This window comes from Rhipicephalus microplus, chromosome 7, assembly GCF_043290135.1.
Source record: "Rhipicephalus microplus isolate Deutch F79 chromosome 7, USDA_Rmic, whole genome shotgun sequence".
In the NCBI taxonomy this organism is placed as follows: Eukaryota; Metazoa; Arthropoda; class Arachnida; order Ixodida; family Ixodidae; genus Rhipicephalus; species Rhipicephalus microplus.
Window position 1 is genome coordinate 33785964 of NC_134706.1, and position 261710 is coordinate 34047673.

At 47.1% G+C, this 261710-nt stretch overlaps 9 protein-coding genes across 11 annotated transcripts; 6 read left to right on the plus strand and 3 right to left on the minus strand.

Annotated features, from left to right (window-relative positions):
- Nucleotides 1-5124: 5124 nt before the first annotated feature.
- On the plus strand, nucleotides 5125-15423 carry LOC142766892 (uncharacterized). Its single transcript, XM_075868096.1, has 6 exons — nucleotides 5125-5306; nucleotides 10314-10591; nucleotides 11347-11436; nucleotides 11704-11826; nucleotides 13154-13243; nucleotides 15010-15423. The coding sequence occupies exons 1-6, from the start codon at nucleotides 5231-5233 to the stop codon at nucleotides 15298-15300; spliced, it is 948 nt and encodes a 315-aa protein (XP_075724211.1). The 5' UTR covers nucleotides 5125-5230; the 3' UTR covers nucleotides 15301-15423.
- A 7934-nt stretch (nucleotides 15424-23357) lies between these two features.
- LOC119180336 (transmembrane protein 186) lies at nucleotides 23358-24550 on the plus strand. The gene has a single exon (XM_037431518.2). It carries the CDS (start codon nucleotides 23490-23492, stop codon nucleotides 24192-24194), a length of 705 nt encoding a protein of 234 aa, XP_037287415.2. The 5' UTR covers nucleotides 23358-23489; the 3' UTR covers nucleotides 24195-24550.
- Nucleotides 24551-28388: 3838 nt separating this feature from the next.
- LOC119180334 (Golgi to ER traffic protein 4 homolog) lies at nucleotides 28389-45402 on the minus strand. The gene is made up of 7 exons (XM_037431516.2): nucleotides 45245-45402; nucleotides 42523-42601; nucleotides 40656-40737; nucleotides 39405-39696; nucleotides 34437-34577; nucleotides 31016-31158; nucleotides 28389-29058 (listed from the first exon to the last, which is right to left on the minus strand). The coding sequence occupies exons 1-7, from the start codon at nucleotides 45352-45354 to the stop codon at nucleotides 28937-28939; spliced, it is 969 nt and encodes a 322-aa protein (XP_037287413.2). The 5' UTR covers nucleotides 45355-45402; the 3' UTR covers nucleotides 28389-28936.
- Nucleotides 45403-46129: 727 nt separating this feature from the next.
- LOC119180214 (uncharacterized) lies at nucleotides 46130-50361 on the plus strand. The gene is made up of 3 exons (XM_037431356.2): nucleotides 46130-46700; nucleotides 47159-47231; nucleotides 49545-50361. Exons 1-3 carry the CDS (start codon nucleotides 46255-46257, stop codon nucleotides 49845-49847), a joined length of 822 nt encoding a protein of 273 aa, XP_037287253.2. The 5' UTR covers nucleotides 46130-46254; the 3' UTR covers nucleotides 49848-50361.
- An 8852-nt stretch (nucleotides 50362-59213) lies between these two features.
- Nucleotides 59214-67934, minus strand: LOC119180212 (uncharacterized). Its single transcript, XM_037431355.2, has 4 exons — nucleotides 67774-67934; nucleotides 64646-65423; nucleotides 61215-61350; nucleotides 59214-59844 (listed from the first exon to the last, which is right to left on the minus strand). The coding sequence occupies exons 2-4, from the start codon at nucleotides 65281-65283 to the stop codon at nucleotides 59626-59628; spliced, it is 993 nt and encodes a 330-aa protein (XP_037287252.2). The 5' UTR covers nucleotides 65284-65423; nucleotides 67774-67934; the 3' UTR covers nucleotides 59214-59625.
- Nucleotides 67935-72249: 4315 nt separating this feature from the next.
- LOC142767736 (uncharacterized) lies at nucleotides 72250-77970 on the plus strand. The gene is made up of 5 exons (XM_075869957.1): nucleotides 72250-72489; nucleotides 73316-73509; nucleotides 74894-75121; nucleotides 75845-76240; nucleotides 77537-77970. The coding sequence occupies exons 1-5, from the start codon at nucleotides 72250-72252 to the stop codon at nucleotides 77832-77834; spliced, it is 1356 nt and encodes a 451-aa protein (XP_075726072.1). The 3' UTR covers nucleotides 77835-77970.
- Nucleotides 77971-86929: 8959 nt separating this feature from the next.
- Nucleotides 86930-173354, minus strand: LOC119180361 (sphingosine kinase 1). The gene is made up of 9 exons (XM_037431550.2): nucleotides 172714-173354; nucleotides 98918-99076; nucleotides 97093-97187; nucleotides 96176-96291; nucleotides 94539-94759; nucleotides 92593-92785; nucleotides 91243-91456; nucleotides 88429-88776; nucleotides 86930-87158 (listed from the first exon to the last, which is right to left on the minus strand). Exons 1-9 carry the CDS (start codon nucleotides 173120-173122, stop codon nucleotides 87108-87110), a joined length of 1806 nt encoding a protein of 601 aa, XP_037287447.1. The 5' UTR covers nucleotides 173123-173354; the 3' UTR covers nucleotides 86930-87107.
- Nucleotides 173355-175225: 1871 nt separating this feature from the next.
- On the plus strand, nucleotides 175226-195993 carry RpL18 (ribosomal protein L18). Its single transcript, XM_037430516.2, has 7 exons — nucleotides 175226-175286; nucleotides 175414-175500; nucleotides 175676-175783; nucleotides 175925-176023; nucleotides 178239-178362; nucleotides 187226-187295; nucleotides 195863-195993. The coding sequence occupies exons 1-7, from the start codon at nucleotides 175284-175286 to the stop codon at nucleotides 195936-195938; spliced, it is 567 nt and encodes a 188-aa protein (XP_037286413.1). The 5' UTR covers nucleotides 175226-175283; the 3' UTR covers nucleotides 195939-195993.
- A 24032-nt stretch (nucleotides 195994-220025) lies between these two features.
- On the plus strand, nucleotides 220026-239668 carry LOC119180004 (cytosolic endo-beta-N-acetylglucosaminidase). 3 transcript variants are annotated; one of them, XM_075868980.1, is made up of 9 exons: nucleotides 220026-220257; nucleotides 221788-221936; nucleotides 222335-222483; nucleotides 224091-224408; nucleotides 226378-226535; nucleotides 229779-229887; nucleotides 232313-232464; nucleotides 237058-237309; nucleotides 239261-239668. In XM_075868980.1, exons 1-9 carry the CDS (start codon nucleotides 220100-220102, stop codon nucleotides 239553-239555), a joined length of 1740 nt encoding a protein of 579 aa, XP_075725095.1. In that variant the 5' UTR covers nucleotides 220026-220099; the 3' UTR covers nucleotides 239556-239668. The 3 variants fall into 3 exon arrangements, with proteins under 3 accessions (XP_075725095.1, XP_075725096.1, XP_037287029.2); XM_037431132.2 differs by having other exon boundaries at nucleotides 220028-220257; nucleotides 232274-232464; XM_075868981.1 differs by lacking the exon at nucleotides 237058-237309 and having other exon boundaries at nucleotides 232274-232464.
- The last annotated feature ends 22042 nt before the right edge of the window (nucleotides 239669-261710 follow it).

The window sequence follows — 261710 nt, forward strand, 5'->3', positions numbered from 1 at the left end:
ATGTAAATACGCGACATATGCATATTCATGTTTTATTTGAACATTTTGTTTACCACACAACATGCATATGCATCTGTCTTTTTGTGATACATTTTTGTCTATACCCGTGCGTGAAACATCGATTGTACGCCTTCCTTCAGCGTCGTTTCACATTCATGTCCATGCAAATGAAGTCTATTTTGTCACCATCGTTAATTAATGTGTAAAAAGAAAATGTTCTGTTGAAATGTTGTTGATATGTCTGTGACAATACATTTTACCTGCCACACGGGATGCTGAGCGATTCATTCTTAGCCTCTGAGATTGCTTATCGCGAATTATGTGGTGATTGGTGATAGAACCAACCGACGGCCTTATGTGCATACGCAAGAGTTTGTACGGAACCAAGCAGATCCAGTATTCACTGGTACAGGGTTCCGTCAACGTATCGATTTACTGACGTGTGGATGATATTTCTCCCCTCGTATGATATTCTTGTACTTTTTGCGAGTGTTTGGAGAGCGGTGCTGATATAAACATCAATGCCCCTAAGAATGAATCTTTCTTTATAACTGCGACGAGAGACCAGCCAAGCCTGTCTTTGGCATTAATTTCCGCCACCTGCAGTTCTACATCATGTGTCCAGGTCTACCGCCATAATGTAATGTAGCGGGGCTCGAACACTCAAGTTTTCTGGCGGCCGGCATGAACATGACTGTCATCTCACCATCTTCTTTGTTTATTTTTTTTATAAGTTCGTTTTTGCACCGTTCACTAACCAGAAGGAGATGCGCTGCTCATACTGGACCGCCCCAACGTCGCTAAGGTTGACCATTAGGAGCTCGCAGAAAACAGACTCGTGTGCACGTCCCCTCTGTAGCCCGGTCACGATCCTCACTCTCACTGGAACGCGCACATCGCATTCCATTTTGCTTTACCAACCCTGTCTTAATATTGCTTTTTTTAAAAGGCGCTAGTCTTTCTGGAGACGTTTCAACGCCAAAATGTCTGCCTGTCTGTCCGTCCGTCTGTCTGTCTGTCTGTCTGTTTGTCTGTCTGATTGTCTGTCTTCTGGTGCCTGTTGGTGTCTGTCCAACAATTCAGCCACCCGACGGAAGTTTAACCCCTCGCTCAACGCCCACCCATCTTGGTCTGGCGTCTGCGTTCATACTTCAGTTACCCATGAGTCCACCTTGTACGCATAGAACTATAGCAATCTTCAGTGGATGGCCAGAAAACTTCTCTATATAATTTACGCTCAAAATGCGTGCATGTGTGCCGATATATATATATATATGCTACGTGCAGAACAATGACAGCAAGCCCTTAATTTCTTTGTAGATGCGAAGCAGCTCTTTGACTAGCCTAGCTGTGTAATGCTGTTCCATGAGTCCGCACAAACCCCCTCGCCGCAGGTGTCGGAGCGGTGTCAAGTAGGTCAACTCGCAGCTGTGCGTTGACGTCACTCTCTCCCTCACCCGCAGCAGCTGCCTGCCCTCCGCGCGCTCGCAACACACTTCTCTTTTGCTTCATCCTCTCCACCACCCGCAACGCTCGACCGCACGTCGAGTGGGGACACTCTTTCAGCTCGTTTGTCTGCGATGAAACTTACACAAAACCCAATCCGCCGCTTCCAATGTCTTTGCGTTTCAAACAGACGTTTACTCGAGTAAAGACTACATCGAGTTTCGCTTCAAACCGTTCTTCCAGTACCCGCGTCAACGTCCGTTTTAACTGGGTCAACGCCCATCAGGGTTCCCTTCGGGGAGATGGTCCATAGTTTTTTTTAACGATAGTCTTTGTTGGGATGTGTTTAGAAAAAGGGGTTAACGATTGAGATCACTTAGTACTCTACTATGGGAGAGCATATAGCCGTCCCGCAGACCAGTCGGGCGCATTGCATTCAGAGCGTCTACTTCAACGATTAAATTCTGGTGTCTGTCTAACGATTCAGCCACCTGGTGGAAGTGAAGCCTGTGCTCATTGATTGATATATGGGGTTTAACGTCCCGAAACCACTACATGATTATGAGAGACGCCGTAGTGGAGGGCTCCGGAAATTTCGACCACCTGGGGTTCTTTAACGTGAACCCAAATCTGAGCACACGGGCCTACAACATTTCCGCCTCCATCGGAAATGCAGCCGCCGCAGCCGGGATTTGTACCCGCGCCCTGCGGGTCAGCAGCCGAGTACCTTAGCCACTAGACCACCGCGGCGGGGCAAGCCTGTGCTCAAAGACCACCCCTCTATCTGGTGGCTGCTTTCATACTTGTCAATAAGAAAGCAATTAATAGGTATATTTGAGACGCCGCATAGTTAGGTAAGTATTAGGCAGTGTTTTTATTGAGAAAATGCATATATACTTAATTATACCGGCCGAAATGTTAATTAGACTGCGATAACAATGAGACGATATGAACTAAAAAGCGGGTGATTTCTACGCTTCGCTAAAAAATTGCCACGTATTTCCATGCTTGCAAAGGGGTCGAAAGACAAAAACATTATCTTTAGTACTTTTGTAGCATTACTGAAGACAAATTGAATGAGCAGACACGATTCCCTTCAAAATTATATACTTTTATCCAAATAAATATTCCAAATTTTGTAGCATCATCGTCATGAAGATAACGAAAGGACGCTGCTGAACTTTTGCCTTTTTGTACTGTTACTAAAGTAAAAACAGACGCGCTAAAGCACTGTCAGCCACGTAGATTTCCTGAATAAGCTTATGAACTGTCCTATGTTCATTTTATGGAGAACTGAATAAGGAAGAAAATGTGAATATGTGTTCGCAGTTTTTTTACCTCATCGCCGAAGAGCATGGAATTTATTTCTTGCTTTCATTTTTAAGTATCCAAGACCAGCATGCATGAGGCAAAAAATGAATCAAATAAGTCAAACTAAAGCAGTGCGTAGTAGGTGGTACGCAAGATGAACGCCTACAAGGGAAGAAAAACATACAAGAAACGTGGCATAGTCCGAAAACGCTGACAATCACCAAGCGCGAACATCCCTTTTGTCAGCAGATGGCGTTTCCCGCACAAGTAATACTAACGTCAAGCCAGGATCGTGCCTACATTCGGCAATGAACAACATACGTGTTCCGAGTAGGCTGGACTCGACGCATTTTATTAGTCTACAACCGGCTCACGCCGCTCAGAAAAAAGCGCTGCTGCTTATTAAGTACAGTTGTATACACGCCGCCGGCAGCCATCCACGCTAGCGAATTGATGGTGCTGCCACCTATTGCCCGATCTCAGAAAGCTTTTGAAAGGGGGGCAGGAAAGAATCGATTGAGAAAAAAAGAAAAAAGAACGTGGTTTATCCCGTCGCCATAGGAATCATAGGAGGCGTGCGCAGAGGGGGGGGGGGGGTTAGCTTGTCCCTCTTGGTCACCTAAGATAGGGGAGGGGGCGCAAAGTCAGCCTTATATATTGACTAATAAGGAGGGGGCACAACAACTCGGAGGGGGGCGCAATGTCAGCCTCGTAAATTGACCTCGCCCTCTTCCCTCCTTCGCGCACCCCTGTGATAGGGATTGGTATAACGCGAAAGGGGAACTTGTCCTTAACAATGCCTCTTCATGTTTGACAGCCATAGCACCGTTTAACATGAACGCACACACGTTGCCGCTTAGCGACACATCTCCGCTCCGACGACTAACGTCCACGATCGATGGTTAAACAAACCCTCGTGGTCATAGATGCTCGTGGTGGATGTATATATATAGTAGTTCACGGTGAGAACATAATCAGAAAAGGCGGTGTGACATCCAGCAGAGACATTACTGAATGAACGCCGAACTCTGGCTAAGGTCACCAACACGCGGCGTGTTTCAGCGGCCGTGGTTATAGAGTGGAAGGCGTGGGAAGAGTGTTCAATTTTAAAGCATTTATAAGAAGAAACGAAGGCTGGGTCCACGACACCGATTAGAGGGAGAGATAAGATTGACGGAAAGTTAAGTGTACACATCAATCGGAATCGAAAGCAATGGTCTCTCTACTCTATACTAGGAGGAAGTGAAGGGCGAAGAAAGAGAATTTACCATATTATGTGTTAATCACGCAGCGCAAAGTGCTGTCTTCGTGCAAGGTTTTAATGCTATTTCATACCAGACGGTAACATGAATGTGATCTCTCCGGCAATATACCTAGTTTACGTTTGTTTCTTCAGAAGTTCGTTCGTTATTTAGTTGTCTAGCTTACTTGTCGGATTTTTTTTCTGTGTGTTTACTAAGAGGCTCCTAACTCTGTAGACATGAATAAAACACCACTGAGATGTGGTACTTTTCCACCCAGCTTTAAAAAAAAAAGAAAAACTATGACTTGAAAGGTGACCTGAAACTCTGCAATAAATGTTCCCTCCGTTTGAAAAATACATACGTGACGAACGGTTCAATCCACACGCTTACGGAGGGCCGGAGGACCATTAAAAATAAGACCCACAGGTCTACTACGTGCAATCGATGTCTCGGTTTCTCACGCAGCAACGACTTCCGGACTTGCGACAGACAGCTTATCCCCAGAAGGCAACCCAGACGCTGGATATTTTATCTCTTTAAATTATTTTTTTCACTTCTCGGAAAGCCCGCTGGAGTCTTTTTTTAATTTCGATCACGGCAGTGGTTCTCCTCTTCGATACGCCGCGAACGAGGGAGGGAGCAAGGGTCAGCGTCCGCGAAGGAGCCTTGCAACTCGGACCTGCCTGAGAGGGAGGGAGACGCAGAACCGGCACGTAAAAGAACGTCTCCTTCCCCAAGATGTCCGGTTGTGCGTGTGTGTCTTCTGTACTCCGCAAGAAGGAAGAGGCGCGCCGAGGATTCTTTCTTGCTCGTCGTCAACGATGGGTTGATGCACTTGGTGGTCGATCGTGACCGATACCGGCGTGAGACCACGCATGCCGTCCTCGGCAGTTCTTCGCTCGGTCGCCGTACTTCGGCTGTTCGGTTACGGCCCCGAGGTCAGACCGTTAAGGAGCAAAAAAAAAAGAAAGCAGTGGGAGAGAATGGTGTGTGTCCGGATGCCGTCCCGTCCAATGTCACCTGCCACAGGAGCTTCGTGCGACGGTTGCGAGGACACCGAGGACCAGGCAGAGGAGAAGGGAACTTGGCCCACGGTCCAGTCTCCGCGCATCTTGTCCCCGGAACTACGAGACACGTTCAGTCGCATTTCGGGATACACGCAGGACAGGATCGATACGAGATCGAACTAAGCCCGTGGGACTTCGCTGCACGAAGAGTGAAGGACGGACATGATGCGTTGTGCGCCGTTGCTGCTGCTCCTGGTGGCGGCCCTCGCCGCGGCACAGGACTCCACCGTCCATCACCGTGAGTGCGCTTACCGGACAGTTACACTTGATTTCATTAATTCCTTTCCATTGCGAACAATCAAACAATGGTGGCGGCCAAGACGAAAAAAAAAATGGCCGCATTCTGCGTCCTTGATTGTAAACGTCATCGAAGGACGATACTGGCCTTCTTTAGTGCATAGCGTGGCATTTTCAGAGCAGCCTATAAGAAGCACTATGGCCATTATAACTACGTATCTATATATTTTCAAGTGTAGGAACACACCACCTAACTCTTACGTATCGATGCTGCGCTTCAGATATGCATAATTGCTTTTTGATTGACAATGCTCACAGGTATGAACGCAGCCACCAGTTCAAGGACAGACAGATAGAGAGACAGGGCAAAATTCCTGCGTTGAATTATGCATATAATATTATAAGGTGCATGGGTACGTGTTAGTCCTTAGTAGCACGTGTTACGGACGTCTCACGGAACTGGACTGTTTTTTTTTTTAATTTCATGTACTTTATGCTCAGTCATTTGTGTCTGTTTATTGCTGTCCTTAATGCTTGAACACTGTTTTTTTATAATTCGTTCCGTACCACAATGGAATAAATTTTTTTCTAAACAGTATCCAAAGAAAATCTGTCATCATCAAAGCTTCGAGGACGATTGAGCTTCTCTTTGAAGAGTGGAACGCGATCATGTGATCGGACCCCGTTCGCATTGTCCTCTCAATCGCTAGCCTAGCTTCACTCGTCGATGGACACCTCAATCGTGCCGCCAGGAAAGGAACACTTGTGCGCGTAAAATAGGGTCGTTTCAAACTACCCTATAGAGTGTATGCCGCACGAAAGTACAGTTTCACACTCCCCACTACGTCATACATCCTCATCTAGCCAACAGGCGAAGTACACGCAAAGCGCCAGGTAATAAGCCGACACGCTCCCTTGCGCAGCTATACGCTCGTTTATGACGATGGTGCTGTGAATGATCATAATTATATCTACGCGCCTTGTAATTAACTGGTGGACCTTTGGAACAACCCTTCGTTGCGTCATTCACATGTTTTGACGCCTTGTGCGATTCTATGCTCGTACCACGAAATATTACACCAGTTATGGCGACTCCTCGCACCCCGTGACATTGGTATGGGTTCTATTTTTTCCTAAACAGTTCCCCGCAGTTGTGCGGCTAAGTGGCAGAACACCTGATTGCCACGCAGAAATCGTGGGTTGGATTTCCAGTCACAAAAAAATATATGTTTTATTCCTACATTTCCATCTCTCTCGAGTGTTCGTTCGTAGACAACGCTCACTTTTCACCCCCAAACAGGGACGCTGACGCCGGTAATTTTGTGAAACGAGACCCCTTTTAAAGCTATCGCGTTAAAAGGTGCACTAATACAGCTTCCGGTGCACTTAACCCCGCGTTTTGTTGTGGCAGTGAGCCACTCAAGTATACTGAAAAAATCATGTTTTCATGGTAAATGTACAGTACATTAATTATTCATTACAAGGAATGTAATCAACACAGGAGCAGCGGAATATAACAATGACCGGTAGAAACAATGAAAACATATCCCTCAATGACGTTAGTTACACAAGTCAATACCAAAATAAAAGCGGAAATTTTATAGATTTTAAAATGCCTAAAGAAAGAAATGAAGCTGCGTTTGAACAGTATTACGCTAAAGATAAAAAAAAATCAAATATGAACAGTTTAGTAAGCTGCCCTTTCATCATGAAAAAGCAGCACGACTTATGCAGCCAGAGGGTTCTTTTGTAAAATAGAACGCGTCACGCTCTAATGCGAAATACAGCGAAGAAGAAGGAAATGAGTCACAGTTTCGGCAGAAGGCTGAAGCGATCAATTCAATAGTGACCCTTCAGACTATTACACAAACTAAGTCTAAGAGATTTAAAAAGCCATACAAAATTTTGTTAGCACGGTCGAATGTATTTCTACCAGCGTTTGTCCGGCGTTTCCTTGCTTGGTATCGGTCGACGTCGACAATACCGGTGACGGTAGCGAAAGATACAGTTCCAATGCAGGTCGCCAAAAGGTCCACTTCGGACTGTCCCAGACATTGCAGTGTGGAAGTCGACGCTTAAAGCAGCTGGATGGTGGGAGAAGCTAGCTTGCTTGCTTGTTTCTTGATATATGGCTCCCACACACCACAGGATATTGACTACAGACAAATTCCACCGAACTTGCGTCACGAAAATGCGGTGGCGCTGTCTTGGTGGGCAAAAGACGCTCTGCCTACCACAGTTTCTCCTAGGTTTTCACTGGTGCATGTGGTGTCCTCAGTCAAGGAACGAGAAAAAAAAATGGCAGCATATCCACAAAGTGAATGATGCAGAGTGGGGCGAAGCATCCGTCCGCCCATTCGTTTTTGCTTCCGTCCATACATGCGTGCGTCTGTGTGGCCGCCCGTGCGCCCATCCGCCCGTCCGTGCGTGCATCTGTTCGTGCGTCCACACGTTCATCTGTGCGTCCGTCCCTGCTTTCGTCAATGCAACCGCTCTTGCGTCCGTCCATGCATCTGTCTGTGCGTTCGTTCGTCCACCTATTCAACACTCCGAGTACCACCATCTCGCTCCTTTTGATCATATATTCCTCATATAGAAGCACCGCCATCCAGCGGACATTCCAAGGACAGAACGAGAGTTGGCACACGCACGCTTTCTTACGGCTTGCGCTTCGTGTCTACTTCCCACCTTTAACCACCTCGAGTTCATGGTATGTACTAGTTCGCTGTATTTATAGCACTGCGGCCCAATGCTCGCTAAACCTTTCTAAAACCAAGGAGGTCACGCACAGCGAGTATGACGTAGCAACCTTTTCTTGTCAGATAGTGCTCAATGTACATGCCAATGACTGCTAATGGGGAATGAGATACAGGAGAATTCGGCTTTTAGTTAACGCGCACGCTGCGATTTTTTTTATTGTTCAACAACGCACAGGAGAAATCTTCCACCGGCATAACCTTGCAGGTCAAAACTTAAGACTGGTTACACATTACGACGACTACTACGACTACGAGGGACGAACGGGTGCCGCTTTAAGGAGCTTCGCCCCTAAAAAAAAAAAAAAACTGCCTACATCCCTACATACTGGACGGTGATTTTAGTGGTGACACCCATTGGCAGATTCGGAGCACTTCCTGTAATGCTTTCTTTTGCTCTATGCGAAGCAAGTCTATTCCATTGGCAGATGTGGAGCAGCTCCGTCGCGAGAACTACTCCACGGAGCAACTTCTTCTACTCCGTGATAATCGGCGGATTCGACCGGAAGTCGCAAGCGCCCCGTGCCTTGAAACGGAGCCATCTTTTGGCACGTCAACGGATGGCGGTTGCGTCAGTCGCCCACTCCTGCAGTAGTCGTCAAAGTAGAAAACTTTATTGTGTACATAATCCAGACAGGCTAGAAATCCAGTGCCCCGAGGAATATACAGAGTGAAGAGCGAAGTCTGTCCGGCAGGGTGGTGTCCCTATTCCAGGGCTGCACTGGCGCGAGCCATCCGTTCAGCTCTGTGGGTCAGTCGCAGCTGATCCACCAGGGCTGGGCTAGACAGCAGAACCTCCCATTCCTCCCATGTGCCATTGGAGTCGTGTTCTTCGTCGTGCTCTGCACACTCCCACGTGATGTGAAAGGGTGTTGGGGTGGCTCCACACCACGCGCATAGATCTGTGTACACCGTGGGGTATAGATCAGGTGAATAGTGTGCAGATTTATGTGTTAGTCCGTATTCTTCTTAGCGCTGTTGCCTCCGCAGCGCTGAGCTTGCTATGAGGACGTGAATAGAGCAGCCTATTTTCCCTGCAGTACTTTAGAATCGTTGTGAAACAAGGGTGCAAGGGTGTATTGTCATCTATTGCATTGTCTTGAGTGGCTCGGTGATTTGTGAAGCCTCGAGCCGCCTCGTCCACGCGCAGGTTTCCTGCCACGCCCTCGTGCCCCGGTGCCCAAGTCACAGTCTGTACGTATTTTACTGTGGGGTCCCATCCTGTCCCAACCAATATACGGAGCGCCTGTGCTCCAATTTTGCCCTTTAGATAGTTTCTGCAAGCTTTTTGCGAATCTGTAATGATTGTTAATGGAGCGTTTCGCGTTCATCCCTCTTTTACTGCGAGTGCTATGCCGACCTCTTCTGCTTGTTTTGTCGACGCCTGATCTATTGAAGCGCAGGCTGTAATTTTCCTACAACGGTCGGTGACTACACACACAGATCTCTTTGCATTTGTCTGATAATGCGCGGCGTCTGTGAATCTGGTCGTGTTCAAAAATCTTGACATTTTGTCAATGTAGTCAGTTCTCGCCTTTCTTCTCCCAGCATGCAGAGCAGGATCTATGTTGCTTGGTATTGGCAATACGGTATACCATTCTATAAGTTTATTTGGTACTTCTTTAGTTTCTTGGTGTTTTTGTAATGCAAGAAGAGAGACGCGCGCATAGCGTTCCATTCTGGCCCCGCCATTTGCTCCAGAGGGAGTGCGTGTGTCCCATTGGTAGATTTCCTTCTGTTGCCCTCCGCCATAGTGGAGTGCTCCGGCGCAGAGTTCGTGGGTCACTCCGAATATGCCAATCGATGACTACACATGATACAGAGTTTTCGTTCCACGGTGAGGTTGCAACTCTTTGTTACCGCACGAGGTCCGGGTCTCAGGAAGAAAAAAAAATGATTGGGACCAGTCCTGCCTTGTAACTTACCCGAACAAAGCGCTTTCAATTGTGACAGGCGAGAACATAATGTGGGTACTATTTATCAAAGTCATGAAACTTTCTTCTGTGCGAAGCAGCAGCCAACACATTTTAGGCTCCTGGGTTACTCATTGAGAAAGAGCGCATGGGCTTGGGACACGACGTTCCACTGAATCGTTCCTCATGCTCGACGTTCACGTGTTGCGTTTTTCTTTTCTTGGTTCGTTTCGCACCAGTTATACATGTCTCGATTTCGATTGAGAGTTGTCCATGTCCGTCTTATCTGGACAAAATTTTCAAAGCATTTTCTTGCCCCCGAATCGCATGACGCTCCAGCCGCTAGCACTCCGGAGACGTCGGCAACGTCTACTGGCGTTCCCGAGACATCCTCGAATGCTGTTCCGGCTCCAACTTCGGCTGCGGCTCCAGCTGCGGTTCCCGCTACGGCTCCGGATACGGTTCCGGCCGCTGCACCACCCGAGACTCCCAGCGACGATGGCGGAGACGATGACGAGTTGACGGAGCGTCAGACGTTGTCCAAGGACGCCACGGTGCTCTGTCGAACAAGCCCGCGAGGGAAGAATGACCCCAACGTACGAGGATACGCTTACACGGTAAGGCTGGGGCGTCAACTGCTCAGAACCTGCTTGCGCATCAACCTTTACGCACGGTTAGCGCCTTTCGCTAAACGCTGAGCATACCGTTCACACAGGCGCTTTCGGAAGCGAATATATACGCGACGGACTCTTACTTTTGTTTTGGTCGCTTGCTTTTGAACAGTGAGGGGTTCGCATTCACATGAATCAGTCATTATCCGCGAAGAGGAAAGGAGCACTCGCACACAGGCGGTCATAGGAGCGAAATCGAAACTTTATACGCTTTCTAGGCGAGCGCCGATTCCGGACATTAAGGCCATTGCGTTAATACATACATACATACATACATACATACATACATACATACATACATACATACATACATACATACATACATACATACATACATACATACATACATACATACATACATACATACATACATACATACATACATACATACATACATACATACATACCGCCTATTTCGTGTACGTAGCAGTGAACTAGCAAGGCTATCTTGCACGGCGGCGGTGATAATCTTGCTATATCTCGGTTTACACCGTCTCTGAACGCCACTCCAACCACTCGATAGATTATTGGAAACGTCGTTATCATATTACACGCTGTCATTCTAGGATGTTATCTAATAACTGTGGAGTACTATTTTTGAGCCGATTTCATCATTTCCAAGAAATAATAAGAAAGTTTGTTAAACAACTAACATCAGTGCATCACCCCCCCCCCACCTTTTCCCCCTTGATTTTCTGCAGAACAACCGCTGCGTAGCGCTTTGCCGCAATGGCTACGGAATCCCTTGGAGACAGTCGTTCACCGCGCAAACATCGTGTGGAAGTGGAATGGTTGGTATCTATCTATCTATCTATCTATCTATCTATCTATCTATCTATCTATCTATCTATCTATCTATCTATTTATCTATCTATCTATCTATCTATCTATCTATCTGTATGTATGTATGTATGTATGTATGTATGTATGTATGTATGTATGTATGTATGTATGTATGTATGTATGTATGTATGTATGTATGTATGTATGTATGTATGTATGTATGTATGTATGTATGTATGTATGTATGTATGTACTTACGCCAATGGCATGCGTAGGTGTGCGTCAACAGGGAGTGCATGCAAGCGGGCACCAGCAAGGACATGCAGACATGCACCACCATCTTCAACCAGAGTCGCCGCAAGTTCAAGCAGCTGTTCAACTTGCGCGTCGAAGCTGGGGTGAGTCTGGCATTCTCGTTCCGAAGAACATGATTGCACATCGACGAAAGAAAGGCAAGCTACCGATACGATATGCACAGTAATGTGTATACGTGTATGAGGAAAATGTACAATACATCCCTCTGTGAAAGCCACCTCTCGAGTGAACACCTTTCATATTGCTGGCCCTCCAACAACAAGTGGAAAGGTATAGGATTGTTCATGCACGTCAGTAATCTTTCAAAATGAGTCAGAGAGAGAGAGAGAAAAGTGAGAAGAATACAAGAAAGGTAGTGAGGTCAACTTGACAACATTCAGTTTGTTACCCCACACGAGGGTCCTGTGCAATATATAAGCAATTGTGCTTTTGCAAGAGATCGAAATCCAAGCATGCATGCCCTGTCCGCAGGGTTTTCTGTTAACAGTTGGCTCACCTTGTATATCGTAACAAAGGCTAAAAGACGGGAGTCACTAAAAGAGACGTCGGGAATGTGCCGGGTGTTATAAGGTGTAGCTACTGAATGTTTGTCTAAATGGAAGCTGTCGCTTCCATTAACCAAAACTACACGTCACCGTAGACAAGATGCGTTAGCACGATATTTCGCGAGAACGAACACATTAATAATTGTTTTTTTTCCTCTCACTATAAGCGGATGGAATTGTATAATGAAATCGACATCATAATGCTAATTAGTGTTGATTTGTTCTACTGCGCTTCGCCAGACATATTCACTTTATTTCTGAATACAGTTTTTTTTCTTACTCTTCTCTTTACAAATGTCTTCACTGTTGTACCATTTTTTGCCCTCCCTGCTTGGACTACGTGTCCGCAGTATTAAATAAATAAATAAATAAATAAATAAATAAATAAATAAATAAATAAATAAATAAATAAATAAATAAATAAATAAATAAATAAATAAAACCACTGAGCCCTTCTTTCACCCGTTCAGTAGCAGAGTCGAAGCTTTGCGTCAGCACTGTCGTCCACATACCGTACACGATGCAGCCACATGCACCTATAGTGAGACCACCCGAAAAACCATGACGAGAGCCGAGACGGCAGTGCGCCCGTCAGCTACACTGGTCACCCGTCATCGGACAACGAAATGACTTCGATTTTTCATTATTCTTTTTTCGTATTATTCAACGGTTGTTTCAAGGCCACCAAAAGCCGGGAAATGCCACTAAGTTGACGAAATCACCGGCGTTTGTACGGTTCTTGGCAACGAACATGTGCTCCGCATGACTCAAACTGATTGAACTTGCGGCCCCACCCACAGAGCTCATGGCCCCTCCTCGCATATAAAGTTTTTTTCCCTCCTTCCTTCCTTCGCGACTCACGCAGGTGCTCTCGGCCTGCCGTCTCCGGTGTTACAACCCCAACACGGCTGAGTCCCTGCGAGTCAACAGAGACGACGGCGAGAGGTGTCAGAACGTGAGTATATATATGCGCCGTCCGAGTTGCTTCCCTCCTCAGTTGGTTGCAGTCCTACGCGTGGCCCAGCGCTTCGGCACCGGCGCAAAGGCTGGGGCGAATCTATACGTTGCTATGTATTATTTTATGAATGGGTTTGAGTGCCACCGTGTAGAGTTGTTAACCTTAATTGTGTTTTGCATATTTCACAATTAAACGAACAGTGTTACGGTAGACGCGTACGCATGGGTGCCAGTCGGGTGCCGGAGCCGATATCGCCACGAGACGACAATCGGCGAATGTTCGGCAGTTGCACTTCACCATCTCAACCTCAGTCTATAGGCTGACCAATTCAAATCGGGTCACGAAGCTGACAACGGTCCCTTCTCTTAGCCGAAACAAAACCAAAACGCGAAAATTAACAAGCGAATTGACAGCCCAACAGCCCGATGCAAACCACGTTTCACGCCTTGTTACTTACACAAAACAAGAAAATATAGACCTAGCAGGCCAAGATTGCGACGCCCAGACGTCTTACGACAAATGGTCTATTTCTTTATCGGATAGAACTTATTCAGGAGCAGCCCCGCCCAGACGACCACAGTGCAGCCGCCCATCGCCTCCGCGACGAAAGAAAGAGACTCCAGAGATCGCCTACGCGGCGCTGCGAAAAACGCCGCCACCAGCGCCTCCATCGCCGCGCTGGCCATAACTGGGTAGTGCAAGGCGAGTCATCCGCATGCGAACGTACATAGGCACTCCCATTCCTGAAAATCGGGGACCTGGCAAAATTCTTTCTTCAATCCAACCTTAATTCAGAAAAGTAGGAAGTTCATCAAAATGAAGCGAGCTGCGGGAGCAATGTAAAAATATATATGTTTACGTTATTTCGGCGTGCTACAACTCGCAATTTAAGTGAAAGCGAGCATCGAATAACATCGAGTTCGAGGCAAGCACTCCGACGAGCATTCTGTAACGCCTAAATTCGTTTGGGCATGCACGTGTTGCCAAAGCGATGAAGTACATAGGCGAGCAATGTATCTTACGATCAGTGGTATACAAGGAATCCCTTCATCCGGAACAAATGGCCCCGTCGTTATTCGCCTTTGCAGTTGAACTCTCCACTCATCTCTCGCTTCCTGTGCATTGAACTGTTTTATTACGCACCCTAGAATACTCTGTTGGCGGTCATATTCCGTTTACATACACTGCAAATGGGGATACATGCGTGTCCACTTTCACAGAGTACAGCGAAAAACAAAACCGAGGCCTCCGAGATATATCTCCGGAAATCGCGCAGACCAACGGCAAGAAAAAACCCGATTGTGGTAATGACCAACATTTTGCGATTTACCTATACGACGCACTGCGTGTTCGCATTTGCCATGTTAAAGCCGGAGCTTAGAGACTAATTCAAAGCCTACGTGCACGATGCTGCGTGATATCGGTGTTTGCGGCGTGTGCGATGTTTATCAGTCTACTGTTGCAAAACGCGCAACACGGTCAGAGACCCTGTTGAGCTTCATAATCAAATTTAACGTGGTTCTGCGTCAAGTTTACTGAGACCTATACATTATCACTCTTTCTAGTGCGACCGGTTGTGGAGAACGCGCGCCATTCGCTTATACCGAACACGTTCGCAACATCCGTATCCAGAGCTCTCGCCGTTCTAAAACACGGGCCCAGTGTTTCACTCCCCGGCTGTGCCAACGGCCATAACCAGTAGTTCCCTATATCCATGTTCGTCATAAACGACATTTGACTGTTTATGTCCGTTTCTGGTGCAGCGCCTGTACGAAGGCACCTGTCGGGGAGGCGTCTGCCGCTCGCCGAACGACGCCATCGCTGCGATCGGGTCGGTGATCCCGATCCCCTACCAGGAGGCCAACGCCTTCTCGAACCCCGACGACCACAACATCGAGGTCGAGGAGCCCGGCTTCGGCGAGGAGTTCGCCCAAGATGGCTTCCTCACCGATCGCTTCCACGAGGGCTTCGGGGGAAGACCGTTGCAGACGCGCTTCCCCGCCGTCCCCGTGGGCTCCGTTGCCGCGGAGACCAACGACACGCTCATCGTATGACCCGGACCACCACCGCGGGAGGCTGGCCCTTCCGGTGCACTTGGTGCACGTCTACCACTATTTATGACTATTTATACATGATGATCCACCGAATAAAGAGTAGAATCTCTGCGTATATGTAAACGCCCGGATGCTTGGTTCATTCATTCTCGAAAGCTATAGCTTTAGCCATAGACATCTGTAGATGTCTATAGATGTCGAAAGCTATATACATCTATGGGTGTCTCACCAAACGGGAAAATCAACCCTATATATGGGCAGCGTAAGCCCGAGTGATACAAGACAACATTAGGACATCATATCTGCAAATAAAATAAATATATACATGATATCATATCGTAACGACGTCACCATGTGACATCATCGCTTGGCCAATGGTGAGCCGATGTCACACCTCTGTAGTACCAAAAACGTCACATGGCCTCAACGTAACACGAAGCCACCGGTGACGTCGCAGATCACCAGAATGTGTAGCGTCATTATGGCGTCATGATGATATCACAACATGATGCCATCATGATGGCACCTTCGCAGGACGTCGTCGTTAGGCCTAAAGATCCCGTACGCAATGTAAAACTAGCTGAGCTGTGGAAAGCTATGAATCCCTATGCGGTACTCGAGGTGGTGCAAAACGACGTTACCTGCAGAAAGTAAGAAAGTATTCGGAAAGAATAATAATCAGCTAGTACATTGATAGTGAAGAAGATGCCTTTCACCTTGGTTAACGTGTAAATGAATACATTTTGTGTGCGTGCATGTGCATGAGTGTGTGTGTGTGTGTGTGTGTGTGTGTGTGCGTGTGTGTGTGTGTGTGTGTGTGTGTGTGTGTGTGTGTGTGTGTGTGTGTGTGTGTGTGTGGCAATCGAAGCAGCTTAAGGTCGAAGCTTGTCCGCGTCCGCGATGTTCTTCACAGGAAGATGCGTGAATTTGAGACACAAAATAAGGTTTAACAACAGACTTAAGATCAATGAAAATTGTGACAGGACAATATAGGACACCTAGAAGCACAGACCCTTTATACTAGTAGGTGACTTCGACGTAGACATTGTGGACCTTAGCATAAGCGCGCGCAGTGTAGCCCTTCAGAAAGGAGGGGGGGGGGGGAGGGGGACGAACGTTGATCGTAGCGTTGCCCTCCCTATTAAGCCAATGTATAGGGCAGACTTAGCACCTCCCCTCTTCTTATGTGACTAGGGTTGCCCCCCCCCCCCTTTCCCCGGCCACCTCGTGCGCACGCGTAGGTTATGATCTAGATTTGTTGTCGACGCTCGCTGTCCGCTGTCATGGTGCATAGAAAACGACCCTGTAGTTCCTTAGAACCCAAATAAAGTTTGTTGACTGACTGACTTTGAAGAATAGTTCCATAGGACCCAAATAAAGTTTGTTGACTGACTGACTGAGTGTGCATGTGAAGAAAGTTTACAACAGACGAACAACAAAATATAGTGGTGAAGAAGGATATAATAGACCTACAAGCACCAACTCTTCGTACTAGTTAGTGACGTCAACGTTGACATTATGGACTTTAGGTCCGAGCTTGGCCCACTCGTGGAGTTCGTGGAGGTGCGTGTTTCTTTTTGTTTTGTTTTTCATCGATACACAACCCGCGCGTGTTTTGCGCTTTCACCTATAAATTGGTGGACCCGTAGACACTCATTCAGTTCATTCTAAGACGGTCACAGGCAGACCACGGAAATTAAGGGCACCGGAATAGCGTAAATACAATGCTCGGTGAAAGGAACAAATTCGATTGGCTGAAAATAGTCACCGAATCAATCTCAAAACTTTGCACAAAAACAGAAGCAGGCTGTAATTTGAATTGAGCCATACGAAGCCAGAGACAGAATTTTTCTCGCTTAAAACAAAGATTAATTTTATAAAACTTTCTGAGTGAGTAGCCGAAGAAGGTTGCTACTAAATCTGCTGTTGCGAATATATTTAGTAGGACCGCCTCATGGTTGAATTTACGGCCGAAGATGTGCCAAAAGGAACATTTTTGCAACTTTGTCACCGCCTGTAAAATTTATTTCGCACTGTATACGCTTGAAACTATTTTTGGTTTTTAGTAAAACATACTCTGGCAATATGCCAATGTCAACTATACCATTTCTCATAATTTTGTTTATCTATAAACGAAATCCCCAATACGAATCGAATTCTCTGCATTTGAGGTCACGCAAAAAAAAAAAAACATACACGAAAGCGTAGAAGGTCATAAGGCTTATTTTAACCATTATTCTAAAGATAAAAATTTGTCTTGACTTAATATAAAAAAACGAATTTTTGGCAACGTGTTTTACGATAGTTATAACGCGAGAACGAACGACGACAAAGAGACAAGAAGCTCTCGTGTCCTTCTATCGTCATGTCGTCAAGACTATCGTCACTATAGCTGACTGTCATGACTATCATCACTATAACTATCGTCACTATCTTCATGAGTGTTTCCGGTCTCTTAGTCGTCGTTCTGCTTATCGTCATGTCATACCAACTAGCCCAAACTGCGACACTTCTAAGTGTTTTACGAGCTACGGTTTCGAGCTTTCCGTAAAAAAATTCAAATGAGGCTTGCGGCACTGCAATTTTTTTTCGCAAGAAATTTTTCGGGGAAACACTTTTGGACTTAGGTTGGTGATTCTGATTTTTTTTTCCGAGTAAATCGGAGATGGTCGAGCTCCAAGGTTGGGGCAGTTGGCGTGGAATGAACCAATATGCATTGCGAACACCGTTTGAATTTACCGCTCGAAAGCGAACGCTTATGCACCAGAGAGCGCCGCAAAAGCTTTGGCGACTAGGAACCACAGAACGTAGGAACGCGGCACGTAACAAGTAGCTCAAAACTTTGTTTGCACAAAAACAGACGCAAGCTGTAATTTGAATTGAGCCATACGAAGCCAGAGACAGAGCTGCATCCAGCATGATTAACCGTCAAAATAGCACAGCGCAATAGTTTCCTCTAATTGCACAGCGGGCACAGTGTGAAACTAGAGTGTACTAGAATGGGGGAGTGGGTCCACTGAAGGCTCCACGCTGAGGCGTTTTTTTCGGAAAATCCAGGTGGCGCTACCATCGCCTTCACCTGAAGACTTAGCCGTGGTTGCCATGGTTACAAGTCCCCTTTGCCACGCGGTTCGCGACGGGTGGGTAGTCTGATAGTTCGCGCGGTTCGCGTGCTGCTCGCGCGTCTGGCGCAGTCTCGCAGCGTTGTTGCTTCGTTCGTGCGTGCGTGGCCGTGAACGGCGTCGCACCGTGCTTCCGCGCCAGTTCAACAAAATCTAAATGTTTATATTGCGAAACGCCCTGCTCGTATAGGTAGTCACGCACGCAAGTACCGTGATTTCCACGGTAATTGTTTACAATCAAGAGCGTAAGTTGAATTTGGCTTTTGCGAAAACGTACGCATCGAAAGTGTAATATGAGCATTAACTGCGATGCTTTTAAAAATGTCAATATAACTGGGATATATAAGTAAGTTTGCGTTTGGTGCAAATTTAGACTCACGGCAGCAAATTGAATATGATGCAAGACTAAAGTTACCAGCTGTTATCACGAGAATTAAAGCTAAAGTATGCGAACCCTTCTGCAAATTTGCAGCTATTCGTTAGGGACGCGTGATATTATTGAAAAACTGAACCAGTCCTGTTGCGATTACGTGAGGGTGTTGGCAAAGGAAGTTTAGTCACATCGGACGGCAACTGTGCTATTCGTAGGAAATGACTTATAGGGCGGACGCACGTCCGTCGCGGTGGTTTTATGATGAGTTTTTGTTCGGCATCTAGTGCTGGTATACGTTGTAGGTATTAATGAAATATGTTATATTTTACCTTTTCTCTTCGTGCCTGCGGTACGTGTCCATGCAAACATTTGCTCGAAACATGAACGTGTTTTCACCTATAGATAGGAAGTCTGAAAGACACCAATAAAGAAGTGATATGCGCAAAATATTTTATTTTAAATTGACTGCGCAAGCTTTTCGCATAAATATAAAAAACAAAATAAATATCATCGAAAGACTTCGACACCGTCGCTCAAGGAACGTCAGGCTCTATGTTGTCCTGCTAAGCTTTAAGTGTTTTGCTCTCGCTCGTTTCGAAGCGTTTTCCCTGTTCATTCCCTTCACTAAGAAGTGAAGGCGAGTGAGCACGTAGAACGAAACGAGCTTTGTGCTCACTGCATCTTTGTGGTCTGGACAGCCGACCGCTTTCGAGTTCAGAAAATTAGTTTTCACCAATGAAAGGATGTCAGAGATGCTATCTGTGTGCAACATGGAAACACTGAAACATTCAGTAAACAAGTTTTCAAGTGAGGCAATGAAATCATACAGCTGTCGTGAGGGGTACAGAAGTCCACCCCAGTCGCATTGCTCCGTGAATTGCGAAGGGAGCTGTTCAGCAACCGCGACAGCTTTCTCAAACAGAAGCACTTCTTTGCATTGTACGCATGCCAACTTCAATACACACTTTCTGGCCACGTACCCTGCTGTGTAGTAAATGAGTCTCGAGTCACTCTTCTCCAAAGTCACATCGATGTGGTCAGCAAACTTTTCTGGCATCGTGGCAATCGTGCTTTCGACCTCGCCAAGTTTTCCCTGTGATATAAGATCATCAATTTTTTTGTGCGTGACCTTTAGACCCTGTCTGTCATGCACAGTGACAAGAGCGTTTATCATGTCAGGGTTTGCGTTTGCGCTGTCCACACTGTGCGCCAAGTTATAAAAGGACAAGCAGTTGACGGTTATTAGAAACTCATCCGGAGAGGGGTGCGCGTTGCAGCCACTTGACTGGCGAACGATGCCGAAGAAATGTTCCACGGGATCGGTGCTAAGTCGAGATGTCATGAGATATTTGAATCCAACGCTCTCTGTCAGGTACTTCAGCAATGAAAGGGTATTTGCTATAGTGACCCTAAAACCTATGGCAGTGGACTCGCTGAGAAAGTGCCGCTTGTTGTCACTGAATGATTCCCAGTCATTCAGGAAGTCCAGAAAATTGGACAGGAATGCCACGTCTGTAGAAGCTGGTCTCAGCGCTTCGGCCCGAAACCTGGAAGTCATCACGGTGATCAGTCGTTGGATCTTCCTGCAAAATAAACAAAAAGAATGTATGTCAGAAGAGCGCTCATCATGCGTTTGAGATGTTTACGATTACACTTAATTCATTTGGAACGTAGGCGCAACTCACGAGAAGAACAGCTGAGTTGCCTCGATGCTGCCACACCTTCTCTCGATGTCCTCCTTGTAGAAGGCCAGGCCCCGTAGGACATATGGACCGAATAGTTGGAAGGCGAAAGGGGTTCTCATCTTCTCAAATGAGTTTGGTTCCAGATGCGTCTCGGTCAAATTGGGCATAACTTTCAGTGTCCTAACACTTCTGTCTAGAAGGTACGCCTCCCGAACCGGATGCACAGACACCTAGAAATATAGGTTGAGGTAATGCAATGTATGCAAAAAACACAATCTTTGTAAAATGTCAACCATGAATCTATACGTACCAATCCGTCTGGTGTTGCAAAGCCTTTCTGGAGAAGACCATTCCTGAGGCATTTTAGCAGATGCGGGAAATCGGAGATAAAGTGCAATTTCCTCATCTCGTCGACAGGATGCTGTATGGCGCCATTTATTTTCTTCGATGACGCCGACACCCCCGCTAGCTTCCACATTTTTCGATTCCAGGGGGCTCCGTCACAAGTGATGTGGTCGACGAACAAGCCCGCCTGTTCCACGAGGATGGTAGCTTCCATGAGAATTTTCAATAAAATGTCTCCTCTCACATTTCCTTTTGTCGCAAAAACGCCCACAATTTGGCTCCATTTTCCAGCGAAAGGCACAAACATGATGACCATGCCGTGATCACATTGCTGGTACTTGTCTTCGGGCTTCGTAAATTCTCCAAGGTCCACGAAGCCTTGAATCTGGCCAGACGCCGTCACATTGAAATGTTCTGACAATTTCATTTCGTCCACCAATAGTCCGCCGTGTCTTTCGAGGTCTGACATGCTCGCGGTTTTTTTCTTTAGAGTGTTCATTACTGCTTGATTAAAACCGAAGGCCGACTCGTATGACCTCAAGTATCTTTTCAAAGTAGTGTTGCTGGGCATCATGAGAATTTCGTTCTTTCTGATGTGCTGATAAAGCCGGGGACTCTTTAGTTTCATGAGTAAACACTCGAGGATCCACTCCTGATTGTAGCGCATGCCCTGCTTGCTGGTTTGTTTGGCAGCTTGAAAGCAAGCGCGAACACTTGCCTGCTGCTTTCGCGGTAGTGACGATATTTTATCCTCTAGTATTTTATCCGCGACATTCGCATTGTTTGCCCTCATCTCTTCGAGACGACCAGCAATGTCCAACAGCCTTGTCGCCATCCGCTTGTTTCTCTGACTCAGGACCCGCAGTTTGGTGGAGACTGAGTTTCTTCGCTCTTTTCGTTTTAGGTAGCTTTTTCTGGTGAGTATTACTTTCCTCACGTACTTGCATGAAATGCATGAAGAACCTGGAAGTATACGAGAAAAAAATTATGAAGAGCTTCCAGTTTTTTACCATGCATGTTTGAAACGCAATTTATGCACTTTCACTTTCTGTAGGCAAACTATTCTTTCGTAAATGTTAATGAGTACTACAAAAATTAGGGGCCACACAAATGTTCTAGCATTAAACAGGTTACTGATTGATTAATTGTACAATTACAAGTGACGTCTCAATAAACGTTTGCCGCACTCACCTTGTTGTTTAACCGCTCCTTTGCACGTGACACTGAAGACAAGGCCGTCGGAATGAGAGATTTGCTGCTCCAGTTTCTTCGTAAGAACGTCATAGGTGAAGTCCTTCGCCCTACCTGCTCCTCTGCAAGGGTGAAGAGATTCTGCGCAGTCCAGGACTTGTTTGGCATCTTCAAGGTTATAGGCGACCTTTTCGGAGATCAGCGTCTTCCGAACATATGTCCGACAAATCACTTCACTCCGGTCGGTACCGTAATTCATGAGCACAGTCTTTTCGATGCTTACGAGTTCACGACTTAGGGAGGCCGAAACATAAGCAATTCCGTCATAATGACGAAACTTGTGCATTGCCCAGTGGTCGTTTGGCCGGACAACGTCTTCAAGTTCAAATGCGTTGTCGCTTTGCCTCGCACTTTCGCAATCTTCAAATCTCAGTTGCGGCTCAACTGATTGCAGCGCAGTTCTTTTTGACGGCTGGTCTTCACAGGTTGGTGGTGAAGCCGCTCTCTTCTTCGTTGACTGCTCCGGTGTGGGCTGCTCGTCAGGACACTTCAGGAGATGAGGTATAATTATGGGTACAGCATCACTGCGAAGTTCCGGCTTTCCCCGCTCTATATATACTTCTCGGCCTTCGATAATATGTACATATTGCCTTAGTATGTATTTTTGCTCGAAGTGCAGCTCGCAAATGGCATCGGTGACTTGCAAGGGCCGATCAGCGCGGTTGAGATTCTGGTCCCATAGCCGGCGTCTTTCTTCGTCTTGAGGTACTCCAAAGAGTGAGAGCTTGGGCTGGTTTTTAACTCTGCTGTATCCGGTTTGGCAGCCTACGACACAACAGTAATTTCTACGCCTAGACGTGCTCATCCTCTAATCTTTTGAAGCAGCTTGGAACGCTCCGTTATGCAACCAGCAGACACATATCTGCGCACGCAAACGTGCCGTCTGCCGCGTATTCTTTGTCCAGACGGCTTTGCTCAAAGGGAAATACAAACCTACGCGTTCACGAAAAAAAGCATACATTTTATTTCATGTCACTTGTTTTTGTCTCTAATAATGTGTAAAAAAAGAACCAGGAGACAAATTGTGAAAACAGCGCACGAACGACGGTGCATCGAACAGACGACGGCGCGTCGAGCAGACGACAACATCGAGCGCTCAGCGTCCCCGCCAGCGCGTCGTGCGGCCCGAACCGCCGCACGACTCGCACGCTCCCGCCGAAACTGACGTCACTTCAGGAGAAGGCTACTGCAGCGCCACCAAATTTTCCGCCGTTTTTGCTTCACCCGCACCGCTTGCCGCCGGCCACAGTGGACCCACTCCCCCATTCTAGTACACTCTAGTGAAACCAAGCACGGAGCCTTGAATGAATTGCGGTGCTTCGAATCGAACGTAGTCCTAAATAGTCTCCAGTGTGAACGACAATCCGACAGATGTGAACAGCGGAGAGAAAGCAAAAAAACAGAAAGCGCGTAATGGTGAGCAGACTTGCTCTCTTGCCTCGCTTGGCGAGGCAGGCTCTGCGACGACCGCTCAGCTCCGCGTCTCCGGTCGCCGGCGTGGTGCGGTTCTCCTGTGTCCGTTCGACCCCGGCGCCGTCGTTGCTTCGCACAAACGCCGCCGCCTGCGCAGTCTCGCACCGAAGGTTCTTAAAGAGCGAATCCTCCGCAAAGGAGGCGCAGGAAGAGTTCGACGAAAGCGAGTGGACCACGATCTTTCGCTACCCTCACATCAGGTTCATCCAGATGCTATGCCGATTCAAGATCTACCAGTGCTTCGCCACGTTCGTCGTCACGCCGCCGCTTATGCTCTCCGAGTACGCGCAGTGGCTGCCGACGCACGCCAACGCCACCCTCCTGTCGCTCATGGTGTCCTCTGCTGTGGTCCTCTTCCTGACGGGAATGATTTCCGAGCGCATCGTCGGCATGATGTACGTCAACAAGGACTGTACCAAGCTGCGCGTCGCTCGCCTAAATTTCTGGGGTCGGCGGCAGGACCACGCGTACGACGTCAAGGACGTCGCCCACTTCGCGGACGCCGGCCAGGCCTGGGGGTCGTGGTACGTCCAGCTGCACCGCTTTAGCGCCCCGAACGACCCCCTTATCCTGACCCTCAAGCAAGGTGGCATCGTCGACAAGGAACTGTTCACCAAAGTGTTTGGCCACGACATTCCCAGTTAGTTCATACGAAAGCGACTTCTAGAGCAGCTGTTTTCTTGCATGTACGCTGTAGACAGTTCGTCTACACAGTCTTTTTTGGCGCCCATGTTAAGGAGCGCCATCTTTGCGTACGCTATTCTTAAAACTGCCCAATGCCACGGATGCAAATGGGAAGAGAGGAGCCCAGTTTCACTCGCTGGCGGCTGGTTGCTTTCGTGGAATCTGGACACTTCTTTATGTTGGCAAAGACTGCCTTGAGGTGATCATTGCAGTAGACCGAGCCAGGACCTCTCAACAAAACAATGACTCTAAGCAGGTGCTTCGAAGAGCAACTTGAAAAGCAAAATGCAAATTAATACAGATTAGACACATATGGACACACCAACAATCTGTACCCAAGAAAGGCTAGCTCTGAGCTTCAATTGACGATTTTATCTTTTAGGTAAGTTGCTGGCCTCCAAGCAAAAGTAAACAGAATTCCTATTAAGATTATTCCTGATAGCTTATCAGCAGCTCTGCCAAAACTCTTACCCGTAGAGAGGTCTCCAAATGCACAAGTACATTTAAAAAAATATTTCAGCCTTAAATGGTAGGCACACTTAAATAATCCTGCGGAGAACTCCTGCTCTTATTGTTATATTAAACCAACATTACCTTACACCGATGCTCTAAAATCTAATGCAAGATTTCCACGTGCATTGGTTCTACGGTATTCTCTGCTGTGTGGTTTTCAAGCTGTAGATGGAATATAAATCGTACACTAGTTTGCTGTTCTTGTTATATGTCCTTAACGTAAAGCTAGACCTTGAAAAGGGTCACAACACCACGGCTGTCATTCTCGCTTCAGTCCTCATTCGATTTCTGCCCATTCTTTGTGCTTCCACTCCAATGTCGCCAAAACAATTTCTACGTATTCTCCCCTACGTGTTTCATTACATAAGAGCACAGTTTCCTACGCTTGAAGAACAAGCCCACGGAAGAGTACAAATGAAAGCACTTCTTTACGTGGTCATCTGTGCGCCCAACTGTGTCTTATTTAAGGTCATCCAAAAGGCGGTGAAACTTATTATGCAGTTTGACAACACTGGTGATTGATGAGAAATTCGCGGGTTTCCTCATGCATCAGCCTCAGTTGACTCGAAGACACAAGCCATCATCGTACGAATATAAGCCGATGTGCTGAACCTTCCACGTCCCCTTTCGAAGGCTTTCTGCAACTGAACTGGTTTAAGCATTATGCCTGCAGGATTAGAGGCATTGTAAGCGTTCTGCACCTCGCATTGTTTTGCACTGCCTCAGAGATTGACCCAGCTTCGACGAAACGATGTCACATCACGTTACTCGACGTCACATTAATGTCACGATGACATTACAAGTTCCGGCAATCTGTGTGGGTCATCGCGGTTCGATTATTTTTTTTGCATCACTCATTGCAATGTTTCTGACAGGGACATCGGTAAATTTTTGCATTTGATGGGGTATCTTGAAGCTTTCACTTCAGTAAGTGGAAGGCAGAACACACTTAAATGTCCCAACGTGCTCTGTTTTGTATCATAGCTGCTGAAGGCTAGCTTAGAGACCACATCATAGCTTACAGCTATATCAGTTGCTAATGTCGGCTGCTAAGGCTCTGCTAAAGGGCTTCCTTAAGAAACTAATACAACTTCCAACTTTACTAACGAAGCATACTATGCAGCGGAATCTCAATGTGGTTCTAATGCACTATGCACAATTAGCTTAGCCAAAGGGAAATTCTGTCGTAGGGGTTTTCTTTGGACAATGCTAAAAAGCGTGGTGCATGTGTCGTTCACTGGTGTTTTCTGGTGACTGCATATAAAAGGTACAACGAAAAGAATGTGTGATGCAAAAAAAAAAGTACATTTCAAGAAGAACCTTACTCTCTAAGGAGCTACCTCTTTTTGTTTGAGGGAGAGCACGCATCGCATGCATAAATTTTCCAAGAATCACGCACCAGTTCAAATGTCACTGAAGGCAAATGACGTGGCCTCGGTTTATCAGTCCGCGCTGAACGTACAGCACTGGTTGCCACGGAGAAACTAGGAATGGGTAAATAGTAAGTTTGAAGTTCCCAGCGAATAGTAGTTTGACTGAATGATTTTCATATTGAGAAGTTCAAATAGTGCATATCACATACTACACTGAACCCTATATAATGAAAGATTGGTTATAACAAAGTTAATTTGTAGTTTTGCAATACAGAATGAGGAATCTACCCTTAATGAATTTTTGTATATAACAAACTTATTTTTCTGCAAGATGCAGCTTTGTTATAGTGAGGTTTTAATGTATTAAAGAATTGAACACTTTTGTCATTACCCAACTAACTTGCACAATGCTTAAACAAAATAATGTGAGACATAGTGCTACGTAGCTATAATTTTTACAATTTGGAACCAGCCATGTGTGATTGTCACTTTTATAATTTGAAGTGGAAGCATCTGTGATGAGTAGGGAGATTTGGAGGGTGTAACTGATGCAATACGTTACATTTGAAAAAGCCTCTAAACTTTTAAACCTTTAAGAAACGATTAATCGAGGTGAAAGTAATTGGTGCATTTAACTTAGAGGTGTGGCTTCACGACAACGCGAACTTCCTCTGGATGGGCAGTTTCGTGGCATGGCACCCCAAAACAGCGGTGAAACGACCTTTACGAGGAGTTGCAAGCCCTTAATTTAAAGGGGTACTGACACAAAAACTTTGGCGTCGCGTTTTCTTGCTGCAATGTATTGCTAGGAGCCTGTTAACTCATAACAGGACACATCGTTTGCTGCAGCACGTGACAGTTTGTTTATTGCTGGCCCTTCATTGTTGACCAGTTTCGGTATGCGAGAGCTCCGAAAACGAGAAGCCACTGGTTGCAACTATCGCCACCTAGTGTGTGCAGCTCTCGACCACGTCAGCACACAGAACTGTGACACACTTCCGCACGGTCCGCATCAAGAGTTACTTTCGAATAGAAAACCGGACTGCAGTGTTGCCAAACAAAAAACTTTCAAAGCATGCGCCATGGCCACGCACACTCGATTAGCCGCCGAGAAGTGCAGACCGCGGGAACCAACGTTTATAAGTGGGATTTAACGTGGTAAAAAAAAACTAGCGGCTATGACATCATAACTTGTTTTATTGACTGCAGCGTAGTAACGCGAGGGAAGTATGGGTTCCGCAAAGGGTCCCTTCGAGGGTGTCAATGGTACGATGGAGTCGAGTGCTGCCGCAAACTCCAAAATTAAATTTAAAATACCTTCCATGCTTTATTCGCTGTTGATATTTTGCAGAGAGTATAAGAGTGTTCACTGGAATCGACCCCGCAGGCTATCTCGGCTGCAAAATTTTGTGTGAGTACCCCATTAAAATTATGTGAAAGCGAATTCGAAAACCAACATCTGTTCCAATATTGGAAGAGCCTGAATATCCGTACATTTTTTTTAGAGAAAGAAAGAAAATGAGGTAGAGCTTTTCAGTCAAGTTTGCATGCCTTCAGCACACAGATTAATGCAGAGAGCGTATGCAGCTTGTGGAATCGAGCAGTGGCATAGCCAGACATATGGTTCGGGTGCAAGGGCGGACATTGTCCAGTTTCCGTTCCTCGAAATTTTTACGTTCTCTACGTGTGCTTACTCACACACAAACACACAAGGCGATTACAGAAATCAACTGACCCCACCTCCCCATGATCCATGTTTCTGGTTAACCCTTTAGACTGCCATTTAGAGCAAAGGGGAAGAGAGAGTGACTCCAGCCTTACATACTAGTGGACAGATCTCGAAGGTAGTTCTGGTACAATGGTCAATGGCCACTACCTCTTACAACTTCCAGTGTGTAACCAACATTCGCCATGGACCTGGTCAATACCCCTTAAAAACGAGGACACACACAGGCACAATGTTGTTCACATCGCAAGACACTCGTCCATCACTCCAGCCACTGTTCCACTTTTTTTTTATTGCTCAAATGGCAAATGTGCGTGTTCACAGCAGCTTCTTCCATAAGCCAACTGAAATTTATCATTTTTTTTTCACAGAAACCAGTCTGTAAACAGTCAAAGCATATTAAAAAAAGAGAGCAGTAAAAAATGAATATAATAGGCTCTCTCAGAACACAGAAGACAAGTTTAATAATAATAATTACTTGCATCACAAGAAATGCAGTTAATTTGAGTCACTAAAAGAACCAAAAAAAAAGAAACAAAGGCGTTGGGCTGCTGGTTCCAGCAATGCGAAAAGAAACAATATATATTTCGTAAACTAACATACGACACTGTGCGCTCGGCCATCGCTAGTAACTGGCAACAACAGTGGCCAAGCGACGACCACCTGGAAAAAAAAATCAATTCCTCCACGCCGAACATCCAAATGATGCGTGGATCGTAGGCATCCGTATCCCGAGCTGCATCGACCCGCGCTTGGCATTACACTATAAACGTAGTTGGCAGCCGAGACACGTAAAATCTACTAGCGAAAAACATCTCCAACAAACGGCTCCACCGACCCACTTTTTTTTTTCCCACCCATTGAAGAGCAATTCTGCCTTCGCTCGGTTCACCGTAAAGTGTCTCCGCACCGTAAAGTGTCTCCGTGTGGCGTCGTGTGGATTTGTACCGTGTTGATAACAACCGCCATTTTTTCCTTCATGCACAAAAACATTCTCAAGCCTTCTAAGCCTTGCTCGCACATCTCGATCTGCTGGTGGTTAAAACCGGAGCCATCAACGACGCCGCACTCCTTCGCTCTCTCAATAAAACCTAATCCAACTCTTCTGGCTGGACTTCTGCCGATGTCGACTGCCCCGGTGCCATGCCCCCATGCGACGATGAACCGGAGTCGTCATCCTCCAGTCCCCCAAGTAGCGTCTGGATCAGGTTGCCTGCATTGACAACATTTCGTTGTGAGCAAGAACCATCAGTTTCCCCTTAAGGGCCAAGCACCAAACGGCATAGTAAAGTATTAGAATGACGCATAAAAAAATGCTAGCGCACCTCGCTCCTTTAGCTAATGCGGCGCGGCCACTGCAGTGAGTGAAGCGACTTTTGCACGGTCTGCCGCTTTAATGTAAACGTTCACGATGAGAGCACAGCATCTACAGAACTATGTTCTCAAAGGTCGAGGTGAAACATTGGGCATTCACAAAAAAAAAAAATCTCTGTGCCATTGCTAATTACATGCCGTCGCCTATATGACGCACTCACCGATGACGGCGATGGTGCGCTGGCAGGGTGTGCGAGCAACGAAATACCCGTGCTTTTCCCAAGCCTGCCGCAACTAGCTTTGCACGTTAGTTCTGGCACCGAAGTTCAGGCACTCTTGCACGGTCTCTGACAAGCTGTGGTCCGGCTCTGTCTACTCCAAGGCAAGACCTCGCGTCAGCCAAGAATGCCATGTCAAGTCCCTAGGGTCAACCAGGTTCGCTGTTTTGCAAGTTTTACAAGACTGGCCTAAACGTCTCCTTTTTTACTATTGTTATATTACTATCATCCATGGATAGTAGCACCTAAGAACTTTTGTCATCATTGAATGCAGCGGGAAAAACCCGAATGCAAAAAGGAGCACACGTACACCGCATTGCACTATCTATTCAAATTTGTAGAAGAACACACACTACACTCAAGGAACTAGCGACTTGACAAATAGAAATAAAATGAATAAATAAATAAAATTAGGTGCTTCAGTGAGTGGCAATAAGGAAATCTACCTCGATAAAGTGCAACACTGCCGTGTCTGTGATCTTTTGCACTACATTTATTGATCGTACCGTACCAACTAGCCCTGAAAGACACCCTTTGAAACTTTTAACCTGCGATTGAAATTTGCCACGAGGCCTTGTCAGAGGCTCTTGAAACGTACTCTCAGTACATACCGTACTTACTCGCATAATCCTCACACTTTTTTTGGCGAAAAACTGATGCAAAGTTGGGGGGTGCAAGAATTATGCGGGGAATACTTTCCACGAAAACGTACAGAGCGAAAAAGAAGAAGTGGCCACAAATCTGGATTCTCACACCAGCAACTAACAGCAAGCTTTGAGAAGTACTAATTAAAACTTACCTCAACAAGAAAAGCACAGGTTCAACACAAGGCAAGATTTATTTGAGACACAAAAACTGCAAGCAAATAGTCGAGAATTTGAATACCATATGCAAAGCTTGTGGACGTAGGGATAGTGCTCGTCGTTCAACAGGAGCCCTCAAAAGGTAAGCGTAGGTTGTCTGTATTGGGCTGATGGCTATTTAACAGAATTGTCCGCAGTTTCCTTCTGCAGAGCTTACCATCAATCCCAGTTTCAGGCACACGGCAAGCCCAACGTGTCTTGGTGGCTTTCAGCTGCCGTCACCAGTAGCGAACACAAAACTCGTAGACTCTGAAAGGCCTACCGGCGGCCCTGTTGCCGTTGTTTAGTGCATGATCTATCACTTTCAGCTCGAAAGCAGCCGTGTAGCTTCGATATCGCCCTACAACGTGACAAGATTACCGACACAACATACAAAACACGCAGCAACGCGCACTTTCCACTTTGGCTAGGCTTGGATTGGATTGAATCTCCGTGCAATATTAGTGCTTAAGAAATGACTCCAGATGGCGCACGCTACCATCATCAGTGACTGGAACGAGCAGACGACATTATTGCGGCAGTTTTCGAGGGTGCGATGATTACTCGAGGAAAAAAAAAAATCGTATTTTTGTAGGGCGATGTGGGGAGAGGGAGGTGCGCGAGAATTATGCGAGAGCGAGGATTATGCGAGTAAATACAGTACATGTTTTTGGTGGCGAATAGCGTAAAAGCAGTGCTACGCAAAGAAAAGCGCGAAGATGAAGTGGGCACCCACCGAACATGCCCTGCGGCTTGGGTGGCGGCGGGAGGCCAAAGAAGAGCTGGCCAATTTTGTCCAGGTACTGAGGGTACGTGGGGTCCCGGCTGATGGTTGGCTGGTAGTGCTCGCACAGCACTGTGAACACCGCCAGCTTCCTCCTGCAGGCATCGAATTACGTAAGCGCCTCATTGCCTGCCAATTAATGCTAAATTTTGTTCCTCTCATGCAAACTTGTTGCCAGCAAGTGCACACTCAAAAGCAATTACCCCCCCCCCCCCCCCACTGGGGTAATTGCATCACAAAAAAAAAAAAAAATAACTACCACCCGGCTTGCTTGCATCACCATCATCACTCGCAGAACTTGGGGCGCTTTTCCATCAAGAATGCTCTGCGACACTGATGGCGCAAGCATTGCTCCATGGCCTGAAAGTACCACTACCACAGGAAGGCAAGCAATCACAAGTTGGAGACAATTGTTATGCAGCAAAACTACTCTACTTAGTGTGTAGCTGTAAGTGCACACTTTCAGGAGTTTAAGACTTTGGTGTGTATACTGTTTGCAAAGCAATTCTGCTGAATCCCAGCAAATCGAAAACACTAGAAAAGTGGTTTTCAAATGGCGGTCAACAAAGCCATTTCTATGATCCGCAAAACCCTAAACCGCTTTTTTTTTTAGTCTCGCTTAAACTCTGTTTAAAGGGGTCGTGAAACGATAATAAAACTTCTCAGTTGGAATTTCTGCCTGATTTATAAGGATTAGACATGCTGATTCCGAAATATCTCGACACAATATCCATTATGTAATCAATGATGCCCGTTTGAAATTGCAGTTTTTTGGAGATCACTAGCGACCGTGCGCGACCATCTGGCGCTATAGGCACTAACATTGACGTAAGTGAAACATCACAATAAGAGAAGCTACAAACACAGCGTTAGCTTTACTTTGCAACAACAGCGTTAGCTTTACTTTGCTACAAAGTAATAATTTAGAGAAACCTAGAAAAGCAAAAAAAATAACACAGCAGTTTTTGCACTTTGAGTTGCATACTGTGCAATTACAGTGAGTGATCGGCCGAGCGAGCATCCAACTTGATCAATGCAGCCGGGCAGGAACCGCACCAGTCTGGCGGCTGCAGCCAGTGGCAGCGCGAAAGCGCGACAAGGGGCGCCACACAGAGTGGAGGCTCAAGATCGGGGCTTCCGCAAGCGGAGGTTCTGACACGCGGTCTCGATACAAGTGCTTCCAGGGCGCAGGCTTCTTCGCTGTCGTCAACGCTGCTTTCCTCCGACAATGGCCCATCTGGAACTCGCATGGGTGCGTCGGTGTACGGCTCAAAGCCCGAAAGCCGACTCAGCTCAAGCAGTCGACACTGTAGTTTGGGAGGGTCGGAAGGTGGTGACGGCGCCAAACGGTATGATGCTACGAAACATGGTCAACTAAGGCTCAGAAACATAGCTGTGTTGCCTTGTTTTGTCGACGACAGAGAGACTTAATTGGTTGTCTTAAAGTGGCGTCAGCTGCACAGTTGACGGAAATGTGAGCTGGGAAATCAGAATTGCGCTTTTTTATGTATCCGTTGAGCACAGACGATCAAACGAGTCAAGCTATAGTATTGAATGGTATGCCAGGATTCTAAAGACACACGCAGTTTAAAATTTTTGAAGAACATTTCACGACCCCTTTAATCGCGACTGTGTCTCGCTTGATTGACGTTTTTTTTTTTTTGGTAGCAATAAAAGGCACCTGTTTCACGCTCCAGTTGTGTTAATTTACGAACGTACCCTCCCTCCCCTCCGCTGCAAGGGGTCCCCCATCACCTCCACCAGTCCACAAGGGGTCCCCGACACATCCACGGCTGAGAACCACTGCGCTAGACCGAAACTGCTGTTTAGACTAAACACAAAACAGCACTTTAAATCGTTAAGACTCAGCGGGATACTTAAAAGTGAAACTTCAGACACCCGAGTTTCGTATCTACAAAATAAAGGTATGGCGGTGAAATTCACAACAAGTGAGTTCTCGGAGCACCATTTATCAATCCAGACCAATTCACCGTTCTGCCTTAGTGTTCCTTCGATGTGGATAAGAGCTCCTCAGATTGATGCTGAAGCACAAGCTCGCCTACTCAATGTATGAATACCTGGAGGCCTACAACACAACAACACAACAGCAACATCACCTCGTCCGCCTATCTCGTGTCCATTGAAAAACGAAAGCCTTTCCCAGTGATCTCCAAGGGGGGATGAACAACAAGAGAGAAGGCAGGGAGGTTAACCAGGCACATGCCCGGTTTGCTACCCTATGCTGGGGGAATGGGAAGGGGGCATAAAGATGAGATGAGAGAGAGGGGAAAGAGAAGAGAAAGAGAGAGAGAGAAAAAAAAGGATTGTCAGTCTATCGGCTGGCGCGTATCCAGCGGTGGCACTACACAAAAGTTAAAGGTTGTCACGTAGGCCTGTAGTCCTCAAAAAGCACAAGACAGCTTTGACTACTTTCTGAGCTGACGAAAGGCGAGGACGGTGTTCCAGTAGCATCTGCATAGAGAGTGGCCGATCGTCCAATTGTCCCAATGCGTCCGAAAGCTCCTGTCTTTCGAGGGCAATGAAATATCAGATGGTCGACGTCTTCTTTGGTGCAGCAGATGTCGCATTCCGCATTGTCGGTCAATCCGATGAGGGCTCTATATGCTTTTGTGAAGGCAACCCCCAACCAAAGGCGACAAAGAAGTGAAGCTTCACCTCGACGAAGTCCGGATGGAGGTCGAAGTTCCAGTCGAGGGTTTATTTGGTAGAGTCTCGTATGTCTTATGCTTGGGGTGTTCCACTCCTGCAGACACAGACTACGTGCCAGGTGACAAAGTTGCTTTGCAGCGTCAGTCCTTGACAAAGGAATCGGAAGGATGTGCTCTTCTTGGTGCGATGTGCGAGCGGCGTTGTCTGCAGAATCATTGCCACCGATCCCTCAATGGCCAGAAAGCCACTGAAACTTGACCTCATGGACTGTTTCTGTGATGTGGTGAAGAAGCTTGACAAATTTGTAAGTTAGAGCAACATGGCAACCTTGTCGAAAGACTGACTGCGTGCTCTGTAGGGCCGGTTTCGAGTCTGAAAACTACTATTCAAAGGTCTAACTAACATGCACCAAACTGCAATCTTTTAATAAAATCACGTCTAGGTAAGCACACTTAGACCATGACTGCAGTAGCTACGCAAACACAACACCAACAACATGACGATAGTTATAGCGCGAGAACAGAACGATGACAAAGAGACAAGAAGGACACGAGCGATGTCCTCCTTATCTCTTTGTCGTCGTTCTGTTTTCGCGCTATAACTATCGTCATGTCATACCAACTAGCCCAAGCTGCCAAACTTCTAAATAAACAACGTGCTACGAAACATGTAATCTTGAACAAAATTATCGGTGGGAGCTTACGTTTCAACAGCGAGGAGGAGACACCAGAGGAAGTTGAGCAGGGGCATGTAGTAAGGCGGCCCGGGGTGGACGCTGGGGTGGCGCCGCGTGTATGCTAAGAAAACAACCGAGGCTGTAGAAGGATTGCGCAGGCACAGGTACCTGCAAAGGTCAATCGGGGTTCAACAAAACTGTGGCACATTTACACTTCTGCAAAACAAAGACAACTGCACATGTACGCATCAATCGGCCCTTTCCACACGCAAAAAAAAAAAGACAACTCACAAAAGAAGGCGAGGAAATGTACAATCACCACGCTGACAACAGTACGAAACTGTGAGCCCAAAAAGAAGGAAGAAGTTTACACTGGGCGTAAAGCTGCAGAAACATCGAAGCTAGATGATCTTAGGGGCCTTTTTGGTTGATGCTGGGTCTTTGGCATAAACAGAATAAAGTCAAAGCACAGCTTGTCACAGACCACGCAAGAATGTCCGAACTCCAGTGCCAGAACTAACGTGCGATGCTGGCTGCGGCATTTTCGGTAAAAGTGCGATGCTGGCTGCGGCATTTTCGGTAAAAGTGCGAGCCTTTAACTGCTCGTAATAAGCTCCCGTGACAGGCAACCTCGGCATGTCCAAGGATTTATCCATTAAAAAGCACTCAGATTTCTGGCATGGTATGTCTTTTGTCATGTGCAAGACACGTCTTCCAAAACGAACTGCGAAAAAATTTCTAGAAACAATCCCCGCATACTGTTGTCATGTTCTTCGTCTTGACTACGGCTTCGAAATTTCAGCACTTAATGCGTGGGCTATACGTAATATTGTACTTATTTTAACCACGCACGTTCACTGAACATTTGCCTTCAGCGCCTTTTCCGGGAAACACAATGAACAGATACCAACACGTCTACCTTAGCTGGTTTTTGGTGCAATTCAGTTGGTTTACAATCTTGAAGCGAGTTCAATCCCAGTGTTAAACAAATGAGATGAAAAACCAAAAAAAATAAAAGCGCTCATCTGTGGTTCATTGCTAAAACACGGTGGGCTAGTTAGTTTGCATCCATGAATTGAGTAAGCACAACAGAGAAAAAATGTAGAAGAAAACTTGATTCATGGAAAAAACCTACTAGCCCACTGTGTTTTCGCAATGCTTATTTCTAGTACATCATGTGGTAACATCGTCTTGCTACATGCATCAGTGGCTTCCAGAGCTGGCATGCTCAGCTGCTTCTGCATCCATCACAAAATTGTGCCACCTGAATTTCAGGCTTCATCAAGTGCTACCGACCCCCAGTCAGCCATGGTATTGATCAGCTAACTGCCGAGCTTTTAATGGCAGGGATAAGTGCGACTGCATAGCACAGTGTCCGTGTCGGCTTTCTTCTACGCCTTTGTCCGTCGCAATTACTAATACCTCACCTTTCATTCTTTCTCGGTCTTTTGTCTCGTTTGTTTCGCGTTGAAAAAGCCTAGCTTCAACAAACTCTTTTTACCAAGAAACCACATGACAGGTAACTCTGTACACAATCTGTACTGCACCACTTTGTATGCTTCCACACCTCCAGCGTTCCACCCTCCCACCACCCCCCTATTTACCCGCTCAATAAGGCGTGGGTCTCAAGCACAAGTCCGGCAAACCTTTTGCTAGTGGCCCACAGCTTCACAAGGAAAAAGATGTTTGCGACTTCGCTGAATATTGCTCGCCGTCCATGCTCGTCTATTAGCATTAATAAGACTTTGTTAGGGTAAACTACCGAAACCAGACTGGTCTCGAGAATTTCTTCTTCTCGCTAGGCACCTCATACGGTCCCAGCCATGTGTGTAAATAAAACGAGAGAACAAAATCTTATTTCAGGATCAGTGTCCACATTACAGTAATTTTGGAGACCAGTAGAAATTCAAGATGTTTCTTGAATTCTGATGCCAATTGTCCTTCAAAAATGACCCATATACAGTCGAGCCCACATATAACGGCCCCACTTAAAACGAACTTTCGCTTAAAACAAACAATATTTATGTGACCGTGAAAATATAGATTGCTTCAATGGCACAAAATCGCACTTACAACAAACGTCTCTGAACGCCGCTGATCGGTTACAGCGAACGGAGTCAGCGGTCTACCCGCTTCCCAGGAAACCGATTTCGACCACCGATCAGGCACCGGCGAGGTGCCCATACATTCTTATTGTTGAACACCGATTCTGCCTCCGTGCGCCTCTCTAGTTGCTGCTCTCCCCGACCGCTTTTTGTTACGCACCTCTCCATCATTTGTCCCCCCGCTACTCTGAGCACCCTGCATCACCAGACGAGGCCCGTGTTTTCACACTGCCACCGATCTTTCAAAGACAGGTCGGCCACCTACCCTGTTTTTACCACTGGTACTGTCGTTGGCGTCACCGGCCTGGAGTGACCAGACCATTTGCCAACATCGTCGGCCCCCGACTGTATCCGATAGTCTGCGTCTAGTGCACGTGCATACGCTACCCCACAGACTCTGATAATTTGCGATTCGTTTCGTGTTTAGGACTTGTTCTCGCTCACTTCGCACTTGGCTCAGCATGCCTTCCACGCGCGTGTGGAAGCGCGAAAACGGCTGTTAATTTGTGCAGAAGGCATTGCGAAATATCGAAGTTCGTGAAGCCACACAAACCCGCCTGCGCAACAAAATGATCTTTTGACCACGGCCACCGATTCTTCGAACACCGCTGCGCGCACCGAACCAGGCGGTCATGCTTTGACTTCAGCGTGCTGGCACTTTTTCTAAGTTTTTCTACGTGCGAGTTTCGTGGACCTTTCAAGCAAAGTACCCAACCTGCCTCCTTCCCATGTGTTTTGGTTTTCAAGGTCGCCCTCCTGCCGCATCCTTCCCTCTCATTATCGCACAGAGGAAGGAATCTTTTCCTTCCTGATGCCGACACTGCGGAACCGTGCACGGATTGGGGCATTGTGAGTGAAGTACGTGGCGAGAGTGATTTGGAGGAATCGGATTGTGAGAACGACGAAGCTTTGGAGCCAGTGCCTCATGCAGCTTATGCCACGGGCCTTGGCGAACGAGCAGCCTGCCGTTTTAAATGAACTCGAGACCGCCCTTATCATTTCTGCTCTTCAAAAACGTGCATCACGGACTTTTTGTGGCATAAAAGTTTGTGTTTTCACTCACAACTTTTTTTAAAAGCTGTGTTTCATTTACTACGAACTTCGGGATACAGCGAACCGAGAGAGAGAGAGAAACAACATTTTTTGTGCATCCGGCGTGCGGGAAGTCCGCGCAGGGCCGGGTATTCCCTATCTAAAGACTATAGCTAATAGTCCTATAGTCCCAGGCTCTAGATCTTGAGGACGTTGTGCTCTGGCTACGCATTGGATACTCGGGCTCCTCCGCTCCCGTTGTCCGGGGCGTCGGTTCCCTTTCTCGTCTGCTTTGCCAGGGCCTCCTCAAGCCGCTGGATGGCCCTTCGTTGTGTGTTTAAGTCTTGGGAGCGTATCCATGCTCCCACCTCATCGGTATACGTGGCGTCCTGGCACTGCCCATTCCCATTGTTCACACCACTGTTACACCCGCCCCACATGATGTGGCGGAGGGTGGCCAGTTCACGTTCGCACGCACTACACTTAGCGTCCACAAACATGTCGGGGCATACGTGCCGGGCCAATGCTGGCGTTAGCACGCATTCCGTTTGCAGTTGTCGGAGCTTCACTGCTTCTGCACGTGACAGTTCACGATGCGGGGGCGGAAAGGCTCTCCTGGCCTCTCTGTAGGCCGCCAGGATCCCTCCGTAGTCGGTGAGGGGATCGAGGTCTTCTCGTTCTTCACCGCTGGTTTCAGGGAGACGGGCTGCCGCGGTCCGGCACGTGATGAGATCACGGGCCACAGCGTCCGCCTCCTCGTTGCGGTTCTCAATGTCGGGAGCCAGTTGTCCCATGTGGGCTGGGAACCATTTGAGGGCGATGGTTGGCCCTGTAGCGGCGCCGCGAGCAGCCCGCGAAGCCGCGATGGACGTCACTAGCCGCTCCGTGCCCCGCCAGACCATGCCTCGGGCGAAATTCCTAATTGCCTGCTTTGAGTCGCTTAGCAACAGCGAACTGATGCCGCGCTATCCTCAGGTTCGCTATAAGCGGGATCGACTGTATATCATATACAAGAAATGTGTGCTTTGAAACAGTTGCATTAGATGACCTTTTGGCGCAGTGCTGAACTCTATCATGCAAAGGACGAAATTCGATTCAAGCAGCGTTTGTGAGTACGGGGGTAAATCTCCTGACAGCAGCCCACTAGGTGAGGCGAGTTTGAGAGCCCTGATATAGGGGCCTGTGGGGAGTCGATTCGAGTGGTAATAAGATCTTCTATTGAAGCCAGCGGTTCCCAAGTGTCGCGGAACCCCGTTAAGGGGTCCCTAGAACACCTTTACAAGTAGCCATAGAATTGATTCACTCCAAGAGCTCATTGCATCACAAGTTCAATGTCACAAAAATTTTAAAAATTTGTGCAGTACGAGCGGAGTTACAAAGATTGGTGGCACGCTGGGATCGCATCTCTCTTCTTGAGGAAAGTGCTAGAAGCTAAGCAGGGAGGGATGGCAGGGGCAAAGAAAATACGTCATGTGCACCTCGTGACCTTGAGCACCTTTTCTTTCTTTTTCTTTGAATACGCGGCTTTTTCAGTGTGATCAAGCGCGCACGCATGGACAAGTTGCGGCCTCCCGTGATGATCCCTGTAACGACCATGCGCGCCATGTTCAAATCAGCCAGTGGCTGATAGATCGTCTTCTACGAGTGATTTTTGAGTTTCCTTTGTCATTTGTTGAGAAACAAGAAAGCGATCCTTAGCCGACTTTCATAATTTATTGTGAATGCCAAGCTATGTGCTGCGCTATAATATTTGGCTCGTGTCTTCTCGGGAGCCTCTACTACGGATCGGCTGCATTTTCTCACCATGCTCAAAAAAAGTTGCAGGGCCCCTTTACGGAAAACATTGAACTCAACTCACTGGAACACTGTTTGGGCGATGAACAGGTCAATCTCGCAGCTGTAGCCTTTGGTCATCTGAAACTCGATGAGCATGGCGGCGCAGCCATCGCCGTCCGTCGAGTGGACGAAGTGGTGCCGCGCCTCCGGGTAGTTCTTCTCCTTCCAGAGGGTGAGTGCCACCAGCCGGTGGAGCTGGGGGTGGCCCCGCGCGGGTTGCTCCTTGCCGGCCGACCACTGCAGCGCCCGCGCCAGGAACGTCGACCGCTCGGGCGAGTGTGGCGCCAGCAGTGCAAACAGGCACCCCAACCGTTCTGCGGGAGCAAGAGAAGAGTCACACATCGATCTCTCGACAAATGGAAGGCCACACGGAAAGGCTAGTGTGTAAACGGCATCTTTGGTTTTTAACCCCTTCCCCGTTCGACAGAAGCACTGACTGTCCTCGCCAAGATGTCCCTTTACTAATTCCGACGAGCGTAGCTTGTCAGCTTGACGGCAAAGCTTTTCATCATCAGAATAACTACAACTGTTAGAACCTCCCAGATTGTTGGAAATTTCTGACAGCATTGTTGTTTTTGTATAGTGTATTATCGATAATTATTAGCCGGTAACTGTCCTTTCAACAATTAACTTTATTCTATTAATTTGACTGCATATTGCTTCAATGTTTGTTTGTTTTTTTTCATCAAAAAAGTTGCGCTTTGCACAAAATAAATATTTAATGCCAACTTTAAAAAAATAAACATTTTAAGGAGAACACTTCTTAAAATATCGTAACAGTTAAGGGGTTGAAGACAACAATAGTGAAAAATATTAAGTTGAGCTAGACTGAAAGGTTAGGCTTGTGTAGTTACCAATTCACATTTCCTAGTCAAAAGAAAGCATTTGCAAGCAAAAAAACAACTAAATTGGGGAATTGGAGGAATGCCCTCCAGGGGCGTAGTCAAAATATTTTTTAGGAGGGGGGGGGGGGGGGGGGGCAGGTTCAAACACTTTATGTACGTTAATGCATGCATTTATATAGTATAAGCAAACAAAACTAAAACTACTCAGTGTGTGTTAATTTCAGAATTTAACAGGGGCAGTGTGTGTTAATTTCAGAATTTAACAAACAGATGCAACAGTTGGGGCAAACACGAGCTGTCTTAGTAGAAAGCACGTCCACAGATTCCGCGTCATGTAAAGCGTGCCATCGGCATAGCAATTGCGATCACTAATAACGACTGACGAGCGGTTCATGAGGACGCTGCAAACAGGCGCAAAGGTTGCTCACCAATTTGCTCTTCGCAGGGTTCAGTGTCGGACTGAACAAGAACGTCCACCAGTAGGTTTGCCAGGTCGGCTCCGCTGTTGCACTGCGTCAGTTGAAAAGAAAGCACCGGCACAGTGAGTCGTGGGTTCACTGTTGACAAGTGACTACCGTGTTATCACTAATGTGAACCCGAGTATAGGCCGAGGAGTAGGGGGTGGTGGTGGCAGACAAGGAAGCCCGAAGAACCACTTGCTGCATTCGTTCATTGCTACTGCCAAGAAGACAAAGCTAAACCCACATAGTATTCTGGTCCAAACCACATATTCACAGCTATCTTGATGTTTAGGCACCGATTTCTGTGACATCACCGACTCTGACATCGTCTATTAGACGCTACGCAGTTCTTAATCAGTAAATGTTAACCACATTGTGTTCTGAGGGGGCGAGCTAATTGGAGGGCCAGCAAAGAACCGTGAGGCCCAAAAATGTGACGAAGAGAAATATGGGCACTTCTTGCTTTGTGAACATGCCACCGCAATAATTTTGCGAACTTGAGCTATAAAAAAATTCCGCCATATCCACGAAGTGAATGATGATGAGTGGGCGAAGCTCCGTAGGTAAACCTGGTAAACCATGAATCCTCTGTACATTTTGCCCACTCGATTTTATTACATCGCTCCCCCTAGCGTACGTCGCCGCACTAAATCGAACGATTGCCTTCAACCAATGACACGCGCCATATGTGACATCATTCCTATTTTATAAGATCTCGCGTCTTTCATCAACTACAAGTACCGCTTTCTAGTTTATAACATCTTGCATCTTTTCATCATCAGCTACAAGTACCACCATCTAGTAAACACTACAAGAACTAAACGAGAGGTGGCTACATACAGGAGACGGTACCGCCATCTAGTGAACACTGCAAGAACTAAACTAGAGGTGGCTACATACAGGCTACAGGGGACGCACAGCCCACGCCCTAAGGAGCTTCGCCCCTAAAAGAAAGTTACAAGGGTTAGAATGTCGGTTTCAGCTGGCCTCAAATTTTCGTGCAGCCTTGCCATCTTTCTCCAGCACGTGGAGTGGAAGGCCTATGAGACTAATAGCCCCCTGTCAACCTTAGTCCACTTTTCCTCAAGGCATTCGTGTACAGAGGCAAAAGTGACTTAAGAAACGTCCTGCATGCGATGAAGCAAGGCCAGGGAATTCCGACACTGCTGCACCATTCTTTGCTTTGTTTTCAAGCACAGCGGGGTTAGGGCAAGGTTAGGATCTGCATATCTGGACTGGACGATGGCCAAGCTGTAGGTGGCCATCCCAACCTCTATTTCTTGTTGAAATTAGCGTAACTGAGACAGTTGATTTGCTGCACAAACTTGAAGGAAAACAAGGAAGATAGGAAAGAGCGCAGCTTGTGCAGCAAATCAATTTTTCAAGTTCTGCGCTCTTTCCTCTCTCCCTTCTTTTCCTTCAAGTTTGTGCAGCAAATCAATTTTTCAAGTATGAACCAACTAGTCTGCAAAAAAGTATTGCTTCAACTGAGACAGCTTTGAGGCTAGTTAGGTACTTTGGCACAATTTGAACTAATTTGATTGCTCTAGTTCAGCTTGGCCCATAAATAACGAATTACATCAATATAGCACGATGACACAGTTGTCGTACCCTTGCCAAAGGTACTCTGGTCCACTAGTGTACGCGGGAAACCAATGTTTATTCACGACAGCTCCACTCACAGCTGCAGCACTGCAGAGCCGTTGCCGACTTGGGGTTTGAGTCACAGGTGATGAGTGAGGCAGCCGTTATATCAGCTGTATCTGAGATCGTGTGCTTTAAGAAATATATATCGCCTGACACGTATTTCTATAAGGAGAATGTTTTCGTTCACCTGGTCCAACCTGAGGAGTTTGACGGCACCATTGTAGAGCAGTTCCTTGAGCTCGGCGTATCGCTTTTGGCCTTGGTATCTAAAACGACAGCGACGGATTGAGTTGACAGCATACAGTCACGTGGTTGCTGACTTATACGTTGGGTTCAACACTGTGGAAGCTAACGAGACTTCCAGTAGCATATGCTTTCGCACCAAGAAATAGTTGGGTGATTCCACCATCTGCAATTAGCTTATTAAGTTTCAGAGTGAGTAAATAAATGTAGATGCATTGTCTTAAAAATAAACACCCTTACTTATACAGTTGTCAATAAATTAGTCTGGATCGTTTAGGTAGACTGTTCTTGTATCGCGACCTCGATGTTTAGTATCAGTAGTGTGTAGCCGGAGCCATTCGCAGAGGCCACATTGCAACGACAAAATCCAAGTACGAAATGTGCGAACAAACACATTTTACCCACTGCACTGCTCACAAAGCTTCTACCACATTTCAATTTATGTAATTGTATGAAACTGAGTACATGAACGTCTCGACCGTATAACCATTCACATGTGTCGGACAGGCCTCTAACAAGAACTGCCAGTATTGCCGCTGTATCAAACACCCATACTTTATCACCAATCCAGTCAAGGCTCACACTTTGTGTATACTATCACAACGTTCGATTCTTGAACAATGAAGGGAAGATGATGTGACATCACAGGCCATTCAACTATGATGAACTTCGGTTGAAGTTGAAATAAACTGGTATGACCACTGGTTACCTTGCAGCTATCAAGTATGACACATGTTTCAGATTTTCGAGATGATGAGCAGCTATAAACAACCGGGGTTTTATATTATTTCCCACTTGATGTTTTCTAACTTTCAGTGCAAACGGAAAAATGTTAACGTGGGCAATCTTTGTATGACAAATCCACTAGTGTTCCAAACAAAATATTCCATGGAGGTTTCCCTGCATTCATGTATCTAAGTTTGTCATGCTTCCCACAATATGAAAGCAGCTGGGCCTCTAAAGAAACTGGCCCAGCACCATATGCAACATGAGCATAAATACTGTGTCACACAAAACTAAAAAAAAAAGTAATATCTTTTCTTTGACACCTTTTTTTTCTGTACTTTAAAGTACTACATACATACAATGATCAAGTAAAGTGAGCATACAATAAGCAATTCTTCTCGGCTGAATTCAATTAGCAAGCTTCATTTGCAAGGCTGTGAAGCTTTCTTGTTAACTTACGATGTCAACTGCTAGACGTGACACACTTCGAATGCTTTACATGACATGCACTTAAATGCTTTCCTAAGTCACGTACTATAATACTGAAAGTAGACAAATAAAATCAACTTTAGGTTCATCTACAATGCACTACAGTAGTAATTTCACTAAGTAGTAATTTTAAATGGCTTTTTACAGGGCAATAACCGGTGCGCAAAAGTATCTGCACTTTAGAGGCAGCGAGAGAGTGAGGCCAAGCGCCTCAAAATTCGTACAGGTCGACGTACAACTTGAGCATCGTGCCATTTGTGCCAGGCACATTTTCGACAGGTAACAAGAACGGCAGTTGAGGTTACCGACTTCAATGCCTTCGTCAAAAGTGATGAACATATGCAAATGTGGGATAGGAAGAGGGGGGCTTCAGCAGAATGAATAGATCCAATTTGGCACACTAGAGGGGAGAGGGAAAAAGGAGATCAGTGTGTGACGTCACACCGCCTTTGGCTTCAATACCGCAACGATGTCGCCCGATTGTCTAATCGTGTCAATGCCGCTGCTAGCACGCTAGGACCCGAAACTAGCCAAGGTGCTCGACTTTTGTTTCACGCATGAGCGAAGAACAATGTTAAGATGAGGGAAACGCTAGATGTTTTTTCTTTATTTCATTTATACTACAAAAGATAGGTTTCGGACAAAAACCTTGTTTCCCACGTTGCACATGTCGCCCTTTCGAATGAGATCGTCACAGTTCCGAACCTACCGCAAACAAATTCTAAGACACTCAGAAGGAGTTTATGATAAGTCGTAGCGTGAGCCGCGTGGCTTCTAGCAAGAGCTGTTTAAGTAGATGAAGTACTAGCCGAAACACGTTTCGAGCCACCCATAAAAGCCGCTTTAATAGACGATACCCACGCGAAAGCAGAAGAGAAAAAAAAAAAAACACAAGCAGACAGGGGCATCATTATGTCATCGCTCTACGTGTTTCTGCTTTCACTACCGGCGGTGATCCATCACAAACATTCTCTCCCCTCCACCTGCTTACGGAGTTCGAGCTCCGTGACGGGGGCGGGAGCGAACTCCGAAATCTGTGACACCACGTAGCTACGACGTCAGCGAAAACGTGCAGTTGAACACGCGCAACCGCAGTCGTTACGCGGGTAGGGTGACGCAATTAGAACACTCAACCTTCAGTTTTCCACGTACGCGATGCGAAAACACCGTGAATACACTCGGCGCTCAATCCGGTAAACAAGCGACTAGCGTGAATTCCTCAAGATACTAACCACGCTACTACGTGGACTATACCGCGTGAGCATGGCGGTACGATTTGCTTGTTTGGTTCGCAGGTGTCGACCTGGCGCAAATGCGACGACGCCACGATAGATTTTACTCAACTACTGCCACCAACGCCTTTTTTTTTTCTAACGGGAAAAGCCTCAGCACTGCACGTGCGTCAGGCCGTAGCGACGAGAGGAAAAAAAATCGGATGTCCAGGGACTGACCTGAAATATAGGGTCCTGTACATCTGGTGGGCTTCGTAATAATTTCCGCAGTCGATGCACGCTTCTAATTTGTTTAACACACGGGACGTCCCCGTTACCCGCGCCGCCATTTTGACCAGCCCATCTGCGAAAATGACAAAACCCGAAACGAAAGCTAGCATGTGTCCTCGCGTAAACGTGTTCAACATGTGAATAAATTCATTTCAATATTCAAGAAACTACTTAAAGCATCATTTGTAATGTTCAAAAACTTTTTGTCATACTTAGTTTAGGTTGTTGCAATAACCTAAATGTTTTTGACGAACGTTTTATTGCGTTTTGTGCGCTCTCGCCTTTTTGACGTTCCCGCTATTAAAGGGAAATTCCCATTATTTTAATTTCCCGGACGTCGCGATCGCTTTGATTTTGCGGTGTCTTAAAGGGTTGTTTTTTGTCTCATCCGGGCAGGCTGAAAACTTGTGAGGAGTTACCGAATTTTGTACAAAACCTTCTCTGCATGATGTCGGGTCCTGGCGTACGTGCACATTTCTTTCGATACTTTTCGGAAACGTATCGAGCGCGCTAAACTTTGAGGGCGATTTCCGAAGCCTCCCCGATGACCCCGCTGCCCCGTAGTCCATCTTTGACGCGTAATGAGGCGCGATAGCATGTCTTGTAGGCATCGCGCGTACAACGTTTGTGTGCCGTTTCGCTTCGCGCTTTTCGATTGGACCGCGTGTTTGAATGAGTGCCGTGTCGACTGCTTTTGCTACTGCGGCTACAGTGAACGGGTACAGGTTACGGGACGGGTCCGAGACGTGCGCTGCTGCCCCGTAGCCGAAGCACCGTAAAAATATAATGCGCGTATGTTTTCGTCCGTTGTGAATGCCGATGTTGGTTAAAAGGTATGACGGGGAGGTGACTTGAATGCGGTTTGGTGTCTGTCACGGGCGTTTCTGACAATTTTAACTGAAACAAGTAATTCAAAAGTGGCCGTGCGACTTGAACCTTGTCTGTGGTCCTACGTGGTTATGTGTCGCCGTGATGCCGATGTTGCGTTTTTTATTACGATGGAGTTAAGCCGGCGTGGCCCGTGTGTCAAGCCTTCTCTCCTCTCGGCTGAAAGAGCCGAAGTCCTCAAGAAAGCGGCTAGGGCGCGTATAAAGGCGCATCGCAGACGCTGGATCAATCGGTGCGCCAACCCGGATGAAGTTTGCGAGGATGCTGGTTACGAAGCGGTACCAACAATTACACTTTGCGAATCCCGCGCCAGAGAAGTGGAAGAACAAGTGGACTACGGCCGATCGAGTCCCGAGATGCTGCCAGATCGAGAACCGCGACTTGTGAAGCAAGGCCGGGACCTTACAAGTCCGCTCAAGCATGACCCAGTCGTTGTCACACCTGTGAAGGAGTCCGAAGCGAAGCCGAAGTGCGTCGCCAAGAAAAGTCGGGCCAGTCGCAAGACGCGTACGAAAGGGTACATCGGAAGTTCTGCATACGCTCAGTGAAGATCGCTTGGCTTGAAAGGACGCCGGTTATTTTAGAGAAGATTAGCTTGGGAAGTCCTTTACGCATCGAAGGTCTGCAGCATTCGTTGCTTCGGTGTCAGTGTTGGATGACGTCATTTTCCAGTCGCTGACGCAGTCAGGGAACGCTGAAGATTGTTAGGTTTCTTGAAGGCGAACGCGCGGTTAGCTTCGCGTGTGTTTTAAGGACGCGCCGCCTCCCTGGAGCTCTCGAATGGTACCTGGCGTCGCAGATTATGAATGCGCGTGCGTTCCTACAGTTCGCTACCGCCGTCGTTGCGACGCTTCGTTTTGTAACGCGTTCGCAGCTTTCCAACAATGGCTTTGGCTTGCATGTAGAACCACTTGCGAATCAATTCACGCAGCTTTTGGTGGTATGCTCATTTAACAACTTTTTTTTTCATTCTAGGTTAGAGGTTCCCGACCAGTTGGCATCAAGTACCGGTGATATGCTTCATCAGTGGCTACTGAAGTCCATAGAGGTGAGTCTGTTCCAGCGCATCTTGCATCTTAGCTAATGCAAAACTATGGTTGGGCAGTGCGCTGCGTTTCATGGCTTCTGGCAAAAATTAAAAGGCCTTCATAGCTTGTGTTGATCCTTCCAGCTAGAGCTACTCAACAGTCACCATGGTCCGCTCTGTACTTATCTCAGGCTGTGCTGGTTACACTCAAAGGAGCACTGGAGTCTCGTTGAAGTAGCACACCATGTCAGTCTTGTTGGTCGACGTTGTCTGTAAAGGCATTTTAACTGTGCTACCAAACAGACAGAGTAGGGGAGAAGACTGGACGTGTGCAGACTACCAACTGAATGTTCAGTGGCTGAGAGATAACATATATTGAGAGAACTGAATGAAACCAGCTCATTGGCCAACCAAAACAGATAGACTAGCATCTAAGAACTGCTCTTCACAATTGGCAAGTGACACCAAAGGTTCGTTTTTACATCCCAGTGAAAATACTAACGACCCCGTATTTCTGGGACTGTCACGACATATCGTACAGAACCTTGGGTCATGCGGGTTCTGAGTCACTCCCAGTCAGAACAGCTGTCAGAATCAGCCAATTAAGATCTTTTTATAAACCAATGCACACGCCACGGAACACGAAGTTTGTACACATGAAGCAGTGGCTGCGAGGGAATAGCCATTCTAGCTGAACTTCAGCGTGAATTGCGACAACTTTCAAGAGTAAATTCACCAGCAAGAGGAAGTGTTGCAAGCTGCACATAGCCAACTCGAGTACCACTTCCAGATGATGCTACAATAAAGAGAGAATTAATTTGTCTGGAAGATCCTGCAATAAAGAAAACTGATTTTGCTGGCTCCCTCTGTTAGCTTGCCCTCCGCCCTTTCTAAGCTCTTTTTTTTCCTCTGACCTTTGTCTTCTGCCCTATTTGCTTTTTTGAAAATATACTAGCAAGTTCTACTGCTGCTTTTTACAGTGTAAGCTACTGTGAGCTCGTAACAGCCAATTTCAGTTGCATAGTTGTTCGTTGCAGCACTCACATTGAACATTAGTGCAGCAGCTACAAAAACCACTGTTCTAGGCAGATTTGAAAGCTTTCCAAATGGCAAGCAAATTCTCTACTACAGAGCCACACCAGCAGTTGGATATTTTTCAGAAAAATACCTTACAAGAGAATCATGTATAGTGAGAAGATGAGAAATAGAATACTGAGTTCTAGAAGAGTGGAACTGCACAGAAAGAATTCCATGATATCTCGAACACACGACCCGTATGCCAGAACCTTTGCTAGTGGCCCGCCATGACCCGTTGCTCCTTGGACAGGCTGCTATAATCATTGCTATGTTTAGAAGCGTTTAATTGCGCAACAAGTGTTCTTGCTGGAGGTGGACAAGTCTTCTCAAGGATGTACAACCGGGATTGGCCATGAGCATTGTTTCCTCACAAGAAGTAAATGCAGCCATTTCTTGTCACGTCGCAGCCAAGTGTTGTAAGCATGTAGTCGGCATGTTTAAATGTTTAGCCGCTGTGTTGTGCTTCACAAGGAATAAAGACCTGCGACATTGCTTAGCGGTGCCCACATTACTTTCTCACTTATTGCACTTAATAATGCTTTATTTATTCAGGCAAGATACACTGATGTTACATTATCAAGCTTTTGTGTGAGAGAGAGAGAGAGAGGGCACCTTGTGCCAGGGAAAACTGTGGAAGAGAAAATATATTTTGGAATCAATGCCACCAGATGCATCGGCATCAGTATGCTTCTAGAATCCTGATGTCAAGATGTGCTTCATAAATGTTGCATATATGAGACGTACAAAAGGCCTTTTATTTGCCTCCATCAGCTGACGGATTCTTGAAGTCCCCACTTGCTTGAACCTTCTCGCCTGTTCCGGCACTTGTGGCGGTGAATTTGGTGACTGCGGCCGGCTAGCTGAAGCGACTTTCATATTGCTGGCACATTCATTATAAATTGCTAATTATGAATGCTAAATATGTCTCTAAACATAAAGCCATTATTGTAAATGGTTAAGGCTCATTTCTTCACCTTCATCATCCACAACAAGATAACGTGCAGCTATGCTAATGCACGTATTGCCTTAGAAACGTGTAATTAGTACTTTGCAATGACACTAAATATGGTGACACACAGCGTATGTGTGGTGGTTCACTTTTATACCCTGTACTAATTATGGTTCATTCATTTACTTGAGGAACCTGTGATGCTTTCGGTACTGTGGGTGTTGCCGCTGATTAACGCTGGATTTGTCAACTTCCGAGGCGTGCTACGCTCTTGCCTTACTATCTAGTATCGCTCGTGCCCAATGCAGGTCATGGACGAAGACTCTCGCTCAACTGACTCTCCGAGTCAGAGCCAGCCTGGTACACCCCTGCAGGCCAGCCACAGCCCAGGCGCCGTCAACCTCGGACTGGTCGCTGGCGAAGCTGCGCGTCATCCGCAGACGTCCAAGTACACGCAGCTCCTGGCAGTCATTGAGGAGCTCGGACGCGACATCAGGCCGACGTATGCTGGGAGCAAGTCGTCAGCCGAGCGCCTCAAGCGAGGCATTGTACACGCACGCATTCTTGTCCGCGAATGTCTGATGGAAACCGAACGCAACGCAAGGTCATAGCGAGGCCAACGTCTGTGAAAGCCGAGCTGCACACCACCATTGTGAGACGCGTTTGCAGCACTGACAGCGAGGAAACATGCATCATACCTGGCTCTGCTTCTCTATAGGTACGGCATGTTCCTCTGGCATTTTTACTGTCGGAATCCTAAGCGAAAAGTTGGGCACAAGAAACGCAACAGAGAGGGACTCTAGCTTCTCGCATCACTGTTTCATAGTTCTCAGTGCTGTCCACGCGTTTCATAACCTTGTCTAATGCATCCTTGACCCCACACAGCCCAACTTACCATTGTTTCTTATGCATAGTTTGATTATGCCAGATTGAAAATGCATAGTTTGAAAATGACTATTATAATACTAATTATTTGCTATGATAAGCATTTTACTCAAGTAACATTTAATTGCCTTACCATTTGGAGGTGTGAACGTACTGCTAATAGCCAGCAATTATAACTGAACAAGTTATGGTAATCCTTTTTTCTGAAATGTTGCTTGGGCTTTTGCGGGGTTGATTAAATGGTGCGTCTTTCAAGAGATTCATAATGTATATCGAAGATGAACTTTCCTAGACTGCCAATTCAATGTTCTAACGACACCTTTCTCGTTTGGTTTGAGGACAGAGCAACCCTTTAAGATTATAAAGTGCATTTTCTTGCAAATAGGCTGTTCAGAGCGATGTGGTAAGACGCACGACGGTCTCGCATCTTTGTAGGACATGCCTGAATTGAATTTTATATTAAAATCCGAGTGCTGAAAATTGCTCATAGTTGTCGCAATGCCATTTTATGATGCAAACTAGTGTGTCGTTTCGTACTTGTACCAGCGTTTCTGTCTCATGTTGGTGCTGACAACGCTCCATATACATGTCACTTAGCGCACCATGGGAATGGAAAAGCCATTTTTGTCACCTTCGTTAGTTTATGGTTTTTGAGGTTGCAGCAGTTTAGAAGTAATAAGCATTTTGAAATTTTACTTATGTATAACTTATGAAGAGCGCATGCATGGTGTCTGGCAGCAACAACCATAGTGCAAGGTCACCTTGTGCAGCGCTCCTCCGATTTCACTTTTGGGGCGAGAAGCTCATGCTGTACTGAAGTGTGCATTGTGAAATCGTTATATGTTCAGTTAGCATTCACAGCCAAGCCAGGCACAATCTTGGAGACTCGAAGCTGCTTTGTTAAACAGCGCCCTTGAATCAATCTCTGAATCTCGAAACTTCAAAATAAACCACACTTTCCTTTTGTTAACCAAATAAACTTGCGGCATGCACCGATCTCAGCGCGCTGCTTTTGATACGGAAGCCAGTGGCATATTGTACAAATGTGCGTGCCAAACATTGTGTACAAAATGAAGGAATAAAAAAATTACCAAAGCAAGCTGTGCCGCTGAACTCTTTATTGACACTTTTTTTTTTACTTTCCTCGGTTGTAAATAGGACGGCGACGAAACCCTGAAAACCATGCCTCGTGAAAAAAATGCCACATAGAACTGTAGCACCAGAAGAACAAGTATTGCTTGTATGTAATTATTGACAGGCTGCCTTAATAAATATGACCATTATACAGTTGCTCTTGCATACAAAATACACTTGCCCTTGGAAGCTTTCAAGAAAATCTCTGCAATTGCACTGGTAAATGTGGCAAGACATTTGACATTGCTAAGCCTTTGGTATAAAACATTCTGAAGCGTACGCATTGCAGCACATCAAATTATTTTTGCGACAAGTTTAAAGTTGGATGCAGAAACTGCACATTCCATGCAGGAACAAATACAAACTACTACTATTACGATAACACAAAAGCTTTTATGAGGCATCGGTATACAAAGCACACGAAAGTGGCTACTTGGGCTGGCTGTCTTTGCATTTTTGAAAGAAATATACTTTTTTAGTGCGCAGGGAATGGTTCAGAAAGGAGACTAGTAGGACAGTGCACTCTATCCTGTCTCCTTTGTTCCCCGCGCAATAAGAAAGTATATTTCTTTCAAAAATACAAAGCGCAAATCTAAGCTGACAGGAAAAAGCAGTAATTTCGGGAGGTAGGCCTGTTGTACAGCAAGAAGAGACAAGTGCAAAAGAAAAAAATAACACATTTTTTATGCTCTTCACTTTCACACAGTATATAGTTAAAACGCCACATTATGCATTGAACTTTTGAAATTGTCACTTGGAGCAATTCTCTAATAAAAGTTGCTTAGAGGAAACTACTTGCAGCTGAACAGACTTCCAACTAAAGTGCGCAACAGACTTCAGCCATGAATAAAGTGTTTTTTAGAAATCCGCAGACTAGTCTCTCTAGAAGATGAACCAGACTTCGACTTGCTTACTGTTCTATAACACGACACACAACCCACGAGGAGGCAAAGACATTACTGTGGGCCTCGTAACGAGAAGAGCTTTCTTTCCGCTTCTGTCGTATGACTATTTCGGATCACAAATGAACAAGTTATGCTCAAATGCCCAAAGACTCTCTTAGGGCAATACGTTGCAACTTTTGCTGCAATCCAGATTTGCTTGATTTCTCCCATTAGCACGTGCCAAGTGTAGTAATTTCACAACCACACCAACTCAACAGGGCATTTCTTAGCCTAACTTTAGATGCACACATACAGTCGCTGGCCTTCAGTGAGCGTAAAGTTATTGCTGCCCCAATGTTTCAAACCCTGAATTAAAAGGTTTGTTTGCATAGGAAAACATGTGCAATACAAGAAGTGCTGATAATGAACAAGTGAAGTTGGTAAACGGCAATACCAGTACATTGAAAAAGTGTTAAACTTCAATACAAAGTTTCGGGGCAGGGAACAATCTCATCCTGGGATACGGAAGCACAATCTGCCGCACGGCTACACATGCGATAACCGCAACATTTTCAGTGTGCACCATGTTTGCTGTTCCATAAATTGCCCTTGATGAACAGCAATATATTAGCATATAAACAGTTCACAGTGTAAATTGCAGCATGTCAACCTAGCAGCCAACCATTCATCACACAAGAAAATAGCAAAAACTTCACGAAAGGCACATGGCTGTACAAATCCCTGTAGCGACATTTAAAAGCACTTGTGTTGCAGCATAAACACATATACTCCATATCAGTCTGAACTTGACTGAACAAACGCATTATTGCTTTGAGTGGTCTGCCATCACAAAGATTGCTCAAAAAATGCAAGTGTTTGTGAACATTGAAATCTTGAACGTATCAAACAAAATGTTTCATGCAAGTCACCTGAGAAAAATGTGTTGTCGATATGATGAACTAGCCGAATGTAAACCTGTTAGAGTTGACTTGTACGTGTATTACTACTGCTTTGATGTCTGCCATCAAGTTTGTAGTCGAGCGAGAAATGCCAACGTAAATGTTACAAAACCTTCACGTCTTCCGAAAAACGGCAGCATAGTGAGCTCGCGTCGCACTTCCAACTCTCCCCATCTGGAACGAGTTCCAATCGGTCGTTTTTTTTCTAAATCTTTCATTTGTATTTGATTTCGTCTTATGGATCGTATCTCTTCGGTAAATGATCAGGCATGTGCCTTCTGAAAACTGAAATCGTATCCTAAAGAAGGCTCTCAAAATGTCCTGGCTGACGTCGTGACGACGTGTCGTGGTGCTATTACTCCAATACCCGTCTGTACGGAGAGCGACTTGCTAGCACCTTCCTCATGCAGAAAAGGCAAGCATGTCAGACGCATCAACATGCTAAGTGTCGTTCTCGAGTCAAACGACGTCACATTTTCCTCACTTTTCCTGCCTTCTTTGATGTACTAATTTGCTAAATGTGGAACGATAGCACTCCCGTTTACGCAAAAGTCGGTTGAACCGAAACTGCGCCTCAGGTTTCGCTTTTATGCTGCGAACGAAAGAACTAACCTTATCAGCACTACTAATGCGACAAATATCCCCAAAAGGTTCACAGACAATAAGAAAGTAAGATGGATCCAGCAACCTGTTCAGCACAGATTTTAGGGGTGTGTTACGAAAACCAGACGTAAGAAAGCACGTCCGTGCAGATGCCTAGTGAAATTGGTGTCCCACTTTAAGTCTGGACGTGTGCTTGCAGATTTTGTACGTTCCTGAGCCTTCTCTTCTTCTTTTCAGTATTGGCACGATACAAAGTTAGTGTAATCTTTCTCTCTCTCTCTCTTTCTCTTTTTTTTTTCTGCAGTGACACTTTTCAGCATGCTATGAGGAGTAAAAGTAGTGAAAGACGTTATTTTGAGAAGTCTACATGTAGCTAGTCCACTATAACTATTATGTGGAATGATTACTGGCCGATTCTATATATTAGTAAGCCTTGTCTATAACACTTCATATTGAAAGTGTGCGTTAGTGAGCGTGGATACTGTGTACGTATGTACGGCCACAACTTACACAACATCGATAAACATTGAAAGTAGTGCACGTGCAGCATAATACCCGACATTCTGGCAATATTGTAAGAATATTGACCACAAGGTGAATGCATCCTTGTTGTGTGCATATAACGTGCAAATAACAAAACGCCATCAATCCAAAACACGTGACATGCATTGAGCGCCGAACATCAAGGGCCGTGGTCTGCCCATCGAAATTCCGAACGTAGAAAGCGACAGAGAAATGTGCACGCACTTTTGGGCCCCTCACGTTAAGGCCGAGGCCAGCTCTGTTAAGTGGCGATGGAAAGACAAAAAAACGACCGCATCAACATTCGCGTGCACGAAATACCTTGACAACATTTATAAAAAATTCTACACTTTCAAAAAATACACTGCTTCAAAATTAAATACATTTTGACAAGTGCACGTGCTGTATGCCAGGTGGTCAGCTGTTGAAGCAGTCGTGCAATAGTACTTTGGTACAAAAGGACTAGATATAAAAAATACCAGTATACTCAGACTTCTGCATAACGAACGCAAATATAACAAATTGATGGACACAACAAACGTCTTTGCATCAAATGTGACTTCGTTATAACTAGGCTCAAGTGTATGAAACAGTTCGTACAGTAACAAAGAAACAGTTTCATACCTAGTTATTGCCGAAGCCTGACAAGTCGGGCGTAAAGCTCGGTCTCTGCCACAGACTTATTGCATCAGAACGCACGCCTGGGAGCGCACAAAACATTAACGAGACTCAATAGCGAGATAGGCTTGACCGTCAGTCAAGGGCTTGATTTCTGCTGGGGAAAGCCCCATCGTCAAGAGATAATGAGAAGCAGGACTTTCGGCACAGAGTTAGAACGGCTTCCACTTGCGTCTCCACACCGCTACAACCGGAAGTTGGTGTAGCTCTCGTTGTCGTAATCGCAGCTGTTGCAAGAATGGAAGCATCTGTCTACTCTAAACGTCACCAGAAAAAAATCCATGGAAGACAACTGCTTAAAGCACTATGCTACCTAACCAAGCAATGCCCTACTGGCTAAACTACTTAACTGCGCACCACATGATCCAGACACACAGGTTCGCACATTCTACTAAAATGCTGAACCCGTAAATTTCATACTTCAAACAGTCCACATATACTGAGCAATACAATGCTAATGTAACCCTCTGCAAACTCTACTCAACATTTTGGCATGCTACATGTTTACAGCACAGCAACAACATGGTCTCTGCTACAAACACGCATGAAAGACTTGGGACTTGTGCTTCAAGACAATGTGTCTTAACAGTGCATAAGGCATCATTCTAGACAAAGGGACACTAAAAGCAGGCATTAAATCAAGCTAGAGCGGTGGATTACAGTTACTCCTTTGCGGTGTCTTCAATTCACTTTTACCAAAAACCGCATTTCGGCACATGCACTAGAAAAAACGTGAACACAGGGCCGACGCTGCGACTATAAAAACGATGGAAACAATATGCAATATCCTTATGTGCAATGCTTCTCTGCAGATGTCCCCGGAGCAAGTTAAGACGGAAGACTGCACATTGAAATTTTAAGCGATGCGCAAGTTGGCAGACTAGGACAACTGCTCCTGCCACTCTTCCATTTGCTGTGATACCATCCAAACGCACGCAATACTATTTAGGAACGGGTCACCCAGCGTCAAGTGTCTTGCAGAAGCTCGGCCATCTTGGCAGGGCCATGTGTACATATGCATGCAAAACCTCCATCGTGAAGTTTCATGTGTCGTCTGCAGCAGCGCTCATGATTCAATGTGCTCCTTTTGTGAAAGCAAGTTTGCGGATGATGCGGCCCAACAGGTAGGGCTTGTTTAATTGTTTGTGCAAAAAGAAAAGATAAATGAGCAAGATAACAAGCAAGTTGCCTATCATTGACTCAAACATTGAGGTCAAACCGCACGTAAACATTAAAGAAGACGTTGCATAAACCAATTTAACTGGTTTTGCACAACACAAATTACTACAAGCTCAACTTTTGCAGGAATTTCTCTGTGAGGAAGGTTCGAAGAGCTACAATAATATGTGGGGTTTTACGTTCCAAAACAACGATATGATTATGAGAGACACCGTAGTGGAGGGCCCTGGAAATTTAGACCATCTGATGTTCTTTACCGTGCACTGACATTGCACAGTACACGGGCCTCGACCGTATCGCCTCCACTGAACTGCAACAACCGCGGCCAGGATCGAACCTGCAACCTTCGGGTCAGCAGCCGAGCACCCTAGCCACTGATCCACAGAGGCGGACTAGGTTCGAAGGACTGTGCTGCCCTCTATGTGCATACATTTGACTCGAGAAAGGCCACAGAACCTGGCAGAGAAAGAAGTCCAAGATCCTTGGCACAATGCACTGGGGCTATGTATTGGATGTTTGTCGTGGGCAAATAGGTTTGCAAAATGATTCCGCAGTTCCTTTCAAGTTCTTATCGCTTTCTGGAATCAAGTCACCTGTATAGCATAAATGAATATCGTAACGATATTTAGATTGATTCAATGCCTGCCTTTACAGTTCCTTTTTTTTTATAAGCATTATGTACCAGTGGCACATTGTGACACACTTTAATTGGCAAACACTTGCCGAGCTAAAAGATGCACAGATTCAGGCTCTCCATATTGCCAGCACTGTAGGGAAAAAGGGAGTGGTAATGGAGGTGCTGGTGACCCAAAAGTGAAGAGGAGAATGGGAGCTGCGGTGGAGCTGCGCAAAACTGCATGCCAGCTCGCTCTATGAGAGAAGTTGTTTGTTATTTATAAGCGGATGTTGGGACATTTGCATACTGGTGATACGCTGCATTGTTGCAGTCGGCGATATCGCTTTCCCTCGAATGCGTGAGCGATGCTGAACTTCCAATGACTGCCTACCATTGCACTGTCATCAGTTAGGCTCGTATGTATTCGGCAACATTTCCTGACCATGAGGAAAAAGTGTTGCAGGACCCCTTTAAGCTGATTCCAGAGTTAAACCCTTAAAAGCTTTTGCCGACATTTGAGCTAGTCCTGCACCAACATGGCGATAGAAAGCTATTAAAAATCTTTCTGCCATGTTCCCATTATAGCATAGTAACCACTCTAATGTGCCACAACAGTACCACTACAGTACAGTTGCTGTACAAGCCAACTTTAAACATTACGCACACTTAAACTGCGCCCTCTTCTGACAGCAATAACGTAAGCCAAAAATGCCAACCAGTGTGTCCTGGTACTGGTGGCTGGTGTCAACTAGCACAATACTCGTGCCACATGGGTAAGGTTAATGCCCAATAGGAGTCGAGCACATTAAGCCCCCCAATGCCATTGCGTCAAAAGCTGCAGCAAATGCAGTCGTTGAATGTCAAGTCATCTGCCATAGTATTCATCACTAGGGGTTCTTTAAAGGGGTACTAAATAAAATTTTTCACTCCCCATTTTTTTTGCATAATATGATAGGCCAATCCCCCGATAGCACAGAAAATATATTGATAAGCATGCATGAGTGCGGCCTGAAAAATTAATCACAGCATTTTTGGCGAAGTTAGTTTCAGTTCCTACTGTACCCTGACGTCACGACATGGTATGAGCAATGGAAGTTTTTGTGGCGTATCCTCATCCGGGCGTCGCTTCGACCGGCTGCTTCGTATAACAACTATCACACTGTCAACAATGGACAGCAAAACCGCACTGCATAAGTGAGGAAAGCAACGCGCAAGCTGCCATTTTTTCTCTTTTGGTGTTTGATGTCATCACAACTAGCCAGAGAGCTGCGTAAAGTCACCAAGATCAGTACTGTAGCTTGACGTCAAGTTATTGTCAATGTCAGTAGGTGCGCCACGAGAAAATTTACTTTGCTATCAAAATAAAACATCTTAACATTTTCTGAGTGTCACACTTTCTCAGAGCCATCTCTGTAAAAGGTGATTCGTATGGCAGAGTAAACTCGCCTCCGGAAAAGGTGTCAGTACCCCTTGAACGTGCACTTAAATCCAACCACACGGGTGTTGCTGCATTTCGGATTCCTTCGAAAAGCTGCCATTGTGGCCGGGTATTGAGCCAGCAATATTAAGCTTAGCAGTGCAACACTTCAGCCTGCTAAGCTACTACACTCAAGCCTCGATACAAGGAATTCGGCTATATCACATTATCGATTAAAATGACGTTAATGACTAATAGCTTTACCATAGACACCAGTGTCACAAATAATCTTTTTTAGAAGTTCATATAACAAATTCAGATACAACAAATCATTGATTATAACGAAGTAAGTGACCAGTAGCTTTACTATAGATACAGCGTCACAAATAATCATTTTAACACTGTGATGTAATGAATTCAAATATAATGAATTATCGGTTATAACGACGTAAGTGACCAATATCTTTACCAGAGATACAGTGTCACAACTAATCGCTTACAGCAAATTTTCAAATATAACGAAGCATTTTCGTGGCATATGTGACTGCTGTGATAAGGCTTGAGTGCACAGCCATTGGGTCTCCTAGAATATTTACTAGAGGAAACTATGGCGCCGCAATGGTTCAGCCACCGGGAGAATGATGGGTAGCGGAGCAATTTGCCTAGCCTTCGAACCTGCAGCTCCGAGTGCCCTTGTGGCTCCGTTCATTGTTGCGTTATGGCGTTTGTTTTCGACAATATAATGGCTCATTATGAACCTCATAAGCCGACTTGAATCAGTGAGCATAAAAAGACTGTATTGCAAGTTGAACAGCTAAACTTCCTGGACAGTTAGCAGTTCTAAAAGCAAAACAATTAAGGCAGGTATACACTAGGGGTGCTAAGCCTGACGTAAGCCCGAAGCGAGGCGGTGGTCCTTTTTTTCTTTGTATCTTTTTTTCCCTCCTCTTTTTTTATATTTGTTTTGTCTTTTTTTCTCCTCGTTGCGCTTTCTCTTTTTCTTCCTATTTCCCTTTCCTTTTTCTATTTTCATACGTAGTTTTTCCTGCTTACACCAAGTGCACTAGTCTTTTTTTTTTTTTTGCTGCTGATGATAAGTGATCATCGTCTCGGCACTAAGAACTAGGAGAGGAAGACTTTTCCTTGACATGCATGCGATAGATGGAGCGCTACGCCAGGCGACGACGACGGCACACGGCAGCCCAGCCCCATAAAGCGCTTTGCAATCAAAAGACACACCAAGCCAAAAGAACGAAAGCTTAGCTGAATCTACGTACTGGCCACCATGCCCACACGAGCTGAAGCGCTACGCATTGCAGCTCCTGGACCTTAGCACCAGATTTCCTTCAAGTGTTTCACAATGAAACTTCATCACCGCAGCGGGTAATTTGCAAATGAAAGGGCATGCCCGTGCGGCACCGGACAAATGGCACTTAAACTTCGACCCATTGAGCGCTTAACGTCGTTACTAATGCCCTCGTGACACGGGTACTCGATGCCGCCGGGCATGCCTCAGTCATACTCCGAACCAATGGTGATACTCATTTCACCCGGTTCGACCAACGTGCTGTGGTACCAGTGGTTGGTGTTGACCAGTATGATGTCGCCTGGCCGCACGGTGACCTTCAGCGAGGGCACGCACGCAGACTCGCACTCTGGCGGTGGTGTCAGCGTCCAGGTCTTTGATCCCCGGATCTGGGCCTGCCACGATGGACGGAGGACGTAGTCCAGCTGGAAGAAAGAGCGTAGACCCATGTTTTTTTTTTATCAATCGACAAACAGTCATTACAAAACCAACATGTTGCATATTTTGATTTGATCAAAAGGTTACGCAACCAGAAATCGACTTTCCTAAACAATTACACAATTAACTCAAAAAATAAGTTCCCTTGACTATTCTTTCTTTCCTTGCAGAATAAGCATTTGAAATAACCTGTCTAACTAAGCTGTAACAAAAAAAAAAGTATGGTAGCTTTACTGCTGTGAAACTTGAAAAGAGGATAATATGTACACCTGGAGATTACCATTCACAGAATTTCTCCCACTACCATATTTACCAGAGCATCAACGATGCCAATGTTTCAGGTCGGCATGTAGGCATGAGTCAAATCTTCTACAGGAAATTCACCAACTCGGTGTGAGACATGTGCACTACTTCTTGCTGTGCTTTTTCGACTTTCTGCTCATTAACGGCAGTTGAGAAACACGTCTGCGGTGAGCGTCGTACATAAAGTGCTGTACATAACACATTTATGAACAACAAAAATACAACACGTATAACCACCCATGTGCCAGAATTACAGGTAGCGCTGCATGCCTGTGCATACTACAAGTCTTTGTGCCTACTTTCTTCATCAAAGCAGTCCAGCCTTTCAAATGTCCGATGGGGTTTGTGTTGTTCCGATCTATTTGCTTGCATCTGTCTTCAACCCAACTTCTTCTATAGTAAATTCGTACCAACTAGCATGACTTTCTTTCACTCTAAATATGCAATCAAGGTGGCTGCATCTGAATTAATAGGCTAAAAAAGAGCGTTTCAACCCATTCCATGAAATGGACAAGCTACATCCTTCCGTGAGTGTATGCGGTAAAAATGGATAAGAACGAGTCACCAGAAAGGTCCCAGACCAATCAGTCAAGCTCTTTCTGCTAACAAAACTACAGTACACATGACACAGTATCGGGAAGATCATAGGATAATCCAAATACTGCGAATTCTAGATATATTTGAGGAGAGCTAACATTCGATGAAAGCAAGAACAGGTAGGCATACTGTAAAAGACCCCGTACACCCCTATAAAATATATACTATATATAGTTGCACTGACAACGAAATTGCCATTTTCCTAGACACGAGTATTTGTTTCACTGGACAAGATATATAAGTGCAAGGAATAAAATGACAAACATAAGAAGACGAAGTTGTTTTATTCTTCACGACAACATATCTCAACCTTTCATACGCAACCAACTAGCCCTGCAGTTTACTCTTCCACAAGAATGTTAGGTAATGCTTAAGCAGCGATGTAGGAGCAACCGTGCATGTAATGATAGCTCCAGGCCCTAACCCTTTCCCAGCGTAAATGAATACATGGGCTTACATGTGGTCTGAGTCCTTGTCCTGCGTATCCGATAAATATCCAGTCGACGATGCTCGCTTCAGAATCGTTGGGGAAGAAGTCGGGTCTCGTGTAGTGCTCCCTCAGAATTGAGACAATCCGCTGGTCACAGTTGCTCCTGAGAAGAGACAAAGCCTGTCAGTGCGATTTTCGGGGCAGCCAGGCAAGGACAGCACGCGGCCCGAGAAACTACCGAGTATGAGCATAGAGTAAGAAAACACTAGGAGGTGATGCCACTAGGCTCAGCACACCAACCTACTCTGATTCCAGATCTCGCAACCAGTGCTTTTTGGATGAGGTGTAAAGCCCTCGCAGCACCCACCGCAGGGGCAACGAAAATGACCTGATAGTAATGCTTGCCTATTGCATAATCATGGCCTGTTTGTCCCTTGACTAAGTTAAGAACCACTCCTCTGGCTTAATGACAAAACATATCCTGAAGATGGTAGACATTGACAACAGTGGTGTAGCTGCCTCCTCCAAATTTTGTTCGTCATGTCATGCAGCGACCAAAGCGACACTCGACCGTGTCTGCCTGCACAGCCAAAACTTCTAATCAAAGAGGTTCCCCTTCCTAAAAAAAAATTTCTGCCTGCACCCCTGCTAACAGTAGCTTACATGAATCAAAAGCGGTGTTCACACAGACCCGCTTCTGTCCATAGAGTGCTGCCCAGTACCGGTGCAGCACACACAGTGACCCAATCTTAACAGGAGAAGGATTGCATTTCATCACGCAGACTCAAGGTGATCGAGCGCATAAAAAAAAGAGGATGACCTTAATTTCGGCACGCTGATAATAAGGCATGCTGACCCAACTTATTTCCTCTGTTCGAGCATTCCCTCAGTACCTTCCATTGCGCTCATCATGATGAGGAAAAAAAGTGCTTAAAGCACGCAATAACCCCTTCTAGTTATTCTCGTTCTGGACCGATCTGAGGAATTTTTGCGTCAATGGATCTGTGAGGCGATAAAACTCCATGAGTGAAGTGAATCCGTAATTACTTGGACAATTGGTTCACGACTGCTTTAAAATTCTTGTGACTACAGTCAGATACAACGTAAGAAGTCTCGAGAGGCCCCTGCCATATTGAAGTGTGGCATGTGATCACTTCTACAGCTAAACAAATAGTCCTCTATATGCACTCCGCAATGTTCTCCGAAGACAGAGTCGCCGTTCGGCTTATGACGTCAGCCTGAAGTGCGCGCCCATTGGTGCAGGCTTTAAGGAGAAAATGCCGCAGACCTTTAAAACTGTTATCATCATCACCCTGATTGCGCCCACTGTAGGACGATGGCCTCTCCTATGTTCCACCAGTGAACACGGTCCTGTGCTTGCTGCTGCCACTTTATACCCACACGCTTCCTAATCTCATCTGCCTACCTAACTTTTTGTCTCTCTCACCCACTTGCCTTCTCTGGGAATACAGTCAGTTACCCTTAATTACCAACGGTATATCCTGCCTACGCGCTATGTGTCCGACCCATGTAGATTTCATCCTCTTGATTTCATCACGCATCAACGCCTTAGTGTTGACACAATAAATGATAATCTGACGAGTATCATTATGAAGTGTGAAGTGGAAGTACTTGTTGTTGGGCTAGTTGGTTCGTCATACTGAGGGGTAAATCTAGACGCCTAAAGCACCACAGGAAGAAATAATCACAGAGAAAGAGCGTCAACTTGCAACTGATTTATTTGCAGGAGAAACGCAGGAAATATATAGCCGCACACGCATGTGCAGAGCACACTACTTCACCTAGTCACATGACCACAGACATAAACTGAGGAAACTGAGGGATAAACGACCTATGGTTGTTCCATATGTTCATAAGGTAGCGCACAACCTTAAGAACGTGGCGAGCAGGTACAATGTGTCTGTTGTTTTTTCTGCGCCACGAAAGCTGGCTGGCCTATGCCCACGTATATCTAAAACACCGAGCGCCTCCACCTGTGGAAAAATACACGCTTCGATGTATGTGGTTTGCGTAGTGGGTGTGGTGTACTTAATCCCACTTAGTTGTGGCCGGGTTTACATCGGCCAAACTGGACGGTGTTTGAACGTGAGAATTAGGGAACATGAGCTTTCTATTCGAAATAATTCCGGAGCACATTTGCCTGCGCATTGCCGTTCCTGTTCTCGTGAGGCGAGGTTTTCAAGCGTTTCTGTCCTCGCCAAAAGCCCAGATGCTCTGGCCCGTGAAATAATGGAAGCGTTCTGGATAAAGAAAAAAGGTGACTTGTGTATAAGTGACACGTCAGTCGTCTTGCGCAAGTCTGAGTTTGATTTTTGCGCTTCGTTGCTTGATTAGATATTCCGGTTGAACGTCCTCAGTTTATGTCTGTGGTCATATGACTAGGTGAAGTAGTGTGCTCTGCACATGCGTGTGCGGCTATATATTTCCTGCGTTTCTCCTGCAAATAAATCAGTTGCGAGTTGACGCTCTTTCTCTGTGATTATTTCTTCCAGTGGTGCTTTAGGCGTCTAGATTTACCCCTCAGTGTGAAGTGGAAGCTGGAGGTACGGTAGTTAGACAGGACATTAGCAAGCTGTCCCAGGAGATGATGAACCTCATTAAGAAACGTCAAAGTATGAAAGCCTCAAGCACAACAGAGAAAAAAAGAAAATTGTGTCCTCCTATGGGTAACATTGTCACGTGACGCTCTTTTTTACGCTTTTCTTTCTTCTGTGAGTATGGGTGGTAACCCACTAACTGTACCAACCTGTGATAAACAGAATAGGTGATGGGAAAGGCAGAGACACTGGAGTATCCTGAATAAAACATTCTGGTTTGCCTGGGAGAAGAGGGTGAAAAGAGAAGCCATAGTGGCAAAAAAAAAAAAAAAAGACAAGGATGAAAAGGTGAAATAGAGGGTCCTGCAAACGCATGGCAGTACACACCAATGAAAAAACTTTGATGCTACGTCGAGTGATTTCCGGACACTCTGCTCAAGTAAGTACAATGGCATATTCCTGCAAGGATGTTTTCCATCCAAGAACTCTAGATCACAGAATGCCATTCTCACTTTAAATGGGTTTAGCCCTGCTCATACCAGCAAATGGCCCTAACAATACAAACAAAGCCCTTTTTTTTTTTTTCAAAATTACTGAGTCCCCACAACTCATAGTAAGTTCTGTGGCGTACTGAAAGAAAGGGAGAAACGAAATTACAATATATATATATATATATATATATATATATATATATATATATATATATATATATATATATATATATATATATATATATATATATATATAAGGCAGGGACGAGGTGTAAACTGCGATAGAGGTTACTTGGTTGAAAAGTGCATTAAATTTACTCGCGCATGCGCGATAACAATTTTCCGCAAAGTAAACCGTGGGTGTAAACGAAGCCAGCGCAGCTTCAGAAATAATCAAGCTGGAACTTACCATCCCACGTACCACGTCTCTTCTTCGTGTCCCGACATGTTGGCCCTCGAGTCCGGCATGGAGAAGAAGTCCTCCAGGTCCACGAAGTCGGTGGCGGCATTCAGGAACTGGCAGTAGCGGCGGCTCTCTTCGAACGCATCGGTCGTGTTGAGGTAGACGTCCCGAAGGAAGGCGTAGCTGAAGGTCGTCATCGCCTTCCAGTGCGCCGCGGCGCCCCGCAGCACGATGGGCTTGTCGGCGTAGCCAAGTCGCTGGAACTCCTCCTTGCTCATGTCCGTCAACTCTGTCACCCGCGTCGGCTCGCGACAGAAGTCGCATGAGAGCACGGGTCGCGTGAACTCTCTGAAGACGGCTCCGGCGTCCACGAGACAGTGGTAGTGACTCAGGTCCGGCACGCCGTCCCTGAAGAAGGCGTACGCCAAGGCGGCAACGATGACGGCCCATTTGAGCAGTAGTCGTTCGCCTGGTGGGGCAGCGGCGTTCGTCGCTAGCGCCGCTTCTTCGGCAGCGATCTTCAAAACATCCTCTTCGGACAGACCGGAAGCGACGGCCCTCTCACGAAGGTCCCGAAGTCTTTTGCGCAGTTTCTGAACACGAATGCCGGCTTTCGGGCATTCGTCTTCGGCTGGGGACACCATTTCCGATGCGGCGGTGTCTCATCTTACCACAGTGACCGTAGCGATTCGCCCCTTTGACACGACAATGTGGCGACGCTGTCGGGCGAGGCTTCGTGGAAGGAACTGTCTTGGCCCGTCGCTGTCACGCCGGACTTGCGAAGCTGAGAGCAAGCGTCACGTTTTTGTTTCAGTTTACGCCCAAAATTGCACCCCGCCCACGCCTTCTGCGGCCCGCTACAGCGGCCATGTTGACTTTTCATATAGAGAGCAAGTAGACATTGCTTCAAGTCTGCTTACCTTGAAGCAATACAGCCGTATACTACTCTATGATACAACTACTAGTGTGCTATCGGGCTTCTTTGTTGAGAATTGGTGTCCTCAATGGGCATAGAGTTTCAAACAATAAGTATTATTACATACAATAAGTACTATTGTAAGAAACTCTATCTCAATGGGTCTTCCCACAGAGTTACCATTTTAGGAAACTCTATTGGTTTACCTAAAGCTTTAGGTTTGCCCACCTTGGGTAGGAGGGAAGACGTGAAAGCGAACTTTTGAAGATATTACGACTTACGAAGGCAAAAGGCTAAAGGCGTGCTTATGAATAGTAGTGCGAACACTATACGCTCCCACGGGATGTTAGGGAAAAACATGGTTTTATAGGGGAAATAAGAGCTCAATGGCAGCACACTGCGCTCCAATCGCGTTTCTCAGGACTGCAAATAAAGTTTTTTCATCCATCTATTTTCGGAAACAACGGATATTACGGTACTACCCCATGGCCTTCACTCACGCGCGCGCTTTTTGAACGAGTGTACTTTCCCGTGAAAACTAATTTTTGCTGTTGTGCATTTCATAGGCTATCGTGAAATCAGCACTTTAAGCTGCATGAGTAAAGTGAACATATTACGTGGACTACAAAGCGAAATGAGGGGGCGAGGGATTGTTGCGGAGTGATGGAAGGAAGAACATGACATAGAGCTCAAACAGAAAATTTCCTTTTCAGCAGTGGAACTGTTTTAGGCTAGGAGTAAGCCCACGTATTGTGCGCAAAATGTCACGCGTGCATACTCCACAGAGAATATGGACGAAGCCCCTCTCACGAGTTCAGCAGGTGTCAGGAGCGTAGCCAATTTTTTTTTTTCGGAGGGGGGGGGGGGGCGTTCACATTGATTCAACTAGGGGGGAGACAGAGGCATCACCTTTCCTCTCTGACGTGACTATCGGCGGTAGTTTGAGCAGATTGTGTAAATGTATATGAAAGTCATAAGACTCCCCCCTCACCCGATGCGTATGCTTGTGAATAGAATAAGTGAAAGTACAGTATAATCGCAGTAAAATACAGTAAATGTCCTGCAGAGTGACCATTTGGAGCAAAGGCCTTTCGTCGTACCACTGAATAGACTACTCTCCGAAAACGCCTTATTGCTACAAAGGCTGTTTTAGACTATCAAAAGCACTGGACTCGATACTGGACTGTAGGGTACTATGCTAAGTGGCTACTGTTCATACACACCACCTCTTCTTGTCCTCATCATCATCCTTCATCTCTCTTTCCTTACCCCTTCTCTTATCCCCTGTTTAGAATATGAGGCTAGAGTGAATTAGCTCTGGCCGACGTCTCTGCCTTCTAATAAATTCTCACTCACTCGCATTATAGCGATGACCCGCACGATCGGAGAAGACATCGTTGACCGTTAATCTCTGTTAAGCGTAGAAGGCGTAGTCTTCGTCGTGGCGAAGTGCGTTTCACAAGTCAAGGACGGTTCGGCTTACAACGAGGAATGAAAGGTATACGCAGAGTGTTTTCGTACATTCATAATCACATTTCCGTTTTGACTACTTTGCTGAGCGAATAATTTCTTACTGTCGATGTTTGTGCCTGCGTGACTATGGGGGTATAATTAAGTTCTGTATGCCAAGCAGCCTTGCCGCGGTGATAGCTTCTAGTCAACATCTTGTTTTCCTCTACTGCGCGCATCCAAGCATGCTTGCAATACGCAATAAGTATTTTCTTTCTTTTAAGCTCGCACGTTGGCAACGCGATTTCACACGCATTATTTTTCGGGCAGATTTTATCGCAACCTTGCTTGGCATGAAAGTTGCACGGTGACTTTTGATAGCAATGAAGTACTCCAATCGTAGAGGTTTCATCCTGCAATTTACAAGAGCAAGGTAGTCATTGTTGAGAAATGTTCACTTGGTCTCAATAGAAAATATGCACGTGGGACCCTGAAGACTATACTTATACTCACATAGAAATCGCTTGTACGCTGCATATATGCGCTAGAAAACTTAAATACGGGCAAAAACACATAATGTTTCCGTTTTAAATGCGAATCTATCTATCTATCTATCTATCTATCTATCTATCTATCTATCTATCTATCTATCTATCTATCTATCTATCTATCTATCTATCTATCTATCTATCTATCTATCTATCTATCTATCTATCTATCTATCTATCTATCTATCTATCTATCCATCCATCTATCTAACAATACTCACCATCATTATTGCGTTAGGGTAGGAGTCAATCGAATAGTCCAGTCAGCCAAGGCGCCACAAGTGGTCGAAGTAGCATGCAAGTCTTAACTACTACGCATCCTTCTTGCTCACTTCGAGAACTTCGTCCCGAGTCGCCGACGAATGCGTCCACAAACGGCAGCTTTCTCGTCCGAAATAAGCAGCGCTCTATACTTACTCCACGTAGAAGGCGGTCAACTCTCGATCCGCAAATATCTCCTAGTTTCTGAGGCAGCGACGCTGAGTTTCGGCTCGGCAATCGATGGCACACCTTCTTCTACCCCGACGAATCGCGCAAATCACTCCTATGCTCTCTCTCTCTCTCTCTTTTCTTTTGTTGCGTAGTGGCGCCGATCGAGCTACAGCCGACACGGTAAGAGTTAAACGAGCATACAATCGGCTTTTTTTTTTCGCGATCCCTGTAGTTCGTTTGCCTTTACTAGCTTGCTTATGACGCACGAAATACTCGTTCTTTTTTTGTTTTGTTTTAGCGTGGCGATTGTTCAACGCTATAGAGTTGCGTGGCGCACACAGTGAGAGACTATAGGGACGAGAGTCGTTCAGAACATATTTCGTTGCAACAGAAAAAAAGAAAGAAAAGGGAACAGATACGTAGAACACATGGACGGCGACAAAAACAATGCGCTTTGTTGTCAACTTCATATATTATTAGTAGTTGTTCTTTTTTCGGCTTTTTTTGCGGCCCCCTTCCCCCAAATGCTGTGCAGCTGAATTTATCCACTTTTAGGTCAGAGGCATATATATTCTTTCCATTTCGCCAGAAAAAAAAAGGAGGGGGAGGGGGGGGGGCAAGGCGAGGAATTACGAATATAACTGAGCACCGAGAGAAGTGCACTCTATACCAATCGCGTTCATCGTGACATTAAGATGTTAAGAAACTATTTGTGCAGGATTTATTCCAGCAACACATAAATGGAGATATCTGTAGCCGTTCACCACCCGAGTAGAAACGTTAGCTCCGCCCACAGCCATTGCTGTGCATCTGAACTTGAAATTAAACTTCAGTGACATGAACGCATACATTGAAGCCACAAGAGGGCTTCACTATAATTCACTATAATAGGTCTGTTTCCTTTTCTGGCAACATGCAGCAGACATGCTAAAGGATGCATATATATATATATATATATATATATATATATATATATATATATATATATATATATATATATATATATATATATATATATATATATATATATATATATATATATATATATATATATATATATATATATATATATATATATATATATATATATATATATATATATATATATATATATATATATATAATATTATATATATATATATATATATAAGTTTGGCCTAAACTTTTCTAGCCTAAATGAAGGAGTGCCTTCTGCATACAAACAATGCATTCAACTTTGTACTGCTGCACGCTGCAATTGTTTCGCGACAACGATATCTTACTCACACAAGTTGCACGACAAATATAGCAGGACAAGGATAGGTGGGCTCGTCTGCATTGCATATTCATAGAAAACTTCGGACGCAAAAAAATTCCTTGTGCCTTTCTATATTTGCACCGCAAGTTCTTTTTTTTTTTTTTTTAATTGCACGACAGTGCACACACGTGAATTTCGACTTCACAGTTTTGTAAGCATTTGATATATGGGGTTTAAGGTCCCAAAACCACCATATGATTAAGAGAGACGCCGTAGTGGAGGGCTCCGGAGATTTCGACCACCTGGGGTTCTTTAGCGTGCACCTAAATCTGAGCACATGGGCCTACAACATTTCCGCCTCCATCGGCAGCCTCCGCAGCCGGGATTCGATCCCGCGACCTGCGGGTCAGCAGCTGAGTACCTTAGCCACTAGACCACCGTGACGGTTGATTGATTGATTTGTGGGGTTTAACGTCCCAAAACCACCATTTGACTATGAGAGACGCCGTAGTGGAGGGCTCCGGAAATTTCGACCACCTGGGGTTCTTTAACGTGCACCCAAATCTGAGTACACGGGCCTACAACAACCACCGTGACGGGGCCAGCTTTGTAAGCAAGTGGGGCATTCGTGCGAAAGCGAAGCCGGGCTTACGCGAGATACGAATGACAAGATATTGTTCTCAGCGCAGCTTTCGGTACCTCTGTTGTAACACGCTTTCTCAGAATTCAATGCCAAAGGACACTGCGGCGCCAGGGATGTCAACGAGAATGCATTTCGCGAATAGAAGGCGAACAGCGCGATGTGCAGTTAGTGTCGAAAGTTTAGAGACCACTGGTCCCTAAACTTTTGACACTGACTCGTGGGCCACAGACAAAATTAAAAAAAAAGCTGAATATTACCGTTGCTTCGACCGACAACCTTGAATTTAGATAACTGGCCTGTTCTAAAACACGCAAAGAACAGATCTACTTGACAGGTTGACAATATGAAATGAGAAAGACTGCTGGAAGTTCAATTGTTTCTCAGACCAAGTGGTCTCTAAACTTTTGATTACTACTGTATTTGTAGGTGTCATCGATCGTCGGTTGGTTGTTACTCAGTGTCCTAGTGCAACCTGCCAAGGAGTATGGGCCGTGAATCGATCGGCACATATACCGCTTTAGGTAGTGAATAGCTCGATAAAAATAAATATGTGTTGACATAAACGATTTAGAGTATCTCATCAAAATCAAGAAAACGGAGGAACACGATAAAGGATATAGCCTGTATAAACTAAAGCACATGGTTGCCGCCATCTTGGACATCTAGGCCGATATTTTATTTCTTGTTTTTGTATAATGCGACCTGGATTAATAAAGTCATGAAACATCGCATGCACCAACCAAACGATTTTCATGCCTTAACGGCTAGCGTCAGACTGCTCGTTTAGTTGTTAAAGGCGTAGAACACAATGGTTAACAGTTGCAACATGGCGGCACTGAACCCACTCGTAAAATGCAAGGAACGGGTCCGTGCCCCCTTCCCCAGAGTTCGCTCGCTGGATTCCGTGCCGACCGGTTGCGCCCTCGCGATGTCCGACGACAGCGCTGCTCTGGCCGACTGGGTCGGTCCTACGCCACCTCCTGACGCCGGTCCCCGACGACGACTACAGCGTAGCTCTGGCCGACCGGATTAGCCCTACGCCACCTCCTGACGCCGACAAGAGCTCTCGCCAGTGGTGCCCCGTCCTCGGACTCCTGCAACCGTGTCCATCTTTCCCGTCTTCTCCTTACTTCCGTCATTCGCTGTCCCTGCGTCTCGCTCTCTCCTTCTCCTCTCTTTATCTCTTTACCTTTTAATCTTATCCATTTAATCCCTCCTCTACCTCCATTCCTCGTAAGCTACTGTTGAAGAGACAATTACGGGGCTCACCTTTCTCTTCTTTTCACTTAGAATCACCCCCCCCCCCCCCCAACGGAATTTTGTTTCGCCGTGGAATAGAGAGGGGAAAATAACCGATTAAAGGACATGACCCCCCCCCCCCCCCCCGAAATCAAAAAGGTTTCCGCTCTCCCCCAAAAAAATATTTCTAGCTACCCCCCTGGTAAAACAGTCTATTTTACGGATGGATTTGAGCGTCGCAATATTGGGCTATTAACCTTTGTTCTTGGTATCTTTATCAGCCAAAGGAACAGTGTTACGGTGGACACACACGCATGAAAACGGTTGAGTTGGTGCCAATGATGTGTATAAACATCGGTAATTCACGTCACGATGTACAAAAGCAGGAAAGCATCGGCTTAGCAGCCCACTGTGGCACCGCCCAGATGTCTTATGGGAAATAGTCTACATGTTCATGCGGGGACATTGGGACGTAAGTGCCCCGGATCCCTTGGCCAAATAAAGTTGCACCTCCCCCTCCCTTCGTGAGTACGCATCTTGACCTTGGACACCTTTTTTTCAATTTTTTTTTCGTCGAATGCGTGGCTTACTTTTCGTTGGCAATACTGGGGAGGCAACGGCCTCGTGATCATCTCGCGTGGGACGCCTATGCCAGTATCACCTGCACGCCGACTGTTTCAGGGGAGGCCTCGCCCACACGACCGAAGCGCCGCGGCCGATCAACTCGGCGACTGAAGAAACAGTCCCGATCTTGCTTTCGGTACAGGTACAGTGACGTCAGTCTGGAGCAGTCACCTATTGGCGCAGGCTTGTGTGCCCCTGCCTTTGAGGAGGGCATGCCGCTGACTTCTAAAGTTGTAACCGACCACTTTCCCGTGGTGCAGTCATGCTAAGCAGTACCTTTTTCCAGATTTAGGGGGCTTGGCCAAAATTTGACATAATAATAATAATAATAATAATAATAATAATAATAATAATAATAATAATAATAATAATAATAATAATAATAATAATAATAATAATAATAATAATAATAATAATAATAATGATAATAATAATGAACATTTTCGTGTCACAGTGTCACCTCGCTCTTGTCGCACAGCGCGCTCGTGCCACTGTTTCGCGACAGTCATCATCGTCAAGAATATGCCCAACCCGCATTCGGACCTGTTCGGCGACGAGGAGCCGCAAGTGGCGCCTCCCGTTCACAGCGACGTGTTCGTTCTCTGGGCCCTGTGCATCGTCGTGCTCGCGGTCGTCGGCATCCCCACCGGTCTGCTCGCCGTCCGAGGCATGCGCGCGAACAGGACCATCCCGGAGAGAGGGAAGAAAGCTCCCGGGGCACTGCCGTCCCAGGACCGCTACATGCCGCCCGCGCAGCGACGGGTAATGACCATGGGCGTCGGCAGGAACTTGTCTTGGGTGGTGCAAATTCCGTGTCCCAGCGCGGTTGGTGGAAGGGCTGGCGCTAGTGTAGCTTATTGGGAGGGGGATGTGCTGCTCTGGCTTGAGGGCTCCCCTGCCTTCGGAAGAGAACATTATGGGCACCAACTGTGAACCTTGATCAAAAGGACACAGTCACGCACCCTGTCTTGTCGCTTAATAGTCTTGCCCCGCCCCGGTGGTCTAGTGGCTAAGGTACTCGGCTGCTGACCCGCAGGTCGCGGGATCGAATCCCGGCGGCTGCATTTCCGATGGAGGCGGGAATGTTGTAGGCCCGAGTGCTCAGATTTGGGTGCACGTTAAAGAACCCCAGGTGGTCGAAATTTCCGGAGCCCTCCACTACGGCGTGCCTCATAATCATATGGTGGTTTTGGGAGGAGCCCTCCACTACGGCGTGTCTCATAATCATATGGTGGTTTGGGGACGTTAAACATAAAATATCAATTAATCAATCGCTTTATATAGTCTTGTACTACGTGCTGGGCTCTCACCGCGTACGTCGTGACGAAGCACGCAAAGTTCGATAACCGCTTCTCTGCTCACTGGAGCTGGCATTTTGTAAGGTTACGCCGAATCCAATCGCAAGGAAGTCAGTTGCTGCGACGGGTAATGATACTTCATATAACGCTCCATTTCGCTACTACATATCGTATTGATTCTTTCACCCTGGCCGTGTAACTATGGCTTTCTTTATTGCCGAGTTGCTAAATTTACGAGGTCATATTTTGCTTTTGTTTCCATGATTCGCACTCAATCTGGGTTACGTCAGGTGCGCATGCCCCGCCAGTGCGACCTTCCGGGCGAGCCGGCCAACCTGACCTTCGACCTGTTCAAGCAGTACGTCGGCGCAGCCGTTGGCAGAAGCGGCGGTGGAATTTCCGTGGCGGGTTCGAAGACGGCGACGCAGGTGTTCTGCTACTACAACAAGAGCCGCGTCAGCTGGCTCCAGGGAGGCAAGACCTGGTAATGAGCGAGCGCCCTCGCAATGGTCTATTGATACTGGAAATAGTGAACTGCGCAACGCAGATTACAAAAGCATTTACAAGTGTGCGCTGTTGCGACCGGGGTTTGCAGGCACCGGGGGTGCGGGATGAAGTTGTCGAGGCAGGAGGAAGAGAGACATTATGGAGATTTATTCACATTATATACAAGGTGAGCTCTCGAATGACGAGCTCTCTCTTACATGGCGCGCTTTCGAATCTGGCGTTCATCTTCAAGTGTCTCTTCCTCCTGCCTCGACAACTTTATCCCGGACCTTCGGTGCCTGCAAACCCCAGTCGCAACAGCGCTGCTTCAGCCTCATCGCGGTGTTGCGTAATCCTTTATCCTGTAGAATAGGCATGTACACATGTAGTAGAGGCTGGAATGGCCCGTCTAATACCTCGTCTTCTCACTGTGCCCTGATGGTCTCTGTGGGAGGTCTCTGTGTGTCTCTGTGGGATGCTGAAAGAGTGAGAGAGAGCATTATGATGAAACTTACTTGTCTTTTTTTCACTCCTCCCCCCCCCCTCCCCTGTAGAAACCCGCCAAGTAGGCCTACGTCGACTACACCAACACACTAGCATGTTTACAAAGGTGGAAACCACGTTTCACGAGTTGGAAATTCCGGCATCCGGCGTTGTCGCGAGCTTCTTGGTCGGTGGTTTAATAATTGTTATGTCAGGGCAAACAGGCAACGATGTCCGACCTCATTAAAAAGTTGAGTTGCCGTCATGAACTGCTTGGCCACCTATGGATACGGTGGATGACGGATGGAGTACCTCCTAGAGCTGGGCACCTGCCCTCCACCGCTATCCATCGTGTACTAGCGAGAAGCTAGAAATGGACCACATTATTCTTGTTGAGATGTCCAGCGTTCCAAGGTGCACTTGGCTCCTTGGTCGTGTGGTAGAAGTTTGTACGAGTCAAGACGGTGTAGGGGGAGTCTGTCGAGTTGAGACACAAGACGGGAGCCTGGTGCGACGACTAGAACAGAAACTCTACAAACTCGAGATAGCCTGCAAATCTTTGGGGCGGGAGAACCAAGAAAAATAATAAGCATATATACGCAGCGTAAGACTATAGAGAGAAATTAAACATGCTATGGGCAAAATGACTTCAAGTCCGATTTGTCGCATTATCGCTTTATTGGTTTATCACTGATAGCTTTCTATATGCTGTTATAGCCCCCATACACGTGATAGACTAGTCAGAAACATTATTGGTCTGTGTCAGCATAACGATCATGAACCCACGTGTTCACCTTAAGGTCCCGACTGATAGCCGGGTGACATCACGAACCCGGCTTCCCATCATGCTAGCACCACGTCATTGAAGTAACACAATGTTGCTTGATATTTCATTGCAGGTTCGGTGTATCGTCCATACCGTTCAATCTCTGCCGCTACGTCATCTACGGTCCGGTCAGTCTGGACGGGTGGACAGCCAGGGTGTTGCCAACGGCTCGTGACGTCATCCTTATCCAGCAACTTGTGTCCACAGTGGCCTCCTTCACTACCGGCAACATACCCCTTCTGGTGTCCTTCAGGGGTCGCGCCGAATTCACGTCCATGCGGCGCTCTGAGGGAAACATCAGGTGACGTATATACAGCCTTAAGGAGGATTTAATCCCATAGAACTCAGGTGGCGCTGCGATCTTTCCGTCTCGCTCTCTCTTTCTCCCGTTATGAATACACTGTAACTGAGTCGGAAGATTTATATCTATAAGATGAACCAAGCTTCAAGTAAGGCACGGGAAATAACCTCGAAGATCTCAACACAGCGCGCCCCAACACTGTCGATCATTATCTCTCGGCACGCGCCCGCCATTATTTCTTTTAACGCGGATTTAAAAAGATGAGGTCGGTGGTGAATCGAGGCGGTGGACGGTATCACCACCGCCTATGAGGAGAATAATCTCTGTATCAGTGTATACATACCCCGACCTCAACAACACCTTCGAAGTCACTGAAATGGGTCGGCCATCACCACACGACATTGAGTGCTCTGCAAAGCGAATTTCATAGCGAATTCCATCGACAGTTTATTGCATAGGAAACTGACGAAACTAAGCAAAATCAGGGCCATATTCCGAAACACAGAAGTCCTTGCATCTGCGAGAACACCCGCCTAGTTGTTTCATAGGTGCGTGTTAAAGAAACCATGATAGTTGAGATTGATCTGGAGGCCACGACTAGGGCGTGCCTTATAATAATATCAGATGGTTTTGGCTGGCAAAGCTCCAGTTCCAAGTCTAAGTGACGTGAATCATTGTAACAGCGTCATGCCCCTGCCTGCCCACCTTCCACGTCTCTCTCAGGTACTTCGCGGCAAACCTACTCGAGTGGACGCTGGAGCACGGCTTCGCCGGGGTGCACCTGGACTGGCGGGGCCTCTACTCGCGGGCGTGCGGGCTGCCCGGAAACGATGTCACACTGGGGGCTCTCCTGCAGGAGCTGCGCCGCCTGGCCAAGCTGAGCCGGGTGGCCCTTATCGTGGCCCTATCCGCCGTACCCGCCGTGCCCAGCGACCTGGTCGACTTCTACTTCCTGGAGGGTGACCAACGCTGCGCCGAACCGGAGGAGGCGGGCCTCGACTCGCTCTACCGGAAGCTGCGCGAATCCGAGGCGTCCGCGTACTCTGTATGCTGGACCGTGTCGGCGGCCGTGGAGCTGTTCGAAAGCAAGAACGTCGGCATCAAGGGACACCAGCTGAGGTAAGTTCCGTGAGAGCGGAAGGTATACAGTGCGTCAACCAACGACGAAAAAAAATCCGTCCGTCCGTACGTGTATCCGTTCGTGCACCCGTCCGTCCATGCATCTGTCTGTCCATCCGTTCGTACATCTAGTGAACATTCCAAGTACCGCCATCTCGCATCTTTTCATCATATATACAGCTTATAGAAGTACCACCATCAAGCGGACATTCCAAGAACCAAACAAGAGGTGGCACTCGCGGACTTTATTACAGCCTGCGCTTCGTGTCTACTTACCACCTTTCACCGCCTCCAGTTCATGGCTATATACTCGTTCACTATATCTATGTCACTGCGGCCCAACCGTCGCTAAACCTTGCTAAAACCAAAGAGGTTACGCCCAGCGAGTTTACCGTGGCAGAGCGTTCTGGTCAGATAGTGCTCAATGTGCATCCTTCTGATACTATAGTTTTTTTTAGTAACCATCAAATTCAAGGCAAACTTTATTGGAGATTAAGTCACCAATACTCGGCTCTGTAAGTTATTTCATCAGAAGCAACTATCTTTTTATTCATGATTAACGTGCACGGGTCTCCTCCTCAATTAACAAGCGTGGGCGCGTGCCGCTGTTCTAGTCCGGTCGTGGAGGTGGCTATAACTGCATACATCTATTACATACATCTACTACATGTATAGCTACTACATACATCGCGAACGTACGGCCCACGGCGGAGGGAGCTTCGCCCCCAAAAAGGGAGCTCCGCACACAGAACCACCACGCGATTGCCCTTCGCGCACGAAAGGCGGACATACTTGCCGATTTGCATTCCAGCCACAAGCGTGCGCAAGGTTCCACACCACGAAGGGAGGGGGTTAAGGTTAATCGTCTGTCTTGCCCCTTCCCCTTCGCTCGAGTTTGAAAGACAACAAGCTTCAACGTGAATGAACGAAATGAAAACTAACCGATGGAGTGCTTCTGGCGATGGCCTGCCTTTGGTCCATCGATTTCCGTAAGTAAAAATGTTCTTGAACACTCAATGTCAGGGGCCTCGGGTTGCCATTTTCATCAAAAACTGTTTGCTCTCATAAAGCCCCAGGTGGCCTATCATTTCCTCGACTATGGCGTCAATTGCAGTTACATTGCATATATGAAATCATATCTGGGTTTTGGGGCATTAAGCTCCGGGTATTATTATATTAACCATCATAATTCTTGTTATCCTTTCCTTTAACAAGTCGTTTTCTACATTGGCAGTCGTTTCTACATACTTTAAAAAAAAAAGACTGTATTATTTTTAACCAGTTCTCGCATCACAGGTTCTCGGGTCTGGTGCCACGCAGCGAAGTCTGCGATGTGCACACCAACGCCAAGTTCCGGGAGTGCAGTGTGGGCGAGCTGCAGCCGCGCGAGAAGGGCGGTGAACCGGCAGTGATTCGCTACCGAACGGCGGACGGAGTCGCGCAGAACGTGCGCCACTACGCGAAGCTGTGGAAGGGACTGGACCTGCGCGAGGACCCCATGTGCGCGCTCTACCTGGACGGTGACCTCGACGACCCGGAGGGAGAGTGCGGAGACCCGTTCCCGGTGCTGCGAGCGCTGATCGCTACGCGATGACGCGGTCGTGTAACGTATAGATAGAATTCGACAAGCGGTGTATGCTGCGTAGCCAGCAATGTTGGACTGGCGAAATAAAAGATAAAAAGCTTAATAACCGAGCACTAAAGCTAACCAAAAAACATCACAGCATATCTACAGAGTGAATGATGACGAGTGGGGCGAAGCGTCCATCCGTGTGTCCGTCTGTCCGTGCATGCGTCCTGTCGCGTTCGAGAATGCAGACGGCGCGCGGGTAACACCGACGAGATGCGAGCCACGGAAGCCGAGCGCAAGCGCCCGCCAATCGGTTCCGTCCATGCCTCACCAACGATCCGCCACGTACGGCGACTATCCAGCCTTCAGGAGACTGGGAGAGGCACTCGTTCGCGCACTCGGGCAAAGCGCGCGCAGCAGCCAATCGGAGAGTAGCGACACTTCGGAGAGTAGCGGTGAGTAACGCCATCTAAGAAATGAGATCAGAAAGGGTCATACATTTCTCTTTCTCGTCTCTTCTCTCGCTAACGTGTGACTAGTGACAAGGTTAGACTATAACGAGCTTCGTCCCTAAAAACAGCGCCAATGTTCTTGTGTATGTCTTGGTGTACATCGAAAGCCTGGCTGTTTCAGATGCGAGCTACTGAGCGGCGGCGGTCGCAGCGTTGACTCTGCTGTGTTTCCCGTACTGCTGAGTCGGAGCGACTTCCTCTCGGCGCGCGCGCCGGCTCCTTGATTCCACCCCTGTCATGAAGCCGCGATCTTCGGGACAGCATTCCAGCACCCCAGCCACTACGGCAGATACAGTGGTTTTTTCAATTGGCTATAGAGAAATATTAAGCGAACATTAGAAAGAATGGAACGTTTAGTTTCTTCGTTGTGCACAAATGATGAGAACAGCACACAGTTAAGCGAAGAAAGCACAGAGGGCATTGCTCGTTTTTTTTTCTAGCTAGTATAATGGTTTTTACCTAACTCGAAGGGGATTGAACTGGTCGAAAAGTCACGGTTTCTGTTGGTGAGACTGAAGGTGCGTTTCTTCGTCCACCTCAATTCCTTTTTATCACCAGCCTGACTACGCCCACTGCAGGACAAAGGCCTCTCCCATGCTCCACCAATCAACCTGGAACTGTGCTTTCTACTGTCACGTTACACCTGCAAGCTTCTTAATCTCATCTGCACACAAAATTTTCTGCCTCCCTCTATGCGTTTGCTTTCTCTTGGAACTTTCAACTTAGGTCAGGATCATTAGACGACTGTTAACGTACACTTTTTTTTGTCGGATTCATAACATGTGTATATAAGCGGACACTTACGAATAAAGACAAAAGCTTACACAAAGGGCAGAATTCTCCTTCATTTCGTGGATAAAAGTTTAATACAGAAGAAAACCAATACAGGATTTTGTCTGTCTATAGCATGACGATAGTTATAGCGCGAGAACAAAACGACGACACAGAGACAAGAAGGAAACTATGTGTCTCTGTGTCGTCGTTTTGTTCTCGCGCTATTACTATCGTCATGCCATACCAACTAGCCCAAGCTGCCACACTTCTGTCCATAGCGTCGCGCGTCAGTCTCCATTCTGCCTAAAGAAATCATGAGCCAGCCTGCAGGCTTGGCGGGAAAACACGCCCTGCGAACAGCTCATCCAGACCTTGCAGTCAAGCATCCAGGCCAAGCAGTCCAGACCTTGCAGGCGAGAGTTTAGAGGCGCAGCGAGAAGTTGCCACTTTCTCGAGCGTTCTCTAAGCACAGAGGCACGCACTGGCGGCGCGCTGCTGTTTTGACGTCGAAAAACACATAGAATGCTATTGGCCCATGGCTGACATAAAATTAAGAACAGCGTATGGATCAGGTACGCTCGTTGGCACGGGGTGCCACCAGGTGCGGGTGTCACGCTGCTTAGGTGCTGGCATTGCACAGTGCGCCACACTCGCGCACAGGAATTGGAACGGGAGCGAGCGGTCACAGAACAGGAGCGGTCTCGTTTCACGACGGGCGCTCAAGGCCAGGGGGCGCACTGGCGTACGTTCTTGACCTCCGTGTCATCACTCCCTGTTAGCTTCGGCGTACTGGTCGGGACGAGAGAGTCCTGACGCGTGCGCTGGAAGTTAAAGGCCTGACCACATGTACGCGTTGCAGCGCGTGGCGTTCCGACGCGGCACTGCACCACACCTCTATCTTCACCGGGAGAGGTCGTGGCGCCGCGTCAGAAATGCACGCGCTGACGCGCAGCAGCGCGTATACGTGTAGTCAAGCCTTTAACAAGAGGCGATGACGCGGAGGGGGGTTGGGGGAGTTATTGACGCTCAAAGCAATCGAAAAATCCCTGCAACTCCGCTCGTTCTTCAGATCCCAAAATTTTCGCCTAGAATCTATTCGTGAAGCAATGAAAGCCTATACCAAGGTGTGTGATTACTTGGAAAATTATCTCAGGTTCACTTCAAACGTTTACAATCACGTTTAGGTTTTCCGCATTTCTGTCATTATTTGGCTGCAGACGTATACCTAAGGAAGAAACGAAGTGCAGAAATAAAATTCAAAGTTCGCGATATAGTGAATAAATTGAAAATTGTCACTTCCGAAAACTCACTAACTTGGGCTGCGGAAACGAAATGCACGATTTCTTAAATTTGATCGGTGAATCGCACATCGACGAGATGTGCTACGTACGTCTCTAAGTGTGAGGTCTCGAAAATTTTCGTCCTTTCGCACTTTACGTATGCCCTGCGGTTGTTCAGAATCTCGCATTCTCCAAAACACCTGCTGTACATGTCGCAGCCTTTCTGCGAATGCAGCGTCACCGACGCGCTACAAACAATGCGCCTTCGGCGATTACTTATACACACAGGTGGATCTGTCAATAACAGCGCGTCGCACATGCAGCGTATACAACCTTTGTAGGTTAAAACGTTCGCAAGAGGAAACGCAGCATTGAAGGCTCGAACAGCCAGACATGGAGCAAGACAGCATAGAGTCGGTATGAAAACGGCAGTAGTACAATAAAATATATGTCAGCTAAAACAAAAACATAACAAGAACCTAACAGGATCCTTCCTATAGATTTTCCGAGTGCAAAAGGTATCCCGAGTAGTTAATTTGCCATGCACGTTATACTAACGTCCGACTTCACAATTTATTTATCATCATCTGCGACTTCTTAACTTGTACTTTCACTCATTATCATCATCTTGATCATCAGCCTGACTACATCCACTGCAGGACGAAGGCCTCTCCCATGTTCCACCACGCATAATGGCGGGACTTAATTTGCTTTCACGATCAACCGGCCCTTCACTACAAGAGAAATGAGGTGCTCGGCAGCAAGGACCCTTTCATCTACATCATTACGTTTTCACATTGCAATCTAGAAAATGCAGTACGTCCGACAGCAATATTTCGCACTTCATACTGAGAAACTTTATCGCGCACACACCCTGATGAAGCTGCAGCATGGTGGACGGCCGCGCTGCGCAGCTCAAACGTCCAGGATCAACTGTGCACCATCCAGTAAGTACACGAGGCGGCGAGGAGACAGCGCCTCCGGTCCTCCTCAGGGGGGCGGCCTAGGCCCAAGTCACAAATTTGCCGGAGTTTTCAACGACGTTATTACTATCACCACACATCGCAGCTACTACATTAACCACTGTTACAAGCTAGCAGCCGCCTTTGAACCGCAGCGCCCCGTGGAGATAAAATGCTTGCGATATGTGTTTGATGATATGTGCGGGTTTTACATCCCATAACCACCATATGATTATCAGAGGTGCCGTAGTGGAGGGCCCCAGAAATTTCGACCACCAGGGTTCTTTAACGTGCACCCGAATCTGAGCACACGGGCCTAAGCATTTTCAATGGAGGCTGAAATGCAGCCGCCGCAGCCGGGATTTGATCCTGCAACTTGCGGGTCAGCAGCCAAGTACCTTAGCCACTAGACCACCGCGGCGGGGCTGCGATGTGTTTCGCAAAGTACACTGACTCGTCAAATACTTGTTTAGTAACATTTTTGTAGGTTTAACGCATTAAATATCATTCTTTTTTTTACATTTAGACAGCTTGTAGTGAATTTTTTTAAAAGTGACGTCTCTTGCGTGCGGCGCAGTAGCCACTAGCTTGTGGCGGAGTTCTATCAGGTGTGCGGCGTGACCACTCCACCCCCACTGCACATGCACCAACTCTCCCCCTTTTCTTGCACACACGCGAGCAGAAGGGGAGAGCGGGCGCATACGCATTGGGGAAGCGGATGGTCGCCGAGGTTAAAGCCGAGGTCCCTCTCCTCGCGTGAGCGCGAGGAGGTGGCATAGCGCTGCCTCCAATTCATTTCTCCTCTCCCGTTCAAGTTTCCGCCGCAGCTACTCACTCCTAAATCTTGATGATTGATACGTGGGGTTTAACGTCCCAAAACCACCATATGATTATGAGAGACGCCGTAGTGGAGGGCTCCGGAAATTTCGACCACCTGGGGTTCTTTAACGCGTGCACCCAGATCTGAGCACACGGGCCTACAGCATTTTCGCCTCCATCGAAAATGCAGTCGCCGCAGCCGGGATTCGATTCCGCGACCTATTCACTCATAATCCCGAGCTCGCTCATTCCGCTGCACTCTCCTAGCAGCGCTAGGTGTTCACTTATGGCAAATTCCATTGGTACATGTAGAGCGGTCCCCGAAATCCTGGAGCACTCGGATTACACCAAGCCAGATCTGCGAGTGGAACACGTGAATGCCCCACCTGAAGTCGCAGCGGAAGTTGTTTGTACACACGATCCCTAAACCAGTATTAGACACTTCCTCGACATAGCCGATTATCTTCAGCTTAGTGGCGGATCCAGAGGGAGGGCTGTAGGGGCTATCGCCCCCCCCCCCCCCCCCAAAGCCTGTCAGCACCCCCTTCCCTTCTCTTCAGTGCTTGCCACCCACCTGGTATCACCAGTTAGGACAAATAAGTGGGACCACTGTGAGCAGAACTAGTGCTCTCGATGTCACTCAAAGCGAGAAGCAAACCAGCAGCAGCACGTCCAGCAGCATCAAACAATGTCATTTTAGAAATGTAAACAAGTGCACAGGGCAATGCCTCAAAAAGAAAGAAAAAGGAAAAAGAAACCGCTGAAGGCAACATCGCTGTCCGAGTGTACCGGAAATGACGACAATGCATTCTAGGAGTTCCGGCAAAATCCGTCACTGCAAGACGGAGCGCAAAACGCTCTGTCACAGAGTGTGTTGTTCGTTATCTGCCAGTGGAACACGGCAACTTGCTCCCAATCTACCAGCGCAACGCAGATTCTCGAGCACTGAGCAACAAAACAACTTGCTCCCGCTCTATACGATCGAGTGGAATTCGCCATTAGGCGCACACGTACGGTAGTACACAAATTGGGGGGGGGGGGGATAACATAAACGGTACGCAACATATACTAAACACACAAAAATAAAAGATGCATGGGAACATACAAATCGAAACACAAGTGAACACCAGCAACGCTTCGCAACCCCACGTGGTTCTCTTTATTGGAGATCGTGAAATTTTTTTTTCTTGAGACGTGCACTTGAGACTTGCGGAGAAAAAACACACGAAGGTGAAACGTGTCTTCACAGAGGTAGTTGAGCGTTTATTGTGCATTGTTTCAGCAACAACAGCAAACTGCAATGTCGCGTGAAGAACGGCACGCAGCTCGAAACTTGCAGCGCACACCTCAAGCAGAAAGCACACACGATATGAGCATACTAAGGACGAGCACGAACGAACAACTGTCACAGCTCGACACTTGTAGTGTGCTGTTCAAACTGAAAGAAAGGCGCTAGAAACGAGCGCACAAGTATACACAGGGCAAGCATGAACAACTAACTGTCATGATTCATTCTCCGTCGTGTATCAGCAGCGCGCTCCTTCGCTCGCTGCCGCGGCCGCGGATAAAGTGACCTTCGTCATCTCACGAATTACGACTCTGATTGGCACGCGTGCACGAGAGACCATGCCCTGTGGATGCAAAGACCTTCAGAGCATGGCAAACGCGAGCCCGTCGCGCCATCTCGGTATTGATAACAAAAAAAAAAAAACGCGCTAAAGTTTCGGAGCTCCGAGGATCACTTACTCGTGTATGATGTAAATTAAACAGAATGCCGTTAGCACCCTCTGCAACGTTCGTTCTGTGGCGTAGTGGTCAGGACCGCGCGCTACGAGTGGAAAAGTTGCTGGTTCGACGCCGCGCTATAAATTATTTCCATTTCGTTTTTTTTCTTTTTGCAATCTATTATATTTTACGTCATATCGGTGACGGAAATACTTCAGCGGAGCCATGGTGGACCCCAGCCTAAAACTTTTAGATGAAACGCCATATCTTCCAAAGCCTCACTATTTTTGCTCCCAAGTGGAGCAATGAGAAAACTGGGGGGGGGGGCAAGCGTTTTCAGTTTTTATTCTCAGACTACGTTGGCAGACTGAGCAGCCTTGTTGGGTTCCAAGTTTAGAGATTATAGTTTTTTTTTTCTTGGCACTGCAAACTGCCGACGGAGCTTCTTCGCAGCTGTGTTTTTGCCCATCTGCAACTGAATCTATGCAGGCAAATAAATCATCGAAAAAATTACCCGCAGTTTGACAGTCTTTCTTGAAGAGCGCGAAGTGCTCGCATTGTTTTCATAGGTGTTGAAAATGAATTGAAGAATGTACTTCTCATTATGACTGATTAAGTATGATGGTGAATCACCGAACTGTACTTTGGTATGTGTTCAGCTTCTCAACTTTCTTCGTAAACTGTGCCCGAGTATCATGAAGGCTACGTAGACTCAAGTGTTGAGGTAGTGGCTCATTATAAGTGGTTTAGCATTGGTTGGCATGAAGTAAACAATCTTACGGGTAGGCACAGTTTTTCCTTACGCCATATGTGCGAACATAATATGGCAGCAATATACAACAGTGCCATAGTGTGCTAATAGCACTACTTAGTGCTCGTAGAGAAGTATATTCACACAGTAGTGAATAAAATACACACGCTATAACAAGATATTATTGAATCAATTTATTTCATCCTTTACATGTACAGCTGCTCGTAATTGACAGTAAGGGAAGATCGTGGACCGCTGATCGAGAAGGCACCTTTTGTATACGAGATGGGGGAGGGTTACAGTCACTGCGTTAAATATACACATTATGTACATGTGGGGAAAAAAATGGAAGGCGGTCAAGAATACAGCCTCGGTTATTTATATATTCACTTCGTCATTCACTATGCAGTGTTACATGAATGCTGCTAGTGAACTGCAAGTCAAGAACGCTTACTTTTAAAAATATCTTACGTTTTCAAGATACGTTTCTGTCTACCAACGAGAACGTACACAGAGCCTGTAGCCAGAAATTTTTTCAGAGGGGGAGGAGAACCTGTTAAAGACTGCTTGAAAAACCCATCAACTTTTCCACGACATTCGTTCCTCAAGAAGGAAATTAATGCGTGTAGTGAATCGAAGTTTGATGCCTGCGCGCGTGTGCTTAAATGTGACGAGCATGGCAGTTTCATTATTTCTTCTCGGTAAAACCACCTTCAATCTGCAGTTTTGAAGAGGTCCAGGATCTCTGGCACCCCCCCCCCCCCCTCCTTTGACTACTGGCCTGACGTACATCCAAGCGTCACAAAAATCACCGCACCACTTCACTATCAAACGACCAACACACAGTTTCTACAGTGCCGTCAATCCCATGGTCACGTGATAATTTCCACGTGCGCAAACAAGAAAGGAAAACAACAAAGTGAGTCGTTTTGTTCGCAGTTTATCCGTCGGTTTTCACCATGCCCACTAATGCGGTGCACTGTGGGGAAACCAAAAAACAAGGACCCAAACAGTTGCAGCAAGTATTGGTAGATGTAGCCACCGTATCTCTCCGTTGCGCCACCTGGGTGCATGTACCAAAACTAAGCAACAGTGCACACGCTCACGCACACAAACACACAACTCCAGCGCCAGCAGTAGAACTACACAGACGATTTACAATGCACTGAAGAGATGTCAAAAAAGAGCTTTTATTCCTTCATGTGTCACCACGACCACTAGCACCCTTTCTGTTACCAACGCCATCTAGCATCAGTTTCCACAGACATGACACTCGCTGGAGACAGAAGATTTGCATATCTCGCTCGCCGTTTGGGAAATAAGGCGAGCATGTGTTTAATTTAAAGCTAAAAAAACAGTGTCCATCGACAGAGGTGTTAGATTTGAGCACAGTATGCTAATTTTCTTCAAGTTGGCGTCACCCTCGTACCCTTATCACGTAAAAATTGGAAGGTGGCGTTGGGGAATGGGGAACGTCCATGGTTGGCCTAACATCACTGTACCGCTCTGTTAATAACTGCAAGTTATGCACACAATGGGCAATAAATTACCCGTAGATCAGAGGTACAAAGAGTTAAATATAATTTAATGGTGGAGCTCGCACATCACGAAATACTTGGTATACGTCAAAATAAAGTGGTGCCTTTAAAAGGGCCAGTACTGACACGTGCGACACTCGCCAAACTAAAGCCCTCCCTTTTACACGAGGGGGAACAAGTGCACGTTCGTAGGCAATAGTCCTGTAGTGCGCATAAAACGTACAAGCACAAACCCCGGTGTGCACGATTAGTGCATGGAAGACTCGGACGATGCTTGAGACAAGATGCCATCACAGTGGGAACGGGGATCGGAGGTTTATAACTCAACCACGAAACTTTCTCAAGGTTAAAAAGGGTCTCGCTGTACTAGCAAGAACAAAAATCGCAAAAAGTGATAACTAAATGAAAGAGGAACATATATCTACTAAGTCAGTAGCAAAACAAAAAGTCGATACCAACACTACAAGACCTCGAGGTCATCACGTCACAAACCGCAGACGTAAGGTAGTGAGAGGGCACTACGTAAAACATCACAATCTACATTTGATCCCAGCCCATGGAATGAGAACTGTAGCACCCGCAACTTGTGAACACCGTGTCCATTTCCTTCTTCATTGTGAAACGATTCGCGTGCCTAGGCAAACTTTGCATGGATATTAGCAAGGCGCACACAAGCAGTCCTGCCACTGTCCGGTGCGAATGCCTCATAAAAGGCAGTTGTGTCGATTTGCTGGTCAACGCAAAAAGAAAAAAAAAAATGTCCATCCACATGCCGATGCGCATAATTGGTCATTCAAAACAAAAACAAGCTAGTATTACTTCATCAAGTGGGCAGATCAAAACGATTCTTGCACGCACTTCAAACAGGGACTGCGGAGAGATATTCACCCCTGTATTGCGAATTGAGAGTATAATATCACGTCTTCCCGTAGGGTCCTAGAAAGTCAGAATTCGTCCCAAGGAGGGCAGCACACGGGCTTGCAGAATCTGTAAGAAAGAGGTAGGTAGGAAGTCAAAATGAAAATTAGGGTCTGGCATTCCTCCTCAAAATGGTGTGTAATTGACTTTGATCCAATTTATAATCAAGTAATGACAGCTGAGAAAAATACAAAGACAACACATTAGTGTGTCTACAGGCCAATTCACGTAACCATTTACACACCTCTAAAGAGCAGCCACACAAGGAACACTTCATTTGAATAAGTGAAATAGAAAACGTGCACAGTTTTCAGTTCGCCTGATGTGCATATCTGTCACACATAACTGTATCACCCGGCTGAATCCAAATAGTTGAAACACGATATCTGAATATCAAAAGTATTAGATTTGTACTGTTTATGCACTCTGTACTAACTGTGCCCTTCATGACACAAAATTTTGCATACGCATGTTGCTACGCATTTGCAACCACACCACCAGACCAAATTTTTAAGTGTACCTTGCAAACAGGCCATGGCACTAATTTGCAATGTCACTGTTGCAACAGATATGATTGGTTCTCAAGCACTGGTGCTGGAAAACGTGCGTGGTCGCTTCTGTGGAGGTATCTGGTAACATACAGATCAACTGAAGACAAGCAATAAGAGTGGCCACCACAACCTTCTGTGTACAGACCCAGAATGCAGAGTTTTAAGCCTCGATTAGTTGGCAGTGAAGTTGAAAAGACGTATTGCAGTGGGGGAGTGGTAGGCAAAATTTCATTGTCCGCAGCCTTGTTGATACTACAATTAAATACAACCTAAGGAGTCCGGAATAGCCAAACCAAACCAAACTGACTGCCAAACTGCCAAAGACCAAAGTAGTAGTCCCACTAATGGGTTGCCTGCCGTCTCACTCATGATGTCAGCCTTGAGTACACGCCAAATGCTGCAAGCTTGTGTAAAGCCTGCCTTTGCAAAGAAAGTCCTGCGGACTTCTGAAGTTGATTCTAACTATGGGTGCTTTGGTGAAATCACGGGATGAATGACTCACCTCAGAAGCCATGGAAGTGCCTAGGCTAGGTTTCCAAAGATCTTGAAAATAATTTCAGAGAAACTCTACGACACATGCAGTCAAACCTCAACATAACGAAAACATAAATAAGGAATGATTGGCTTAAATGAACAGAGCCCATAATAGACTTCCTTTTGATACCATCTCATGAGTGCACATGTATAATGAATTTTTGGACGATGGAACTTCGTTTTTCTCAAGATTTCACTGCACCCTGTTTCACATCGCATGTTGAAAGATAAGGTAGTTTTCTTCGAAGACCCACCCTCGTCTTGACCTGCTCGCCGTCCACGGTGATAGTGCTGTCCGAGAAGGTCTCGAGGCGAAATGCGCGTACTGGTATGAGGCGGACGAAGGGCAGGTCTACGTGGTGGCCGGCCTCCTGCGCCTTGAAATAGCTGAGCACCTGGAAGCGGGACACCTCGCCACGGATGATGAGCAGCCAGGCGATGCCGTCGTCCAGCCGAGACTCTGGCGCGATGAACAAGTTGGTGCCCAAGTGGCTGACCATGCTGGAGTAGCAGATGATGAAGCGGCCCTCCTCCACTGTCCAGTCATCTGGCACCGGGTCCGTCAGCGCGGGGAACCACTCGGGCGTCGACATTGTGGGCTCCTGTATCATTCCACGTAGAGAGGTCATTGCTCCACGTCCCGGGCACAGGTCTACGTTTGAGTGATCGTTAAAAGTCCTAAAAAGGCATTTTATCCTTGGCACAAAGCATGGTTCGTCGTATTATTGCACCAAAGCTGTATATGGCACACCTGCACTGCCCGTCTACGAATGAGAAAAAAAAAAGACCTCACGCGATTGCGTCACTAATTGACGCTGTTGTGACATCACAGATCGCCAAAGTTTGGTACGTCGTGATTACAACTTCACCAGACTGCCCAAGGAAAGAAAAACATGTGACCTCACCTAAATGAGTGATGGTGCAATGTATTGATATGACGATGCCACAGTACCGAAATTCGTGATGTCGTGATTATGTCAACAATAGACCACCCTATACTGATTGTTGTCCTAGTTGGTACTTGCTTACTGACATGATTTGGCTGCAAATAATACACACACAAAGTAAAGAAACACTCAACGACCTCAACGCCGCTTGTGCTTGTCGTTGAGTGTTTCTTTACTTTGTGTGTGTATTATTTGTGGCCAAATCATGTCAGTAAAAAGACCACCCGCTCCCAAGCGGCAGAAAACCCACGTGACCTCACCTGAATGAGCGATGTCATGTTGGAAGACACGCCGATCACACTAAGTCAGGCCAATCATGAAGGCCACAAAACTGCTGCACTGATCCTGCAGCAGCGGAGAAAACTTAACGGCGCCCTGTCACTTTTTCAGCATGGCCAGAAAACACCACCCATTGGTAATAAAAGCTCGCGAAAAACATGAACCAAACATTAGAATTGTAAATTACAGACTGCACAACCTCGACTTGCAATGAATCATCATTTGGCTAAAAATCCCTCCCTCATCTCTCGACAAATAACGCCATATTTCCAAACTACTGTGCCATATACCCAGAGTCCACAACCGCTGGCCGATTTGAACGTCGGGAACTGCGTAGATACAGGCACTACTGAAACATGCCAAGACATGCCTGTGTGCATAAGCTCGCGATCCCTGCAAAAGTAAGCCACACTTTCTAAATAAGAAACAAATGAAAAGAAGGCGCTTAAGGTCATGATGTGCGCTGACGAAGAGACACATCATCTTGCCTCAGTGTCTTCACCCTCCTCGGTAGGTTTAAACGTTCTCGCTGGTAATAAATAAGAAAGAAAGTGCTGGAAGCCTGTGGCAAATCCTTCTAACTCCACTCATATCGAATGAATTCTAAATGTTTTTGCGGCAGTTTATTGGTGAGGCAATAAGCTCTTTCAATGAAACCACTAGACCACTGCGGGGCCTCTTTGAGTGGGGCGGTAGCCTTTTGTGCACCTTTCGTCATGCCGGTCGCATCTAGGCACTGCGCTGACTCGGTCGTTCGTGGCACCTATGGGTCGACAACTTGCTCACGCCCCAAGAGCAGTGCACTCATTCAGAATGCCAATGAGGCCAGAGATGTGAATGCCCCCATCAGCTGAGCTGGCCCTTTACATTCACAGAGTAAAACTGCTCCAACTATCGTTTTTTGGTGAAAATAACATATAACTTCAAAAGTCCTTCTAGAGATATGGACTTGGAACATTTCCAGCACTTCCAGACATACGAACATGCCTGATGATTTCTAAGAGAATGCCTGGAATCACTGTTTTGACTACGGGGACTGCTTTTCTTTATTTGTCAGGGGTTTGACAGAGGTAGGGGGGCATATTAAACAAATGATTATTAATGAAACTGGATAATGACGGTGATTATGCTAGATATGATGATGATGACTTTCAGTACAAGATACCCAGAAGGCGATTTGTTGATACACCAGTGTTTGAAAAAGGGTGTCGGCAGAACATTCTTCAAGCAAGGGGGAGGGGGGGCATTTTCTTGATCTTAATAGGATGCTGAGCAGGCAAATTGTCATATTGCGCTCTGTATGCCATAAAAAAATATTATTTGGGGGGTGGAGTGTGGGAAAGGCCACATGTGCCACCTTCTGGCTATGCCACTGGTTCGAGCCATTGGTGATGTGATAAAGCGAAGTCCCACGCATGAAGGCCAAATCCTGGCTGTCCAGTGTGCCATAATCGGGCCGGCAGACTATACCTGTCCATCCCATCGTGGGATTAGCCAGAGGTGCATTTTACTGCATATAGCTGAACCAAATACATGCTTATTTACTCACTCACTTACTGTTGTAATCTCACTTTCTCTGATCAAGTGCAAAACGTGTGTGTTTTCAATGTGGTGTCAAATTTCGCGGCGCTATGCGATCTTACTAGCCAATCACACATACTTCTTGCACTTAAAGAGCTTCCCTGTCCAACCGTTCTCACGCCATGAAACTGACTTTCTTTTTCAGTTCATCTCCAGTTATATGCGACTGCCAAAATCTGCACAATAGAGCAGGCCTCGCACTACCCTGACGTTTTCAAGTCCCTTCGTGCAAAAAACGAAAAGCAGCAAAGGAGGTATTGCCTGTGGCTCTGGCCCCGGCACACGGCCAACGCTGGAATCGGCGACGAGCTCCAGCTCGGGGGGCAGTTCCTCGCCTGTGACTGGAAGGGATGCCTGGTCTTCGCCAGCATTGGGGACCGCGTGTTCCGTAGCCTTCTCCATGGCGGCCTCGTTCTCTCCGCTGCGTGACGTCCCGTTACCGGCTGCGGGATGTCTCTCCGGAGCGCTCTCGGACCTAGAAAGCGAAGTGCAAGAAAGGTAAAAAAAAGAACAAAGGAATCATGTGACGTTATGTATACACTCCAGTTAAACCTCAAGTCAGAACTTGTTCTTTCTGTATTGCAAAAAAAAAAGTCTTAGAGCTACACATAGCGTAGTCTAATGAAACGGAAAAGCTTAAGCTTCCGCTTTGCCAATTATTTTTGCTGGTTGAATAAAATAGGATTTGAGTGAAGAGGGATTAAACTAAGTGAAATGAAGTGGGTTGAATGAAGTGAGTTGAATGCAGTGGGTTGAATGAAGTGGGAAGAGTGGCGGGAGCAGTGGTGGGCAGAATGGTTAGTTGTGGGAGTAGTGGGAGGAGAAAGCCTGTCGCGGCTGTGTCCCTCAAGCCGGCGCTCCCGCGGTGCAAGCAGCGGCAAGCTTCTCGCATTTCCCTTCTTATAATTGAGGGTAGGTTAGATTTGCCCTCGGTGCATTGAACAGAGGGCAGGAAGGTGCGATAGGTCGGCAGTGGCAGCAGAGAGCGGGGATTGGTAGGTCCGTGTTTGCAGATGGCACCATATGTGCTGTTCCCTAGCAGTAAGGGATGGGCGTGAGGCAGGTGTATTTGCTTTCAAGCACGAGTGTTTGCAGTGAACTCGGCAAAGTTGTACGCACACTCCTTTGAGAACCTCCCCCTCCCCCCGCCCCAATAGGTCCGCTCGAGATTAATACTTATCCCACACACAAAGCACCCCTTCCTACAATGCTTTTATTCAGAGGCACAGTACCGCAAATGTGACTCAAGCAAGTTAGACTTTGAAGCCTGTTCTGTTGTCGCCAAAAGCCATGACTATAATGGGCGAGATTTGACAGGAAGGCCAAGAGAATAATTGAATCATGTTATTAGTGTGTTAGTGAGCATCAATTTTATTTTCACCAAAAGACCTTGAATGCGGCTGCATATTAATGATCGTTCAAAGTAGGTAGGGTATATATATGTTGTGGTTCTCCCTCAATAAACCTTGTTGGAAGTGCGCTCAGTATGTGTGCGGGCGCGACTATCCCTTCGTCCATTCTCCTCGCCGCACCTTGTCATGTTTCCGTGAAAATACATGGAACCATGGTTCGGTGCAAAGAACACCACGGTCGAGGGATAACTTTACTCACCTGTTCAAAGTCCTTGTGTTGCCGTTCTGACCACAGAAATCACCGAGGTCGGCACCTGACGACCGGCTGCGCGGTGGCGGAGCGGTCGGGCCGTTGCGCGACGTCATGAGCCGCGAGATGACGCCGTTGCTGCCCTTCAACATCTTCTCGCTCGCCGGCAGGTACGAGATCCGGCCGCTGTACGTGCGCAGGTCTGCGAAGGACGTGCACAAAGGGGAACGATTAAAGAAATCCCGAACCATATACATCCAAGTAACCATTGAATGACCTCGGCAAAGCCATAAAGCTCGTCAAACGTGAAATTGACCGTCGATATTGCCAACATGAGTGACCCAAAACATAATCTCGTGATGACGTCAGGAATCAGAAAAACTACAGACATCATCATGACATCACAAAAAAATGATGGTGTCACATAATGCCACATTGTTATGAGCCGTGACATCATGACATAGCCACGAAGAGGAAGGTGGAAACTGGCGATGAGAAATTCATAATTAGGGAGTGCGGGGTGGGTGCTTAAACCTACGTTTTGACAAGTAGTAGACTTGTTTTTTTCAAGGCTGCAGCCTGAAAAAAGACAACTCAACCTTGTTGGAACGTCTGCTTCAGCACCACCGCCTCCTGTTTACGAATTTATATAGTCCCATCATGACTTTGCACAAGGTGACGTCATGTGATGAACTCATAACAAGACATTGTCTCTCGGTTACAAGTGAGCTGATTATGCAGGCAATACAAAGCCAGGTCATACGCAGGAAAGCTTGCAATGCTTCTGATTCATTGTAAGGTCGTGTTAGGTGCATAATGACATCTTAGGAAATGGGAGAGGGTAAGTACATTGACCGAGATGAAAAAGATCGCTTTCGTCTTCAAGTCGTACAGACCCATTCCATGTTTATAAACAGCCATAGGTGCCGTCCACATACTGAGGCGCTTACAGTGACGTTGCGGCATGTAGGCTTCCCACAGACCAATGTTGCCCGCCATCATGTTGTCCAAACGTGACGACTATGATCCCGTGACCACTGGCCCACAAGCTGCGAAGCTGCCGTCAAGCTCAATGCGTTATGGAGCCCCCACGGTGAACGCGGCAGGCTCCTCAACAAGCTGGGCTTGGAGCTCACATCGGAGCTCAAATCTGCTTTATTGCAGCGGATCTACTACATTTCAGCTGCAAAGCTAGCTCCGAGCTAGCTTGACGCTCTGACCTTTCTCTTACCTTGGCAGCCGCCCAGTCCTTAAGCCACCATGATATCGTCGTTCAACACATTTTGACAATGCAGATACGTAATGCATGTATTTAACAAGAAGAAGCAAGCTACGAAGAGATTATGCTCTTGAAATGCCTATTGTTTGCTATATCTAGTATAGTACATAAAGGGGTATTAACTCGCCTCTGCTTGTGGGCTACAGTGAAAAAATTTAGTCTCACAGTTGCTGGGACAGTAAACATGGCTGGTAAGCAGAGAGGGGGTAATAAATTGAACAAAAATTTTATCTAATGCTGCAATTTTCCGAAAGAGCGGCTTTCCCATATCTCGTATATAGGCGATTCCGGATACGGATTTGACGTCGCGTTTCAAGAAACATATTTATAGTGATATCTAGAATGACTGAAAGCTGGATGCTAATTTTAAAATATAGTTTTTGTTCGGAGGTGGAATTCCCAACTTAGTGACTACAACTCATCGGGACGACTGCAATTCCGTGTAGTCGTGTTCTTTTGTGTCGAGTCTTGCTTCACTCAAATCTAGTATGCCATTTCAGCGAAACCAGACCCGTCTCATGTACTCTGTAGCTTAGCAGAAGAAAGAGGTATTATTCGCAAAGGCGAAAAAAATAATCTGAGCGCCGTTTAAAATCATTTCTAGTGAAGCCACGAGTTACTAGCCAAAGGTCCGCTTGTCTGAGAATGCATGTATACACAACAGGAGTGCACTCACTGAACACCCTCCAGAATGCCCAGAGGGTGAAGCGTATCTCTCCAATGGCGCGCAGCTTCTCAGATTCGATATCAATGTCGGCCATGATGCCCCAGCCGACGTTCAGGAAGGAGTACAGGGGCCCCGATGGCGTCTCCACCTTCATCAAGTCCAGCGGGGCCACACGGCCCTTGGCGATGCCCAGCGTCGACGCCAGGATGGGATCGCTTATGTACGGCTCTCTGCCACGGCAATGTAGAAGACAAAAAGCAGACGTCAGAGGGAAGCTACTCTTGGCACGATAGGAGTAGTGCTACTCTGTTTCAAAGTATTAAGCGTGTATACATCGGACTTATGAAAACCCTTCGAACAGGGGTTTCGCTGCAGAGCCAACATTTCGACAAGTGGCCTTGTCTTACATCAAGCAATCTGGTAGTTGCTTCAAGAGAATTGCTTGGCAGTTGCTTGATGGGAACTTCAAAGCAGCAACTACTTTGAAGATGACGAGGCCGCCTGTTGATATGTTGGTTGCATCTACACCTTCCATTGAAAGGATATTTCATCTCTTAAATTCTCCATTTTCCCCAGAACTTCTGCCTTGAACACTAAAGCAGTACAACGAACACAAAGAAACACTTTAGAACACCTCTATGCTAATGAAATATTGGCAGCAGTAATATATGAAGTTCACAATTACGTCTAGTCATGGGACCTCATCTAATATATACGCTGAAGTGTAGATTGTTTCGTAGAATAGTAAGAGTTGATTGACATAACAGTGCACAGTTGGTGTGGCCCACATGAGTATGCACCAGACATAGTGGGGAGCAGTACTAAACTCAGATCTAGCTCGGATCTAGATATCCGAGCTGCAGCAGAGAAGCTGCTTGAGATATACAGAGAAGTGCCGTCAAAAGTTGATGTAGATTCCACGGGTACACATGTCGACCAATGAGAACATTTAGAAGGGTGTGAAGGGTCCGCCTTTGCTTTTTCCGACGTGCGGGTTACTTAAATTAGGACCTGCATGCGAAGTCAGCTTGGTCGCAGTGTTTTCCCAGGAGCATTCATAAATGCAGCACGTCATCATTTTACCGCATTGTAAATTCCCTCACGGTGGCATTTTGAAGAAATCTAGGATGCCACGACAGCTCCTAGGGCCAATCACACCCGACGGTGACAAATTCAGCAACTCGGAGGAATCAGGACATACAGTATAGTAGGGCTACTCTAATGTATCCGCAACACATTTTCTTACATGGTAGCACGATTCGATGCTGAAGTCAGCGCTACAAGAAGGTTTTCCCTACATGTTTGCCAGGTGTGAATGCGCTAAGCATTGTAAGCAGCACTACCGCAGTGCCTCAGCTGGATCTCTCCTTGCCATTCAGAGTGATTGGTAGCACTACTACAGCTCTTCGGATAAAAACCAAATAAATCATTATTCCAGGACAAGAAGCAAGGCTGAACAAATGAAAAATTTGTAAGCACGGGTTGCTGCTGGTGCCAGCAGTTCAAGAAGCGATCCGCTCTTCAAGGCCACAACTACCTTGAACTGGTCTTCAGCTAGACATTCTAAAGCCATCCCTATGATTAGTGTGTCATCCATTTTTCTGCGCTATAGAAACATAAATTTGTAGAATCTGAGGCATCTTTACTGGGCAGCGTGGCTGATGGTCCGTGCCAGTCCGTTGCCGGAACCACCGGGAATCATGCCGATTGGTATCTTGATGGCCAGCTCCCAGTCAGGTCGCTCCATGAGGCCATTGTACACCTGCATTACGTAGTTATGAACAATTAAACGTATGAGATGGGAACACATCTGCTGAACCTGCGAGCCAAACATCAAAGCACAGCATGCAGCCTGCTATTTAGAACTGATTTTCAAAGGTCGCTCAAATAGCTCTACTCTCAAAAAACTATACCACAAACCCAAATAACAGCGCCACAATCCTAAAGTACCGAGCTATTAGTTTATTTGAGTGTAGCAAGCTGCCTAAGTACAGGGGTCGCCACCGGGTGGCACAACATGCCCGTGAATTGTCTTGTGATTCCACTGCAAGTGAACCGCGTGCTTGAAGAAAATAACTGGCCGCGTAACGGATTTGCGTGCTTTGCTGCAAGGGACATAGACGACGTCGAAAGACGATAGCCTTCTGTCTGGAGGCACTGCGTAAGATATGCGCCATCTGGCAGTAATGCAAAGAAATGAAAACTTTTTAGAACACAGATCTCATGGTAGGTGGCAGTACCATGTCGTTTTAGCGAAGCGTAGAAGACACCCGCTTTTTCGTTGATAGCCTCTGCGCAGCATAGTAAACACTGCTATCTTTAGGATTATGTATATATGGATTTTCTAAATAAAGAAACCTGCTACCTAATACTTACGTATTAAAGTTTTGCCTCAAATATGCATAATATTTGCTTTTTGATTGACCATGTACACAGACAGACACCAACAGACAGACAGATAGTGCAAAAATTTTGTGTTGAAGTATTCAAAGAAAGACTATCGACTTTAAAAGAACAATGACAACGATCCAAAGGAGAAGACAGCACGAATGCATGTGTGTACCTCGTAGAGCAGCCCGTCACCGGATATTATGAGGATTCCACTCCACTGATTCAGTTGGAGGTTCTTGATGAAGTCCCGTGCATGGTTCCGCCGCTCTGCGAACGACCGTTATTAAACCATCAAACTGCATCAATCAGACCGATCCACATACCACGTGTAGTTTTGAGCAAAAGCTTCCGCCACGTGCTAACTCCTCCAACCCCCTAGCGATATGCGTAGTGCTCTACTATCTATCTAATAAGTGTTGTGGTTTGATGTCCCACAGCCACCTTATGATTATGAGAGATGCGGTAGTGGTGGACTCTAGAGATTTCGACCACCTGGGGTTCTTTAACATGCGCCCCAAATCTAAGCACACGGACTTTTACGCATACACCGAAATGCGGCCTATGCGGCCGGCATTTGATCCCAGGACCTTCTGGTGAGAGGTCGGGCACCGTAGCCATTTAGAAGACTGTAGGATTGCGCATGTTCCCCGTGGTCCCCGCCACTCATTATCATAACCATTAGACCACAGCAGCGCATAAGGTCTTAGGCCGATATTAACAGACCAACCTCATTGTCATAGCGCGTTTTACTTGTCGGTTTCGTACTTTTAGTTCACTTCGTAAACAGAGTAGGCCAATGTTCAAAAACTGATCTTCTAGTTATCTTTGACCTTTAAATCTTGTAGTTATTTTTCTTGTTACCATTTTTGTGTGCTCACAATGCACGTTGTGTACAGATACTTGAGAAATACATGAAATAAGGATAACATGGTTGGTGAATACGGGGCTTAATTAGGGTGCACGCGACGCTGCGATAGCTCTAGGGGGCAGATCTACCAATTCATGTGCCCAACTATCAATCCATCCATCCGTCTACATCTATCCATCCAGCCTGTCGAGTATGGCTTCCAATTCATTCCTCTCCTGCGTGAAACCCGCCACGGTGGTCTAGTGGCCAAGGCACTCGGCTGCTGACCCGCAGGTCGCGGGATCGCAACCCGGTCACGGCGGCCGCATTTTCGATGGAGGCGAAAATGCCCGAGGCCCGTGTGCTTAGATTTGAGCGCACGTTAAAGAACCCCAAGTGGCCAAATTTTATGGAGCCCTCCACGGTGTCTCTCATAATCATGTGGTAGTTTTGGGAGGTTAAACGCCGTAAATTATTATTATTATTATTATTATTATTATTATTATTATTATTATTATATCCACAGATCTAGATCTCTACCTCTATCTACAGCCGCCAGTAGGGTATGGTCAGTATGTATGGCAGCTGTAGCCACAGCTACGTATCCACCTTATGTATCCAACTGCCCATATCTCCAAGTAACTTTTTATCACACTGCATCTACTAAACTGTATTTTTAACAATACATACACCTAGATCCATCTAAAAATTATACATAGCTTTACAGCATGCAAAAATCTTCATAGTTACCACGGCTCCGCCTTTCTTGCAGCAACAAATAAGAGCGCTACAGTACGCAAGCCAACTTCCCTGCAAAGCCCAGGAATACGCTTGCATGGGCTTCTCCTCACACATCAACTTAATGCGGAGAAGCCCACTTCGACGATAAGATTTCAGACGACATTAATGTGCATTACGTCCGAAAAAAAAAAAAAAGCGGTTAATCATTACGACAGACGCCACACCGGAGCGCTCTAGAAATTTTAAGACCCTGGGGTACTTTACCGTGCGCCCAAATCTACGCAAGCCAGCCTGGAAAATTTATCTTCCACCGAAATGCTGTCGCCCCAGTCGGGATTCGATCCCGAGGCTCCCGATCGTGTCGGGAGAGTCGTAATGCAGCGGTGCCACGCGTAACCGGGGGCCTTACCGGTGACGAGGAGGAGGTGGGAGATGTCGGCCTCGGCCAGGATCGGCCGCACTCGGTGCAGAAAGATCTCGAGGCTCCGGCCGGGCCCGCTCTTGGGGTTCACGATGACCAGGTAGTGCCGCTGCGCCGGAAGCTCGGCCGGAATGAACGTCTGGCCATCTGAGAGCAGGGAGAAGAAGAACCGACCCATTGCTGCCACAAACGGGGGTCTTGAATACGAGGCTCACGCGGCATAAATGTTTCGCGACTTGACTTGGCCAAGTGGTACTCGCGTTAAGAGCAAACCTCATAAGCGCGAAAATGCACGCGACAGCGACGAGCGATGCTATGAGCGACGAAACAGGGCGTTCGCGCGACGTGTGGCGTGCTCGTTTTCGCGCGATCGCTCGGTTCTCCAGATTCGGCAACCACCGCTCATCGCCCGGAAGTGTTGGACTCAAGCAGCCAATAGCGAAAAACCGGAAAAAGACAAAAACTACATAGGTGCACGTGACCCTGCCCGAGTCACGTATGCGCAACAAGAAATAACGCAATGTTTACGCATGTGCATATAAAAAAAGTGCTGCAAGGCATTCATAAACACTTTCCGTTCCATTACACAACAATATATCTTATTTTTAAATTGGAAACCGCTCGCTACGCGGTTTTCTTGGTGCGAGTAGACGGCCTCTTGCCAGCAACAGTGGAATTCGCTCGCCGAAGCCGTCGCGTAAATGAGGTTTGCCTGCGCTAGCGACTGATCGCGCGAAGACGATCTACGTCGCGTCGCTCGTCGCTGTCGCGTGCATTTTCGCGCTTATGAGGTTTGGCCCTTATGTTCTCGCCCATAGCGATTAACAGCGCTTCGTCCGGGCGAGCTACAAAAACGGAACTGCAGTCTTAAGGATTCTTGTTTTCGTGAGGCACATTATGTGGTCACTACGAGTTGAAGACATCGCTGTGAGACGAACACTCTACATTTAAGAATCGGCGTCCATGTTCTAGTCATAGTGGAGGTCAGTAGAGATGTTTTTGGAAACATGTTGTATAGGCACCCGGCAATGCAGTTTAAGTGATCTGACGTTTAGCCAGAACACACAGCCTAGCGAGTAGACGCAGCGAAACCGAACTTGCACGTGCATATCATTTTCCTTTTTCAGTTGTGAACAAGCGGGTCACGGCTGATTAGGCAAGTGCCCAGGAAGCGTTGTTTGAAAACGTGCCACAAAGAGCACTGATACCTCAGCGTGTCACTGTGTTCAGCGGGTGTTCCATTATCTTAGTATCTCTGGCGGTCGGTATCCAGCAATGCTGAGGCGGCCCAAAGAGCATCGTCGCACCCTCTGGTCCACTGTCGGGTGCCTATATTGAAAAGGCGCACTCCTAAAAACGGCAGTGATGGGTGGCATTTTGTTCGAACTACTTATGTTTGGCCCTTGAAGAAGAAAGAGCGGGGTGGAGGGGGGCATCCGAAATCGACACTTATGCTTGAAGCATTAACGAAATATTCATAGAGTCTTCGTTTTTCGGTGCTCGCTACTCGTCACTCACCGATGTCGAAGACTATAATAAGATATTCGAGCCTTCCCTTGGAATAAACAAGACACACCACGAATGGAAATGCGCGTGACGTGTTTTTTTTTATTACTATTCGTTTTTTTTTTCACGCCGATGCGCGCGTACCAGGCACCCCAAGAAATGTCCGCAAAACGAACCGGTAACATGATACGAGCGCCGCAAACGACACCACGCGGACAGCTATGCGGTGAAACCGAATAAGTGCAGCTATACCTCCGCCAGCTCAGCACACCCTTGTCGTTAGGTGCGTAATATCACATGAGCTGCGCGGCTCAAGACGCAGGGCCCTTCTCGAGCGAACGGGCAAAGTGCAAACGGGCCAAATTACGCGACGCGCGGTGAAGCACGAGCCCCAGCTGGGTCTGTGCTGTCAAACGCAAGCTAAGCGCTAATGACAAAAGCAAACTAATTGGCACTCTTACGCAATCACCTAAGACGACTCCAGGGCGAAAATCCCGTTTTCCGTCTCAGTCGACGTATTGATCCTCCACCCACACCTCCTCTGAAAGTTTTTCTCAACGTTAAGTACGGGAAGCTCAACTGGTAGAGCGACCACCCCAGAAAAGGCGTTGGTCCCGGGTTCGAACCCCCGAGCAGGACGAATTTTTCAGCAACTAAGAAGCTTCTATTTTTGAGAAATCCGTGTACGGATTTCTCTGTGGCTTTGTGCTCAAAAACGGGTGGTTCTCTCTCTCTCTTCCCTTTTTTTTTAACCCTTCCGCCACCTTGCGTGTTTCCGCAGAACTCATTTGCTGAACTTGACGCGGTTTGGTATTGCCTTCAGTATCGCAGGCATGGCAATTGATTGATTGACGTATGGTGCTTAACGTCCCAAAACCACCGTATGATTATGACAGACGCCGTAGAGGAAGGCTCCAGAAATTCCGACCACCTGGGGGTTATTTAAAGGGCGACATTATTTGAGCGTGTATTTTTCCATTGGTTCTTGAGGTGCTCCGAAACGCGACGATATCTTTGCGCAAGTGGCAACGCCGAAATCGACGCTGCTATAATTTTAATTCACGGGACAAACAACCTCGGTTTCAGACTGCCGCGACACACATCGGCTATTTTTGTTACGAGAAGTGGCGTAATGTCATGTGAAGTGACGACAAACACCGTTCTCTTTTGATTGGCTGGACGCGAGAAATAGCGTGCCATATTCACATGGTGGTATAGCTAGGCCACACGAGTGAATGCTAAAAACACCAAAAACCTTTTTTTTATACTTTGTCAGAAATAAATCATTCTTGTTTCGAAATGACGTATTTGGAGAACAACGAACACAACACAGCCTGCGAACGAGGTTATGGTAAGCAACTAAACATGGAAAGGCATGACACGTTTTTAGCAAGCCAACAACGCGACCGGCGGTGGGCGCCAGCGTTGACGTCGAACGAGTTTCGCATGCAAGCTGAGAAGTAACCCTGCCCAAAGTGTATGTGCGTATTTCACACAGTGTGACCGTGGGAGCGTCTTCTAAGGTTCTACTCGAGGCACGTGGTTCATAGCAACCATGCTAACGACGCCGTCAAAAAGAGCGCTAGTGAGGTATTGAGTGAAGAACAGCATGAGGTGACATTTCCGGAATGTCTTTATGAGACGCGCACTGTGACTTGAAGCGGCCTTTGACGTCAGCAGGCGAGTGAAATGCGAAAGAGAACGCTTCCCCTCGTCGCCTGCTAGAGCTTTGAACTTTGAGGACCGATAAGTTCACCGTCCGTGCACAAATTTCTATCATTCTTGTCGCATTCGTCTCAGTAATCATCGCTACCCGTGTTCCGGTGCTAAATCATCATCATCATCATCATCATAATCATCATCATCATCATCATCATCATCATCATCATCAGCCTGACTACGTCCACTGCAGGACAAAGGCCTCTCCCATGTTCCGCCAGTTAACCCGGTCCTGTGCTTGCTGCTGCCAATTTATACCCGCGAACTTCTTAATCTCATCTGCCCACCTAACCTTCTGTCTCCCGGTGCTAAATAGGGCTGTTCAAAAAGTGTCGCAGGGCCTCTTTAACGTGCGCCCAAACCTGAGCACACGGGCCTACAGCATGGAGGCATTGCAAGCTATCAGCACCACAAAGTTTTGTAGAATTAACAAGGAGACTATGGCGCTGCGATCGTTCGGCCACCATGGAAATTATGGGTAGTACACAAGTTTGCCTATATAGTCTTCGTGCTTGTGGGCTTTGAACGTGCTTGTGGCTTTGTTTGCTGCTGCATTTTGGTTTTGTTTCGAACAAAAAAAAAAACGGACCGTTGCGGACTTCACGAACCGATTTGAATTGGTGAGCCCAAAAAGGTTAAGGTACCGGTGCATGAAGTGCAACAGCCGAAACATTTGCTCATTGTCGTCTCGTGACAAAGCAGCTCCTAGTCACGCGTATACCAAACAAACCGAAAGAACGAACACTACACAAATCCGTGTACTATATTCATACCATTCCCGTGCTGGCTGAAGCACCGTGCGTCGCAGCTTCCATACACACGAGCGCCAGAGTTACCTCTAGTGTGCCCATAGGAAACTATGATCAGCACCTCGCCGGGTTTAAGAAACTTCGTGATCAGACCACGTTTGATCAAGCGTCGATGTCCCGTGATAAAACCCTCGTGTGACGTCACCAGGGGTTGTTTTTCTCTTTACCACGAAAGTGTTTTATGTCCGGGTCCACCACGGCTCCGGTGACGTATTTCCGTCACGAATCATCATCATCATCATCACCATCATCAGCCTGACTACGTCCGCTGCAGGGCAAAGGCCTCTCCCATGTTCCGCCAGTTGACCCGCTCCTGTGCTTGCTGCTGCCAATTTATACCCCCAAACTTCTTACTCTCATCTGCCCACCTAATCTTCTCTCTCCCCCTAACCTGCTTCCCTTCTCTGGGAATCCAGTCAGTTACCCTTAATGACCAGCGGTTATACTGTCTACGCGCTACATGCCCTGCCCATGTCCATTTCTTCTTCTTGATTTCAGCTATGATATCCTTAACCCCCGTTTGTTCCCTAATCCACTCTGCTCTCTTCTTGTCTCTTAAGGTTACACCTACCAATTTTCTTTCCATTGCTCGCTGCGTCGTCCTCAATTTAACCTGAACCCTCTTTGTAAGCCTCCAGGTTTCTGCTCTGTAGCTAAGTACCGGCAAGCTACAGCTGTTATATACCTTCCTCTTGAGGGATAGTGGCAATCTACCTGTCATAATTTGAGAGTGCTTGCCAAATGTGCTCCACCCCATTCTTATTCTTCTAGTTACTTCAATCTCGTGGTTCGGCTCTGCGGTTATTACCTGCCCTAAGTAGACATAGTCTTTTACAACTTCAAGTGCACTATTACCTATCTCGAAGCGCTGCTCCTTGCCGAGGTTGTTGTACATTACTTTCGTTTTCTGCAGATTAATTTTAAGACCCACCTTTCTGCTCTCCTTGTCTAACTCCGTAATCACGAGTTGCAATTTGTCCCCTGAGTTACTCAGCAATGCAATGTCATTGGCGAAGCGCAGGTTACTAAGCTACTCTTTATTTCCTCTTATCCCTAACTGTTCCCATTCTAGGCTTCTGAAAACCTTCTGTAAGCACGCGGTAAATAGCATTGGGGAGATTGTGTCCCTCTGCCTTACACCCTTCTTGATTGGTATTCTGTTGCTTTCTTTATGAAGCACTATAGTATCAGTTGATCCTCTGTAGATTTCTTCCAGAATATTTATATATACTTCATCTACGCCCTGATTTCGCAGTGTCTGCATGACGGCTGATATTTCTACCGAATCAAACGCCTTCTCGTAATCTATGAAGGCTATGTATAGTGGTTGGTTATACTCTGAGCATTTCTCTATCACCTGATTGATAGTATGAATGTGGTCAATTGTTGAGTAGCCTGTTCGAAATCCTGCTTGTTCCTTTGGTTGATTGAATTCTAATGTTTTCTTTACTCTGTTAGCAATTACCTTTGTAAATAGCTTGTATACTACAGAAAGCAAGTTGATCGGCCTGTAATTCTTCAAGACCTTGTCATCTCCTTTCTTATGTATTAAGATGATGTTAGCGTTCTTCCAAGACTCTGGTACTCTTCCCGTCAGGAGACACCCCGTAAGCAGGGTGGCTAGTTTTTCCAACACAATCTGTCCTCCATCTTTCAGCAGATCTGATGTTACCTGATCCTCACTAGCAGCTTTGCCTCTTTTCTTAATTTCATTTCACTTTATTTTCAATTCCAATTCCAAAGATAAAAAAAACTGTTTGGACCCATAGCCAAAGGCTAGAATAGGGTCCAATGATGCAATACAAAATGGCACAGTATTCAAACGATAGCACAAGGCAACAAAAGCACATGTAGCAAAACAATAGAACAAGGCATTGAACCTGGATACAAGATGATAAACATTGCGGATATAGTGAAGAAGGTTAGGCATTGTACAGACATATCTCTTTTCATGCTTTCCAAAGCTTTTCTGACTTGGCAACGTTTAACGCTAGAACCTTAACTAGTGAGGGAAGCCTAGCTGTACTATTTGAGGAGCTAGAGGGCGTTAAATGGGATATAATAGGGCTCAGTGAGGTTAGGAGGACAGATGAGGCCTATACGGTGCTACGGAATGGGCACGTCCTTTGCTATCGGGGCTTGGCTGACTTGAAGAGAACTGGGAGTGGGGTTCCTAATTCACAGAAACATAGCTGGCAACATAGAGGAATAATATAGCATTAATGAAAGCGTGGTACGTATCGTAATTAAACTGAATAAAAGATACAAGATGAAGGTATTACAGGCTTACGCGCCTACAGTACAGGCTTACGCGCCTACATTCAGTCATGATGACGCTTCAGTTGAAAGCTTCTATGAAGACGTGGAATCGGCAATGAGTAAGGTAAAAACACAGTATACTATAGTGATGGGCGACTTTAATGCAAAGGTAGGGAAGAAGCAGGCTGGAGACCAGGCAGTAGGAGATTATGGCATCGGCACTAGAAACGCCAGAGGAGAGCTACTAGTAGAATTCGCAGAACGCAATAATTTACGGATTTTGAATACCTTCTACCGAAAACGAGGAAACCGCAAGTGGACATGGAGGAGCCCTAATGGCGAAAATAAAAACGAAATAGATTTTATAATGAGTGCACAACTAGGCATCGTGCAGGATGTGGAAGTGGTTGGCAAGGTACGATGCAGTGACCATAGAATGGCACGGTCTCGAATTCGCCTAGACTTGAAGAAGGAACGACAGAAACTGGTACGCAAGAAGCCAATCAATGAGCTAGCACTGAGAGGGAAAGTACAGGAATTCAGAGTCTCGCTTCAGAACAGGTACTCGGCTCTTAGTGAGGAAACCAACCTTAGCGGAGATACAATGAATAATAATCTGACGAGTATCATTACGGAGTGTGCAGTGGAAGTTGGAGGCAGGGTAGTTAGACAGGACACTGGCAAGCTTTCCCAGGAAACGAAGAATCTCATTAAGAAGTGCCAAATCATGAAAGTCTCAAGTACAACAGACAAAATAGAACTAGCAGAACTTTCGAAGTTGATTAATAGGCGTAAGGTATGCGATGTTAGAAGGTTTAACATGGAGAGAATTGAACACACTCTGAAAAACGGAGGAAGCGTCAAAGCAGTGAAGAGAAAACTTGGGATAGGCGAAAATCGGATGTATGCACTAAGGGACAAAGAAGGCAAAATAACTACCAATACGGACAGTATAGTTAAAATAGCGGAGGAGTTTTACAGAGATCCGTACAGTAGCCGGGGCAACCACTACCTTAATACTATAAGAACTAGCAGTAACCCGTCACGAATATGACATTGTAAAATATGTACTAAGGTATTAAAAAGAAAAATCAAGAAGGAAAGATTCTGTTGCGCAATGTCGAACCAGTAACCTCTTGATTCTCAGCGCGCGGCGCTTACCACTAAATCACAGAACGTACGTTGTTGAGGATGCTACAATGACAACAGATTTGTATACACCACACGCCATTCGGGTGGCCCTCAGAGCTTCAAAACTACAGCGCGTTTTTCGTTATCAGTATCGAGATGGTGCGACGGGCTCGAGTTGGGCGCGTTCTACAGGTCGTCGCTCGCCTCTACACAACGTGGTCTCTCCTGCACGCGCACTTATCAGACTCGCAATTCGGGAGAGGACGAAGGTCACTTCGCTCGCTGCCGCGGCCGCTTTTACCAGACTCGCAATTCGGGAGAGGACGAAGGTCACTTCGCTCGCTGCCGCGTTCGCGAAAGGAGCGCACTGCTGATACACGACGAAGTAAGAATCGCGACAGTCGTTCACGTTTGTCCTGTGCATACATAGGCGCTCGTTTCACGCGTCTTTCTTTCTGTTTGAACAGCGCGCTTCAAGTGTCGAGCTGTGAAAGTAGTTTGTACGCGCTCGTTTTGTATATGCTAATTTCGTACGTGCTTTCTGCTTGACGTGAGCGCTGCAAGTTTCGAGCTGGTTGCCGTTCTTCACACGACTTTGCTATTTATTGCTGTTACTGAAATAATGCACAGTAAACGCTCAACTGCCTCTGTGAAGGCGCTTTCCACTTTCTTGTTATACCGATTCCTTGATGGGGGATCAGTGAAGTTTTTTTTATCATCAACCATGCTGTAGACGCAGACGGTAAATTTTCATGTTTCAGTAAGCAACTAAGGCTATCGCTTTAAAAGCATACAATTTTATGTGCGCAAGCCATTAAGTTTACACGCGGACATGCGTGGCGTGTGTGTGTGAGAGAGAGAGAGGGAGGAGGTGGGGGTGGGTGGGTGAATGGGTGGGTTAATGTTTGGAACACGCGGTGATTTAATGCGCAAACAAGCGAGCCCAACTAACACAACGAACACACAAAAAAAGACACAGACCTGATAATCGCGCACCCGCGTCACTGTAAGGAAACATGCTCGCAAGTTTCTCACATGCATGACGACTGTTGCGTGCTCAATTCCCTTTTCATGCAGTCGACAGAACATAAGTCATCAGACAGGGCGATTTGTGAATATGAATATGTCGCTGAGAGAACACCACAGTTCTTAGAAAGGCTCTGCACATTCACATTTGTCTATGCATCGTCGCAATTGTGAATGCCAGCCACTTAAAAAAACAAACAAACGTGCTCTTTAAGCACCCAGACAAGCTATGAGAAGAGATTACGGAGGCGGTTTTTTTTTAATAAATAAGGAGAGGTCTCAATGTGCCAGCCAGCCATCCATTGCCTTACTGGATAACGAAGTTTACACGTTAGAAAGTGGCTAAGGGTTATTTGTGATCTCATGCTCGGTATCTTGGTGACGTTTGAATCACGTGTTTTTGTGCTTTTATTATTCTTGGCAGAATTGCGTCCACGTGACAAAGCTTTGATGCGCTGTGTTCTGCTCATATGTTATATATGTTCGTTTTTCATAATTTCAGTTGAGTCAGAGCTGTAACGTGTCCTCCTGTAGTCTATATGTACGGGTGTTTCGCGCTGTAAGCCATAATGAATATACGCAATGTCTTCCAATGCATGCGGACGTCAGAGCACCACGAACACCAATCAATCATTCAATCAATGAATCAATCAATTCCAATTAATCAGTCAATGCCCGCACACGTTCGATGACGGCTAATAGAATGGGGCACTGTATATGCACATTCGATTCGTCCTTAGAATTTCTGCGGACATTCACACAGATCTATAAATTCATTTTCCCAGAAGACCCACGGTACACCTAGATTCTAAAAAAAAGAAATGTGCGCATGCTTTGAGCCCCAAATATAATGTCTCCAATATGCATTGTTTCATTACCTTTACTATACTACAAAACAAGTGCGGTTAATATCTTGTCTTTTATAATCTTATAGACTGCAAACGGGAGATAAAAAGTGAAGGATAAAAGATGAAGAAGTTGAAGATAGCAAGTAGCAAGTAAACTAAATGGTGAGGTGAAGTAAATGCAGCTGAGTGGTAATCACAACACCTGAAGTCTCAAAATGTCTCAACTTGACTTTTCAATTTCTTTTCTTTTTTTCGTTTGCTCTCTTTTAGGTGGTTTTCCTTACATTAGTCATACTATAATACAAATTCATTACACATAGTTACAATTACTCAAGGAAAAAAAAATGCACTACACTTTCTTGGCCAATCCCCCTGAGTGGGTGTGCGCCACGAGTCCAGGGAAACAAACAGACAATTTACGTTTCTGACAGGCATTTAGAGGCAACAAGCCGGGATAATGTGGTCATACGCAACCCCACGGAATGTCAACGTGCACGACGTGTCACAGTTATTCATCTCGCATATAACTAATAAGAAGTGCGGGTGCACGTTCATTCAGCGAATATTTGCTCAAAAATTGAGTTAGCCATTCAATTGTGAACGTATTTTGCGGAACTATGCGAATCACCCAAGCTGCTCGGTGATCACCTATACGACTATCACTTCATTCACTCTTATTGCGATAGCCATTATATGGACACTCTCGGCTGCATTTTGCTGCCGGAGTCGACGTCATGCACCGTATATGTATACGTATCTACATACAGGAAAACACAAGAAAGAAAAAAATCTTAAAAAAAAAAACTCCGGCGCGCGGAATCGAACGTGGGACCTCCGCGTCGTGAATTTGCAGCGTTAACCACTAGGCAACCGAAAGAATCTCCTTGAACGATTAAACGGCAAGCTATTCATATCTGCCACTTACCGCTGTTGGCGGCCATATCGAGGGGGAGGGGACTATCATGTTTCCAACATTAACAGCAAGATGGCGCAGTGAGCGCGCGGCAGCGCTCATCTCTCACGCGTACTTTGGCCCGCGTAAAGAATAAGGGGGGTGTACGCTCGATCGCGCGCCCTTATCTTGCAGTGCAGGGAATCGTACGCCTTGGCTAGCCTTCGAATATCGTCGGAAGAATTCTGTTGTTACCGGGCGCACAAAGGTTACTGCAATCGTTGCACAGCCTCCGTTTGCGAAAAGCGGCGCGCTTTTCAGACACAGCTAAGTAACAACTGATGCAAGATTCGCCGCTGCATTTGTAAAAATTTTTGTCTTTTCTTTCTCAACCACTCCCCTCTGTAATGCCGTTTGGCCCTGAGGGTATTGCAAATAAATAAAATAAATAAATAAACTGAGACGCTTACTCGCGGTAATCTGTACCTGTGAGTACGTTTCGTACGTCCTTTGTGCACGAGAGACGCGAGGCACGTTTCGATCTGCTTGTCATTCTGCGCTTGACCTTCCAGTTTGTTGCGATCGCGTTCCTTGCTTCGCCTTCGCGGCAAAGCTGTGTCTTTCTTTTCTTTAGACCCCACACGATTAAAGGTACTACACATAACAGGAACATAACGACCTTTAACACCAACCAATCTCTTCGTTGAAACAGACACACTTAAATATTGGTACTTCCACGCCCATCTACAAGCTACGGTGTTCTAAAAGCTTTCTCGTCTTAATTCCACGTTAAATAAGCACGATCTAATGAATAAGTAATCTCTGTTCATGAAAAAAAAAGAACATTACTGTCCCTGTTATTGCGAGTGTAATTATGTTCGTAGGCCGGCAAACCTTATGGAGCTCACTCAGACTCACCCACGAAACATATTCTGAGCTTTGGACTAACTCGGACTCAGACTCGGGGAAATAATATATACCGAGCCGGACTGCCTCGTACTCAACATCATGAAAGTTTTCTTCAACCGGACTAACTCAGACGCAGACTGACGAAAACATTACTCCCCCGGACTCACTCGGACTCACGCCTCGATCTCAGTACGAGCGAGTCCGCGTGAATCGCCTCTCGAGTTATCAGCCCCGAGTTAGCGTGTTCGGCCGTGGTTTCAATGTTCTTTAACACCAATACCTCACGTAATCGGTATTATTCTTGGTACCGTTTGACACAGTATATCCGAAAACGAGGTCTGAGTGCTTCTAAACCAGTAAGGTCATTTCTTTTGGAAGAGATCACAGCATAAGACATAATAATATCGAACTTACCTGAAAGAGTTAGGGGGGGGGGTCGCAGATCAAGGTACCCTCCCCCCTACGTAATTGATGCCTCTAATCAATAAATACTGAAATGGTGTGTGAACCACACTGCTCTCGAATACCTCAGAGTAGACGTGAGTATAAATGTGAATCCGGGTAAGGCTGATAGTAATGCTAAAGATCAAAATACTTCTGCCATTTTTAAATTGCTGAATTTTATATATTTTTCAAATTGTTCTGCTGTGTGAACTTTTTTTTTCAGTGTCGTAGTTGTAAGAACCACGCGTTGTTGCCATGTTGCTGCTTGTGTTTCACGAGACAAGCGGTACTTGTGGAGCAACCACTAAGCAGCTTTTATCCGAAAATTCTCGTTTTTTATGCACGTTGTGCGCTTGCGCTAGTTATTCCAATAAATTTAAGGCCTAGCACAAGACGGCAGTCTCACCCAACGCGCCGACGGCCGGCGACTCGTTCGCGACGTGCAACTCGGTGGAGACCGCGGACCGATCGCTGGGCAACTCCAACAGTCGCTCCACGGGAAAAGTGCCGGTATCCCGGCTCACGGGAGTCGAACTCACGTCCGCCACCTGCGACTGATGGGCGACGAATCACCCGCGTGCGCAGAAGGAGGTTGAGCTCAGGAAAAGAAACAAAAGAGTCGACGCGTCATACGACGTACGCTACCACTTATGAAAGGGAACACGCGAGCGCGTGGCCTGCGCGCTCCGGCGGCTGCTTGCAGCGCGTTCAAGCGGGAGCTAAGGCAACCACAGTCGCTTTTCGCGTCATCTAGTGGCGAGCAATACAGCCAGTTTTTTGTTATTGAAGCGGTGGAAAGGTTGCAACCCCATCCTCCGTCAAGATATCATCACCTTGAAGAAGGGTAAAAGGGAAGGAAATCTTGCCACCATTTCCATAACACACAAAAATTTGGTTGTTTTACTCGCCACTAGATGGCGCGAAAAGCAGCTGTGGTTGCCCTAGCTCTCGCTTCAACGCGCTGCAAGCAGCCGCCGGAGCGCGCAGGTCACGCGCTCGCTAAAAATTGACCGCGTACATACGAATACATATGAATCCGAATCCGTGTTTATTCGATGGTTACTTGTACAATGTACTAACATGAATGTGACGTAATGAATTCGCTAGAGATGACTTTCGGCGTGAGCGTTCGGTGTCGTGAAACGCCATCGCCCTCGCCAAGTGCGTTTAGCCTCTCAGTCGTCATTCTCACTAGTACGATGCAGGATGAAGGCCTCGCCAAATAACATCCATGCAGTGTACCCTATATTCATTCCGTCTTATCCCTGCGAACCTCTGGCGCGAAATTCTCAATGTCGTGCTTCCGTATAACCTTCTCCCTTCCTCTAGTGCGTTTGACAACCTTTGGTAACCGTTCTGATGCCCTATTATGCTGTCCACCAGTTGTACGCATTACGTGACCAGTCCAGGTCCATTTCTTTCGCTTGATGTTAGTTATAGGATGTCCGCTGCGCCTGCTTGTTCCGCGACTTATTTTGCCATGTTCCGACCTATCAGTGTCACTCATATCATCTTTCGTTGCATTGCACGCTGCTCGACACTAAACTTGATCTCTAGATGCTGTACACAATGTTTCCTCTCCATATGTTAGCTGGCTTTTCGTTTAAAGCGGGATTACATGCGCAAAGTCGAGGTCGTAACTTCGAACGCGACATTTTCCAGAGCGAGAACAACAAAAAATAGAACAGAGATTAAGAAATGATGGGTAATTAACAATGTTGTCCTGCAAATGTATTGCCAAACGTGTGTTAATCAATCTGGAGCCAAACGTTTCCTGTCATTTCTACATCATTATTAAATATATCGCGCTGGAGAATATCTTACTGGAAGGTAAACTCGGCATTCCGACTCAACCTGTACCACGAATATACATATTTGTACGCTTAATACCTGACATTTCTCGTAGCGCAACCACGATATGATTATGACGCACTCCGCAGTGAAAGGTTACCAAATGTTCGACCACCTGGGGTTCTCTAACGTGCATCTACCCTCACTCCTGGGGCGTCCACACCCAGCCCCCCCCCCCTCTCTGTCACTTCCTACGCTGCCCCCTCCCGTGGCATCTACACTCCACAGTGCATGCACGTACACCCCCCTCCTCTTTCCTTTGCTATCATCTCCTGCCCTCGCCCTCTTTCCCAAGTCGGCGGCAAAGGCAACGAAACGCTTCAATAGTGCGGCGTCCACATCTCCACTGCGCAAGCGCATACCTTCCCCCTCTCTCCTTTCCTACGCTCCTTGCCTCTCTCTCCCGAGTGAAATTCGATGTCTCTGGCGTGTGCGCTGAGGGACCGGCTGTTTAGCGGTGATATAGTCACGGTCACCTATGGCGTTCACGGCAGTGGTCACCGGCATTAAGCGATGGTAGCTAGCGGCGTTGGTCAGGTAGACGTTCTGAATGTTAGTGCACCTGCTTAAAAAGGCCAACTCCGGCGAGTTTTCGAGGTCAATGGATCTCAATGAAATTCACTGGGTACGTTCCTATGCATATTTTCGTCAAATTATATGCTTGATAGATGCGCTGATTGTTTGGAAATTTTTAAGGTTACCTCGAAAAGCTCACCTCGCTCGCCAGAGTTATTGGCAACACTGTCTGTTTGACGGCATGTTTGGCATGTCAACAGAAGTGACGCAGCCGATGGCATCGTGACTTTGGCCGCTACATCATTTATTGTGCTGGCCACGACGCGACCACGGCAGTGTTAGGCACGGTTATAGCACGGGAAAGCTTTCTTCCTTCCTCTGTGGTGCTTGGCGGGCGCTTTGCTGGTCTGGTTTTAGTGGTTTTCATACTCCGCGCCGACGGGGCCAGTATAACACCAGCGGTTCTTGCCGAATAGTACGTCATACGCAGACAAGGCACCCCCCGTTGTGTTTCGGTATTGTGCCTTTTTGCTCATTAAAACTTATTTTCAAATTTCCTGAGCATTTCAGCTATTGGGCTCATGACAAGAGTATCTCAGGAACATAGAGACACCATTACCTTGACATCGTCGAAAAATTGCCGGAGTTGGCCTTTAAGGCGGCGTATAGACGAGCTTATGTGGGTGCCGTTCACCATCTCACCACTGCTTCGCATCTATACATGTCCCTCGCGCTCGAAGACGCAAGTCCTTCGAGCCTTCCTCGAGTTCTGTGCGTCTGCAAACCTCGCCGCCTTATAGACGAACGCTTTCGATTCGTTCTACTGACTGTACTGACAAGCCGTTCTCTTGCCGTGCCTTTCACTTGTTTGTTTCCCTCCTCTCTTCTTCCTATCATCTTTACTTCCCTCTCCCTTCGACTCTAAAGGCGCTGAGCCGTGCCCCCACGTCGGGAGGCGGAAAATAGCGTAATTATTATCTGTTCCTCTTTCATTAACCTCTCTCCACACATGATCCCCTTTAGCGGGTGATGGCGTAACTTTTTAATTGTAATCTGGTAATCATGATATATACGGACACCAAGTTTAAGGCAAGTAGAAAGGCGCCGCCGGTGGAGCCAAGAAGATCTGCCTTTGTTGTTTTTTTATTTGCTCACGATGACAGCATACACTCGTCCTTATCCTAGCGGAGAAGTCGCGGAACATCTTTGATCCCGGAGGTTTTTCGTATTGGCGTTCCAGCCCCTATAAAAACGGCAAAGGGCAGCGCAGGAAAAGGGAAAGAGCCGGACTGGCGAGGCGTATACGTTAGCGGATCAATGCAATTTATAGCGGCAACACGACGCAGTTAAATAACATTGCCAATCAACAATGTCCCATCCTACAGTCACGCGCTCATCAGCAGCGAGGCTTCGATAACCCTACAGACGGATAACAATAATAATTGTTGGGGTTCAACGTTCCCAAACAACGATACGATTCTAAGAGACGCCGCATAGTGGAGGGCTCCGGAAATTTCGACTATGTACACGGGGTTCTCTAACGTGCACCTAAATCTAAGCCCACCCTATACAGACGAACACTTACTTCCATCACGGAGGGCGGCACAGAGGGCTGCGCGCCGCGCATCGCAGAGAAGCACGTTTTGAACACCGAGCTCTGAAACGAAGCCCAAACAAGCCGATCGTTGCAAAATCGCGCGAAGTAAACTGCTACAAACACGAAAATTTCGAGAGACTACACCTTTTTTTAGCAATACAGTCGAACCTCGATAAGACGAACTATCTGTTACAACGAACTAAATCGCGAATAGCAGTGCTGTTTGTACAGTGCCGCGACATACGTTTATAACTTACTATCCGGCATAGCGTATAGAAACTCCTGCGTCACATGTACCTTCGTTATAATGTTTACTCAGTTTCGCTCTGACCTGCAGGTACTTATTTGCGTCACAATGGTCATGTCGATCACAGTGGGAATTGTCGAACACGCATTCCCCCCGAGAATAAGCAGTTTTGCTCACATTTTGAAGGTGCCCGAGCAAATATGGTGCGGTGTCGCGAATTGACGACGCCAGGGCCGAAAACATATAGGCGTGCGTCACCCCTATTCACACGAGAAAGGGGGGTGTAAAGTCTGCTCCAAACACTGATTTACCAGGGTAAGGAGGGCCACCCCGACTCCTGAAGCGAAACCATGCCCATGGCCGAAATGGTTAAATTTGTTTTGCAAAGTAAGCACTGCGGCACGTGGTCAGCAAAGATAGCGTTACAGCGAGGTTCCGGTTACACCGTGCGTACCTGACGGCTGTCGCTGCTCGAGCCGTTGGACATCGTGGCGTTACATTGCACCGCGGTGGTCGCGTTGCTCGAGGTGTACCAGTCCTCTTCGGCGTTGTTCAACGCGCGACGATCAGGCGCCTTGCGGTGCCCCCTCCGCGGCCCGACAGGCACCGAGTCCAGCGCGATTGGCCTAAACACACCGCCGCCGCTGCCGCCACTAACTCCGTCCTTCCTCTGCACAGTAGCAAGCAGCGCCACCCACATCCTCGGAAAAGCGCGCTTGACGAGCTTAAGTATACATGCACCAACGCCTCCTAAAAAAAAAATTATGCCTGGAACGTGAGCCGCGGACGCGCTGCCCTACCCTCCGATATTACTCTCCTCCTTCGGTACGAAGGCGAGCGTCTCCGACGGCCGCCCCCTGCGAACACAGCAACGCTCTCACAGTTGCCTCCGAGCTGCCATGATGTCACGTGACTGAGCGGTACGGTGGCCAGCGGTCTCACGCGGCGGCCGTTCGCAACACAAGGCAGGAAGCATGGCCTCCGATATTACGTGCTGGCAGGAGGTTCCCAATTGAAAAGAGAGCAACGTTCCAGGCATAGTTTACTGCACGTAAAGTTTGTAACGGCGCGCTGCGCATAGTAAGAACGCTGCGTCTCGCTTAATGCGCATGAGCAAAAGTTCTGCGCAGGTGCTATATGTGAAACGCGGTGGTGTTACGTAACGCCGTTATGAGTGCGCATAGGCGCGCGCGCTTCTATAGTCACCTAGGGGATCGGGGGGGGGGGGGGGTTGGAATTCAACATCAGCAGCCGCCTGTATACAACCCATTGCAAGGCGAAGGCATCTTTCATGATTCGCCAATCAAACCAGGTCTTGTGCTTTCTACTACCCCCCTCACTCCCAGCAATCCTTCGGTCCACCAAATAGCAGTAGGAAGGCACCCTTCACGACGGTGCCTCCGACGTCTGTGGGGCGCTCATTCTGCGGACCCGGGCTGTCGCAGAGGTTGCCGTAGGTGTCCTGGACCACTAGGGACCCTTCCCGTGTTCTTAGAATTTCAATAAAATGCTTTCTCCATTTTAATCTAATCTGCCCATGCCTAATTTTCGGTCTCCCTCTCAAGCGCTTCCTTTCTCTTGGAATCCAGTCGGTTAAGCGCAATGACCAGAGGTTACCTTGCCTATACACGTTATGCGTGCCCAGCCCACGTCCATTTTTTTTTTCTTGGCGTCTCGAATTGGGCTGGTTTGTACATACTGACTTTGACTTTGATAGAAGAAAACGGCGCTCGAACAGGATGGGGACGTGTTTGTGTCTTCTCGTCTCCACCCTGTTCTAGTGCTGTTTCTTCTTTCAAGGCCATTTCTGCTTCTTGATTCCAACTACGATACGCCAACTACGATAACCCCCGGTTTGTTCCCCGACCAATGCACTCTGCTCTCTTCTCGTCCCGTCTAGTAATGTTATACAGCTATCATTTTCCTTTCCATCACTCGCTGCGTCGTCCCAAATTTAAACTGAACCATCTTCGTAAGCCTCCAGTCCCGTATATGTTATCTCCAGTCGGCCCCATATACGTTGCCTCAATTAGCAGGGACGACGACTTGAACGCCACCAATCAGCGCGTACCTTACAGCGATCCCGATGACGTAACAACTTACGGCGAGTCCGTCGTTTTGCAACCAGCTCGGTGCGGGGCTACTATCTCCCGGTTTCGGCCGCAGATTTCGATAACCTGCGCATCGATAAAGAAAGAAAAGGAAGAGAAAGAATTCGTAGTTCAGCTGTGAATACGCAAGCCAGCGAAGCTGTCACAATGAAGGTTTTGGAACGGTATAGTGCATGCCTTAAAGGCCAACTCCGGCGATTTTTCGAGGTCAATGGATCTCAATGAAATTCACTGGGTATGTTCATTTGCACGTTTGCGCCATTCATGCCAAATTGCAGGCTTGAGAGTTTCACGGATTTTTTTCAAATGAATTTTACAGCTTGCCTCGAAACGCTCACTTCGCTTGCCAGAAGCAATGGCAACATTGTGTGTGTGTGTGTGACGTCGAGTTTGCCTGACGGAAGTGACGAAATGATGTGCCACTGCAGCGTCTACTTGTCTACTATGAATAGTGTGGGTTTGGCCGGCGCTTTCTTGGTTGAGGGTGCGATTAACTTTACCGTGTTGGTGGGCGGGCAATAGGTGCCAAGTGGCGTTGCGTTGTGAGCCCACATGATTTGCCATATATTCACCATAACCGCGTCAGCATTTTAGCCGACAGCCGCGGACGACGTGGACAGGTAGTGCCATCTGGCGGGCATTATGTGCAACCAGGCAGGTTCCGGCAGCGTCAGGCAAATCTTTACGTCACACGTAGAAGCACACTCGCTTGGGTTTCGGTTTCAGCATTGCGATTTACTGGTAATTATAAATTATTTTCGAATTTTTTAAGCATTTCAGTGATTAGGCTCGTAAGAAGAGTGTCTAAGGAGCATAAAAGCACCATTATCCTGACATGGTCAAAAAATCGCCGGAGTTGGCCTTTAAAGGCGCTGTCGACCGTCCTTCACTGCTTTTCTGTTTAGTGTCGCAATAAGAAGTGTACCATATGAAGTGCCTAATCTTACAGGGGTTTCTCTGGAAAGTGCGTGGAAATTTTTAAAACAAAACTTTGCTATCCGAGTTCGGTCTTCTTTCATCCTTTGGATGAATGCCCACAACACCGGTCGGTGGAGGTGATCACAATCGTACTGCCGGTAAAAGTCGAAAAACTGAAACCGTATGCGGTCATTGCAAGCTTCACCGAGTTTTATCTATTAATAAAACGAATAGTTTAGCGGTCATACAAGGCACGCTCACGAAACGCGAGCGGCGCCGGAGGCCGTGCTCGCGTCTCTCCGCCTGCAGGCAAGCAAACACACCGCCGGAAGCGCCACCAAGCGCCTCATTTAGCGCGTGAGAAAAGAAAGTAAAAGTCGGTCTCTGGCGCAGCATGAAGCCGCCCAAAGTGCTTAAAATACAATTTCAGGTTATAGCTGTTTGTTTTTAAGCAGAACCAGTCTACCTGCTAGGATCTCTTGTCCCACCAGTAGACTGCATTGTATCGCTGTTGGGTGACGCTAGCGGTCATTTTTCATTGAGTTTTCAACATCAAGGTAGACTTATAATTGCTTTTTTTTTTCAGGAGACAAAAGCCCACTCGTTGTTGCCGATGTGATGAACGATCTTTACGAGTAATGACGCGTAATGGGCGCACTAAGGTCACTGCACAACCTCCGTTTCACAACCATTTCACAAACGGAAGTCGTTGCACAACCTCCGTTTGCGAAAAGGGCGCGCTTTTCAGACACAGCTAAGTAACAACTGAGACACTTACTCGCGTTGATCTGTACCTGTGAGTACGTTTCGTGCGGCTCTTGTGCGTGAGAAACACGAGGCATGTTTCGATTTGCTTGCCATTCTGCGCGTGACCTTTCCAATTGGTTGCTATCGCGTTCACCACTTCGACTTTGTTTTTTTTTTGTTTTACTTAGGTTCCCATCTTATCCGCCTTACGCTCGAGAGCGAGAGCTTTGGCCAACAATAAGAGTAATCGAACACGAGGGAAAACCAAGATTGATTGATATGTGGGGTTTAACGTCTTAAAACCACCATATGATTATGAAAGACGCCGTAGTAAAGGGCTCCGAAAATTTCTACCACCTAGGGTTCTTTAACGTGCACCCAAATCTTAGGACACAAGCCTCAGCATTTTCGCCTCCATCGAAAATGCAGCCGCCGCAGCCGAAATTCGATCCCGCGACCTGTGAGGGAAAACCAAGACGCGTCATGCTGTATGTAAGATTGCCGCGCATCAAGAGGCTCAGGGTCAAGGGTGTATGGCTTCTCTATGAGAGAAAAAAGGTAACATATATAAAAGTGATAACTGATGTCGGTAATATACATATACATGGCACGCTCTTCCTCGAAGAGTGCACAGCTGTCATTAGTTCCGTACTTTTTCACGCTCGTGCTTAGCGAAGCACAAAAACGAACGCAATGGAGCCCTTGCCGCTAGCGGGGGGAGAGAGAGAGAGAGAGAAAACTTTATTTGCGCATAACGCGGAGCATTCTAAATGGTCGGGCCTCTATTCCAGGGCTCCGCTGGCCCTAGCCATCATCTCTACCCGTTGGACCAGCCAGCGCTGATGAACAATGGCCGAGCTGGACAGCACGACGACGAAATATAGCACGCACGCGAAATTACTTCGCTTTTAAATACGCGCAATGAATGGCCTCTTAGCAGGCCATCCGTAGACTTGTTTAACAAAAGCATGATCATCTATATTATTAAATGTAATCTTCGCGCATGCGCAAGAAAGCTGTCATATCCGTGTTTTTTTGTTTTTGTTTGAGAGCAGATATATTCCGCTGCGGCGCAATAAAAGCTGGTCAGTGAGCACTTGGTACCGTCCTTTCCTTTTTCGTCCCGTTTCAGCGCTGTTTATCCGAACATTACTACCAAACTAGCCTGAGTGTCGATTCCTCGATGGTGTCAATAGCTCTTGCCGCTGACTGTCGCAGCCTACTTGTTACGGAACTGTCAATACCAATCGAAAACGGCGATGTCATAGCATAACATGGTTAAAAAAAAAAGAAAAGCCGCCAGCACTTCCGTCCAGATATATCCGTACATTCGGTCCACATATTTCTGTAAGTCTAAGACACACAGCTGCTATTATGTTCACCAACATTCGCCGCCCGATAACGAAAGCGCACGTGCCCATGATTTGTATTTAAGCGAGCGAGCGAAAAGGGAGCGAAAGCTGCACGACGTCACCAGGGTGGACCATAGGTCACTGAGCCCTTGCAATGTTAGAGAAGAAGAAGAAAAAACACACACAAGACGAAAAGCCGCGCAGCGCAGCTTAGATTCCGCGAGATAGCAAAGAAGCGGTTTCAAGAGACGTGCGGAAAAGAGCCGGACGCCGCAAGAAGGGATAAACATAGATAAGTTATATCCGTAAAGAAAAGGTTACGTCGGAAAAAAGGAAAAAAAAGAAATCACAAGATAGAAAAGAAAAAAAGGTGCTGTTCTTCGACGCTGCAGGAAAGTCCTCTGCAGGGCTTGATCGGTGTCTGAAAGCTAGCGATCACACGTACAAAGGCGTACGGCTCCACTGAAGTTTTCTGGCCACTTCTGGTGCTGCACTGCGCAGGAGACGGGTTCAGCTTTGACGGATCGAAGACAATCAACGACGTAATACCGTGACGTCACGTCGTCGTGTGACGGCATGACAACGCCGGAAACTTGGTGATTCGTGGCCTTAGCGAGGCCACACGGTGATGCCATGACGCGAAGCCATCGCTCACTCGGAGTAAGTCAAGTGGGTTTCCGGTTCGCGGACGGACGCAACAAAAAACCAGAACGTGTGGCACTCACAGCTAAGCTGTAAGAGGAGAAAAAAAAAAGAAAAAGTGAAGGACACATTTCAAATTCCACAGTGTGTCCGGCGAAAGCCTGTGTTCACCGAGACGGGGTCGGTCGGAAACGAACGCGATTGGCGCGTCTCCCCTTTTGCAATAAAGGCCTGACCACATGTGAGCGTTACGGCGCATGGCTGCGAGCACATGTGAGCGTTATTGCGGGCAGCGCTCTCTCCCTGCGAAGAGACAGGGCGCGTAGCTTTACGTAACCACGCTCCTTTCTCCATAGGGAGAGGGCACGGCGCGGCGTCATAAAGCCGCGCGCTGACGCTCCGAAACGCGTACGTGTAGTCAGACCTTCATTGGGCGGATCGCGGCCGGGCTACACAGGAGACGCGCGCGCGTGGGAGCCACTCGACTGACTCAAAAGCTGCAACGAGACGTCTGACGAAGGATCGTTACCGCGAGCGCCGCTTGACAATCACGTGACTGACCAGCGAGTGTAAGGAGGGGGAGAGCCTCAACACCCTCACTACTCGGGTATTTCGTACCTGAAACATGCAGCCTCGGTGTTTTTCCAGGGTTGTGATCCATCGTAGTGACTTTCAGGGGCGAAGCTCCTAAAGCCGTGGGTCTGTCCACCCTAGCTCGTACGTGACCACGTAGTTCGATAACTCGCCCAGCAGGTGCGGACGGAAAGGCAGACAGACAGACGGACGGACGCACGGACGGTTGAAGGTTTACCGACAAAAACCTCCGAAGCTTCGCCCCACTCATCATCATTCACTCCGTGGAAATGCTGCGATTTGTTGTTCTAGCTTTTGTTTTGCTTTTTGCTTCAATCGCTATTCCTAAATGTGCACTTCATACTTTGCATATAGTGACGTTATATTAAAGGACATCGAGCGCACTTAAAGACAGCTCAGAGGTAGCACTTCATGCTGCGGTTGGTATCATCGCAAGCTGTATGCGCCGACAAAACCTCCGCTAAATGCCAGTGCAAGTGCGTAGGCTGATCAAGGTAGGGTATGCTAGCATCACCGCCATGTAGGGATTTGAAAAGCCTAAAAACTCGATATTGAAGTTGCCGCAGCTTGGGCACTGAGGCCCACGGGACGGCTTTAGGCTCTCCCATAGTAGAGTACCCTGTACTCTAAATCGTTACCCACTTTTTTCTATCCCCCCCCCCCCCCCCCAGTTAGCGCCTTAGTGCGCTCAGGAGTTTCAGGCGAAACGGCATTATGCTCTCCCATAGTAGAGTACCAAGTACTCTCAGTCGTTAATTACTTGTTTCAAACACACATCTTCCTTGTCTGGAGGCTGCAACGGCAGTTGATGTGAGGCCCACAGAACGGCTTTTTGCTCTCCCGCAGTAGAGTACCAAGTACTCTAGATCGTTAACAACCACAACTTTTTCAAAACATACCCGGCACTGCTTCAGTACTCTAAATCACTTAGCTATTTCTCTAAACACAGCATTTCGAGTGATGTTCATCGGGTACGATCGGGCCAGCTTGTTGCCGTCCCTTAGTAGGCTGCCGAGAGCGACCCCAATCGTTAATAACTTGCCCTTACACACACACGGATCTAGTACGGAGCCGTGTCTGCGTACGATGAATTGCGCGATTGCGTGAAATATGAACGCACAACATAGACAAGGACTAGAACACGGAGCGTCCGCGTCTTAGTAGTCCCTTTCCGCGTAACGCGCTCGTAATTCAGCCAATCATGAATCACCAACCCACCCAATCAGCCATTTTGACGAGCATAGTTCGGGAACACTATAGACAAGGGATGCGTTGGTCGTTGACCGACACTGACCCATACACAGGGGTAGTGAATAGCCGCAAAACGGCCGAAAGCTCGTAGAGCGTTTCTTTTTCATCATGTTCACTGGTATAGCGCACCACGACAAGGACACACACAAAAGAGAGATGCACACACACACAGCGCTGTGTGTGTGTGCATCTCTCTTTTGTGTGTGTCCTTGTCGTGGTGCGCTATACCAGTGAAAATGATGAATCTCAACCAACTAGCCCGGCAACGTGCCTTAGCAAAGTTTCTTTTTCCACCTAGCTGCCTCGCTGAACAGATAAACTCGGGATTATTACCACTGCTACGATAACTGCTGTCGTCAAAGACACACAACACTAAAAAAAATCGACGCGTTAAACACTCATCCTCTGTTCGCTACAGCGACGCTGCTGCTGCACTAACAACCACAGCGGGAAATTTGCGCAGCAACTATAGCTGTGCGCGCCACGTAGGCTGACATACGAGTCTAACGTGTAACCATTGCCGAGGCCCGGGCCCCGCGGACTCATCAAAAAGCCACAGGACGTAGCAAGAACACCGCATTCGCAATTCATTCGGGAAACCATAAAAGTTTACTTCTTTTAATAGTCTACGTTTGCATACACACTCGGGCACGTTCCTATGAATAGATGAATGAAAAAAAAAGGCTTTATTGGGGTCCTGAAGTATTCCACCTCCGTTTCATATAAGAGTATGATCGCGGGCCACTCCCACGGGGAGGCCTATAGCCTCACTGCCGCATCGTGGGCCTTCTGGACTGCAGCCTTCAGTTGTTGTATGAGGACCGGACTCTCGAGCTCGAACCGAAAGTCATTTTAGGAAAATTCTAGATATTTTCCTTGTAAAGAGGGGCACCTCCAGGACATGCGACTAAATCCAGTGCGATCGTGGCAGTCCGGATGGAGTTCTGAAATGTCGGAGTAGTAAAGAAAAAAAAAAGTACTGTCACCTATATTTTTAAACAGCTGTGACACCTATAGCTGTCTGAAAGAAAACAGAGCTACCAAAAAGCTTTAGCGGGAGGGGGGGGGGTCACACAGCTGGTCAAACAATGGCAGAAAAGTCCTTGACATGCGCACAATCCATCATGCGTTGTTTCCGATCGCGCCGTATACTTCTGACGTTTTTCGAACGTTTTATCACGGCGAATGTGCTGCCTCGAAAACGAGATTGTACGTCAAAAATTAATGTGGGCCCTTAAATTCACGTCTGCGAGCGAGACAAATTGGCTGTAGAAAAAAAAAAGAACACGCCTACTCCGCCTTTTGATCGTTTGCGTAGGCTTGCTTACTTTGTTAGAATTTTAAACCTGAAGTTTTCACCTTGCAGGTCCAGTTCTGGAAAATCCGTGTAAAGTTCCAAAAAGGCAAAAGAAGTTTCATAAATCTCTTCAAAACGAGAAGCTTAAAACGATATTTCCCAGCTTTGCCACGCGCCACTAAGCCACCGTGGCGGGGTCATTACACTTGGGAATATCATCATCATCATCAGCATCACCATCATCATCAGCCTGACTATGTTCACTGCAGGACAAAGGCCTCTCCCATGTTCCGCCAATTAACCCGGTCCTGTGCTTGCTGCTGCCAATTCATGCCCGCAAAATTCTTAATCTCATCTGCCCACCTAACCTTCTGTCTCCCCCTAACCCGCTTCCCTTCTCTGGGAATCCAGTTAGTTACTTAGGAGTATACTTGCACTCAATCTCGCGCACCTAAACCGCAGGAAATTGGCCGAGGCTCGTCTGACGGCCAGACGTGATAACAGCTACCGGAAGTGGCGATCCCATGACCAATTTTTGTCGTCTGCTAGGCAAAGAACGGGCTGAAACAGACGGCGACACCGGTGGTCTCCACACGACTTGGATTATATCCAAACGTAAACGCTCTCGGGCTATAGAGAAGCGAATTGGCTTGATTAGCATCTGGCTTAATTCAACACTGCGCCGACAGTTTGCGGAAGTCGCCACGAGCGCCACCACCCGCGAATCGTTCCGTGAAGTTTGCGACCCCCCTGGCGCCCAAGCGTCACATTATAACCAAAAATAAACTCTTAAGTCTTCCCGCACCTCAAGTTCAAGCTTTTAAATAAACGGTGCCCCTCACCCGGTTACAATAGTTCCATATTTCTTAATGCATCGGAAACATTTATGGATTCCCTTAGCCGATTACCAAATCGTGACGTATTCTTTCGGGGTACTTCCGTAACGCGTATTGGCTGCTTGTCCGTCACGGTATAGTGTAGCAGTTGCAGTGCTCGGCTGCTGAACCGAAGCTTGTGGTTTTAGTCCCGGCCACGGTGGTCACGTTTCGATGGAGGCGAAAGGCTTACAGCCTTTCGCCTCCATCGTAAGCCTTTCGCCTCCATCGGCCCGGCCAGCACACTCAGTGCCTGCGCGCAATGGTCAACGTATAACTTTAACATCGTTTTAACCAAAACACAGTGCGACGTCGCCCCCGTCGATGTCGCCCCCGTCGCACTCGTTGCACTGTGCGTTGTCAGCATGCACGCTGATGAACACCAGATACACAAAAATTTGTGGAGCCCTCTATACTACGGCAACCCTAATAACGGTACCGTGGTTTTTGGCACGTTTGTTGTTGTTGTTCGCTCTCTTTCGTTTTTCCAATGCACGAGCTTGCGACCCTGGGTAGCTGATAGAGGGCGCCCCGTCCATCTCGATAGCAGCGCCCTCTAACAAAATTCGCAGGAAACGATACGACACACAAATAAACACACGGCAATCGCATGCGCGCGCGCGCCACGCGTTGCGTGTTCACAGGCGATTCGCATGGGCGCCGCGGCCAGGCGAGTGTCGCGCGGTTAATTACCGTAGGAGCTGTTTGCGCTCCGCGGGACAATAGAGTCGGGCTAGCACTGCGAAGGCGCACAGAAAAAAAAATATAGAAGTGGGTCGCGTGCGCGAACAAATGAGCACTCCACTCTGATCGACGCGCGCTCCGGCCACAGGTGCTCGCCGTATATAGCACGGCCGTCACGCAGTGTGTCTGTCGTACAAAAAACAAGTCAACGCACGCTATACAGAATCGAACACCGGGGAAGACAAGCGGATCAAAAAAAAAAAGAGAGAGAGAGAGAGAGAGAGAGACATTTTCGCGTCAGAATGGGAGCGTCAATGTGTACGTATACACGATGGATATAGGCTCGATGGTGGCGTGTACGAAACGTGAATGATTTACACCCAAAAGGGTGTGAACAGTCTCGCGACGGGTGTTAAATGGGTGCCTTTCAGAAAGGGTGCTGCAAAACGCACCGAGAAATGAGGGAGTTTACTTAAAGAACACTACAGGATTTCGTAGAAACAGCCCCAACTACAATTAGTGGTTCGAAAGTATATAGGATGCCTTCTGTATACGTAAACAAAGCGTATGACTTACATCTAAGAGGGTGTATACAGATTATACACTCTAAGATGGGTTCATTGATTGATACGTAGGGTTTAACGTCCCAAAACCACCATATATGATTATGAGAGACGCCGTAGTGGAGGACTCCGGAAGTTTCGACCACCCGGGGTTCTTTAACGTGCACCCGAATCTGAGCACACGGGCCTACAGCATTTCCGCCTCCATCGGAAATGCAGCCACCGCAGCCGGGATTCGATAACCGCGACCTGCGGGTCAGCAGCCGAGTACTTCAGCCACTAAACCACCGGGGCGAGGCTCTGAGATGGGTTAAGCGTGCAACTCCAAGAGAAGGGTGCTTAGAGGCACACCAACCATTTTACAAGGCTGTTTACGTAAATAAACTGTGGGGTGCCATAGAAACAACCCCGCTGAAGAACGCCTTCTGTACACTCTTACACCGTGCATGAACTACTCTATCAAAAGGGTAGTATGAACAGGCTTAAGTGTCACAGCGCACGTGTCAATGCATAGCATATTTGAAGTGCCATAAGCACACAGCGCACGTGTCAATGCGTAGCATATTTGAAGTGCCATAAGCAATCTACGCCCTCACCCCATAGTCGTCGTTGCATTTCACTTTGCGTTTTCAACCCGGCCAGCACACTCAGTGCCCGCGCGCAGTGGTCAACGTATAAGAACATCATTTTAACCAAAACTCTGTAGGAAGTAAGCTCATCGTCCTGTCGCCACATTGTCTGCCCGTGTTTTTTTTTTTTTTGCGTCACACGTTTCACAATGCTTGTCACAGAGATGACACTCTTAAAGGTGTCACAGGCACCTTCTCGACAGGGTGCTTCGGGAGACACCGATAAACAAATTGCAGGGCGTTTGTAGAAACGAGTGCCTTCTGCACGGAGAATTCATTTTGCACCCCCCGAGAACGGTGCTCAACGGTTTAGTGAGAGGCCTATACATAAGGATGCCAGCTAAATATTAAAGAAAAAAAAGCATCGGCCGCGTATCTGCGCGCTTCGCTGCAAATGTCGTCGAAAGACTATAACCTTCTATCGGCCTTCTTTCGTCACATTTTCACACACAGCCAAAGCCGTATTTATGGAATCTGAACAAGATCGCAAGAAAGTTTTATATATAATTCTACGTGTGGGGTATAGGAAGAACTTTCGCGATCGAATCCCGGCTGCGGCGGCTGCGTTTTCGATGGAGGCGAAAATGTTTTAGGCCCGTGTGCTTGGAGTACGTAAAAGAACCACCATGTGGTCGAAATTTCCGGAACCCTCCACTATACAGCGTCTCTCGTAATCATGTGGTGGTTTTGGGGCGTCCAACCCCACATATCAATCAATCAGCGCAACTTGGGAAACAATACGTTTTTTTTTACAATTAAGTATATATGTATTTTCTAGTAAAGAAACACGTCATATACTTTGCTTTTTGGTCGACGATGTTCACAAGTATAAACGCATGCACCACCAGTTCGATATGACTGGGGCGTTGAGCAAGTGCTTAAACTTTGGCCGGGTGGGTGCATCGTTTAGTTAGACAGACAGACCAAAATTTCTGCGTTCAAGTGTCCCAAGAAGGACTATAGTCGTTAAAAAATAATAAAAAAGATAACTGATTATTGATATGTGGGGTTTAGCGTCCCAAAACCGCCATATGATTATGAGAGACGCCGTAGTGGAGGGCTCCGGAAATTTCGACCACCTGTGGGGTTCTTTAACGTGCACCCAAATCTGAGTACACAGGCCTACAGCATTTCCGCCTCCATCGGAAATGCAGCCGCCGCAGCCGGGATTCGATCCCGCGACCTGCGGGTCAGCAGCCGAGAACCTTAGCCACTAGACCACCGCGGCGGGGCAATAAAGAAAAAAGATACAAGTACGTCTTTATAGGCTATGGCGAACTATATATGGCACAGGCGTAGCTATTGATGTAGACTCCGTGATCGACCAAGTAACGGTGTCACGAGATGACGTCGGAGTGACATCATTTTGACGGCACGTTGAGACTATTTCATACCCCAGAGATTTGGACAATTTGCGACGTCACCAGCTGATTTTATCTTACACACTACTCCTGTTGACGCCGTTGACGGAGGACGCCCATCAATATGCATGTCTGACGAGAGATCCAAAGAGTTTAGCCGTGAACGATTTCTGCCTACGAATCTGTCTGCAACATGACCTTCTGGTACGTGGCGCATGGCTGTGTGCTAAATGAGCGAGTGAGTGTGTTAGCACGTACGATGGGCGGGCTCGCGAGGTGGATACACATGCGCAGGCACGACTTCCGTTACGTCGTCCGTGCGCCCGTCTCTTCGTATACGCACTTTCAGCTAAGTCATTCCATCCTTTTGTGCCCCATTTGAGTGTTCACCAATCATCAAGTTCAGAAGATTCCCCACATTCAACAAGTTCGCTGTAGAGGGGAGACCCTCATTCCCCTCTCCCGCGTGTAGGGTAGCAAACTGAACTTAGTCTAGTTAACCTCCCTACCTTTCTTCTTCATCGTCTTCTTCATCGTCTTCTTCTTCATAATCCTCTTCATAATCCTCTTCATCATCTTCCTCATCATCTTCCTCATCATCTTCCTCATCATCTTCCTCATCATCTTCCTCATCATCTTCCTCATCATCTTCCTCATCATCTTCCTCATCATCTTCCTCATCATCTTCCTCATCATCTTCCTCATCATCTTCCTCATCATCTTCTTCTTCATCTTCTTCATCACCATCACCTTGTTGTTGCACGTTTCGCACATCCAACCAATCTGCATGCAGGTTCCGTGCCTCCAGTCAATGTTTTCGTGAGTTTCGTAACTTCAGTCAGTCTGTTCAATCGTTTTGTGCATACACAACATTTTCGATAGTTTCGTACCCCTAACCAGTGGCGCCAATCCAGAAAAAATCTCAAGGCGAAACGCACATCTCGCATTGACGGCCAGTTTGTTTTGACGAATGCAAGTGCTTGATATTTTTTTATATGCAACTTAAAATCATGCCTTCATATGAAATCGAAGTGAAATGAGAGAACGGGCAGTCAATAGCACAAGCGTACGTTGGGTGGCGAAATTAGTTTTTAAACGAAATTCGTCATGAGGCTTCCGCTTATTTCCAGCCATGTTACACGCGTCAACGCACGAAATAAAAAAATTCTAGCTCGTTTGTGAGCACTGCGCGTACAGTTTTCCTTTAACTTCATCTCCATTCATCTATATGACGTATATCTCTTAGAAATAGTCTCGCCACTTACCCCTGGAATCTTTCTTGCAAGGCATTTTCATTTACAATTCATCGCGCGTGGCATCCAACAGGTAGTCGACATAAAAAACGGCAGATGATGAGGGATTCGTGTGCTCTGCATTTCAAAAGCCCACCGTAATAAACATTCGTGACAAGTCAAAAGCAATCCGTATAGCATTTCTGAAAGAACTTCGACAGGATGGCAAGTCGGGAGAGGTGGTAAATGTTCGTTTTAACAAAGAAGTAGAAAACACGCATTTCACAGAGCTCGAATTCCGCAGTGAAGGACTCCAGATTTGGTTTCTCGGAGAGTGCACTATCCTTCACTTTACCAAAAATTAAATATGGTACGTGGTGCTTGAAAGCTAAATCTCAAGGGAGGGAAACTCGCAAGGAGTGTCTCTCCATCTCTCCATGCCTGAACACCAAGCCCTTATAACATCTCCCCCCCCCCACACACACAGACATATTGAGGACTTCACCAGTGAATCAAAAAAAGTTCACGAAGTTTTTTTACGTCCAGTGTTCGCGTGTAATGAGTATCTACGCTCGTTTCGCACATCAAATCAATTTCTACACAAGTTCAGGACATCCAATGAATTTGTTTTTAAGTTTAGTGTTTTACGGACCAGGAGCAGTCTGTTTGGTCTCATGTCGAGAGCACTGCCTTGACCACGGGCCTAGACCAAATATCTGACGAAAGACGGCCGGCCGATAGACGGCGTAAATGACAAAGGTATGTATGTATGTATGTATGTATGTATGTATGTATGTATGTATGTATGTATGTATGTATGTATGTATGTATGTATGTATGTATGTATGTATGTATGCATGCATGTATGCATGCATGTATGCATGCATGTATGCATGCATGTATGCATGCATGTATGCATGTATGCACGTATGCACGCATGTATGTATGTATGTATGTATGTATGTATGTATGTATGTATGCATGTATGTATGCATGTATGTATGTATGTATGTATGTATGTACATATGTATGTATGTGTGTATGTATGTATGCATGCATGCATGTATGTATGTATGTATGTATGTATGTATGTATGTATGTATGTATGTATGTATGTATGTATGTATGTATGTATGTATGTATGTATGTATGTATGTATGTATGTATGTATGTATGTATGTATGTATGTATGTATGTATGTATGTATGTATGTATGTATGTATGTATGTATGTATGCGTGCGCGCACGAGAGGGAGTTTTGCTTTCGTAGGTTAAATCTGCCGACGCAACTTCCCAGTTAGTACACTGAAGGGCACACGTGCGCGAGATTTGTTGACGTACACGCATACCAGCTTCATATCGGGACGCACCCATGTTTGCTCCCACGAACGTGTCTGCTAAACACACAGGCACGACGGGAACAAATACCAGAGAGCACAGTGACGTGCCTCTGCAAACGTCATCGTGCAAGACGCCTATCCCCGTGTGCCGGTAATCTGCCTCGAAGAACAGTTATTTGCTTGAATGCCATTGAAGTGCCCACGAGCGTCACGACAACGTATCGAAACTGACGAAGCCATTTCTGAAAGGCAAGCTTTAGAAAAGCTCAATTAGTCATTGTGCTGTTTGAAGAAAACAAAAAAGACTATTAGGAAACCGGTAGCATCATTTTTGTTATTTGTATAGGCTGTAAGGAGCGTATGGAACGCGGTCATGTAGGACGAGTTGCAGCCGAAGAGCATCGCACTTCTGAAAGGAACACTAAATGGATACAATGAATACATTCAGATCTACAAAGAGTCTTCTGAGAACTGCAATGTCGTTTGACTTCTTGAAATTTAGTGTGTTAAGTATATGTGCTCGCCTTCAGGAACAATATATTTCATCTTTCTTCAGCGATTAGGACCTACGTGGGACCTAACTTAGTAGATGCTGTCTGAATGTGTGACATCGCGAGAGGTTTGGCGCTATAATTCCAGCCTGGAGGCGGGAATGTTGCAGGCCCGTGTGCTCAGATTTGGGTGCACGTTAAAGAACCCCAGGTGGTCGAAATTTCAGGAGCTCTCCACTATGGCGTCTCTCATAATCGTAGGGTGGTTTCGGGACGTTAAACTCCACATATCAATCAAATCATTATAAGTTCAGACCCCCCCTCCCCCAATTTTCTATTTGCATGTTTTCTCGTTTGCCCAGCGCCATCTCGAGGCGAGTGTGATCATATCAGAATCGCGAAAGGGAAATTTACTAACACGAGACAAACCGTTCTGCCCTCTTCACTCTTCCTTTGAACGTTTCGGCTGCTTGGCTCGGATGTCTCGTCGAAGTGTCCGGATGATCTCGCTTTATAGGATCATCCAGATAACGGCGCCGGCTTGTGGGTCAAGCTACGGGACCGAGCTATAGTTGGGTATATTGACCTACGATGCATTTTCCTAGACGTAATTTCGAAAGACGCCAGCAACTGTGGCCAAACACATTTCGCGCTTAGAAACACTTTCGAAACGGCGTGTTGAAGAAGGGTCTCGCGATCGGCGCCAAGTGGCGCCGATCATCGCCATCGCCATCGCGATTGCGATGGCGATTGCGTCGGTCATCGCCATCGCAATCGCGCAGTTTATCAATCGCAGCTTTCACGAGCGCTAACTCATTCCTACAGAGCCGGACCGCGTCGAGTCACGCGCCACGAAGTCGTGTGCCTCGGTTTCCATCCGAGGCAAGTTGGTAATTTATTACGCTTCCGATTTGACTTCGTCTGGAAAATAGAGAGCTTTAGTACTGCGTACGCCGCGTACGTGGCGCCGTTGCGTACGTAAGGACGCCACGTTCTGCGCAGTGCGCATGCGCAGACCGGAACGCGCACGTATCGCGTTACGTACGCAGCCGCTACGCACGCACGCATGAGATGCGTGCGTGCGTACGTACGAGGTGATCGCGCCGCTCTCGAACAAGTTCGCGACAGCGCGAGACTTCGTTTTGCAAAATGGCGGCATCGAAGGCAAGCACCGACCGGCTCTGTGACTTAAAATATGGCCATAATCTGGCTATATAACACTTGGATTGGCTCACATTGGCTGTCAACAACACGTGCTTCTATTTTGATCTACCAGATGGCGCAACACGCTTCTCGCTCGTTACGTACGCGGGTACTACGGCGTACTAAAAGCCGATTCGTGGCAAGGGACGCCCCGTAACGCAAGGCGCTTGCGTGATGCGTACGTAGCACCATTCTGCAGTACTAAAAACTCTCTGATACCACGCTTAAAAACGGAAGAGAGCCAGTGATTGACTGAGGACTTTTGTTAGACAACCTATACTGAAAGCTACAGACGACAGAGCTAGGAAAAAATTTTCGGGGATATATATTGCTTGTATACATATCATAGCTTATATCGAATAAAGCAGGCGAGAAAGCGATTGTCGCTCTAGTTCGATTGATAGGGCATCGGAAGCGTTATCCGAGATCTGTATTCCTACGTAGGGTGAGTTGATTTGTCATCTACTTTAATTACTTCCCAATTATATTATTACTATGGTGCAGTTAAAACATAAAGGCAGTGTTCGCTAAGGAATTCATAGCTTTATTGCCTGTTGGTATCAGTGGGTTACACTTAAATGTATTTACCGACGCTTAGAAAAACATGGCAATAACAAGCATTATGCTTCATACGGCTTCCTTACATGGCTTCATATATTCTCGGCCCATTCGTCATTATTTCACGTGACAAAATCGTTATCACGTACTAATCTTCCATTCTTTTGGCACCTGTATGCCATCAAAATACACAGCGCGCCATTTAGTCAAGTGCAGGGTCATTTAAGTCCGACCGAGCCCAACAATGCCTTCGCTACAACACAATGAAGGGGTGCAAATGAGCTCATTACTTCTAGCTGACTCCACGATAATGATAACACGTTGCAGTTTCGAGGGAAAGAAAAACCGATACGCGCGGCGCCCGTATCATAGGCGAACAAACGCTATACGTATAGATAACGAGTATCGGGAAATTCGCAACGACACACAGTACAGGTGTCTCGGGAACACAATAGAGCAAAAATCTACTGCCCGAAGGTACAGGGGCTCTAAATGGCACGACTGCACAAAGTGTAGTACCATTGAAATTAAGGAAGCTGTTGCAGGTGTTTCTGTTCAAACACGAATGAGCCCTCACGTGATACGAACGTGCGCCTCGTATAATGAAATGCCCACGAAATGGGAAAAAAATGGCAGCATATCCACGGGGTGAATGATGGAGAGTGGGGCGAAGCATCCGTCCGTCCATTCGTTCTTGTTTCCGCCCGTCGATGCGTCCGTCTGTGTGACCGTCCGTGCGTGCGTCTGTTCGTACGTCCGCACCTCGATCCGTGCGTGCGTCTGTTCGTACGTCCGCACGTCCATCCGTGCGTCCGTCCATGCATTCATCCATGCATCCGCCCCTGCGTCCATCCATCCGTGCAGCCATCCATGCGTCCGTCCATGCATCTGTCTGTGTGTCCGTATGTCCATCTAGTCAACACTCCAAGTACCACCATCTCGCATCTTTTCATCATGTATTCCGCATATAGAAGCACCGCCATCCAGCGGACATTCCAAGGACTAAACGAGAGGTAGCACACGCACACTTTCTTACGGCTTGCGCTTTGTGTCTACTTCCCGCCTTTAACCACCTCGAGTTCATGGTATATACTAGTTCACTGTATTCATGGAACTGCGGCCCAACGCTCGCAAAACCTTCCTAAAACCAAGCAGGTTACGCCCAGCGACCATAACATAGCAACCCTTTCTTGTTAGATAATGCTCAATGTAAATGCCAATGGCTGCTAATGGGGAATGAGAGACAGGAGAATTGGGCTTTTAGTTAACGCGCACGCTGCGAATTTTTTTATTGTTCAACAACGCACAGGAGAAATCTTCACGGGCACCACCTTGGAGGTTAAAACGTAAGACTGGCTACGCACTACGACGAGGGACGAACGGGTGCCGATTTAAGGAGCTTCGCCCCTAAAAAACGAATTCACAATATTGAAAACGCCCCTCCTACCACGAGATGCCACTTGGTGAAAGAACAAAAGCACGAAAAGAAAATGTCGGCGGAGACACCATCTTGAGGTTCCCTCACCGAACAGCGGGACCTTTTAAGATAGTGACGGCTTCTACTAGGTGATACTTAAGTCATCATCATCATCATCAGCCTGACTACGTTTACTGCAGGACAAAGGCCTCTCCCATGTTCCGCCAGTTAACCCGGTCCTGTGCTTGCTGCTGCCAATTTATACCCGCAAACTTCTTAATCTCATCTGCTCACCTAACCTTCTGTCTCCCCCTTACCCGCTTCCCTTCTCTGGGAATCCAGTTAGTTACCCTTAATGACCAGCGGTTATCCTGTCTACGCGCTACATGCCCGGCCCATGTCCATTTCCTCTTCTTTATTTCAACTATGATATCCTTAACCCCCATTTGTCCCCTAATCCACTCTGCTGTCTTCTTGTCTCTTGAGGTTACACCTACCATTTTTCTTTCCATTGCTCGTTGCGTCGTCCTCAATTTAAGCTGATACTTAAGTGGTAACCCGTAAAAAAATGATGTAGGTCGTACTGCGGTGAGTGAATATACACGTGACACACCACGTGCAAAAAAATTCGCTAAGCCAATAACGCCAAAATACGAAAATTACCGCTTTGAGATCTCTCACGTCACGTGTGCAGATTTGGGCGAAATCATGAGATGGTACAAATTCAAGGGACCCGAAAAGTAAAACAATGACCCGACTTAGATTAATAAACTGCACTCTGAGAAATCAAATGTCATAAGGTGCACGGTGATAAGTTCTTTTTCAGAGGAGCAAATCAATGTTGAAGCTTCGTTTTGAAATTTCGCGCCCAGATCTCCGCGCGTAAAGTCACCGATTTCGGAAACGTGTTTTTCATACTTTCACGACATTGGCTCGATGAAACGTTCAAACACTTCGCATGCTAAATCTATGGTATTCACAGATGACAACGTAATTCATTTTTTTACCAATATGGTATTCCCAGATGACAACATATTTCATTTTTTATCAATTACAAAGTACACTTACATACTGAGTAGACGCCGTCAACGTTGTTTAGTGCGGGAATCTTCGCGCGTTTCTTTTTTTTTTCGCTTACTGAGCGTCATATAGCGGTAAAAGTGGTTTTCTTGGGAATGTGAAACTGTACTTTGCTATTATGCGAAAATTGTTTTTTTCTCTCATGTTTAGTGCATTTTTAACGGCATCAGGGCTCTCAGAGTACAATATATCGATCTAAGTCGACGGATCGTTTGAATATAGCGTCCCTTTACAAAACAAGCGGCCCCCGGACCTATCGCTGAAGGGCCGGTCCACAGGTGACTGCCTTCGTCCCACAGCTATCACTTTCTTAGTATGTACAGAGTTAAAACTCGATCTAACGAAGTTCTCGATCCGACGAAAGAATTTCGACTCTCCAGCAAATACTCATATAGGGCTCAGTTATCGCTGATCAACGCCGAACTTCCGAAATATCATTGGCCACCAAATCCGATTTAACGAAGCTTCCTTACCGTAGCTGTGGCATTGCACGTACGCGTCCGCTTAAGCTACGGGAGGTGCGGGGTTAGATCCCCTGTGCCGGCCGGCCACCCACCGGTAGCTAAACAGGGTACAGGCGGGCTTCGAGGGGCTGTGACGCGTCGCCCCAGTGGTGAAGCCTACTCTGTCTGGAGGACTCCTAACCCGTTGAGCGGGGACTCGGTACAAAGCTTCGTCCCCCCCCCCCGCCCCCCAGTAATAACTAAGTAAAAAAAGCGGCAATTCCCTTCCAGTTTTTTCAGAGACTAGGTTTCCTTTAAAGGTGCGCTCTATGGCATTAAAGGGACACTAAAGATCAACGCGACACTAACGCTAAATACCTCTTGTGACAGCTAAACTCCTATATGACTTAGGATAGACCTTTTTTTAAAGGGGCCCTGAAACACTTTTTTGAATAACCATGGAATTCATTGGAAAAACGTATTACCTCACAAATTCAACGCCACGAAAATTCTAATAATCCGTCCAGTACGAGCGGAGTTACAAAGATTTGTCACACGCTGCAATCACATTCTCTCTCCTCTCGTGCCGACGAAAGCACTGGAAGCTGAGCAGGGAGGGATGCGAGGGGGCAAACAAAAAAACATTACGCACGCCTTGTGACCTTGAGCATTTTTTTTCTCTGAATACGCGGCTTTGTCAGTGTGATCACGCGTGCACGCGCTAGGGTGCCTGAATGGTTTCCCTCGCCCGCCGCGAGCGGCGGGCGAGGGAAACCATTCAGGCACCCTAGCACGCGCGGACTAGTGACGGCCTCTCACGGCGACCTCTGTAACAACCGAGCGCGCCATGTTCAAATCGGCCAATGGCCGATAGATGGGGCTTACTGGGCTCATTTCGCGCGATTTGTCGAGAGAGGAGAAAGCTATTTTTTAGCTTACTTTGATCATTTATTGGGAATTCCAGGCCGCGTGCTTCGATATAATATTTGGCTCGCGTGCTGTCGAGAGCCTCTACTACCCATCGGCAGCGTTTTCTGACCATGCTGAAAAAATTGTTGTAGGGCCCCTTTAAGGGGGGGGGGGGACATTAGCTGACTTTTAAGTGACTTCCCGGCGTTCTGTAACGCGCTCTGGCACCGCAGAGTACACGGAACCCTATAGAAGGTCTCCTCCCCCGTAATGCAACCGCAACGGCAGGGATCGAACGCGCAACCTCCGGCCGGGTCAGCAGCCGAGCAGCATAACCACACTGCGGCGGACGCGGCGGCACTGAATGTGACCCCGTATAGTAGGTTAGCGAGAACGCAAGTCGCCGCAGATAACGAACCAAGTCGAACGTATTTCAAATAACTCGCGTAGACATCTGAGATAACACTTCGAAACGGCCATAATCAGGCTGAACACGTTTCCGCGCCGTTTATCAGAGACTGAGCACGCGTGCATGCAATTTTCAAGTCCAGCGCAAACGGCCCGTTTGAGATAACCGTGCACCTCATGCACGTCCGCCATCGCCGTTGCCGTGTGACAAAAGCTATAACCTCGCGTCCAGCCATCATAGCCGCAAAGGCCACTTACGTTGTGCGCACGCGTACGTGCGAATGTAAACCTTCGCATCAACGCACGCTCACCTCGAAGTTCGGCGCCAGCCTGTGTATACACGGAAGGCGTAAACGCTATCCAAGTAAAACACGGCGAGGCGATTCGAGCAATCGCAACAGAGATACACGTTCCAGAAAAAAGACGCCGCGCGAAAGTTCCCGTGAAATGTGATGCACTTTCGGCAGCGAATAGTGTATAGTGCTACAGAAGGTACGATGAATACATTTCTTTTTCTTTTTTTAATGGCTGCACGGGCATTGAGTGACACTCTCTTGGTTCTTTTACAAGGAATCGCGGTTAAGCCTGTACTCCACTTTCCCAATTACTAAAGAAAAGTCTCCTAAAAATAAAACTCACATGAAATAATTGGTTCCGGTATTATTGGACAGTTATATTGCATACATTCCCAGGAATCGGATGGATGGATGGATGGATGCTATGAGCGTCCCCTTTATAACGGGGTGGTGACAAGTATGCCACCAGGCTCGACAAAAAAAAAAAAAAATCTTTTTTCCTTTTTTTTATGTTGGCCTAATGCCTCTACTTCGATAAATTCTATCTTAATGGAAAAAAGGTAAATTTTCAGCTTAAGTTCTCTGCCATTTACGGCACACTGTCCATATTTTATTTTTCCAATATTTATTTTTGTCCTTTCTCTCTAATTTTCTGCCACCAATACTCTAACCGTCTCTTACTTATTTCAATCGCGGGTGTGTTCAGCTTTCCATTGTTGTCCCTAAAACCCAAGGCTTCCTGTAGGTTCGTGCCCAAACGTACACCTGGGTGGATATCTCCACATTCAATCAGAACATGTTCCGCCGTTTCCTTATCTTTCCCGCAGCATGTGCATTGTTCTTCTTCTTTACTGAATCTTGCTTTATAACTACGCGTTCTAAGGCAACCCGATCTCGCTTCAAACAGCAAAGCGCTTCCCCTTGAATTATCGTAAAATGCCTCCCTCCTTATTTCATTTTTGCCCTTTCGGTAGTTACTCAAAGCCGGTTTTTTCTCCATAGCTGCCATCCAGTAAATCCTCTCCGCCTCCCTGACTTTTCCCTTAACGCTCTTTGTTGACATATGGCTCACAATACCAGCCGTATATTTACTAGTGAGTCTTCTAGTTCTTTTTCTCCACTGTGTGTCCACGCTCTTCCTATACAAATAACGGAACACCTTCTCTGCCCATCTACTCTCCTTCATATTTCTTAGCCTTTCTTCGAACCTTATTTTGCTCTGCGCTTCCCTCGCCTCAAAACCTGCCCACCCCATATCGCCCTTTACAGCCTCGTTTGTCGTCTTCCCGTGAGCACCCAACGCGAGGCGTCCCACAGTCCTTTGATTTACATCCATTCCCGCTTGCACCTCTGCCCTCATGCACACCACTGAGTTCCCAAAAGTAAGCCCTGGAACCATTACACCCTTCCACAGACCTCGAAGCACCTCATACCTATTGTATCCCCACAACGCTCTGTGCTTCATTATTGCCGCATTCCTCTTTCCTTTTGCTGCCGAGGCTTTTTCCTGTACCTCCATGTATCTATCACTCTCATTTACCCATACTCCAAGGTACTTGTATTCACTTACCCTCGGTATTTCTTGGCCTTGTATGGACACCGTCTGATCACAGGGATCATTGAATACCATCAAACCACACTTCGTTACACTGAATCCTAGTCCAAGAGCTTCACCTTCCCTTCCGCATATATTCGCCAGCTGCTGTATATCATCTCGACTGTCCGCAAATATCATCATCGGAGACATCTGGACGTGGCGCCATCTGTCGGCGGTAGGAGCGGTAGCCGATCATAACAGGATTGAAATATAGATGAGAAAAATATATCTTTTGAAATATATCTTTTGAAAAAAAAAAAGTGCCGCCATATCCACGAAGTGAATGATGATGAGTGGGCGAAGCTCCGGAGGTAAAGCTGGCAAACCACGAATCCTTCGTACATTTTGTCTACTAGAATTTATTACAACGCTCCCCCTAGCGAACGCCGCCGTACTAAATCGAACAATTGTCTTCCACCAATGACACGCACCATATGTGACATCATTCCTATTTTATAACATCTTAAGTTGCATCTTTTCATCATCAGCTACAAGTACCGCCATCTAGTGGACACTGCAAGAACTAAACGAGAGGTGGCTACATACAGGGGACGCACAGCCCACGCCTCAAGGAGCTTCGCCGCTAAAAAAAGTAGTTATCAAAAACGAATCTGGGCTATATGCAGCAGAGACACACTGGTACATTTTAGTAAGGTTATAGTTAAATATTGAACACTCTGGGAAGCCACGCCGTTTGTAGTGCGGCACTGTAATTTTGCAATAATGTTCAAATACGTCTCTGCTGTGTAGAATCGGGGGTCGTCTTTAGTAACTGGCTTTTTTTTTTCGTCAGATATATTTTTTCTCACCTGTTTCTTATTCACTTACGGCAGACAACCGCTGTGGCCGATTAGAGATGGCGCTGCGTGCACATGCCCCCTAGAGTTACTGTATATGTTACCTTTAGGTAGCAGAGTTGCGCCAAGGTATGCCATCTTAAGTTCAAATGTCTTGCGGGAAAGCCACTCACCACCCACGTATAGGAGCAGCGCTCGAGCTTATAGCGTTGCTTTAATTATTTTTTTGCTTTCTTTTCTTTCTATATTTTATGAAGGTACGAGACAAGCTCAGTTGCTTAGGTCAATTCTAAAAGCCTTGATTTTGTGTTTACGTTTTTGGTAAGTAATAATGAAAAAGACGTGCGTGAGCTCATTGAACCAGTGGTACGTATGTATATTCATAGTAGGCCACACATTAGCTTCGGCATCTTTTGCACTGTTTTCCCCATTTACATATATAAAATTATTTTTCACTCTTGATCACCATCGAACCAGAGATGAAATATTTTTTTTTGTCGCGTTGGGCTCATTCGGTAACTGCGTGAGTTGACCAGCTAAATCTTTGTAGTCTTCAACTGGATCGAGCTAGATAGCGATCGAGAGTGGCCGTGCGACGCCCGTGTTAAGCGGGCATCTCATATTGCAATCGTATTACAATCGCGGCTCACGACAATTGATGTGAATCGTCGTTCAACAACCCTGTCATGTCCAACACTCTTTTCGCTTAAGGTTGCAAAGTTGCATTCAATTCACCCAATAGCAGCAACACCTTACCGATTCAAATAGTTCTAGTTTAAACTCTCCCTTTACATTTAGCGTTTTAACCGCCAGACTAATTTGGACGTATGCAGATGACACACGCTGCCCTACCCTGCATGTATAAAACCTATTCACTACTGCATCTATGGTTAACACAAATAGAGCGAGTTTTGCAGTGTCGTGGACGGATAAAAAAAAAAAGCCAAGCGCATGGGCGTCAGCAGAGAAGTGGAAAAGGGGCCCTTGCCCCCCTCAAGCCACAACAGCACTTGCCCTCACCCAAGCTAGACCAGTGCTCTCGCTCTCCCTAAGCCACAATACAACAATGGTTTGCACCCCCAAGAGAAAATACTGCCGACGACAATGGCCAAGCGTTTATTCCTCCTGACTGAACACTAATCTTTCTATGGCAACACCCGCTGTACCCGCATCTAACCGCATGGGCTCTACGTAGTACACTTCAACAGAAAGTACATTTGCTGTCGCATTTCTCTTGACCAACAGGCAGCATGGCTACATTACCGAAGAAGCGCGGCGAGAATGACAACAGCCGTTGTCAACCCCGCTTGATCTGTCCGGAATCTGCGTAGCGTTGGCTTCTCCGCAGTGCAAATGAACCAGCTATGACCATGAGGTGGCGCTCGGCGAATAGGGACGCTGAACTTCTGTAGGCAGAGCGAGCGGCGCCCAGAAAAGAGCGTGGCGCAACACTTCTACCCAAAGGTATAGACAGTAACTCTAATGCCCCCAAATACTGGTGATGCGTACGACATCGGAGTAATAAGTTGTTGTTAGGAACGACTGCATGTTAGAATAACCAATGGGAATAAATCGAATGTGTTCAATGAAGGCGAAGACGTTTTCTTCTGAGCATCTCGAATCGTTGCGGCACCTGGCGGAGAAGGTGTCGACAACGTGCGCCTTTCTACGTGATCTCCGAGATCCGCTTCCGCAACGGGGACGAAGCTCGAAGTTAAGCCAAATGAAGCACTAGGGCACACAAAGGCCGACGGGCGAGTGCCCCTATCAGAACACACAAGCCAAGGATTGGAGAAGCTTCATACGTTTTTTTTTTTACACTGACTGTACAACTTTCAGGAGTTTAGCCTATATGACGATGTATTGTAGCAAAACAGCCATTTAGGCTACACTCAAACCTCATTTAACGAAAGTGTATCTTACACTAAACTAAGTTCGTTATATCCGGAAATTGTTAATAAAGGCATATTCATAAGAACACCGATTGCAAAGCTATTTTTCACTTACTTCGTTATAACAGATATTTCGTTATTTACGGGTTCGTCATATCGAGTTTCGAGGGTAGTTGGGAAAGGTTCATTCTAATTGCAAAAAGAGGGGCGCAACATGGAACATAGACCACAAAAGGGAACCTGCGTCGTGAGAGTGTGCTTGTGTTGCCGTTCTCTGCTTCAGTCACTGTTCTGTTCCGTACTGCGCCCCAGTTTTTGCATTATATATGACGATGCCTGCGAGGGGAAAAAAGGATAATATATATGTCAACATCACATAAAAACTTCGTATGCGATGCATGGTTGGCCGGGTTAACGAAGGGACTGAGTGTGCCCGCATGATAGCGGTGGCTGCAGTTGGCAGATTTCCCGCAGTCCTGTTAATATACATAGTGTCATCCATCTACTGCTTGCTTTTGGTCACATTACCAAAGTACTTCTTCCTCATCAGACCAATACTCACAAAAAGTAAAATTACTACGTACATATGTGCTATATAGCTGCGCCAGTGGTGTGGATTATGGTGTACCCCGCAAGTCGGCTACACACCCTGATACGTGAAACAATCGATACGAAACCATGTATACTGTTACGTGCGAAGGTTCGGGTACATGGAGCACGCTACGTATTATACAGACGAGCAAGCCGAGCACACGGGTTCAGGCTACAGGAATGTCGGACCTGTACTGTGACTGTATACACAGCGCTGGCGCACCTGTAGATAGACCGGACGCGCTAACTGTGCTGGTGAGGCTGATCAGACGCCTAATCGCTGTAACCAGCGAGCGCGCGAGGTGTATAGCATTGACTGCAGCACTGGCGCGGTGTTGCAACGTCCGTGGTCCACATACATAACGACGGGACGACTCCAGAGAACAATGGGGCGGGCGTACAGGCACACGCTGGGCGACAGTAAAAGCCACGTGAAAAAGACGGCTCGAGCCGTGCCCGGCCGTCGCACTGTCGGGCACGCGGCGTTCGGGAAAGTTAAGTACATGCATGCATACGTGGTATACACGGTCAAACGGACGATAAGAAAGGCACGCGACGCGAGAAGGCGGACACGGAACAGATCTCACATACGCCGCGAAAACAGACTCGCGCATTGCCAAAGAGCGTGCAACAAGCTCTACGACCGTCTTAGGCAACCGACAATAAAGTCACCTTCCCGATGAACGGACCCTGTCTACAGGCCCGACCCGACAAACTCGCCCCGTAAACAAGGTCACCATACCGACACACCCAGCAAGCAAACTAACCCAACCAACCCCGCAGTTCACCGTGTAAATAAGCTCGACCTATCCACAAGCGTATACCTATAGCACACGCGGCGCAACCCACAAGCCAGTGTACCACGGGCAGCGCGGGCGCAGAAAGGGACGTACATGCATCGTTTGTTAAGAAACTCCTGGCGTGACAATAACTCTTCGTGAGAAGCGGACGCCGTCGTGTCGCAAATGCAGGCACCGTAGCATCATGACCTCGGCGTTAACGGGACTGCCTCGCCAGCAACGTTAAAACGCTTCAAGGGGCGAATCCCTGTAGGGCCTAGCGCTGTTTTCGTCCCATGTATCGGCGTCCACACCCTATCCGACCATGTGCTACATAGCTGTGAGAAAACATCTGCGCCGTTCACAAAAAAGGTAAAAAGAAAAAAAAATAATGGACCCTGATAAGATGCGATGCAGCAGCGGTGCGCACGGCGCTGGCCCTGTTGAAATGGGCGTCGTCGCGTGTGCTGGAAGAACTAAATTTCAGGCGCAACTCGATGCAGCGTTTACTCGAGTAAACGTTTGTTCGAAACGGGAGCCGGGCATGATTTCCTGTCAGTTCCATCACAGATAAACGAGCCGAAAGAATAGACAGATGCAGACTAGACAGATTCAAGACTAAATCTGTCTAGTGTTTCCACTCTACGTTCGGTCGAGCGTTGCGGGAGGTGGAGCAGGTGAAGCGAATGAGAAGTGTGTTGCGAGCGGACGGAGGGGGGCCGGCAGCTGCTGCGGGTGAGGAAGAAAGTGACGTCAGCGCGCAGATGCGACTTGAGCTACTTGGCACCGCTCCACGAACTGCGGGCGAGGCGGTTCGTGCGGACGTACGGTACAGCGTTAATAAGACCAGTCAGAGAGCTGCTTCGCATCGAAAACAAACAAAACGGGACAATGTAACACGTCTAGAAGCACAAACACTTCATACTAGTCTGCGAATTCAACACACAAATTATATGCACTTTGGGTCCCTGTTTTGTCGTCCACGCTCACTGTTCACCGTCATGGTGGTTAGAAAACTGTTGCTACGGGCGACACATATGTGTGTATATGAATAAACAAAGTTTACAACAGACCAACAACAATCGCAACTGTGACAGAACAGTATAGAACGTCTACAAGCACAAATCCTTTATACTACTCGGCGACTTCATAGACATTATAGACTCCAGGACCTACCTTCACCCAATTATCATTCACTTCATGGATACGCGTGGATTTTTTCCCATCGTATCCACTGGCTTAAAGCTACCGGGAATCGAACCCACGACGCACGTCGTGCGGCCCACCAGCGTTGCGTAATGTACACGTGTATAGTATATACGGAAGTTTTTGTAGATACGGAGTGCTAAAACGCTCGAAACTCGGGAAGAACGAAATATATGTAGACTAATTAGATTCCGCCGTCGAATGGAATAGAGGGTCCTTTGCAACAACGAACATTTAAATACTTCACGAGTTGTTTTACTGCTGTTATTCGCCTAGAGTAGTCCAACTATTATCGAGCGCCACGGCTTAACAAAATTGAAGTTTTTATGTCAACACCGTTACGCACCGTTACACGTTACACGTTACGCACACTCAACGACAAGCACAAGCCGCTTGTGCTTGTCGTCGAGTGTTCCTTTACTTTGTGTGTGTGTGTTATTTGCGGCCAAAGCATGTCATTAAGCAAGTACCAACTAGGCCAACAATCAGTATTGTTTTATAGGCATATCTAACAGCACCTTCTTCACATGCCCCCGCACCATGTTCTCGTTTGCTGAGCTATAGTCCCATTCAAAGCGTGCACAGTGCACAACAAGAAAGCACGCCAATCATGCAGTTATACATGCGTCAATTGAATAGCCTGAAGCAGGGCGCGTTTCGTGACGTCACAAAACTGCCGCAAAGGAGAGCTCGCACACAGCTCTCGTGTCCATCATCAGACGCGCCCTGCATTCAGTCAACGTAGTGAGGGATAAACAACCACGACGTGACCATCAAGCAAGGCAGCATGGGAGGTCCCTGACTCACAATGCAGACAAACATCACCATGCACGGAGGATTTAATCGTCTCTCTCTCTCTCTCACACACACACACACACACAAAGATAGAGAGGGGGGAGAGAGAGTATTCATTGTCGCATCAGCCATTTATGACATTCGTTCAATTATTGTCAGCTGGACAATTTATCAAATACGCATGGAAGAAGATGACGATATGTGGGGTTTAACGTCCCAAAACCACCACATGATTATGAGAAACGCCGTAGTGGAGGACTCCGGAAATTTCGACCACCTGGGGCTCTTTAACGTACACCCAAATCTGCATGAGCCCACGGGTCTACAACATTGCTGCCTCCATCGGGAATTCAGCCGCCGCAGCCGGGATTCGATCCCGCTACCTGCGGGTCAGCAGCCGACTACCTTAGCCACTAGACTACCGCGGCGGGGCATACACATAGAAGCAAACCACAGTTGCTTCCGCTTTAATTGTTGAAATAATATCAATACTTTATGGTTCGAATAGCAGCAAAATCTACAATTAGGCCTGGTAATGTGGTTGAAACCCATCTGACGCTCAAATCTAATATGCCTTAACGAAAGAATTGACTCAACAAGAATAAAAAAAGAACATATGCACCCACACGCTCTATATAGTCCGCAGTCAGTAAATGCGCCTTCCGCGAGCTACTAGCAGCGCGAGCCCCATAAGCCGCTGAAGTGTACCACGACGCGTTCTTCAAAAATGTTTACGTCCACAGCCTTTTTCACTTTCTATTATATCGCTCGCTGCGCAATCCTCCACTCCTCCTCGAGTTTCCATACGTCGGCCTACGTCAGCTTCGCGAAATGCCGGAAAACGCCGAGCTTGTCAATCAAGTGTGTCCGTCTTAACGGACCAGACCACGCCGCACTCAAGCAGTGCCACCGCGAGTAAACTTAACCAGCACGCTCAAGCACAGTGTTTCATGGGGGACACGCCGTGTCATACACCTATACGACATTACAGCGGCGACCCGGCCGATTGACGATAGTTATAGCGCGAGAACAAAACAACCACACAGAGACAAGAAGGACACGAAAGATTGGTTCGGCCTCGAACTCCCCGTCGTTGGACCGTGTGTACACACAACGAGCGGTTGAGGGAAAGGGGGGTGTTGTCACGTGGCGGGACTGACCCGACACAAGGTCACGCGGCCAGCGAAAAGACCACTCTGAGAGAGAAAAGAGGGGGAGGGGGGGAGGGGGCTAATCGCTGTCAACAACTCCGGGGTTTCGACAGCTCCACGCACACGAGCGACGCACCACCTCTGCCACGTTTAGATCCTTCCTTTGCGACAGCGTGCGGCAAAGTGTGCCGATATCGACTGCAGGCTGCTTCTGGAGTGTTGCAGAGATAACAGGAACGAAAAAAATATATATACATGTACATATCAGCCGAACAGAGACGGTCACATGCGCAGCGCGATATTAGAAGTGAATGAAAGGCATCAAAGCGAGGCTTCCTATAGGTGAAGATGCGAAAGGTGTAGACAAAATACTTCCACCTTAGTCAAGCGTTCCTCGCTTTTAGTGTCACACCTTCGGTCAAGCCAAGTAGTATAGATGGGAAATAAATTTATTACTACTACTACTACTACTACTACTACTACTACTACTACTACTTTTACTACTACTACTACTACTACTATTGCGATGACATATACAGTAGCAAATTAAATATTCAGCAGCTTCGGGTATACGTGAAGTGCAATGCACGAGTGTCCACGCATTTTGCCCTCCACAACATCGAAATGTGATAACCGTGGCCGGGTGTCAAACACACATGCAACTTGGCTGTGCGACTCCTTTGCCTTGCAGAGTTCCCGCGGAGAATAAATTCGTGCGCGGTAGCGCATCAAGAAGAAAATCAACATCGACAAACAACAAAGAAAATTAGGGCACTCATAGGATTCGCTTCACTCTTTAGCACTCTTCACTTAAGCATCACTTAAGCACTCTTCACTTAAGGTACCGGGTTAACTGGCGGAACATGGGAGAGGCCTTTGCCTTGCAGTGGACGTAGTCAGGCTGATGATGATGATGATGATGATGATGATGATGATGACCTAAGCATCACTCTTAAAGAGTTAAACGCGATAGCGAGATCTTGTCCCTATAGTGCGTCCTTCAAACACTTAGCGATTGATATGTGGGGGTTTAACGTCCCAAAACCCACCGTATGGTTACGAGAGACGCCGTAGTGGAGGGCTCCCGAAATTTCGACCACCTGCGGGGTTCTTTAACGTGCACCCAAATCAGAGCACACGGGCCTATACAACATTTGCGCCTCCATCGGAAATGCAGCAGCCGGGATTCGATACCGCGACCTGAGGGTCAGCAGCCGAGTATACCTTAGCCACTAGACCACCGCGGCGGGGCTTCAAACACTCAGTGAACGAAATATGAACTTGCTATGCACCCACTACGTGGCCTCGATGGCAATGTATACGATTGTACCAAGCATTATTACAGCGATATTTCATGTTGTATTGCAAATCATGTATACGGGACGCATTTGTTTGTAAAGCATGAAAGTTGCTTTCACTGCATTTCCAGGCAGCGGAAGTTACTTTCACCGCATTCACCAGCAGACGCATGGCTCTGTGGTAGAACACCCGCTTGCAGTGCAAGCGATCCGGGTTCGATCGCCATTCAGACAGCGAATTTCATTATTTTATTTCAATCATTCTCGATTTTTTAGGGTCACGCACAAGATAATTATTTCGCTCAGAACCAACAACGCCGACATTTCTGCGAAACGAGCTCTTTAACGCTATCGAGTTAACGACGACGTTAACAACAACGACGACGACGACAACAATAAATGCCCTTAACCCAGGCATTCACCTAGGAGAAAGAACATACCAACACGTGACGACCCCCCCTCCCCCATTTCTCCGACTATGATACTCTCTCTATCATGGTCAAGGACGGCTCCAGTATTTTTATATCACCTTGGGTTCTTCAACGTTGAGCTCAACTTATGCACACGAGCCGGAAGCATTTTCGCCTTCATCGAAAATGCAAGGAAAATGCAGTTGCAATCCGAACCCACGACCTTAATGCACGCAGTCGAAAACTGGCAGTGTCACACAGCCCTGCAGGTACATTCAACCAAGGGCAGTGGTTCTCCGATGGAGGAGGGTGTCGGAAAAGCCGTTTTATGGTGTGTCCGCGAAACTCCCCCCCCCCCCTCTCAAAAAAAAAAAAATCAAATAAACGCTTTCTTTGAAGGCACGAAATGTCTCGTGACAGCGGCTCCACTTCCGATTATCGGTATGCTTTGCCGCACAGCATTCCTGTATTGCGGCGGATTTCACTTCCGTGTCCACTGCTCGGCGACACGGCTGCAAAGATTTCGTTGCATGCTTCTGCGACATACAGCACGATTTTTTCCAGACTTGCATACGTGAGAAGCAAACATAGCTAGAAAAACGACGAATGTGGCTATGGACCAAAAAACTCATTGACAAGCTGTTGAGATAGAACTGGCGTGTGACTTTAACCATAATTTCAAGCTAGGAAAAAACAGAAGGCCCTTATATCGTACACTCCACGTGTTAATGTATAACCTCCCCTCCCTCCCCTCCCATTTTCTTTTTCTCTAACTGCAGGAGGTTCCTCGTCGCTTCCACTAGTCCCCAAGACGTCCCCGAAACATCCATGGTTCAAAAACCACTGCCTCGGGGAATAGCGGCCGACGGCGAAGTAAGCGGCGCTGCAAACAATGTCACTTAAAAGCATCGCACAAAAACTCGCCACCGTATACCAAGTGCAGTGGCGTAGCCAGTAGGTAGCACATTGCGACCCCCCCCCCCCTTCCCTCCCCGCGTGATTTCTTTTCGCCACGGCATACAAAACTAAAAATCACCACTTTTTAAGGAGATGCCTCACCCCGAAAAAAAATTTTCTCCCTACGCCTCCCGACCCAGTTCCACCTTTATCGTGCCGAACACTCTTCCTCTAAATCCCCTTACGAGACAAGCTACGTACGCCACTACGGCTCAGCTCATAGCCTTCGGCAACGTCCAGAAACGGCGGCGAATGGCAGAAGGAAAAGGCGCTTCAGTACAGCGTAGCTGGATACGTGTAAATTTAGTGGCGCGTATTATAAGAGCTCGTGGTAGCCGTGTATCGGTGACATGAAAGCGTGCCGGGCGTGCATTTAAATGAAACGATCGAGAAGGGAAGGGGGGGGGGGGGTCCCGGGAGGCACAATCACTCGCATTCTCGATGCCCGGACCAGCGGCAAGGTGGCGGTATATAGCCACTCTCGGGTGTGATGACGCCCTTTAGGAGGAAGCGTTTGACTCGAGAGCCAAGCGAGTTCTCGTTCCGCGATATCCCTATTCATTAACGATGCGATTAGGAGAGAAGGAAAATGAGGCGACGGAAACGAAGCTCTTGCCGAGGGAGTCAAGCTATTATAGGGTCGATTGGAATAAAAGCGAAGGTTCCATGCGAGAGAGGAGATGGAGAGCATCGAGAGACAATGTTAAGGCGGCGTTAATGACGCTTCCGTGTAAGAGAGAAAGGCGGCATCTCAGCAGAATGCGGTCAAGCGCGACAGGAACAAGGACGCGAGAATCGAAAACAAAACACACAGGACTTACGCGCTGTATATACCTTCAGCATCTGTGCGTTAGAGTTTTTCGAATATATCGGGCCCAAAGCTTTGCGTACGCTATCCGTTGCGTTCGCTGCCACTGCGCACGCGTCATAACGCTAACCGCCGTTAGCGTTTGCGGTGCGGTCGCGAAAAACAGAAACAGCGCGAAGCCCGCAAGGCCCGCGAAGCCCCTTAGCGCTTTACTCGGGCGTGCGTCAGCGTTTGCGGGAGAAACAAACGCTATTCGAAATCTGATGTGGCACCCATATACGCAAAGGATACGCCCGCTAACTTAGCGTACGCTATACGAAAAAAAAATGTTATTCCGGGAAAACACTGCTCTGTACAAAGCTGGGAAGCGACTGGACATGAGTTTTTCGTGTGTGTGTGTGTGTGTGTGTGTGTGTGTGTGTTTGTAACGGGGGATGGCAACATTGAAGGCGGGACATTCCTTCCCTTCCTCCGCGCGCACATGAGAGTGTGACGTCACACTGACGCACCTTGACGAACAGCGATTTGCAAGGTGCACCTCTTTGGTGGGTCGTCGGAGTTTCACGGGCAGGCGGATGTATAGGAGTTTTTGATTTCGATATAGGCCTCGTACACTCCGCAACAATGCGCGTAAAACGTGTCATTTTAAAACCTGTCTCGATAGTTGTCCGATTGAAGTTTGAAAAGTCTATAGCATCTATAGACCTGCGCCGTCTACCACTGTTGGTGCCCGTGGCTGCTCACTCAGAGGTTGCGGGTTCGATTCCGGCGGCGGCGGTCACATTTCAATGGAGGCGAAATTCCAGTGTACAGTGGAATTACAGAGGAATATGTGAGTGCACGTTAATTGACACCAGATGATCAACATTTTCGGAACGCTCCACTACGGCGTATTGTCGTGGGATGGGGCATGTAAAAACCCAAACAATATTAACTATAAATATGCCACTAGTGTCGTCAAAAAATGTCTGAAATAGAAATTTAGTATAGACCAAACAGCGTTAGTCTATCCAAAAACAATGGGGGAAGGGGGGGCATAGGCTATGCTGCAAATATGATGTGCAGCCACCTTATTTCGTTTACATTGCGCACTTTCCCGCAACTTTGTTAGCATAACAGTGGACTTCAATTCAGCAGTCATAATCTTATACTCGTGCCACACGGGCAAACAAAATGACATTCGGTATAGCGAAGGCATTCAGTTCCCGAATGACAATGTATTTTTTTTTCGGCAGCACTGCTACACGCCCAAAGTGAATGACATTTCACTTGATGATGTCGATCGCAGCACCTTTCTCGTAAGCATTGGGAGAGTATGAATAAAAAAATAAACAAGCATTTACAAGCCTCACACACATCAGATAATAAATAAATGTATAAATAAGCATATTACGCTGCCGTTAGATTTTATTCGTTGCTTTTTTTCACGACGTTGCAACCGATCTTGTAACAACTTAAGCCAAAGCTAGTCAGATCCGCAACGTAAAAAGAAAATGGCGCCTGTCGCATTTATTTTAAAGCATCTACCAACTGAAGGTACGTTTTAAGCACTTGATTGATTGATATGTGGGGCTTAACGTCCCAAAACCACCATATGATTATGAGAGACGCCGTAGTGGAGGGCTCCGGAAATTTCGACCACCTGGGGTTCTTTAACGTGCACCCAAATATGAGCACACGGGCCGGGATTCGAACCCGCGACCTGCGGGTCAGCAGCCGAGTACCTTAGCCACTAGACCACCGCGGCGGGGCAAGTTTTGAGTACTTGTTTAAGTGATTAGTGTAAATAAAATACGCGAAAAGTTTCCTTCCAGTCGAATAAAATGTCGTTTTATACAATTACTATTTAAGCTGTGCCGTCGAGAGTACGCATTTCTCAGTCGAATGAGTTCTGGCGATGACATTATAGGTGACGAATGGCATTTGGGCGAATGCCATTTTGTTCATCCGTGTGGCACCGCGTGAATGACATTCAATCTGAAGGCATTAGGAGGTGAATGCCATTTTCTCTGTCAATGTGGCACGGGTATTACACCAAAATCCCGTAAAGCTGCTAATAAAAAGGCTCGACAAGGCCAATTTTTTATGCCGTTTTCCGACGTAATGCCACGTCGCTATAGACTCGCTGCCAAAGACATCACTCGTCGATTTTTTTTCTTTTTTTCTTTTTAGTTCGTACTATAAGTCAATACTCAAATATGTCATCCCTCGGGAACACCTGGCCTTGTTGACGCAGCAGGTGATGACAATAGCGGCCATCCACATTCAAAGAACACACAGCTTCATTCAAAGAACACATTCCACTGGCGCGAAACCTCTCGTCAGACATAAAAAAAAAACTGCTCGTTCGTCAATGTTTCGATCGGAGAGTGACCTCCGCGAAGTTTCGTATAAAGATAACTCTCCGGTATAAACGTTTACGAATAAACAGGTCTTTTTTAACGAGCGTAAAACCCATTTTCATATTTTCTCACGGACAGGTACCGCATTTCCGTAACGTATACAATCTATGCATATATGCACCAATGAGCGTCAAAACGCGCAATGCATTCTAAATCGCTGAAGGCTGGTTAGGTGGGCTAAGGATAAGTGAAGACTGACGCGGCAGCAAGACGCAGTTATATACGTGCAGAGGGAGAGATTTAACGTGCACCCAAATCTGAGCACACAGGCGGACAGCATTTCCGCCTCCATCGAAAGTGCAGCCATCGCAGACGGGACTCAATCCCGTGGGTCAGCAGCCGAGTATACCTTAGCTACCATAGACCACCGCGGCGGGGCATATAGAAATGACTCGCTCGCTGGATTCCGTGCCGACCGGTTGTGCCCTCGCGATCTCCGACGTCAGCGTAGCTCTGGCCGACTGGGCTCGCCCTACGTCATCTCCTGACGCCGACGACCTCCGACGACAGTGTAGCTCTGACCGACTGGACTTGCTCAGTAGATGGCGTAGATCTACGCCATCTACTGACGCCGACAAGAGCTCTCGCAAGTGGTACCCCGTCCTCGGACTCCTGCGACCGTGTTTCCATCTTTCTTATCTCTCATATCCCCTCGATATGATGTCGCTCTCTGGCATACTTGTTCTCTCTCTCTCTCTACACCTTTATTCCTATCCGTTTAATCCCTCCTCACCCCCATCCCTTGTGAGCTACTGTTGGGGTGTCGCTCGCTGAAGCAGACAGTTACGGGGCCCACTTTTCTCTTCCTTTCTCTCTCTTAGAACCACTTCGGGGAATAAAGAATTTATTCACACGAAAACACCGAGAGAATCCCAGAAAGTCAGGTTCACGGTCACCTGCTTCTCGAGTTAATATTTATTATTCAACGAGATGCGAGTCACCGCATAGCAGCGAAACGGGCATATGCCGACCGTTGCCACGAAGCTGCCTAATTTTCAATACAGGAGCGAGAAGGCTGCCGCGCGGAGTCTGCGTTAAAAAAAAAGAAAAAAGAAGAAGAAGCAATGCCTCTCGAACGTCTAACTGGAGCCGCGCGCAGGAATTGGGCCGCAACCTTTTTTCTTTAGACGAGGAAACAAAAACAATACAACGCTCGTTATTTCGAGCTTAATTAATAGGAGTATAAGTACACCGCTGCGCAGCTCACGTCGCACATCACCACCGCGGATGCCTCAAACGCAGAGGGTGGGAGGGCTCTTTTACACCTGTACACGCTGTACAATTTCAAGGACACGCAGTTGTACGGACAGACGCCACTCAAGGACACACTATACCCGTAGCCCTCTAGACACTATAGACACCTGTACGAAATTACACATTTTCTGCATAAAGCTATACACACCGATAGAGGTGTATTGAAACTCTATTCAAGAGCACTTAAGCAGGTGCATATGCCGTCTTCACTGAGCTTTCCAAGTTTCAGTTACAACATGCGCGAAGCGCAGTGGTGGAGGCCACCCTATGGTAAAAAAAAAAAAAGAGCTGTGGGCATACAGCTTGCATGATGAGGGCATACTAGACCTTATGATTCTATTTGTCGCTGAAAACCAAAATATTCTCGGTGACAGTCTAAAAGAAAGTTTATAGAGAGCCGCATACGGGGCAAGTAAAGATCGAAAAAGTAACACATTCTCTTATTTAGAGCAATTATATGGACAGTCTCGGCTGAATTTTGCCGTCGCCACCACCGCCGTTAGTATATATACGGGGAAGGATATATACACGTATATATATATATATATATATATATATATATATATATATATATATATATATATATATATATATATATATATATATATATATATATATATATATATATATATATATATATATATATATATATATATACGTGTATATATCCTTCCCCGTATACGGGGAAGGATGCGCAAGCGCGCCCTCTTTCTGTGGAGCGAACATCGCCTCTCCGGCCGGGGTCGTCTGCGCGAGCGCTTATCTCGTGAGCGAACGAGGGGGCGGGGGGGGGAGGGCGCTTATGGTTTCCGCGCCATCGCTGCAACGATCAGCGCGCGCCTTGTGTCCCCACAACAAGCGGGAGCTTCTACGGGCTGCGCTCTCAAAAACGAACAAAACGGTGCCAAGAGTGTACCTGGAGCAGCCGTGTTCTCTTACACCAGCGTTTTGTAGAGTTACGCGAGATCGGATCTAAATGAGTTGACTGCCAGCCTCACTTCGTATATCAACACCGTCACTACGCACAAGCCTTGTTGTGGTCATCTTAAAGTAATATTAGCGCGACATAAATAGGGACGGAAAAGAAAAGACAAACTACAGCGCTGACTCGCAACTAAAGTTCATTCCTAAAAGAAGCGGAATATATGACATCTGAAAAAAAAGCAAAGCAAAGACAAGAAAAGAACCAGCGCACAAGCTCAAAGTGACAAAACTCTACAAATCGCTATGTGGCTAATGAAACGTGCAAGCTATCTGTGAGATATGAAACTTCTGCACCTGATAGTGTTATGTGGTCATCCGACCGCGCCGAAAGAAACTTTATTACTTAGCAAGCGCATGTTTACTACAATTATTATTGCTCCTAAAAATTCTAGCGCATAGCTTCGTAAAACATTCGAATATGTTGCTACCGTATTCATTACTTTGCCTTTTTGGCGAAACTGCGACTTTTTTCCTTTTTTTTTCTTTTTAGCACGCAGCAGCCGTTTATTCCGAGATTCGGAGGCACGCGTCTACATAGGTGTACGCAGGGTTGTGCATAAGGGAAAAAAAAAACGCCAGGCCTGCGCGAAATACGCAACACCGTCACAGGGAAAGCAGGAAGAGCGGCCTTTCAGAGCCTTCTTCAACACATTTTGGGTAGCTGCTGGAAGCACACTTGCAGGGTACCCACTACGCCATAGATCATTGTGTAGTAAGTAGGCAGGCATTCACTATGTCATCTTTCGTCATTCTTCGGAGAAACGGGGTACCCGCTAGAGGCTTGCAACGAACTTTTTGTGCAATTTCTTTTTGTGTGCAGTGTGGTTGGCGACCACGAAGCATTATGTCAGAAGCTTTTGTTAATCTCCAGATTGCCCCACAGTGGGTATATGCACCACAGTTAATAAGTGAACAAGATCAAACTTTTTGTAAAGGGTTGGACCATTCGACAACCCGCTCGTTAGGCTATTCACATTGTGTGACACCTGCAGTTGTTCCTTTCATGTTCTAAAACGCTGTACTACTCCTATTAACGCGATTCCTTGACCGACATCCAGACATGCCTGAAGCGAGTTTGCAAAGGAGTCCCAAGCACCGGCATGGCCCAGCGTAATAAAGAAAAAAAAAAACGGCATGGCTCTGTGGTAGAATACGGGGCTGGCATACAGGAGACCCAGGCTCGAATCGTATCGTGTTATTGGTGTTTGCTTACTGAGTTTTCTTTTTTTCGCGCGATAGTTATTACGGACACCGGCGGCGGCGGACAACTACGACGCGCACGCGACCCGTGTTATTTCACAACAAATTTTGCAGTAAAAAAAAAAAGATTACCTCCGCCCCCCTCCCTCCCTCTTACCTTCATTACACAAGTCCGAAATGGCACGGGCTTCGCAATGGACGCAAAAGTAAAAATGAAGCGATTGCGTGCCTCTCCCGAAGGTTTGCATGCCTTTCGTATTCAGTGTTCCAGCAGTAACAACGGAAAGGAAACCGAGTTCTTGGAATGCAACATATATCAGGGGCCCTCAGACAGTATTGCGGTAGATTGCAGTATGGCATTAAAGCAATACCTGCGTATCCATAACCTTCCTTCCGTGCAATGACAGAACAGGTCTCAGGAATGATGTAAAACAAATTTAACGCCCCCCCCCCCTCCCTTTCGATGACTGAAGGGTGAAGGCTCCCTACCCGACACGTGCATATACTTATGCACATTTATGCACGCCTGTAGCAGTAGTTATGTGCTCCTCTTATAGCACCATAGACACGTTACATGTACGAGGCTTCAGACAGCGCGACACTATAGCTCTCCAGCACAGTGCAGTGTATGAAGAGACACACGTCGTCCGCTGATTGGGGCACGAGCGCTGTCCCACCTCACGAGGAGAATATTGTATATGGCAAAACACGTCAAACGTACAAGCCTACGGAATTTTTCGAAACAACTGAAATATTGATTGATATGTGGGGTCTAACGTCCCAAAACCACCATATGATTACGAGAGACGCCGTAGTGGAGGACTTCGGAAATTTCGACCACCTGGGGCTCTTTGACGTGCACCCAAACCTGAGCACACTGGCCTACAACATTTCCGCCTCCATCGGAAATGCAGCCGCCGCAACCGGGATTCAAACCCGCGACCTGCGGGTCAGCAGCCGAGTACCTTAGCCACTAGACCACCGCGGCGGGGCAACGACTGAAAGACAACTCAATAACAAATATTGTGTAGCAAAATATGTCACACGTATACAAAGTTACAAACGTTTTTCGAAGCACACAAAGACAACTCAATGAATGCCGCGTGGCAAAATATGGCACACGTACAAAGATGGCTATGAACATTTTTCGAAGCACAGGAATACAAATCAATAAAGAATACTGCGTGGACAAGTATGTCACGCTTACAAGGCCCCAAACATTTTTTTTTTCAAAATGGAAAGAGACAAGCCAATAACTACGTCGTCTATGTCCTTCACGCATTCCATTTTTCCGAAGGTCATATACAGTCTCACCGCAGCCTACATTCCTCTTAATTGCGGTTCTGCGCGAATGGCGCGCCCATTGTGTTTCAAGCAGGTTATCTATCTTATCAGTAATGAGCGACACGAAATGTCAAGCGGCACGATTCGCATGCCCACATCGTTATCGCTATTGCAAACACCAATATCTATAGTTATCGCATTGAAAATAACGCCATAAAGTACCGGACACTTTCGTCTCTGAATTGCACGCGGTAGGCGCCTGTATCGTATCGACAGCGTTTCCTGCCGTCACTGTTATCAATACTGAACAAAAAAAAATGGCAGCATATCCACAAAGTGAATGATGGGGAGTGGGGAGAAGCATTCGTCCGTCCATTCGTTCTTGCTTCCGTCCGTTCCTGCGTACGTCTGTGTAACCGTCCATGCGTCCATCCACCCATCCCTGCGTGCGTCTGTTCGTGCGTTCGTCCATGCATCCGCGCCTGCGTCCGTTCATGCGTCCATCCATGCATCTGTCTGTGTGTCCGTTCGTCCATCTATTCAGCACTCCAAGTACCACCATCTTGCATCTTTTCATGATATATTCTCCATATAGCAGCACCGTCATCCAGCGGACATTTCAAGGACTAAACGGGAGGTGGCACACGCACACTTTCTTACGGCTTGCGCTTCGTGTCTACTTCCCACCTTTAACCACCTCGAATTTATTCATGGTATATACTAGTACGCTGTATTCATGGCCCTGCGGCTCAACGCTCGCTAAACCTTTCTAAAATTAAGGAGGTTACACCCAGCCAGTATAACGCAGCAACCCTTTCTTGTCCGATAGTGCTCAATGTACATGCCAATGGCTGCTAAGGGGGATCGCACCGTGCGCGTTGACTAAAAGCCGAATGATCCTGTCTCTCACTCCCCATTAGCAGCCATTGGCATCTACATTGAGCACTATTTTTTATTGTTAAACAACGCAGAGAAGAAATTTCTCACCGGCACCACCTTGGAGGTTAAATGTTATACCTATTTCGTGTATGTGCCACTGGTGGTTACGTACTACGATGGACGCACAAGCCACGCCATAAGGAGCTTCGCCCCTAAAAGGGACGGTTTCATTATCGAAACTGCTAACTCTGCTAGCACTAATAAATGCTTTAAAACAGAACGTCTGCGACACCACACTATAACGCGAAATCGCTAGCTGAGATGCATATTTCTGTTATCGCTTGTGCCTCCTCGTGAAGCATGCTGTGGGATGGTTAATTAGGAACAGTCCAGTGCCCGGAACATGGATTCAGTCGCGACGGATCAGTGGTCGACGGTGTTTCGCTGCGTCTGGAGGTCACGGGTTCGATACCGGCCGCGGCTGATCGACACCTTTCGATGGAGGCGAAATGCTATAGCGGCCGGTGTACTGGGGGAAGTCGGTACGCGCTAAGCAAACACCGGTGGTCCAAATTTCCAAAGCCTTCGACAACGGCGTCTCTCATAATCATGTCGCGGTTCTCGCGCGTAAACTCTGGATGTTACTCAAGCGGCCCTCGAGTAAGGAAGCGGGCTAGGCGAGCAGGAGGACGAGCAAGACAAAACTCAAAAATCTAATCCGTCGGCTCGGCGATCAAGCATTGCGTCCATTTGTATCCGTACACCAAAAAAAAAAAAAAAAACGAGCACACTGCGCGCTCTAAATAAAATCTAGCCACCGTAACCAACTAGCACCTGACAGAGAAAGCCGCTTTGTTATAACCGAAAATTCGTTGTAGACGTACATTCGCGACGCTGCGCAAACGGCTGTGCCATTTTTTAATTACGTCTCCACAACCGAAAATTCGATGTGTCCGCATTCATTATTATCAGACAAGATTACCATCCGAGGTTTCACGTGCCGCAACCAGGAAACGTTCACGATGGACGCCGTATATAAGTGGAGGGCTCCGGAAATTTCGACCTTCCGGAGTTTTTTTTTTTTTTTTTTTTTTTGTACGTGCGCCGACATAGCCCTGCAGTATACACGGGTTTCTAGCGTTTCGCTTCCACTGAAATGGGACCGCCGCGTCCAGCATCGAAACCGCGACCTTCGGGTGAGGAAGCTGAGCACCACAAATACAAGTCCACCACAGCGGACGCTTCAGTGTATCGAGATTAGACGCGTGTAATCATGCCAAATGACTACAGGGTACTAACTGGAGCGATTTTTACCCGTTAACGCAATCAAGAGTGATTGATGTCATGCAAGAGTGCCTCACAAAGCACAACCTTTCGCCAGTAATTTGCATATAGCGTTAGGTTCAGGGCGCAGGTGACCTTTTAAAATGTTTCACTAGTTGAAGCCGATGTAAGCATGGACAAATTATTTTCCGATGGAATTCATGATACAAGGCTTCGCTGTTAAAATTAAAAAAAAACACACAAAAAACGTCGAGGACGAGGCCACGTGTGCAACCTTAACACGCGTATGTAGGGAAACATTAAGTAAAAAAAAAAAACACCGCAGCTGGATATATATATGCATGCCGCACTTCCCATAGCCCAGAACTCAATCAAAGCACACATAAGCTGTAATGAGTATGCATTATATTTTGTTTTGTGCAATTTTTTTCTGGAACGTCACGAAAACATGAAGCCGAATACCAGTTGCGTAAAATAAAAAAATAAAAACTCAGTTTTTTGCCCCCTTACACGCTGGTGAACAGCTGCGCGTTCACACGTGCATACTGTGCCGCTCGCGTTAAGGAAGTGACAAAAAACACATCGACATTTTTCGCCTTTGCTTTTTTAACTTTTTTTCCCCGAAAGAACAAAATTAGGAGACACGCGGCGACAAAGCGAGCGCGACAATTGTACTCTGAATTATTCAGTTTTTTTTTCTGCGTTTTAGTTACCACTGACTCGGTCCACATTACATTGCAATACTTGCACGTGTTCTTATGGAATACGTACTACATTGCTACGCTCGTTTCTCGCTTCGTTTTGCCGTACTCGGGTAACGGTTAATTAGGAACAGTCCATTTATTGATATGTGGGGTTTAACGTCCCAAAACCACCATATGATTATGAGAGACGCCGTAGTGGAGGGCTCCGCAAATTTCCACCACCTGGGGTTCTTTAACGTGCACCCAAATCTGAGCACACGGACCTACAACATTTCCGCCTCCATCGGAAATGCAGCCGCCGCAGCCGGGATTCGAACCCGCGACCTGCGGGTCAGCAGCCGAGTACCTTAGCCACTAGACCACCGCGGCGGGGCTCGCATCTCTCGGTTAAAGACCACGCTACAACGACCAGGAAGCTTCGAGATTAGCTGCGATCGTTTTCTTAAGATCACGCACGGGCCACGAATGGCAAAGTTTAATCGAGAGCTTACGCCACCACGAGCGATAAGGGTGGAAGGTTCGATGGCTATAGTGTAGCGGACATACGCTTGCACGAAAAAAAACAGGCAATGAAAAGGCGTCGAACTATTAGCAAATGGTCCCTACTTAACTTTATTTTGATTTTGGGAAGCCTATAAAACCGAGTTATTTCTCTTGCCACACCCACTGCTCTTGAGTTAGAAGACTGAATGACACATTGGTTGATCAATCGACAGACAGACTGGTGGAGGTATCATCGGACGGTTTTTCATTACGCTGTACAGCATGACGCTATAGTAAACCATGGCTCAAAACTTGTCACTTTAGCACATCATACAAGCCTCAACGTTGGATTGTTTTGGCTAATAGTATACTTCGCTGACTTGGACGCATTATGACCCTCTTTCAGGATTGACAGCATTACCAAATAAATAAATAAGTAAATAAATAAATAAATAAATAAATAAATAAATAAATAAATAAATAAATAAATAAATAAATAAATAAATAAATAAATTACAGTCATTTCGATTTAGAGGCCGACTCCGGCGATATTTTTACCATGTCAGGGTAATGACGCTTTTACGTTCCCGAGACAATTTTGTCACTCGCCCAATGGCTGAAAAGCTCAACAACTTCGAAAATAATTTTAAATTAGCAAACAAACAAAAAAAAACCACAATATCAAAATCGAAACCCAACCGAGAGCACTTCTACGTATGACGTAACACTTTGCCATAACCTGCCTAGTAGTACATAACGCCACCAGATGGCACTACCTGTCCAGGCAGTCAAAGTTCGTGCCTGCGGCAATCGGCTGAAACGCTTACACGCTGTTATGGTGAGTACACGACGACTCGTGTGCGGCCCACAACGCAACGCCACTTGCCAACCATCGCACGTCCACAAACACTGAAAAGGAAATCGCACACTCAAACCAAGGAAGCGCCGGAGAAAGCCACACAATCCATACCAGAGAGAAGCAGACGCTGAAGTTGCACATCAGTTGCGTCACTTCCACTTTGCAAAAACCAACGTCACACACACACACAATGTGGCCAATAATTCTGGCAAGCGAGGTGAGCGTTTCGAGGCAAGCTATAAAATTCACATGAAAAGAATTTGCGAAACTCTCAAGCCTGCGATTCGGCACGAATGACGCAAACTTGCAAATGAATGTACGCAGTGAATTTCATCGAGATCCATTGACCTCAAAAAATCGCCTGAGTTTGCCTTTAATGTAGATATTTATATTTTACATCATTTTGTCATTCTATGACGTGCTTTCATACGTTGATACACACCTTCGAAAGTGTTATAACATAATAATAATAATAATAATAATAATAATAATAATAATAATAATAATAATAATAATAATAATAATAATAATAATAATAATAATGAAATTAATAATAATAATTCACAGCCCCATATGCAGTTGTCACACGCAGGCGCTTGCTAGTGCACCTACACTTAAACTGTCACGAGGTGCTTATCAGGTGGTACGCTATCTTCGAACAAAAAAATGATAAAGGGGGAGGCGTACTCCAGCGGGCTTAATGAAAGCTTTTTTTTTTTTTCGCTGCGCTGTCACCACTGACGCCTGTACGCGTTCGAAATGCCACAGATAACATTGTGAAAAAAAAATACACTTGTTAGCAGTGCAACGGACAAATAAAACTTCTACGAGTTGTTTCTTTCCTAATCTTCGCATTAAAGTTCACGGCAATGTCGCAAGTTAATTCTATATAAACCTGACTACCGACAACTTGCTATACAATAAAGTGTGAGCGCGTGCACACAGGAGCATATCCTCTTGTAGCTGTACAGACTTAGCATCCCCCCCCCCCTTTTTTTTTTTTTAATAGAGGAGGTGCTGTTCAGACGTATCGGCCCACGTATATAAGCGCGTTCAGAAGACACTTCCCCCGCAGCCTGTGGCCACTGTGGCAAAGAAGAAACGATCCAACATATTCTTTGTGACTGCCTATAGAGTATAGTAAACAACGACTATGCCTTCGCAAGGAACTCAGCAAATTAGACAATCAACCTCTATCGGAGCAAGGAATTCTACAATATCGACAAGATGCAACTTCACAGAAGAAGGCCCCTGAAAGCGCTACTACACATTTTGCGATCGACCGGCCTTACTGAACGGTTGTAGCTAGGACGCCCTTCTTGTGTGTGTTTTCGTTTTCGCACGAGTGCGCGTGCGTTTTTTTTTTTCCTCTAACCCCTCTTTCTTGCCCCTACTTCCCCACCCCCAGAGCCGGGTAGCAAACCAGATGCCAATATCTGGTTAACCTCCCGGCCTTTCCTTTCCTCTCTCTCTCTCTCTCTTCCATCGTTTTCGAAAACGGTGCGCGACCTGGTTAGGGTGGCTAGAATGGCCCATTCTAGCCACCCTAACCCGGCGGTCCAAGAGGTTATGTTGCGTGACTGGTGACTCGAAGGTCGCGGGACCGAATCCCAGCCGTGGTGGCGGCAGCGTTTTCGTTAAAGGCGGAAATGCTTGAAGCCCGTGTACCGATAGCTTTAGGCACACGTTAAGAAAACACAAGGTGTTCAAAATTTCTGGGGCGTCTCAGAGTCAGAATTTTATTACTGAGGTATCTTATAGCGGTCTTTGTGACGTAATATCATGCATAAATTAATAATGCTCCATCAAAAAATTAATATAAGGCGAGTAAGTGAGTTCAAACGCTTCGCATATATCAACAACGCGGTGCACAGTTTCTTCGAGAATTGATTTCGTGCCATTCCAGCGCGTTAATATAGCTCATCGCGTCTTTTACAACCCCAACGGGATTCTGCCCCTTCATTTTACACATTATTTGCACTGAAAATCGCAATTGAAGTAACTAAATCTCTGCAACACTATTTTTTTTTTAATGCCAAAGCTTTACAAGCAGCACTTGCGGAAAGTGACCATGGACGTCAACACGAATGATGAAAAAAAAAAAAAGTGACTCGATGACGTCACCCCAACACATTATGACGTTACTCAATATTTAGGGTTCAAAGTTTTCTCAACCGTGTACAGTTCTCACGTATTAAAACGCGACAATCAGGTATACAACGACCGATATCCTGTCCACTTCGTCTCATGTCTCCTATCTAACCTCTTACTTTGCACACTCTAAGCCGAAATTTGGCAAAGTTGGACTAACTGCAGTCGTTAAACCAACTGACGAACGGTTCATCCAACAGGGACGAAATGCGTGGCAGTGCATGCAATGCGCAAACGCCCGGCAATGAAGGGGGACCAACGGGGAGGGCAACTGCGCCGCGATCGCCTCCTGTCGATGCGTATAGCGCTGTGCTTAAATCATGCAAAACCAAATAGCTCGATACCTCGCTTTAATTTCTTGCTTACGTGAGTTCCATAGAGTTATGAGAAAGGCACCAAAACGCGTAAACTGGAAGTGGACCGCAAAATAATGAAGCGGCAACGAACCCCCCATAAAAAAAAAAAAGACAGCAACCTGCGAAGCGAAGCCGGTTCATCGTCGAGCTAACGAGCTGTCGCGAAAGTCGCCCCCTTTATATATGTTTTTCGAAGCGAACCTCGCATAGCTCGTTCATTGAAACGACCGTCACGAGACTAGAGGGCTTTCGTTGATCGCCTGACCTACAAAAGGAAACGAACGCCAGCGGCCTTCTCGGTTCGCGGAGTGAGAGAGAGAGTGTACGTACGTATACGGTATAATTGCCGATTCCGCTGGGAACTTTCTCCGTCCTGCCGAAAAAAATACACCCCCTTCTGTTCCCGCAATTGCAAAAAGTATATATATATATATATATATATATTCGACTTTCTGGTCCTTCTGACGAAGGATTGTGGCACGCGCCCAAAACGTAAACAAGTAAAAAATAGTAATGATCGATTTACGTAATTGATATCCTTCATTTCGTGACTATATATGCAAGGGACCCGCAGAACTTCCTTTTCAGTATTTATATATATAAATATCACGAAGTTCGTTGGAGGTGGACCAAAGTTTTGTCAGTGATATGTATAACGAAGAATGTTGAGGGTCCGGCAGAGCACTGCGTTGAACTACGCGTCTTATAGTTCAGATTAGCACCTGCTCAGACTCATATCGACTATTTTACGCGTAGCTTTGATAGCCGCCATACTCGGCTGTAAACCTTACCCCCGTATTCTAGAACATCCCTCCACTCAATGCATCACCTCCACGTGAGAAGGCCGATGGGAGCGCCGTCCCTGGCAGGGGGAAAGTCACTGCATATCAGCGACAATCTGCTGCGACTCTCGAGTAGCGCAGCGTCACTTTCAGCCGAGCAGTGGCGCAGTGCTCAAACTCTGTCACGTAAAGGGTGAAAGTCGAGTCGAAGAGCGTTTGTGAATACGGGGGTTGGTCTTTAGTACCTAAGAACTGAACAGCGTTACGGTATAGACGTACATGCACGAAAACGGTGTTACACTGTGTTGGTGCGTACGATGTTTTTTGGCCTGACTAATATGCGTCGCAATATACAAAAACAAAAAAAAGATCAACTTAACGGGCCAAGACGGCGGCGCCCAGATGAGTAACGGAAAATAGTCTACACTCGCGAGAGTTACCCCACGAGTTACACCAAGCCGAACGCAAGTCGAGTTACACAGCTCAGGTGTTTCTCACGCGGGTCGTTCAGCGGCTCACGGAGGGTGAAAGTTGTTTTCCACACGCAGCCATGTCCTACTTTCTGCAGTTGACGACACCGCTTGGGACTAACACACGTGCAACTATAGCTCGAATCTGTCCGCTTTGAACGAGCAACGCTTCGCTGTAACCATTCGTTCCAGTCGTGTAATGAATTTGCGAAGGTTACAAGACGACGCTTCGTTTCTCGCGTTGTATAGGCTGCCCGCGCGTACACAAGAGGGCGCCACACACAACGGTGCAGGGCAAAATAGACTTTAAGCGGGTAGACTTAACTAGAACGAGGTTATCCTGATTGGTGGCTAAAGCCAAGGCACGAATGAAAATTAAAACCCTTCACTGCAAAATACGAATCCTCAACCTCACTATTTAAAGGAAAAAAAAAAGATAAATCTAATGGTTAGTTCACTAAGTATTACGGCTAGGTGGCGTTAGCCGCCGCCCGATCTAAAGGGTACAGCCACATCCATCCATGCATCCATCCAGTACAGTTAGTGTATATGCTACCTTACAGCTACCGAAAAGTAGCCTTTCTGAAACGAGCGAAGTTTCCTTTGCTATACTCCGATCCGGCTAAACTGCGGTGGTTAAGCGGTAGAGGGAGGCACTGGGTTTGATTGCCAGTGTCGCCAAAACCAAACCTATCCCTGTATTTTTTTTTTTACGGGCCACGCCTAAAAGGCCAAGTTGTGAGGCAACGCAAGCTTCCCGAAAAAGTCCTGCAAAACAATGTTTACGAAGAGCATGAGAAAGATGGATACTGAAAAAAAAAACAAAAAAAAAAGACCGCGGAGCTTCACGAAAGTACGGAGAAAACGAACTTCAGAGGAAGTATCTGCATGGCAAGAGAAAAGTGTGCACGGGTTTTTTTTCAATACTTGATTCCGCAAGCCGGCGGCGCAGCCTGAGGGAGATTATATATATATATATATATATATATATATATATATATATATATATATATATATCGTACATTACATTTGCACAAAAGCTGCGAGTGACGCACGTACACCAACTTCAATAAAAAATACTGCTGTATTGAAATGCGAGGACATTAACCCATGCGAGACAACTTCAACGGCTGCAGGGGATGTGGAATTCCAAAGCGGTTGAACCGAGGTTCACGGTACAATCTTTGTTAAGCGGAACCAGGCAGGACCAATAAAACATGTGCCGTTTACATTTGTCGGCACATTCACTCGCACGATTCGGCCGTCTGTCTGAGTCGGTCCTTGCGAGTAATATTTATGCGAATCTCGAGTCCCGAAAAAAAAAAAACCCTACATAGTACGTTACAACTTAAGAATGCGTGCTCCGCCCCTAGTTCTGCAGCATACGTATCGTTCATTCGTGCAACAGAGGAATAATTGGCGATCTATGTTCTAATTATAAGCACAAATTCACTGGTAATGCAAATACTGCGCATATTACAGATTAAAAGTTCATCATTTCTTGTTAATATATTCCGTTGCGCAGAACAGTGAAGTCAGAATGTTTCATGAAGTATTGCCAAGAAGTAGAATTTTTCGACCAAAAACTAGCGAAATGAACATGAGCCTGTGTGCGGCCAAGCGATATGACCGAAATGTGTGAAATCCATTTGACGTCACGTAATTAGCCGACTACCATTAGCCGAGATAATTACGCAAATTCTGCCTGGGTGGGACGGTGATCGCTGTGGGCGGAGCCTACACCTATTCTTGGGCTGTAACCGACTATAAATTCAAAACATATTTCTTGAATGAGTCTGAGTGAGCTTCCGGGTGCCCTATATTTTGACACGACATCCATTTACTGCGAAACGAACGGATGCGCGCAGAAAGTCAATGATAATAGAAACAGTCGCTCCACTTACGAAGCGACCGAGAATCTCAGAACAACACAGAGCCGAGCTAGTTATAAAGCATTCATTCCAAGAAGTCACGGCGTGCAAACACCGACACACGAGAGAAGTCGAGGCGCCACAAAGGCAGACTGTCAACTGATGCGGCGCACTACGGCGGAAAAGAAAGACGATGAAATAATGGACTTCTCTTAATATCCGGCCGATAGAAGGCCCGGGCCTGGGACCTCCTAGACGGCCGCTTGGAGCTGTTGCTCCTGCGGCTCCACAGCTCGCTGGACGGGCCCGATTTGGTGCGCGAGTTCCGAACTGAGCAGCACGGCCGACAACCACGATTGCAGATCTACCGGGGAAACCTTAACTTGATCTTGACACAATGGACATCCCGACAACATGTGGCGAAGGGTGGCTCTAGCCGAATCGTATGGCTTGCATGTATCGCACGCGTGTATCTCAGCATAGAAAGTTTTTAAATGCACGCGTGATTCGGATACACTCAGACCTCATTATAACAAAATTGCACCTTAAACGAAAATGAGTTCGTTATATCCGAAAATTTGTTATAAATGTTTATTGCTAACACCATATCGCATCACCATTTTTTTCACTTCGTTGTAGCCGATATTTCGTAATATCCGAGTTCGTTACATCGAGGTTTTGAGTGTAGGTTTCTAGTTTGTAACTACCTCTAAGCAACTGAATCAGCTCTGTTGAGTTTAGTGTGTGGCGCTGGCAAAGTAGGCCTCCGCATTTGACAGAATTCGGTGACACCGCTACATGTTGTTCACTCAGTGTCCCTTCCTCCGTGTTCCCCTGACCCATAAAAGTCACTCCTTGCTCAGTTCGACGTGCAACACCTCGATATTTACAGTGTGCTATACCTCGTTGGTAGCACACTCGTTTTTCCCACCGCATTTCCTCACTACTTCTTCGGTCGCATTTTCCCCCATCAACTGCGCTGCCTCTCCCCCCTTTTTTTTATTGTGCTCAAAATACGTTCGCCAGCACAAACAGGAGGCTGCCCCTGAACCCGAGAACTAAACGACTTGATTAGCGTATTCGTAAGCATCCACCCAGTCGGTGATCGTGATCTCAAGAGCCGCATAGAACCCTTTCGAAAACAAAACAAAGAAACGTAGTACGCGCTTGTCTGCGATGCACGCTACTCTCCGAAGGTCGACTCGTCGAACGCGTAAACAGTGGCTGGAAAACCGGAGAGGATCCAAGCGGCGCTAATAAGCGTGCAATGCGAAACACGGTGATTGCGGAGGGAGAAGCCCCCCGCAGGTGTGTTGAAAACCATTGGTCGTACGTGAAGAAAAGTCGTGCCGCGCTCGTACAGTGGTCAAGATTGCGACCACGACGACGACAAGGGGCGTCCTTGGCGAATGAGTTCATGCGAGACTCCCCGGAGAGGAGGATAGTCGCGACGGGAGTTGCATGCATACACGGCGCACGGCGTACCTCATTGTTGTTGGTGGTGGTTCATGAGGAAAAGGAAGAAGGCACCTCATTGGGGGCGCGTCCACCCAACACCCTCTAGACTAGCTAAGGCCTCTCCGCTTCCTCCTCTCCTTGGCGCCTACGTCACCCACTGGTGTTGGTCAACCCCGCTGACTGACCGCCGCGAACCCTCACACACGCTGATGATAGTTATAGCGCGAGAACAGAACGACGACAAGGAGACAAGAAGGAACTAGCCCAAACTGCCACACCCCTCACACGCTGATTGATTGATTGATTGATTGATATGTGGAGTTTAACGTCCCAAAACCATCATATGATTATGAGAGACGCCGTAGTGGAGGGCTCCGGAAATTTTGACCACCTGGGGTTCTTTAACGTGCACCCAAATCTGAGCACACGGGCCTACAACGTTTCCGCCTCCATCGGAAATGCAGCCGCCGCAGCCGGGATTCGAACCCGCGACCTGCGGGTCAGCAGCCGAGTACCTTAGCCACCGCGGCGGGGCACCCCTCACACGCGTCCCGACGTACGATATTAAGCAATGAAAGTTTACCTTGCGCCGTCACGAGTTTTCTGTAATTTTTTTTTATTTTACTTGGCTGGCGATGCGGTAATGTGATTAAATTAGTTCGAGCGAGTAATTTTAAGAAACTTTCTCATCCATTACCAATTAATTTTGACAAATTTAAAGATGGCTTGAATCGATGTCACTGAAGCCGCCCAGTGACTGACACTCCCACGTTTAAATTCACATATATATCCAGTAAAGTGGCTGTGGGGGGATGGGCGCCGTAGTACCTCAGTGGTAGAGCATTGAAAGCGTTATTCGAAGGTCGCAGGTTCGGTTCCTGCTCACGGCAAGCTATCTTTTCACCCACTTTTCTTTCTTCGCATTTACACAATTCAGTCTAATAAATAACTTCGCCTATTCTTCTTGGCATGATTGTCTGTCAGATGTTATTAATATTTGCGTCAAAACACGGAAAAAAACGAGCCCTTACGTATACACTTCTTCCCATATATATATATATATATATATATATAGATGAAATAGATGATCAGAGTTTCTTCCGGCTACCGTAATAAAAGTTATAAACTTCGAGAATAGTGCAGTATAGGAAACAAAACAATAAAATATTTATTTAATCCTAACAGTTTCGGCTGGTGGACCAGCCTTCTTCGGAGGATGTAAATCCTCCGAAGAAGGCTGATCCTCCGAAGAAGGCTGGTCCACCAGCCGAAACTGTTAGGATTAAATAAATATTTTATTGTTTTGTTTCCTATACTGCACTATTCTCGAAGTTTATAACTATATATATATATATATATATATATATATATATATATATATAATCCCGCCCACGTACGTGTGTGATTAAGCAGGGTGCACTTATTGCTTTTTTTGTCTAGCATCGTTGACACTGCGAAGTTATTTAAAAAAACATTCACAGAGAAAATTCTCAGACTGCGCTGACGTGGGTTTCCGTATATGAGTGGCAACAACACTGTTCTATACAACTTGTGTATTTTCTAACACATCTCATTTTCCCGCTTTTCACCCGTTCGTTTCGGTCTACTTGTTGCTATCTCGCGCGTGTTAATATCTGTTACATAACACGACATTGCTTAATGTCTCGGTATACTAAACCATACGTTTCATTGATCTATGTCGCCTAAAAACTCTTGTTTGTTGGCTAAAGGCCAGCATGCTTATTGTGGAGACCACCTGCTTCATCTCTTACTTTTTTTTTTTTCTATTGCGGGGTACACCAGCATGCGGAAGTCACGATTGAAACAAAGTTCAGCTATTCAGCCGCTTTTAGAGCGAAAGCTGTTTTGAGATCACAACACGGGTCGCTGGCGCGGCGTGGTTGTCTGCCGCCGGTGTCCGTAACCACTACCGCGTCACAGCGAGAAAAAAAAAGTAAATAAGAAACACCAAGCACGCAATGGGATTCTAACCCGGGTTCCACGTGCCAGCTCAGTTTTCTACCACTGAGCTACGCCCCTGCTTGGACCTCCGTGGCAAACTGACCCTAGGCAAGCTTGACGTCTAGAAAGCAATCGCATCGAGGTGTGTAATAAAGCGTTGAGAACAACAAAGGACCAGCCAAACGCCACACAACGCGAATTGCATACAGAGTGGGTCATCGAATGGTACAACCCATCGCAATAGCGCTATGGCATGATTCTTCATTGTCGTCAGGCGCAGCATCAAAAATTTACACATGTTCCTTGCAAGTGCATAGAAGGTATCGCGCTTCATTGAAGAATGCCGACGGTGGCGTATAGTGAATGCCTGCATAAAAATTATGAATACTTATGGCACAGTGGGCACCCTGCAAGTGTGCTCGTGTAGCACTTGCCAAAATGGTGTCTGAAAAGGCTCTGAAAGACCGCTCTTTTAGTTATCACCGTGACTGTGCTGCGCGTATCGCGCAGGTCTGGCGTGTTTTTTGTTTGTTTGTTTAGAAATACACGGAATAAAGCGTTGAAGTGACAATACACACAATTAACGGCTTGCCCGTAGCGAGTGCAGTTGCCGCAGTAAATGTCATCCCACGGAAAAACTACCACACAACTCTCTTCCACGCGCGTTAATAGGCACACCGAACGAGATGCTCTGTCCTCAGCAAGTATATATAGGCCACCAATAACAGCTGATGCAGAAGTGCAATGTACGAACTGTTACAGTGCCTAGAATGCACAGTGTGTTTTGCAGTACTACGATTATCTGTTCGCGTGGTTCTTCCTTGGCGGGGAAGGTGAGGGGCTACGGTTGACATCCATGCACTGTCTGAACCCTTCCCATAGGGGTCGTTGCGATCACAACGCGGCTCAAAGACGCGCTATTAAGTGAGATAAGTGGAGGGGGGGGGGGGGCGATAACTGAATTTCCCATGTTCAACGATTGAACGCACATGATACGAGGTCAATGCCGACGACGCGTTCGACCTATAGGCGTGTCTAACCCTGTACAACAGTGAAAAGTCGGGCATGTCACAAATGGGTACGGAATCGTTCGTCCAGTAGCATCGCTAAGCACGCGCCAAGACGTTTACAGTGGGCATCGAAAGTTTAAACACCACAATAGGTCGAGATAAAAAGAAAAGCGTGAACTTTGCGGGAGTTAGAGACTTTATTCGGTCGAAACGCGCAGTACGCCATTGTTAGCGCGATGACGAACGAGTCGGAAGTTCAAGTCCGAGTCTGCCCAAGCAGCCCACCTGCCAAATCGGCGGAAATTGCGTGTCTGTGTGTGTGTTTCTGTCGCGGTCTCTAAATTTGACGCCGACCGAACGTCGTACACTTGAACGCAGGAAAAGAAGAAAAAAAAAAGCAGCACTGCTCTTGTTCGGGCTAGTTGGCGCATTCTTGAGCCCACAATGCAGAGCTGCGCCAACAAAACGCGAAGAAAAGCAAGCACACGGAACTGGGGCACAGTTCCAAGAGTGATTCGGAAATCCAGCGCAGACTGAAATAAATACGTACAATGTCCACTAGTGTCTACAAAACGAAAAAAAAAACGATAAGGAATGTAATAGTTTACATGAATTGTCAGAGAGACAGCCACGGTATGAAATGTATCTTCCGTAGCACACCAACGATATGACAAACATGAAGCGTCCTGTGTATAGGCCGTGTTTTTTTTTGTTTTTTACGCAGCCCTGCATTGTGTGTTCATAACCGAAACAATTGTAGACAAATGCCAAGCGTTATCGATTGTGAACTGTCCGACCCTATTGGGAACGTCGACAACGTTTTCGAAGAATCGAGGCGCAGGTATTTATCACAGTGAAACAACAACAACAAAAAAAGAAAATAGAACGCATTTCCGATAACCTGTCCCCCATCTCCGGGCGACCAAATATCGCGCACCTTAGAAACAAGCAGCCGTAGAAAAGCACACGATGCGACCGCAGATCGCATTTCGCGTCAGAGCAACCAGATAAGATCGAGCGAAAAAAGTGCGAAGGCTTTTCCGTAAACGAAATGTTGTGCGCGTGTTTCTTTTTTTGTTGTTGTTGGTGTGTGACAGCACGAGGCTGGCGTTGACGTACGGAGGTTACAAGATACAGCCGCGCCTTCGGGTTCCGCTTTATTTGAAACGGGAACATTCTACACGTTTCAAAGAATGAAATGCCACTTTTCTTCTCACTATCGAACGGTAGACTACGACATCGGTGAAAAGGAAAAAAACGGGCACAGCGAACGGAAGAAATGCCGTTCCTCCTTATCCAGGAAATTAACTGCCCCGGAATAGTAACGCGCTGGAAGTCCTCATCTGTAGAACAGCCGCGTCAGCCCGTACATTGCCACCTACGGGTCCGTTTGCGTAGTCACTAAAAAAAAAAAATCGAAAAACAAACGGATGAACAGAACCTCAAAGCACGCGCTAAAGTAATCGTGCCGCATACAAAGCTAGCAGACAGCTCGTCTGCCAACTTTTGGAACGAAAGTCCGCATACGAAACTGACCCAATTTCATTTGCTGAGCGAGCGGTCTAAATCGCAAGGTTCGTCGATCGAACGCTTTTGAAACTCGCTCGTTCGACGAAAAGATAAGTGGAAACAACATAAAATGGCCCCTCCATAGAACGATGCTAGTGACAGTCCACTCAAATGAACACAAAATAAAACTCTTTGCATCCTTGTTCCTGTATGACGTCTTGGAGTAATAGTTGGAAAGTCCGCATACGAAATTAACCCAATCCTGTTTGCAGAGCTAGCAGCCGCATCCGGAGACACGACGATCGAACGCTTAGAAACTCGCTCGTTTGATGAAGCGACAAAGCGTGTTGCGGGATGAAAAAAAAAAAAAAACAAAGAATATCAAGTGGGCTGAGCAGTGCGAGCGAGACTTGTTTTCAATTAATTATGCAAACGAAAACACTCACCAACGCCTCGCTCGAGCTTGACGCCTCGTAGTAGCCAAAGGAATGCCGACTGCCATACGCGGGACACTGCTAGGTTCGCCTCGTACTCGCCACTCTGATCCACCGAAAACACGTATGTCCTTTTCTGGCGTCGCTGGCACAGGTTGTTCTTCTTCTTCGGCACCAAGTGGTAGGCGTAGACGCAAAAGTACGACACGCTCTTCTTCAAACCCGTCGCGTTTTCGGCTACGCGCATCACATGACAGCCGATTACGTCTTCGAGCTTCACCTCGGTGCGCGCACGGTACGAGTCCAACCCCTTGCCCTTCACGCACGGCTCGAACACAAGCGAGTTCTCGTACAGCGTCACGTCGTAGTCGTCCTCGGTGTTCGGATAGAGACGGAACTTGTCCCTCAGCACGCACTGCATCGTTTTGGCTTTTGTTGCCGGCAGCAACACCTATTCACCTGCGTGGCGGAGCACTTGGAGGTGCTGTGTCCGTCTTGGCAGACGACACCGGTCAGGCAGACGACATGACTGAAAGCAACAGCGGACGCCTTCGAGGCAACAACGCAGCGCCGGTAGACGACTGAATGTGTCCGTCGCGCGTGTAGGAAACGAAAACGGCCTGCATGCACGCAGCTGACACTCGGCACGAGAAACTGAGCGACGAAAACAACGCAAAGAAAAACCAGCGCAAGGCCTGCTTGCTTGATGATGATGGCAATTATTCGTAGATACGTGGACAGATATACGCAAAACACAACCTTGAGGTAAGTGCACGCTTTTGTTGTCTAGCGACGTTTTTGTGAACTACCTAACTGAAAATTATTGTTTGAATCATTTTGGTGACAACCGCTGAACTTTTTAATGATGGTTGACAAAAAAAATTTATTGATCACATTTTTTTTAGTTTTGTATAAAAAGTGCCAACCTTAAAGGCTCTGCTTGCAACGTGGTCAAAAAGTGCGTTATAAGTAATGTGCTAATAAAATTTAAACTATTAAGTTAGGTTTATATAATTGTTTGAATGGTTTAAAAGTATATATTTTTGTAAACATACTTAAATGTGTTATATAATGACGTCACGGCCGCCATAACTAATAACAGTTGAGTGTGTTCGATAAGTTTGAATCACTTGCACCCCCTGCACTAGTTCATGGTGCACAACACTGCTGTATTCGAATGCAGCACAGTGCAAGAGTGGTACTGCCGTGGTGCAGAGGACAGGTCCATTGCATTGGACCACCCTGCACTTCCAGAACTGGTTCACGGTGGTGCCGTCTGGGTGTTGCCTTTGGGCAGGTAGAGTGTACTAGAACTGGCTATTCTAGTACACTGTAGTGCTGGTGCCGTTTTAGCAAGTGCAGCAGCAACGAGACGTGGAGAGTGCAGATGTGCAAGTCCTATGCTATTCGTCGGCTGTCTCGCGAGTTGTGGAGGACGCGATTCGTGAAATACAGCATCGTTTAGGTTGCTTGGCATGTGTCTACCGGGAAATGTTCACTGGCGTACTTGTTCGACTCCATTCAAACAGACACGAATGCAATAGGCTGCGTCGTCTGCTGCACCTGCAGCTATCTTCTGCGGCACGGGCTCAGCACTACTTCACGAGCAGGTGCAGGGAATTCGTGAACTAGCCGTGCACGACAGCTGCATTTTTTCGAAACGAATTCTGCGGTGCCGCTGCCGTCATATTGAACTCGTGAAACGAATGCCAAAGTGCAGCGCCTCCATGAACCGGTTCACAAAGTGCAGGTGAAACGAATGCACCTAATTTCTGAACCTGCTCTGCAGAAGGTGCCTTCGCGGTGCAGCGCAGGAGCAGACGACACGTTTCGCTGGCGCCTGGTTGAACATGGCGTTGGTCTTGGATGTATATTTACGATGTCCAACACCAATTATAACGGTGTGACAATAGAGAAAGTTGGGCTAGTTGGTGGTTCATACTTGGGAAGTAAAAACAGCGCAAAAATATAAACAAGGACAGAAGACATCGCGTTGTCGTCTGTTCCTTTGTCCTTGTCTATATTTTTGCGCTGTTTTTACTTACCAAGTATAACGGTGTGATAGTGGCAGAGGCAGGGCTCACGCAACGGCTGGTGAGGAAATTTTTTTTCGGCTGAATGCGGGCGTAAGAGAAACGAGCTCAATAAAACTTGTTGTTGGGCTAGTTAATTATTCATCATACTGCAAGATAATTAATGCTCCAATGACTTCCGCTCTCATCCACCCGAGTAAACACACACGATACTCGTGTGTGTTACTTTGGTGCATGAGTGAGTATTTGCGGGAGTCGAGGCTGTGCTAATTACCTTGCAGTATGAAATGGGCAACGAGGCCTTGCGAGCAGAGCAGACGACAGGCGATGCACCAGCGCCTTGGGTTCAAAAGAGAGAAAAAAAAAAAACACCACCTGCACGGCGTTTGCACTTCAGTAGCACAAACGTTTGCACCACTGATTTTGCGTACCACGACACAATCGAACGCACCTTGAAACCAAAAACGGTTGTGTCAAGCCGAAGCCATTCCAAAGTCATAGTCGTTCGTTCTTTCCCATAATTCTCTTCTTTTCGCGTGGATATCCGCCATGGTGAGTTTCACGCCGTGTGAATCGGCGATTAAAATCCATTAAATCGGACCATCGTTTCGCCCGACATTGCTTCTAATTGGTGTCACCGCTAACTACCGATTCCTGAAAATGTCCTTTCCGCGCGCAGGGTATCGATATATGCCACAAGTACGACCGCAAGGTCCGCAGGACGCGGCCCAAGAGCGAGAATGTCTACCTCGGGCTCTTGGTTAAGGTAAGCGTCGGCGACGTTTTCATAGAAACGAGAGTTGCTTGTATCTCGAGCTTTAAGTCTCGTGTACGCGAGCTTCGAAGCACGTTGTTGCTGTCAGCAGTCCATGCTTTGTGGCTTTCGTCGAGTTGCTTCGGCGCGAGTCCGAAGCCGCCCGCTTGAAAACACGGCTCCGCAGGTGTACCGGTTCCTGGCCCGCAGAACCAACGCCAAGTTCAACAAGATCGTGCTGAGACGTCTCTTCATGAGCCGCATCAACCGGCCGGTGACGTCTCTCGCTCGCGTGGTGCGTGTTTCTGTGGCCTTTGATACGTTGTCGTGTTCGTGCATGTTGCCGCCACTCTGAACACGATGTGGTGGTGGCACTAGCCGTCATACCCCGATTCAAAGTGGATGCCCCCTAATATCCGTCCGTGCGTCGTCGCAGGTCCGCTTCATGAAGAAACCCGGCCGCGAAGGCCTCATCGCCGTCATCGTCGGCACCGTGACCGATGACCTGCGCATCTACGAGGTGCCCAAGCTGCGGGTAAGTGGACACCCCGACTGCCATTTTCTATCACGTGAGTTGCTAGTGTGCAGCATCTGAACTCGTGTGTTGAGCTTACGCTGCAATCTACATCGGTCAGTGGCGTGTTCCTGTGTTAAACTTGAGTCAGGCAAAACTGTCAGGCAAAACGCTGAATTGGCTGAGTCGGTACAGAATCATGAGACGGCGCCGCCGAATTGTGCGGGTATGATGGAGGTAATGTGTGTGTGTGTCGTTTTTAGTCTCGTCTTATTACACTGCGTCGTTTCGCAATAATGAGCTTTCGTGTCTTTAATCGCTCTACCACAGTGGCTCGAACAGTTCAGAGAAAAGTGGAAACAGGAACCAAGATCAGATGCTAACTTCACACGAAACTAACTGTAGCATGAGTGTTGCATTCTCACACGAGATTTGTGGTGAATTATGCCATGAAGAACTGACTGAAAGTCAATTCATTTGAATATTGGAGGTTTCAAAAGAAGCTTGGCTGCTTCTCCAAACTTCTCAATGCAACCAGTAGCTAAAAACCCCATTGCAGAGCTGCAGAAGTGTCACTTTGAAGTTATTAACATTGAGTATGATTACTGGGACCGCATGCAGTATTAGGGCATTTGTTTCGGATGCCAATAGATGAAAAAGCAGTGGTTTTCCACCTTCACTTGCTCGTGTGTTCATTGTCAGATGCTGTTGGCGTGGAGTAAATCGTAGGGGTATGCAAATTGTGGCCAAACATATCTAACCATACATTTACACGGAGTGCCCTGCAAATTCGGGCAAGACGTTAGAAAAAGTCCGAGACGCTGCAGCATGGTAACAGATTTATTAAAGGGGCACTAAACGCAATTATCAAGTCAATGTACATTGTTGAAATGGTGGTCCAGAAACCTCGTACTGTTACTTTTGTGTCAAGGAAGTGCTTATTTTGAAATGAAATTGTGTTTTAATGGTTTGCATCGGGTTAGCACACTTCTCACGTCACTGTTGCAGTGCGCAACGTTAACCGGCCTTACTGCGCGGCCGCCGACACTAGTAGCAGCAGAGCAAAAGCAGCGAGAGCCACAGCAGCACACAACAGTTCAACAATTTCCTGCCATTCGCTCAGTAATGGCAGACGTTGGCTCAGCTGGGCCCCACTAGAGCGCATGACCTGTCCAGTTCAACCATGCCAAAATGGGAACTTTTGAACCACTCGTGCCATTTTTCATAGTAAACGTCTGGTGTGTTTTTTTTTTCTATGAATCAAACAGAAACGAACCAGCAGCATTTTATTACATTAATTAATCTTTTAAGGGAAGCATCAACAACAGAGCAGCCAGGATTTTAAAAACTTTCAGCCGGAGAAGCCAATTGAATTAGCATGGGTCCCTGCCCACTCGGGGAACACTGGAAACAAGGAGGCGGGTCTCTTGGGCCCAGTCTTTCCTCGTGAGGCACAAACTTTCTTTAACGACATCACAAGCTTTTACAAACGCTATCGGCGTGTCGACCCATCCTCCGATAAAGACCTTATGAGAGCGTAGGCCACGATACCCCGCCGCATCCAAACTTACTGTTTTTTTTAGTCCTCACCGGCTGGCACATGCGCATCAGTGAACACAATCTGCCAAAACTGTGGCGTGCAAGAATTGGCTACGCAAAATCACGTGTTGTGGGGCCGTGATGGCTTTCCTTCCCCCAAAATGCTCCTGCCAACTCGCTCACGGTCAGCGTGGGAGGAGCTCATTAAGACTCCTATTAAGGAGAAGCAGCTCGGTATTGCTGCCTGGGCCGAAAGAGTCGCTGCCCGCGCTGAGCCACATAGAGGACCGCAACTTCTGTCAATAAAGTTGGTTCCTCCTTTCTCAGTGTACGTTAAGGAGCGCCAAACTGTTTAAATTTGCAGAGTCTTCCACCATGGTGTGTCTCACAATCGTGCCGTTGTTTTGGCATGCAAGAGCCTGTATTTTATTGTTGGTAATATTATTATTACTACAGGAACCACATGATTTCGTTTCTTCCTGCTTGTGGGCCCCCATTGAAACATGATTTTATGGCACTCCACCTCAGTGGAACTCTAGTTTCTTACGATTAGAGTTAGAATTTGTGGAGGGACAAATGTAGAGGCTGCCAGCATAATCACACGTTGGATTAGACCAATTGACAAGTCACTAAGGGCTGGCCCCCTTCTTCCAAGTAAGGGACCAAGCGGAAAACGTGCCATTCCTTCGTGTTGCAGGTGTGTGCCCTGAAGGTGACTGAGAGGGCCCGTGCTCGCATCCTGAAGGCTGGTGGGGAAATCCTCACCTTCGACGAGCTGGCTGTCAAGGCCCCCAAGGGCAAGGGCACCGTGCTCATGCAGGGTGAGTTTTATTGTTTCGTACGTTGTAGTGGAGCTTTCCTTAACTGTGGAGCCATCTCTCCTGCAAGGCATTACGTTTTGTCACTAGTAGCGTGTGCTAGCGGAAACATGCTGTAATTTTTTCTGTGTAGCTTGCTCAAACGAAAAGTATAGCAGATTTAAGGGGAGACGTGGCAATGGGAATGTTTAATTTTGAAACTTATTTTTACCTTCAATACTTGGAGCATCTTTCCTGTCATGGTGAAATATTAGACTAAAAAAGCAGTAGAAGTTCAGACAGGAAAATTTTACTATTGTGCTGTCATCAAAAACTATGAGTAAGTTGGGTTCCAGAAAATGCATATTTGCAGCTTTGCATTGGCACAGTGCTATCCCATTGGCATCATCTTAAGGGGAGACGCTCCTCGAAAAAGTTTTTTTTTTTTATTTCTAGTAATAGAGACTTGAAAAGTTTGTTATTAGTATAGTTTTTCATGCAGATTTCAAATATGCAATCATTTTTTGTGTAGCTGCTATAATTATTGAGTTATGCCATGAACAATAGCAAAAAGTTACATTTTTTTGCGGGCACTCTTTTATGTACTAAACTTTCAGTAAAAGCACTGTGTCTGATCTTATTTGACTCTTGGTAGATTGAAAAGTGCAAATATCTATATAGATATGTCGCAGAAATATTGGAACCAAGAAAAAAAAGTTGTATTGAATGACTTATTATTTTCAATCTCCCTTGAAACAATAAGCTAATATTTTCACAACTAATGCTGGTAGGCATTGCAATTTAGAGTAGATATTTGCATTCTGCATGTGTTGTAGAATATGTGTGCCAAGTTTCGTTACTATACAATGAATATAAGTTTCTAAAAGGCTGCCCGGAAAACGTGAAACTGTCAGAAAAAATGAAAATGAGAAAAACAAGTTTGAAAGTTCGCAAAGTTGGCATTTATTAGGAAATCATTCTTTTTGCATCAAATTGGGGCACAATGAAAAGTACCTTGCCTTGAATGCACTGCAAGTGTCTAGAAGTCCCCTGCACCATAGCTTGGTCCTTCACGGCTCTTGCGGTCAGTGTCCTCAACACGAGCTCTCTTCGCTGTGTTGCGACGGTGTGCCCTCGCTTCTGCAGTTTGCTTCAGGTTCATCTTCCTGTTGCGCATGACGTCACAGTGGTCACCATGTGTGGCCAGATCTTGTGAGGGGAGAATTCTAATGCCTTCGAGCACTTCTTCAAAGCCCCTGTGGCCTTTGTTGTACCAGAGTACAGCAAGAGCGGTGGCTGTCTTCACAGTTGTTCTGGAGGCGAACTTTGTTTTTGGACATAGCAGCCATATCTTGCTGTTCAGCGATTCGGCTGCATTCTGTGTCTTGCCATGAAGGCACCGAATAAGGAGTTTCTCCTCTGTAAGGCGCTTGTAGATAGGCATAATTGCCAATCCTTGAGCCTTCGTCAACAGTGGGGTGTGGCGTGGTGCAGGCTCCCCCAGTGCTTCCGCACGCTTGTGCTTGCACCACGAATTTGGTCCCGCGGGGCAAAAGTTGTGGCTACTGGCGCCATCACTGGAGCAGCAATGAAAATACGATGCCCATATGGCAGTGTACATATTTCGGACACTGTCCTTGTTGCTCGTGATGGCGATCTTGTAATATGTTTGTAGTTTTATTATTGTCGCATCTTTCAGTTTTTCGCCTCGTGGCAGTGGCGTTGCCAATTTCCGTAGGGCAGTTCCCAAGCGCTTTGCAACGTGGTTCGTGCACTCTTCTTTGTCAATGGGGGTGTCACAGTATACATTTGCCTTGCAGACTGCAGTGTAGGCCTTGCTGTCACCATCACTTAGGAAGCTGGTGAATCGCAGTGGAGTTTCATAAGACAAGGTCCTCTGCCATGTATTGACAGCTGCCGCAGGTTCCATTGCATGGGATGAGCAGTCAGTGTTTTTTTGGCAAACTGGAAGATGAAAAGCTCGCCATATCTCTTCATCCTCCCCAAGGTCCCTGTGTATACTGCAAGCATGGCAGTAGTTCGAAAGAACTTCAAAATCGAGGCAGAGCCCCGTGTCCAGGGACACGACTGTGCCCACTCCATTGTGGCTTTTATGACCTCTTTTCTGCCAGGTGCCATCAAACATGACTGGCACATCTCTGCCGCCGACTGTGTCCTTCGTGATGTTTCGTGCCTGGTGCAAGTTTTTGCTCACTGCCGTCATCGCCGCACCATGGAGCTTCTTGCAAATGCTGTTGAATGTCTTGTGATGCATCGGGCTCGGAAGACCGAGAATCGCACAAAATCGTGAAAGTTGGTCGTGGCCTGCGCCTATAGCGCGTGCTGCCAGAACTGCCTTCACGTTTACAGCAAAGCTGTCACGCGAGCTGCCGCTGTCAAAACGAGCGCTCGTTCCCTGGTCCCCGGCCGAAGCAGTACGTCTCGACGTGTGCGTGAACGAAAGTGCACATTCAGGGTAATCAGAATTTTGACAGCACAGTTCGAGAAATGCCGAAAGTCCTTTGCGCTTTCCAGCTGCCTCTCGCACGCCGAGCTTCCGTTCGCGGCAGGTTGGGCATTGCGCACCCGCCACAAGTGCCGTCAGCGCATCGATTTCGCAAAGCAGCATGTTCGCAGTAGCAGCATCTACCGGTCTACGTTCACTCTCGAAGAATCCAATCTTCCTTTGGAATGCACTGACAAATTCCACGGCAGCGGCTATTTCACAACCACTGTCGCAGGGTTCGGTGACGGTGTTAGGCCTATCCGAAGTCGGAGCGTCGGGGCGTTGGTCGGGGGCGACATCGTCGTTCGCTGTCACTTTGCGAAGCGTCAGACGCCGTTTCCCTCGATACTTGTGGCGAGCTCTGAACTTTCGATTATCTGAACTGCACTTCTTCGGGCTTGCCATGACGCAAAAATGCAGAGAAACGCAGAAAAACTCGATCGCGACGTCTGAGGCTTCGCTCTTTTGCCGGAGAGATAGGAGGTGGAGGAGCGTGGAGCGCACCGCCGTCCAATGGCGGCCTCGCGCTGTGTGCCGCGATATTCAAAACGCGTGATGTACGCGTTGTTTTTCTCGTTTTTTGTTTATTCTGCGTGAAGGCACGAGACTGGCTACTAGTGGATTATGAAGGATACGGCCTTCGCAGCATGCGTGCACGATTGCAAATGGCGGCCAACGCGTCGTTTTCGCGACAGGACGACGCGAACTTCGCCGTTTTTCGCGACTTTCAAGCGCATTTCTCGCGTCACCGCTGCCCACTTGGAAGCATTTTTTGATAATTTCTCGTGCGAATTTCAGCTTGATATTTTCAGAAGTAATAGATTATAGTCCAAGGATGCCAATACAGCCGGAAAAAAAAAAGCGAAAATTTTCCGGAAAACCGCGACTTTTCGACCCGCGTCTCCCCTTAAAGAGGACAGGTCAGAGCTCCATTCTTTCATCGAAAATTAAGACCAGCTTCCTTCTAAGATTTGTTGTCGTGGCTTTGAGTTCCATTTTCTCGGCTTTCCATTTTCTAATGGGGCGGTCCCATCGAATTTCGAGGCTAAAACAAGCTCCTCGTGGGTTTCCTCTGTGTGCTAGGACTCTCCAACCGAACGGTGAAAAACTGTTAACATTCAAAACATATGTGTTTTAATTCACCTCAAAAGTGCACCCTAAATACTCATTCTCTCGTTCGAAGCCCATTGCAAGCGCACCAAGAACTGTCCTAGCTCTGTAGGAACGACAAAAGTTGCAGTCACATCACACCAGATCTGTAGTAAGCGTAGGCGTGCGCAGGTTTCTCCATCACGGCGAACAAAGGTTCATTGCAGTGCGCCGCCTCCCTATTATGTCAATGTGTGGGTCTGCGTTTGCACCCCCCCCCCCCCCCCTAGGTGACTACAATCACCGACCGTTTATTCGGACATGCCCGTTTATTCGGACATCTTCATGGCACCGCCACTCGCCCCATCGATCCTAATGTAAACTCGCGCCTGAAAATTCGGACGCCCCACTGTGTGCCATTCGATTATTCAGACTCCGTTTGACTGACCGGATGCGGTGCCGTACGCCGTTACACGCTGACAGCGACGTTAACAATACGTTTGCTAGGTTGCCAGCACTGATATGCTGCACTAGCTATGCATGGACGTCTGGCCAGTGTCAAAATGCACGCAAAAATCGCCATTGCCGATCTCGAAAGGCCATGTGTGGAGACGCGTTTTTTTATTTTATTTTAGCCAGTCGAGCGGCCAAGCCAAACCACCAACAAAGTCTGTTGGCTATGGCGTGTTTGGTGTGTGTCAGTCAGCTGCATCTACGCTAGGCCTGGTTCATCTTGTTCTCTGTGTTCTCGCTTTCTTGCGTGTTCCTTGGGGTGCTGAAATGGCTCTGACATCACCCGTTGCTGCGCCGTCGGGAGTGAAGAAACGCGGCCAACGTGAGAGCTACAAGACGCTCACAATGGCGAAGAAAGTGGAGATAATTTGCCAGGTAGAAGGTGGCCGAACTCAGTCTGACGTGGCTCGCGGGAATTTTCTATTTCCAAGCAAACCATCTCGGAAGCGTGCGTGTGTGCAGACTAGACAGTTTTTTCATGCAGTAGGGCCTATAAAAGTGCTTTTTTTTTCTAGTGAATCCGTTTTTTTGGACTCCGGATTATTTGGACTTTTCGGTGGTTCCCGTTGAGTCCCAATAAATAGTCGGCGACTGTATACGAGTGGCCACCTCCTTACTCCTCCCGTGCAGACGCCTATTGTAGTGAGGTGAGCCGTCTTGGAGACCTCCGCACGTTGTGCTTGTGCAGCACACGTGCGTGAGAGAAAGCCAGCAGACTGTAATCAGCACGATGAGCGTCACAGCCTTGTGTGGCCACTTGGCCAAGCTACACTTTCACTTCACTGCTTGATTTGACGCCCAAAAGCCGGAACTGTCCACATAGAAGAGGTGATATGAATTTATTTAGCGAGAATAAATGAATCTTGGTGCGTGTATCGTGCTTCCTTGAGCTACTGTTAAGAAACGTTCGCAGCAAAGAACATGCAAGCCACGAAAATGGTGGTGCCACCCCTGTAATAAGCAGTTGCTCTCACTCATCCCTGGGCCTTTTTACTACAAAAATATAGCCAGTCTGTTTTCTGCACTTCGATCCCGAGACATTCTCATACTTTCATTGTGCACCCCCTGTCTGTTTTCTGCACTTCGATCCGGAGACATTGATGAATGCTGTAAAGCTGCCCATATTTGTCTGCATGCCATACAGATTTTTATAATTGGCTTTTTGTATGTTTAGTAAAACAATATGTGGAAAACATTTGAAAAATTATTGGTGTGCCTATCTGAATACTAAAAAATACAGCAATAGCATTACGGATGGGTCCCTGTAAATATATTCATGCAAGAATTTTGACAAAGTTATGACTAACTAATTAGTTTTGGGATGACAATGAGGGTCTATTGAGTATTGTAACTTGGAAAAACAATAGAATCATGAAAATTGATTTCAGTTATGATGTCAGCACAGCAAATCACATCTACATGCCAAATTGCATTCATTGATTTTCAAAATAATAAAAATAGTTTTCGTTGCCACGTCCCCCCTCAATAAACGGAATTCCTGGTTAAATGCAGCAACTGTCTTTACTATTTTCTTTTTCATACTTTCATTGTGCACTCCTATTCATTTTTGTGTAAGTGGAACACCTATTGGAACGTATTTCTAGTTTTTAGAGGTGCCTTTTAAGGAGAGTACACCGTGTACAGCAGCTACATCTTAGCATTACTTACCCACAGAGGGAAAACCCGGAGGCTTACCAAGAGGGCTCAAATTAATTTTCGGACAACACAGCGAGCTTTGAAAAGAAAAGAAAAAGTAATAGGTATAGTCATAAAGGACAAAAGCAGAGCGGTGCAGGTCAAGGAACAAATGCATATTACGGACATCATAGTTGTAACTGAGAAGTAAAAGGTGTGAGGAGGGCCCTTATTTAAAAGGCCAAATAGCCAATACCCATTAAACCACTTCGTCGCAGTAGTCTTGCATAAGTAGAGGGCTTGTTAATATGGAAGGGGCTACTAGCTGTCATGGGCTGCGGCACGATTTGTTTCTTACACGTGCATGTATGCCCGTATATTTAATACCAATATGGTAATGCTGACATCTAAAAAGATGCTATTGTTCAGTGCTGTCTATAACATGAATGCATGTGATGGAGCGTTAATAAGTAAAAATTCATGCTAATTTTCTTTTTGCCCCCAACCTCCCCAAACTTCCTGGATCTCCTCAATTCAGAGATCCCCAAGGTGTTACGTACCGTTCTTAAATTTAATTGCGATAAACCCTAGTAAATACAAAGTAACTAGAGCTAACCTTGGAGGGGAGGTGTAAACAGTAATTACAGTGCACAAATTGGGGTCGTAGAAGTGCCGATATATTGCAGTTGGTGGTGCAGTTTGTATGTAGGGCGGCTCATATTGTCGAAAGCCTACTGCAGTACCTAGGTGTAGACTGGCTGTATCTGAGAATTTGCATGATTTGCAGTCATTGTACCTGAAAATCAACTCTGAGACCACTCATAGATATCAGTTAATGTAAATGCTGTAAGGTGCTTAGCATGATGCACATGAATGGCACTTTAAGCGATATGGCGGCCTGTGACAATACCCTGCACCACTGGGCCACTCGCGTCCAAGTAACGTGGGTGCATGGGTGGTCGACTTTAGGCCAACAGCAAAGGTGATGGGGCGTCGCGACAGACGCCTCGGCAGTACCAGGTGTGATGGCTCTGTGAGCACGGGGCTGCCACGTATATATCTGCCCACACTGCTGTTTCTTTCGTGTTTACGTCATTTACAGGCAATTTGCTAATGGTTATGAATAAATGGACTGGTGTGCAGGTCATAATAAATGTAGCTACAGCATGTTGTGATTGTGCATCAACGTTACTTTCATGATACTGAAAACGCTGATACTGGTTACTTTCATGATACTGGATATAGTGGTTTTGGGACGTTAAACCCCACATATCAATCAATGGAAACGCTCCTGTTGCTGTTCATTGTGCACTGCAGCTGTCAGACGTTGGGTGGCACAGCACTGGTAGTTGGCAGTTGAAAATTAAAGGGACACTAAAGGTAGCTATAAAGTTGTAATAGTAGTCCAGAAACCTCATAGCGTTACTTCTGTGCCAAGAAAGGGCTTATTTTGAAATAAAATCCCGCATCGGGTTAGCGCACTTCAGATTATCCGCATCAAGATGCGGTCAGGTTCTCTTCACTGCTGCCGTGCACAACGTTGCCCGGCTTTACTGCGTGGTCGCCGACACTAGTAGACAGAACGAAAGCAGCGGGAGCCACAGCAGCAACAACGGCCCTTGATCAAATTCCTGTCATTGGCTCCAAGACAGACGTGTTCTTGGTTCAACTGCGCCCCGCTAGATAGCACAACCTGTCTAGCGTAACGACGCGAAAGTTGAATTTCCGAACCACTCGTGCTATTTTCCGTAGTAACGTATAGCGGTTCTTTTTTCTATGAATCAAACAGAAACAAACAAGCAGCATTTTATTGAATCTTTTCATGCACGTCAGGTTCTTTATTTAGTGCTGCTAGATCGATTACTAGTGATGAATTGTAGGTAGTTCGTCTGGTGTGATTGGTATCATTTTGAGAATGTCCTACTGCGGCGCATGTATTCTGGTGCATTTACCTTAGTTTCTGGTTAAATAGGACACTGCTGTTGATAATCTCATTTAAGATGCTGACATACATTGAGCCTTCACTCTGATGTAAATTGTTTGACTTTAGTGTCCCTTTAACATCATTCAAAAGGGGCCCAAGACAGAAGGTTCAAAGAATGAATGTGAAGATTTGATAACGGAATGCTTGTAGGAAGAAGGCGAGCATTGTTGAAGGGACATAAAGTAGACCAAACGATTTTTTTTTTCATATTGGTAAATTTTGGCTTTACAACTCACCACAGAAGGCTCTTGTTTAGCAAGAAAGCATGCTGTAAAAAATACTGCTGGTGCCGCCACCTGGAAGTTTTCACACCAGCTCACCATGATGACATGTATTCTGACAGCATCTACTAAGGTCTACGTAATAATCATTAAAGAATTCTTTACATCCCATTCTATGACAACCAACGTCCTCTCATTTAGGCTAATGTGTCTAAATTGCAAAAGACTTCGAAGTTATTGACGCCACAGTGATGCTCTTTTACAAAGGTTTTCAGCACAACTTTAAACTTTTAGCGCTTCCTCCTATACATGCTTCATGCTCAAGGTGGTAGGGTGATTTTTTCTGCCAATACTTGTAAAAGTATGTTTCTGTGCTAGTTATGGGACCTGGTTATTAGAGCGCTAGTCTCCAAGCTTTTCCAGAGTGTACATCTAGTTTATAGGAAACCCTCATCAGGGTGCTCAGCCATTCCTGCAATGAATTTTGTTGGAGCAGCTTTGAGGTGCACGTTACTTACTTCAAACTGGGTGAAATGGGGCATCAGATCCATGACGTCATCAAAACTGCTCGTGGGAGTGATGGCTTGGGTTGATCAAGTGTTTCAAGTTGCAAGAATTGCAACTATAAAGTCGAGAGTAGTCAATAAATTAAAAATAAAAAGGTTCTGTCCTACTACTTTCCAGATGTGTAATTACAACCTATGATGGCAAAATTGACTATGAAAAAACATTTTATCTGTCGATAATTGGTAATGTTTAGCTTTAGTGTTCCCAATGCTTTTCAGTTGGGAAACCAGTCTGATTAGGGGTCATATTCACAAGCCTTAAGAACTCACGCGCCAATAGTAAAAGCATGCGCAAAAATGAACAGAGCAGTGTGAATCTGTGGATATTCTGTGGGCATTGCTGATGTGCTCTTTGAATCTCTCTTGTGCGCAGGACCTCGCAACGCTCGCGAGGCCTGCCGTCACTTCGGACCTGCTCCTGGAGTGCCCCACAGTCACACCAAGTCAGTGCTGGTTCCCTCTATTTACTGTATTCCTTCTTTGGTGTTTATGTCATATGTGTGCTGTGCAATCATCTGCTGTCGGGCTCATTGGATAATGTGCTGCAGTAGGGAGGGCTGAATGAATGCCAAAAAGTTCATCATAATACATGCAGCTGCACATTCCAGTCATCTCCTACCTGCATATTCATTTCGGTGCAGAAAGCCATCCATGTTTTACTTTTTTTTTTTTGCTTGTTCGTTTCGCTCTCACTACTGGTTTCATTTGGGAAAGTGAGCATCAAGTGATAAGCATATAGCATAGATGTTGGAAGTGCTGCTCTGATTGCTTCAAACTGTTTTTTTTTTGTTCGTAACTGCTTTGAAACGGCACTGAAGCTCCACCACGGTGGTCTAGTGGCTAAGGTACTCGACACTGACCCGCAGGTCGTGGGTTCGAATCACGGCTGTGGCAACTGCATTTCCGATGGAGGCGGAAGTGTTGTAGGCCCGTGTGCTCAGATTTGGGTGCACGTTAAAGAACCCCAGGTGGTTGAAATTTCCGGAGCCCTCCACTACAGCGTCTCTCATAATCATATGGTGGTTTTGGGACGTTACACCCCACATATAATTATAATGAAACGGCACTGAAAAAAGTGTAGAAAAGAGTAGCCGTGTGAGTAGCCCAGAAACGCCAAGGAAACCGTAAATGCTCTGTATTGCGATGCGTCAGGCATTTGACAAAGACACGAAAGCAGCCGTGGAATGCACGACTGAAGGCAGCAATGCCTGTCAGGCTGCCAGTGGCTACTTTGTCAGGAGGTTCTGCTGGATCGAGTTCTGAGCTGCAGCTCAACACATCGAGTGTTGACGCTATGCCTGTTTCAGTTACAGTGTTGGCGTAGGTTGCACAATCACAACTTCTATCACTTCTCATGAAAGCGAGGGCGCAGCGACCGCCAGTAACATAAAGGCGCACCTGGCATCTAGGAGTGCAACGTTGCACAAGTTCCAGCTTCCGAGTGTCAAAATGAAAGAGGTCGTCAATGACAGCTGCACTGAATTCGCGATATTGGGTTTCTCCATGATGCAAAACATTCTTGGACCTCCGCTGTGAACTACGATGCTTTCAAAGAACTGCACTAAGCAGTATGAGCTTTGTGTCAAGCTTGCGGTGGAGTGCTCCCCTTGTGATATGCGCTTAGAGGGATTTTCTTTCCTGAAAGTCGCTGTTGACGCCAGGATAGCTGCATTCGAAAATGTCTGCAATAGAGGCCATTCGGAGCATTCATAAGAGAACAACAGCCTCCTCGGATTTCTTTTCTGTGATGACTGTTTCTCATCACGGCTTACACTACTAAACTTTCAAACGCCATGTGAACAGAATGGTTCAGGCATGCACCAGTGCTGCAACAAACTGTGAGGCCACAAGCACAGTTGAAATCAAGGAACTCCACAGGAACTGGGGCAACATATCTGATGTGTCATAAAATCTGGCTGACGTGTGACCACTATTCACACATTGCAGATAGCGTATTATTAAAATGTACACCCGACTTGCTGCAGCCCACGTTGTCCTGTCCAACTTTTGCTTGGTTTGCTCACTCGGTGCAAAATCCAGTGAGCAAGGGTACGTGGCTTGGAGCACAAAACACGTTCCAGACTGTCAAATGATTGTAATGTAGAGAAAATAGAGGTGCAAGCTGTGCTGATCTTGTTCCCGAGATCCATCGAGAGGTACAAGCTGCATTACACTACGATGTTCTCTCATGGTAACAGCCTTTACCGAGCAGGCTGTGCTAAGGCTTCATCAAGATACAAGATTGTGTCAACCATACACAAAGGTATTGCAGCAACCTTGCGTTTGCTAGTCGACAAGAAGGCCCAAGGCGAGCTACTTGAAAGAAAGAGAGAGGTCACTCAGGGCAGAATCAAGAAAATTCTAAATTACTATGGCAGTACTCTGAGGACTCAAGAGATTGATGTGCCAGGATCGAAGAGTGCATTTGAGCCAACCGTGTGCCACATGTCAACTGATGACCACCTAAGCATGACCAGTGCCCTGAAGGGCTAGAACCTTGGTGCGTTCATAACTGTGCTGTAGCAAGGCACAAGGAGCCCCCTGCTCACAAAAACAGCCTGCCCAGCTTTGTGGGTGAAGCTTTTAGAGCCTATCTTCAAGCAGCTGGGCGAGGAAACTCTTGGAGTAATGCAACGAAGAAGTGACTGAATACTAGTGAGTGCTGAAGACCAAACGTTCCTTGCTTCACAGTGTCCAGAGGGCAGTGGCTGAAGCCATAAGCCAATTCAACCAGGGTGTCACAAAGAGCGGCACTGCGGTAGAGAAACTGGGCTATATCATAGACTTCGCATGCCCAAAGACCGCACAACAGGAGCAGACTACCTACAGACGACTGCTGCAGACCTCTGTGTGGCCTGTGCTCCGGGGGCAGTTTTTTTTTCTTTCGTTGTTTGTTCTTTCGGTCATCGCATACGTCCTTACAGGATATCTTTGCGTGCTTTTTCTGAGTAAATGCGAGAACTTTGGTATTGGAATGTTTGTGTTTTATAGATCTAGTCAGGGATGTTATCACTAATTTAGTAGTCAAGTATACATACTTGAAATCGAGAGGCTGTGGACAAAAACATGTTTACGAGCGAGGGTGCAAGGTTGTGCCCGTGCCCTCACTTGTTCTTTTTAATGCTACCTTTGGATTTCAAGCACGTTGAATACATTAGAGCAAGAACGAGTTTTAATGAAGTATATGTATGCTTCTTTTTGCATCGTAAATGTGCTCACAATAATAAAGAGGGCATCACCGGCTAAAGCAGCTCTTTGGCATTGTTGTCATATGCTTCTTTTTTCACCCATGCAAAGTTTTTGAAAAGCCCATAACAGATTGGTGGAATTTCAGTATTAAAATGTTTGTATCTTTTGTTCTTATGCAGATATATAAATTATAACCAGATATTGAAGAAAGGGAAAAAAAACTATACAGTAGTGGTCAATAGCATTGAATTCACTCCAAAATTAAATTTCAGAACCCCCATCTTCCCTTTTAAAAAATGCCAAGCAAATATACTTTCATCTGTGAAGCAACATGCAATTTAGCGTGTAAACAAGCAAACTTAGTTCGAAACCTTCATAGGGAGATACGATGAATGTAGACGAGGGACACTCGAGAATTGTGTGGGCGCAGTTACAGGCGTCCCCCTAGTTTCGTATTTTAGTGAAGAATTTCACAAAACAGTCATTTCCAAGTCGGTTTACAGCCAAGCTGCAGCCGCTTCGAGCATCTCTACTGGTCACATAGTACGCTACCGAGGTTGCCATTGGCTACATCTGATAGGCCTCGCTCGCTGAGCGCTTGCGAGGATCGGCACTTGCCGCGCGTTTCTACGTTTTTCCGATTTCACCATGGATCACTTAAAGAAGCGAGACTTCCGAGCACGAAAGTTTGCAAGCAAGAACAAGTACCGAGGGCGTCGACGTAAGCCGAAGCGCAAAGCAGCGGTAGAAGAATGCGAGCCGCCGGCCACTAGGCCTAATCAAGGCAGTGGGGATACGGCGGCTTGCGGGAACTTTGACGAAATCGACGCTGCGATCAAGTTCATCAGCGCATCGGAAGAAAAGATTGAACAGTTCGAGAGCGAGAGAACAGAGTGTTGGTGGCTCTGTGAGCGGAGTATTTTGTGACATCGGCGCTCTGACATCGATGGTAGGCCGTGCTGTTTGTCCAACATGCCACACCGCTGGACTCGTCGTTCGCGACACCATGAGTAAACGTAAGGGCCTCTCTTCGTTCCTCGAGCTGCACTGTGATAACAGTGAGTGTCCTGAGTCAGTGGTTTCTGCCGCGCATAGTTCGCGGTGTGTTCTGCCGGAAGGACAGCCCACTGATGCCGGTTATGACTGGAGCTACCAAAGCGGCAGCTCGCGCGACAGCTTCGCCATCCATGTGAAAATAGTTGTGGCTGTGCGTGCGATAGGCATCGGGCATGAACAGCTGTCGCGTTTTTGCACTATTCTTGGACTGCCAATACCTATGCATCATAAGACTTTTATTGCAATTGGCAAAAAAGTTCATGCTGCAGCTACCAAAGCTGTGCAAGAAAACCTGGCGTAGGCGTGGATGATAACTAAAGAGAAAGTGGATGAAGCTGATGTTGCTGTCATGTATGATGGCACATGGCAAAAAAGAGGGCACAAGAGCCACAATGGCATTGGCACTGCTGTGTCTGTGGACACTGGTTTGTGCCTAGATTTTGAGGTGCTGTCGAATTACTGCCTCGCCTGTAGCCGGCACCTGGGCTTGGGTGATGAGGAAGAAATATGGCAAGCATTCCACACACGTGTTTGCGAAAAAAATAGTGCTCCTCTCATGCCGTGGAGACTGAGACAGCTTTGCGCATATGGGGCACGACATCCTCATGCACAACACTATTGCGCTTCACCTAGTTCCTCAGTGATGGGGACAGCAAAGCTTATACCGCTGTCGCTGATGCCAAGGTATATGGTGAAGTTGTTGTGGACAAGGAGGCGTGCACAAACCATGTGGCCAAGCATCTAGGCACTGCTCTTCGGAAACTGCCAACACGTCTTCCACGAGGAGAAAAGGTGACAGATGGCACAATTCAGAAGCTGCAGAACTATTACCGTATTGCAGTCACAAACAACAGAGGTGATATTCTGAAAATGCATCATGCTATCTGGGCCTCGTATTTCCATTCATCATTGAGCAGCACAGCAGGCAGCCACCGATACTGTCCAGAAGGGGCGACTGCTTGGTGCAAGCATAGGAGAGCCGAAGCGCTTGGGGAGGCCCTGCCCGACCACACACCAATCTTGACCAAGGCTCAAGGATTGGCTGTGCTTCCCATTTACAAGCGCCTCGCAGATGAAAAGTTACTGGTACATTGTATTCAAGGGAAGACCCAAAACGCTGCAGAATCTTTGAACAGCAAAATCTGGTTGCTGTGTCCGAAGACTAAGTTTGCCTGCTGGACAACAGTGTAAACTGCAGCTGCTATGGCTGTGCTGTGGTTCAATAAAGGACATTCAAGCGTTGAACATGTGCTAGAGGAGCTTGGTGTAGTGCCACCAGATCAACTGATCACTGTGGGCCAATCTTGCGACCAGAGGAGAATCGAAAGAATGCGTGTGAAACAGCCGAGGCAAGGGCTCATCGGCGGAACGTGGCGAAGAAAGCGCGCCTTGATGACTCCCTTCTAAAGCGGTGAAAAGGATCCACATATGGAGCAGGACAATTTTAGGTGCTCTAGCTGTGTTCCTTCTATGATCTCACCAAGTTTTGTGCAAATCACACTGTGTAATCATGAGTGAACATATTTATAACTTTCAAATGCATTTTTCTTGATTTCCATTTTGAGGTAATTCTTTCATCCTGTGCACAATATTTTTGACACATAAAATAGTCCTATCTTGATGAAGTCCTATCTTACTCAGAGCCTATTCAGCCACTCTAGAATACAAGTATCTACTTCAGGTTGCAATATACATCACAGATTTTTTGTTACACAACTTAATACACTGACAGAAAGATGTAAAATATGCATTTAGTACTTTTAATTTTTTAAAAAATGTGCAAATAAATCAACTACTTGAGGTACTTTTCTGTATTGTACTGCTCAAGTGCAGCAGAATGAGCCATTTTGCAATTCTGTGTGAAAATTTTTAGTAAGCTTTATTATGTGCACAGAAAACCCTATATTTTGATATCAAAATTGTAACTCCGAAACTACTATAGCTATCAGAAAAATATTTGCAGTTATGAAATCAGCACTGCAAGCTTTACTAACACCTAAAATTTCAAGGAAATGGGTCATGAAATTAAAAAAAACCTTTTTCGAGTAGCATCTCCTCTTAAGGGGGGAGGTGGCTTTGAAAAAAAACTTTTTTATTTGTTGACCTACTGCAATGAAATTTGGCATGCATACTCATAAGTGTCTAGAATAGGGAAATATGCAGTTTCATCATGATAGCTTCAGTAGTTCTCAAGTTACATAATGCTACACGATCCAATTACATGGTCTGCTCGTGGAAAGCCTAGCGCTGCAACAAAACATGCCAGGAAGCTGCGAATGATGTTGATCTTTACTCAAAAGAAAGCTACAGGGTATGACACTCTCGGAATTTTTTAGTAAGTTCTCGTTTTTTTTTTTTTTTTTTGTAGAGATCATCATGGCTGCCGACACACATTGTCAGAAACAATGGCACGGACAAATCATCGTCTAGAAAAATAACAGGGCCACAAAACAGAAATTGAAGATTGCTGTACCCACAAGCAGTGTTTAGGGATTCAGGGAAAAAAAACAATCAAAATCGGTCCAGTCATTCTCCTGCTACTCTTTCCACGAGCAATGCACAATGTCCAAAACACACTTGTGAGAAAAAGCCTGTCGAAGTTTTTGACAGGCTTTTTTTCAATGAACTTTTTTGTTTCTCGTTGGATATTGATGAAAATTGGCACAGACACTAAGAATAACCTCACAGTGCTTCCATAAAAATTCTGAAGTGATACCACGAATACTTTACGAGAAACAAATTATTTCTTCATTGAACCATGTGGAGGGGCTGAGCATAATGTCAAAAAAAAAAAAAACAGTATTGAGAAAGCTGCGTTTAAAGTTTCAACTTTTCTTTACGTCTCCAAGACACCTAAAAATTGTGATCTCAGGTTTGTCTTGTGATATTTGACTTCTTTTCATGATTTACTCCTTTTCATGAGTTACAAAGAACAAGTATGAATTTTAAACCAAGTTCTTTGTATGAAGGAGTGGTGTGATTGGTATGACAGAAAAGATTGTAATTGAATAAAACCATATACTGAAATTACTAAACATACTTTTTTGTGATGAAGTTGTAATTAGTGTAATTAAGTACTTGATTGCAAATATTCACTGAACTTTTTTTTATTTGGAGAGAAGTTTATTGCATCAGAAAAATGGATCACACCATGACGGCCTATGCCTTCTTTCAAATAACAAAGTTATGGGCAGAAGACTGGTGGCACGGGAATTTCTAGCAGTATAATTAATGACACGAAACGGGCATATAGAAATTCGTGCCCCTGATTCACACATGCTCTTTCGCCGCTCTAGCCGTGAAACGCATCATCATACAGCCGGTCGCGGAAACTCTAATCTACAGCAATTCATTAACCTCGGAACATTCATAGACGTTCGTGGCGATATCAAGCACGGCTCGAAGCACGTCTGAATCGCATCACAAAAGCTTACTGACAGCACTCCATATGACCGTGGGGTGCGCGGCCGCGTGGACAGTGCAGCCGGCGCGTAATGCACTTGCCGGCGGCGTTCGATGACGATGCGCGAAATGTGTAACTACGAAGACAAAAAATCGGCACGCACTGCACTTGGCATCGCATTTTCGAATGACGACGCGCGAAACTGCTAGCCGCTGTTCCAAGCGATCCTTGGGGGGGGGGGGGGGGGGGTGACGAGCTTGACTGTGTTGTCCGCTGCCGATGCGTAAAGTGCCCGTACAAGATTCAGAGGAGCTAGAGAGTGATGTGGTACATTCCTTGCGAAGAAGCACGTCGCCAAGAGTGCGCTTGCGCGTCGTTCCTGCCCGCAGTCTCGCTGTCAACGGAGTTAGGCCTAAAGCCGACTCCGATGACGCGCAGCACTCGTAGACCGCTGCGCGCCTGCTCGTAGTAATCTGATCGTGCATTCGGTGCGGCCACTCGTAGTAATCAGATCGTGCCGCCGCTTACAGCTTCATTGCTTGCGAAGAAGCACGTCGCCATGAATGCGCTAGCGCGTCGTTCCTGCCCGCAGTCGGCGGAGTTAGGGCTAAAGACGACTTCAATGACGCGCGGCGCTCGTAGACCGCGCTGACGCTCGTAGTAACCTGATCGTGCATCCGCTTACTGCTCGTAACTAAAGCGTAGTTATATCTTAAGTGATTATCAAGCCGTAAACACGTCACGAAGTGGCGATTTTCGAGAGCCATGTCCTCGCGACACACAAGCAGCAGACGACGATCTCCCGGAGCGAGCATCGGGCCAATGGCGAGGCGAGCTGAGGCAACATGGCGGCCACGGCCAATCAAGGGCCTCAGAACGACCTTCAAACATTTGCTTTTTGCTCGCTTGTTGTTAAAAGGAGTAGCCAGCTGAGGCGAGAAAGTTAAACGCGGAGAAATGCTCTTTCTGATGAGCCCAAGAAGCAGGCTCCCGGCCCAAGCATAGCAAAGCTATTATTTTTTGAAAATCGCCGTTTTCTCGCCATTTCCAGAAAATTTTTGCTACCTAGGTGGGTGAAACGAATTTTCCGAAGCACTTCTGCGCGGTTTTCAGTGTAGATATTTTGGAACCAGATAGAAAAAGGGTTCCAGAAACTGAAAACTTGAGTTTCAAAAAATCGATTTTTTTGCCATTTTTCGCGATCCCAAAGCCGCGTTCCCCCTTAAGACAGATGAAAAAAAAGGGCGCATGCGACATGGCACTGCTGGAGCTGTGTTATTTTTGCTGTTGGTCCAGACTGATTTTGGATAGTGCATGTCATTTCAGTTGTTGACGGCTACTTTATTTGTTCTTTCCTGCCAGGCCATACGTGCGATCCAAGGGACGCAAGTACGAGCGTGCCCGTGGCCGAAGGAAGAGCCGTGGCTACAAGGCTTGAGTGCTGTGACTTTACCGTTCCCAGTCAAAATAAAACACCGCCTGTGGCAACCACACCTTGCTGTTGTATTTTAGCCTTTATTTTTTAAGTGTCTCTTTAGATTGTTACACTGCAAACACATCTAGAGGGCTCCTTGGGGGGGGGGGGGGGCTTATAGCGGAAAGTACAGCAGCTGTCGAAATGTGTGTTGAGTGATTCACTGGAATCGGGGAGTATGAGCACACCTTGTCGGTGATAACTTGAAGATCTGTAAGTGTGCGCATCAACAGAATAGCAAACAGAACAGGTGTAGCCTGAAAGATATCTAAAAACACTGACTGTGTGTTATCAGCGCGACTTGCATCTGAATAGCAGACAAGACAGATTGCTGTGGCTCATACCCGTTGGGGCGATTTGCCAATATTTTCATGTTCTGAACACCCACTAGCAACACATTCGACTGGCGTAAAGGGAAAAAGAATTGACCGTTATTCAAATTGAGCTTCTACAGAGAGAGAGAGAGAGAATAAACTTTATTGGGTTCCAGCATGCGGGATTCCCTCCGGCCGCGCATGGCGTGGGGTTCACCCTATCTCACGTTACACTAGAAGTCCTAATGTCACGCGGGCCTAGACCTCAAGGCCTTCGTGCCCCGTCGCCGCTCGGGTTACTGAGGGTGTCCCCCTTTCGCCTTTGCAGCGCCAGTGCGACCTCGAGCTGCCGGACGGCCCTTCGCTGGTCTTCTGGGTCCGTAGACCCCACACGCTGTTCTACTTGCGGCGGTAACACCGGACCGTCCGCGCTGTCTGCGTCACATCCCCAGAGTATGTGAGCCAGGGTGGCTCTCGCGCTCGCGCACACACTGCACATTTCACTCACAGCTTCTACAGAAGAGTAGTGCTTGTGTGCAGATGACCATTTCGGATAGATATGAGCAATTCGCCATCTTGCTTGAACAGCAAAGTAGCCTGCATTGTTTTTGTCTACGGTGCCATCTTCTTGAAGTTGTCTATTTTGCCGGCTACGTGAGAATTGGGTTTGGGATGGCCGCCGTCCACTTGGCTGTCTATTTAGCTGACAGGCTCTGGCCTCAAGTGGCCAGAGCATGTCACACTCTATGAATGGGTGGTTGAGAACGCGTTCGGCCGTTTTGCGACGATCTGCAGCTATGCGCAAAAATTTTGTAAAAATTACACAGTTCTGTAGTCTCTAAATAACCCTAGGGACTTGATCTACCGGTCTTGTATGTTTGTAGAAAATCGCCGAAACTGTTCCAGGGTCCTTTTAATAACTGAAGCTAGCCGCCATTGCCAAGTTTAAAAGTGGCCTCACACAACGAACAGAAGATCACAGAATGCAAAAAGAAAAACAAACAAATTTAGCTCAGTGATGTGCGATGTATTATCTTTCGTTTTTGCCTTGTGCTGGTAGCATTTGAATTATGATTACAATTCATAATCTCTCCAGCAATGCAGCTCTGATATTAGTGTGGATCTACATTTTTTACTGATCAATGATAAGGGAAGCGTTGGAATTCCCCTACATCACCACCTTACTACCACACGCTGGCCAAAAAATTCCGAAAATACGCTGCAAGTAATTGCCCTACTGTTGGCAGCCCTTATTACGAATAGTGGTCATTTTGCAAGTTTACATCCAGGGGCCATTCTAAAAAAGGCCTAATGTTACACGCTTGAACGTTAGTTTCTTTGCGGCATGGTTCAATGTGATTAATTTTTTTAGCTTTCTTTACAGATAGTCAAGCGTTCATGTGACGTAGGCAGTGCTTCTGGTGGTTGTGTGAATCGAGCTTTAGCTGCCAGCTGCCCCAAGGGCCGCGTTTAGATTGAGTTTCTCACGCAGCCTCCACATTTCGATGAAGACTGTATGCTAAAGGCCCGTGTCCTTTATTCAGGTGCATAAGTACTACTAGATGCACACGCGCACACACGAAAATTTCGGAGCCCACCACTACGACGTCCCTCATCACATTGCGATTCTGACACATAAATTTAAGTAGTCCAAAATTATGAATCGTGCCTCGCAATACACAGATGATCTTACACTAATTAAAAACTGCAAGCCGTGGACACTAAGAAGTGTGGCAGCTTAGAACACTCAGAAGTGTGGCAGTGTCCTTCGTGGCCTCCTTGTCTCTCTGTCGTTCTGTTCGCACGCTATAACTATTGTTATCCCCATGGACACGTTTTATTACTCGGCTATTGCTGCATCAAGATCGTACTCTTCTCGTAGCCGCTTCCTTTCTGGCTCGTCGTTGCTGCTGTCGCCTCTGGAGACTGCTTTTCCGCCGGAAACGGCTTCCTGAGCTCTGTCTGGCCAGCTCGCGTCTAGTTGGCCTAACAGGCAAACATTGTTCTCCCTGCGGACGCAGAAGACCCGCAGTCCGATCTCTTCAAGCATGGCTCCGTCTGCACCCCTCAGGTCCTTCAGCTGATATTTCCTGAAAGCAGGGTTAGGTGGACTTGAAACGGTTCTAGAACGAATGCCAAAAGCAGCCATAGTGGCAAAGTCATTAAATATTATCGCCAAATTTTTAGCTAAATGGCACCCAAGGGGTGTTTGTACAGTCTCTGCTATTTATAAATAAATAAAACCATTTTAATAAGTAAAACCAAAAGTTTAAAAGTCGCACAAAAATAACCATGGTGCCAACTGGAAAACTTGCGTCGTTAAATGGGTCAAAAAGTAGCCACATTTGCGCGAAGGGTAATCATGCAGGATGACCCTAAGTGTGTGCGAAAACGTGTAGGGTGCGTCAGATCTGCCAGGTAAATTTTTCTCAGTAGGATATGCCCATTGTTTCATAAGCAGGCTCATGGCCATGCAGGATTTGGAAGATAAAGAATCCCTAATATTGTTTTATTTTAAGAAGTGTTCACTTCTTACATTTGGCATGTCGGGATTGACTCTGTATAAGGTGGATGGTGCTATGTAGTGTGACCGTCCCTGTTGTAACTTCGAACACATGCTCTGGCTTTGCCCTACCCTCGGCTCAGCACAACCCAACACACAATAGGCTTAGCAGGAAGTCCTCGCAAGAAACTTCAGAGACTTCGCTATGAGTCTTCGGCTCCTAGCACCATCCTGGGCGAAGCCCCCTGGCTGACTTCGTGGTCGTAACGCTCCCTACTCGGCATCCACGGGATATTTTAAATAAAGTCAATATCACTCACTCCCACCTTTAGCCTCCGAAAGTTAGTGGTTAAAAGCAGGCTGATGGGAGAATGACGTCATTACTTTTTGTTTTCCTTCGTCTACTCGACCAACTAACGCAGGGTGGGAAAATTGAGGGGCTTGGTTTTACGATTATTTAGAGAAAGTATTGAAAGTAAAAGTGGTAGAAAATTAGTGGTCCCTGCTTCACGCTACAGGAAACATTATTCACGCGTAAGTTAAGGAACAGTTAACTATCCGGTAAATTAAAACAAGACCCAGTGAAGCAGAAGGTTTTCTTGTGAGCAGCTGCCATCGCTGCGGCACCTGGCGATGCAAATGCAAATTAACTGTCCAGTAAACTAAAATAAAACGAAGTGAATGAGTTGATTGAAAGAGCAGAAGGTTTTTTGTAAGAGCTTCTGTCGTTGCGGTACCTGGCGGTGCAAATGTCAACCTCTCAACGTAGCCTCCGTGAGCGCGAAACCTTTCAGAAGGGGGTGGGGCAAATGGGATTAGTACATTGAATGCAAAGGAAAAAAAGGGAGAGGGTATTGCTTTCGAGGTTAAGGCTAATCCAACCTGCTTCACACGTGAGTGATTTTGCCTCAAGGGAGCAGCGGCAGCCTTCTCGCGCGACTCCAACAGGTTTCTAAAGCGTCTACTAGACGCTGCGAACATCGCCTGGGTTGAAAATATTTTCTCGCGGCAGAACGTCTGACCAATAGAGGAGCAGTCAGTGGCGTACCAACTCATTCGCGAGGGGGGGGCAAGATATATATATATATATATATCTATCTATCTATATATATATATATATATATATATATATATATATATATATATATATATATATATATATATATATATATATATATATATATATATATATATATATATATATATATATATATATATATATATATAGTGGGAGTAATAATTCAATGGGCCAGTTAGTCCTCTTGAAGGTATGGGATATGGCACAACGGGAGCGTTGTCAACAAGGATAAATATATTTATTTCCCAACAGTTTAGGGAGGGGTCCTCCCTTCATCAGGGTATGAGTTATGCTAACATGAACTTCTAAACTTCGTTGCTGTCGCGTCCCTCTCGCATTGGAAGATGTTTGCGAGAGTGAGAGAGAACTAAAAAAAGAAAGAAAGAAAGAAAAAAAGAAAAAAAAAGAGAAGAAGAAAGACGAAAAGAATAAAAGAAAAAAAAGAAAAGAGAGAAAGAAAAAGAAAGTAAAAAAGAGGAAGAACCACTGTCAACACTGAGAACAAAACCAAATGTCCGTGTACGTCCACATCTGGTTCTTATCCCGTGCTGGTCAGTTCTCGGCGTGTGTGGGGCCACCCAAGATTGTCGCTGCCGTGGCGGGAGGGGTCCGTGACGGCGTGCGTAAGGGAAGGTTTCCCTGCGGCGACAATCTTGGGTGGCCCGACACCCGCCGAGAACTGACCAGCACGGGATAAGAACCAGATGTGGACGTACACGGACATTTGGTTTTGTTCTCAGTGTTGACAGTGGTTCTTCCTCTTTTTACTTTTCTTTCTTTCTTTTCTTTTTTTTCTTTTATTCTTTTCGTCTTTCTTCTTTTTTTTTCTTTTTTTCTTTCTTTCTTTCTTTTTTTAGTTCTCTCTCACTCTCGCAAACATCTTCCAATGCGAGAGGGACGCGGCAGCAATGAAGTTTGGAAGTTCATGTTAGTATAACTCATACCCTGATGAAGGGAGGACCCCTCCCTAAACTGTTGGGAAATAAATATATTTATCCTTGTTGACAACGCTCCCGTTGAGCCATATCATATATATATATATATATATATATATATATATATATATATATATATATATATATATATATATATATATATATATATATATATTGTCACGCGCTAAGAGCTCGAACGAACGTACAGAGAGACACGACTGTCCCAATTCTCAGAGACAAAGAAGGACGTCTCCGCTGGCACGGGTTGCTTGTCTTTGTCTTCCTCGTTCACCGACACAGAACTGACCCACTGTTCACTGGCACAGAACACCAGGTGGCATTACTCCTCCTCCCAAGAGAGCATCGACCCGATGCTAAACAAAAGTGTGCACAGCAGTGGGTCGAAGTAGGTAACATAAAGAAACAATAAACAAATTAGTGCACGAGAGAAAATGCGTCCTGGGCCCGGCAATCTGAAATAAGCGGCATTCACTGTTCACATGAAGAGTTCACAGGCACAAGAAGAAAATTCGCATCACCGCGTAAAGTATGGTTTTAGGCGGACTACGTGTACAGTCTCTGGGCGTGGTAACCTGCGCTGGGATGATGGCGAGCCTCCGTCTGGAACCACTTCGTAGTTCACGTCGGTCACACGTCTGAGTACTTTGTAAGGTCCAAAGTACTTCCTCAAGAGTTTCTCACTGAGACCTCGCCGCCTAATGGGTGTCCAAACCCAAACTTGGTCACCAGGTTCATAATTAACTTCTCGATGGTGGGTGTTGTACCACCGTGTATCTGCGCACTGTTGAGTTCGGATGTGCATACGGGCCAGTTGACGTGCTTCCTGAGCGCGCTGAATGTACTCATTGATGTCGGGGGCTAATTGGTCGAGCTTGTTGATGTCCTCATATGGAATCATGGCGTCCAGCATAGTTCTAACATATCGACCATAAACGAGCCGGAATGGTGTGCAGCGTGTAGTTTCCTGCGTTGCAGTGTTATACGCGAATGTTACGTACGGCAGGATGTCAACCCACGTTTTGTGCTGCACATCCACGTACATAGAGATCATGTCAGCTAGCGTTTTGTTTAGCCTTTCTGTTAAACCATTACTCTGAGGGTGATACGCAGTGGTCTTTCGATGGGTTGTGTAACTCAACCTGAAGATATCATCCAAGAGTTTCGCTGTGAAGGATGTCCCTCGATCAGTGATGACGTGTGACGGGGCGCCATGCCGTAGCACAATTTGATGCATAAAAAAACTGGCAACTTCAGATGCGGTCCCTCGTGGCAACGACTTCATCTCAGCGTAACGCGTCAAATAATCGGTTGCGACAATAATCCATTTGTTGCCAGAAGAAGACAAAGGAAACGGGCCTAGGAGGTTCATCCCCACTTGTTCAAACGGTGTACGTGGTGGATCGATTGGTTGTAGATGGCCTGCAGGCTTTAAATGTGGTGTCTTGCGACGCTGGCATTCACGGCATCCCTTCACGTAGCGTTTGACACAGGCAGATATTTTAGGCCAGTAGTAGAGTTGTCGCACCCGATCCATAGTTCTAGAGTAGCCCAGATGGCCAGATGTGGGCTCGTCGTGGCAAGCTAATAAGACGTCATCGCGGAGGGCTTCAGGCACGACGAGAAGATGAGATCTGTCACCAGCACCGGCGTTCTTTTTGTATAAGACGCCATTTCGTAGGCAAAATGATCGCAACGTTCGCGACATCGGACGAGGAATGGGCGCAGTGCCACCTTCTAAATGATCCATAATCATTCTTAGATTGGCGTCATTTCGTTGATGTGACATCAGATCCGGTCCGCTGACAGTTGCCACGAAGGCGCCGTCCTCTTCTGCGCTAGTACTGGCGGATTGAAGAGGTGCTCGTGATAGCGTGTCGGCGTCTTCGTGCTTTTTGCCTGACTTGTACACGATGGTGACATCAAATTCCTGAAGGCGCAGACTCCATCGTGCTAATCTTCCTGAAGGGTCTTTCTCTGATGTGGAATAGTTAGATTCTGCGCGAGACAGTGTGCGACTTGCGTAGGCTATCACCCGTTCAATGCCATCTTGTCTTTGTACCAAAATAGCTCCAAGACCAATACTGCTGGCATCAGTGTGTACTTCAGTGTCAGCATCTTCATCGAAGTGGCCGAGCACGGGAGGGGAAGAGAGCCGGTGCTGTAGTTCCGCAAAGGCAGTCTGCTGTTCGTCAGCCCAGACAAATGGTGTGTCATCACGCGTGAGGCGTAATAGTGACTCCGCAATGTTAGATAAATTTTCAATAAAGCGCCGGTAATAAGCGCACAGACCCAGAAATCGTCGAAGACTTTTCTTGTCAGTTGGAGGTGAAAAAGCGGTGACGGCGGCAGTTTTTTCAGGATCAGGCCGAACACCAACGGCGCTCACGACGTGACCAAGAAACTTTAATTCTTCGTAGCCGAAATGACATTTCTCAGGCTTGAGTGTGAGATCGGCCGATCTAATGGCTTCGAGCACATTCCGAAGGCGACGAAGATGCTCGTCAAACGTTTCTGAAAACACAACGACATCATCGAGGTAGACGAGACAGCTTTTCCACTTGAGGTCTGCGAGGACGGTGTCCACCATTCGCGGGAATGTGGCTGGAGCGGAACAAGGGCCGAAAGGGAGCCCTTTGAATTCATAAAGGCCATCCGGCGTTACAAAAGCGGTCTTTTCCCGGTCACGTTCATCGACCTCTATTTGTCAATAACCGCTCTTCAAGTCGACGGACGAAAAATACTTCGCGCGTCGCAGCTTGTCCAGAGAATCATCGACTCTGGGCAACGGGTACACGTCTTTCTTTGTGACATTGTTCAACTTTCTGTAGTCGACACAAAAGCGAAGCGTGCCATCTTTCTTTTTCACAAGAACGACTGCTGATGACCAAGGGCTGCTTGAAGGCTGTATCACGCCATCCTGAAGCATTTCGTTGATCTGCGTTTGAATCGCGTGCCGTTCGGTTGGCGAAACACGGTAAGGCTGCTGCCGTATGGGATGCGTGTCGTCGTAGGTGATAATACGGTGTTTCGTTATCGGTGTTTGACGTATCTTTGAAGAACGTGCAAAGCATGTGTGGAACTCCAGCAACAGCTCGCTCAAACGCTGCTTGTTCGCGTCAGAAAGCGTTGGATTGATGTCGACGCTGCAGAAAGGCGCTTCAGCAGTGCCGATGGCCTCGGAAGCAAAACAGTCTGTGACATTGGCGACTGGGTCGGCGTAGGCGATGACAGTTCCAGGAAAAAGGTGCCGGTGCTCGTAGATGAAGTTTGTGACAAAAACGTTGCAGTGATCATCACGAAGGTCGACAAGGCTTCTCGCTACGCAGACACTCTGAGACTGCAAAAGCGAGTGATTGCTTTCTACGACTGCTTCACCGTGCATCACTCCGTCCCACGCCACCTGAATCACAACAGTTGCACGGGGTGGTAACGTGACAGCGTCGTCGACGACGCGAAGAGACACTCGGGAGTGGCTGGGGTCGGCGTAAACTGTTGTGGCGTTTGTGGTCGCGAAAGTGACTAGACGTCGTCGAATGTCAATTATAGCACCATGCTCCCTGAGAAAATCCATGCCAATGATCAGGTCTCGAGAACACTGCCGGAGAACGCTCAAACTGGCAACAAATGTACAACCGCGGACTTGCAGTCTTGCCGTGCACATACCGAGTGGCGTGACGATATGCCCGCCAGCTGTACGAATTGGCGTTCGGTTCCAAGGCGTTCTTACTTTCCTGAGAAGGGCGGCCAGCTTTTCGCTAATTATGGAATAGTCCGCACCAGTGTCCACTAAAGCGCTGACTTCGCGACCATCTAGCAAAACAGGAATATCTAAGGAAACTCTTGCGCAATCAGCCGGTGGTGTCGTTGTCGATGTACCGTCGGTATCTTCAGTCTGCGTTGATAGGGGGTCTTGAGCATGACCAGTCTGAGCGGCCTTGCCCCTGAAGGTCGCTGAGGCTAGTTTTCCCGACGCGGGCTAGGTGACCGGCCCTGCGTCATGCCCGCATAGGTGCGATAATTCGGCGGGAACCGCTGCGGTGACAGAGAGCGTGAGTGGTGCCGAGATGTCGATCCGCGCTACTGAGCAACGTAGTCAGCGATTTCCGGAGGCCGCTGGCGGAACCTAGGAGGTGGGGAGTTGATTGATTGATATGTGGGGTTTAACGTCCCGAAACCACTATATGATTATGAGAGACGCCGTAGTGGAGGGCTCCGGAAATTTAGACCACCTGGGGTTCTTTAACGTGCACCCAAATCTGAGCACACGGGCCTACAACATTTCCGCCTCCATCGGAAATGCAGCCGCCGCAGCCGGGATTCGAGCCCGCGCCCAGCGGGTCAGCAGCCGAGTACCTCAGCCACTAGACCACCGCGGCGGGGCGGAGGTGGGGAGTTGGCCGAAAAACCACGAAGTCCCAGCTCTCGATAAGTGCACTGTCGGTAGATGTGCCCAGGTTCACCACAGTGATAGCAAAGGGGACGTCGATCGGGGGCCCGCCACACGTCTGATTTTCGCGGAATCGGTCGGCGGTCACTGAGGTACGGGCCCGCTTGGACTGCCTGAAGCATGGCTGGGGCTGTGGTATAAGGCGGAGTGAAATGTGGTGCAGGTGGGCGCAGAGTTTGATCTGCCGGAAGCACGGCAGGGGCCGTGGTGGGAAGCGGAGGCAAAGGTGGTGCTGGCTGGCGCAGAGTTTGCGCAAACGACATGCGAGGAAAGTCATTTAGGGGCCGCGACTCTGTCTGACAGGGCGGTTCTCGTAGTGCCTGCTTAACTTCATCTCGGACGATGCCGGACAAAGAACTGACAGTGGACGCCGAGGGTACAGATAACTTCTGCAGTTCTTCGCGAATTACAGAGCGTATGAGCTCTCGGAATAAGTCGACGTGGGCCCCAAAACCACCATGTAGTCCGCTCGTACGTCTGGGTTCGTTGCCGAAAGGTGCTTTCAATCAGGACGGCTTCAGCAACAAACTCTGACGTAGTCTTGGGGGGGCTGCATACAAGACCACCGAACAACTGCTCCTTCACCCCACGCATCAGGTATCGCACCTTCTTCTCTTCCGGCATGAGAGGGTCGCCTCGTCGAAAAAGACGCGTCATGTCCTCAACATACATTGCTACGCCTTCATTTGGCATTTGCATACGGCACTGGAGTGCACGTTCAGCTCGCTCCCGGAAATCGGGACTTGCATACGTTTCGAGAAGCCGGCGTTTGAAGTCCACTTGTGACGTGAACACACCTGCCCGGTTTTCGTACCAAACACGTGCCCCGTCACTCACACTGAAGTAGACATGTCGGAGTTTGTCTGTGTCATCCCACATGTTATGAGCGGCAACGAAGTCATAGTGGACTAGCTAATCTTCAACATCCTCATGAACAGCACCATGAAAGGGATTCGGCGTTCGTGGTTTGAACAGTGTATATTGCAATGGCGTTGCGCCTTCCATACCGGCTGTGTTGGAGCCGCTTGGGACGGCGCTGCCGGGAATAGTTGGGGCCGTCATCTCTTCTGAGAGAAGTCCGAACTCAGGGTCCAGTCCACGGATCCTGCGGCTAGCACGGTGAACAGGCGTAACCACCGGTATGGGGTTGGAGCTTCTTGTACTGGGAGGGGTTCGGTGCATAGGGTACCCCGCACCTCCACCAGTTGTCATGCGCTAAGAGCTCGAACGAACGTACAAAGAGACGCGAATGTCCAAAATCTCAGAGACAAAGAAGGACGTCTCCGCTGGCACGGGTTGCTTGTCTTTGTCTTCCTCGTTTACCGGCACAGAACTGACCCACTGTTCACTGGCACAGAACACCAGTTGGCAATATATATATATATATATATATATATATATATATATATATATATATATATATATATATATATATATATATATATATATATATATATATATATATATATATATATATATATATATATATATATATATATATATATATATATATATATATATATATATATATATATATGTATATATGTATATATATATATATATATATATATATATATATATATATATATATATATATATATATATATATATATATATATATATATATATATATATATATATATATAGCGAGCATGTCTTCTGTGAATCCAGTGATGAATAGAAATTGGCTTGAGCGGACAAACGTGCGAAAACCTTTAGTGCTCCTACGATTCGGCCGGGGTCCGGCCTTCGTGCGGGACGAAGGCCCTGACGAAGGCCGGACCCCGGCCGACCCCGGCTTCCCTGACGAAGGCCGGACCCCGGCCGAAACGTAGGAGCAATAAAGGTTTTCGCACATTTGTCCGCTCAAGCCAATTTCTATATATATATATATATATATATATATATATATATATATATATATATATATATATATATATATATATATATATATATTGTGGTAAAGGGTTTAAACTGTGGGTCGTCCTCTTCAGCGCCTTATAGTGGGTCGCCCTTTTCATAAGAAGAAGAGCAGCTCGCGCAGAGAGTCGATCCCCGTATTGACTGTCGCTGTCGTGTATCATCGCTGAGTGTCCGCCAATAAACCGTTTAACAATATATATATATTGTAATGAACCTGAATAACGGACGCTCTGCTGGTAATGAAGACGACGATGATGATCGGTGGCCGCAGTAGTAGCTCGCGCACGCCGCTCGCCATTAGCCAGACCTGCCTGATAAAGGACATTTTGCCGAGCTACGTCTGAACCTTTCTCGACGTACAACACCTCTATTTTAAGTGGTGGAGGAGCCGGGGTTCCCATCAACCTGGAACTTCGCAATCGGACGCTACCCTCACCATTCACCATGACTGTTGCTGGCCCTTCTCAAGCCGCCTTACCAACGACAGTCTACTGTACTGGCGCGCCTCGGCAACGCGACCCACCAATTTTTCGCGGCAACGACGAACAAGACGTCGAGGACTGGCTCGTCGAGTACGAAATCGTAAGCGCTTCCAACAAGTGGAACGCCTGTGACCAGCTCACAAACGTGCGCTTTTACCTCGCTGATGTGGCCAGCTTCTGGTTCAAAAACCACGAAGGCGAAATTACCAACTGGTCCGCCTTCAAGACCACCATCGCCGTGGTCTTCGGTCGTCCCGCCGTGCGCCGGCTTCGCGCGGAACAGCGTATCCGTAGTCGAGTCCAGCACAGGGACGAGACCTTTACGAGTTACATTGAAGATGTCTTGTCTCTTTGCAAGCGCGTCGATGAATCTCTAACCGAACGCGACAAAATCAAGCACATCATCAAAAGAGTTGACGACGACACCTTCCAGATGCTCGTCGCTAGAAATTCACAGACCGTCACCGATGTTGTCCAGCTCTGTCAGGAGTACGGCGAGTTGCGTAAGCAGCGTGTCTCGACGCGCAGGGCCGCAGAAGATACGGCTTAAGTTTCCGCCCTCGTACACGACGTCGCTGCTGATCACACCGTCTTACTGCCCCAAATCAAACAATTCATTCGTGAGGAAGTTGCGCGTCAGCTTTCTCTTGTGGCCGAAGCATCCGCGCCAGTGACCTCGTTAGACCCACGTCTACGCCAGGTCATCGAGACACAGGTCACGCAAGCACTGCCTCCATCGCCATCTGTTCCTACGCCGCTGACCTACGCTGCCGTCGTTGCTAGACCCCCAGCCCCACCTATCTCTGGCGCATACTGGGGCACCGGGTCCTCCTACCCTACGACGCTGCCTACATACACGGCACTCCATCCCGTTTCGCCCCCTGCACCTTGTGTCGTTAACCCATGGCGCACCTTGGATAATCGACCCATCTGTTTCGCATGCGGTTTCGTGGGACATATAGCACGCTACTGTCGCCGTCGCAACTTCCAGCCTTCAGACCATGGGAATTCTGCAAATTACCAGGCTGCACAGAATCCCCAGCGACCACCTTCTCCTATCACCAACTCATTGTCCCCACGACGCCCCGTCGATTCTCGCCGGTCATTACCACCCCGTCGCCGATCTGTCTCCCCGATGCTTCGGCGCACGAGCCCCGCTCGAGAGGAAAACGGACAGCCGCAGTTCCGGAGGCAAGAACTGCGTCGTCGTCGAACTTTCTAAGACCTCCTCTTTGTCCGACCAACGAAATTGATGTGCTAGTAGAAGGTGTTGCTGTGCGTGCACCTTCGACACAGGCGCCGTCGTTTTTGTAATTAATGAAAAACTGTGTCGTGATTTGAGAAAAGTTACAACGCCGCTTACGAATCTTGCTCTGCGTACAGCCACCTCCCACTTCATCGCGCCGACAGCTCAGTGCACAGCACGCGTTCTTATTCAAGATGTTTGGTACGCCGTCAACTTTGTTGTTCTCCCACGTTCATCTTACGACGTCATACTAGGATGGGATTTCCTTTCTACCCATCAGGCCCTCGTCGACTGCGCTCGTGCTGAACTCACGTTGACGAATCCGTGCCTTGATATCGACCACCACAGTCTCTCGAAAGTGTTTGCCGCAGCTGAAGTCCGCATCGCGCCGTTGTCCGCCGTCCTAGTGCCTGTGTTTTCCCCTGCTGCCACTAACTCGACGCTCCTGTTGCAACCAACTATAGCTAGTGTGCAACACCGAACCATTGTCCTCCCGTTTGCCGTCATCAACTTTTCCAATGGTTCGGCGGTACTTTATGCGTGCAACGTTTCTGCTTGTCCGTACATCTGGCTACGTGGTGAGTGTCTGGGAAGCCTCGAGACCTTAAATTGTATTTTCGAAGACCCGATCTATCCAGACAAGCCATTTTTACCGACTTGTGCCATTACACCCGCAACTGACGCCAATGAACCTATGGATGTATTCCGCAAGTGCATTGATTGTAACCTCATGCCTGGGCAGCAGAAACAGCTGATCAAGCTCCTACAGCGTTTTCGAGCCTCGTTTGACCACAATCAGCCTTCCTTAGGTCGATCGTCATCTGTTGTTCACCGTATAGATACCGGTCAAGAGATGCCATTACGGCAGCGTCCATATCGTGTGTCAACTACCGAACGCCGTGCCATCAATGAACAGGTTGACGACATGCTGACACGTGGCATAATCGAACCGTCAAGCAGTCCCTGGGCCTCTCCAGTTGTGTTGGTGAAGAAGAAGGACGGATCCATCAGGTTTTGCGTGGACTACCGGCGTCTCAACCGAATCACGCGCAAGGATGTCTATCCGCTGCCACGCTTTGACGATGCCTTGGACTGCCTACAGGGAGCCGAATTTTTCTCTTCTTTAGATCTGCGCTCTGGATACTGGCAGGTACCCATGGCAGAGGCCGATCGAGAAAAAACTGCTTTCGTCACGCCCGACGGGCTTTACGAATTCACAGTCATGCCCTTCGGCCTCTGCAACGCGCCAGCTACTTTCGAGCGGATGATGGACTCTATCCTTCGAGGCCTCAAATGGAACGTTTGCCTTTGTTATTTAGATGATATTGTCGTCTTTTAAACTGATTTCGCAACCCATTTAACCCGCTTCGAGAAAGTCCTCGCGTGTATTTCTGCCGCGGGGCTGCAACTGAATCTGAAGAAGTGCAATTTCACCGCTCGAAAGCTTACGATCCTTGGCCACGTGGTTTCAAAAGACGGCATTCTTCCTGACCCTGCCAAACTTACAGCCGTTTCAGCGTTTCCCGAACCGACCACCATGAAAGAGCTCCGAAGCTTCATAGGCCTTTGCTCTTACTTCCGGCACTTCGTCCGCAATTTCGCGACGATCATCGCTCCTTTGACCAAGCTCCTCGCCGGCTCTAGAGACCTTTCTGCCTGGTCTGCCACCTGTGACGACTCTTTCAATGAACTGCGCCGCCTCCTCACGTCACCGCCTATTCTGCGACACTACGACCCATCAGCACCGACAGAGATCCACACCGACGCTAGTGGTGTCGGGCTAGGCGCTATTCTTGCACAGAAGAAAGACGGCTTCCAAGAGTACGTGGTTGCCTACGCAAGCCGAACTTTTAGCAAAGCCGAAACCAACTATTCTGTCACTGAAAAGGAATGCCTCGCCATTATTTGGGCGATAGAGAAATTTCGACCTAACGTGTACGGGCGCCCTTTTGACGTCGTGACTGATCATCACGCCCTCTGCTGGTTGTCGTCACTGAAGGATCCCAGCGGTCGCCTCGCCCGATGGGCATTACGCCTCCAAGAATATAATATTCGCGTGGTCTATCGCTCCGGCCGGAAACATTCGGACGCAGAAGCCCTATCCCGTTCGCCTCTACCCCCTGACCCGGACTGCTGCGAAAGTCTAACCTGTGATGCCACTGCCGTCACCATCGCCGACATGCCATCTGAGCAACGCAAGGACCCTTGGGTTGCTTCGGTTCCAAAAAATCCTGGTTGGGCGGACGGCTTCCCCCCCTTCTCGCACGTTGCGTCGGCAAGTCGAGCACTTCACCACTCGCGATGACGTGCTGTACCGACGCAACTACGCACCCGGTGGACGTCAGTGGCTACTCGTGATTCCACGTCATCTGCGATCCGAAATTTGTTCCACGTTTCAAGACGACCCCCAATGTGGCCACGCAGGTTTCCTGAAGACTTATTCTCGCATACGTCTCCGATATTACTGGCGTGGCATGTACCGTTTTATACGACAATACGTTCGGGCCTGCTTGACGTGCCAGAGACGAAAAACTCTCCCTTATCACGCTGGCAGTACCTTGCTACCCTTACCATGCCCATCCCGACCATTCGAACGCGTCGGCATCGATATCTATGGTCCCCTTCCCAACACTGCTGACGGTAACCGCTGGATCATAGTTGCCGTCGACCATCCCACGCGGTATGCCGAAACTTCACCCCTTCCCTCGTCTTCAGCAAAAGACGTTGCGACTTTCGTTCTTCACAACATCGTATTACGTCATGGAGCACCTCGGGAGTTACTGAGCGATCGTGGTCGCGTATTCTTGTCAGACGTCATCACAGCATTGCTGCGTGAGTGCCACGTCGTTCACCGCACCACAAGCGCCTATCATCCCCAGACCAATGGAATGACAGAGCGCTTCAACCACACCCTTGGTGACATGCTGTCTATGTATATCTCGTCAGACCACTCCAATTGGGACCGAGTGCTCCCGTTTATCACGTTCGCTTATAATACCGCCATTCAAAGCACTACTGGGTTCTCTCCTTTTTTCCTCCTTTACGGACGCGAACTTTCTTGCACTATGGACACTATTCTTTCGTACAAACCTGACTCCTCAGAGTCCACGACTTTGTCTCAAGCCGCTACATACGCTGAAGAATGCCGCCAACTGGCAAGATCATTCACAACCCAAAACCAAGGACGCCAAAAGCACCACCATGACGCATCAAATAACACTACTTTTTACGATCCAGGTTCACTTGTCTGGCTGCATGTCCCTTCTGCTACACCTGGCCTTTCTACCAAGTTGGTCCCCAAGTATCACGGCCCATATCGTGTGCTACAAAAAACGTCACCGGTGAATTACCTCATCGAGCCACTGGAACCATCTTTTGACCAACGTCGTCGTGGCCAGGAAATTGTCCACGTCTCGAGATTTAAGCCCTGCTACGACCCTCCCGTGTTTACTTGTCCATAGGTCGCCAGGATGGCTCCTTATTTCGCGGGGAGTAATTGTAATGAATCTGAATAACGGACGCTCTGCTGGTAATGAAGACGACGATGATGATCGGTGGCTGCAGTAGTAGCTCGCGGACGCCGCTCGCCATTAGCCAGACCTGCCTGATAAAGGACATTTTGCCAAGCTACGTCTGAACCTTTCTCGACGTACAACACCTCTATTTTAATATATATATATATATATATATATATATATATATATATATATATATATATATATATATATATATATATATATATATATTGTGAGCATTATTCATACGCGTCATCTTATCGTATGTACATACTCATCATCATCAGCCTGGCCTGTGTTGTGAAGCAGAGGCTCGGCAAGTAAAAGAGGTGTCATGCAGCCAAAACGTTGCCTTGCAAGTGGTGGAGAGTGCTTTTCGATCCCCTGGTCTTCTCCCTGCAGCGCTTTTTCGTAATCTTCGACTATAAACCATCCCTGGAGCTCCGGTCGGGTCGCCGTCTGCGCATTCAGCCTACGGTCATGTCGCAAGACGAGCACAACGACACGGCTCCATCCACCCCGCCTGCACCCCTGGGCATGCCTTCTTGGACTGTCACCGCCCCTCAAAAAGACCCCCGGATGTTCTCCGGCCTTCGTGGTGAAGACGTTGAAGACTGGTTGGATGAGTACGACCGTGTGAGTGCGCTTAACTATTGGCATGATTCTGTGAAGCTGTCGCGTGTGCCTTTCTACCTGACGGGTGTCGCTAAGACATGGTTTCTCAACCATCAGCTGGATTTTTCAGACTGGTCTACCTTTAAGCAGCAGCTCCGTCAGATATTTGCCAACCCTTCTGTACGTGCATACATCGCCAAACGGAAGCTTGCTGAACGTGTCCAGCACTCCGGTGAGTCCTATACATCGTACATTGAAGATGTTCTCGCCCTATGCCGTCGCGTTGACAGCTCGATGGCGGAGCATGACCGCGTTCGCCATTTGCTCAAGCGCATAGGCGCCGTCGCATTTAAAGCTCTGGCGGCAAGGAACCCGACCACGGTCGCCGATATCATCAGTACGTGTCAGCGACTCGACGACCTTCAACGTATACCTTTGCAACCTGAAACAGCAGATATCAGGACAACGCATGACGGTGAGTTCCGTGCGTTAATACGGTCTATGATCCGCGAGGAGCTGCAACTCCAAGCCACCTCGTCATCTTATGAGCTCCGCATGACGCCTTCTACAGGCAGACTCCGCAACATTGTGAGGGAGGAACTAGCGTCCATGACGTGTGAGCAAGTCCCGAGCTTGCATACCACTCCAAAGCCGACGTACGCTCAGGTGGTTGCAGCGTCACCTACTTAGCAATCACCGCAGTATGGGTCAACTATGCAGCCTTCACTGAATGTCCTTGCCCAAAGAGCAACGCCTCCTTCGTTTCAAGCCTGGCGTCCATCTCGACCTATTTGCTATTATTGCGGAATACGCGGCCACATCTCACGGTTCTGTCGTCGACGTCAACAAGACGAAAGGCGTGGCTATGGTGACTACGAGAGGGATGAGTTTGCCCCCTCTCCACAACATCGTCTCCCATCCCAACTTTACCAACGCTGCTCACCCTCTCCACAACACCTCGATGCAGTCAGTACCTTCCGCTCCTCGCGCCGTCGCTCCCCGTCACCTATGCGCCGTTCCTCGTCACCACTTCTTCCGGAAACCACGGCGTCTGATCATCGCCCGGAAAACTAAACAGTGCAGCTTCGGGAGGGAAAGCTGCATTTGGTGGACTGCATCGAACTCCTCCGGAACGCCCCTCAAATGTACTTTCAGTGTGTGTTGAGGGTATATGGACTGAAGCCTTGGTGGACACAGGTGAATCGCTCTCAGTTATTAGTGTGGACTTGTGTTCCCGTTTGCGCAAAGTGAAGACACTGTATGATGGCCCTCCCCTTCGCTGTGCTAATGCGGTTTTTGTTCAGCCTTCTGGTGTTTGCATGGCACGAGTTTTTATTGAGGGCATCCTTCACCATATACAGTTCCTTGTTCTGTCGTCGTGTACCAATGCGCTCATTTTAGGATGGGACTTTCTCTCCACAGCTTCAGCCGTGATATCTTGCCGTCAGAGGGTCATTCACATGTCACAAACTGCGCTTTTGTCTGATAACAACGCCCATAGCCAGCGTTTCGTTACCGCTGATGACTGTTTTATTCCTCCAGGTAATGAGCATATTCTGACCCTGACATCAGATAAGATCGATACTGGTGATGTGTTCCTAGCACCGTGTGGACGCTACATCTCTGGTGGACTTATCATCGCTCCTAGCCTGGTGCGCTTTCGTGATGGCAGAGCATTAGTTACGGCAGTTAACCCCACTTCATTGCCTGTTGCACCTCCTCAGGTCACCAGTGTGGTTTGCTTCACAGATACCGAACCACTTTCTCTGGTGTCCCTTCACGGAGACTCGCCATCTTTATCTACAAGTACTGGGGACCAGGCTACAACGGCTGCTTTAAAAGCCACAATAAATACCGATCTCACGTCAGCGCAAAAGAAAGAACTTTTGGGTGTGCTTCAAAAACACAGCGCTTCATTTGATGTATATTCCAAGCTTCTGGGTCGCACTTCTGTCGCCGTGCATCGAATTGAAACTGAAGGCAATACAATCGTACGCCGCCGCCCATATCGAGTGTCGTCCGCGGAGCGGAAAATCATCGAGGACAACGTTGCTGATATGCTCCAACGAGATGTTATCCGGCCTTCGTCCAGCTCGTGGTCATAACCTGTGGTGCTAGTCCGAAAGAAGGATGGTTCGGTGCGACTCTGCGTCGATTATCGAGCACTTAATAAGATCACGCGCAAAGACGTCTACCCGATGCCACGAGTCGACGACACACTTGACTCTCTGCAAGGCGCTGAATTTTTCTCCAGCCTCGATTTACGGTCTGGTTATTGGCAAATAATTATGCACGAAGCGGACACAGAAAAAAACTGCCTTTGCAACACCAGACGGGCTGTACGAATTCAACGTCATGCCATTCGGTTTATGTAACGCTCCTGCCATGTTTGAACGCATGATGAACACAGTTCTACGCGGCCTAAAATGGAAAACATGTCTCTGTTATCTAGATGACATCGTCATTTTCTCCTCTTTTTTTCGTCAGCATCTTGATCGTTTGGACGAAGTTTTGACGTGTATTTACAGTGCTGGACTTCAGCTAAACACAAAAAATGCCATTTCGCCAACAAGAACATCAAGGTGTTGGGCCATTTTGTCAGCAAAGAGGGCGTTCGTCCGGATCCTGACAAGCTTGCTGCCGTGATACGCTTCCCTGGGCCAGAAAATCAGAAACACCTACGAAGTTTCCTGGGCCTGGCATCCTACTTCCTGCGCTTCGTAAGTCATTTTGCTGCCATCGCGTCGCCACTGCACAAGCTGCTGACATCCGGATGAACTTTGGCTTGGAACGACGACTGTGAGCGTGGCTTTCAAGCCCTCAAGAATGATTTAACGTCTGACGTTGTTCTGTGCCTTTTCGACGAGAACGCTCCTACATGTCTGCACACCGACGCGAGCCGCCATGGCATTGGTGTAGTTCTTCTACAGCGGGATGCCACTTCACGGGAAAGAGTTATACGTATGCTAGTCGTGCTCTTACGGCTGCTGAACAGAACTACTCCATAACTGAGCAGGAGTGCCTCGCTGTCGTTTGGGCCATACAAAAATTTCGACCGTATCTTTACGGACGCCACTTCACAGTGATTACAGACCACCACGCCTTGTGCTGGCTATCGACACTGAGAAACTTGTCTGGTCGCCTCGGTCGTTGGGTGCTCCGCCTGCAAGAGTACGATTTTGACGTCATCTATAAGTCTGGCAAAAGACACCAAGATGCAGATGCTCTCTCTCGCTGCCCCCTTCCACTGCCATCATCAAGTACGTCAGCTGATTGCTCGTCTGGTGGGTAAGGCACTGCGTCACCCCTCACATTATCACTCTTTGCGGTTATCGAAACGCCGGCTCCAAATCGCTATACCGAGTTCGCCACACGCCAGCGTGATGATCCATATTGCAATCGCATTATCCAACGCCTAAATGGCATGTCACCTACTCCTAATGCTAGATTGTGCCGACAACTACGGCAATTTAAGCTCGATAACAATGTACTCCATCGTTACGTTTACACTACTGATGGACACCGCTGGGTTCCAGTACTTCCGTGTTCTCTACGTCATCAAGTCCTCGATACCTTTCACGACGACCCATGTGCAGGCCACTTGGGATTTCACAAAACACAAAGCCGCATCAGAAACCGTTTCTTCTGGCCGGGCATCTCTACCTTTGTGGCCAAGTACGTTGCATCTTGCCATCTGTGTCAACGGCGGAAGCGACCAACTTCGTCTCCTGCTGGCCTTCTGCAACCTATCCCGTGTCCCGAGACTCCTTTTGCCATCGTTGGCATAGACCTACTCGGACCTCTCCCCATCACGCCAGCAGGTAATCGTTGGATTGTGACTGCTGTCGACCACCTAACAAGGTACGCAGAGACTGCTGCACTACACACAAGTTCTGCTTCAGACGTCGCAGACTTCTTTCTCAACGCCATTGTATTGCGTCACGGTGCACCTCGCGTTCTCCTGAGTGATCGCGGCAAGACGTTCCTGTCCACCATAATCGAAACCCTGCTCGCAACCTGTGGTACAGTACCTAAGAAGACGTGAGCCTACCACCCCCAAACTAATGGGCTGACAGAGAGATTTCATGGACACTAACAGACATGCTGTCGATGTACATCGCACCAAACCACGACAACTGGGATACCATTTTGCCTTTTGTGACGTTTGCCCATAACACCGCTGTTCAAAGAACTACTGGCTACTCACCTTCCTACCTCGTGTACGGCCGTTCACCGACATTCACCATCGACGTCTCTTTCCTAAACGTGCCAACCGACACCTTGGCAACCGTATCAGGGCAGTTCATCACAAGGCTCGAAGAATGTCAGCAACGGGCTCGCCTTAATACAGAATCCAATCAGAAAGATCGCAAGCAACGCTACGACAGCTCTCATCGCGACGTCTCCTTCTGTCCGGGGGAAGAAGTGTTGCTTTGGACGCCCATTCGTACTCCAGGATTGTGCGATAAATTTCAGTCACGCTTCATTGGACCCTATACAATCAATGAAGAAACGTCACCAGTGAACTACCGTGTCACTCCCAGCGACCTTTCTTCGGATCGTCGCTGTCGTGGTTCGGAGATTGTCCACGTATCACGTCTGAAGCCATTCGTTCGACGTTCCGTTTCCGTCTAAGACGCGTCCGCGCGCCCGGGCTGGCCGCTCACGCGTGGGGGGGGGGGGGGGGGAAATAAGTGTGAGCATTATTCATACGCGTCATCTTACCATATGTACATACTCATCATCATCAGCCTGACCTGTGTTGTGGGGCAGTATATATATATATATATATATATATATATATATATATATATATATATATATATATATATATAACGAGCCTTTAGGTACACACTTCTTTCCCTTATTCATTAACGAGGGTCTCGTACTGGCAGACTCGGTGTCATTAGGTTGTATACGAGGGACTATTGGTCAGCCGGCCGCTCGTAATAAGTTCACGTCCCACGTGACGCCACACATGCGCATATAAGAGCGTTTCACACTCGCCGCTTGGCTACAGAGGGCGCTGACTTACACCCCCACTTCTAAATTCACATATAAACCCAAAAAAGTGAGGGGAGGGAAAGCCGCTGTGATAGCTCAGTGGTTAGAGCATCGAACGCGTTATTCGAAGGTCGTAGGTTCAATTCCTGCTCACGGCCGGTTATTTTTTCACCCTCTATTCTTTCTTCTTATTTACATTCCATTTGTTCTAATAACTTCCCCTATACAATACATTCCTTGGTATTATTGTCTGTTAGATCTCATAATATTGTGTCAAAACACGGAAAAACGAGCCCTTAGGTACACTTTTCTTTCCCTTATATATATATATAATCCTTGTTGGCAACGCTCCCGTTGTGCCATATCCCATACCTTCACGAAGACTAACTGGCCCATTCATTGAATTATTACTCCCACTATATATATATATATATATATATATATATATATATATATATATATATATATATATATATATATATATCTGTATATCAAGACGAGCAAGGTAGGTTTGCCACCCCCCTCCCCCACTCGCGAAAGAGTTGGTAAGTTGGTATATCGTTGTAGGCAGGCTTGATATTGGAAAAGGAACTGCGTTATTATGAGTAGTAAAGCGTTTTACAACAGCAAAGCAACAACCAGGCGTCACACAATGCGAATTGCGTAACGAGTTAGTCAGCGAATGCTCCAAACCATTACTGAAGCTTAAGGCATAATTCTTCATCCTCACCAGCCACAGCGTTAAAAATGCACAAAATTCTTCGCAAGTATGTAGCACATACTATTCTTTTCGAAAGTTTGACGGAAAATGGCTTGGTGAATGCCTCCCTACCACACAAAAATTACTATTATTTTGACGTTGTAGGTCTGGTGGTTTGTGGTGGTGGTTGGAGGTCTGGTGGTTTGTAGTGTCGCTGGAATTGTTACAGTTACATGAAGCTGCAGTCAAGGCGTCCTCGTTGGGCATACTTCGCAACGTAATCAAAATAATATGCCGATCCTTTTGATTTTCTCACCTATTTTCTAATTCGAGAAAAAAGATACTTTCTAGCTATAGCTAATTCAGAATTAGGATTAGCAATAACTGTCGCAGTAGTTTTATCATTTGGTGGAACTACACTAGGTTACAGTCACAGGGATGTCGGCTCAACTGCCTTCGATTACAAAAAATAAACAAAAAAGATTACCGTGCTAGTCGATTTTTATCTCGTTATGTTTTCTTTGTTTTTCAAATCTGTTGTTAACTCCCGCTATTAACTCCATCATAAATCTCAAGTAATGGTTGGGCCACTGGCTCATTTTTAATTCCCATTTATTGGGTGTATTACATTTAGCGTATATTTTCTGCGTGCTTCTTAGCTTCATATGTCTTTACCAACTTCTCCTCCATTTTATCATCATCATCATCATAATTTGTATGAATGCGGATAGTGTGCATCACAAAATTTTTATGCCATATTCCACCTCCTAATTTTAATTTATAGGCCTGGTCAGGTACCATGTCCCCTTTTGCTTTTAATGTCAAGAGCCAGAAAACAGCAATCACATTTCATTTATTTGCCGACGTTTCACAAGCCATAGGAAGAAATATTTAGAAACTATATTAAGAAAATTAAACATTACTCTTCATTCTGAAAAGATCATTTCTATTGGGACTTCTCTGGGCCACAGCAATAGGAGCGTCTGCGTAGCAGTGAACTTCTCAGAGACACAAGTAGGTTTGCTTGTTAGATTTTTTTTTTCATTTTTAATTATGACATTATAGTTTTTTTAAATGACCATTCATATATTCATTTCAAATTATGGTTATTTAGCTACTTTATTCTTTGGTCACCGTCTTATTATCCACTTTTTTATTCCCCATAGATGACTGAATAATTATTTTTCTACATCAAAGTTTGCAATTCCTTTTTCCCCATGGGAATAACCGCAGGTCTATTGGGTGATCCACCGTAGTGGGTACGAGCCAAAGAAGAGAAACAAGCAAGCAAGCACGGCTGACAGCAGCGCGCGTACATCCTCATAAGTTCGAATGGTCCAGGATGTCGGTGATCGGGCCGTTGAAGACCCTGGAGGAGCTCCTCTCCTTCGACCTTCCGCTCCTCTTCGTCGTGGAGCCGTTGAGACACATAGAGCGGGGCGAGCAGGGAGGACCTAAGAACATGCTCCTGCACGATACGGCCACCTACAAAGAAGACAAGTGAGTTGACTGTGTATACCGAAAGCAGCTTTGCGAATGCGTCCAGATCACAACCGATTCGCTTACGAGACCCCCAAAAGGTTTCACTAATAGCGTGGGGAGGGTAACCCGTTTACAGCTGCTACAAGTTGTTTGTCAGTCGGTTAAAACCAAAGAACAAATGCAAACAAGGCACCGCTTTTATGTAACGAGCCACCGCTCGTTTCTTGGCTGATCCCCCATGGTGCGTTTCGCCACAATAAAAGGATCAATCAATCAATCAATCAATCAATCAATCAATCATTCAGAATGAATTTGCATTGATGGTACATGTAATCACATTTGCTCATTTCCGTGAAGTCCAGCGCCCTGCGTACGTGTCAGTTCATTCCCACATTGGCATGCTTGTTCGTTCTGTTTTTGGTCGAAATTTTTAAACTTGCAGGCAAATTTTGATAAAGTTGCGGACCCAATTGCTCACTGAAACGTAATACTTGGAGTAGGCTAGCCGGAAATTTAATTTTTTTTGTGCGTAGTTGTCGTATCGACGTGGGTGCCTAGGATGCCACGCCGAAAGGACGCAGAAGCGGGCGCGCGCCAAAGAACGGACGTAGCTGGGTGCCTTGCAAAGGATGTCTTATAGGGCCTCTGTGGAACGCACCTCGAAAAGTGACTACGTGTCAATGTGAAGTGCGGGCAAGAATGACTTTGGTAACAGAATAACGAGAACTGGTGTCATGGTTTGAAGTCGCATAAATTAACCAACGCCTCCTAGACTGTTTCTTGAAGTTGGCAGACCTGGAGGCGAGGGGTCGTGTTGAAGTAATGTAGAGGTGAGAGCGACTGCTGTTGCCGCAATAGCCAACAAGAAGAGGAGGAAACCTATGAAATAAATGTTGGGGATTTAACGGCCTCACTACACGATACGAGTATGAAAGATGCCGCTGTGCATCGACCAGCTGGTGTTTTTAACACGCACATTCAAACTATAGGCAGCTGATTTCTTGCCGATCCAGAAGCTTGGAGGAGGACGGAACCTTGAAGACGCCAGAAATCATGGAACCCAGGTGTCACTCCGCCACACCTTGCTCAATGAGTTTTTGTAAACGACTTATGATTTACAAAAAGTCTTGCTTTGGGACAAGTTGATGCATACTTGGTGCAGACGACTGAGGCGCAACAAATATTTCGGGAAACAGAAGGAGCAGAAGAGAGGTAAGAACAGCGCCAATCTTACACTGTTCTTATTTCTCTTCTGCTTCTCCCGTTTCGCGAAATGGTTGTTGCGCCACAGTCCTCTGCACCAAGTTATTAATTAACCAGGCTTTTTCCAAGTGTTTTACGGACATTGAAGAAGTGTCTTATGACATATTCGTACATATATTTGGTTTATACACAACTGTGTTATAGGACACAAACGAAAGTTCGACCATTACTTATATTCACTTACTTTGAGTTAAACGATCTAATTGACTTGAGTGTCCCACCCGCTCTTTCTTTATTCTACAGTCTCAATCACTCACACCCATGTTTCTGCCCGGCTCCTCACAGATTCGTTTACGGGAGTAACAATGTGAAAAGCTACAATTTCCCGTTATGGCAAGCCATCGACACTTTTGTCTACTACACGGACAACATGGTGTCCATACCCCCGCCGGGCTGGATCACGGCTGCCCACAAGCATGGCGTAAAGGTCTTGGGTAAGCCCAACGTGTATACAGTGCAGTCCACACTTAAAGGGGCCATGACAGGGTAACCTGATCATTCGTAGTTTTCCAGCGGAGAATAGTACTAGACGTTCTATTACGCCTACACAGTTATAAAGAGTCGGCTGTAAAAGAATCGGCGCAAAAATAAACCTAAATGTCACCTGCTGTAGATCTTGCTCACCACCGATTTTTGCTGCATTTTGAGCGTTGCTTCTTTGACTGCGTAAAATTGAAGTTCTCCCAATGCAGCATTTCGTCTATTCCGGTTGCGTCTTACTGTCTCTACCGTCACAACCGGTTGACAGCTGCAGATGTCATGGGGCCATCACCTGTTGTCATCTGTACTGTCACCAATTGATGGGTACGTTTAACGCTTTTGCGCTCCCCAGGTACCTTCACCCTGAAATCCGAAGAAGGCGTAAAAGCCATCAACAAGATCAAGGGAGCACATCTAGTCGCCAAAGTGGCCTCTCAGCTGGCCCGCGTCGCCGCTCTTCACAGGTTTGACGGCTGGATGGTCCGCATTGTCACTGGTATGGTGAGGACCCTGCTTTCTTCGATATTTCAATACATGCAGAAACACTCGATTCTTAATCAGGCAGTTTAGTTGTACCGAAATTAACTTAGTTTACATATATATGGGAGAAGGATCGGCTTACTTTCGCTTGGGACCGCTTGACAGCTTCTCCTGCAGTCGCAGCAGGTGCCTCGAGTTTGATAGAAGCAATCTATAGTTAAACTCTTACGTGCGTTTTTCGACTGGTACACTGACTCCACTGGCGCAGCCAATCTAGGGTAGGGGAGAGAGCAGGCATGCCGGGGGGCTTGAACCTCCCGCGAAATTTTTGACTTTGGGAAGGGCTCACAAAACAGACACGGAAGGTGCTTGAAGACGCCCCCACCTCGAGATTAATTTTTAGTGACATGGGCGCCCTCGTTCGACTTACTCCATATACAAAATTAGCTTTGTTCAGGTTCGCGTTAGCTATGTACTAAACTACAGACTCGGAGTTCTGCAAGAAATGATTTCGGGAAAGCCTAGTGCTACTGCCTTGCTTTGGTCGTCGAACTCACTCGCGAGTTGACTCACTGGGAGCCACTCAGCTCCGGAACGAGTCATGAGTCTGAGTCTGAGTGAGTGCGGGTGAGTAATGATTTGGTGAGCTTGAGTCCAAGTAAGTCTGCTTGAAAACGCTTTCTTGGGTGGGAGTCCTGCTGTGTCTGCCTCCGGAAAATTGTTCTGTGAGTCTGAGTCCAGTCAGTAAAAAGTGCAATATATACTTTTTGGTTGAGTGTGAGCAAGCTCGTCATTGTTTGGCCGGCTTGTGTTGTTTGGTCATGCGAACGATGGACGGCAAGTGGAATTTCTGAAACTACATTGTTATAAAATAAGTCACCTTGCAATGTCGAACATTCATAATTCCAAGAAAAACATTGATAAATATACACATGCGTATATTCCTACGCTGTCTTGTCCTGTTTGAGTAATGTGGTTATTCGAAAGATTCACGAACTGTACCAGTAAGGTAAGAACGTCTAAATCTACAAATTCATATGCCTAACCAGCATGGCAATGTATTATCACATGTGGAGATTCCCTCTAGTACGTTTTGTGCAGAAGACATTATGGTACCAACGTATAATATACAGTGCTCGAACATACTTCCCGAGTAATTGTTCTTTACCCAGCCTTGAAGCCCAGCACAGTCACAAGTATTGGAGTCGGAATAACGCCACCCTTACAACTAAAGTTGGGCCTATAAACAAGGAATTCACGTACTTACAACATTGTTCTCGTTAAAGGAAAAGCAATCCGACCCCGATGCCCGACTTAGTGGTCTGAGAGCGTCGCTCGCGCTTTCTGCGTTGGTAAAGTCGAACTTTACATGGTGCATCGTGTGTGCTTGCAATATGCATTCAATCACAGCTTGAAACGACTGATGTTACGCGCACAGTCGTTCGTATTTTTTTTTCTTTTTTGACAAGGTTGAGGCATGCACCGATAACCGAAGCAAGTTATCAGTTTAGGAGTAGATGCGCAGGAAGACAGATTACGCTACCGTGAACTGATATTGAAAGCGAAGCTCAAGAATCCTCCAATTCTTTTTATGTTATCACAATTCATACATCACCCTTTATCGGCAGGATTGCAGCGCAGGCCACTTCGTCATCAGCCTCCTCGCTGCCTTGACCGAAGAAATGCACCGCGCTGTGGCCGGTTCCGCCGTCATCTGGCAGGAGAGCGTTCAACCCGGCGGAAAGGTCGAGCCGCAATCTGAACTCAATGACAGAAACTTGCGCTTCTTCGATTCGTGCGACGGAATCGTCTTGAATTCCAAATGGCACGAGGACTCGCTCATTGAATCTGCAGAGTCGGCCGGAAAACGCAGGGGCGACGTCTACGCTGGGATCGACGTCCTCACTCGGGGCACGTGCCACGAAAGCCGCTACGAGATGCACAAGGTAAGTGTTGACGGGACAGTTACGATGGCGGGTTCAGTGTCTTGGAACTCAGAGTGAAACAGTCAAACAGTGCCTTATGCTTTCGCTTAAAAGGGCCCTGCAGCACTTTTTTTTTAGCATAGTCAAAAAACATTGCCGATCGGCAGTCGAGGCTCCGGAGAAAACGCTTGTCAAATACTATAGCGCCGCACGCTACCTGGAATTCAAGATTAGCTATAAATTGCTTTCTCCCTCGGGAAATGACGACACAAGCTCAAAAATTACTCGTCACAGCCATTGTATGAGCCATTGGTTGATTTGCGCATGGCAGGCTCGGTCATTGCAGGGGCCCCCGTTGGAGGCCATTGTCCAAGCACGCGCGCGTGATCGTGCTGAAAAGTCGCGTATTCGACCAAAAAACAAAAAAGGAGGGGGTTAAGGGCACGAGGATTGCGTGACGTATTTTCTTGCCCCGTGCCTACCCTCCGTGCTTAGCCATATGTAAAATCTAAGAGTGCACTTTTAGATTTTACGTATGGCTAAGCACGGAGGAATGGCCACTCTGGCAAAAAGCGGTGGTGCTACGTAGCTTCACGCCGGCCGTAAGATGGCAAGACATCACTCACTGCTTCAAAGAAACGAGCGTACTACAGTTATTTAATACTGTACCCGTTCTAGTGCATTATACGCCTACGTGTCTTTGCGACTGCGATTGTGGCTTTCGTAGCCGGCGTTATCGCCTCGCTTGCACATGGTCGGGTAAGATCTGACATGAGTTGGATGCGAGAGAAGTGCACGTGGCGTCGACGCGACGACAACGTTGTCATGCTCCGTGTTCACGAGCATTTCAGACGATGATGAAGTACGGACAGCAGCAGGGAGACGCGATAAAAGATGTGCGATAACGTTCCCGGCGTGCGTCGAGGTCTCCGCTTGTTTCGTCTGCCTCTCAGCTTGGCTTCTGCTATAGGTACGAACGCCATGATTACTTTGTAAAGTGCGTATTGCATTCGTCACTGAAGACTCAAACTAACATTTGTCACATTGTGCCACCGATGTCGGCCCACATTTTACCGAGCGCCCATAATCTGTTGGCACGGGCATGCACCATCACGTGGGGCAGTTTCTCGTATTCTACGCCCTCCCCTTCTTTTATTTTCTCTGATCGCATTGGTAATGTTCACAAAGCGTACAATGGTTGTTGAATGCCTGCCTGTCTTAAAAAGAATTCTGTTCTCAGTCATCGCAACGTCTTGTTCTCTGTGCATCTTCCCCGCTAGCTCATTGTCTCGTTTGTGCCGTTATTCGTTGTCCAAGTAACAGACACGTTATACAATACAGCACACCCTCACACCATAAACCCGCGCGGGTTTCTCCACTAGATGAGGTGAGGTTTCATCGCAATGCATCCAGCACCCCACCCTCCGTTTGGTAGAGTACGACAGAAAGTAATCCTAATCTTCGAAGCGGATGCGAGATCGAAATGGAAGTGCTGACGTGCTGCTCAACACTTTTTATCTGCAGCTTCCCCGAGATAGGAGTGTGAACTATAGAATTCTACGAATGCAAGATCAGATTTACTCCATCACAATTATCGTGAATAAACTTGCAAGCCCATAGCACTGCGCATTATTACCTTTATTCATAAATTTATTCATGGTACCTCGAAGGTCCCACATGGGGCATTAAATGAGGGCGGGGTGGGCGAAAAAATCGGTGGATCGGTTTGGACTTCATGACTTGAGAGACGGTCTTCGATAGCAGCTTTGATTGGATCAATTTCCGTGTGAAGGCGATATCTAGAGGAAGGACATTCCATTCTCCGGTGGTATGCGGGAAAAGTGGGCGCCCTTCTCAGATACGTGCAGGGGGGAGGGTAAATGCACAATGCATTTACCCCCTCTCCCGTGTGCACCACATGCCTTACTCAAGTGAACTAACTCGAAACGTTGAACTGCTGCCAATCGACGTCTCTTAACTCTCTTTTCAGGCAGTCGCCATAGCGCGCAAATACGGCCTATCTGCTGCCATATCCGGTGCAGGATGGGTGTACGTGGAAGATCGCCTTGTCCACCTAGACCCACGCTTGATGAGGTCTACCATCCACGGCACAGACTTCACGCTGAATTTCAGGCAGAACCAGTGTCAGTAAGTTCTGGAACGTTGTTATTTGCATCACTATGTCAAATAGTTAGGCTGGAGCACCTCTCTTTACCAGGTCAATTCAACGACGAAGCTGTTTATGGCTCAAGTAACACCATTAGTTAACGCCTTGAGTAGCCTACAGCACGCAAGTATTAAATGTGAATATGCATTTATTAGTCGGGCTATGTCAGGCGTCCGTCGGGATCCGTCCACCGCCCTCTCCCATAGCAACGGCGGCGGGCTTGCGCGTCCCTAGCAACCGAAGCCCCCACCATGTGACGCTTTCGCGTCGGCAGCTGTCAGCAACAGCTGCGGGCGGGCGCGATAATCCTCGCCTCTGGCAACTGGAGCCTCCTTGGCTTGAACCAACCACTCCTAGGAGGCGTTGCTTGAACGTGGCTTGCCACCGCCTCCATGCAACGCGTTTGAAGCGCGTTTGTAGTGTTTGTGCTACCAGAGTTTGTGTAGCGTTTTCTTTTTTTCCGTGCACGCTATAGATACTAGAGCTGGAAACGCGCACCACGACAGAAAAACGCCACGTGTGGCAAATGGCGCTATTGGATGCACGGTGTAAGAAAAACATATAAAGCATTATTCTTCTATCGCTTGGTTCTTTTGAAATGAACAGATTTTATTTCTGGAGAGAATACAGAAAAACGAAGCGAAGCTATAGGCCATTCGGCCGGACGTGGCTTCGCTACGCGTGCGAAACCCCATTATGAGCGTATGAAACCCCATTATGAGCGCTACGCCATTCGTTCGCATTTGTTCACGATTTCCTTCGGGAAGGTGGGGGCATTTTTCGTACCCGCAGTCCTTATGCCCAAAGCCAATTATGCAGTGAAGCAAAGTGGGATAAAATTGCGAAGTTCCTTTGAAATAAAGTGAATATACCATAACTTGATATCTTCTGAGTTTCATTACCTCCAGTTTAATATTGCCACAAGGCAGTAGTGGGATTGGGGCATAAAGCGGTAGAGGGTCTCTGCCTGGAAGAATATGTTTGTAGCAATAATTCCTAAAATACAGGTATTTTGTGCGGTTTCCCTAGTTTGTGATTTTTTCCCCTATAATTTCTGAATTAAGAAAAATAATTCACTCAAAACATTGCTTTTAGTTGCTATTTAAGGGGAATAAATGCTGGGTTTGAGAACAGTACTGTTTTTTACCAACCTGCTCTGTTATTTCAGAAATCACGAAACTCGCTGGAAAACGTTTTTCGCCGGCAGAAGTCGTGTATATTTATTTAGGTTGAACGACTTTTTCATTCACAAGAGCAAGTTCGAAACCATCGTTATTGAGCTAATGCCTTAGTCCACAGTGAATTTAATCAAAATCGGGAATCGTGAAGAGGCGTCCCATCTAATCTGGACCGATATTATCTGGGCACACCAACTAGCGTTTTTGTACAGTTACGTGAGATACGATGCAATAGAGTTAGCGGCCAGACTTACTTCCTATAACACCCAATGCCTTACCAGACGAACTGTCGTCGACAAGAGACTAAATATACGTTAAACGCTGGGGCGTAAAGCTCATAGATGAGGAATGACTCACGGTATTCTCTGTCATATTTTGCAGGGAACCCTCATTCGAGTCATAAGAAAATGCTGTCAGCCCGTGCACGCGGATTTGGGCGCACGTTAAACAACTCCAGGTGGTCGAAATGTCCGGAGCCCTCCACTATACGGCGTCTCTCATGATCATATGGGTGTTTTGGGAGGTTAAACCCCACGTATCAATCAATCAATCAATCAATCAATCAATCAATCAATCAATCATTAATTAATCATATTCCAGTCATAAGCCGTTTAGGTTCTGAAAAGAGTGGTCGGGAAGTGAACGTGTCCTTAGATTGACGGGATGCTTCGGAGGGTCAGCATGAAATTTATGATTGTTTAAGCACAGCGTCAAATACCCTTTTGTTTGCCCTACGGAATGTTTTTTTTCTTTTTTTGTATATCACGCATTCAATCATGTAATACATTGTTAGTGTCGCAGACGAAGTTGCGCTTGACTAGTAAACAAAAGTTCTTAAAGCAGTACTAGTCATCTCTTGCAACGTACACTTGTACGGGAACACTTTGCATTGCTGTTTTCGGGAACAAACACATCAGATAGTGCCAGGACTGCCTGTTTTCAAATATAATAACGATGAGGATGACGACGATGATGATTTATGATAGTACGTCTTGGATAGTTGCAGCCTTGCGATACACTTCTGAAGGCGGTTTTGCAAAGTGGTTTGGAGGCGTTCATGTTATGATGTTTTTCAGTATATCAGAAACACACACCCCGCTGCGGTGGTCTAGTGATTTAAGTTGCTCTGCTGCTCACCCGTAGGTTGGCGGGATCGAATCCCGGCTGCGGCGGCTGCATTTTCGATGGAGGCCGAATTGCTGTACGCCCGGGTGCTCAGATTTAGGTGCACGTTTAAGAACCCCAGGTGGACGAAATTTCCGGAGCCCGCCACTAGGGTATCTCTCATAAACATACGGTAGTTTGGGGATGTTAAACCTCATATATCGCTCGATCATCAGAAACGCGCTAAACTGACGCAGAATGTGTTCGCACAAGATGTGGTGAGCTGTACGCTTCAAACTTAAGTTCTTAGAAGTGCATAGCAAAGTTGTGTGGTCATGTACATACATTAGCACCTTTCATAGCGTCGTCAACTAACTCTGGTAGGGAATTTTGTTTGACCAGAGTACTTAAAAAAAAAAACCTCCGCACAAATGTTATATTCTTCGCCAGTTCCACTTGTTTCTGTTGTACTAAAAGCACAATAACGTTTTAATACAAAGTGAACGTCGCAGAACCATTTGTGCCCAACCGCCTAAAGCAAGTGTCTCGATAAAAAGAAATTGCGTACGATGAATTGTGGGTTATAATGCTCTATCGCCTGCCGCTGTGAACGTTTTGAACAACAATCTGTTCTAACATCTTTTGTGAATGTGACTACATTGTTTTCTTCTTTGACTGCAACCCCCCTGCTGCAATGACCACTAGGGCGATGCAGATATATAATAAATCAGAATAAATATTAACGCATAAACGTGAATAAATAAATAAATTATTATTCCACTCAGTGGAGATGAATAAATAGGTCTTGGCATTTACTGCACCTAATATTTCAAGTATAACGCGTTTTATAATGTAGCGAGCTTATATATTGTTGTTAGAAGCGACTTCGTTATGGCTGGGTTCAGCACTGTTCTCGCTCTGCATCGTGTCTTGTCGATGCAGGTTGTGGGCCCTACCCGAGAAATGCCGGCCACAGTGGCGTGTTACCACGCTGCCGCTGTCCACGACGTTCTGCCAGGGATTCGGCACCTCTCTGTACAAGAATGGCCGAGTCAGTTGAGCGCGTTTTTTGAGCATTTCAAGCTAAATATATAGATGGGGCATAATTGCTATATTGACTTAAAGGGCTATAAAAAGAAACAGTGACTTGGTTTATATTGCCGTTGTACACTCTGAGAAGTCGAATACCGTATGTTTCACTCAGATGAGTTCACTATTGGCAGGGAAAAACAACGCGCTAGTTTCACTTTTAAACTTCGTGCGGACATCTCCCCGCGTGACGTCAGAAGTTTCAAAATGTATTTCTTAGTATTTTCGCGACATTGGCTCGATGAAATTGTCTGAAACTTACGCGTAAGCTAGCTGTGTGACATCCACAGATGGCAGTAAACTTCATTTTGATCGATTATATGCTACGTTGGACCTAGTAAACGCCTTCGAAATCTATGACGTCACAGTGTTTGGTGCGGGCATCTCACGGGGGTGTCGCCACCCGCATTTTCTTTTCGTGCGTTTTTCGCTTATATCAAGCGTCGTGTCTCGGTAAGGGTGGTGTTTTCGATGTTGTGAAATTGTACTTTACTAATACGCGAAAAATCGTTTTGCTCTTTAGTGTCCCTTTACACCACGGGTATTGAAAAGGGGAAAGGGGGTCTAAATGTGTTCCGCTCAGTGAGAGGCAGGTTTGTATAAAAAAAAAAGACTTTTGTTTGTGTTGAGGGAGGGGGGCGCCTCTTTCTGTGGAGTGGTTACTGCCGGGTGTACAAATTACTAAGATTCATGGTATTCTAAAGTGTTATTACGATGACCACTAAGAGAAAAACCAAAATAGAAAATGGTCATTTACTTTTCACACGCTCAGTCGACGTGTTCAGGCTGTCGGATCGGCAGGTTTACTCTATCTAAAATTGTGGTTGATCCTTCTAATATAACAATCAGCACAACAAATGAAATGTAAACGCGTCTGCACATAAGTAGTTCAGTGTTTATTGTACGTTAATGTTGGTGTTTGGTGACTACAGCACACTTAAACGTTGGTGCACCCATGTTGGTGCCGGGTGACACATCTGCATCACAACAACTGCAAATCGTGGAACGGGTTTTCACTAAATCGTTCTTTAAACTAGCGGTAGCTACAGCAGACGGTACATCGTTCAAAGGTCGGAGACCGTTCTGTAGATGCGCTCGGCATACGGCGCCTTCTTCGCGAGCTGTGCCCTGCTGGAGGGCCACTTCGGCGAAGGTACGATAATTTGAGGTCCTGCCTCGGTTCCCACCAGTTGGTCTGCGATGCGCTCGGCTTAGCGAGCACGAGATGCAGATTTCTCAGCTTGAGCCGCGAACGCGCAAAAGCTTCTCGCTCCCTCCTGCCGTGTCTTTCGCTGCACAATGACCTCCGAGAATTCGCGACCAGCCGGCGCACGATCTCGGAGGCCATGACTGCACTCATAGAGTTTCATACAATAATACCTAGAGGGGAATCTGGCGCTGGTGTTTATGTGGGCTCCTTCAGCAGCGCTTGTACCCCAACGGGAATTATGGCAAGTACAGGCTTCGGATCCGCTTCGGATGGATTGGGTTCATGAATTTCGCGGCGCTTCTTTTCCGAGTGTAAAACAAAAAGATATGAACCTATATATAATTGAAAATTGCTTCGTTTGTTTGTATGCAAAAGTTATTGCTAAAACGTTTTGTGACGAGGTGGCAAAAGTGAGACCTGGAATCAGGGTATACATTGCTCTTCCATTGCGTTCTAGATTTGGTATCAAGATGTAATGAATTATTTTTAATGCATTTGTAAACAAACATGCTTGTTTCTCCGCCGAAAGTACGCATTATCTATTTATGGAAGTAACTGTACAGTATTATGTGTGGAACACTTAACGTTTCGTTTTTTGTGATACTAGGTGGGTCTTTTCGAATGGTCTACTTCTAACGCACCTCTGGTTTAGTTGTGAAGTCGAGTCGGCGGAGCGCGACGGTGCGTTTACTTAGCTTCGCCATCATTTTGCAGTCAATTTAAAATGAGCTTAGGCCAGACGTGGTAGTGACAAAACATGAACTCGATGCAATATCCTGCACTGGCATAAGATGCTACATCTATATGCTCAGCGGTGAGTGGACAACGCCGTTTGAACTCTCAAATGGTCAAGTGGCACGCCCATCTATGTGCCTGTGGCGCAGTTTGTTGAGCACCCGGTGTCTATCGCCGAAGACCGAGGGGTCATGGATTTGAATTCTAGGGTCTTCCGAATTTGCGGAACTTTTCCTTCTAGCTTTGCTCTTTGTGTTCTTTTCGTGTATAATTTACCAACGTCATATTTGTGATGGAAACACATCAGTGAGGTGTTGGTGGACCCCAGCATAAAACACTTTCATGTTAAAAACTTGGAACCTTTGATGTGCTTGGGTCGCGAAACCTCTTTACCATTTTTTAGGTCATCAAACCAGCCCCTTGGTTCAACCTGTCAAAACAGGAACTGCAGCCCCGATACCAAGGCGGCAAGCTTTGCGGAGGTGGCGGGACGGCCATGCTGGATACATCAGTCTCCTTCAATGGTGGTGGTTGCCTGCGTTTGGAATACGACCCTAAACTAGCAACAAAACCAAACGTCGTCCCGTACTTCAGGTAAATCTGTGGCATTTCTTTCGGGGTCAGTGCAAAACGTGGGTGTCTATATACTTGTATATTACTGGGTGTCCCATACGACATGGACCGACATTTTGAAAAATACTGGTTTTAGGTACGCACAGCTACAGCTAATAAGGCGATTCGTCACATAAACAAGAAGATGCGTGAAAGAGCGAGTCAGGAAACTCCCACAAAAAGCCAACAAGAATGCCGAAAAAAAGAGCCCAGCTTGTGGCCCTTATTAACTCTTGCAGCAGTTGTGAAGCGCCATTCGAACACATCGATGTTTCGGCTACCGACCGGAGGATCGCGGAATCGAATCCCAGTGGCGGCGGCTGCATTTTCATGGAGGCGAAAATGCTGGAGGCCCGTGTGCTCAAATTGGGGTGCACGTTAAAGAATCCCAGGAGGTCGAAATTTCCGGAGCTTTCCACTACGGCGTATCTCATAATCATATGGTCGTTTTGGGATGTTAAACCTCATATATCAACCATCATCTAACAAGTCATCATCAAGCAAGGAGCTGACCTGTGTCGCCAGTTAGGCAGACAGAAATTAGCGCCTTTCTTTCTTCCCTTCATGAACCACTTACTACTTACTATTGTTTTCTGCCACGATGCTGCGGCACTTTCATACAGTCATATGCCTTTTGAGCAGCGCCAAGACACGTTGATAGTCTCTGTAGTAGAGTTTCTGTCTCAGCCACCCCAAGGTGCCACCAACTATAGTTCACTGCGACGCGCAGCTCGTCATTTCACTATCCGCGATGGACCCCTGTAATGTCACCTCAAACTTTCTGACAGCCGCCAATGCTTGTTGGTGATTCCTAGCCACCTACGGGCCGACATCTGCACTTGCTTTCACGCAGATCTCTATTGCGCCCACGCCAGTGTAATAAAACGAATGCATGCCTTCGGCTGTGGTACTATACTAGCGCGAAATCTACCGCTTTGTCCAACATTTCGTATACGTTCGTGTTCCAAATGTTAACGCCGGAAGAGCCCATCGCACAATGTCAATGAACCTCCGCAGCCATTGCTTTGCCACTCGATCCTGGCCTTTTGAGCACATTGGAATTGACCTGCGCGGTCCCCTTCCCAACAAGCCTAACGGGAACCACTGGATGATTGTCACTGTTGATCTGTTGAAACTCTACGCTGAAACATCAACGCTGCCAAAGGCCACATCACGTGAATTATTTATCCGTCACGGTATTGTTCTTCGCCATGGCGCGCCTCGTGAGCTACTTGGTGACCGCGCACGTATGCGTTCCTCTCCGAAGCCGCAGAAGCCCTTCTTCGTCAATGCAGTATTATGCATCAGACAATCAGCGCGTACCATCCCCAATAAACGGATTGACCGAATGCTTTAACCACACATTGAGCGACAATCTTTCCAGGTAAGTGACAGCTGACCAGACCAACTGGGACCGCATGCTATTCTTTGTTACTTACGCTTAACACAGCACCACTCTGTTTAAGGCAGTAATCTCTCCGTTCTTCTTTTTCTAAGGGCACGAACCTACCTGATTCATGGACACCATTCTTTTGTACCGCCCGGACGCTTCAGAACCCACGACTCTGTCTGAAATCGCCACTCATACCTAGGAATGCAGGCAACTCATACGTTCATTTACCGCTCAAGATCAAGCGTACCAGAAGCACCATCACGATGAAAACCTGCCTCTCTGTTCATATTCGCCGGGAACATTGGTATGGCTTGGCGTTCCCTCATATGCTCCAGGCGTTTCTACAAAGGTATACTGCCGAAATACGAAGACCTCTTCAGAGTCCTCCTATACGTCAAGCCTCTCCGGTCAACTAGGCATCAAGACTGTTCATGTCGGTCGATTGAAGCCGCTTGACGACCTACCCGTCGTACCCGTTCCACGGGTCACCAGGCTCCTTTTCTGTGGAGAGCAACTTGTAGCATAGATATATGCCACAGACAGAAGCGCCAGCAAAATAAGACAATGAAGACAGTTGTTGCTGCTTGCCCCCGCTGCTCCCCCCATCTGGTCGGCGTATCTCTGCTATTTATTTAATAAACGTTCCTACCGTTCACCGCTAGCCGTGCTATCACTCAGACTCTCTTTGATCCAGACTTACGGCTCGATCTGAGTCTGAGTCGACTTATGAGTAGTGAGTATAGTTGCCGACCTATATAGACTTTAGGAGGCGAGTAATGTCACGGGTATTATTTAAAGGTCTTCTGATACCAAATTTGAAAACGCGAGATGCTTTTGTTGAAGGATAACTGCTAGCTGACCTAGTTGGAATCGTTTAAATTATTTGTCCGTGTTTGTTAAGCGCAAAGTACTTCCATGTTTGTGTTGTTTGTGAGTGCTACATGCTAGGACAACGCTGGCCAATTATGAGCGAGGACTTTTGCCTATACATGATATTTTACTTAGGTGTCAAAGTGAGGGTGACGAACCCGTCTGAGTTATTAGCACCAATTGACTACTTGTCTGGTTGACGTAGACAGAGGCCCGGATGACGTTCCGCGAGTAAGGCGAGTATTGTGGACGTCAGAGAACACTTGCGGGGCACGTACAAAACTCCGACTCTCGAAGTGTTTTTCGCTGCTTACGACAGGAATGCGTTGCTTTTTTTTTCTAAGGGGAACGCGCTCAAAGCATCCACATCGCTTCACTCTTCACCACCTGCGAGTCCTCCAATTTGAAAACGGTGCGTTCAGCGTCACAGCTTAAGCGCACGTATTCTCAGGGGCTTCCACTGTGTGGGGCTAGTTTCTTACGGTATTTAAGCGAGTGTTCTGGACTGAGTCAAAATTGTTCTGAGTGAACGATGATGTTGTATGATGTGTTAGTTGTACGATGCGTTAGAGAATTTACGGTTCAATTTAGCAATTACCAGACTCAAAGCTGCAAACCACTGTAAGAGAGGCGTCCTGAGCACATAGCCGTCTTCTGTATTCATACGGGCAGGGTTCCTTTTGGCGTTGCATAAATGGTTGCCAGACTGGGAAGGTCAGTGTTGCCAGACGGCCGCTAAATTTGACCGCAAATTGTTTTCGTAGTGGTTCCTTTGTGAGAGTTTGGTGCCATCTGCGGTGCGATTCGCGAACGAGCGACGCTGGCCGTTTTAATTAACGGAGTGAACCGCGCCTAGCAGTAGTCGAGCGTGGCGCTGCCGTGCAATTAAGAGGCAGTTTTTATTAACGAAATGAACCAAGCCTAGCAGAAGGCGACTCTATTCAGTTTTCCCCGTCATCCCTAATACTGAGACGCGATATCTTAATTGCACAGCTGCGGACACAGCAAGAGAACGCACCCCGACTTCTGCTAGGCGCGGTTCATTCCGTTAATTAAAACGGCCTCTTAATTGCACAGCAACGCCGCGCTCGACTTCTGCTAGGCGCGGTTTATTCCGTTAATTAAATTGGCCTCCTAATTGCACGGCAGCGCCACGCCCGACTTCTGCTAGGCTCGGTTCATTCCGTTAATTAAAACAAATTCTGTAGTGCGTGGTTCATTCTGTTGGTTAAATTGGCCTCCTAATTGCACGGCAGCGCCACGCTCGACTTCTGCTAGGCTCGGTTCATTCCGTTAATTGAAACGAATTCTGTAATGCGCGGTTCATTCCGTTATTTAAAACGGAAACGAAACGGCCTCTTAATTTCACGGCAGCACCACGCTCGACTTCTGCTAAGCTCAGTTAATTCCGTTAATTAAAATGGCCAGCGTCGCTCATGCACTTGCGAAATGCACCGCGGATGGCACCAAACTCTTACGAAGAAACCACAACTACACGAGAAAATTTTTCAGCCAAATTTAGCGGCAGTATGGCAATAACCATTCCAAAGTCTGGCAACTGACTTGTGCAACGCCAAAAGAAACCTTGGCTACATACGCATTTCAACTACAATGGTTTGCCTTTCTTTACACGTATAACATGAGAAGCCACAGACTAGGAGCACCCCAGTTGTGGCACGCTCAGCCTCGATCAACCTGCGCAGCACGATCACATAAAGCTTTGCCGCTTTCAGCGAGAAGCAGACGTAGAGGGCCTATTGTAAGTGTGCATATGTGAAAAACAGAGTAGCAAATAACACTGAAGCTCAAAATAAGCCCACAACTCACCGGCTATAAAACCCCGCCGGTCACCAGCGACTTCTGTTTTGTCATGGTGCGTGTGACGCCATATATTGCATGATACGGAACCGTGGCCTGCTAGCAAATCAGCTACAAAACGCGGTGTAGTGTGTTTCTGCAGCACCCGGTGGCGCTGGTTGAGACGCTTATTTGCAATGGCAAGCTGAACGACGCTGAGATAGCTCTTCCGCACGCTACGCCACTGATGACGAGCGCACCAGAGTTGACCGACTATCCGGCCACTTGTGTGTTCTATAAAAATGTTCAAATATAAACTAATTTCAAGGCCAATTGTGGTAAAATTTCACCTGCTTGTAGTGTGAAAGCATAATAATTAGCCCGTTGAGCACGTATTGTTATCGAAAATAGGGTGTCACGGCCCCTTTAAACCAACAAGTTGCAGCCGTCATCACAGGTACAGCCATCGCTGTGCCAATCCCGCGCAATGCATGTGCCCTCACAAACTTCTGCAGGTTGTTCGACTTCAATCTGCCGCTGGACTCCCTCTGTGTCAGCTACACGTACACGGACAAGAACCGAGGCAGCTTGGCAGGGCACGACATGAGCTTGACGCTGAAAGTCAGGGAAGCCGCTGGAAACATTGCGGAATTGACCCTGGGTTCGCTCATCTTCGTTCCGCAAAGCGGAAAGTACATCGTGGAGCGCGACTTCACCAGCAGCACCCAAGGTGACGAGGGCCAAGAACAGCGCGACTGGTGGACAAGGTTTGTACATATTGACGCGTGTATGTGCCAGTGGCGGCCACAAGGAAGCAGCGCGAGTGTCCTTGGTGGAGGGTGGAGACGAAAAAGACGTTGCAGTCTTTGTCCTGTGATCGATAGGTGCTTTGTGTGCTCGTCGATCCCGCGTCGTCACAGTATATACAAAAAGCGCTACGCCTGTGCGGAACACGCAGAACACTGGTGTGGCCTTCATATATATCCCGAGGGCCCCTACCGCAAGTGCAAGCCGAAGTAAACCCACCGTGAAAGCAATCGTCACATTTGTCGCAGTATTCAAGCGGACACTATACGCGTGTCTAAGGCAATATTATCAGCTACGTCAGTGCACGCTTTTTCGACGGTTTTATAGATGATGATTAATATTATTAATTGATGAGCCGGCTACTAAATCACAATATACAGCAAGAAGTTTCCTTAATGTTGTCAAGCCAATTCTTACAATGAACGGAGGAACATAAGTACAGACAGCTTTTGCTTCGTCATATGGGGCTTCCAGTTGTGCATCTTACGTCCACTGTCAAGAGCGCTGCCCACTCGCGTCTGTTTTAGAGCTCTGTCCTCTTGTGCCCTCGTGTCTCACGCGTGGGTCTGCTCAGCCGTTTCTTCTTTTACCGTAAGACGCTGTACCAGTTCAAGTATACGACGAGCCAACTCGCCCACTCTTCAACACTTGAGTACTGGAAAGAGCGCCGCTTGCCGACGCTTGGTTACATAATAGATCCTACGAACTCTGAACGATCTCTTCATTTTCGTTAATTCGGCAATTAGCAAAGATTGAGCCCTCAACAGCGTGTTTTCACCACTAGATTTTCATTCAGCTCGCTTACAAGTTATCGTAATTTTGGAGCACCCTCTATAGCACAAGCGTTGCCGCAAATTGATTCCTGGCATTTATACCGCTACCTTTGGTAATCCTAATCATATATCGTGAGGAATCTGTAGAAGCTGATCTAATGTGAAAATTTGTACTTTTTTCTGGTTGACAATACATTCACATGAAATGAAAGCAAGATATAATGGAGGATTTCATAGTTCCACGTAGCGCCATAGCATTAAGTTGTTGCGATGGCTTTGACCGAGCTCACTGGAAGCTAGGTATACTTCCAGAGGACCGCAAAACCGCAAAATTATTTTTTTTGCCCTGAAGACGACCAGGCCTTTGATGAACTGACTGCCATTGGTATAGTTGTTATCAATTTGAGAATTCAGTCCTATTTTCTGGTGTTCATCTGCATCTGCAAATGTTGTAGAGTTCACACGCTCTCTCTACTAGTAAACAGTCTAACAGCTGGTGCGGACAGTCCGCTTTTGTCAAATTGGATTATCCCTAGACTATAACAATGGCTGTATTTTTCCTGTTGTCATTTCTTCGACTCTTTGTTCAACTTGCATCTACACCGACTGCCGGTTTTGTCTGGAATGGCCGGCTTTTAGAAGAAACTTTATTTTAACAAAAACGTATGTAAGCTTTAATTCATACAAGACATCATATCCAACTGTATTTCATACAAAAAAGCATTTCATGCCTGGTCGCCGCAACCAAAGCAGCTCCATCGTCCAATTTTCATGTTCTAGAGCTTAAACTCTGTCATGTTCATTGCTATATCCGGCAGGTGTGCTTCGACACCTTTCAAGTAAACGCTCTCTGCCTAGGCAAGCCAGTAGGCTTTCACATGCCCGAAACTTTTGCATCGGTCCTCACACAGCCGCACATGGCAAGCTCAACAAATAAATAAATAAATAAATAAATAAATAAATAAATAAATCAATCAATCAATCAATCCAAATTTTGTTTTTGCGTTACAATACAGTGCATTCTAAGTGCGAAAATATGGGATCAGAAACAGAAGCTGTGCCAGCGCGGTCACCACACACCTCATTTATGGCACCTCGAACGTGGCAAGCTCAATGGCCCCTCATGCCTCATTTTCAGGAAATACCTCGTCAAGGACGTCACGGGTTCTGCCAACCTGGAGGAAATCGGAGTCTCTTTCGGTGCCAACGAGAGCCTGGCTTTTTTCATCGGTGAGCTCGTCGTGGAGCGCGCAGAGGTCGGCAGCATGGCTTCGAGAGACTCGCCGAGCAACAAAGATGGCGCGGACAGACCGGAGACGGAAGCCGGGCTTCGGGAATGGCTGGCCAAAAAAGACGAGACTGGACAAGACGACCCCACGCAAGAAGCCCCAATCGCTTTCGACGTCTCCATGTCGAGTGACGAAGGTGATTAGCGAAAATCAATAAGCAGGAGTAGAGCCGAGCGAATGGCATCCTAATTCAATCGATGGCAGCATTGGTCGCGTGCTGCGACAGTCACAATAAATTACCTTCAGTGTATCGCTTTCCTCGTAGTAGCGCACTTCGACAAAAGCGGCAAGAACAAAGCTCGATGGTACTATCGCCTATTGTTCTTGTTTTGCTTACAAGCTTATGGCACGTACGCACTCTGCAAGAATGCGCAGTTGAAAATTAAGAAGGTTATGTGAAGAGTGTTGGGACTCATTAAAAAGTAAAGTAATCAAATGGGAGTATTGCGTAATACATTAAATAAGATTACAAATATTCTATTATTTAACTCGTATTCCAGGTTGCCGTATGAACCAGATTGGAACAATTTTGAACAGATTAGTTAGATTATGCCACAATTTATTTGAAGACAAGATTTTAGTATGCCACAAATTATTCAACACAAGATTTTAGTACTCACAATCAAATTACAAATGACATCAAAGGCATCCATGTGCCAGTATCCCAAACAGGAGGCACCGAAACATTATGCAGTTTCCACAGTTAAGGTTAACCCTTTTAGGGGCGAAAAAGGGAAGTTTATTGTACACTTGTACGTACACTAACGAAACATCGAAAACAAGTAAAGGAGAGTCTATACATCTTGCAAATGAGCACCGAAATTTAATTGATCACTGAGTATCCAAATGTTACAAGTAAAAAGAAAATTAAAAAGAATCAAGTTAATCACATTTAACAGGATAACACTTATACATGCGTACTAGAGTGGGCGTATGGCTAGTTCGGGACAACTGGAAACCTCAGTTGTCCCTCTCTTACTTTGAAGAAATGTGTCTGCCATCGTCGAAGGAAGGCCTCTTCGCCGTGCATTTCCAGCTGCTGATCTAGGTAATTCCACACAATGAGCCAAATTTTCTGTGGTGCGGGATAGGCGCCTCTATGCGGATTGTGCCGTATTTCCGCTAAACAGCGTCGCCGCCACAGTACGCACAAGGTCACTGTGAAGACCAGTCTTGCAAAGAGCCCACGTTCTGTTCTCATGCGCGCCGTGCGAAAGCCGAAGAGGCGTTGTACCATGTGCCAGACGCCCCTCGCCCCCGAGCACTGAAACAGAGCATGTTGGGTCGTCTCTCTTTTGCCACAGTTTAGGCAGCGGTCATTTGGAACGACTCCCCAATGTGCTAACTGGTCACGCGTAGGCAATGCCCTCCATCTTCTCAACCAATCAAATTTGCGCACCTGATTAGGTACGCGATTGCAACGCCATCGTTTCCATTTTCTCGTGCAGGATGCTGTTTCTTCCTCTTTGCTCAGTGTGCTACTTGTCACCATTTCGCTTATTTCTTGCGATGAAACTTCTTCCAGACTGCACGAACCTATTGATTCCAATGTTCTTTTTAAGCCACTGGCAGCTCTGTAAAACTTAAGCGGAATTTCCGCTCATGGTCCGATGTACGAATTGGTCATGAAAGTACCTTTTAGTGTACCGCTCCTGTACATCATGAGCCTGTACCCGGGGTAGTTGCTGTCATCGAACAGCTTCTGTGTTATTTTTGCAGCCAGCGCTCTCATGAACGTTGGTATATCTGGGAGGCTCAAGCTTCCACGGTTTGTGGGAAGCTGTAAAAATTTCCTCCGCACCTTTGCTGGTTTTCCTCCCCAGAGGAAGGTCCCCGCCATAGCGGAAAGCATCCTGCAACACGGCTAGGTAGCAGGGCGATGTGTGCTATGTAAAACAGGAAAGCGCATGCCTGTGTCTTGATGACTGTTGCTTTTGCCGTTAGTGACAGATTAAAATGAGTGGCTGCTGCTATGACATCGGTAGATCTCCTAAGAAATTCATCCCAGGTCTTTTTTTGACACATCTGCTTCCTCAAAGTAAACGCTTATAACACCTTAACAGCTTGAACGTATTATAAGTCTCCTGGCAATAGTTCTCTGAAGCCTCCAAAGCGCAATCAATGCCTTACATTTAGTGGTGTTTAAAAAAGCACCAGACAGATAGGAATACTCAGCAAAAATGTCAAGGAATGTACTATAGGTAGACAAGTTACGAAATAAATACCGAAATATCATCGGCGTATGCGTCAATTTTGAAGGTTTCCTTGCCTGGCACCGGGAAACCCACTATGCGCTCGCAGTTTGCAACCTTTCTAATCAAAGGCTCTAGAGACAAAATGAATAATACCGGAGACAACGGACAGCCTTGCCTCACCTTTTTTTCAATTGCAAAGCTTCTTGTCACTTCATTGTTGAAATAAAGACAGCTTGAGAGGTCCTGATAAAGTATTTCTACCAGTCGCACATACCGCTCTGGGAGGCCAAATATGCGCAAAATAGCGAAAAGATACCCATGTTCAACTCTATCAAATGCTTTGGCCTGATCAAGAGAAATATATACTCCTGAGATTTGTTTCTCTTTGGCATATGCAAAGAGGTCTCTGATGATTGTAAGAGGTACGTAGACGGAACGTCTTGGTACTGCACATGGCAGCAAGGGGGACACAATCTCTTCCAAGAAAGGCCGCAGACGCCGTGATAGCAGCGTGGCTACCAACTTATAGTCTGTGTTTAGAAGGGTAATGGGCCTCCACTATTTAGGATCTGACGGCTCCATACCCTCTTTCAGTAATAGAATCACCGTTTCTTCGCAGAAGAACTGCGGTTTATGGCCATCACGCAACAAAATATTCACGAGATTGGTGATCGCATCTCCCAAGATATCAAAGAAACGCAGATAAAATCCCGTGAGTATTCCGCCTGGGCCTGGTGACGTGGACATATTCATTGATTTTAGGGCGTACCATACTTCTTCTTTATCAGTTTCTGCATATAATACTAAACAGTCTTCCAAGCCTAGCGATGGCCAACCTTCGCAAAAGGCTGAGAGTTTAGCAGTGAACTCGTCCTGTGCGTCATGATCTGCAGTAAACAATTTTGCAAAGTAGTCTTGGAAAACTTTTTGAACTTAGTCCGGGTCATTAACAATGGTACCATCCTCTTTCAGTGCCTCATCGATGCAGCGGGGCTGGCATCGACGATCTCGGTTTCTTTGCGCATATGTCAAGTTTTCAATTTCATCTGTCGATAAGTGCATTTCTCTTGCGAGCCTTGTAGCCTGGGACCTCTGCTTTCAAAGATTTTGATACTTAATTTTTTGTGCTTCAAGGTATTCGAGCATAGCGAACATAGTTGACCCACCCCTTTCAATAATTTGAATGCGTCGGAGAATCTCATACATCTTCGCCGTGAGGCAAGCATGGCGCGCTTTTCCTGCCTGTTGAGCTATTAGGCGCCAACGAGATTTTAAGTGGTCCCATGTAGTCGGAGTTATGCAAGCCACTTCTGCCAGTGAGGCCGCCAGCTCAGTTTGAAGTAGGGAAATTCTTTCGTCATCATGAAGAATAGTTGGGTCCATCCTCCATGGTTTGTGGATTCTCGCTGTTGTGCTCACTTTAAACTTGAAGTGTAACGGAGCATGAACGCTGAGTTTCTGTTGGCTTGGCGCAAGCTGAACCACCTCACATGCTTGTAGGTTCGCTAAAAAGTCTTCGGGCACACAAACTCTACCAATTCGGCTTTGTTGAATGCCACAAGCGCGGGTTGCAGCAAACCCGACTCCATGTAGAGTTAATCACACATCTGACAGCTTGAGATCTTGAACTAATGGCTGTAGTTCTCTGGCGTAATAATTGTTGGCGCCTTGGCCGGGACCCCTGACGTCTCGTGTAGTATCGAGCACGCAGTTGAAATCTCCGACAAGCACATATGATATCGGCTCGATCAAAAAATTTCTGACACCTTTATAAAACCCTTTCGTTTCTGACCTCGTTACGGGCGCATATACGTTGACAAATCTGACTCGTTTGCAGTTAAGTACCACATCTACTGTTATTATGCGGCCTACGGTGTCAGCGAGACAGTGAGCACCCCTCCTGAGCGTTGCGTTCATGAAAACAACTCCTGTGCCACGTGCACGCGCATCTGTGAGCGAAAAGAAGGCCTCTATATGAAAACTTTCCTGAAACTCTGCGACGTCAAGCTTAGTACGAAAGTTTGTCTCCTGCAAAAAGAGCATGTTTACGTGATGTGCCCGCGCGAGGTCAAGTACTGCCTGCTGCTTCACCGGATTTCGGAAACCGCGAACATTGAACGACATAAAAAAGTGATGCCATTGTTGAAAGAAAGGTGGGGAAGTTGCTTAAAGGAAAGAAAGGGTAAGAGAGAGGAGAGCCAAATGCTAAAAGTACATATCGTCGTCGCTCACAGTTTGTGACGTTTGCCGTGGTGGTGATCCCACGCGGGGTTTCTTAATTGTTCCCTGTTTAACGGAGTCACTGCCACTGCTCCCACTGCCTGGCTTGGATCGGCGTTGTGAACTCGAAGGACTCGATGCGTCTGCAGATCATGCGGGTTTGGTAGAAACCTCGATGTCCGCCGGTTTGCTCCGCGTTGGTGGTCGGCTTCTTAGCTGCTTCATCGATGTCGAAGGCATAGCGTTCATGTTCTTCGAGGTTGTCGACATTCCAAGGTTAGTGTTCGGTGTGCTGTCACTGGCGTCTGTCGCTGTCGTGGCAGAGGGAATCAAAGCAGTGCTTTCTGCGACGCCTCTTGTAATGGGTTCCTGGTCGTCCGGCGTTTGGCGCTTCTCGGACGCCATTGATGCACTGCAGTTATGTCGAGTTTTGATGCTGCCTACTAGTGAAGAAAAATCACTGGGCGTTTCCGTGGAACTCTTATTTGGGTGTTCATGTTGCGTCTGAGCGGGCTGTTCATCTGAAGTTGCACCGCCTGGCGTACTGGCCAGCTTGAAGTGAGTAGCGTCTTCCGACTGCGCGTCTACGAAATCATCGGACAGGCTCTATTCTTCCCAGTGGTCTGGTGTCTTGACTCATGTCGTTTTCTTTTGAGGACGCAGTACTTCATAGGTTCTAGATTGCATGGCCACACTTGAGGAGCTTGAAGAGGATTCTTCAATTGTTGGGAAGTCTTGGACACTCGGTGACGGCATCTTCTGAGCTGCGTCTGCGTATGATCTGCGCTTGAAACATTCTTTGGTCGGGTGATCACCTCCACACCTTCTGCAGGCTTCACTGCACTCTTCCACAGCGTGTCCGTACGCGCTGCACCTATGACAAAAAGGTGTTGCACAGGCCACGGCCATGTGGCCTTCGTTGTGGCAACGCGCACAGACGTGACGCATGCCACGGTACTCCAACATAACGCGGTGTCCGTGGATTGAAATGAAGTTCGGTGCCGGCTTTGCCATTTCCATCTTCACCACTCGTGTACCGGTAAATGTACACTGACGTCGTTGCAGAATAACATATGTTATACCACGTAATTTGCCGAAAGGCTGCAAAGCAGAGACGACCGCGTCATCGGGTACGTATGGCGGCAACCTGTACACACTCACGAACACACTTGGTGGGCCGACGACTTCCACTTGAACTTTTTCTTCTGAAGGACAAAACCTTAATTCACCATAAGCTTGGTGGCTTGTGTCGCTGTCCTCGTTGCTACCAAGAACTTCAAAGCGCCGAGGTGTTGCAGGAACAACACCCCTTCGCTACCGGTCGTCTCTTCGAGACACTCGATGATCTCATCGACGGAGACCGCGCCTTCAAGAACGGTAAACGTGAAACAATGTTCTTTTGGCGGGGTGCATACTGGCCTCGACGCCATCTTCTCAGGGGCCCCAGGCGTCGTTGACTTCTCGGCCGAAGCCCCCGGGGGAACCCGAATGCGGGTGAGACGCCGATGAGACGCCAAAGAGACGCCGCCGAAACACTGGACGCACGCGTCGGCGAGAGCCGCACACACACAATAAAACACGAACGCTGATGGCGAAGCTCTTTATAGCGGCCCGCGTTCATCCCTCGTAGCCGTTGTAGTAGTGTGTAAAAAGTATAAAACTTTTAACCTCCAAGGTGATGCCGGTGAGATATTTCTTCTGTGCATTGTTGAACAATAAAAGATAGTGCTCAATGTACATGCCAATGGCTGCTAAAGGGGAATGAGAGACAGGAGAATTCGGCTTTTAGTTATTGCGCACACGGCGAATTTTTTATTGTTCAACAACGCACAGAAGAAAAAATGGGTTGCTACATTATACTTACTGAGCGTAACCTCCTAGGTATTAGAAAGCTTTAGCGAGCGTTGGGCCATATTGCCACGAATACAGTGACCTAGTATATACCACAAACTCGAGGTGGTTAAAGGTGGGAAGTAGACACGAAGCGCAAGCCGTAAGAAAGTGCGTGTGCCTCCTCTCGTTCAGTCCTTGCAATGTCCGCTGGATGGCGGTGCTTCTATATGAGGAATACATGATGAAAAGATGCGAGATGGTGGTACTTGGAGTGTTGAATAGGTGGATGAACGGACACACAGACAGATGCATGGACGAACGCATGGATGGCTGCACGGACGGATGGACGCATGGACGGACGCAGGAGCGGATGCATGGATAAAGCAGGGACGGACACACAGATGAACATGCGGACGCATGAACAGACGCATGCATAGACGGGCGGATGGACGCACGGGCGGCCACATAGACGCAGGCATGGATGGACGGAAGCAAGAACGAATGAACGGACGGATGCTTCGCCCAAATCTCCATCATTCACTCCATGGATATGCTGCCATTTTTTTCACACCAAGCAGCCAATAGCGCCATTGGCCGCACTTGGTGTTCTTCTGTCTCGAGAAACGCGTTATGCGTTTACAGCTAGCGTTCGCGGTAAAAAAAAATACTCCGAAGTGAGCAAAACGCACAGCGTTTTCGGCTCGGTGTTGGCGTTTCTCAGTGGCGTCTCGAGCACGCATTTCCATACGTTCCTGAGAGGCGCCCAGCCAGCGAACAATCGCGAGTGAGGTGTGAGCGGACTGGAAAGTGGGGCGCAGAAAGTAGAGAGAGCGAACGGTGAGTGAAGGAGCGGCGATTGGATTGGAATGGATAAACTTTTATAGGGTCCTCCAAAACACAGATCGGCGAAAATCTGCACCTACATCTCCTAGACTCTCTCGCACCACATGCTCCGGTTGACTAGGGGCGAGGATAAGCCCGCGTGCACGCAGCTGCTGCTATGGGAGATGGAGTGTCACGCCGGTCCCGTTTATTAGGGAGGCAATCGCCGGGCTAATTCTAAGAGCCGAAGTATCGGCCCCCCGAACCGCACCACGAAAGCGTGGACAATTTAAGAGTGGTCCTTATTGGTGCGCCAGCGGACGCCGGCTGTGGTCCAAAGAACAAGTCAGAGCCGAGAGTTGATAAACAAAACAAATATTATATTCTCAGAAATGGCAGATCGAAAACAACACACAAGAATGCACACTCCACAGTAGTTACATACAATACGTCACCAATCAAACAACGTACTACACAGTACAATCAGCCACACTCAAAACAACGGACACAGACAACGATACGCACTACAATGCAGTCGCATGCATTGAACAACCAAGACACTTAAAGACTAAAGAGATATAAAACCTATTCAGTCCAAAGTCCTTGGAACAAAAGTCTGAATGATACTCTTCCGAGAATCACTCACTCAAAGTCCAGCGTTGTTGTCGTTCCGCGCCCTCGAAGTTTCTCTTCCAGGAAACCTCGCCGGAGTTTCTCTTCCAGGAAAACTCCCGTCTTCAATTGGCCACTCTTCAAACTTCAACTTCTTCGCCGGAAAACCGTCGGCTTCACACACGCAGCTGTTGCCCGCGTCTTCGCTCGATAGCGGTAAACTCACGCTCTTGCCTGTAGCTCGAGCCGTCCCTACGGACCAAAAACTTCGCCGACTACACGGCGGAATCTCTACGCTCTCTGGCGCTCACTTCCGTCTCCTCCTGTTCTGTCACTACGGGCAGAACCTTCGCCGACTACACGGCGGAATTCCTACGCGCTCCGGCGCTAGCTTTCCGTCTTCTCCTGATTTCTCGTCTCGGCCGCTCGATTAAATACTTTCCGCGCCACCTTCCAGAACGTTCTCCTCATTTCGTCGGCGCGATGCGCAGCGAAGGCTGGGGAGAGGCACGAGACGGTTCGACTGCCCTCTCCGGAGGATGATTCACTCGGTCTGACCCCGCCTCCTTCGTTCTAGAAAAATCGCGGCCTTGCTGGGCCGCCGATGTGGGGTGAGGAGGATCGTCTGCGAAGCCGTGCTTCTGCGGGGAGAGCGCGCGCCCGGGAGCCCTGGATGTTTGCTTTCTTTTTTTTTCTTTTTACCTCGCGGCGTTTCTGCCGCCCGTTGTCGCAAGGATTTGGCGGCGCGCTCTTGTTTAGCGCTCGTTCTGTGACACTGCCCCCCACTTTAAGAATATTATCTCATAATATTCAAAACCACACAAACGAGCGCGAACAGTCACCACACATTCTCACAGACTGTAACACAATCCGTCGCTCATGACACTTCACATTCAGTATATATGACTCAATACAATCGTACATTGTAGTTCAATTCCACAACACATGAAATATAGCCACAGGTACATGCCTACAACACTTCATCACACATTCTAAACAATACAAACGTACAAAGTTCTGTCTATCCAACAATTATACAACACTATACATCACACCATCGCACAGAACACTGACTAACTCGACATACACTTGAGACACAGGATAACAAGAACATTAACACAACATATGTCACTCATCCCTGCCAAACACATTCTGATTCCACCTCAGCACCTATCTCGAGTACTTCGAACAGCGCTTGCGCCTTTTTTTGCGGTGCTCGCTCGATCTCTTCTTGTGCTTCCACGTTCTTTTTCGGCGAGCCCTTTCCAACGACGATATCTGAGGCGTCGTCTCAGCCATCGTTGTCTCTTCCGACACCGTTAACGCGTCATTACATTCGACGGGTCCTGTCTGTTTATTTACCCGCTTGATCATGCCTCTACTTTTTGCCCGGCTGGCCAACTCCGTCTCCTTTACACTGTCGGTCGGTTGAGGTCGTGCCGACGTAAGTCCAGTTGCTCGGCCCGTGAACTTATTCGACAAGATCGTCTTCTCCTTCGCTGTCTCTTGCGCCGCAGCTTCACCTTCGGCTCTAGTGAGATCCGCCACGGGATGCTCCTCCACTGTATCTCGCGGCCGCTGTGTTGGCGAGGGCTCTATCTTCGGGTCTTCTCCCAAACATTCTGGATCACTTGGCCCTCGCGCCCCGTCGATGTTTCCGATGACAAGGTCATACAGGGGGGTCGTCATGCATAAAGCAGTAACCTTCCCGCTGAAGTACGGGGTTTCAACCTCAATTTCTGCTTCGGGAAGCATCCGGACCGTACGGTCAATTAGGCAAACCGGTTTCGTTCTGCCTAAAGGATCAAAATGTGGGCCAGTTGGTAATTCATTTTCTTCGTTCAGCGAACTGGGAGCGCAGAGAAAAACACAAAGGATGAAGCGAGGAACCACTCGCTCGTCCTTTGTGGTTCCTCGCTTCGTCCTTTGTGTTTTTCTCTGCGCTCCCAGTTCACTGAACGAAGAAAATTCGTTCTGCCTGTCAACTCTCTTTCCCGTACCAAATTTCTCCTCACGATAACCGTGGAGCTACCGGTGTCTCTTAGAACCGTAATCTTCTTGCCTGCAATCTTTCCAGGAAGCGTTGGCATTCCCTTCGTAACACCGGTTGGCTGTTTTGACACTACAGCCCTCACAATAGAAATTTTCTCCCCATTCTTCAACTCTACGAATCCATCAGTGACGGCATTATTATCAGATTTCGGTGCTGCTTGCACACAGGATACCTGGTGAGTTTGACTCACTCCGTTCCGACATGCATCTGCTTTGTGCCCAGTCTGACCACACTTGAAACATTTTACAACCGTAGGGCTCGTAAAGATCGTTCGACAGTTTTTCGCGCGATGACCCACTCGGTTGCACAGAAAACATCGCGGAATGCTCTCTGGTGCACGCTTCTTTTCTTCGGGAGCCAATTTCTTCGAATCATCGGGACACTCCTTCTTTACCTTGGCCAAATTAGTGCCACCTTGCGCTTCCAAGAATTGATCAGCCAATTCAAGCATTCCTTCAAGTGAGTCAGCCTTCCTCTCTTTTATGTACAGTGACAGGCTTGGGTGGCAACTAGTAAGAAATTGTTCTTAGGAGCTCTCTAAGTTCATTGTACTCCTGCGCTGTCCCTGAAAGTTCAATCCATCTGTCGAAATAATGGCAAAGTCGGGCGGCATACTGCGTAGCCGTCTCACCATCAGCTGGCTTTCCAGTCCGAAATCTGTCCCGGAATCCTTCCACAGTGAATCTAAATCGCTTCAACAAAGCCGCTTTCTCCTTTGCGTAGTTGGCTGCATCGGTCGGCGTCAGCCTACCGTACACACTGAGCGCTTCACCACTCAAGCAAGTACTCAAAGCAGTTGCCCATTGATGTTCCGGCCAATTCTGGCTCCTCGCAATCGTCTCAAATCTGTGGAGGTACGCGTCTAGGTCGTCCTTCCTTTCATCAAACGCTACGAGCAGCTTGCTTGGGTTCAAGCGGAAGCCGTGATCTTCCCGTTCGCTGCTTTCAACTCTAGCTTGGACGGGAGTTTCACTTCGCTGTTGCAAACGGAGCCGCTCGAGTTCCATCTCGTGCTGCCGCTGCCGCTCCCTTTCAGCCATCTGCGCTTCTCTTTCTTCTCTCGCCCTTTCGGCGGCCAGCCTTTCTCTCTCCAACTCAGCTGCTTTTTCTTCCTTGGCCCTCTCTGCCGCCAACCTCTCTCTCTCCACCTCCGCTTCTTTTTCCGCTTTGGCTCTTTCGACCGCCAACCTCTCTTTTTCCAGTTCGGCTGCTTTTTCTTCTTTGGCTCTCTCTTTTTCTTCTTTTTCCTTCTGGGTGACCCACTTCCGTAGTTCGGCGCCAGAAAGACCCATCTTTTCACCAAGAGCAACTAACTTTTCGAGATCCATTGTGTCTCGCAACTCGCAACTAAAACCTTGCCGCGTGCAAAAAGTATCTGCCTAAATCAGTCTATCGGAACACTCCCCTGCACTCGTTAACGAGAACACTGAACAACACACAAAATCGTTCCGATAGCACTATCAACAACTCGAGGCTCTTTCTCACTACTTTGGACACACTGTGCACCAAAAGGTCCTGTATCGCGGACGCCAGATTAATTGTCACGCCGGTCCCGTTTATTAGGGAGGCAATCGCCGGGCTAATTCTAAGAGCCGAAGTATCGGCCCCCCGAACCGCACCACGAAAGCGTGGACAATTTAAGAGCGGTCCTTATTGGTGCGCCAGCGGATGCCGGCTGTGGTCCAAAGAACAAGTCAAAGCCGAGAGTTGATAAACAAAACAAATATTATATTCTCAGAAATGGCAGATCGAAAACAACACACAAGAATGCACACTCCACAATAGTTACATACAATACGTCACCAATCAAACAACGTACTACACAGTACAATCAGCCACACTCAAAACAACGGACACAGACAACGATACGCACTACAATGCAGTCGCATGCATTGAACAACCAAGACACTTAAAGACTAAAGAGATATAAAACCTATTCAGTCCAAAGTCCTTGGAACAAAAGTCTGAATGATACTCTTCCGAGAATCAGTCACTCAAAGTCCAGCGTTGTTGTCGTTCCGCGCCCTCGAAGTTTCTCTTCCAGGAAACCTCGCCGGAGTTTCTCTTCCAGGAAAACTCCCGTCTTCAATTGGCCACTCTTCAAACTTCAACTTCTTCGCCGGAAAACCGTCGGCTTCACACACGCAGCTGTTGCCCGCGTCTTCGCTCGATAGCGGTAAACTCACGCTCTTGCCTGTAGCTCGAGCCGTCCCTACGGACCAAAAACTTCGCCGACTACACGGCGGAGTCTCTACGCTCTCTGGCGCTCACTTCCGTCTCCTCCTGTTCTGTCACTACGGGCAGAACCTTCGCCGACTACACGGCGGAATTCCTACGCGCTCCGGCGCTAACTTTCCGTCTTCTCCTGATTTCTCGTCTCGGCCGCTCGATTAAATACTTTCCGCGCCACCTTCCAGAACGTTCTCCTCATTTCGTCGGCGCGATGCGCAGCGAAGGCTGGGGAGAGGCACGAGACGGTTCGACTGCCCTCTCCGGAGGATGATTCACTCGGTCTGACCCCGCCTCCTTCGTTCTAGAAAAATCGCGGCCTTGCTGGGCCGCCGATGTGGGGTGAGGAGGATCGTCTGCGAAGCCGTGCTTCTGCGGGGAGAGCGCGCGCCCGGGAGCCCTGGATGTTTGCTTTCTTTTTTTTTTCTTTTTACCTCGTGGCGTTTCTGCCGCCCGTTGTCGCAAGGATTTGGCGGCGCGCTCTTGTTTAGCGCTCGTTCTGTGACATGGAGTGAGAGCGAAGAGATAACGCCTGCCAGCGTGCGCGCACCGCCGCGGACAACGTTGGATGCCTGACATAGTCCGACTAGGAAAAGCATTCCCATTTAAAAATGAGCTCGCAATTAGTATCCTGTTCGAAATAGCGGAGTTCATGCCATATTCGTGGCATGAACAGTGCATACATATCAACTGTGTAGTGTGGCGTCATAGGGGAGTAGAACAAGGGCCACGTGTCACACAATGCGAATTATGTTAGTAGTTGGTCATTTAATGCTTTCAGAGCAATTAACGCCTCAGCCATTGTTTTTCTTCGTCAACAACCTGCGCATCAAGAAAATGCACATAATGCCTCAAGGATTCGTCACGGTCACCTTTCTTCTACGCAGAATGACGAAGCCTGGCAACCTGGGTATATGCCAACTTGACGACAATATGGTTTATGTCATCTCGGTACCTTTCAAGTGTACTTATAACAGTATTCTCGATAGAGTATAGAATAGATTCTGGCAAAGCCGCTCTTCCAGCTAGTATGCTGTGACAGTGTTGCGCTTTCTCGCTGGTATGACACTTTTTTATGATAGCTACGTCACATTCAGCTTGAAGGAAGCTGCTACTTGCTAATGTGCTCAGCAGGCTAGTCACGCGTCAGTATTCGAGTTTCCCGTGTTTACTTTATGAACCAGAAAAAATTCAGCTCGCAATGAGTCTGGGTTCAAAAGGGCATATTCAGATGTCATTTGAACATGCCCACGTACACCTCATTGACATTTCCATGCTTCAGTGAGTACTTGTCAAGCCACGAAGATATTTATGATTCATTATTCAATCTCAATTGTGGAACTCTTAATAATAACTGCTCTACTGTACTAGAAAGAATGTACACTAGGGGTTCTTCGCGTAACGCCGTTACCCATGTTTTAAAATGGCACCGCCATGGAGGTCTAGTGTATGAAATACTGGACTGCTGACCCGTAGGTCACGTGATCGAATCTTGGCTTCGGCGGCTACATTTCTTATGGAAGCGAAAATGCTGCATGCCCGTGTTTCCTGATATGATCACCCGTTAAGGAACCCCAGGTGGTCAATTTCTGGAGCCCTCCACCACAGCGTCCCTCATAATCATATAGTGATTCAGGACGTTAAACCCCACATGTCAATCAATCAGTCAATCAATCAATCAATCAATCATGTTTAAAAATTTTGCTGTGTGGAGGCTGACACATTTTGTGTATACGAATGCTAATGCGCACACGCATGAGCATTTGTTTGCGAAAAGAGCGCGCTTTTTGAACACAAAGAAGTAACAACTGTGACACTCGTTAATTCGTTAAGGGCAGGAAGGTTGATGATGGCAGGTACGGCGGGTTCTCGTCCGCATAGCCGATCTTCGCCAGTGAGGAAACGCGTTAAAGAGAGTTGAAACGAAGATTTATTTACATTATAAAAAAGTTAGAAACTGTGCAGGGATCGAGAAGATCCCGCATTATGTACAACAGATGTTCAGCTCATGATTCCGTACAAGATTCAGCTCAAGATTGGGCTCACATGATTCAGCTCAAGATTCAGCACAAATTACGAAAATGCTTTGGATTTTGTAGCCCGCCATCACCGCCGTCCGAACGAGGCGGTGATCACTCTTGCTACAAAGCCGATGACGAAGTTTTTGTGATCCACCCACCAGAAAGGGTGCAGCAATTGCACCACTCGGCTGAGCGAAACGGTCCAATGCTAACAGGAACGCACCACACAAAGACACACCTGGCCCACGTCTTGAAGGCACCGCAGGGGGAGGAGGTAGAGTCCAGAGAGGGAAAGTTGAGCTCCTTCGGGGAGATGGCCACTAACCCAAACTTCAGCAGTGGTCCATGCTGCTTTCAGCTTCAGGCAGTCCAAACGCTCGATCTCGGTGAACGGCTTCTTCGACGCGTTCCCACGCTTCCGCGCTGTTGGTGCGTTGAGATCACCTCGCGCAGAGGACAAAAGCCGAGTCAGGATGTTGTCCTAATGATACCAGCCGCAGTGGCGCCATCCCCCACTGTTCGAGCCCGTTCAACAAAAGGCTTGTCTCGCGAAGCTTTCGTTGACACCCGAATGCTTCCTGGAACACCGACAGGACGACGTTTTGCAGACTGGGCACCGATGGGGTTGAAAGCCTCCCTAGCAGACCGGCTTACGCACAATGGCACCTGTCCAGACGAATTGCCGGGCCAAACGTAACAAGATGTACATGTGATTACGTTTCGTGCGTCGTTTTTTGTTTAAACAGCGCGTAAAGCGTCGAGCAGTAAATGTTGTTAGTTCGCTCTCGTTCTGTGTGTGTTGTATTCGGGCGTCATTTGTGCTTGAGCAGCGCGTTGCACATTTCAATCTGCTAACTGTTCTCAGCGTTACATTCTAAGTTGTTGTTATCGCATTCTCTGCCTTTGCGGCGAAACTTTGACTTTTTTTTTATTAACTGTCAGCTTCGACATTGCTTCTCTTTGCTGCAGACGATAAAGTGTACCATCACCCAAGCAGAATCACAAGTTGCTGTAATAAAAAAACGGTTACAATGACAGACACTTCATATAATAAAATATTTGTCGGAGAAGGAGGCCTGTTACCTAGTAAAGTGATTTCAAAGAAGGTTGTGCCTCGCATGTCTCGGCTGCCAGCCTTTTGTGCTTTCGGTGGTTGTGGCAGCCAAACACAGCACCGTGGTAGCCAGTCAATCTGTTTTTGTCCGACATTTCGATTTCCGACCGAAAAAATGCATTAGCGCATTAGCGCAAAGAAGAGGGGGGAAACACGTGGACCACTCACGCGCCGCACATCCAAAACGCGGCAATCCCCACACACTAGCGACGGTAACCGAACGGCGGGTGGAGAGGGAGATGAAAGAAAGGCACTGCTTCGAGCCTACCCTCCTCCTCTCCGTGACAATGACCTCTAGTTGAGTGAGAATTACAGGTAACATTGATCAGGCGCTGGCAAACGTGCCTTCAGCCGAATACTACCCAGCGGAGAATGCTAAGAAGTAGCTATGTGCTTTCGTTGATAGTTGAGCATATTTCGGCTGTACAAAACAATACGTTGATTTTTAAACGCTCCATTCTAACTTCAGTGAAGTTACCTAAATTGTAAGTATAAATGTACTCAATAATTAAAAAATTCAGTGTTTCCGCTTCTTTCGGGCTTCTTTTATGATGAGTATTCGCTTGTTTGCTAGGTAGCATCAGGCAACACTGGTAGAGACAGAAAGACCTTGTTCGCCGAGGTATGACAAGTTGAAAGTGACAACCTGCTGGACTCTTACGCGCACTCGCGCATGGTTTACAGTCGAAGCTTGTCTTCAAACGTACGGTCACCTATTTTGCTACTTCTGTTCATTCAGAGATTTCGCGCAATGCAGAAAACAATTTTGATTTTAGGGGCGAAGTTCGTTAGGGTGTTTGTTGTTCCCTACTTTATTGTAGTAGTAATACTACTACTAGTAGTATTACTACTACAATACGTCCCCTACTTTGTTGTAGAAGTACTACTACTAGTAGTAGTAATAGTAGTAGTTGTATTTGTAGTAGTAGCTTGTAGCCACCTCTAGTTAATGAGCTGTTCGATAGATGGTGTTATGTATGTCTGACCTCGGAAATAGGATCAATATATTGTGCTTTTGTGCTTTCCTTTGTTGTATGTGGTTTTTGTATATTTGACGGACGTATGGATGGATGGATGGATGGATGGATGGATGGATGGATGGTTGGATGGATGGATGGACAGAAGGACGGACGGACGGATGGACGGACTGACGGACGGACGGACGGACAGGCAGATAGACAGACAGACAGACAGACAGGTGGACGGATGGACGGACGGACGTACAGACGGATAGACGGATAGACTGATGGACGGATGCATGGAAAGATGCTTCGCCCCACTTATGATCGCTCACTCCATGGATACGCTGTGAATTTTAGAGGCGAAGCTCCTTATAGCGGCACCCGTTCGTCCTTCGTAGTACGTAACAACTATAACATTTTGACCTCCAAGGTGGTGCCGGTGAGAGACTTCTTCTGTGCGTTGTTGAACAATAAAAAATACTGCTCAATGTACATGTCAATGGCTGCTACTGGGGAATGAGAGACAGGAGCATTCGGCTTTTAGTTAACGCGCAAGCTGTGATCCCCATTAGCAGTCACTGGCATGTACATTGAACACTATTCGACAAGAAAGGGTTGCTACGTTATACTCGCTGGGTGTAATCTCGTTAGCTTTAGAAAGGTTTAGCGAGCGTCGAGCCGCAGTTCCATGAATACATTGAACTTGTATATACCATGAATGAACTCGAGGTGGTTAAAAATGGGAAGTAGATACGAAGCGCAAGCCGTAAGAAAGTAAAAGCCGAATTCTCCACCTCTCATTTCCCATCAGCAGCAATTGGCATGTACACTAAGCGCTATCTGACTGAAAAAGTTTGCTACGTCATACTAGCTGCGCGTAACCTCCTTGGTTTTCGAAAGGTTTAGCGAGCGTTCGGCCGCAGTGCCATGAATACAGTGAACTAGTATATACCGTGAACTCGAGGTGGTTAAAGGTGGGAAGTGGACCCGAAGCGCAAGCCGTAAGAAAGTGTGCGTGTGCCACCTCTCGTTGAGTCCTTGGAATGTCCGCTGGATGGCGGTGCTTCTATATGGGGAATATATGATGAAAAGATGCGAGATGGTGGTACTCGGAGTGTTGAATAGATGGACGAACGGACACATAGACAGATGCATGGATGAAAGCATGAACAGACGCAGGGGCGGCTGCATGGACGAACACAGGGACGGACGCACGAACAGACGCACGAACAGACGCACGCACGGACGGGCTGATGGACGCATGGACGGTCACACTGACGGACGCATGGACGGAGGGAAGCAAGAACGAATGGATGGAAGAATTCTTCGCCCTACTCTTCATCATTCACTCCGTGGATATGCTGCCATTTTTTTTCATCTTCCCCTAACACATGCACGTAAAAATAATTTCAATGCGAAATGCCAGTGATTCTCTCAATTTCCTTCGTTTCGCTACATTTGTTCAATGTTCTTGCCCGAACAGCCTGTAATGATCGAACTCTAGCAGCCGTTACATGGTTGGCCGTTTATTATTGTTCGAGGGACAGCTGGCTAGTTTCACCACAACTAGTAACCTTGGACTACGAAAAGTCAACTTCTCGGTGGCTTAAATCCACAGGTAATCTGCTAAGTTGCCGCGCTAGTTGGTTGGGGTTCATCAATCATATGGAAAGAACACAGAAGGGAGAGAGACACGCACAGAGTGCTACCTTGCAACTAACGTTTTATTCACAATCACACATGCTACTTTTAAAATAACAGTAGATCGATAAAACCTAGAAACTACCATGCAAAAGAACTGTCCATGTCGGGGTGCACTATAGACATTAGATTGATGAACCCTTGGTTAAGACACTGATTAATAAAACAACAAAAAAAGCACTGACACTTTGAGAACACGAAATCAATCTTGTCTACCGGCCATAATGGAACGGGAAAGAAATAACAACCATGCGAGACTCTACTCAGCCCAATGAAGGGAGCAAATGCGTTGCGAGGAATTCGCTATCACATTCTGTTCGTGTAGTCACTAATTCTCTATAGATTTTCGTTGAACTTGTACCTACCTTCAATGCGTTTCAGGCACGAAAGTTGCACCCTGTCGAGAGCGTTTCGAAACAAGACCCTTCACATGCCTACAAGATGTACGAAGCACAGTCGAAAAAAAATTGAGGCCAAACATGTCATTCAACCACTTGCCGAAAGTGAAGATGTTATCTTTATTTCCCGTTACAAATGCACTCCTCTTCGTAGGGAACGTAAAGAGCATCGGGGCAGATCCTATGAAATGTTTTGTTGATCGCCTCCGGGATATCATACTCATGCCCTTTTGTCACCCAGAGTGCGCATGGTGATGATCCCTCTGGGTAGCGTAAGAAGAGTTTAGGTCAACAAACCATTCATGATGTGCAGGACACATCAAAAATAATTAAGGAACATTCACACAAGACAGATTGTTTCATATCTAATTTGGTGCGTTTTACTCAACCTTTCAAAAAGCATGTCAAATCGGATGTGATCCCGAATAATGTTTCTTGAGAGACAATTAAGGTAGATGGTAGAAGATTGTTGTGCGATCACTTGCGATAAAAAGAGGAAGTTTGTGGGGAAATACCTATGTGAGAACTTTTTTTCGCTCCTATATGGGCTTTCAGGTACTTCGAAGTTCACAACACCTTTAAATTGTAGCGAAGCCTCCGAACTCTGAAATGGGTCGAACTCTCGAGTACCTCCTAGTGGGGCTATCCAACAAGGACGCCACTCGCGCTGAGAGTCCGTGCTTCGCCATGACTGCGGCCATTGTGTATGCTCGCTGGTTGCCGGCTAATAAACGCCTTAGCAAATCGGTGGAGGAGCGGGCTACGTGATCCTTGCTCCAAGGGCATCGAAGGGGATCGCAGCACCGGCCATCTACCATGTCCCACGACGCCTCTCAGCAAAAGCCTCCTCCAATGCCACCCCCTTGTCCTGGAGTACCCAGAATCTGCGATCCACCAATCTTCACTGGCGCTGATGGCACTGACGTGGAGGACTGGCTCGCCATTTACGAGGGCGTGAGCGTCGGCAACAAATGGGACGAGGATGGCAAGCTGACCAACTTAGTGTTCTACCTTGCGGGTGATGCCAGTTTGTGGTACAACAACCACGCATCCGATTTCGCCACCTGGTCCGATTTTGAGACCGTAATCATCAACGTCTTCGGCCGCCCTGCTGTTCGCAAACTGCAAGCCAAGCAGAGCTTACGTGAACGCGCTCAGGAGGCTGGTGAGTCACTCACTCGCTATATTGAAGATGTCCTGGACCTATGCAACAAATCCAACCACAGCATGTCCGAGTCTGACAAGATCCGAAACATCATGAAAGGCATTGACGATGATGCCTTCACGATGCTGCTCGCTAAAAACCCCGACACAGTGGCTGAGGTCCTCACACTGTGCCACAGCTACAAGGAGCTCCGCCAGCAGCATTCAATGACCCGTCAGCCTCCGGCTCCTGCGCCCTTCAGTTACGCGCAAGTGGTCGCCAGGCCGCCCCAAGTCGTTCCAGCACCCGCCCCCCTGACCTACGCCGAAACTGCCGCTCGACCTCCATCCTTTGCAGCGGGTATGCCCGCTACGTATGTTGACGTAACTCCTTAGCTTCAGCTTCAGTCCAGCATGCAGCCACCGTTTCGTCCATCGACCCTTTCGACATGGGTGAGACCTACCCCAGTGAACAGATGGCGCACACCCGACAACAGGCCCATCTGCTTTGGTAGCGGTTACGCCGGTCACGTAGCCCGTTATTGCCATCGCGTACAGCCGGCTCCAATTTCTTCACCTGTTGCTGGCCAACTCAGTCGTCCTTATCACGAAGAACCGCTGTCTATGCCACCTCGGTCTTGTCCAGGTACATCTCGAAGATTGCCGTCTCCACGACGTCGTTCCCTGTCCCCTATTTGGTCAACTTCGGCTGCTCATGAGCGGGAAAACTAGTCGTCGCAGTTCCCGAGGCAAAGACTACGACGCTATCGCAATGTGAAAGCCCTCATAGCAGCCCCTTGAATGTCATTGACTTGCTTGTGGACGGTGTTTGTGTATCGGCTCTTATTGACACGGGAACTGCCGTATCAGTAATGGACGAAAAGCTCTGCCGCTTACTTCGAAAAGGGACGACGCCACTTTCTGGGTTTTCCCTCCGCACTGCTAGTTTGCATCGTATTCATCCAACAGCAGGGTGCACAGCTCGCGTTGTCATTCAGGACGTTCTGTATGTCGCCCAGTTCATCATCATTCCGGCATGCTCTCATGACGTCATCCTGAGATAAGACTTTCTCTCCCGCCGCGACAGCGTCATTCATTGTGCCGCGGCCGAAATTGAACTCTCACCCTTCTCGCATCTGACGCCAGAAGACAGTTCCTCGACACTGAGCAAGAATCTAATGAAAGACAATACAACAGTCCCCAAAACTTGATGACAGCTGTGTCTGTCTACTGCGCCGGTCTCTCCAACACAATTGCACTCGTTTCGCCATCCGACCACGCTTGTAGCAGGAAAGGGTTGCTAGTACCTTTCACGACTGTGCAGGTCAACCAGGGCAACGCCGCTACTTTTGTAACCAACTCATCCCCGTACATTGTTACCTCGCTTCGAGGGGAACGCCTCGGCAGGGTGGAACCAGCCGACAATGCACAAGTCCTGGACATACTCGATGACACGCACTGTCCCAGGTCGCGTACCACCAATGCTGTTTCCACTGCTGATCCGTCATCTGCTGACGTATTTAGCCCTTCCCCCGCTGACAACCTTACGGCGGTAAAGCGTTCGGAGCTTCTGGACCTGTTGCAAGAATATGATTCTTCAATAGATGTCGGGCGAAGTTCTCTCGCTCGCACGCCCGTTGTTACACATTGCATGGACACTGGTGCCCATCCACCTTTACGGTAACGTCCATATCGCGTGCCGCTTGCTGAACGTCGGGTAGTTAATGATCAGGTTGACGATATGCTCCGACACGACGTTATTCGGCCCTCGGACAGTCCACGGGTGTCTCCTGTTGTTCTTGTTGCGAAGAAAGACGGTTCTGTGCGGTTCTGTGTGGACTACAGATGGGTAAATAAGATCACTCGCAAAGATGTTTATCCACTGCCACGCATTGATGACGTGTGGACTGCCTTCATGGAGCCGATTTTTTTTCTTCTCTCAATCTGCGCTCGGGGTACTGGCAAGTACCTATGGCTGACGACGCTCGACCAAAGACCGCCTTCGTCACGCCAGACGGCTTGTGCGAGTTCAACGTGATGCCGTTTGGTCTATGTAATGCACCTGCTACCTTTGAGCGCATGATGGACACCGTTCTGAGCAACTTGAAATGGTACATGTGCTTCTGTTACCTCGACAATGTCATTGTCATTACTCCGGATTTCTCCACGCATCTCCAACGTCTGAAAGAAGTTCTCGCACGTGTGAGCAATGCCAAATTGCAACTAAATCTGAAAAAGTGCCACTTTGCAGCACAGCAACTCACCATCCTCGGGCACGTCGTGTCCAAAGACGGCATTCTTCCTGATCTTGCCAAGCTTCGGGCCGTGGCCGAATTCCCCAAACCTGCATTTGTCAAAGAACTGCGTAGTTTCGTGGGCGTGCGCTCATACTTCCGACGCTTCATACGAAATTTTGTCACGATCATATCACCGCTGACGAAGCTCATTGGAAGTAATGGGCCCGTCAATTTGCGGTCATGCGAGTGCAACGATGCGTTCGAGAAGCTCCACCCTTTGTTGACGTCTTCTCCCATTCTACGCCACTACGACCCTACAGCCCCAACGGAGGTGAACCCGGACGCCAGTAGTGTAGGCCTCGGCGCTGTCCTGGCGCAGTGCAAACCCCGATTCCCTGAATATGTCGTAGCATATGCAAGCCGTACGCTCACGAGAGCCGAGACAAACTACACCGTCACGGAGAAAGAGTGCCTGGCGAACGTTTGGGCCCTTACAAAGTTTCGACCTTATTTGTATGGTCGCCCATTTGATGTCGTCACCGACCATCACGCACTATGCTGGCTTTCATCATTGAAGGATTTCTCAGGCCGTCTCACCCGTTGGGCTCTTCGGTTACAAGACTACGACATCCGCGTGCTGTATCGCAACGGACGCTAGCATGCTGACGCCGATGCCCTCTCACGCTCCCCTCTACTTCAAGACGACGTACTCTGCTCAGTAACCTCAATTGCTGTATCTGCCATCGATGTTGACATCCT

Excerpts from the sequence above, each read along its gene's own strand:
- LOC142766892 (XM_075868096.1), top strand. The coding sequence starts at position 5,231 with ATGATGCGTTGTGCGCCGTTGCTGCTGCTCCTGGTGGCGGCCCTCGCC. Across the intron at positions 10,592-11,346 it reads TACGAGGATACGCTTACACG|AACAACCGCTGCGTAGCGCT; the intron begins GTAAGGCTGGGG and ends GATTTTCTGCAG. Across the intron at positions 11,437-11,703 it reads CATCGTGTGGAAGTGGAATG|GTGTGCGTCAACAGGGAGTG; the intron begins GTTGGTATCTAT and ends TGGCATGCGTAG.
- LOC119180336 (XM_037431518.2), top strand. The coding sequence starts at position 23,490 with ATGGTGAGCAGACTTGCTCTCTTGCCTCGCTTGGCGAGGCAGGCTCTG.
- LOC119180334 (XM_037431516.2), bottom strand. The coding sequence starts at position 45,354 with ATGGCGGCGCGGGTAACGGGGACGTCCCGTGTGTTAAACAAATTAGAA. Across the intron at positions 34,578-39,404 it reads ATCGCCCAAACAGTGTTCCA|GTACCTGTGCCTGCGCAATC; the intron begins GTGAGTTGAGTT and ends TGACCTTTGCAG. Across the intron at positions 31,159-34,436 it reads CTCCTCCTCGCTGTTGAAAC|GAGGAAGCTGGCGGTGTTCA; the intron begins GTAAGCTCCCAC and ends CGATGCCTGCAG.
- LOC119180214 (XM_037431356.2), top strand. The coding sequence starts at position 46,255 with ATGTGTCGCCGTGATGCCGATGTTGCGTTTTTTATTACGATGGAGTTA. Across the intron at positions 46,701-47,158 it reads CGCAAGACGCGTACGAAAGG|GTTAGAGGTTCCCGACCAGT; the intron begins GTACATCGGAAG and ends TTTTCATTCTAG. Across the intron at positions 47,232-49,544 it reads GGCTACTGAAGTCCATAGAG|GTCATGGACGAAGACTCTCG; the intron begins GTGAGTCTGTTC and ends TGCCCAATGCAG.
- LOC119180212 (XM_037431355.2), bottom strand. The coding sequence starts at position 65,283 with ATGGTGTCCCCAGCCGAAGACGAATGCCCGAAAGCCGGCATTCGTGTT. Across the intron at positions 61,351-64,645 it reads GAGACGTGGTACGTGGGATG|GAGCAACTGTGACCAGCGGA; the intron begins GTAAGTTCCAGC and ends GTCTCTTCTCAG. Across the intron at positions 59,845-61,214 it reads GACAAGGACTCAGACCACAT|CTGGACTACGTCCTCCGTCC; the intron begins GTAAGCCCATGT and ends TCTTTCTTCCAG.
- LOC142767736 (XM_075869957.1), top strand. The coding sequence starts at position 72,250 with ATGCCCAACCCGCATTCGGACCTGTTCGGCGACGAGGAGCCGCAAGTG. Across the intron at positions 75,122-75,844 it reads CGCTCTGAGGGAAACATCAG|GTACTTCGCGGCAAACCTAC; the intron begins GTGACGTATATA and ends CGTCTCTCTCAG. Across the intron at positions 76,241-77,536 it reads ATCAAGGGACACCAGCTGAG|GTTCTCGGGTCTGGTGCCAC; the intron begins GTAAGTTCCGTG and ends CTCGCATCACAG.
- LOC119180361 (XM_037431550.2), bottom strand. The coding sequence starts at position 173,122 with ATGCAGTGCGTGCTGAGGGACAAGTTCCGTCTCTATCCGAACACCGAG. Across the intron at positions 99,077-172,713 it reads CAAGCTCGAGCGAGGCGTTG|ATGGCCAGACGTTCATTCCG; the intron begins GTGAGTGTTTTC and ends CCCTGCTCTCAG. Across the intron at positions 96,292-97,092 it reads GTGACGGGCTGCTCTACGAG|GTGTACAATGGCCTCATGGA; the intron begins GTACACACATGC and ends TACGTAATGCAG.
- RpL18 (XM_037430516.2), top strand. Across the intron at positions 175,784-175,924 it reads TGACGTCTCTCGCTCGCGTG|GTCCGCTTCATGAAGAAACC; the intron begins GTGCGTGTTTCT and ends GCGTCGTCGCAG. Across the intron at positions 178,363-187,225 it reads GGGCACCGTGCTCATGCAGG|GACCTCGCAACGCTCGCGAG; the intron begins GTGAGTTTTATT and ends TCTTGTGCGCAG.
- LOC119180004 (XM_037431132.2), top strand. The coding sequence starts at position 220,100 with ATGTCGGTGATCGGGCCGTTGAAGACCCTGGAGGAGCTCCTCTCCTTC. Across the intron at positions 220,258-221,787 it reads GCCACCTACAAAGAAGACAA|ATTCGTTTACGGGAGTAACA; the intron begins GTGAGTTGACTG and ends GGCTCCTCACAG. Across the intron at positions 222,484-224,090 it reads TCCGCATTGTCACTGGTATG|GATTGCAGCGCAGGCCACTT; the intron begins GTGAGGACCCTG and ends CTTTATCGGCAG.